General features: G+C 47.4%; 2 protein-coding genes and 1 long non-coding RNA gene across 17 annotated transcripts; 2 read left to right on the top strand and 1 right to left on the bottom strand.

The window, feature by feature from the left end:
• Positions 1 to 13,446: 13,446 nt before the first annotated feature.
• On the top strand, positions 13,447 to 22,814 carry DACT2 (dishevelled binding antagonist of beta catenin 2). Its single transcript, XM_069488346.1, has 4 exons — positions 13,447 to 13,677; positions 18,976 to 19,108; positions 19,714 to 19,992; positions 20,794 to 22,814. Exons 1-4 carry the CDS (start codon positions 13,447 to 13,449, stop codon positions 22,407 to 22,409), a joined length of 2,259 nt encoding a protein of 752 aa, XP_069344447.1. The 3' UTR covers positions 22,410 to 22,814.
• A 100,660-nt stretch (positions 22,815 to 123,474) lies between these two features.
• Positions 123,475 to 127,315, top strand: LOC138395368 (uncharacterized). 4 transcript variants are annotated; one of them, XR_011235528.1, is made up of 5 exons: positions 123,475 to 123,884; positions 124,184 to 124,248; positions 125,156 to 125,339; positions 126,140 to 126,792; positions 126,906 to 127,315. It is a non-coding gene; the product is annotated as an uncharacterized lncRNA (long non-coding RNA). The 4 variants fall into 4 exon arrangements; XR_011235527.1 differs by having other exon boundaries at positions 125,188 to 125,339; positions 126,140 to 127,315; XR_011235526.1 differs by having other exon boundaries at positions 126,576 to 127,315.
• A 2,238-nt stretch (positions 127,316 to 129,553) lies between these two features.
• On the bottom strand, positions 129,554 to 277,824 carry AFDN (afadin, adherens junction formation factor). Of its 12 annotated transcripts, XM_069487833.1 has the most exons (34): positions 277,612 to 277,824; positions 232,646 to 232,841; positions 226,760 to 226,872; positions 224,928 to 225,091; positions 221,790 to 221,950; positions 216,180 to 216,337; positions 209,879 to 209,990; positions 208,791 to 208,958; positions 206,000 to 206,044; positions 202,960 to 203,054; positions 201,276 to 201,538; positions 197,260 to 197,329; positions 192,247 to 192,365; positions 188,008 to 188,069; positions 187,682 to 187,887; positions 185,718 to 185,738; positions 184,823 to 184,968; positions 184,415 to 184,509; positions 183,718 to 183,983; positions 181,911 to 182,054; positions 180,325 to 180,523; positions 176,418 to 176,521; positions 174,298 to 174,384; positions 159,034 to 159,099; positions 158,743 to 158,816; positions 158,166 to 158,284; positions 154,965 to 155,159; positions 154,251 to 154,342; positions 153,355 to 153,540; positions 149,366 to 150,367; positions 139,313 to 139,447; positions 136,008 to 136,296; positions 132,530 to 132,614; positions 129,554 to 131,674 (listed from the first exon to the last, which is right to left on the bottom strand). In XM_069487833.1, exons 1-34 carry the CDS (start codon positions 277,714 to 277,716, stop codon positions 131,521 to 131,523), a joined length of 5,496 nt encoding a protein of 1,831 aa, XP_069343934.1. In that variant the 5' UTR covers positions 277,717 to 277,824; the 3' UTR covers positions 129,554 to 131,520. The 12 variants fall into 12 exon arrangements, with proteins under 12 accessions (XP_069343934.1, XP_069343927.1, XP_069343931.1 ...); XM_069487826.1 differs by lacking the exon at positions 206,000 to 206,044 and having other exon boundaries at positions 135,777 to 136,296; positions 226,760 to 226,875; XM_069487830.1 differs by lacking the exon at positions 206,000 to 206,044 and having other exon boundaries at positions 135,783 to 136,296; positions 226,760 to 226,875.
• Between the last annotated feature and the right edge of the window lie 10,534 nt (positions 277,825 to 288,358).

Genomic DNA, 288,358 nt, shown 5'->3' with positions numbered 1-288,358 from the left:
TGTTCACTGGAGCAGATTCACAGCAGCTGAGAGATGGAAACAGCCCAAGTGCCCATGGACGGGCAAATGGATGGAGAAACTGTGATACGTACGCAGTGGAATATTACTCAGCCCTGAACAGGAGCAAGGCCTGGTCGTTTGCCTCTGTGAGACGTTATGCTAAGCACACTAAGCCAGACACAGAAAGAAAAATAATGGATGATCCTACTTATATGTGGAATCTTTTTTTTTTTTTTTTGAGACAGAGTCTCACTCTGTTGCCCAGGCTAGAGTGAGTGCCGTGGCATCAGCCTAGCTCACAGCAACCTCAAACTCCTGGGCTCAAGCGATCCTCCTGCCTCAGCCTCCCGAGTAGCTGGGACTACAGGCACGCGCCACCATGCCCGGCTAATTTTTTCTATATATATTTTTAGCTGTCCATATAATTTCTTTCTATTTTTAGTAGAGATGGGGTCTCGCTCTTGCTCAGGCTGGTCTCGAACTCCTGAGCTCAAACGATCCGCCCACCTCGGCCTCCCAGAGTGCTAGGATTACAGGCGTGAGCCACCACGCCCGGCCTATATGTGGAATCTAAAGTTTGTTTTAATTTCAAATCTACAGACAGAGAGAATAAAACAGTGGTTACCGGTGGGGGGGGGGTGCGGGTGGGCAGGGGGGAATGGGGAGGTTACAAAGTAGCAGAAATGTAGGATGAGCAAGTCTAAAGAGCTAATTCACAGCACAAAGACTACAGTGAATACAATTGTACTGTATATGGGAGTCATGCCAAATGGGTAGATTTCAGCTGCTTTTGCAAAAAAACCTAAAAAATAGGTAACTTCGTGAAATAATGGAATGTTAATTTCCTTTTCGCTTCACTATAATAACTGTTTTACCATCTATATGTATCCTATAACACCATGTATACCCTAAATAAAATTTATTTGGAAACAAAAGACAGAAGGAAGCATTTGGGTCTAGAAGAGGCAGGTTGTCTGGAAACCCAGCACTGGTGTTTCTCTCCAGCTCTCCATGTACGTCCTCTGCCCACAGGGATGCATTCTGATGTCACGGAGTGGCAGAACCCTGCCTGAGTTCGGCCTGACTTTGCCCTGAGAAACATTCTATAAACGTGCCCACAAGAACGTGCCTGCAGACTAGCTGGGCATAACCCACGTGTCTCTCTCCCGAGACGCGCTCCCTGGTCAACTAGAGGCACCTGCTCTCCAGCCGACCCGAGCTCAGTGGGGGCCGCCACCTGGGCCCGAGACGAGCCCCCTGGGTTCTTCCTGGAGGCTCCCTCGGCCCTCTCCACCCGCCCGGGAGCAAGGGACAGCGAGGTTTAGTGCAGTGTCCACGAGCTGAGAACAGCTTTCACATCACGGGAGGGTTGGAAAAGGAATCAGGAGATTTCATGACATGAAAATTGTATGAAATTTAAACAAGTGTCCATGTCCATAAATACAGTTTTGAATTTCGTCTTTACTCTCTCTCATCATCTAAGTACCTACATAGTAGCCTCAGCTCTGTCTCTGGCCCTGCAAAGACTAAAATCTCTGCTCTCTGGCCTTCGTGCCATAAGCTGGCCACCGCCCTGTGTGGGTGCAGCTGCGGCCCCCGTGGGACGGATCCCCCAGCAAGAAAACCACCACCATCGGCGGTGCCAGCCCTGGTCTCCCAGCAGACGGGGCCGTGCCCCAGACGCTGGCCCCTTCTGTCTGGCCAGCATGGCCTCCCCTTGAGATGATGAGCTGCTCACTTGTGTGGGTTTGTCTGGACGGGCGATGAGCTGTGGGACGCAGGCGTCAGCTTGGCCGATGCATGAGCCCAGCTGGTCCCTCTCTGCTGGTGGACGTTTTTCTCCCGTCCCAGACACTGACAGAAGCTGAGGATGACCTAGTGCTGATCTCAGGCCACTTTCTCTCAAGTGGAATGAGGTATTCCTCTGACAAAACTGATAACAATGCTGTGTTTTGCCTTGTTGTTTTTTTTTTCCCCCTGTTGTCAGGAGAAAGAAATGATTTTCTCAACTTGGAATTTCTCTCCCATAACTTTTCCTTAAACCCTTCACTTACCAGCATTTAATCGTCGTGTAACAGGCGACGTCAGCTTAGCCTGAAGCCAGCGCCTCCTCCCCGTGGAGCCTGGTGTCAGAGGCGGTGCCGCCGTGGAAACAGCCGTGACGCCTGGTGATGCTCACAGACACGCCGCAGCGCACGTTTTCTGCCGATAAAGTCATCCCCGCGCGTGACGGAACTGCCGCATCGGCCTGTCACGGTGTTCTGCAGACGCCCAGGTGTTCCAGCGGCGTCAGCAGGGCGGCAGGTCCCTCGCCAGGCAGCGGCCACCGTCCACAGCTCTCTCTCTGGCAGGGAGCCAGCCCTGGTGCCCTGCGACATGGCTGCTGGGCAGCAAGGACGGCTTTGGTTCCAAGGTTTGCCTTTACCGTACGGCGGGGTCTCAGGATGCCTGCCCAGCGGGGCGGCGGGACAGACGCACTGAAGCCGGGAGAGCAGCACGAAAAGGGTGCGTCTGCACACGGCTTCCTTCCCGCAGCCCACGGAAGTCAGCGGCAAGTGCGCTCGCTGGTGGGGCCGCCCCAGGAGAGCTCTGAAGGATGGGCAGACGCACGCTGCTGACGGCGAGGGCTGCCGCCCCCCGTGCCCGCCACAGGCCGAGTGCGCAGTCTGGAAGCCCCCGCCAGCACCCCCCACCTGGGAACACTGGGCCAAAAAGGGCTGCAGGGAAACGGACACAACAACGTTGACCATTTTGACCATTTTTACGTGCCCAGCCCGGTGGCATTAAGCACATTCACATCCTTGTGTAGCCACCACCGCCCTCCCCCAAGGAACTTTCCGTCCTGTAAAACCAAAGCTCTGTCCCATCCCCCTCCCCCAGCCCCGGCACCCACACGCTCCCTTCTAACACTGTGAGTTTGACCCCTCTGGGGACCTCACACCAGTGGAATTGGATAGTTTCTGTCTGTGACTGGCTTAAAAGATTAGGGAACCTTTTGTAATGTATTTCTGAAAAGTTGGGAAACAGAAATTGCCCCAGATGACAGGGAAAAGCGCTAGTCTGGTGCCGGCCCTAACGGAAAGACGCGAATGACACTGTTGTCATCTCTCTTTCCACCTAGATTTTGAACCTCCAAGGACTAAGGACCACCCTCCACTGTTGTACCCGACCCTAATACTGCCGGTGACAACTCGTACCTGTTGAGCAAGCGGGAGGCCATTGCTCCCTCCAGCCACCTGGTGAGGTTGGCGCCCTCGGGGGGCCCAGTATACAGACGTAGAAACCGAGGCACTGAGGGCCTAAAACTCCACGACGAGGGCGGCTGGGGTTGAGGTCCAGGCCAGGGAGCGGGCTGAGCCCCGCATTAGTGCCTGTGCGTGTTCACGGCGAGCAGCGCTCACGCAGCCACTGCGCTTCCTAAAGTAATGTCTTCATGTTCTTGCAGCTGGAGGAGGAAGATTGTCATTATTCACAAAACCCTGTGAAACTGGAAGAAGGACCATCCTGGCATACAATTCTGTGTAGTTTCTCAGGAATTCCAGGTTTCCCACAACTGGCAAAGCCCAGCGCGGGGGCGGGGGGCCAGGACGGGCCGAGCGTTGGAAGCGCAGGGTCTGCGGCCTCCGTCCCCGAAGGGACTCACTCAGCAGCTCACAGGGAATTAAGCCGTACGCTGTGCTGACGGGAACACCCTCTCCAGACAGCTGCCTGGATTTTGACACTTTATTTGATTAATAAAACAGCACTCCCTCTGCTAGGACGCCTCTGGGAGCTTACACAACATTTTAAGACCAGAACTAACACAGAACATTGGCAGTTTAATTACCCACCCAGTGAGCCAGCCCGAGAGCTCGGCGGCCCCTCCCTGCGTCAAGTGCTCAGACATCTGTCTCCGACACCCCAGCTGACACGCAGTCTAAGTGCACGCACCCTGTGTTCACACCTTTCCCAGGCAAACACCCGCCCTGCCCGTGCCCGAGGTCCCAGGTGCTCACAGGCAGAGCCAACCGGAAGGCTGGAGCAGACAGGCCCTGGGGGGGATGCGGCACCTGGCCTTGGACAGTCACGTGGTCTCCAGCAGACGGACTCTGGCAGGGCGGCGGTGGGGGGTCTCCGTGGCCCCAGTGCACTCCGACACCTGGAGAGTTTCAAACAAGACCAACGCGTGGAGAGTGGGATTACATCATTTGGGGGGCGGGGGCAGGCCTTGGTGACTTCTTGGACGTCCCCAGGTACTCTCCGACTGACACGCAGCCCGGCTGGAGGAGACAGAGAGCAGCAGGGCTCTGTGGGCTGCCGCTGGAGGTGACCAGAACGTGTCCCAGTGGAGGGCACGTCACGCACGGCATTGGCACAGCAGCTCTCCGCTCTCCTCGGCGGGTGTGCTTTCCTTTCCTGGTTCTCCGTCCTGTATTCTCCGCAAGGCTGGCCCCCGAATGTCACCTCCTGCTTGCATAGAAATGCTGGAAGGCGGTTGGGATAAAGGAAGTCAGGTGCACCGTGGGATTCAGCTTGAGTTGTACTGGCCGCGGCTGTCATCTGTGTCTGTGGTGGCAAACTGGCCCTGTCCCCTGTGCTGTGGTGCGGAGAACACTTTGTGGGCTTGTGGCACTGGGGGGGGGGGGGGGGCGTGAATCCCGTCCTGAGCACACGTATGGAGAACCGAGCGGAGCTGGGGTCCCCCTGCCAGGGGGCCACGCATAGTAACGCTCCACCCGTGCCCCGAATGCCCAGGCAAGGCAGACCCGCTGCCGTCACACGCCACCCGCCCTGGACGGGCCACTCACTGGGTGGCAGGAAACATGTATTTCTCCCGGAAAGTCTGTTTGACTTCTTAGCATCCGAGATTCTAACTCAGGCCAATTCCACCTGAAAGACATATTTCTTCTGTCAGGAGAGCAAGGTTTTGTGAATCGTCAACACACAAAGCCATCAGGCCCCCCAGTGTGTTCCGGAGAAGTCCCCGGAATGTGACCTGCTCCCTGTCCCACCACCACGCGGCTGAGAGCACAGGCGCACACCCAGCCACAGACGGGAAACAGCCCAAGTGCCCATCGACTGGCGAAGAGATTTTAAAACGTTGCTCTATCACCATCAAAAGGAAGGTGAACAAATGTCAAAAATATTACACTGAGCAAAAACAAAAGGATGCACACTATATGGCTCCAGCCATAGAAAGTTCTAGAACAGGAAAAGCTAACTTAAGATGCTAGAAATCTGGACAGTGGTGGCTTGGGGACGGGCCAGGGAAAGTCGAGAGCAATCTCTCCAGGCCATTCTGCATCTTGCTAAGGGTGTGGGTTACACGATTGTGTACAGGGTGGGACTCACCAGACCACATCCTTATCATGGGTCCCTCTCACCATGCCTGGATAAGTAGGCGGATCTCCAGTGGGCACCATCCATGACTCAGCCGAGCCGCCTGCGCACATCCGTGACTCAGCAGAGCCGCCTGCAGGTACGCCCAGCAGAAAGAGGTGGACGAGCATCACAGCAGCACCACCTGCGAAAGGGAACAAGTGTGTGCCAGGAGCAGAGTGTGCCGCCCACAGCACATCCGTGCCGTAGAACACGACACAGCGACGGATGCGTGAACCATCGCCACACGGAGAGCATGGGTGCGGCGCAGACATAACCCTGGACAGAGGGGTCGGACAAACGGGAGCATGGTGCCATTTACACAAAATTCGGACAAAGGCGAACTGACCGATGGCGTCAGGTGGCAGGAATGCCCCCGGGAGTGGGGGTGGCAGGTTGGTGCCCTCTCGCTGTCAGAGGCCCCGGGTGTCGGAATCCACCTGCGGCCCCGCAGCAGCCTGCGGAAAGAGGACGATGACCTTCCCTCCCTCTCGTCGTGGGTGGAACATACGAGTGACGTAAACTGTAAACATTCCAACGTTACTTGGTTTGGAGGTAGAGAGCGTTCATGTAACTGCTTCTCTGATTATAGGATCTAAAGCATATATGAGGATAATCGACTAACAATTAAATAAGCGTGTAATCCAATACCAAATCGTTGAACAACTATGCAATTATATAAATTTGCCCAAAAGTTGCCTGTTTCTCAAAGAATAAAGTGTTTTCTAACTTTTCAGGCATAACTGAGTGTCTGGTTGTTAATGATATTGCAGTTTCTATAACATAATAATTGCAGAAACATCTGCGTTGTGCCTTACGGACTTGCTGGCCCAGACCGGGTGGCTGTGTGTTTGCGAAGGGATGTCACGTCCCTACGTACACGCGAGTCAGGAGAGAGCCCTCCCCACGCCGGAGGGTCCACTGGATCGCGATGCGCTGACCTCGTCACTCAGGCTTGCTTCTACCTTCGTGAATTTCAGTAAGCCTCTTTCTAAAATATGTAATTGCCACTTAAAGGACTTACACCTACTACAATTTAATTTCCTCTCAATCACAGGGTTCTCAGGCTCAACAACTGTTGGTGCTAATTTTCTATCGCCGGTGACTTCACACAGTACCAAATTGCTTCCCTTATATTAAGTGATCCTTGTTCTATTTTACATTATTTTTGACAACCTCTCCCCATGTCTTTAATATAGAGTTTTTACATACCAATAATAAGTATCTCAATTAAATTTTTGACAAACAATGTAAACAGAAAAGACAAAAAAAAGGTGGATAAATATGTAACATATATCAAAAAAGATGTTCAATCTCAACACTTATCTCAGAATCATATAAGATTGGAGGGGGAGTTTTCATAGTAACACCTTGTATTGACAAGACCTTTTTGTGAGGAAGGGGAGAAATTAGCACTTTTACACAGGATGATTTAGAATAGTGAGAAATAATTAATCATATAAATGTCCATCAATAGAGGATTAGTTAAATACATTATTGTATAACCACAAAATGGGGTGTTATGCAACTGTGCGTAAGCATGTACTAACACAGCAAATGCAGAAAAAACATTAAGTAAAAGGAGATTAAAGTTGCATCAAAAATTGTATGTGCACAGAAATCTCTGGAAGGATACAATATATTCAAAACTGTGCATAATGAGACAGGTTTATGGACAATTTTCTCCTGCTAGATGTTTAATCATCATCACATTTCTTTAATAATTAGCAAAAACAATAGAGATATTTGTACACGTGTAGAGATGATGTTTTTATTAGTAACTACTTGTAAGTGGGGGAATATGGTAGTTGCCTCATCCAGTCAGCCCCAGACCCCTGCGTCATGGGCACAGCACGACCTGTTCCCAGGAGCCCTGTGCTGGGCGGCCACATGTCGTAGCCTGGACACCAGCATCCCAGAAGTGGCGTAAGGTGGCAACGCCCATTTCACGGGACTCCAGCCAACTGATGACACTGTAACATTTGGACAACTGGAGAGAGCTGTGAGACACATTGACTTTGTGACAAACACACAGGCAACCGAGGTCCACCTGCACCCTACAGGCAACTGGCAGGATACAAAAGCCAACTACCAACCACGTTGTCTAAGTAACAGACGGTAACAGGGAATAATGTCATCTTTTGAATTACCATTTACATGAAGGAGCAACAAGTCAGAGCTTTCCTTACTGTGGAGTAACAAAACACAATAGGAGTGAAGTCATAATGTAGTTCCATCTTTAATTCAATCCCTTCCTTAGGAGGCTGTAGATTTACAATTTTAGTCCTGAAACATTAAAATACAAAAATGATTATGTATTACTAGTCAACTAGAGGACACCCTGCATCCTTTTGTTTTTCTGTAGGGAAATGTACATGCACACACACCACATACACACAGCACACACGTACCACATGCACACAGGCACATACCCATGTATGCACACACATTACACCCACACCCCACACACCACATGCACACACATGCACATGCCACATGCATGCACACATACCACATACATACCACATGCACATACCGCATGCATGCACACACATTACACCCACACACCACATGCACATACCACATGCACATACCGCATGCCTGCACACACATTATACCCACACCACATGCACACACATGCACATACCACATGCATGCACACATACCACATGCACATTACAACCACACACCACATGCATGCACATACACTCGTGCACATGTAAACACACAAATACATATGCATATATAATACTTTGAACGAGGTTGCCGTCCAGGGCTGCACTGCCGTGTCCCACTGCAAACACAAGCGCGCCCTGGGCCGGGGCTGCAGACTGTCCCGTCCCACAGGTCTCGGAACCAAACGACGCTGCCCTCCGGGTGGCCATTGCAGACGGAGTTAAGACTAAAATATTCCTAAAGTAATGCTAGTGAGTGCTGAATGCAGGTAAAGAAAACACTAAAATAGAAAAGGGATTAGATAAGACTTGAATTTTATAATAAATAAGGAGGCAGGACACAAGTGGCATTTATTTGGCTACTTGACATGCGGCTTTAAGATTGTGGAAATTCCTCATGACTTTGCAAATAAAGTCACGCCACATCAAGTCACAACACCTGCATCTGAAGAGTGACATCATTTTATGAGGTCTGTAGTGGCTTCAGGCAAAATACAGCCTGGAAATTTCAGTTCTGCTGTTTTTCCATTGCCTGTTCCGATGAGTCTCACCCCGTGGGGTCAACGTGGAGTTTCACCCTGCTGACCCCTTTCTCTGGGGACGTTTTTCTGAAGTTCAGGGGAACTTTATGTGCAAAAGTCCCATCTTTTTGCCATTCTCAAGAGACAGGACAATGGCAAATATTACCTCCAAATCATTACTTCAAATTTTATATTGAAAAGCCAAAATATATAAAATTCATAAGGTACCTCATGAACATTAAGAAACACTGGGAAACTCAGGCAAGAGTGATGGTTTAAATGTGACTTCAGACTTTGTAAATCACCCTTTTGGTTTTGCAAACAAAGGAAACACCGTTATACAACAAATCTCTGTTGTGTCAAACTGCGCCTCCTCACACAACTAAAACCCATCAGCCCCCGGCAGCTGGTGAGGAACAGGGACTCGTCATCCTCTCGCTCCACCTCCGAGTGGGTTTTCCTGCTTGTACCACTCATGCGTCCCCACCCTCCAGGCAGTGCTCTCAGGCCCCTTCCTCACCAGGCAGCTGGAATCCTCCGGAGCTGGGCATTACACAACGCGGTTGGCATCTTCCCCTGTCCTGTAGGCAGCCACTCCCAGGTTGTTCCCGGCAGGTCTGCACGCAATAACCCCCAGGCCCAGGAAGCAAAGGGAGACGCAGCCAGACACAAGGAAGCTCCTCAGCCCGAGTGCTCCACACACAGAAACCAAACCAAGAAGTCTGCAAGGGGAGACCTGGGCTCCCAGTGGTACTTTATGAGGTTATTTTATAGATAAAGGAAAACCTACCTGCGAATTGATGAACGTAGGCAGTACCTAATTGCATAATCCCCACTGGCCATTAGCAATAAAATAGTTTTAATTTCCTATGGTTGGTTTGGCATGCAGAGAAGCCACACATATTTGCCATAACTTTATTATGGTCATTCATTCCCTTTAATAAAAATAAATAAGCCACTACACTGTTCATCTAGAGCTAGGTGAGGAATTCCTGAAACTTCCTCCACTTTTAACATTTCTCTTGACTCCTGTGCAGATGTGCTCAGATCATAGACCAGGAGGCTTGAAGAAAAAACTAAGTTTGTGGCTTTTATTTTGCAAGTCAAGGAGAGTCACTAATTTTTTAAATGTTTCCATTTAATTACATACTTAATGCTTAGAGAAAAATAAAAATACAAGAAAAGGAAGCAATTTACCTATAACCCCTTTGCCTGGACGTTCCTATCAATATTTTCAGTGTGTAATGTTTCACACGCTTTATGCACAAATTCCCATGTACACCACGCATATACACACGTTTTTAATGGAGCCATGGTGTTTTGTAATTTGCTTTTTCATCTTAACAATATATCATGAATAACTTTCCATGTCAACAGCTATCCATGCCCTTCAGTGAATTCCAACCCTGGCATCCGCAGCGGGTGACTGGCAGGAGGACGGACAAATAGACCCGCGGAAGAGGCTGCGGGGTCAGGGGACAGCCCACAGCCCGGGCAGGGAAGCGCCACGCAGCTCTGTGGGGAAGGAGTCCATCGGATACATGGTGATGGTGCTCGAATGATTAATCTTACGGGAAAATGTTGGCCTCCCACATCCACCATGGGCAGAAATAAATTCTGAGAGAATGAAAGACATACCTGTAATATTAGAACTCAAGCGAAATCTGAATAAAATTTAACAAAATATTGACTTCATGTTGAGATGCGAGAAAATCATTAAAGTAAGATGGGAATCATAAAAAAACAAAGGGAAAAAAGGAAAAAAATTAATGCTGATATGTCAAGTTTATCACACACAAAGCTGGAGAAAAGGAGAGATTGGGGGAAATGCGTGCAGCGCGTGCGGCAGACAAGCAGCGGCAGCCCGAGTGCGGGGGAGCCGGGGCGGCGGGATGGAGACAGGAAGGAGCGAAAGGAGCAGGAGCCCTGGACCCTGGACGAGCACGCGGACAGGTGCTCAAACGCGGACAGGTGCTCAAACGCGGACAGGTGCTCAAACACACCCAGGCACAGCGCTGAGCGTGGAATGAAGACTGAGAGACTTTTTCTTTACCACTCAAATTGAGAGAGAAATCAGACTGAAGCAATGGTAAGGAAAGAATATGCACTAAGGAATTAGAAAACAAGCAAAAACAGAGGGCATCTAAGTCAATAGTTATTTCTTTGAAAAACTGATAAAATTGTGAAACCATTGCCAAGGCTGAAAAAAATGCAAAGAGAGCACAAATAATCAACAATAGGAAAAATATGAGGTGAGATCACTGCAGATTCAAAAACGTGTAGATAATATCATAGAACCCTTATATTAACACATCTGAAAATGTTGTCAAAATGAAAAAAATCTATGGAATAATAAATCTGTAATGAACTGACACAAGAAGAAATAGAAAGTATGAATAATTATACAGCTACTTAAGAATTTGGATTCATAGTTCGAAATCTTTACATAAAGAAAATACAGGTGCAAGTGGCTTCATTAATGAATTCTACCAAATACTTAAGAATAAAATGGCCTAAATATTACACAAATTCTTACACAGAATATCAAAAGATGGAATACTTTCACTCATTCTATGAGGCCAGCATACTATTGATTCTGAAAATCTGAGAAAGAATTTATAAGAAGGAGGAATGATGAACAAATCTCACTTATGAATATGGAGGCAAAACTCTAAAACCAAATATTATCAAACCAAATCTAGCAATATATAAACAGGAAAGTATGTCAAAACCAGGTTGGTTTATTCCAGAAATGCAAGGTTGGCTTTTTATTTGTAAATCAATCAACATAATTCATGAAATTAATAGAAAAAGGGAGAAAAAAATAATATAGTCACTTCAATATCTTAGAAAATACCTTTGATAAAATTCAACATCCACTCCAGAAATAAAGGACAATTTCCTTAATCTGATGAAGGGTGTCTACAGAACATACACTGCATCATTTTTGTGATGACACGTTGAAAAGCTTCTCACTGCCCTTGAAACTGACACATGGACGCTTGATATTCTCCCCTTTCAACATTCTGCCTAAGGTCCTAGCCACTGCAGTAAGGCAAGAAGAACGCATAAAAGGTTAAGGATCAGAAGGAGAGAAAGAAAACTGCCGTTAGTCACAGGTAATATGAAGGTACATGGAAAAAAATCCAAAAGAATCTATAGATAAAGTATTCAAATGAGGAAGTAAGTTTAGCAAAGCTGTTAGATGCCTTATCGGTATTTTTTAATATCATCAACAAAAACCCAATGCATTTTTAAAAGGTAACATCAACAATAGCATTAAAAAATTAAGAAAGTAGGAACAAACCTAATGAAATATGTACAAGACCTTTACACAAAAAAACTATAAAGTAGTATGTAGAGACATCAAAGAAGCCTTTATACAGGGGTATTCCACGTCCATGGATGATAACACTCAATACTGTAAAGATACATTGTCTCCCTGGTGCCACCCATAGAGTCGATGGAGTCCCACCAAAATATAAGAGGCTTTTTGTGGAGATTTACTTGTGGATTCTACAATTTACATAATATTGCAAAGTCCCAAGGACACGCAAGACACCCTTGAAGAACAAGTGGCAGAACTTGCTCTACTGAAAATCAACACTTTATATAAAGATAAAATAATTAAGACAATGGCGAGAAGAGACAGGTGCACTAATGGAACAGAAAAGGAAGTCCAGACCAGACCCAAATATACACACACCTCACTTACAACAAAGTTGGCACTGCTGGACCATTTTTCCCAATAAATACTGCACTGGAACATGTTTAAAAGCAAGTAAATTGTGACCCCCCCCCCCCCACAATACACAAAAACCTGTCCCAGGTGTGAGACAAGAAACCCACAGGTTCTGCCCCTCAGGGAGCACCAAGGCCCAGGCCTCTGAGAAGAACAGGAATCGGTGACGAGCCCAGTTAAGACCAGCTGCAACCAAGATGGTGAAAAAATAACCTCTGCTCCCGGTTTTCTGCCCATCACACCCTGTTGATAATGTATTCGCCACTAAAAGAAACTCCTACCAGCGCCGTGACAGTGACAGTTCACAGTGAATCTGACACCTGCTGCAACGCGGACTCACCTGACAACACTGAGCTCCCTGAAGGAAGCGGGTCACAAGGATCCCCCAGGGCAGGATCCCACCGGCAAGAAACGTCTGGAACAGGCAGAGATGTGTTTGCCACGTGCGAGGGGAGGCGAGGAAATGGGGGAGGGGCCGAGGAAATGGGGGAGGGGCCGAGGAAATGGGGGAGGGGCCGAGGAAATGGGGGAGGGGCCGGCCACTGATAAGCGCAGGCTTCTTCGGGGCATGGTGAGAACGCTCGCGGTGATGGCGGATATACTAATATATACACATATACTGAAATAGCATGGACTAAAAACTCTAGAATTGTACACTTCAAATACGGCAAGTTGTATGGTATGAGAATTGCATCGCAATGAAACCTAGGGTCTTTCAAATGTATACTGCGTTTACAACGCAACACGGTCCGCACGAGGTGATGTGTTCCCAGAAGTTATCTTTTAGACAATTTTAAAAACCTCTCTCGGTTTCTGTTGCACTCTCGGCTCCCTCCCTGGGCTCCTGCTGGCCCGCCGCCCCTTCCGAGTGCCCCCGAGCGCCCTCCGGAGGGGGTCCCGGTCCGGCCCGGCCCAGCCTGCACGGGGAGGGCCCCGCTGCGACCCGGGGCGGGTCCAGGTCCGTCCGGCCCAGCCTGCACCCACAGGGGCCCCGCTGCGACCCGGGCGTGCGCCGACGCCGCCCCGCGCGCCAGCGATAGGTCCGGGCCGGCGACCCGCGGCGCGGGGCGGGGAGAGGAGGCCGGGCGCGCAGCTGCGCTCGCTCGTCCGCGCTGGTCTCCGGCGCCTCTGGGACCACGGAGGCCCCGGGATGTGGGCGTCCGGCGGCCCTGCGGGGCCGGCGAGCTGGGACAGGCGCAGGGTGGGCGCACGGCTGCGTGCGGCGCTCGCGGGGCTGCACGAGCTGCAGGGGCTGCGCGCCACGCAGCAGGCGCGGGTGCGGGGCGCCCTGGCCTCGCAGCCCGGGCCCGCCGCCCCCCGCGGCCCCCGCGCCCATGAGCTGCGGCTGGAGGCGGCACTGGCGGCGCTGCAGGAGCAGCTGGTGAGGACCCAGCGGGGGCGCGGGGACGCGGGGGCGGCGGGTGTTCGTCGGAGGGAGGGTGGGCTGCCCTGCCGGGACCGAATAAGCGGGCGGTGGAGGCTGGACGCGTAGGTGGGAGTGTGGGGAAGGTGCGGCAGGTAGACCATCCCCAGAAAGTGGCGAAAGTGGCTGCGGGACTGCCTGGGACATGCCCCCACCCTGCCTGCCTCCCAACGCAGGCACACCTGGGGGGTGACAGGCACAAGGGGGGGGGGAGTGACGGTGTTGTGCTCGTGTAAATGCATTGACTTGATTTCCCCTGGAGGGATCCCCTGGGGGTCCTGCCTTGTACCCCGGGGTGCCAGGTCCTCCCCGGCTGTGCTGCTTTGGGGACACAATGTCAGTGTCTAAAGCGCACCGGACTTGTCCTCAATAATGTGCTCAGGCCGAATGGGGTCCAGTCATTGTAAAGAAACATTTGGGAAAAGCAAGTATCTGATGAACGCCCCTCCACCTTCCGGTGTAACCTGAGCTGTAAGAGGTGGGGTGTCCTCTGATGGGGGGGGAACCCTGAGACCTCTCTGGCTTCCTGGCTGCCTCAGTCCTGTAGGGGCTGCTCGGAAGCCAGTTCTTCCCCATGCAACTGACACCACTCCAGCTCTGCAATGCTGGCCGTGCTCTGCTGTGGGATTTCACTTAACACGTTGGGACCACTCAGAACGGCCTTTGCACTACCGCAGCACTGTTTTGAAAGAAAACATTAAAAGGCTGTAGAAAGATGTCTATTTGTTTGAACCACCTCTGTTACTCGAAGCGAAATTTCTTTTACGTTAGGAACTCAAATCTGTCCCGTTCAAAGCTGCTGCCTTTCCAAGGCCACCCAGGTGAAGTGACCGTGTCACTGTCAGCTTAGCTACTGCTGTTAACTCAGTGCTTCTGGATTAAGGGACCAGGAAGTCTGGTGTCTGGAGATGCCTCCGGATTCTTGTTATCTTTGCTTTTGCCAGAGACGGAGGTGGCAGACGGTGTGTCAATGACTGGCCCGGAGGCGGAGTGGAGCTGAGTGGCACCCTCAGGCTTGGCTGAGCCGCCCAGGTGACCAAAGCATAACAGCCGGCTTAGGTCTCTGTGTTTGCTCCCAGAGGACTCTCAGCTTCGCTGTGACCCCAGCTGGGCACACACTCTGGCCAGCAGATGTGTTCCAGGCGTGTGCGAGGAAGGTGCTCTCGGCATGCCGGCCGAATTGTTCTGTCAAGGGGGAAAGAGCCCAGTTGATGATTAACTTGGCTTAAGGAATATACAAATCAAACTTGTGAGCACTCAGCCTCTAATTACAAGTAGCCTTTTGGAAGAGAAGATCAAACAGGTTTTTTGTTTAATTTTTTTTTAATGTGGGGACCAGAAGGAACACGCAGACTTTGTCTTGAAACTTTGTTCTTGGAATGGAGTATGTGATCAAAAGAGAATAATTGAATGGATGTGACATCAGCCCAGGGCTTAACACTTTTACACTTTTCTTACAGGGAAAAAATTAGGAGTGATAATAGTTCTACAATGTAGGCTATAATCAAAATGCTTTACTCGCCAGTCCTTACACACTCTAGCAACGCCCAGTGAACCCAGGGCCCCTCCCCGACCCTGGCCTCACGCTGGTCCATCCAGGTGCAAGACAGGAAGAGCGTTTATCTGACCTCGGTGGCTTTACCCCCCAGGAACTCTCAAGTGACAATGAGCTTCGGCATTTCTGGGGATTAGAAACATTTCCTGTCATTAGGGAAACAACAAGTGTTCACCACATTATGCCTTATCAAATGTGCCGCATCCTTGTACAATAATCACTGTGTCAAAAGTCACAAAAGAGAGTGCAGCAGTGGGTGCTTAGTAAGATCTGGTTGCATAAATCAATGAGTGATTTTCACTGCTGGAGCAAAAGGGAAGGTGACTCCAGTATTTGGGCTCTCCCTACGCTGGATGTGTGAGCTGATGGAACCCTCCGGCCCTAGCAGGCCGCCACTGTCTGGGCAGCGTTGGCTGTGCTTACCGGCTCTGTCCTTCCCCAGGAAGGGGCTGGCATTCCCACTTTCACAAGGGTTGAGCTCGCCCACAACACTTAAGTAGAAAGACGTCACACACGCACGCGTGCTCAGGACCTGAGATTGGACTGAAAACTCCGTCCTCCGCCAGCGGGTGCCGCCGAGTTGGTGGGAGGTGCCCTCGAGTGGGGAGGAGAGGGCCCCGGGACTCCACGGTGAAATCTTGTCCTGAAGAATTTCCCGATCTTGACTCTGCTGGTCCTGACTTGTTCTGAGAGTGGCGGCTTGCAGCGCTTGCTTCTCACTGGCAGGTTCCAGCATCCAGCGCTGCGGGAGCCAGCTGTGGGTCTGATTCCGCAGCTGCACGCCGCTGCCTGGCGTTCTCCTTGCCCCCGCCGTGCTGCACTGTGGGCTCACAGGGCTGGGGAGGCAGGGCTGGAACTCGCCGAGGGCCGGGCATCGCCGGACCTGCAGGGCTTCCTGTGCCGGGAGCAGTGGCGGTTACCACGAGCAGTCTGTGAGCCTGGCCCCTGGCTGTCCACCGAGGGACTCTTCTCAGCTGAGTAACTACATTACCCCCTGCAGAACAGAGGCCACAGCGCGGGTCCTGGTGTAAAGTGTTTCCTGTGTGCGTTCTTAGCTTGCAAGGAAAGATACCATCTCTATATCCGGAACTTGAGGGCATTTTCAATTTTTGTCCTTGGAATGTGCTATAAAGGTTTCTTGGTGGCTGTAATGTCGATCGGGGAGCAGGACAGATGGGACTCAGGTTGTTCGCTGTGGTACACAGGTCAGTGTTTCGAAGAAAGGCGTCAGCCAAATAGTTGTTTATAATGAGACCCCTGGAATAGAAGTTCCCGAACTCTTTGTGGTCGTGAGAAACTTCTGTGGTTCCTGGGAAGCTTGTTCCAACGCAGGTCCCGGGCTTGCCCCGGAGAGTCTCGGCGAGTGGGTGGGCATGGAGTGGGGTCTGCAGGTGTGCCTGGGTGACCCTCCAGGAGCCTGGGAGGTGCACTGCGCTCTCCACCAGGCACTCTGACCCCTGCCCATGCTCACAGGATTTGACACAGGTGCCCCCGATCACACCCCAGGCACCACGGCCCTGAGGTGAGCCTGACGCCTGCAGGGAAGTGGGGAACTGAGGCAGCCCAGCAGCCGGCTGCTGCAGAGGCTCCTCTGGCCGTGGACATCACCAGTGGGCGCTCTGCGGCTTTGCAGTGCACTGTGCTCAGTCCTATCACATGGGGACTTGGCTGTGAGCAGGCAGGACAGGCACAGAAGACCCCAAGTTAGGGACAGTGGGAAGGGTTAACAGGGGCTGGTACACCCTGAGTGTGGAGTCTGCACCGGGTCCGAGGACGCAATAAATAACCTGTTAGCCCCTGAGAGCCCTGCGCTCCTGCAGCCCCGGACCATTAATCAGAAACCAGCCACCGAAGGCCGGGCTGGCCAAACATTAATCACAAAGCAATTAACCCCAGCACAAACACTCGGGGCACTGCTCTTTGGAAAGGGGGTTGGAGATGCAGGGAAGGAGCCCCCGGGTGCAGAGGGCCTCCTCCTTCAGGAGAAGAAGTCGTGAGCGGGAAGAGAAGAGGTCAAACGGGTGTTTTCAAACAGTGAGGCGTGGCCTAGCCAAGCAACTCAGTTTTCTGTGTTCGCTGTGGGCTTTGTCTTACGACAGGAGGATAAAAAATCACTTGCAGTGAGAACACGTGCTGGCCCCTTTGTTCGTATCTGAGCTTGTTTTGGGTGGGTGCAGTTGGGCTGGCCTGAGCCCGTCCCTGAGTGCTGCGCTGGCTTTTGTGGCAGTGCCGTCCACTTGGTGACATTCTGCCTTTGTAGCGACGTGCAGGGTAAGAGGCCAGGACGTTAGGCCAGTCTGGGTGGTGTTGGGAGCGTCACATCCTGGTCAGATCAGGACTGGGTTTTGCCATGTACATGTTACAGGTGGTATTGTGGCTTCCAACTGTGTTACTGTGCACACCTGGGAGGGCGTTGGGAGACCCCTGAGCTAGGTCCTGGGGAAAGGCGGGGTCGGACGGGCTGGTCCACACCGCACACCCAGCGCAGCCCCCGGCGCAGCCCCCGGCGCTGACGGTGGAAACTCGCGTCTGCGGAACTCGTTCTCCGGTAAGGACAGGAGACTGTCCCCACCTGCTGCTCTCTTGTGACGAGTTCTCACACTGTTGACGTTACTGGAGTAATTATGGGGCTCACGGAACTCCTAATTTTCTATGGAAAATTACAATATAATTAATCATTTTCTTAACAGGGCAAACCACAAAATTATATTCATTAATTATTTGCCTTAAACTTAATAGTAAATCAGAACAAGAAATTTATGCAGAGGACCTTGAAAACAGGTGAAATTCTATAATTGAATGAATGAAATCAGCATTTATTAAACACACGGCGCTAATTTTACAAACATTTACGTGCACATGTGGACATATGCTTATCTTAAGCGTGTGTGTGCACACACACGCACACACTCACACACACACGGATTGTGAACTTCACCTCAGAAAGGTCCTCACAGTGCATTCTCAGGCGGCATTTACTGCAGGGGAAGCTGATGTTTTCCATCTTTCCGCCAAAACCCGCAACAGCCCAAAACCTCACTTGTAACGTCGGGGAGGGAGAGGGACTTAGCATCAGGGGCGGGGGAGGGGGTCTCTGTCTTTCCCAGGGACTCTCTTCCCCTTGGAAAGTCAAAGTGTTAGCACACCCGGGCGCCGAGCACCGAGAGCCGCCTGTGAAAGCACACCGTGCCACCACGACACCGCGGCACTGCCACACCGTGGCACCGTGACACCGTGGCACCGTGACACCGCGCCACCGCAACACGGCCACACCACGACAGCACCACCATGGCACCGCGGCACAGGACGCGCTCAGCACAGCAAAGTAAACTCTGGTTTAGAACCGAGAAAGGGAACTGAGTGAAAGGTGGACATTGCCTGTCTGCCAAGAAGAGGTGCTTCTGTGCTGTATTGTCCTGCATCCTTGTAAGAAATGTCTCATTAAAATTGCCGATGAGTAAAAGAGTCTGCACTTGGTGGGAAAAACCTGTGTGGGGGCGGGGAGGGCCAGGAGGCCTTTTTTCTTTCCCTGCGCAGAGAACAAGGAGACTGCTTGGGTGTGCGTAGGAGCAGCTGTCAGAGTGAGGAGGTGAATTTCATGTGGGTTTGGGAGTTTAACTTGCGTTCGTGAGGCAAACGAGCCTTAATTTCCATTTCTGCACTTGCGTCAGTCAGTTGTGCTCCTCACTCTGCCTCCCCAGGCCCGGCTCCGGCAGCAGGACGTCGGCCTGGAGACCCACTTGGACCAGCTGGGCCAGCAGATCAGCCAGCTGCAGCTGGACGTGGGCGCGTCCCCCAGAGAGGCCCTGGACAGCGACAGCCGGCCCAGCTCAGGTACGCCGGCGGGTGTGCAAGGCCCCGCCCTGCAGGCGCCCGGCAGACACCGCCCACCACCAGCCCCTCTGGGGGGGCCTGAACGCCAAGTCCCAGCACTTCCCAGAGTCTGATGCGGGGAGGAGGGCCAGTGTCCGGCTTTGTTTCCGGGCTGATCCGAAAGTCAGGAGACAATATTTCAGCCCAAAAAACATGTCATTGAACAATACTAAAAATGAAATGCTTTGATTTAAACAGAGTGTGTGCATATATATGCACACACAGATAGAGCTCGTGCATGCACACACGTGTGGGAGAAAAGTATTCCTTTAATGGAAGAGCCCACATTAGCGGCTCCGTCCTCCTGGCAGCGGCAGGCGGTCGGCTCTGTCTACGGAACGCGGAACGCGTGGGACGGTCAGGGGATGGCCGCGCTCTGGGGCGGGTGAAGTGGGCTCTGACCGACGACGCAGACGGCTGCCCACAGCCGCCCGGAGCCCAGCTCGGGACTCCCTCAGGCCCTCCCTGCCTGTGACAGGTCCCCAGAGGAGGGGGGTCTCAGGGCTCCTCCAGAAGAGGGTCCCTACCCAGGGGTTCACTGACCTGCCCGTGTCTGCTCCATCCAGGCTTCTACGAGCTGAGTGACGGCGGCTCCTGCTCCCTGTCCACCTCCTGTGCGTCTGTCTGCAGTGACCGCGTCTCCCCCGCCCTGGGCGGTCTGCTGCCTGCGGCCCAGCCCCCCGAGGCCAGGCCCTGCATGGGGGACTGGCGGCCCCGGTCGGCGGACGAGACCTCCGTGCCGGTGTGGAGACCCCAGGCCACCGAGGATGACAGCAGGGCCCTGAGCACGGCAGGAGGCCCAGGCCAGCCATGGGGCACCTTCCGGCCCAGGCCGGTGTCCACAGGTGAGACACAGCCAGGAAGGGTGGGGTGGCCCGCCTGAGGGTGGTGGCAACGGTGCCAGCAGCACACAGCCCCACAGCCCACCAAGGACAGGCAGGGAGACCCCACACGGGGACCAGCCAGCACACACTGTGTGACATCCTCCCTGGGCCTGTCGGGTGTTGCGGGTGGAGTAGGAGTCACCCCTCATAGCCGCTGTCCTACTGAAGGGCATCTTCCTCTTATTGTTTAAAATGGACGTCAGAAAATGTTTTTAAAAACCCCTCAAAACTCCTCGACCTGCCCGTGTTTGGAGTGAGACAGTCGGAACACTCCTGGAGACGTTGTCCAGTTCACGGCGGTTCCACGCACAGCCCGGGAGGAACCTCGCTGTGCTCAGACTGTCCCTAAAGGAGACGGTGCTGTGCGGGGCCTTGTTTTATTTCTAACACAGCCATCGTCTTCCTCGGTGGGAATTCCCGCCCGACTTCCTCCGGGTGCCCGTAGGTGCCTCAGGGCCCCCCTGGACCCCTCGTGGGCTGCAGACACCCCCCCACTGGCACCGTCCGCTCCCGGGTGAAGTTGGGGGGCTGGGCGGGGGCTCTGGGCTTTCGCTGCGGGTGCCGCCGGGGACGGGGCAATGCGGTCAGAACGCAGATGGACTCGGTCTCCACGCTGCGCTGCGCTGCCGTGCCGGTGGTCTGGGGTGTCCCCGTGCACCCTGGAGGTCCTGGACGAGGAACGTGCCCGTCCCCTGCCACGAGCAAAATGAAGGTCCAGCGTGTCACATCCTCTCATTCCTGTGTATCCGATTCTCTCCCTAGGTGACCTTGACAGAGCCCTGCCGGCGGGCGCGGGCCTGCAGAAGGCCAGCGCGGACCCCCGGACGGCCCCGCTTCTCTGCCAGGGCACAGACGCCCCGCGCCACACGCCGGAACCCCAGTACCAGCGGGACCTGGTGTCGCAGGGGGGCAGGGAGGTGTACCCGTACCCCAGCCCCCTGCACGCGGTGGCCTTGCAGAGCCCGCTGTTTGCTCTGGCGCCGGACAGCAGGCGGAGCGACGGCCCCTCGGCCCCCAGGAAGCCCCTGCCGGGCCCCACGGGCACCTGCACCCCCCAGACCCGACCGGTCCCGGAGGTCGGCACAGCCAGGGCCTACATCGACCGGCTGCTGCGTCTGCGGGGCTGCAGGACCCCCACGAGGGGCCGTGTGGGTGAGCAGGGCCCCCCGCGAGGGGAGCTGTCCCCGTCCCCGCAGGAGCCAGGCGGCCAGAGCACGGACGGTGAAGGTCAGCGCCAGAAGCTGGTCTCGGGCCCAGGGAGGGTGGCCGGTGGGGACAGCCCCCCACAGCAGGGACCTGCACCCCTTGTGGGCACCCAGCACCCCAGCAGCCTCCCAGAGGAGGGGCCCAGACCCTTCGGTCGCTGTGCCCTGGGGGAGACCACCGTGGGCCCCCCACCCTGCTCCCAAGGCCCGCAGCCTCCCTCGGCCGTGTCGCCGTCCCTGCGTGTGGACAGGAGCTGCCCTCTGGTCTCAGGGCCCTTCCCTGCCAGGGGGGCTTCCCCGCCCCAGCTGAACACGGGCCCCCCCAAGACAAAGGCTGTGAAGATGAGGAGAAGGTCCAGTGACAAGGTGCTGCGGTTTGGGAACCAGGTGCCCCTGGCACCAGAGAGACATCGGGGTGCCCCCGCAACTCCCTGGCTCCCCCCAGAATGGGACCCTCCGCGCCGGGCCCAGGGGGTGAGTGGGCTCAGGAGGCCAACCGTGGCCAGGGAGGTGCCTGGGCGCTCCTGTTCTGAGTCCACCCTCTACCCGGTGCCCTTCCTCCTGCCCCTGGTGGTGGCCCCCGGGGAGAGGGGTGGGGCGGCCCATGCCCTGTTCCCCTTGGGGGCTGCACCTCTCAGCGGGGTGGCCAGGAGGAGGCAGCGCAGGTGGCAGTCCACCATGGAGATCTCAGCTGGGGCCCGCCCGGCCCGCTGTCCCGAGCCCAGCCCGGGCACACCCAGGCCCACCGCCAGGACAGCAGCTGCCCCCCGGGCCCAGGGCAGGCCCTCGCTGACCCGGCAGGACGCCCGCGCCGGGAGCGAGTCGGAGCCCTCTGAGCACAGCACGGACTGCGCCTCTCCGCTCCACTCCACCGTAGCGGAGACCAGCGGGGAGGAGGCCAGCGACCACACCGCCAACCGCTTTGGGGACCGGGAGTCCGGTGGCAGCGACTCGGAGGGTGGCGTCCAGAGTCGTCGTGGCCGCGGTCGGGCACTGGACTGGGGGGTGGCTGGGCGGGGGCAGTGGGCCTGGCTGCAGGCGGGACCCCCAGTGGGCTCGAGGCCGCCCCTGCCCCCTGTGCCCAAGCTGTGCCGCGTTAAGGCCTCCAGGGCGCTGAAGAAGAAGATCCGCAGGTTCCAGCCGGCCACGCTAAAGGTCATGACCCTGGTGTGAGGTGCCCGGGACGGCCGTCTCCTGGCGGGCTCTTGGCCTCCCCAGGCCGTCCAGCGTGCAGAGACAGGCTGCGTGTCAGACGCTGTGCCTGTGGAGGACAGCGCGAGTTCTGGGGATGACTCTCCCCACCCTGGTGAGGACATTTGCGGACAACGTTGAGGTTTCAGATTTTATGAGCCACCTGGACACCTTACTATTCTTCCAGCGCCTCCCCAGGATGGGTCAGCTTCTTGACCGGCGTCCCTGTCCTGGGCTGCCGTCCCAGAGGTGGCTGCCACCTGTCGGTCCCCTTGGCCGGGCTGTGTTCCCCAGTGTTTTCCCTTCCCTCCCCCAGAGATCCTCCGAGGCAGTGGTGGCAGGACTGCGTGCTGGACGTTGAACTTGACCCCTGTCTTAGGCTCTCAATGGGAATGAACACTCCAGTTATGCCATTATCTTCTGAAATAAAATGAACATTTTTTAAAATATTCCTTTAAACTGTTTCCTTGTGTGGCACATAGCAGGTGCTTAGTGAACCATGGTCCTTCCCGTCACGTGGCACATGCTGGCCCTGACGTGGCAGGGTGCATTTTATCTGGGGAGAGTCTAAACTCTGGTTCCAAGACAGATAAGTTGAGTATAAAAGCCTTCTGAAAAAATGACTTTTATGGGTATTTATTTTTCCAAAGAAAAATCCCCTCAACTTCTCAGGGAGAAAGACAGGGGCGTTTTCGCCTGAGCTGCCTGGTGGGTGGGCAGCATTTCAGTCCAGGAAGCAGCTGCCTCCTGGATGATCCACACGCGTGTACAAGGGCTGGGGCGGGACCCTGAAGTCCTGGGTGTGTACCTGGGGCCGGGGGAGGTCCTGGAGCGCCCCCCTGCGCTAAGGCAGCTTGGTGGGAATTTCAGGAGGAAGTTGGTTTTCTGAAAATACTAGTAGATTTTATACTAGGTATTAAATATTCCTATGCAAGTAGTTGGTTTCAGGATGCAGTTTAAAGAGATTAATGGTTCAGAGCAAAGCCGTTAGCCGCAAAGAGGTGAGCGGAGGCTGCGCCTGAGGTTCCTGGGAGAAGAGGAGGCCTCGGCGTCGCTCTCTGCCAACCTCGAGAAAACGCAACGCCAAAGGGCCCTCGGCGGACTTGGATGCTCAAACATTCCACGGGGCCCGGCTGCGTGGAATCCACCTGTGCCCCCAGAATCCACTTACGGACAATCACAGCCTCTCCCAGAGAAGAGGTGAAATGGGACCCCCCCCTCCCCGCACGGCAGAGCATGGCCTGTGACACGGGGGACGTGAGCAGGTGACGGGGCACCTTGCAGAGCATCTGGAGCGGATAAGCCATTTCCCCGTCCTCAAGGGTTCAAAACACGGGCAAGTTACAGCTGAAATCACTTGTGACTCCCAGCATGCTTGCAATGCTGGCCAGACCCAGGGGCCCAGCTGGGCCCTGCAGAGGGGGCTCGTGGCTAGCACAGGGCCGGTTGCTCACGGGAGAACCCACTCACCCTCAGGGCACTAATTTTGGCAAAACAAAAATTTAAAGAATAAACTTGCTCTAAGAATCAAAGTCAAGCTAATGTAGAAATTAAATACATTAGGATTTTTAAATTATAAGAATTAGCTAAACAATTATAATGTCAGACAAAATACGCCAACGTACTTTAACAAATTCTGTCATATCATCCGAGAAAACAGAACGTGCGATCGTCACTGATCGAGTCCAGGAGCAGGGGGCCCTCCCGGGGGCTTTCTCTGTGCAAGCCCGTGAGCCGGAGCTCCTAGCGTGGCAAGAGCCCGTCTCAGTCCGCCCGGCGTTGCCACAGCAGAACACGTGAAGCCAGGTGATTTGTGAAGGAAAGAGGTTTATTCAGCACACGGTTCTGTGGCTGGAAAGTCCAAGAGCGGCCAGCTGCGTCTGGTGGGGGCCTCAGGCTGCCTCACTCGGGGGGCAAGGAGGGGGCAAGGGAGCGTGCAGAGGTCACACAGAGAGGAGGCAGGAGGGAAGCTGAGGAAGCCAGGCTCTTCTAAACAACCCGCCATTGCCCAGAGGGACAACCCACTCACCCCAACCCCCCATGACCCAAATGCCCCCACCAGGCACCAGCTCCCCACTCCCTGCTCTGGGATCGAACGTCAGCCTGAGCTTTGGTGGGGACAAGTCCCAGCCCAACCTCGGAGGAGCCCTCTCGACACAGTCCTGGGTCACTGGCGGTGGCTGGGTCCTAAGCACTGAACACACAAAACCCGCTGAGAAACGGTGGCCACTGTAAGGTTTGAGATCGGAGTCCAGGGGAGGGGTGGCGCAGCCATAAGTCAAAGCACCCTCCCGGGATTCGGCACCAAATGTAAGGTTTTTTGGATTGGCCGGCGCCAGAGAAAGAAAGACGAGCAGAGCTGAAAGGGATAAGTAAAGAGGCTTTATTGGGGTGCTCCTGGGTGAAGGTAACGGGTCCCAAGAGAGGGGGGCCCGGGCGACATTCTCGGGTCCCAGAAGAGAGAGAGACCTGGGAAGTCGCATCGCCCAGAAGTCTGAGTGGGTTTGTATATGTTTTTAGGGCTGGGGGTGGGGGTTTCTTTGGCAGGAAGATTTATGGTGGAGAGAGCAAGGAATTGTCCCTTGCAGTTTTAGGGCGGGTATTGAGAACTAGGAGGGGCCGGTGGCACATGTGGACTCCAGGAACTGAGACCCCTATCAGGGTAACCATCCAGGCGTGGTCGTCCCCTAGCTTAGCTGGGCCCTGCTGGCATTGTCCTTGGCAGGTCAGGGGCTTCCTCTTTTTCCATAGGGAGGGGAGGGGCGCCCGCCACCAGCCTTACAGCCACCACAAGTGGGTTCTGCTTGGTCCAGCTCTACAAGTCCGGTATTTAATGTTTGCTAACGGGAAAAAGATCAGCAAAAGAAAGAAAGAAAGGAAAAATTCTTACAGAATACAGACTTTATGTGTATTCGTTAATGTGAGGGCAGCTGGTTTATAAATATTTCATAGATATAATTTTTATAGGTAAATTCTACAGGAATTTATCTTGACTTTCTTCTCTAATAATTTGCATAGATGTACCTCCTGGCTTCCAGCTGACACCGCAACACGGTGGGTCACGTACCCCAGACCCCACCGGGCCACACAGGGCTGCCTCGACCCACAGGCAGAGCCCCGTCCTGAAGGGAGCTTGGCAAGCATGGGGTGTGTTCATTCGCCCCTCTGCTCCCGCACGTGCCGAGCTGCCCTGCGGCCGCCTGCGCGATCCAGCTTTGGGGGTGCAGATGGGAGGAGGTCCCTCCCCTCCCCCGGGCACCGAGCTCCTCATGGCCAGGCCGTCCCTCACCACGCTGCAGGCTGCTCCCGTGCACACCACGGCTCTGGAAGCCGAAAAATGCAAGGCAGGTACACAATGGCTGAATGCGTGGCTGGCGCAGCTACGCCAGTTATCTTGACTTCAGCTGAGTCAGGCCTGTAGCAGGAACTGCCGTCCCGTCAGAAGGTGCCCGGGAGGGACAGAGCTATGACAGCTGCTCCGGAAGAGAGGGTCACACACAGCAGGAGCAGAGAGGTAAACAGTCCGGAGACACCCACAAGAGGAAGGGGCCACTGCTCACCGTCCCTGGCGCATTAGGGGGCTGGGCCGGGCTCCGCAGTGCCGTGAGGACCCACCCGGCAGGTGGCGGCGAAGGTGGCAGGGGAGCCGGCGGATCCGCAGCCCAGGGAGGGCCGGGCCCTTCCACCTCCCTGACGCTGGGCCTGGTCCCAGCTCCCAGAGGGGCCCGAGGGGCCATGACCAGGCGTCAGGGAAGATTCCGGGTGGAAACCGCAGTGAAGGTCAAATCAGTGGCTGGGCTGGGCCAGGGCGGAGGGAAGGGGGAGGGGAGGGGAGTGCAGGAGCAGCCAGGGAGGCCAGCGGGTCCCGGTGGGGGAGCAGGGGGTGTCCGACAGGGTCCAGGCCCCGCGCAGTACGGAGAGCAGCACTGAGGCCTAGAGTGTGGAAATGAACAGACCGACCGAGTGACCATGAGCACGGGCTGTTTATCTAGAACCTTCTGCAGGGAGAAGTCAGCTACCGTCCCCTGCCTCTGTCAGAGAGTGAGGACAGGAGAGCTTCCCGTTGCAGGGGAAGGCGTCGGTGCGCCCTGACGGTGGCTGGGGCCTGGGATGCTGCAGGCGGGAGCTGGGAGGGGCAGCTTGTGGGACTGGCTGGCAGCGTATGTCACTGTCTCTGGCTGGACCTGAGCTGGAAGCAGGGACAAGACTTAGGAGCTGTCACCTACTGACCAAGTCCTGGCTGTTTGGGGCCAACTGTCATGGAGGTCGTGGTTTACCCCCCGGAAGTCACTAGAGCGCAGTCTGGCCTCCTGGGTTGTGTGTCGCAGGTGAGCTGGACCCTGGGCAGGTGCTCCGGTGGGGTCAGAGCTCTGTCTCTATCTGCGCTCTGGCCACTGTCCCTTTGTCTATTCCATCTCTCAGGAGCAGGGGGAGTGCGATGAGGTTTGTGTTTAGAGAGACAGTGAGATTCGTGTTTAGAAGCGCCGTGTCCAGGTGGAGGCTGAGGCCCCAGACGAGGGGCCTGACCCCGTGCCGGCGGGGGCCGCGGGGGCCGCGCTGCCCTGAGAAGACTCAAAGCTCCAGGCTGCGCTGCGCGTGGGGGGCCCTCGGTCTCGGCAGTCGTCACAGCAGCTGTGTGGGGGACCCCAAGAAACCTGCAGGGTTTCCAATGTCATTTGTTCATTCCCAGCCAGAAATGAGAATCCTCACTGAATGAGAGTATCCTTATAGAGACAATTCTCTAATCAGTCTTCTTATTTCTATTTTTTAATTTTTAAATTCCGTGTTATTTCTATTTTTATTTTTCTTCTAGCCGCGGTCTCCTAACCAAGGACAGAACACGCACCAGATCATTAATTTCATGTGCTGCCACTTCGTGTTCCTCGAGAAGAATTCTCCTCCTTCTTCACGTCCTCACCCCACTGGGACACGTTTCGGAATTTCAGACGTGGGTTTCTGTGACGAGCTTTGCCTCCCGGCATCACAGGAATGCTGGACGCGATGACAGTAACCACACCAGGCCCTGCGACTGCTGTGGCCGCCCCGGACCCAGCAGAGACGCACCTGCCTCGACACAGCCGCAGTCTGAAGTCGCGGTTTAAATCATCCTGACGACATCCTCCGCCACGACGGTGACACTAACAGCGAAGATTTGCAGGAAAGAAGTAAGGAGCCTGTCGGCGCTGGGAGAGCAGAGAGGGCGGCAGTGGACGCCCACTGGGCCCCACACGCCTGCGTGGCACAGTGTCTCCCCCAGCCACTCTCGGGGAGGGTCGCTGGGCTGCCCGCAATGGCGCAGGCGTGAGCACCCACCGTGGGCCTTGGCACAGAGCAGCAAACCTGCTGGCTGCAGGCCCCGGCACCAGCCACAGCAGGCGGCGCTGACCGGGCGCGCAGGAACAGGCAGCAGGCCCCGCGCGGTTCTTGGAAGCCCCTGTGCTCCCGTGTGGTGCTACTCACGGGAGAACTTTGCAGGAAAGCAGGGACCTCTGAGGTCTGTCTGGAAGACAATCTTCCAGCCCACTGGGTGCCACAGCCACTCACGTCCACTCACATCCACTCATGTCCATTCACGTCCACTCACATCCACTCACGTCCACTCATGTCCACTCACGCCCACTCACGCCCACTCACGCCCACTGATATCCACTCACGCCCACTCACGCCCACTCACGCCCACTCACATCCACTCACGCCCACTCACGCCCACTCACGCCCACTCACATCCACTCACGCCCACTCACGCCCACTCACATCCACTCACGCCCACTCACGCCCACTCACGCCCACTCACATCCACTCACGCCCACTCACGCCCACTCACGCCCACTCACATCCACTCACGCCCACTCACGCCCACTCACGCCCACTCACATCCACTCACGCCCACTCACGCCCACTCACGTCCACTGATATCCACTCACGCCCACTCACGTCCACTCACGCCCACTCACATCCACTGATATCCACTCACGCCCACTCACGTCCACTGATATCCACTCACGCCCACTCACGCCCACTCACGCCCACTCATGTCCACTCACGCCCACTCACACCCACTCACGTCCACTGATATCCACTCACGCCCACTCACGTCCACTCACGCCCACTCACATCCACTGATATCCACTCACGCCCACTCACGTCCACTGATATCCACTCACATCCACTCACGTCCACTGATTTCTATCATGTATACTCATGTCCACTCACATCCACTCACGTCCACTCATGTCCATCCATGTCCACTTAGTTCCACACCCATGTCCACACCCACTGTCCACACCCACTGTCCACACCCGTGTCCACTCCCACTGTCCACACCTGCTGTCCATTACCACGTCTATACCCTCTGTCCACACCCAATGTCCACACTCACATGCACACCCATGTCCAAGGCATCCTCCACCAGAAACCAGGCCGGCCCGAGGACAGGGGTGAAAGGTAGGGAGTACAGCAGCTCCCCTTCCCTCTGCCCTTAAATCAAACAGCGCTGGTGAGGGAGCCGCACAACAGTGCAGGTGCGCTAGCGCCATTGAGCCGTGCTCCTAGAAAGGACCAACACTGGAAACTGTGTTATGTAGACTGCATTGGTTACAGTCCTCCGGAGAAACGGGACCCAGAGGGTTTATGTTTCTGTGTGTGTCTGTGCGTGTGTCTGTGTGTGTATGTATACATGCATGTGAGTGTGTGTGTGTCTGTGTGTGTCTGTGCGTGTGTCTGTGTGTGTATGTATACATGCATGTGAGTGTGTGTGTCTGTGTGTGTCTGTGCGTGTGTCTGTGTGTGTATGTATACATGCATGTGAGTGTGTGTGTGTCTGTGTGTGTGTCTGTGTGTATGTATACATGCATGTGAGTGTGTGTGTGTCTGTGTGTGTCTGTGCGTGTGTCTGTGTGTGTCTGTATACATGCATGTGAGTGTGTGTGTGTCTGTGTGTGTCTGTGCGTGTGTCTGTGTGTGTCTGTATACATGCATGTGAGTGTGTGTGTGTCTGTGTGTGTGTCTGTGTGCTCGTGTGTATACAGAGAGAGACAGAGACAGAGACGAGGATTGGCTTTGAGGAGCTGACTCTCATGGCCGTAGGGGCTGCAGGGCGGCAGGCTGGAGCCCGAAGGCTGTGGGAGGCAGAATCCCCCGTCCCTCGGGGGCCTCGGCGGTTTTCTGTGAAGACCTTCGCCTGACCGAATGAGGCCCACCCGCGTGCGGAGGGCAATGTGCTTACCTCAAGGTCTCCAGACGCAAGTGTTAATCTCATCTAAAATACCTTCGCGGCAACACACAGAGTGAGGCTTGACCAAACATCTAGGTACCCTGGCCTGGCCAATTTGATACATAAAATTAACCATCACATCTATTTTACCACAATTTTAAAAATCGAACATATGTTCCCTAACATGTTGAGTGATAGTCATGCTAGTAAAATTTCTAGTCTGCCCAAGACAAGAAAACTAAACCAGCTGTACAGAGATAAGCAGCTGGGACAGACTAATTCGTATAAGGTGTGACTGACTTTCTGTTCCAGTTCCAATGCTATTTCTCCGTGCCCATTGTTGCTGTCTAACTTTACTTAGCACAGTGTTTTGTACATCTGGGTCTCATTCTTACATCTTTGAACTTTCTCTTCCTAACAACATTCTCATTTTTCAAAGGGAAGCTCTTTTACTCAATAAATAATATTCTCCTAGGAAAACGTTAGCAAGAAACGTATAGAGGCTGGAAAGTTGACCCAGCACCCCCAGGGACACCTCTACTCAGTCTGCCGCGCGACGGGTGAGCCGCCCACATCATCCCTGAGCAGAGACGGGGCCGCGGTCGTACGAACTGGGGCGGGCGGCCGGCTGCTCGAGCAAGAACTGCCCTGTCCCGTCTTCGGCACGAGCACTCACGCCCGGAGGGGAGAGCTCATCTGTGACAAACTGGACACAGAAACAACGTGTCGGGGCTTCCGGGAGCCCCCACCCTCCACACGCTGGGGTGTCCTGGGCATGTTCAGCGCGTCGCGGAGCAGTCGGACGCCTTCCAGGGCTTTACCGTCGCTCATGATAAATACGTGTAGAGCAGTTGGAAGATGATTTTTAAAATAATTCAAAATGATTTAAATATTTCTCCACTGATAACAGCAACAGAAGACTAGAGATCTTACCATGACTAGTCCTTCAAACGTCAAAAACACGCTTTGTTACTTGAAGAGTTTCCCATCCTGCTCTTCAAGCTGATCCAAATATCCACATGGCAACTCCCAGGGTTTGCGGCTGTGACACGCCAGGGTCTGCCGGACACGCCAGGGTCTGCCGGACACGGCAGGGTCTGCCGGACACGCCAGGGTCTGCCGGACACGGCAGGGTCTGCCGGACACGCCAGGGTGTGCCGGACACGGCAGGGCCGGGACGACGCTGGCGCCATTTCCTTGGTCTGGACCGTGGTCCTCCCACTCCCCGCACTGCCTCCCCGCCTGTCTGCCTTCGTCTGCTCTCGTTCTCACAGGTGGGGGATCCAGGCCTGGGAGTTAGCTCACTTCCCCGGGATGCCAGGAGCGGCGGGTCTCAGGGGGCCGCACCTGCCGACCCACGTCCGGCACCTGCAGGTCCTGGGAACGCAGCCCCCGACAGCAGGCGGAGCTGGTCCACGTCCCGCCCTGGCACACCCGCCTGGAGAGGGCCTGGTGCAGGCAGCAGCTCTGCGGGGTCCCGAGGTTCAGTGCGGAGCCGCAGGCCTGGCTTGCGTGGGCGTCTCTGCAATGCAGTAATTCACGCATGACCCCAGCCAGGGCCGACTGTTTGCAGCGGGTGTTTCTGTCCACAGGGCCCGGCGCCTGGAACCGCAGGTGCTCAGGGGACACACGGATGCATTCAGGAACCCACGGTCCTGCCGCCTGCGACTCAGCGTGGATGCTGCCGAGGGAGACCCAGCGACCCCCCTCCTGCCCCATCCTGAAGGGCAGCCCCGCGGTGAGGGAAGCACTTTGCAGACACAGGGACACAGTTATGTCACAGGCTGGGAGCCCCTTTCTGCCCAGTCAGCTGTCGTGGGTCACCGTGGAGGGGCTGGGCCAGGAGGGGCTACGTTTGCTTCTCCTCCTCAGACCCCGCGGCCGACGGCAGGTTCAGAAACCTGGGACACTGAGGGGACAGTGCAGCTCTGCTCAGACTGTGACCTGCGTGCAGGGTGCAGCCTGGGGTCCGGGGCAGGGGCTGGTCCCGACGCCGACGCCCGCCCTCCCGCCTCTACCCAGGAGTGACCGGAGGGCGACGGGACCGACGTGAGCTCGGGCCTCCATGCAGACCGGGCGCCGCACACCTGCGGGGCCGCACCTGAATCCAGCCCCAACCCGCTGAGCAGTCGCCCTGCCCGGGACCAGGGAGCGGCTGGACAGCGCGGTGGATGCCAAGGCCTTGGCGCGCACAGGGGCAGGGCCACGGGGTGGGCTGGACCCGACCTGGTGACCAAAGGCCAGGGCGGCGCGCACCACGGCCACGGGGCTGGTGACGGGTGGGGCTGGCGTTCCCTCTGCCCGGGGCTTCTGCCCATGACAGGCGGCCCCTCCGTGGGCTGACCTTCGCCCAGGTTTGCATGTGGCCGCCCAGCTCAGCCTGCGTCTTCTCTCCTGGGTCCCAGGGAGCCGATGTGGTGTCTCCGCGCGGTGGCCGCTCCCTCTGTCCCACTGTTTCCCTCTGCCGCGCCCTGGCCGGTGCCTGCCTCGGGCCACACCGCGCCCCTCCCTCCCCGATGCCAACTGGGACTGGCAGCCACGCAGGACAGCCCATCGTGCCTCCGCCAGCAGCCAGCAATTCGGGAGGACGCGTTAATCCTCCCACACCTTGCTTTTGTTTAGTGAGGTGCTAAACTGCTGACACTGGGCGTGTTTCCTGCCCCCCTCCCCCGCGGTGTCCTTTGCAGCAACAGGACAGGCGGCTCAGGCAGGCGCCGAGCTTCCTCCCTGTTGGCACAAAGGGAAGCTGCTTGGCGGCTGCGAACTGAGCCGGGCCAGAAAAGGGACGCTTTAGAGACCCTGATACTTCCAGCAAGAAGGTCAAAGGTCCCCTGGAGAAGTGTCCCTGTGGAATTAGGAACACGGAGCTAAGGACCCGGCTGCTGGCTCAAGGTGGCAGGAGTCACAGCGGGTCCGCGGCTCCGGGACCATACTCCGCCTGCCCTGGCTGGCAGGGGCGGGACAGAGAGCACCTTCCCGGTCCGTCCTCGTGGCCCCGAGGCCACGCGCCCAGCACTGCCCTGCCCCAGCCCCGTCCCCTGCTGAGCCTCTGCCGGGCACAGAGCCGGGACCTGCCGCTGCCGTGTTCGGGCGTCCCGACGGCAGGCGCACACGCTGTGCACGGCACACGCGGCCATGTCGGCCCCGTGGGCTTGGGGCTTCCTCCAGCAGAGCAGACAGGGAGGCCGGGGGTGCGGGCGGCTCAGCAGGGACTCAGGGGCAGGATGCCCAGCTCGCTCGTGCTCATAGTTTTATGAGATTCCAACTATAAAATACATGCATGTAAGAAATGGTAACAGTCTTATTTTATGCTTGGTGTCCATGTTTTTGTGAAGTTTTATACTGTTTTTACAACTGAGTGGTGCGTTCAGAACACCGAGAAGACGACAGAGGGCCGCTGGGTCGGAGGGTTCCCTGGACAGCACAAGGGCGAGGGCCGCCGGGGCAGACGCGGGTGGTGACAGTGACAGGACCAGGGAGGCACAAATGCCATGAACCATTTCCTCACGTGGCTCAGGACAATGCCAACCCTGGGCCCTACTCACGGTGGTAAAAGGAAATTTAACAATTATTTTAAAAGCTTTATGGAGCACACATGAGACAAATCTCGTTCTAATGTTCAAAAGAGGGAAAAATTGGAGTGAGTAATTCAGATCCAGCAGGAACCCAGTTCTCCACCGTCATTATTTTATTTTAGTCCCTCAGATGCGGATTAATCCTGATGACGTAACCTTTCAGAAGTAGAGCTCTATCGTGATAAAAAGAGGTCCTTGAGACCACCCCGATGGCTGTCACCCGGACACAGGAGCGCGGCCTGGCTGTGGTGCGTCTGCTCCCTCCCTCGCGCCCAGCGGCTCACGCCTGCAACTGCTGTCCCCGGCTGGGGCCTCTGTGCGCTAGAGGGACATGTGCAGAGCCTCCTCCCCACGGCGTCTCTCGGGTCCAACTTGGAGAGAAGGAGCCAGAGTCAGGGGGCTATGGAGGACCCCAGAGCTCTAGGGAACTCTGGGACTACAGGGACTTTTTGAGTCCCTGGATTTTATGAGTAACCCTGGGGACAGTAGAGGACTCCAGAGAGTTTAGGGGGCCCTGGGGACTACAGAGGACCCCAGACTACAGGGACTCTGGAGCCTGCAGCAGCCGGGAGGGGCCCCTTCTCCGCAGGGCTCCCACCGTCACGGAGCCCCTGCACGCAGGCTTGTGGCATGGCAGGGTGGCCCAGCACAGGGACCCGCTCTTCCCGTCCCCCTCTGCACGGACGCACCCCCAGGGTCTGGGTGGGACGCTGGTCTCAGTCCACGTGGAGTCCCCAGAGGTCAGGAGGGGAGAGCAGAACAGGGTGTTGGGGGCCACGGTGGAAGGAGGCAGAGTCTGAGCATCTGCAAGCCTGGAACACGGAGGAGCTTTTACAGCTGACAAACAGGAACTGCACGTAGCCGGGGGCAGAGGCGCCTGCACCTTCTGTAACATCACCGGGAGACAGTCACCCACGTCCTGCACTGCAGCGCCCGCCAAGAGATGGGGCTGAGGGGAGGGTGCTGGGCCGGTGTCCGCTCGGCTGGCCAGAGGCCTGGGCTCAATCCACGCCCCCCCCCAGGTCTGCACCCATTTTCTTATCTCCACGGCAGGGTGCTGCCGTGCTGCCCTTGAGGGCTCCGCGAGGACGGTTGGCCTCGCAGGCGAGGGGGCCGGGCACCCGCTGCCCGCAGGGAGCAGGTACCACTGTCAGGACCCCAGGCCTGGCCACTCGCTGCTCCTGGCTCTGGTCCAGCCGCTCCCTGCCTTGGTGTCTGTAGGACTGTGCGGAATCATCCGGACCCACCGATCCACGAGACCCTCCCACGGGATGGGCTTAGCTCAGGCTCGGGCATGTTTGTGAAAAGAAAAAAGCAACAGAAGCAACACAGATGGAAGGAAGGAGGGAAGGAAGGAGGGAGAGAAAGAAGGAAGGAGGAGGGAGGGAGGGAAGGGAAGAGGGAGGGAGAAGGGAAGGGAGGAGGGAGGGAGGGAAGGAAGAAAGGAGGGAGGGAGGGAGGGAAGGAAGAAAGGAGGGAGGGAGGGAGGGAAGGAAGAAAGGAGGGAAGGGAAGAGGGAGGGAAAGAAGGAAGGAGGAGGGAGGGAAATAGGGAGGGAAGGGCAGAGGGAAGTCACTGAACCCGGCAATCCTGCCCGACTGCGGTGCCCCCTCTCTGTGGCATCGGCTGCCATGGGCCCTCCCTGTCCCCGTGGCACTGCTCCCTCCACCGGCAGGTGCTGGGGACAGGGACGGGGGTGAGATGCGGCTGGCCTCCCCGCCTCCCTGCTTTGTGCTGCCTCAGCCCGGGCGGCCCTGCGAGGCCGTGACCCGGGGAACACGGTCTGCGGCGACCTGTGCCGCAGCCTCACCCGAGACCTCGCTCCCCGCCCTGTTCGCAGACCTGCCCAGTTTAGACTCTGGCAGAGATTGAGCTTCTGAAGTTAAACAGTCTGTTCACCCGGTCGGCTTCAGCCAGCCGTGTACGTTAAACATTAAACCAGAGCGCGGAGGAGAAACAATCCACAATGGAGACGTTCTCCCCTGTGACACCTGCCCGGCGGGGCCGAGGCGTGTGGGAGCCGTGCACACGTTTCCCACCAGCCTCCGGGACATGGCTGGCCGCCCCTCACGGCTGGGCAGATGGGAAGGGACGGTCGTGTCCTCGCGCCAGCTCAGGGGGCGACCGGGTGCTCCGGCGAGATCCATCCTCGTGGAGACTTTGACCTTTGACGGGAGGATTTCCTGGTTCTCTTGTCCTGGTGGCACAAGCAGCAGTGCTGGGGAGGGGTCTGGGGGGGACCTGCAGGAGGGGCTCCCGGATCCCGCATGGGCGCTGTGGGTGTCGGGAGGACGAGGTGTAGGGGTGGAGAGTGTCCCCGGGGACCCACGCCAGGCTTTCAGGGCCACCAGTGGGGGTCATGCTGCGAGGGGATCCGACCAGCCGCCGTCCCCCCCGGAGGGCTGCCTGGGACCGAGGGTGCCCCGCGTGGGGCCAGACGACGGCTGGGTGACACTGTGAGCGGGGAGAGACCCTCGGTTCTGAGAACGGTTTCTACTTTCCTCAGACTGCATGGTTCCTGGGACAGTGGAATTGAAGACAAAACACAGACTTCGTCTCCCCAGGTGGCCCTGGCTCTTCGGTGACCCCCACTGAGCCTGCTAGGCACCCCCACCCCCAGCCAGCACACAGGCATGACCTGGGCGGGGCTCCCACCCGATGCATCACAAAAAAAACTCTGATTCGTACTTTCCGGCAGAAGAATCCAGAGCAGCCCCAGACGGTCCCCATACCCCAGCCCCAAACCCACAAGTGGCTCCCAGCTGGGCAGAGACCGAGGTGGGGCCCAAGTCCCAGGGGCCCAAGGCCGGGCCCCTCCTGGGGACACAGCCCTGGGGCAGCCCTGTGGGCTGCAGAGTCCCAGGCCGCCCTGTGGGCTGCAGACGTCATCACAGAGGCCACTCCAGGGTCACCTGTCCACGCACACGCAGAGGTGAGAGGACTCAGCAAACACGCTTGTCAGAGCTGCTCCCTCTGCCGTTCGTCTCGGGGACTGTCCTCACGGCTTAGCCACAGAGCCGAACCCAGAACACGAGCACGTGGGCGCGAAGCTCAGGCCGCGCGGAGCAGACGGCGTTCTGCCGTGCTTATTCCAACGCGTCTCTTTGCAGAAAATAACAGACGCGCATTTAGAAACATGGGACACGGGATTCAGGGGCACAGGATGTCAGGAAGGTTTAGAGACGAAAGATGGATTTGCCCCAGTGTGGCGACTCCAGACTCCAGACTGCGTCGGGATCAGGAAGCTGCGTTTCTGACACGGGATTCCCTCCCTGCGTGGGGCAGGCGCCCCGAGCCTTCTGCTGGGGCCCAGAGTGCAGGGGACCCAGAGTGCAGGGGGGCCCAGAGTGCGGGGGGCCCAGAGTGCGGGGACCCCAGAGTGTGGGAACCCCAGAGTGTGGGGGGCCCAGAGTGCGGGGGGCCCAGAGTGCGGGGGGCCCAGAGTGCGGGAACCCCAGAGTGTGGGGACCCCATAGTGCAGGGGACCCCAGAGTGCAGGGGACCCCAGAGTGCAGGGGACCCCAGAGTGCAGGGGACCCCAGAGTGTGGGGGGTGCAGAGTGCGGGGGGCCCAGAGTGCGGGGACCCCAGAGTGTGGGAACCCCAGAGTGTGGGGGGCCCAGAGTGTGGGGGGCCCAGAGTGCGGGAACCCCAGAGTGTGGGGACCCCAGAGTGCAGGGGACCCCAGAGTGCAGGGGACCCCAGAGTGTTGGGGGTGCAGAGTGCGGGGGGCCCAGAGTGCGGGGACCCCAGAGTGTGGGAACCCCAGAGTGTGGGGGGCCCAGAGTGCGGGGGGCCCAGAGTGCGGGAACCCCAGAGTGTGGGGACCCCAGAGTGCAGGGGACCCCAGAGTGCAGGGGACCCCAGAGTGTGGGGGGTGCAGAGTGCGGGGGGCCCAGAGTGCGGGAACCCCAGAGTGTGGGGACCCCAGAGTGCGGGGACCCCAGAGTGCAGGGGACCCCAGAGTGTGGGGGGTGCAGAGTGCGGGGGGCGCAGAGTGCGGAGGGCCCAGAGTGCGGGGGGCCCAGAGTGCGGGGACCCCAGAGTGCGGGGACCCCGGAGTGCAGGGGGGCCCAGTGGGGCACACCCGGTCTGGGTCCAGGTTAAATGCTAAAACTGCAGCGACCGGCAGAGACCCCTCAAGGGTCACAAGAGCCTCTCGGTCTTAATCATCCCCGAGGGAGAAAGCTCCGCCCTGGGAGGGGTCCCGAAAGGTCAAGAGCAGTCAGAGAAAAGGCCTTTTCACGGGCACTGCGAGTGTTTGTTTGGGACAAATATTTTAAAAGCCAAGATCCCGCAAGCAGCCTAGGCCTCCACTTGGGGGCCAATTAGTCTTTTCATCTGCAATTTATTCGGAAGGGTGTCGGCCTTTGCGGACGGCTGAGGTCAAGGGGCAGAAGCTGGCACACCCCCAAAATGTGCCGGCAGCCACAGACCCTTTGCGGCGGAACAGAAGGTGTTTTGAGAGTGAATTTCCTGGGAGAACACAGAAAAAAGAATTTTAAAAAGGAAACTCTGATTTTCTTTTAAGTTTTTGAGCCCAAGGAAAGGCGCACCACTGTAGGGTCATTATTTAAATGTAGCCTCACCGTTTTACGTCCTAACAAGCGAGCTTCCTGTTTGGACGCCCTTTGTTCTGGGTGCCAGCGGTTTCCAGGAAGGTTTGGCAGCTCGTCCTGCCCAGCCTCCCTGGTCCCCGCGGGGAAGCTGGCACCCGCAGTCCGGCCTCGAGTCCCAGACGCCTTGAGCGAGCAACAAGGACAGGACCAAGCGCAGCTCTGGGTGGGCGACCCAGCTCCACCCTCCCGGCTGTCGTTCTTGTGGGTGCACGAGAGCGATGTCACCATGGGGGCCCTTCCTGGCGCTTGCCCTCCCTGCCTGGCGGTCTTCAAAGTGCTCCGGGTCCCCAGACGAGGAGGCGAGTGCAGCCTCACGCATCGCCTGCTGCGTGGAGCGTGTCCTGTCCTGGCGGAAGGCAGGTGCTCCCGCACGAAGATCAGCTCCGGGTGATGGAAGGTGCCGGGTGCTGACCCAAAGAGCCGAAGTGGCCAGAAAAGTGTCCCGACTCGCAGCGTGCGCATCCGACCTACCCGAGCAGAGATGCTCACTCTGTTCCAGTGCTTTCCCTCCTCGGGCTCTGCTTGGAGTTCGGCCCTCGGTTAAATGGGCACCACGGGCCCTTTCTGGTGTAGATCAAAGCGTGTTTCCAGAAATGTTCCTGTGAACACGAGCAGGAAGCCACGGGAGCCACGGGAGCCACACGAGCCCCTGATCACTGTGAGAGGCGACCTAGCAACTTCAGCAAGGCCCTGCTCCCTCCAGCCTGAGCAGGAGCAACAGTTCGGAAGGTTCTAGGTCCTTCCACCACGACAAGTGCTGCGGGGTGCCCTGGCTCTGCCCTCCCAGCATGACTTCTGCACGGGGTCAGCCCAGCAGGACGCTGGCCCTGGTCCACCGATGTCCTGTCCAGGCTGAAGGGTGTGAGTTGGTGCCCAGAGTCACATGACGTCACGCGGAGGTGGACAGACTCCAGTGGGGCTGGGTGGGCTCCACGCCAGGCGTGAGGGAGGTTGAGGCAGCTTCCGTGTCGTTTTGTGTGGAGCTCTCTGGCGTGGAGCAGGGAAGGCCCGACTGGCGTTTGCCACGTGAAGGGTGGGGTGGGGCTTTGACCGCAGGTGCCGGGGTCCCACAGAGACCGAGGATTCCTGCTGGGGCCCCCCCAGGACCCCCGGCCTGCGGCTCCCCACGCCCTTGGGGGCAGAAAGTCCCGGGAAAACCTCACTGATCCCGCTGGTCCTCGGCCCCCAGACGCGTGGGCAGCCGTGGGAGGCTGTCATGGCCTGGCCTGCTCTGCTCGCAGTCGGCCAAGGCAGCCTCTGGCTGCTCAGGGCGGGAGAGACTCGGGGAAGGTGTGACTCGGAGATCAAGGTGTCGGGACAGCAGGAGTCACTGCCTTGCTTAGGGGAGGGTGCGAGTCACTCTCTGAGGGAGTCCTGGCCTGGCCATGCTGGACAGACGTCAGCATCTGAGCCAAACCCGTCTTCTGATGGAGAAGCGGAGCCCGGGGGCCGCGTCGGAGACCAGGGAACCTGCCGTGGTCAGGAGGCGTCCGGCGCCGGGGGGAGGGCTGCCCTCTGCCGCCCAGCAGGCCTGCCAGGAGACCGTCCCCAACACGCGAAGTTGACTGTACCTCAGGACTCCTGAGATGAAGATCATATTTTAGGTTTTTTAAAAAAACCACCAGGACTGAATGTTAAAAAACAAACAAAACAAAAAAACACCACTATGGAATAGAAAGAGAACTGCACGTTACCTGCAAACATTTATGAAGCACAGACACATAAATACCATGTGTTGGGACATGCAGAGCACTTTGGGGACAGAAATGTTATAATTAAGTGGTTCTGTAAAACGTTCAAAGCTGTAATTAGCTTCTATTGTTTGCTCTTGTTTTAGTCTCTGGGTCGGTAACCCAATCAGGCAGAGCCAGTTTAGAGCACAGAGTGGGGGGGGCCTGGGCCCCGCATGGAGCAACCCGCACCTTCCCGACGCCTCACCTGTGGGGGGCGGGGGGTGGGGCTCACTCCAGCGGCTTCCTCGGGATTTCCGGGTAGAGAAAAGCAGGAACACGGTGGGGACAGGTGCTCACCATACGGCAGCTGCTGTGTGTTTTAAGTACATTCTGAGGAAGATACGATTTCTCTGCTTTTTGGCATACACTTACTTCCAATTTGAAGCACTGATAATTGAACACATTCTGTAGTGTTGTGCACACACTTGCGCAAAATGACTGTAGAAGAAAGAGCACGCATGCTGGGCTAGAAATAATTTCAGTTAAGAAAAACCATTTTATGCCTTTGTGTTTGTCAGCATTATCCTTTCACCTTTATATCCGAGTAATTTTTACTTTTCCACGTTGGTTGTTTCCCACAAGTCTTGGGTGAGGTGTGTGGGGCTGTGGACTGCCTGGATGACTCTTTAATCTGACCAAATGAAAAATAAAACGTATAATGCTTTAGATTTTTTTATGGAAACCAAGAAACCAGGTCAGTTAAGGGGACCTGGATTATTGATGATCCTCCAATATCTGACTGGGTTCTGAGTGGTTCTATTTATTTAACTCGGGGTCTAAGCCAGAGACCAGGGCAGTGTGGTCACTCCTGCCTCCTGCACCGCACCGCAGACCTGCTGGGGGGGGGGGGTGTCGTCTGCCGATCCCAGTCGCTTCCCCGGGAACCCAGTCCTGCCCTGCTCCGCAGCCCTTGGCCCTGCCGGCCACGGCCACTCTGACGTCCGGGGCTCAGGCTCGCGGCCAGGGGACATCTGCACATCCCCCTGCCCCCAGCGGCAGCCATGGCGACGGGCAGGTGAGCAGACCTGGTCGAGCAGGTGCAGCCCACGGCCACACGGATGCCCCAGCAGGTGAATACGTGAGCCTCAAAGAACTACAAGTCCCCAGAACAGAGAGTTTCTAAATGAAAAAAGAGAATCTTCTTTTCCCGAGGTTATTAACCTGGAATCACGTAAATCTGGGTGGTCATCCAGTGATGTGGAAGAAAACTGCTCGAAGAACGAAGCCAGGCAGAGAAATGCCAATGTGGCGGACATACGGAGACATGGGGAGAGAGGGAAGAGAGACGGACAGAGAGACAGACAGAGACAGAAGGAGAGAAATGGGGATGCAGAGCCTGACTCAGCGCTGGCTCGAGACTGATTTCCAGACCAGTTCCTGGGTCCTGTGCCCACCGGATCCTCTTCCCTGGGGGGAGCCCGTCAGTGTCCCTGTGCCCGGCCTGCTTTGAGCTGAGCTCCTGTCACTCCCACGAGAGGTTCTGCCTGACCGCAGCCCTGGCCTGAGCTTCCGCTTGTACGTTACGTGCTGGGACTGACTGAGCTCCCGCCTGTCCCCACACCACAGTACGGGCTCATCGTGGGCAACAGGCTGCAAACTGTGTTCAGCCGCGCGAGTGAATGTCGGATTGTATCTTCCTACCTCTCACCTATACAGTCCGCTTTAAATAGAATAGTTTGTAGCAGGTTGGATTCAATCCATGGGAGGAGTGATAAAAATTCAGTTCACTCCCAATGGTGTATTTTTTTTAAACAAATCATGCTACAATTGCCACTTTGGGGGTCACTTCTGATGATTGCAAATTCCTGGAGATTGCCTTGAATACCCCGAAGAAAGCTGCCTCGAGAAGAGCTTTCTGATGCCGGCCAGTCTGACAGCCGCTGCCCACTGCTGTTAGAGTCTGTGTGAACTGGACTCACGGTTTTATTTTCCTGAGTCGTGTGCTTTTGCCCAAAGCCTGCAGCTTTGAAGGGCTCCGAGTTCATTCAGCCCTGGAGCCGGCATTGTCCGAGCTGGTGCCTACGTGTTCACAGACCTGCTTTTGTTTCAAGCTTGACTGGAGGTTCCCAGCAGAGCAAAGCCACACCAGGCATAGCTGCCACCGCGTTCCAGTGACGGCACACAGCCAGGCCTGTGCTGAATGTCCCATCTGCTCGGGCCAACCTCCTGGAGATTCATGAACGCGTTCACGGGCCAGGGCAGGGACCGGGGAGCAGCGGCCAGGGTGGGGGTGCGTGTAGAGTCCGATGGCCCCTTTGGGAGTGGCTCAAAGGGGAGGCGCACGGGTGCAGCTGGGTCACTGCGGAGCCACAGAGCCTTGGCCCTGCCCAGTTTGACATGCAGGCCACCACCATGTCCATGCCCGGTCCCTCTTCTGGGCAGGCGGGAGCCCTCACGGCCGTGAGCACGACTGGGATGCCCGCCGACATTCTCTGGGTCTCGGGGTGAGAATGGGGCTTCCTGGCGGATGGTTGAGGGCGTAAAGGGCGGGACTTGCGCTGCCATCGTGCTGTGTTCGTAGCACTTGCTGGACGTGGTTATGAAGCCACGTCATTTCCACCTCGCCAATGCCAAACCTCAGCCTATTCCTTCAAGGGTTAATGCTTTCTTCAAAATCAGAAACACAGCAGACAAATCTCTCTCAGTGCCGGAAGTTGTAGGATCTATGGAGGCCACCCTGCCCACTCCTTCTCCTGCGAATATCTCCGAACCTGGAACTAACTACGTCCTCACGATCTTACACATGTGGGCTTTGCCCAAAGTTGAGCCAGCAGAGACAGAGCGGTCACAGCTAAGGAACCGCTGCATGTGTGGCAGGGACATTCAGTGTCTGTGAGACACTGGGAAGGTGTTAGTGCTGTGCCCACGCAGGTAAGGGTGGGAAAGGGCCCCGACCGCTGGGAGCAGGACGCCCTTCCCGCGGGGCAGTGACGGGGGACCCAGCACGGCACACGCCTCACTTCCGCTGCCGAAAAGGGGACTCGCTCCCCTAAACAAAGTAGTTAAACTTTCATCTTCCCTTCCAAAGGCTGAGTGGAGGGCTCGGATTCAGAGGGTTAAATATCCATCCAAAGCGTTTCTTATTCACAGTGAAGGCAGCGTGGGGGGTGTGGGGAGGGGCAGAGTGTGGTATTTTCTGGAATCTTTAACAGTTTTTATTCTTTTCATTAGTATCATTGGTTCCTGCTGTTTTACATTTATTTTATAACCCGGTGGAGGGTCAGGTGGGCGGAGAGAGGGAGAACTGGCTGGTGTTTCCCGGTGAGGATTTGCGCACAGACCGGAAAAGGGGGATGTGCCCGTGTTGCAAATTCCCGGGGAAGCCTGGTGTTCGATCGTGAATAAGGGACTTTGTCTTGTTCTTCACTGGAGGCGAAGGATCAATGTGCATTTGCTGCGCAAAACACGGTCCAGGTTCCCGGGCCCCTGGATGCAGCCGGCAGGAAGCACAAGGCAACCCGGAAATGCACCTTCGCTCCGGGCCCAGGCACAAGGGGCTGGGGCTGGGGTTTGCCCCGTGAAGTTTAGATTTTGGAAATTAGGAAGCAGAGGTGCAAAACTTGAGAAGGCACAGCCCTGTGTGTCTGCGTTTGCCCCCTCCCCGGGTCTCACCCCTCCCCACCTGGGCTGAGGGGCCTCTGTCCCCTGCAACACGGCCCAGGTCGGTCAGGATTTCAGCGTGGGCTGAGACTCGGGAGGAAGCGGGGTCTCGGCACGTCCTGCCCGTGTCAGAGGTCGCGGGGGAGAGAAGCAGGGCGTGAGGTAGCAGGGGAGGAGGCCGCAGGGGGGCGAGAGAGGGCGTCTGCCATGGTGCTGAGTCACCACCCCAGGGAGCCTACCTGAGCCGTGTCGGTTCCAGGTAAGTCAGTGCACCAGGTAATCAGCCCACCAAGTAAGTCAGCCCAGGAGAACAGACGTGTTTTCAGAAGACCCTTCAGCATGAAATCCAATCAAAGGAATTTCCATAGAAAAGGCGTTTAAAATTTCTAATTATCTCCAAATCCCGGACTTGTCCTAGTGCCTTCTGGGCCACTGTAAATGGTGCCCGTGGGCGAGGCCTTCTCCAGACCACGAATCTGGGGTCCTGGTGAGCCGGGGGTAGTTTACGATCCCCGCGATCCCTGCTTTCCCTGAAATGCAGGTTCCATGCGGAGACTGCCGGGCAGTGGCTGACGCAGGTGGTCGGCGGGCGGCAGGGACGGGGCTGGGCACTTGGACACAGGTGAGCGGCTCCCTCCCTCCGTGCAATGTCCCTTCACTGCAGTGACGGACACAGACATTTGATTTGTCTCTGTCGATTTGAAACCTTAGGGAACTGTATCAAAATTTTAAGAATATGTTCTGGCTTTTCCCCTGTTCTCTTGTGTTTGGAGAAAATAAGAAATGGTTGATCTAACTAATCTTATACACATTGGAAGTCCAGGCTGAATTTTAAACATAAATAACTAAGATTTAAAACTCAGGTTGGGCCGGGCGCGGTGGCTCACGCCTGTAATCCTAGCACTCTGGGAGGCCGAGGTGGGCGGATCGTTTGAGCTCAGGAGTTTGAGACCAGCCTGAGCAAGAGCGAGACCCCATCTCTACTAAAAATAGAAAGAAATTATATGGACAGCTAAAAATATATATAGAAAAAATTAGCCGGGCATGGTGGTGCATGCCTGTAGTCCCAGCTACTCGGGAGGCTGAGGCAGGAGGATCCCTTGAGCTCAGGAGTTTGAGGTTGCTGTGAGCTAGGCTGACGCCACGGCACTCACTCTAGCCTGGGCAACAGAGTGAGACTCTGTCTCAAAGAAAAAAAAAAAAACTCAGGTTGCACATTTAGTGGTGTAGAAGGCTGACGGAGTGGACAGCTATGTGTAGACTGCTCTCACTTTGTCAAAAAAATAACGTTGTGGATGAGAAGGTGAGTTACCAGAACCGAAATCTATTCTTAGCTTTGAAATAAAAAGATACAATTTCCTTTAAATATCATTCACACACTGCCAGTATTTCCAATATAAGTGCATCTTATATCTTATATATTAGTCTAATGCAGCCTAAGGACTTTGTGAAAACAATTTTGTTTATATGATTCAGTCCTTCGAACATGTAAATGGTTCCACATTGGTAAGAATTCGCTACAATTCCCATAAGAAATTTCCACCCAGTGGTCTGCCATGTTATTAGACACCAATGGCGAATTCTGAATAAGTCAGCTTTGTTTATATGAACCACAAGATGCAAGGTTTTCATTTATTCTAGTAAATTCACTCAATATTTCAAAGACTCTGTTTTGCTGGATTTTAGTCAAATTAACATGCCTGTAAAATTGATTGTTTTTGCAGAGATGATTAAATAGGCCTGACCCCCAGGTCAAAGGGGAAACATAAACCAAAGAGAGAAAATGAGATTTAACCCTCTCTAAACAGCTAATCGGTTACATGACCTCACTCATTTTCTCAACTCTCCAGATACTTAAAACCAACATAGATTTGGGGGAAAAGATAACGGCAGTCTAGAAAACTTAAGTTATTCACCTGGATGCTATTTGTAAAACTTCTGATTTCCACAGTCATTCACTTCTCCTTCCTGGGTCAGTGTTTTGGAAGAAGAAGTCAGACATCCCCACTGGTGCCGGGGCGTGCGCTGGATTCTGGGTGGGGGAGGAAGGGGAGCCCCATCATTTCTCCTCCGTGTGCAGATGAGCCAGCTGGACATGTGGGCGTCTATGAGGCAAGTCCCCAGGGGACGTCCCCTGAGCCCCCAGGCCTGCCCCCTTGGAGAAAGCTCTTCCCGAGCGGCTGCCTCAGGAAGTGTCAGTGGCTTGGAAAGCCTTTAACTGGAACGGAGGACGGAACTGATTTCCCACCCGGAGCGTGTTTTCTTAGGTCTGCCTGCAATAACGCGCCTTGTTTAGTTAGGGCCCTGGAAGCTCAGTATGGGTAAAACAGCAGGGAGAAATACGTTAACCAAAACAGAGCTTTCTGCTTGAATCCAGCATCTTGAAAAGCAGATGTTTATCAGCTTACAACACCCTTCTAAAGAGCCTTTAAAAATGAGGCTTTCCACAGAGACGTAATAATAAAATTATATTTATTTCAGGAATTAAGCCCGGAGGAAATTCACAGGAGTAGCTGTGGCCACCTCTGTGCTTGGGTTGCAGTGAGGGCCTTTGAAACGTGCAGCTCGGGGCCCCCTGAAGGCACGAACGTGACCACAGCCACCACAGCCACTCAGGCACAGGTGACGGGAGAGGCAGGACCCAGGCACCCGTGGGCAGCGTCTGCCTCCTCTGCTTTCGCCAGGTGCGCCTGTCGCTGGTTTGCGGGTCTCACCAGGGCTCTGTCCCACCTTCCCTGAGAAATCTTTCAAAGCCCAACAATTAAGTGCAGGCTGGAGTGGCGTGAGGACACGTGAGCCCGCCTGTCTCTGTGCTCCGAGGTCACGTGGGACGTGTGGATTCCTGACTGCAGAGGTGGCTCTCAGGGAGCAGCAATGCGGAGCCCTGCTGTGTCCCGCAGAGCTGACCGTCCCCGGGAAGGGGACGCCACTCACCAGCAATGCACCTGCAGAGCCTCTCTCTGCTTATTTTCCCTGCAGGAATTTTTAGTTCAAGGCAAAAGCCTACTTTAAGTAGCAACACCTAATTTACCCATCTATAGGTTTATTAGAATACCAGGTAGACTAAGGTTCTCCTCTCTGAACTCAGTAAATTAATGATAAACACCTACATTTTCTGAAATCCAAGATGGCTTATGAGGAGTCCCAAGTAATTCAGTAACTGCCGTTTAAATGCAGACTCCCGATCACACCGGAAATGCCTCGCTTGGCCGCCCTAAATTCAACTGTTCTCATATCTGGGTTGCCTGGGGTGGGGGGTGCAGCGAGGGAAACAGGGCCAGGGACCCAAAGCGCCGGCGCCTCAGAAGCAGCCGCAGCCGTTGTCAGTGGCTGATCCCGGAGCCGGCCACTCCCCCACGCACACGACAGACGTCGGGGTGTGTCCTGAATCACCGCCCGTCCACCCCATCTCTCGCTCATCCACACGGTCCCAGGTGTCACATATAAACAGTAGCCATTCTGTCCTGTAGCCCCCAACAGCCACAAACCCAGAGTTGAAGAGACGTCACTAACGTTTACAGCTGCACCAGGATGCCAGGAGCAGGCTGCAACGCCTTCAGGGGTCCCCAAGGGGCCCGTCGTCATGATGCTAAGACAGACTTTTCCACTGTCTGTACCTGGCGTTGCTGGTGTAAAAGTGACCGTGGTTAAAGCCACCGGCTGCACAGCAAGGTGGGTACAGGGGCCCCGGGGGGCCACGGCGCTCCTCGCCACCGCCCGCTTGCAAGGCAAGCAAAAACCAACCCGTTCCACTTAAGAATGCCCAGAATTAGGCAGTGACATTAATTACTAATCATTCGGTCTCGCCAGTTGTGGGCACGTCTGTGCCATGGAACAGGACAGGCACAGAGCACCTCCCTGCGCCCCAGTGAGGGGACCCCGTCCCCAGAGAAGCGCCTGGGCCTGAGCCACGCGCTGCACTAGCTGTTGCAGTTTGGTGACATTTTTGTTTTGTTTTTCCATTGAATGGAACACAGCTTTTACTTGAAATATCAACTAATAGAGAAACTGTGGCATCCAAGCCCGAGTCGGCGACAGCCATCACTCCACAGGGAAGAACTGGCGATACTTGCTGCCCGTGACAGAATCTGAGCTTGCAGGGCAACATCAGATTTCGGAGACACTTCCACCCACCACGCTGAGCAGGACAGCTTTACCACAGTTAAAGGCTTTTTGTGAGACGGGCGGCAATACTAACGCATGTGACTTTTCGGTAATGTGTTTAATATTAACGCAATGGAAATGTGGAAATGAACGAAGACTACTGAAGTGAGAGGCCCCAGAGGCTGGGTGCTCCGGGCTCGCTGTGGCAGGGGCGGCCACCATGCCTGAGTCTGGCCAGAGACCCACAGGCAGGCCGAGGAGCAGGAGCCCCTCGCGGTGCAGGAGAAGGCGTCAGGAGCGCCCTGATGGCGGCCGGGCCCGGGAGGGGCGGGGACTGGGAGGGACGCCCTGTGGGACTGGCTGGTGGCCTGCGGGGCGTCTCTGGCTGGAAGCAGGACGAGAATTAGGAGCTGTTGGTTATCCATCAGGTCCCGGCCATCTTGGGTCAACTGCTGCCGTGGTTCTCGCTTGACCTCCTGGGGCAGAGCCAGAGACAGCCGTGTCTTGCACCCGACTTCCCCGATTCCGACCCCTGGGCCTCCTCGCGGGTGTCGATAACCGGCCAGTTTCCTGGGCTGGCTGGGGCGGTGTGGGCCAGAGTTCTGTTTTTATGTCATCTGGCCACTGTTCCTTCGTGTATTCAGCCTCTCAAAAGTGCCAACACCTGGGAGATCTGCGTACATCACACACCGGTATTGTCCACACGGCTAATGCGTGAGGTCTCAGACTTGGCCTCGTGCAAACCCACCCGAAGTGCAAGACCGGCGAGCGGCCGTGTGCGGGAGGACACGTGGCCCACCCAGCGGTTTCAGATCCCACCAAGCCATGAACCCGCAGGAAACTATTGCGTCAGGCGTTTGTGAGGAGTAGAAGAAGAACGTCCATAATAATCTGAAAGGGCCTTGAAACATCCTTCCCCGTCCTCGTGTGGCTGGACTGTCCTCTCACACCCCAGATGGCCGTGCACCCCGCGGGCGGGAGCGGATACGAGTCCAGCCACCTTCTCCTAAACCAGACACTAAAGACACTTGCACAATTGTAGATAAAGGCCCCTCTTCTCACCAATTTCTTTTCTCTTTTGGAAAATCTAATGAGTTTTAATAAAAATGTTATTTATGTAATCACATAATGGATATATTGTTATTTTCAAATGAATTAAAATAGTTTTAAAAAAAATTTCTCTGTTTCAGTTTCTCATATGGTAAATCCGCAGTAATTTCTAGGACAACAGTGGCTGCTGAAACCGAAGCTCAGAGCCACTGTGGATGCCACAGTCTGTGGTTCCGACCCAGCCCTTTTATTTTTCAGCCTACACCGGGGGCTCTCAGCTCTGGCTGAAAAGCTGAGTCACTCTGGTGCTTTTAAGAAAATGCAGCTGCCTAGATCCCCCTCCTGCAGTTCTTATTCAGCTGGCCTGAGTTTGCATCCAGTGAGAGCTCCCTGGGGGAGGCTTGGTGCACAGCCAGGGCTGACGCACCATCCGTCATCAGTGTCACTCAAGCAGGGGCGTGACAACCTGAGAACCAGAGCTCTGGGGGCCTCCCCACCCCACCTCAGCAACAGCCTGGGTGCCAGCCACGCCCCGGCCAGTCTCCCACGCAGGTCTTAGCTCGGTGTAAATTGCTCATCTCTGTGCCTCTTACCTGCCGAGCAGGTTCTCCCTCAGACACGCACAGGCTGAGCGTGGCACGAGCCAGATGCCTTTTCTGTCCTGGGAAGGAGCAACTGAGCCGCAGCAGCCTGCCCGAGGCCGGACCATGGCACGGGGCAGGATAAGGTGGGCTCTGAGCCTGCTGCCCGTTTTGGGTGGGCTGCCCGGCTACAGGCCACAGGACCACACCGGCAGAGTCGGTGGCTGGCGAGGCCCCCTGAGGTAGCTGCCCCTCGCTCCACTTTCCCACTGAGCGAGGATTGGACCTAAGTAGCAGGGGTGGAGCCAGGGAGACTGGCACCAGCGTCCACTGCCCTGGGTCACCATCTGCAGTCCCGACTCCCGGCATCCATGCACGGCAGCGACACAGCGCCAGGAGCGCAGCACGTGCTTCACAAACAGCAAGTGAACCTGCTCCACCCGCGGCGATTTCAAAGCGTGCACCCCGAGGCTTTAGCCACAGCTTTAGCTTCCGCATGCTTTAATTTTCCCAGTAAGTAAACTAATAAAAACGTGAATATAGAAATAAGCAGGAAAGAACTAGAAATGCAGCTATTAGTCTTCCTATCTATGTCATTACAGAGGCGCTTACAGAATAAAGGTTCAGAAAGAGTCTTTAACACAAAACATTTACGATCACGGATGTCTCTGCAGGGAGACGGTGCCTGACCCGAGACCCTGGAGAGAGCCCATGGCCTGTCGCTGGGGCTCTGGATTCTCTAAATGAAGAAGCGGGTGACGCCCCGCGAGGATGGCACTGCGGACGGAGCGCGGCTCCACCGTGCTCGCCGCTGGGCGTTTGGAGGCAGCTGTGGCCTCTTGGGCCTAAAGCGCTGATTCTAGACGGCAGGACATTGGCCAGTAATTGGTTCTTCAAACGTCATTAAACAAAAAGGCAGTTTCCCGATTAAAATACTTCACAGCGAACGTTGTGTCTTTGATGAGTGTAGCATAAAAATCATTTCCTAATCGATGTAGATGGTTACTAAGCCACCAAGATAGACTCCTACTGCAGCTGGACACGGACAGGGCGAGGTCATCGCGGAAGGTGACGAGGGCACGTCCCGCCCCGGCTCCCGTGACTGAGCCCACGTCGGAAGTCGGGTGTGGGCTTGCCCTGCTGCCACCACAACCGGGCACTGCGCTGCCTCTGTGCCGAGCTGCCGCACGGTGCCGGGGCCAGGCCGGCCTATGCCCCCACGGTGGGGCCGACACCCGCTGCTCTGGAGCCGGCACAGCCGCCTGCATCTGCATTTGTTTAAGGACGTGTGTGGAAACATCCTGTTACCAACGGTGTTGTGCAACACGGCAGCCACTAGCCACAAGTGGCTATTTTAACTTTAAATTAGTAAAATTAAGTAAAATTTAAAAGTCAGTTCTTCAGTCTCATGAGCTACATCACTAGCGCTCCCCAGTCACCTGTCCCCAATACGGGACAGTGACAGGACACTGCCTTCCCCACAGGACCCCCCGGCCATCCGCTCTGCAGTGACCCGCACAGACAGGGGTTGACGGGTGGTCCAACTGATGTGAAGTTGGGGTGAGGGCAGGACACGGCAGGAAGGCAGTGCTGGCCCAGCCGATCCTTGCAAAGTAGAAAAACATAGTAATAAAATATCATCTTTAATCCACTCCCCACCCTCCTAGAGATCACGCCTGTTAGTATGTGGGCATCTCTTTTTGATCTTTTCCTTTCTATACACTTTCTTTTTACAAAAATTAGATCTCTCCCTCTCTCTCTCACACCCACACTCACACACAATATTGTCTTTTTCAACTTCAAAATATTAAATAGTATCTTGACTTTATGTCCAGCTCCAGGAATTACAACTTCGTTTCTAAAACTCCAGCCAGGGGAGTGGGGGTGGGGCGAGGGGCCTGGGAATGAAACGTGAGACTCGGGGCAGACGGACCCGAGTTCAGATTCCTGCCCGGCAGTGGGCCCACGGCCAAGCCACTTTGTAACTCTCGTCCCAGGTGCCTCGCTTATAAAAGGCAACAGTAGAAATTTAAATGGCACAACGTAGCCAAAGCGGGAGGCATGTTGGAACTCAGCAGTTAACATTGTTGGGTGAAGCCGAGAAGGAAAATCAGTGTCTTTGGTTAAGGATACAGTTTCACACGGGCGGGTCCGCATCCCTCTTCCCAGACAACGGCGCTTTGACGGGTTTCTGGCCAGTTTCCCTGCTTTTCTTCGAGCTACGCAGGTTGAGCACTGAGTTCCCGATCGAGTCAACTGCTTACAGGATCTCATCTATCACAGTCTATTAAATTATTTGTCTGAACCAGTAAACAGGGTCGTGTGGACAACAGCAGGGCCTGGCTGGGCGGCAATAAATGTGCATAACGACAGGCAGGTGGGTTCCGTGACTAAGGAACTCACAAGTCCCTGGAACCAGGTGTCAGAGTCTGCTTCAGGGTGACTCAGGGGCTTCGGGCAGGGAAAGTGTCGGCCAAACTTTCAATAACCTTCTTTGTTCAGCTTAACTGATTGGAAAAACTCTGTTCCCGCCCTGGGGTTCTCCTCCCTCCCTCCCAGGTGCATGGGGCCATATTTTACTCTTCTCTGGACAACATCGTGCTAGGACGGAGCAAAACCCAACGGGACGCGGCACGCGGCACGGAGACGCTGCCTGCACGGCACAGGGACGGGCGTTTCCCCCCTGCCTTGTCTTCCCGCGGCTGAACCCCGCACCTGCTGCGTCTCCCTCCCCCCCACGGGACCCCAGCTTTCTTATTTCCTGCACCATAAACTGGTAGCGGGGACCAGGGGTGTGGGGGGAAGAAGAAAGAAGCCTTTGAAGTCCTTGTCCTGCAAGGTCCGTGTGGGGAAGCTCCTGCCTCACCAAAGCGGGGCCAGTGGCCTGGAGTCTCCGGACATTGTCCTGGTCCTGCTGACTTGGGTCAGAGTGGGCACAGGTGGCCTGAAGCCTCCTTGCACATCCCATGTGTGCGCACGTGAGTGTGAGCATGTGACGCCCACATGTTCAACCTGAAAATAACAGCACAGTACATTTGTGTATTTGTTTCACATGTAAGGAGGTGGACATTTCAGAATTTAGAACTCGGATATGTGCCAAAACATTCTGGAAAGAAATGCATTGCACCAGAAAGTTAAAGAGGGAAGAGGAGGAGGAAGGTTATTACTGTGCTAGAGCTACCCGGGGAGGGGGCTGGTGCGGTCAGAGGCCATGAGCAGAGTGACACCCAATGCTCGTGGCATTTACTTGTCAAGCCCGTCGTGCGGCACAGACGCTGACGGCAGGTACAGCCGTGGGCCAGAGGGACCTACAGGCAGGGGACGCTGTGGCAGGGATGGCAAGCCGTGCATCCCTTCCCCACGGGAGTCAGGTCCCAGCGCCAACAACAGAAGCATGGCCTGGGGCTGACACAGCGAAATGGTGTCACACTGGGCGGGGTTGTTTATTCCACAGTTTTAAATTGCTAGAGTAATAACAAACACTTTTCTCATTTTTCGGGGGAAGGAACACAGAAAGATTTCTTCTTTGCTCATTGCAAAAAGCAGAAACTCTCCAACTATGATCCACACCCTCTGATGGGTCCCAGGAGTCACTGTGGTGCTCTTTGCTCATGAACTGATAAGAACAGTCTGTCTCGCTTTGTTGGCAGATATTGCACAAGCACATGCACTTCACTTTTACAACCAGGGGCTACAGACAGGTAAACTTTGAGTAACTTACTAAGGATTAATAAAATTGATATAAGGAATAGTTTTATAAAATTAAATCTTGTGCATGTGTCTATGTTTTTATTTTATAAAGTACATAGGGAATAAACTTATAACTATCCTACACATTACTCTCTAATTCCTTGTTACTCCAGAGTTCAAGCACCAACAGACACACATGCGGCCTCACATGCACACACATGAACACAAACATGTACACATGCACACAAGCATGTACACAAGCATCCTCACATGCACAAACATGCACACATGCAGCCTCACATGCACACACATGAACACAAACATGTACACATGCACACAAGCATGTACACAAGTATCCTCACATGCACACAAGCATGCACACAAGCATCCTCACATGCACACACATGCACACATGCATCCTCACATGCACATACATGCATACAAGCATACACATGCACACAAGCATGCACACAAGCATCCTCACATGCACACACATGCACACAATCATGCACACATGCATCCTCACATGCACACAAGCATGCACACATGCATCCTCACATGCACACACATGCAGACAAACATGCACACATGCACACACATGCACACAAGCATGCACACATGCATCCTCACATGCACACACATGCAGACAATCATGCACACATGCATCCTCACATGCACACAAGCATGAACACATGCATCCTCACATGCACACATATGCAGACAAACATGCACACACATGCACACAAGCATGCACACATGCATCCTCACATGCACACAAGCATGCACACATGCATCCTCACATGCACACACATGCAGACAAACATGCACACATGCACACACATGCACACATGCATCCTCACATGCACACAAGCATGCACACATGCATCCTCACATGCACACACATGCATACAAGCATACACATGCACACAAGCATGCACACAAGCATCCTCACATGCACACACATGCACACAAGCATGCATACATGCATCCTCACATGCACACATGCAGCCTCACATGCACGCACATGTACAATGTATACATGCACACAAGCATCCTCACATGCACACACATGCACACAAGCATGCACACAAGCATGTACAAAAGCATGTACACATGCACACAAGCATGCACACATGCATCCTCACATGCACACACATGCATCCTCACATACAAACAAACATGCACACATGCATCCTCACATGCGCACGCACTCACGCACCCGGCCCCACCACTGGACAATTGGATGAGACCTCACAGGCATTTTGGCACCATCTTCTGTGTCAGCTCAGAAACCTAGAGGCTGCTGATACAAAATGGCCTTGTTTTTATTTAACATGAGAGCTGCTTGTCCCAAATGCAAAGGCTCCCTTTGGTTGAATCATAATGTTCATTATTTAGCTTTGGCCACAATCTCCTCATTCTCCCTAAGTTGTGTTCTTGATGGAAATATTTGAAAAGATGAAGTCTGTGAAGATATGTTTTAGTGAATCAACTGAAAGAGTCTGATATTAAATAACTATGCAATTCTGAACCTAATTTCAAAGACACCAACTGCTAAGACCCAAAGCGACGAGGTTACCGTGTCAGCTGTGAAGGTGCGGGACGGATGTTGGTGGGTTGACAAGAAGGGGCGCATTGTGGGAGCCGAGACAGGCGGAATGGTGAGAGCACAATATCTGCATTGTGCTGCGCGGCCTGGCTGTCTGCTGGGTCACCGTGCACTTTTCACTTCAAATAAGTTGAATCCAACTGTGGTGCCACTTACGGAGAGGGACCCAGTGACCCCCCCCCCAAAGCTCTGGGAATTCTTGGGCTGAGGAAGCTTGCATTTGACAAGTGCCATCTTGGTCTGGGGGGCCGCCCCACCGGTGTTTGCTCTGCCTGAGTCCTCACGTCCACAAGTGACCACACCCTCTGCCTCAAGCATACCATGCGGGCACCCGAGCTTCTGTGAACGACCCCTCTATTCCAAGTGACCCTGCCAGTCAATGTCACTGTTTGTGGGCATGTTACCAGAATGGCTATCCAGAACTCCCCGGGCCCCTGGACACAGGAATTGGTCCCAAAGTAGAGCACACCACAAGCAGACCGGCCTCCTTTTGCTGGGATTGGCAAACACCGGAGTAAACAGAATCTCTCCGCTTCTGAGACTATCAGTTGTGCACATCACATCAGCCCGGAGCAGGGGTGGGAGGCAGAAAGACCCTTCCAGAGAATGAAGCCAACGCAAAGAAGGGCAGAGCTAGGAGATGAAGACAGGAATACAGTTGGGTCGAGTGCCTGGATCCAGCCATGCCTGAAGTCAACCGTCCTCTCAGAATTCTCAGTACACAAGAAAGTAATGCATCTTTTGCTCGAGCTAGTTTGAATCGAGTTTCCGTCATGTGTGCAGGGAGAGGTCTGCCCTCTTCCTCCATGTGCTCCAGACAGCACTCGCAGGGGTATTGTTTATAGTCGAGTTTTGCTCAAGGATTAAGGGCTCATCCCATAATGTCAGAACAGAGAGCTTAAATTTTTCCATTAGAGAGATTTATTCTACCAAGCCCTTTGTCTACCTCTGCTCCTCCAACCGGCTCCTGCCCGTCACTGCCCCCATGTCCCAGCCTTTCCCAGTTTCAGTGTGGCTCTCTCTCTAGCAGGGACTGAAAGCCGGATGAGACATTTCCCACGGGACTCTGCGCTGCGGTTACATACAGGGTTCAGGCTCTTCCCGTCCGCTGCGCCTTGCAGCACTCGCAAGCCGGGAGCGGGTAGAGGACTGGGCGGGGGGTCCTGGTGCCCAGCCGCCGGCTGCACGAGGTTGCTGGGGTGAGGGGCGAGGAGCCACGTGGTCCTGGAGCCGAAAGCTGCAGCGACAGCCCCTGACCCACTGGGCTCCTGACTGGGGAAGAGACAGGAGCCGCTGGGAGACGCAGCCCTGGGTGTGGCGTTCGGAGGTTGTTCTAGAAGCTCACTGCAAACTGTCTCTTCAGCTCTGCCAGCGAGGCTGGGAGCCGCTGAGTGCCCGTCCTTCCCCTGACGTGGGAGCAGGGACTCTGGTCCTCTGCGTCCGAGCCGTCACCCCGGCCAGCGAAGCCCACGGCTCACACAGCCAGGTCCCTCCTCTGGCTTCTCCAGCGTCTGCCTCACCCCGCCCAGTCTGTGACTGGCACAGGTGACACAACAGGCCCCTCACACTCCTGGGGGCCCTGAAGGTGACCCTCCCAACTGAAACAGGCTCTGGGCAGGTTTTGCCGAAACTCCTCGAGTTCTCGTCCCCCTGAAAGCGTCACAGCCGGTTCCTTGGTTGGTCCTGTCCTGGCACCCACAGCGAGGGCACCTGGCCCTGCTGCTGAAGACCCGAGACCCAGCGTCCCCAGCACGGCCCGTCACTCCCTCCGCGGCGTCCCGAGGCCACTCACCAGCCCCTGACCCGTGGCCAACGCTGCGTGGGCGCTGTCCCCTAAACACCAGCCCCCAAGGCAAATGCTGCTGCTGCAGTTTTACAGCATCTGTTGAGACTCAGAGACCGACGGCATCTACGGCAGGGTCACCTCCGCATACCCTGCCCCTCGGTGTCCCTGGTGCAGCCCTGGAGGTCCCTGTCCTCGGGGGCTGGGGGCCTTCACCTGCGCTCAGATGGCCGCGGCTCTGGGTGGGAGCCGTGCCCGAGGGAAGAGCCACGTGCGGAGTCTGAGCCCCAGGAGACGCTGGGCCTGCAGGTCGGCAAAGACACAGCCGAGGAGGAGGGAGCAGGGGCCCGGGGGAGGGGCCACTCGCTGACGGGCAGGGCAGGCAGGCTCAGCCCCCAGGATGCGGGTGGCGGTGCTCGGTCAGAGGCTCAGTCCACATGTGAGCCTGACCAGGGCAGCCTTCCCGTCACAGACACAGGACATCACGGCTGGACGTGGCAGGAGGAAACGCCACACAGGCCTGAGCCCAGGTCGGCTCTCACGGGGCAGGCCCGGGAGGGAGGCAGCAGGCTGCCGACAGTCGGGCTCTCGGGGCCTTTGGGCGGCAGGCTGCCCCTCTCTGTCCACCCTTCCGGAAACCAGGGCCACCTCCTCCCTGTGTCACAGCTGTCTCTGCCACCCAAGGCCTGTGGCAGATGCCAACAGGAGTCCCTGCCCAGATGCAGGTGTGCACAGACACACTGCAGGGACCCCCACCTCCATGTCCAGCCCCTGCCACTGCGCCCGCGTCCCCTCGGCCTGGGGCCTCGTGTCGGCAGCACACGCCACCCACAGGAAAAGGAACCACTGCGAGGTTTAAACAGACCCTCGAGACGGGCCCAGGGCTCTGTGGGTGTGGCATTCCCGAGCGCCCCGCCAGGGTGCAGGCTCCGGGCTGCGGGCAGGTCCCCTGGGCCTCACAGCCCACACGCCGTGGGGGCCTGGCTGCAGGGAGAGTCCAGGCCAGGCCCAGAGCACCAGCCCCTGGCGGCTGGACCCGAGGGCAGCACTAAGGGGCAGCGTCGCCACAGGAGTGTTCGCGGCAGCCGGCACCACAAGGCCGTGGAGACAGGAGAGAGGTCGGGTTTGAGTACAGAGCTAGAAACTCTCCACGAAACATCCATCAGGAATGTGAGGCCGTGCACAGCGGATTCCGTCCTCGTTGCCCACAAGCAGCATTGTCCTGTCGGGAACACGCTGACCCCACAGCATGGTCACTCACGCACACGGCACGCCTTCTGTTTCCTGACGGGACTCATGCGAACAGTCTACGGTGGTGTCTGTGGTGTGTGGAGCACGGACACAGCGGGTCGCAGAGAGAGCCACCCGCGTGTGCAGGGTCAGGTCTGCGGGTCCCGTGAGCCAGTGTCTCGGGCTGCCTGCTCCACCCCAGGCAGCCTGGAGGCGCTGTGGTCTCGCACACTCAGACCGTACGCAGAGAAGAATCCATGAAAGAAAGAGAGACGTTGCCAACAGAAGGAATAAGTAGGTGTGTGGGCTACTTGATCATTCGATCATTCCACTAACGAAGAGGAGGCAACCGTAGCCTCGGGCAGTGATGGAACTTACTTGGGGTAAACGCTGACATCAGACTTAATGCACCATGGAAACAAGGCTTGAAGGACAGATCTGCTAATGACCGTGGCCGACTCAGGTGGCGTTTAGGGTTGGCCGGAGCAGAGGGAACCTGCAGTGCCTGACGTCACAGTCACACAGGAAAGCAACCGTGCTGCCCCGACGTCGGGGTCTCTCTGAAAACCGGGGCCGGAGGGAGCAGCCGTTCCCGCTGACACGGACACGGACAGGAAGGCCCAGAGCATCCGTGCCGCGAAGGCCGCGCTGGCGGGGTGGGGTGCAGGGACCGGGGAGAAGCAGAGGACTCGGCTGATCTTCGAAGGCCCCCCTGGGGCAGCTCCGGGCTCCCGTCCCCACCTCCCTGCCTGGGCGCCTCGGGCGTGCTGGGGTCAGCGCAGTCATTAAGTGCCTGCTGTATACAGGAGGCTCTCGTCTGCTCTTCACAAACGAGCAGACTGAGACAGAGGCCGGAGGACGTGGCACATGGTTCGGGAGCACAGACGGCTCTGGGGACCTCGCCAGGCTCCGGCTCTGCTGCACGGCACCAGGTTCAGTCCTCGGAGGGCGCAGGAGGTGGAGATCGCTGGCTGGGCTGGGGACGGTGGGGAGTGTGGGTCCCAGGGAAGGGTGTGGGGCGGGAGGGGACCGCGTGGAGGGCCCAGTGGCAGGGGCAGGCTGGACCCTGGAAGCCCAAGGCTGCTCCCGGTCCCTCCTCCCGCGGGCACCGCCGGGACGGAGCAGGCAGGGAGACTCCGGGTCCCCAATTCCTAAAGCCCGCAGGGAATGGTGCGGAGCAACTCTGACGTCCACTTATTCCTCAAGCATTACATCACAAGGCATTTTTGCCAGATGAATATGCTGACATTGTTTCCAGAAAAGTTTTATTTCCTTCTACGAACCACTCCTCATCCCGAGAGAAAGGGAATGTTTTCCTCAGTGTGGAGATGAGGTACGTTAATGCTGGCTTGACTAGGAACCGGTTCGGGCTGGTTTAAGCCCTCCCGGTTCTTGGCACTGAACAATTCAGTGATGGGTTAAGTCGTGCCTGGCGTTTGAGTAAACACCAGCCGACGACAGACACTCATGAACGTTGCCCTTCCCGGTCCCTTTCCCAGGGATGCGGCCAGCGGGTCTCTCCCGTGAACGACGGATTAAAAACCCTCCGGTAACAGTGTTTCATCCGCGAGCCGACACACTTTCCAAGGGGCTCGTCGAGTCCGAGGGTGCCGACCACCCTCAGGAGAGCACCGTCCTCTAACTGTCCCTCAGCTGAAACTAACAAACAAGGCAATCATGACGAAAAGCAAATATGAAGTCAAGAATACTCTGACAGTAAATTTGTGCTTTATCGATTTCTTGTGTATCTACAAATATGGGAGTAAGAGTGTTAAATCTCTAAATCGGATGTTTTTCCTCTGCAAGGTGTTCTGTGCCCTGGGGCCCCGGGACCCCGACACAGCCCACCCACCGTGTGCTGCCTGGCTGGCGAAACCACAGTTTATCTTTAAAAAGGACAAGAAAACCTCCGGAGCCATCTGGGCCCCCACGACCAGCCTTGGAGTCGCTACACTTGGGCTCCTAAGAGAGACAGAAATCACATCCACTCATTTAGGTCCTGTTGTTTTGGACATCTGTAACCACAGCTGAACCTGATTTTTAACTAATACCAACTCCATCTGATGACGATATGAATAAAAAGTCCCGGTGAAGGACTCAGGACACGGAAGCTGCACCGCCCCCCCTTCCCCGGGGTCTGCACACGCCAGCAAGACTCGGGCTCGTGGGCCAGGGACAGCAGTTAGCAAGCTTCTGTGGGGCCCAGAGCCCTTGAGGGCCTGATGGAAGCACCAGGCTCCCCTCCCAGAAAATAATAATAATACACACAGAATCCTGGGGATTTAGGCCCAGTGCCCTCACGGAAGCCCACCCACGCAGCCGCGAGGATTCCCGGGAAGGGCCCAGGCTCTCGTAGCTCCCGACTCACAGACGGGTGCAACAGGGCTGGAATTTTGCTCCAGGCTGGAGAAACATCAAAGGCAGAGTCAGGATGCGTGAAGGTTCCTGCTCTGTCACTTTGTCCCTTTGTGGGTTGCAGCAGGCAGGGAGGAAGGAGAGAAGTAGGACAACGTCACCAGAGCCACGGAAGAGCCGTCTCTGGCAGGAGCTGGGCGGGTGGGCTGCCCGGGGCCCCTCTCCCGATTGGTGGCTGCAGAGTCACCTGCTGTTACTGTGGGTCCCCTTATTTCTGCATCTGTGGGAAGCACAGGTTCCCTTGGGGCTCCCTGAGGCTGTGTCCCCAGGTCCCTCACCAGGCCTCCTCCTCCCGTCCTGCCATGCACATTTGCCGCAGCTCAGTCTGACGTGGGATTTCCTCACTCAAACACTTGCAGCCCGTGTTCCGGTGGCGACGCTGCGCTCTCTGCGGGCTCTGGGGGACGCCGCACACGGGAGCCCGTCCGCCACCTCCTCCGGCGCTCACGCCCCACAGCCCCTCCTCGCAGGTCCCCGCCAGCCACACCCCCCACGACGCTCCCCCAACGGCGCTGCACACGCCGGGCACCAGGCTCTCACGCAGCAAATGCTCCCTAAGTTTCCACTTGTTTGCATTTTCCATACTTTTTATTTAATAGCATATTTCCCCGACACTAATTTGAGATTTAAATAGGTAACGCGTGTAACACATCTAACTTTTTAAATTACTGCCAAACTCCTAAATAAATTGTAACCTAAATCAGTGGCTGCTTTGTCTGTCTGGGGTTCCCTCGTCTTTTAGAACAAGGAACAGCTCAGGGAGGCGGGATGCCAGCGTGGGACCTCTGGACAGGACGGGTCACACCCCAGCCACGGCCGTGCTGTGACAAGAGGCTCCGAGCCTCTCCCACGTGATCATCATATGTCCTGACCTGTGTGTGGCGTAGCTTGGGGAAACCGAGTTTGATCTTGTTGCGAGAATAAAACGGTGTTAGGGTGTTGGTACATTTTTCACGCTGCCTGTAATTAAAGATGTCTGAGCGTGACACTCCCAGCTGGAGGGGAAGCCGGCTTACACGCTCAGGTGCTTAAGGACAAATTTCCGGTGGGATGATCATCTGCGCGGCTCACAAAGGGCTCCTTGTTCATGCCACCGAGGGGAAGGTGCCCTGTCACCAAGGACGCCGCCGCTCCGTGGGGCTGGGCCTGGGCAGGGGTCTCCCTGCTCCAGCTGCTCAACCCAGGCAGCGCCCGGTAGGGTAACAGATGGTGAAACACTGGAAAATTAAACGCACATTTGAATGTGTTAAAGAGAATCAGAAAAATAAAATTATTTAGTTTTCAGCCTCCAAAGTCCTACAAGGACTGAGTGGATCTCTCTGGGCGCAGACGAGGTGCCAGCTCGGCGGGGTGGGTGCCGCAGCCCTGCACGCTGCGAGCTCGGCGGGGTGGGTGCCGCAGCCCTGCACGCTGCGAGCTCGGCGGGGTGGGTGCCGCAGCCCTGCACGCTGCGAGCTCGGCGGGGTGGGTGCCGCAGCCCTGCACGCTGCGAGCTCGGCGGGGTGGGTGCCGCAGCCCTGCACGCTGCGAGCTCGGCGGGGTGGGTGCCGCAGCCCTGCACGCTGCGAGCTCGGCGGGGTCGGTGCCGCAGCCCTGCACGCTGCGAGCTCGGCGGGGAAGGTGCCGCAGCCCTGCACGCTGCGAGCTCGGCAGGGTCGGTGCCGCAGCCCTGCACGCTGCGAGCTCGGCGGGGTGGGTGCCGCAGCCCTGCACGCTGCGAGCTCGGCGGGGTGGGTGCCGCAGCCCTGCACGCTGCGAGCTCGGCGGGGAGCGTGCCGCAGCCCTGCACGCTGCGAGCTCGGCGGGGTGGGTGCCGCAGCCCTGCACGCTGCGAGCTCGGCGGGGTGGGTGCCGCAGCCCTGCACGCTGCGAGCTCGGCGGGGAAGGTGCCGCAGCCCTGCACGCTGCGAGCTCGGCGGGGTGGGTGCCGCAGCCCTGCACGCTGCGAGCTCGGCGGGGTGGGTGCCGCAGCCCTGCACGCTGCGAGCTCGGCGGGGAGGGTGCCGCAGCCCTGCACGCTGCGAGCTCGGCGGGGTGGGTGCCGCAGCCCTGCACGCTGCGAGCTCGGCGGGGTGGGTGCCGCAGCCCTGCACGCTGCGAGCTCGGCGGGGTGGGTGCCGCAGCCCTGCACGCTGCGAGCTCGGCGGGGTCGGTGCCGCAGCCCTGCACGCTGCGAGCTCGGCGGGGAAGGTGCCGCAGCCCTGCATGCTGCGAGCTCGGCGGGGTGGGTGCCGCAGCCCTGCACGCTGCGAGCTCGGCGGGGTGGGTGCCGCAGCCCTGCACGCTGCGAGCTCGGCGGGGTGGGTGCCGCAGCCCTGCACGCTGCGAGCTCGGCGGGGAAGGTGCCGCAGCCCTGCACGCTGCGAGCTCGGCGGGGTGGGTGCCGCAGCCCTGCACGCTGCGAGCTCGGCGGGGTGGGTGCCGCAGCCCTGCACGCTGCGAGCTCGGCGGGGAGGGTGCCGCAGCCCTGCACGCTGCGAGCTCGGCGGGGTGGGTGCCGCAGCCCTGCACGCTGCGAGCTCGGCGGGGTGGGTGCCGCAGCCCTGCACGCTGCGAGCTCGGCGGGGTGGGTGCCGCAGCCCTGCACGCTGCGAGCTCGGCGGGGTCGGTGCCGCAGCCCTGCACGCTGCGAGCTCGGCGGGGAAGGTGCCGCAGCCCTGCATGCTGCGAGCTCGGCGGGGTGGGTGCCGCAGCCCTGCACGCTGCGAGCTCGGCGGGGTGGGTGCCGCAGCCCTGCACGCTGCGAGCTCGGCGGGGTCGGTGCCGCAGCCCTGTATGCTGCGAGCTCGGCGGGGAGGGTGCCGCAGCCCTGTATGCTGTGAGCTCGGCGGGGAGGGTGCCGCAGCCCTGCACGCTGCGAGCTCGGCGGGGTCGGTGCCGCAGCCCTGTATGCTGTGAGCTCGGCGGGGAGGGTGCCGCAGCCCTGCACGCTGCGAGCTCGGCGGGGAGGGTGCCGCAGCCCTGCACGCTGCGAGCTCGGCGGGGTGGGTGCCGCAGCCCTGCACGCTGCGAGCTCGGCGGGGAGGGTGCCGCAGCCCTGCACGCTGCGAGCTCGGCGGGGTGGGTGCCGCAGCCCTGCACGCTGCGAGCTCGGCGGGGTGGGTGCCGCAGCCCTGTCTGGGCCCGAGCCCTGCTCCGGTCTGCGTCAGGCCGCGGGAGGGCAGGACGTGGGGTTTGCTGTAGTTCCAGGTGGAAAAGGCGATGTCAGCGTGTGTTCTAGCAATGAGGGGACCACAGCCTCCCGACAGTCGGTGATGTGCCGTGCGGCAGAGCGCAGATGCGGGCACTCGGGGCCGCCTTGGACACAGCAGCACACGCGGGACACACGCACCGTGAGCCCCTCACGCTCGCAGAGCACACTGCGACAGAGACAGCCGGGACGGCCTCCTCCTTGTCTTCACGTGGCCACCCTGAGTGTGTCACGCTCGCCCCAGATGCCCCTCCTAGCACCAAGTCACTCCAATTAAAGACTGATATTCGCTAGATAAATGCATAACGCAAATGCATTGCTATGCCCTTTCTCACGCGCACTCACCATAGCTCTGGTTTCTGGAGGGACAGAGTGCCTGCACCACGCACACCCCGTAATAATCCTCCAAAATTTAAAACAGAGAACGCTAAGCCTGCCCTCCCCACCTGCTCTGCACAAGCCCGGTGGCTCCCAACTGGGACAAGTTTGGGCCCCAACGCTGGGTTGCCGCAGCCGCGGGCCCCAGGACTTTGGTGGCCAGCACTGCCAGCTCTGCCCGGGTGACCGTCGGGGCACAAAAGCCAACACAGGACACTTCCACGATTTCAAAGGGCTCGAAAACCAGTGCCATAAACAAACAATTCATAACGTGGTGACGATTTTTTGTCCTAACAGTTCTTGCCACCCCATCTAAGCCGCGGCAGGGGCCCACCGAGTGCCTTTGGAATCAGGCAGATGAGTCTCTGCTGTCACTGGGACGGCCGTGACCGTCCCCTCCAAGGCCGACATGAGAGCTCCCAGGATAACACACGTGGAATGTTTAAGGTGGTGCCGGGCAGATACCACGCACTCGGTAACTGTCGGTAGTCTTATTCTTAGTGTTTATTGAGCACCTGCTGCTGACAAAATACCAAATCTCTCAAGGACCGCCTGAAACAGCCCCTCCTCGGAGCAGCCTGGAGAGTCTGACCTGTGGGAAGCCTCCGTGTCCCACCGCCCCGCCCCCAGGCTGCGGAACCCGTGTTTAGGGCGCCTGCTGTGTGCCCCCCACCGCACGGGCTGCTCATGCACAAGCAGAATGAAGCCCATCCCCGTCCTCAAGGGTGAGGTAGGAAGAACCGGCACGTGGGCAGATCGCAGTGTCACAGGAAACACGGCCGCAGGAACGGCAGACAGGGTGGGATGTCAGCGCAAAGGTCAGAGGTGGGATGTCAGCGCAAAGGTCAGAGGTGGGATGTCAGCGCAAGGGTCAGAAGTGGGATGTCAGCGCAAGGGTCAGAGGTGAGATGTCAGAGCAAAGGTCAGAGGTGGGATGTCAGCACAAAGGTCAGAGGTGGGATGTCAGTGCAAAGGTCAGAGGTGGGCAGCGGGAGGGGCAAGGGCTGAGCAGGTGTCCCCTAACTGTCCCGTTAACCATCCCTATGGCCTGTTCAGATCAGGTGTTTACCTAACGAAGAACTTAAAGTTAAACGCATGGGTATTTTGCCAACTACTCAGAAGATATAGCTAATTTCATAGACCAACAATATTAAATTAGCTTCATTTATCAAAAAATTACACAAAGATCATTCCGTTTCTAGGCTGGGTTTACAGTTTTATAAGCTCAGTGTCAAACCTTGACGCCTTAGAACATCTAGTAGAGACAAACACAATCCTGTCTGACCATAAACCCAGGCAAAAATGTGTGCTGACAATTTTGAAGACATTGCTATCTTTATTTTACCAACGATTTTAAAATCAGTTGATTTATCAAAGGCTTATGTAAGTCACAGGATCTAACAGGCATTTGGGTTAATTACTATATGTTTTAACAATTTTCATGAGCACTCAATTATTTCAGCCAACATGAATAAAATTCCTTAAGAGATTTCTGGCTGACTATGCCAGATTTCACCGTGCAGACACAACATATAACATGGCATCTGTACATATGTGTAAATACACCTAAACACATGTATGTGCACACAAATAAAGGTCTTCTAGTTTTCACTTTAGGATTTTAGTCATGAGACAGTAAAACATAGAAACTCATCAGTATCTAAAAGACAGTCAGATCCGAATTCTCTTTCTGACGGGTTGGGACAGGTCCCCACGGCCAGAACAATCTTTCCAGACAGGCCATCTTACGAGGGCTGTGGACAAAAACTATGGGCAAAGTAGTTTCCATAGCAATTGGATTTTTAGAGAAAACATTTTTTATCCTTTTTTCAATTTCAAATGAGTTTATGGCTAAATTTCCAATGTTTACATTTTAGCTAGGACTGACTGAATTGTACGAGATAAACAAACCTCCAGGTAGCCTTGAATTAGTAACAATCTACCTCGCTTCTGCCAGTCCTGCTTGCGTGACTCGTCTATTCAAATAAGAGACAGTTTCAGCAGGTTTTTTGTTTTTAATTCTTTTTTTTTTCCTTCACTTTTTTGCCTCTGGACAATGTCGCAGAGACATTATTGGTCCGAACTCAAGATTTTTACCTGTTTGATCTCAGAGCCTAGCAATTGTAAACATGTGTCTAGTTCTTTTTCTTTTGGAATATCCGTCCTTCGATTGACTTTCCCATCATCCCAAACAACTGGTAGTCAGGCAAACCTCCCCTTTCTGTCAGGGCGCAGACTGGGTTGGGGCCGCCCCGTGACCTCACTCGCACGCCATCACCTCTGTGCGGACCTCCTCCCCGCGCGCGGCCTCGCTCGGAGACACGGGGGCCGGACTGCAGTGCGGGAGGCTGGGGGACAACGTCTGACCTCGGCAAGGTCGGCGCCACAGCGGCAAGCGAGCGCGGTGAGGGAGGCAGATCCAGCGCTCGGTCGGGGCCTGCCTCAGTCTCCCCCACGCAAAGTGGCTCCACGGTCTCCAGTCCACACGGTCACTTTGAGACGGGGACACAGACGTTGCCAAACGCTCTGCGCTGTCGTCCAAAGCTCTCTGCAGCCTTGTCAGCGACCTGTCAGCGACCTCGCGCCTGCAGCGTCCGGGGCTGGCGGGCCCAGGCCTGGCCCTGGACTAGGACCGAGCGTAGCACACGCTCAGCGCAGCGTCCGTGGGCCACACGCGCCTGCCTGGGCCACCAGCTGAGTGCGTCGTCCCAAAGCCTCCCGACACGACGCCCCAGCTCGCCCAACACCCTGCCGGCTTCTCTGCGCCCGACTCCGTAGCCAGAACCGGAGCAAAAGGAAAGGAAGTGAAGGGCCTGCTCGAGGCAACCATCCCACAGTTTTCAGTAGACTTTCGGTCGCTGATTTATTTTTAGCTAATTATTGTTATGGGGACAGATCAAAAGACATTTATCAGAAGAAACCAGCATTAAGAGCAAAACAAAACCCCGGCGAAAGGATCAGAATTTAGTGACGGAGCGTGACTCTGCGGGACACTCCACTCAGGTGCACGGTTTGTCACACTGATCTCGGTGGCACCTCCTGAGCTCAAAACCTACTATTAGTCGCAAAGAACCACGTTTCCTGCGACTCCGCCTGCATGAAATGCCAGAACAGGCAACTCCACAGAGACACGAAGTAGCTTCGTGCTGCCCAGGACTGAGCGGGGCGGGGGGCGGGGGGGGGGGGGGGGTTTCTCAGACACGTGGTGCCGGTGGCTGCACAACACTGAACACGCCAAACACGGAATTGCACACTAGGGGAGAGTTAAATGGCCGGTGAATTACAGCTCAATAAATCTGCTTCAAAGGAGCGTATAGTTCCTCCACCTGGGACCACACTCGGCGTTGATCGGGAATGTTCTGCAGCTGCTCTGCTCGGGGGCCCGGCCCACCCGGCACCGATTGCTCCTCGCAGCCGCCCTGCAGGCAGGTGCCCACCCGACGTCCAGGTGAGGCGGGGGAGGAGGCTGCCCTGAGCGCAGAACCGAGGACCCCGAGCCCCCCGTCACCCGTCGCGCTGGTCGGCTTTGCCGCTGCCCCATCTCTGCCCAGCCTCCCCTCCGGCTCCCTTTCCTCCCAGCAACAGCAGAAAATTCTGGAATGTTGGAAACCTTTTCATGTAACACTTTCCCGGGTGACATCAGCCTTCCTAGTACATAGCAACATGGAAATTTCCTTGAAGCTCTTTGGAGAGGTTTTCCAAATTTGGTCTGTTTTCCTATGTGGGCTTTATTCTTCAGAAAATGTCAGCCTAATTTAAAAGTAAAATGTAGCTGGAGAAAAATTTTCCCTTGTTGATAAAAATACCGACTGAGCATATGCTGGGGACGGGTGGACGCCGCCTGCTCTCTCAGTCACCTGCTCTGCTGGGCGGACGTGTCAACAGGCTCATTCTGCGGCCCCAGCGAGGCGGACGCTGCAGCCTCCATCTGGTGCGACGTCTGCCTGTCCCAGGCCTGGGCCTCGCCCTGGTGACTCAGACAAGCAGCAAGTGGCCTGGACGCTGCCCACTCAGCCGCGTCCTCTCCCCACACTCTCCCCCGGCGTCACAGCTCCAGCCGTGTCGCCCTCGAACTCAGACCCCTGCCTCGCTGACGGCACTCGGGGGTCTAACACTGTGGCAATGGGACAGTCCCACGCCGAACCGCGGACCTTCACCCTGGCCTGGCGGCTGCCTCCCTCAGCACTCAGGCCGCGCTCTGGCCTCAGCCCCAACAAGCTCCCAGGTGCCTCCGCCCGGCCCACCGCCATCCCTGCGGCCAAGCCCTGGTCACACCCAGGGTCTCCTCTGGACGCAGCACAAGCACACGGGTCTGCGCGGCCTGCAGTGTCCAGGAGGGACAGAGATCGGTGACCGTCAACCCCCCACAGACACCCTGTGCTCCCCGGGAGCCTGACATGCCCCTCTGGCTGGGGTGGGCACCCCGGCCTCCCCTTGCAGGGACAGAGGATGGCGGCGGCACACACTGCTAGGACAGCGCTCTTGAAGGAACCAGGCTCTCTTCATGGGGAGCGGAGGAGTGACGGGCTGAAGGTCCTGGCGTCAGTACGGATGACTTCGTTTCTATCCTGTGGTGTGTCAGCCTGGAGAGAGCTCACCCGCAGTGACTGCGGACTTTGTGCAGACAGATGTCACTTTGTCATGTGTGTTTCTATTCTATGGGCGTGTGAGCGCTGGCAAGAGCCACAAGCCAGTTCTGATCGAGAACTGGGTCAAAGTCCAACCACTGTCCCTGCAGTGAGAACGTGCACCGTGACCCCTGTTGGTCTTCTAACTATTCACAAAGGCTCCTACACACAACCGCCCCCAGAGCCTGCAGAACACCCAGCATCACTGGCCTCGTGGCCGTCACGACAGAGATATTCCCCGTGAGACCCAAATAAATACAGTCCCCCTCAGTGTCCTCAGGAGAGGGTCCCAGGACCCCCGTGGGCACCAGAGTCCATAGACGCTCAAGTCGTCGACATAAAAGGCACAGTGTTTGCATGTCACCTGCGCGCGTCCTCCTGTATACTGCAAACCATCGCGAAGTCACTCACAGTACCTCATGCACCGTAAACACGGGGCCCATAGTTGTTACACTGCATTGTCTAGAGAATAGCGACCAGAAAAAGTCTCCACACGTTCAGCGCAGACACCTTTTTCCTCCAAACATTTCCAACCGGGGTTCGGTTGAACCCAGGGACGCGGGGCCCCCAGACACGGAGGGCTGACGCCTCCACACTCCCGACACGCAGCAATGGGCACTTTGCATCGGAGCCTCACGAGAGAGACTGACGTCAGCCCGTCACTGTGAGTGACTCAGACCCTGGGTAGCCGCGCAGCTCAGGGGAGAGAAGGGAAAGGAAAAGGGGTCGCTGCACTTTCAAGCCCAGTCACCGAGGAAGCGAATTTCGCGTAGGGAATGTTGGGGCTGGGAGCGCGGCCCTGGGTCGCACCGCCCGGCGTCCGCCCCGGCTCGGCTGCGTCCCGGCTCCGAGACCACCGTGGCGAGATGCGCGGCCTCAGCTCCTCCTGGCAGGTGGGGACACGGCGGCACCTACCTGCAGGGCTGCTGTGGGCGTGAGCGAGTTGACATGTAGAGGCCTTTGGGGTGTCCCCAACGCCCAGCAAGTGCTCGGGAGTGTCACTGTGATGTCACATAGCTGTCGTCATCGTCATCGCCGCTTTTCCGACACTGTGACCCACTTCGCCGTAGCTGCCGAGTTGCGCATCTGAGATAGAAGAAAAATTGCCCTGATCTGGCTGAACAGACAACATCCAAATACTTTATTAAAGGAAAGCTAAATGCTTTTTAAAGAATCAGGTCGTCTTACTTCATCAAATGATTTGCAATTTAATTTTGATTAATCATTTTTCCCATGAATAAGATACGCTACTTCGTTTTGAAAGCAGTCTTCAAATACTTAGTTAGAAATCTAAATTTCATCAAGTAATCCAGGAAGTCACTCTCAAAGTAAATTAATCTTCCAGGATTTGCTTAACCGCCCACACGGGTCTGAAGGGAGGACTCTCGGCTGTGCGGGTTCGAGGTACGTGACGGGCACCGGGCACAGGACCACGTGGCAACCGCTGCGTTCCCTGTGTCTGCACAGAACGGGGGAACCAAGCCGCCTTCTATCCCCCCCAGGTTACCGTGACAACGGGCAGCAAGCCCCAGCATCAAGGACCTTAGAGTCACTGACCCCCACAGCCGACACAGCCCCGTGGGACGCTAGTCGCCAAAGCTGGCTGATCGCTGCCACCCAGAGGGTCCCTCGGGCCTCTCTGCGGCCGCCACGCCTCGGTCCCTGGCGGGAAGGCCCTGCCCAGTCCCAGTCCCGAAGCTTAAGCGGGTGCGTGCTGACGTTTCTAAAGCCTAGGTGGAATTAACAAAAAATTGGAAAATAACCCACACAACTTGGCCGCCGAGAAACTGTGCAGAACCTATCATATGTCCATCAGCGAATCGCTGGAGGTCGGGGCTTCACGACGTGCCTGTTACGGCGAAGATCTCGTCTCTCGAGAGCAGTTTCCCACCATCACCTCCTCTCCCGACTCTCCGAGCCCGCTGGGCTGCGGTGGCTTTGTCTGTTTTCCCCCAAACACGTGCTGGCCTCTGTGGGGCTCTTGGGCCGTCAGGGACAAGCCGAGGATGGGGCGGGTGCCCTCCAGCGGTGGCCAGGCCACCTAGACGGTTCTGAGAGCCACTTTAGGGTTCTGAGGCTTGGACAGTTAAAAAGCCCCTCTTCCCACAGCTTAGCCTCCCCCGTCTGTCCCCGCCTGCCGCTTAAATCCTCCCTCGCCCCAACACCGGCCGCGCGGGCCCTGCTCGCCCAGAGCTTGCTCTGTGCGGCGGGATCTCCGACGTTCTGCCACCGCCAGGGAGCCCCCAGCGCAGGGCCACACCCCACTCACCGTCCTGCGCGTTTCCGTGTCAAACACGGGACCGGAGTCCGCAGCGGCCGGCTGGGCTAGAGTGTGGTTACAGCGCGGTCTCTGGCCCCCCGAGACTGGCCACAGTCCCCCCGTTCCTGCCTCTTTCACGCCGGTGTTTCTTGACATTTCTGCCCCTCTCAGTCCTTCCGGAAAAGAGAGACGTGAAAAGAAACTCAGCCTCAGGAAGTTTCGTGCGTCTGAGCTCAGAGTGCTGGAAAAACAAGTCACCGCAGCGTGTGATGCAGCCGAGTAGGGAGGGCCACTCTTCTCCCTCCTCTGGGTCAGAAACACAAACGGCTAGAATTTGTCTTTCGTTAGACAACACAGAGACGGGCGCACATCCGTTTTTGCAAGCATGGCAACCTCACCAGGGCTGTGACTTGAGCCAGGACTAGCGGCACGCGGGCTGAGGACACGTGTCCTGCTCACCACAGGCCTCGAGCCACTCTGGCTGCAGCAGCTGCGCGTGAGGTGGTGTGTCGTCCTCTGGAGAACGCAGAACCGCAGCCCACTGGCCTGTCCTGGGGCAAACGCTGACCCTGCCGTGTTTGAGTGCTCGAGAGAGAGGAGAGAGGCCACGGTAGCAGCGAGGGCCGGAAGACGCCTGTGCTCAGCAGCCAGGCGCTTCTATTCTCACCTGAAGGGAGGTTTTGTGTAGAGCAATTAACACATTTCCCAGCCTTTTCAAGTTTAGGTCTTGACTGATGGGTTTAAGGTGTTAAAAAATACTCTCTGCTGGGTTAAAATGTCAGAGAGATCACAGCAGTTACCACTTCCGCTGGAAGGGTTTTTACCGCCTTCAGTCCATAACCCCCACCCCCAGTCCTCCCCGCGGGCCGGGGTCCGTCCTCAGCGGGAGCGAAGTCAGAGGCACAACTAGGGGCCACACGAGACGTGTGTGTCGGGAGGAGAATCTATTCCGGAACAGGAGACAGGGTTTCCCGTAAACAAAGAACCTCCGCACCCACGTTTTCATCCCATTAATGGAAAATCAGAAGCAGAGTCCCCAGGCTGGGAACACCTGAGGTGCAGGACTTGGAGAGAACCGTGAAAATGTCTTGAAAATAAAAATACCGCATCATCATTATTCCAATAACTGACATGCCCGTCCCTTTGTCAGGGTTCACAATGCAAGTGTGGCTGTTTCTCTCTAGAGAGAAACAACATCTAAGCCTTTCTTCCTAATATTAGGACGTGGCCACCTTGTCAGCGCAGAGCCGAGACAGGGCTGGAAACGGTCGCCCCCCCCCACTCCCCGGGGGTCCCGTCCTGCCCAGGCTCTGGACAGCAGGGACGGGGAAGAGCTCGGCCTGGGAAAGAGAAGACGTCCAGGAAGACGGTGACAGAGGCCTGGGGAGCGCCAGCCACTGTCACTAAACAGTGACTCTTGTCACGACAAGATAAAATTGCCATATTTTACTGATTATCAAACACTCTGCATCTTTAACATTTAACCTCTCTAAAGTTAGGGCGTCTTATGGCCAATGACAAGGCGCTGTGAATGGCCGTGGTGACACGCTGGTACTTCGCGGGGACATAGGCATTGGTGGACAGAAGCCCCGGCCCACGGGGGAGGGACCCGTGGGTGCAGCAGAGGCTCTCGGGCACCGTGGGGGGCGGAGGAGGCCGGTCACAGGGCCCGGGCTGGCTCTGCTGCTCTCTGAGGACGTCAGCAGTCCCGGTGCTCGAGGCTCTGCACCTTGGGTTATGAGCCGGGTGGCTCGGCCGTGACTGCCACTGTCCCTGGCCAGACAACACCGGCCCTCAGTGTCCAGCCACGAGCTGTGCAGGGTGCAGGGGAACAAGAGGCAAGTGCTGATCTTGTCTGAAAACACAGTGTTCACCTGGTGAGGCCAACGGAGCGATCGGCACCTGCGGCCTGGCGGGGGCTGCAAGGAGGCCCCGCGGCCCGGCAAGCGTCAGTACGACGTGTGCACGGCAAGGCCCTCGGGGACACGGAGGGCCGCACTGCGTACCAGCCACCCCGGCCAGCTTGCCAGACTGTCCCTGTCTTAGCGTGGAAAGTTCCTCTTCCTGGGAGCCCCTCAGGCCCAGGAAACAGGGACAGTGGTGCCCCTGGTCCCAGTGACTCTGCAGGAGGACGTTGTGGACGCCGAGGTCCAGGGAAACCTTCCGCTGATCTAATTTGCGGTTTCCTTCTGTGCATTCCCAAGAGTGACAGATGACAACGCTGGTCTAGATTAGCCCAGAACTCAGGCTGCTTCTCTGAGCATAACGAAGAAATGTCCAAGTGGCAGGAAGCGCCGACTCGGCATGAGGTGCCACTGTTTGTAACGAAACCTGAAATGACGGTGTCGGCCTCGTCCTCCACGGCTCTCAGACACAGCGGAGGTGGGGCCGTCCCATCACCAAGGGGGTTTGGGCCTGAGGAATAAAGGACCCTCCTTCCGATCTTTCCAGGCGCACGGCTTTATCTAAGCGTCCTCCCTCAGTCCGGGACGGGGCGTGAGAAAACCAGCAAGCGCAGAAGATGGAAAGAAAAGTGAAGAGATGTGAACAAGAAAGTCAAGGGTGAAATGCACATCGTCATAGCAACGACCGTGGCCGACGCTAGTATAGCCCTAGGAGGCAGGTGCTGTTAGCCTCCTCGTTTACAGGCGAGGAAACTGAGGCATGGGGAAAGGAGGGTGTCCGCGTGAAGTCCCAGGTTTGCATGTGACTGGCCTCACACGCAGGCTGTCCCGACCCCAGGACTCCCCTCCCCTACAGCCAGAAGGGAACGTTCTCCCCCAGCCGCCAGCTTCCTCCTGGGGGAGCCCCGAGCCCGTCTCCACAGCGAGCCCCCTTCCTGCTGACGGGGTTTCCAAAGCGGCACCCGGTGCGGGCAGGAAGGAGAGAAGCCCGTGGCCGTTCACCTGCTGTGACCACACGCTTCGCAGCGTCTCACACGGCCCTTGGGACCACCGGCAGCAGACGGGGGCTTCTCCCCTTTTGCACAAACGGCTTCCCCAGACGTGCAGGCTGGTCAGGGTGAGGCTGGAGCTTAAGCTGAAGTCCCCTGTCTCTGCCCCCGTCCAGTGACACTTCCCTGTGTGCTGGGACAAAGGTCTCAGGAGAGACTGGACTCACTCGCCTCTAACCCCTAGCAGATTGGCGACTTTCCCTTTTCTTTATGAGCAGGTCTGTCCGTCAGGATCCTCCCGTCCCGCTGGGTTTAACCCTCTGTGGAAAGGCGCCGTGTTACGTGCACACCGATGGTGCCGTAGAGGGAACGGAATCTCAGGATCCTCCAGCTCCTCATGCAAAGGGGAGCGCTGAGCACGGAGCCCGAGTCGTGAGACACCTGCGTCCCCACGCAGAGCGGTGACTGACCCATAGCATCAGGAAGGCAAAGCCGTCCACAGGGACCCCACACACTGTCCATAAGGGACCTCCCTGCCGGCCTCCCATGGGCGAGGACGTGAAAACGGGGACCTGGGTCTGCAGCTATGTCTGGCTCCCAGAACTGAAGTCTGTCCCTCCCACTGTGACAACGGTGACCGCAAGTCCGTCTCCCAGGTGCAGCACAGACCGGATCAGTCATTCTCCTCCCCCCAGGACGTCCGCACCACCGAGGCTCCCCCCACCCCGCCCTCCGCCGACACCCGCCTGGCCCCGTGCGCCGCAGACGTCCTGAGCTCCGTGGGAGCCGCGCAGGACACGGCCACTGGCCTCACGCCCACCCCCCCTTTCTGTGCCCTTCGCCTTCAACACGGAGTCCCCAGTCCCTCTCCAGGGAGCACAGGCCTCAGATGTGCCTGTGCTTTGTGCTTTCCCGGCCGTCGTCAAACGCAGGTTGATAAGCCACCCCGACTGGGAGCTTTGCCTGTCGTCTACCGGGGCTGTCGGCGCCTCCATGGAAACGTGATTCTTGAAGGGAAACCCCGCCTACGCGACACCCTGGGAAGTGACACGGGCTTGTCACAGGATGACAGTGGCCGCCTGGATGGAGACCTGCGCCCGCCACAGCCCAGACACGGGTGACACCCTCAGGACACCTGCCCGGGCCACACCTGCACACACAGCGCCATGTGCAGGCCGAGGCTGCCACCTGCTGGCCACGCAGGCAAACAGGTCTGCGTAGAGAACACTAGAGACCGAAATAATCACTTTTGGGGTTTTGTTTGTTTGTTTTGCTTTGTTTTAATTTTTCCTTGTGGTGAGAACACAGCGTGAGCTCAGTCTTCCTAACACAGCTTTAAGTGCACGACACAGTGTTGTTGCCGTGGGCACAGCGTCAACAGTGCATCTCCAGAACTCACCTGTGCACCCTGAACTCTGTCCCCAGCGGACAGCAGCCCCCACGCCCCACTCCGCCCCTGGCGGGCACCTTCGGCTTCCCCCTCTGTGAATTCGCCGACGCCGGGGGCCTCGTGGAAGTGGACTCACGCCGGCTTCTCGTTTCTCTTGGCGTAAAATCCACAAGGCTCGTCTATGCAATAGCACGGGTCGGGATTTTGCTCCTCTGAAGGTGGAATAATGTTCCACTCTGTGTGTACACATTTTCCTCATCACTCCTCTGTCCACACACACGGGCTGATTCCACGCAATGTACGTGGGGTGCAGTGTCCCCTAGAGAGCTCGGCTTCCGTCCCTTTGGGTAAGTGGGAGCCTGTGCACCCCCCGCCGGGAATGCCAAATGGTGCAGCCTCTGCAAAGAAACCCCGTCTCGGGGCCACCCCCACCTCCTCATGCCACAGAGCAGGCAAGGCCTCAGGCCCCCGAGGGAACCGGCCCCAGGGATCATGCACTGTGGACGTTCCTTGCTGTCCTCCCCTAGGCAAGGACAATTGTACCTGTGTCCAGCACCTAAAGCTAAAGCCAAGCCACACGAAGCCGCACTGATAATGAATTTAATGTTTATCTCCAGGTGACAGAACTGGAGACCAGAGAGAATCACACTCTGCCACCTGCCAGGGCGTCTACACAACTGATGGTTCCCTATTTTATGTAAAAAGTGGATTTCCTGGTCCCCACAAGACTGTAACCGCCAGCCCCCACCATCCGCCCCCTCCCCTGCCTTCTCCTTCTCTGCCGCCGTTACAGTGCGAGGCTCCACCCCCCCGGGAAGAGCCGCCACGGCGTGTCTGTGGCCCGTGGTTTTCCCGGGTGTGTCCTGAAACTCTGGGCTTCAGACACCCCCACGGGTTGAGATTTGCCTCGGTCATTTGTTTGGGTCAGAAACAATGTGGAGGCTCCTCAGAAAGTGAAGACTAGAACAGCCACGTGACCCAGCAACCTGGCTTTCGTCTGTGAAATGAGCCGCATGCCAGGCGCCGTGGAAACTCCCGACACCGCGGCAACTCGAGGGCTACACAGTGCCCAGGGACCTTCCGTGATGCCACCCAACCGGCACTGTGACACACAGCACCGCATCGAAGGACCCAGGGATCCCGCACCAAATGCAAATACTGAGGAGGAAGATGTTTGAGCAAACTTTGTCGCGAGGGACACACCCTCCGAGCCGGGCTGGGGGTGTCCCGCACAACCTTGGGACGCGCTCAGAGGCGCTTGTTCTCCCAACGGCTCCTCACGAGGTTCAGGCCTTGCCTAACCTATGGAAGACGGAGGTGTTTTAAGCATCCTTAGAGACAGGCTCAAAACCCCGAGATTTGCAAAATTCCCTCCTTCCACTGAGACTGAGTCCACAGTGGTGCTGACGTCGGTGGCGGTAGGTGCAGAGGGTGACGCAACCGTCCTGTGGGTGATTGAGCACGTCCTCAGCGTACGCAGACGTCCTCGTCCACCCTCGCCGGGTCGCCGTGCAGGAGGTACTGTGAGCACCTTCGTTCACAGCCGCAGAGAACGCTGGGAAGACACGGACACTGACCTCGCACCGCACACCCCCAGAGGAGGCTGAAACCGGCTGCCCATGTTTAACATTCTGCACAAAATTTAGTCCTGGGACGTCTGACGCTCTCTGCAGACGTGCGAATCAGAGAATATTGGTGCTACAAACAGTGACCCAACTAATACATTTTGGACGATATTTTTTCAAGAGGAGAAACATTACAGGATGCATCTGGAAGCCAAACACGGAGGATGTTTGCACTTCTGTCGCTTAGGATGATTTGCAGGGAAGATGCCTGGAACTCTGTCCTAGGCCTTCCCTGGTCGTCTCCCGTAGCAAAGCACAGCTCACGACTGTCCCTAGTTCCCGCAGCCCTGTCCGTGTGAGGGGCTTGGAGCATCGTGTCTGAAGACCCCCACGTCCGACCTGCTGGAGCCGCCGTGTCCGTGGTGATTTGTGGCCACAACCACAGACACCCAGTGGGCCGGGCCTGGGACCGGCAGGTCTATTAAGGTAAGTCTGTTAATCAGAGACAAGCTAGGGGACATGTATTTGCTGTGTAGACTGAGGACGGAGGTGGGGGGGTTTGTCTTGCATAGCGTGAGGCCTGCCAATGCGTTACAAAGGATGTCCCCAAGAGGGGAGGGGCATGATGTCTGACCTCCCTCTCCTGCCCAGCAACTCAGTTTTAGGGTGTCCCCTTGGCCAGGAGGGGGTCCATTCAGTCAGCCTTAAGATTTTATTTCAGTTCACCAGGTGAAAATCTGCCCCCTACTGGCTCAGCTGCACAACCTCACCAGAACGTGTTCTCTCTGACCCTCAGTGTCTTCTTCTGCAAAACGGGACTAGCAGTTCTTCCCTTGAAGAATTCGGCGTGACATCGGCTGTCCAGCTCATGGCTGGCATGATTAAAACTAGCCTGTATCCAGCTACGAGGCTCTCACAGTGGAAGGGGGGAGAAAGACACACACCTGCGTGGCAAACGGTCTGTGATATAACTGAGGCAGGACACAGTATGAGGAGAGTCCAGGACGAGACATGACTAAATGGAGTCGGAAAAGTGGTCAAAAGAAAATCAAAGCCTCAGGGCCACCCAGCATCACCCAGAGCCACTCAGGGTCACCCCATGTCATCTAGGTCATCCTGGGCCACCCAGGGCTAAGCCAGGTCACCCAAGGCCACTGAGGGTCACCCGGGGCCACCAGGGCCAGGCAGTCTCTGTCACTAACCCACCGTGTCTGACGTTCCCTTCTGAACCTGAGGTTTTGTGCACGCTCTGTGCTCGGCAGCCCGGTGGGAATTGTCACAATAAAGCCATTTTGGGCACTGAGCGCCGGCTTTGACCAGACATGGGAGGTTTCAGTCAGGCGGAGCAGTTTCCGTGGCGAACGCCAGAGGGCAGCGGAGGCCACGGCCGCAGGGCCAGTGAGCGGCTCCTGCTGCCACGTGTCAGCCGGGCCCAGGCCCCGGCCCACGGCCCCCTCCTCCTCCTGCAGCCTCTTGCCCCGCGGGCCAGGACCAGGGCCAGAGCGCTGCGGCCCCCACCCGTCCTCCCAGACCCCGCTGGGGGCCCTGCAGGGACCCTGGAGTGTGGAGGGCAAGCTAGGCGCTGGGGGCTCTCGGGAACAGTCCAGCCTCGGCCCCAGCGCCCGGGGGGCTCGGCCCTGCCGTGTCCGCCCCTTCTCCCTCCGTCCCCCACCCTCCCAGCAGGGGCCGTGGGTGCGGGGGTGTCGGGGGCGCTGTCGGTTCCCCTGGGGCCCCTGGGCCCTGGGGCTGCCCCGGAGGAGCAGGACGAGAGGGGGCAGAGGCTGGGGTGGGCTCAGCATTCCTGGCCGGCCCCGGGTTCGCAGGGGAGCCCCCGCCCCCGTCAGCCCTGTCCAGACCCCCTGGACACCGTCCCGCCGCGCCCGCGCATGGCAGAGGGACGAGGGAGCCCTCTGGGGTCTCTTTTGTAAAGTCACTGATAGGGCGAGATTTCCACGCAGGGATTGGGGGGGACATAAACCTACGGCCCATGGCCGTGGTGGGCAGACGTCAGGCACGTGTGCCAGGCGGGAGCCGGCGCAGTCACCGTGGCACCTCCGTGCCCAGGCGAGGCCGCGCAGGGCGCCCGTAAATGGCGCTGAACGAGCGAACAGAAGGCGGGTGGGGAGTGTGGGGGGGAGCCGCCCTCCGGGTCTGGGGGCCGCAGCTTCTCCCCCAGAGCCTGGGCGGCGGGCCTGGAGCTGAAGCCCTGCCGGTCTCAGCTGGCCGCCGGCCACCGCGCCCGCCCAGGCCTGGCTCCTGCCCCCTGGGTCGCACTGAGGCTCACCCCCTCCCACGCAGACCTTCCCTTGAACTTCCGGGAGACGGAAGCGAAGCGTCCACAGAGGAGGGGGCGTCGGGAGTCCTGGGGGCGTCGGGTCAGCGGGACCCACGCAGAGCGGACAGCTCCCGGCCCCCCTCTGCGACACCCCCGGGGGCCAAGATTCAGTTTCCTCTTTCTCCACAAATGAAGTGTTTCCCCACTTCTGCCAACAAAGCAAAGCCAGAGGGTGGGTGACAAGGTCTGAGAGGCCGGGCCCTCGGCCACAGCAACGTGCTGACAGAGCCCCGCCCGCCCCGCAGTCCCTTCCCCTCGGGCCCCACATCCGAGCCCGGCCCATGAACGCCCCCCCCTGCCTGGGCAGACGGCCCGGCCCCCACACCTGTGGGCACCTGTGGCGCCGGGCGCCCGTGGAGGGAGGCCTGAGCAGCCTGCCGGCCCTGCCGGCCCCGCGCTGCGCCCGGGCTCTCCCGTCCGTGTTTCCCACGGTTCCCGCGGGCAGAACCGGGTCTGCCAGGGCCTGGGAAGCCGTTTATTTCCAAGGGCACCGACGTCACAAAGCCACGGGAAGAAACACGTTTCAGGGGACGGAGGCTCATTAGCACGTTCAACCCGTCACACGGCCCCGTGCGGGAGCAGGGCCGCCGTCTGGCCTGGCCGCGCTCCACCTGCTGTGCGGGTCCCAACCCCAGGCCCTGAAGCGTCTGCGCCACGTGCTTCTGGCTGCGGGACACGCACAGGATCACCAGGAACTTTGTGTCACCTCCTGTAAAAAAAAAAAACAAAGTGACAATATGCAAGGGGACAAGAACGCCAGGTGCAGAAAGCTACAGGCAGAGCCGCCTGGGCCTGAGGGGCCGAGAGCTGCCTGGCGCCCTTGGGGGATGGGGCTGGGGCGGTGGACCCGGCACCCACCGTCCAGGGCTCTGGGGTCGCGAGGAGAGGGTGTGATTACCGATGGAGTCCTGGAGGAGGTGGGTGAGCTTGCTGTTCCAGTAGGGCACGTGGCCGCGGTGCTCCGACAAGGCGCCCAGGACGTCCTCAAGGGCGGCGAGGCTGCAGTTGATGCAGGAGGTCTCCCTCAGGGCCAGCCTGGTGGCCCCGGACACGCCTGGGAGAGGCAGACACGGTGACATGTGCGTCCAGCCGAGAGTCGGGAGAACAGCCGAGCTTCCCACGGTACAGGGAGAGCCGCCTGGTGCCCCCGGCCCCCGGCACGGGTGGGAAGCTGGTGCTGGGGGCCGAGCCCTCTCCGCAGACGGCCAGCACCGGGCATGTTCCCAGACGGCAGTGCCGAGACAGTCAATCTGTCAGGAGGTAACGGGACTTAAAACGACCACAGAAGGGAAGTGGCCTGTTCCCCGTGTGGCTCTCTCCACGTCCCCAAATCCAGGCCCTCTGCAGGCGCCCGCGTCCACCCTCCGAGCTTACAGCTCCGCTCACCTGCACACTCGCTGCCAGCCAGGTCCACCGGCTGCAGCTTGGCGCACACCTGCTCCACGCGCCCTGCGGGGTCCGGGGGCCGCGGAGGCTGGGCCACACAGGCTCCTCCTCCTTCCTGCCTGCGTTGGAGGGTCTGGCAAGGGGAGGACAAACGGGAAAAGATGGCAGGAATCTGCGCTTAGCCCCACATCAGTGCTGAGAAGCTTCTGGAACTTCACCCTGGAGGCCCACACCCCACAGGGAGGAAGGAACAGGTTTGCTTTGCGTCTCACTCTTGGCACAGACGGGAGGGGATCGGGGTGATCCTCGCGGGTTCTCCGCGGGAAACGGGGAAGAACAGGAGGAAGGAAGCGGTTTTCTCGGTGGGGGTTGAACCAACGCCTCCTTTGTCCAAAGAAAACTGAGTTTTTCTTACAAGGATCTGGTAATGACGTTAATTCAAATTCCAGTAAGAAAATCGACGAGGCCTTTTAGAAATAAATCCTATAATCTCTGCTGGATCTTCCAACAGAAGTCCTGACCGAAGCGTTCTTCACTTCGATGTATGTGTCAGTCTGGAATGCGTCAGTCCTAAACACGGTCTGGGACAGGCGCTTTTAAACCCTAACACTCGCTGTGCAAAACGTGGAAAATGCGCGTAACTTTTAAAAAGAACACGAAGGCCAATCTCATCCCCACCGCCCGCGGCAGCCGCCCTTCCCGCGTGTCCTGCTGTGGTAGAGACGGTCGCTGCTCCCCGGACGTCCTGTGCCCGGGTGAGGCCAAGGCTGCGGGTGGCAGTTGTCAGCGCGGCTCCGTGACCTCCCCTGCCTCACCTGGGCCACCGTGGAGGCCACAGGTCTCTAGTGTCATGGTGACAAGAGGGACAAGGAACGTCGAGCGCACTGTGAGTGAGCGATGACCGTCACCACCCTGTGTGCGCACCCTGACCGGTTTTCTTGTCACCACAGTCTGGCCCTGGCCCCGGGTCACCTGAGCCTGCAGAAGGGCGGGTCTCGGGCCCCTCCCAGCCCCGCTGAGCCCCAGGGCTGGGGTGTCCCAAGTGCGGCCTGTGATTCCGGTGGCTGAAGCCCGAGACGTCCCAGGCCGTTGCGACAGGCACTATTTTTCTTACCAAGCCGGATGACTACACCGGCCGCACAGTTTGTAACCCATGTCACCTGAAAGGGCACTGATGGTGCCACACGTGACGAAGCATCGTGTCCCATGGTGTGAACACGCCCTATTTTCTTTCCGTGTTGTGTTTCACTGGCCAAGCGTGTCCCTCCCTCCCGCCCTCCCTCTGGGGTCCCAGGGCCCCGTGGGTTTGGGTCCCAGGTCTCCAGAGAGTGTGGCTGCTGTCCCACTCCTGGGTCCCCTGAGATGCAGATGCTGCCGCAAGGACCCTGATCTTTGTCTTCCAAGTGGATTTTCCCGCTACTTTCCACTGAGCACAGTTGGCGACTTCCCGGAGCTGTCGGGGCCGAGGGCTGTGGTCACAGTCACCGTTACGATCAGGTGAGACCTGGACGAATCCTCGTGCACGAGGGTGGGGAGCCTCGCCCTGCACCGCGGACCCCCATGCACCAGCCACATGAGTTCCGAGGCACTGCCCACGGCCCTGGGGACGACGGCAAGCGTCAGACACAGCAGGAGGGGACGGCCACCCGAACAGTCCGGCCAGCAGAGGCCTCTACCAAAGCTGAGTGTGCTGAGTGCGAGAAGGTGCACGGCAGCCGGTCCCAGGCAAGGTGAAATGTCGTCAATCGAGCTCTCTGCTCTTTGAGGCCTCACGAGCCGCCGCGTCCCTACCTGGCCCGAAACACTTGCTGGGTCCGAGGCTGCTGACCTGCCAGCACCAACCAGCCCTGCGTTCGTTACACCCTTGTGAGCTCACAGCTTTGAAATATTTTGCCCATCAAGTCGTATTCTGCATAAAAGTTTAATCTGTTTCCCCGTTTTAGCTGACGGGACGTGACAACTGAGCACAGCCCTTGGGCGGCAGGGGACAGCGTTCTGGTCACAGTCTGCCGGTCAGGCGCTGAGAGCTTTGGTCACTTTATGCAAACATCGTGGTTAAATGCGTAGTTTCCTTCGAGCTTTTTGAAATATTAAAAACCGCCTGCAGGGCCTGGCCGGGCTGACTCGGAGACCCCAGGACTGGCCCCCACAGATGGGAGCTCCCGTCACTCTGGGTTGGCGGTCCAGGCGCATCCCGTCAGCACACGCATACGCAGACACGTGTATACACAGACACATGCGTATGCAGACAGGTGCACACGCAGACACATGTGTACACAGACAGGTGCGTATGCAGACACGTGTGTACGCAGACATGTGTATGCACAGACACATGCGTATGCAGACAGGTGCATACTCAGACACGTGTGTACACAGACACGTATGTACACAGACATGTGTATGCACAGACACGTGCGTATGCAGACAGGTACACACGCAGACACGTGTGTACACAGACACGTGCGTACGCAGACACGTGTGTACACAGACAGATGCGTATGCAGACAGGTACACATGCAGACACGTGTGTACGCAGACACGTGCGTACGCAGACACGTGTGTACACAGACAGATGCGTACGCAGACACGTGTGTACACAGACAGATGCGTATGCAGACAGGTACACATGCAGACACGTGTGTACGCAGACATGTGCGTACGCAGACATGTGTATGCACAGACACATGCGTATGCAGACACGTGTGTACACAGACCTAAAGCGTGCAGCGTGGAGGAGAACATCTAATTAGCACGAGGGCCCTGGCTGTAATGTCTACCTCACCCCTGCGTGGTCACACTAACGAAAGGCGGCTGTTCAACACATGGAAGGTCGTGCGGCACACGCTGAGTGCTAGGTTGCACGGGCACCGTTTGCCGTGGGCAGCCCTGATCCGGCCGCGTGGCTGGTCCTGTCACGGCATCCCAGCCTTGAGCCCGCGAGCTCCTCACTCGCAGTCGGGGGAGCAGCCTCCTTCCTTGCGTCCCCGGCTGCCGTCGCCTCACGCTTGGCCCCGGACGTCACTGCCGGACTGTCTTTGGCCAGAAGGTCAACAATGTCGCTGTTACAAACTTCCACTACGGAAACCTCAACCTCTGGGCTTGGCGGGCTTTCTGAAATAAGCCCGCAGGGAACACAGACGAGCACGGACGCTCAGTGAGCGCTTACAGACCGGCTGAAAGACGACGTCCACGTGAGACCGTCGCAGCCCCAGCAAACGTCCCGCAAAACCTCCGTGCTCCACCCCACCGACACGGAGACGCCGTCCTGGGAACAGTTATTTTACCCGAGTTACACTGAAATCAGCTGCCCCAGCCATCAGCGCCCTGGATTCTAAACACAGCCGGCAAAGGCACGGGAAGAACACGCGGCCCGACTCAGAAGTCGCCACGGCCACGGCCACGGCCACACGGACCGCAACGCAGGGGCAGAGACAGGAGCGCTCTCAGCACTTTTCCAGGAACGGCTTCACTTATGGAAAAGCTTTTTCTGTTTCTTTACCCCAATGCCAAACAAGCCCTTCCTGTGACCTCCTTGAAACCTACTCAGACTCTTAACAAAACAGCTGCATATCTTATTCCGTTCCATCTCTTAAAGTGCTATGTGCTGACTGCGGAAAAGTTTTAAAAATAAAGATGCTACACTTAGAGGAAAAGAAAAAACAACCACAACCCACAACAAGGCAAACGTGGCCGCTCCCCCGGCTCCCTCTCTCCTCCCTCTGACCTGCCTGCGCGGCTCCCTGCGCCTCCCTTTGGCAACCCCCTCCCGGCCTCCGCACCAAGGGACAGAGAGCAAAGGCGACCCTGGAGATTATCCCTCTGTGACACGTGCACAGCGGAATGACCTGCTCTGCCTTTTCCTCGCTGGTGAGGACGGCGGCCACGCGGGCTGGCGCCGGGGACAGGCGCTGTCTACTCAGGACAGAACCGCCTGGCTGCTCCTGTCCCAGCACTGCCCGGTGGCTTTTCATCCAGGTCTAGAACAGCTTTGTCAACAACAAAGAAAATAAAAAGACTAAAATGAAAGAGAAATTTCTCGCCTACAGAACACCTAGGAGTTGCTCTGAAAGATTTCCTGCTATTCCCGGGCTGTTGGCTGTAGTCTGGGAACGTGCTGGGAACCACAGCCCGAGAGCCGCGTGCGGAGCAGGGGAGCTGGACCTGCCGGCAGTCACCGTGCAGGGCGGTGGCCTGAGGCTCACACCCCGCAGGGCCCCTCTGGGGTCGCAGCAGGGGTAGGGGCTGGGGTCCCAAAGCAGACACTGACCCCCCCCAAGGGTGGGCAGCGGAGGCAGCAGGGGCTTCGGGCACCTTCCGCAGTGGTTCCTCCCGCGCGAGAGCTCCCCGCGCAGCCCCCACCCCGGCGCGGCCGCCTCCCCTCCTTGCGCCCAGCCGACCCCGTGGAGGTACCTGGAGAGCTCCTCCACAGCTCTGGGGACGATTCCCACGTCACTGTGGGACTCTCCGCCCTTCGAGTGTGGCCCCAACATGGTGTGGCTCTTGCCGCTGCCCGTCTGTCCGTCAGCCATGACGCAGACGTTGTACCTACAGCAAAGCACATCGGCTGGCAGGACACACGGGGCCTAGGGCCACATCAGATGCCAGGAACAATTTCTACTTGTATGCAAACTTCAGTAGGTTTCGTTTTGTACTCGCCTGTGACTCCATTCCTCACACGCTTGGCTTTCGCTTAACTACAATTACTTTTTGCATAAGCCGTCCCTGTTGCTGTTTCATTGCACAATGCTGATTAAATTATACTGTGCTCACTCACAGTGCGTCTCACCAACCCCTAACTCTTGGTGACGTGATGGCCCCGGGGGTGGGGCTGGCTCTGCTCACCCCTCTGCCAGCTCACGGCTCTCTCAGGGACGCCGACCTGACAAAGTCCCTCCTGAGTCCCCTCCACTTCACTGTAACTTTCAGGGCGGCCCTGGAGCTGCCTGGTGCCAGTTCATCTCCATAAACTGAGGCTCACTGTATATGCTGTACATTAAATGACAGAAAAGTTTGCATGTTTTCTTTCATGGTTCTAAAAGTATTTTCCCCTATTACATACACAACTGATTCCTAGTGTCGTTAACTACAGTTATACTTAAGACAGTGACACGTTTTTGTACTTTGTGATTCCAAGGGACTTTGGGGTTTCCTTGTGGGCAGTCAGCACACGGGAGCAGACGTCCTCTCGGTGACGGCAGCACCTGCTGCCTCTGCGGCCTGTGACGTGGGTTTTGTGACCGCAGCTTGTTGCAGAGAACCAGGAGCAGACCCCTAAATTTTCTCCCAGTTGTGTTACTTAGCCCAAAACATCAGTGGGAAGATCAGATCCATTTGAAAGAATATTTAAAATAAGTTTACAATATAAAATTATATTCTCAGCCATGAGATTTGAGATTTTTTGGCTGCAAAGGTGCAGGTCAACCTGGCCAAACGCCAAGTGGGCTCCTGGCTCAGAGCAGGGGTCCGAGCCCTGACCACCCCTTAGAATCTCCTGGGGAGGGTACACGAGCCCCTCGCACCCTCAGAGGTTCTGATTTAACTGATGAAGCTTGACTCAGATTCCTCTGTTTAACCTGGTGCCCCCACCCCGCAAGTCACACAGGTGATTGCTGTTGTCCTGATAAGATGATTTTGAGAAAGTGTTCAGATGGCTCGACCTGCAAATCGCACCTAGAACAGCGACACAAAAAGCGTCAGAGCCCAGGAGGCCTCGATCTCCGAGGTTAACTGTTAAGTTCCACCACAAAGATCTTGGAAGCCCCACGTCCGGGCAGCACCGGTCAGGGCCTCGGTCACCAACCCACGTGTTTTCCTTCCAGAATTAAAACATCTCAAGGCGCCTGCACCCAAACCCCCCTACATTCCAGAGCTCCCACCACTTCCCTGCACGCTACACGCGTTTCTAGGTGTCGGGATGTCTCCGACTGCAGCAGGCAGAGGGGAGAAAGGACCTTCCGAACCATTCAGGGGCGTAGCCTGGAAGACCTTCCGGAGGAAGCTCAGGACTGAAAACAAGCCCATCTGTTTCCTATTACCCTGCAAGGGCGACCCTGGCAGGGATCGTTCTAACCACAATGGCTTTTTTATTTCTGGAATCTGCTTACTTGAAAGATGCCTACTAAAAAAGAGACTCCCCTATCATTTTCAATGAATTTTTTTCAGATGGATATAAAAGTCGCAATCTTCCGGAAGAAGAGTGGAGGCAGAAACTGCACGGTAATTGGGGGAACGGGCCGGTGTCTGCCCGGCACGAGGGCTCCCCACGTGGGCCGAGCTTGCCGGATGTCACGGCTGTGGGCACATGGCCCACGTGGCCGCCATCCGCAGTGCTGTGACGACGGCCTCCACGTCCGCAGAACTGAAATTCTTCAAAATACCCTCAAGTAGGAAGTCTTGGCTTACAGTGTCTTAATTAAGTGCACAAACCTGGTTCCATTTATTGATAAAGAAATATTCGCCGTTGCTCAATCATGACCCACTGCCTGTGAAATCGTCGTTGTGTCATCCGAGAGTAGAAGCTGATTCCCAGAGAAAAAGTCCCTCAATCTGATGTAAAAATTCTTAACAGACTTTTCTAAAGTTGAGAAATGTACAAGTAACCCAGAGGAAGGAAAGGCGGCTGGCTACCCTCACAGTCGTAAGCCTGGACGCCAAGTAACTGAGTATATTTTGGAACCGAAGGTGCATGTCCTCACTGAGCAATGAATTACCTTTCAAATCGTTTGTGGTCCCTTCCTGGGGGACAGGCACTCCCCACTAGAGGAGAGCGAATGCGTCCTGGGCTCTTAGCCGATTCGCTCCACGTCACGTGAAATGCTCAGACTCTACTGCTACATTCTCACTCTGCAGCAGGAATGAAGTTCACTTGTACTTAAATACAACTATAATAATTGGCCTTAAAAATACTTTAACTCACCCGTCTTAACAGAGACGTGAGGAGAGGGCACACATCTCCAAATACCACGCTCTGAGGCTCTGCTGGACCATAAACCCTGAAAGATAAAGTGAAAATGATGCATGAACGGAAAAAGAAGAGAGCTGTCTAGCGTCCCAACGCGGAAACCTGGGGAAACAGTGTCCAGTGTGCTCCCGTGGAACCTCCCGGCTCCGTCAGGATCCGTCAGCACAAGGTTAACTTGTATCGCTTTTCAAGCTAACAAAGTTTAAGGAAGAGTGAAGATATTGCTTCCTCGGTTTAAAAAATGCAATAAGCAGAAGCAAGTTGTAAATGCTTAGAAAGAAAGAAAAGAGAGAAGGAAGGAAGGGAGGGAGGAAGGAAGGGAGGGAGGAAGGGAGGGAGGAAGGGAGGGAGGAGAAAAGATAGAATTATGCTGTAACTAAACTAGCTCCACCTAAGTGGCCCCACGACAACAATGTAAAATGCACACTCTGGGCAACATTCGATACATAACATTTGATTTCACGTTTGCGTTCTTGGAAGTCTTGCTCTCCCAGGCCCCGGTTAGTTCAGTAGGACTTTCCTGGACACCATGGGACGGGGCTGTCTGCTACACACAGGGATCCCGTGTGGGTCTGGGTCTTACATAAAGGCACAGATAAAGCTAGGCAGGAAGTGACTTCCAGGAAACGCAGTTTGCTGCCCAAGGGGAAGCCAGCTCGGGAGGCCACTGCAGGGCAGACTTCGTGGCAGACCTTGAAACAGACGCCAGTGGCCAGTCATATTTGAATCAAATGTGCTTTGGCGTTAACCTCGGTTTCCTAAAATACAGGTTTTAATTTAGCTGGACCAAGGTTTTCTCTTCTTTCATTTTCAAAACCCGGCATACTGCCCAGCTGACCCAATCATCTCCCACAGCGGGACTCGTGTTCAGCCTTGGGGGGTCTCCATACGGCGCTGCCTCGCGCGTGGCCTGGGGGCACTCTGAGCAAGTGGGAAGATGCTGGGCTCTGAGATTTTTTTTTTAACTTTTCACTAAAAACATACAGCGAAATACAAACGTAGCAAGAACAGTAAAACGAATGCAGAATGTGAGCCCCCGGCTTCTGCCCCCGGGGCTGCGGAAACACCTTGCCCCCCACACCGGGCGGCTCGGACGCTGACTCCAAAGGTTTGGGTGCGTATCTCTAAAAGACGGTGACTTTGAAAAAACATAATAACATTACCATTACCACATGTTTAAAAATTTGCAGTAATTCCTCGATATCATCAAAAAAGTCAGCGTTCATACTTCTGCAGCTAATACGATTATTTTTCTAGCTAGTGTTTTAAAAATCCTAATTGGAAGGAGGCATACACACCACAATGGGTCCAGTGCCTTCTAAGTCTCCTGGTCTACAGCACGGCTTGGCGAATGTTTTCTCTGATAGAAATAGAAAGGACCCCTGAAAAATAAATAGTGACGGGCGAGAGCTGTCTCAGACTGTAGACCACGCGGCCCTGTTCACGGCAGCTCGGTCTCAGTGTATGAGACCATAAATGGACCAAAGGAGGAGAGGGGAAAATTCTAGAAATAGACATAATTGCACGTGGCAATGGATTATATGGTGAAGGGGCATCTCAGATTAGTGGGGAAAAGATGTATTCTGGTAAGTGCTGTTGAGGTAAATGGATAGATATATAGAAAAAGATAAAACTGTACACATTCTTCATGAAATCTATGAGAGTCCATTCCAAATGGACCACGAGTTTAAAGTAAAAAATCAAACCATGCAAGTACTAGCGTAGTATGCGGGTGCATTCTTCTGTAATCTGTCAGCCTGTGTGACTGTGATTACATAAAAGAAAAAAAATGTTTGCATGGCAAGAAGGCATCAGAAGCAAATAAAAACCCCAATTGGGAAAACTAGTTGAACCTTAAATCACAAACAAAATGTTGATGTCCCTAATATATCAAATGCCTCTAAAAATAGAGATGAAAAAGGCCAACATCCCTATAGAAAAGCGGCTAGAGATGCGACAATGCACAGAAAGAAGAAAAGCAGGGACTCCCAACCCAGTGAAAAGGTGCCGGCTTCACTCGGAAGAGAAACTGCGCTGAGAAACCACGTCTCGCCGACGCCGGGCAGCAGCCCGGGTCTGACTCGCGCTCTCTGGCGAGGCCGTGGGGAGCTCGGCCAGCCGGGACCCAGGGAGGAGAGGCAGTCCCAGCAGGAGAGCAGACCCGTCCTGTCCCCTGCCTGCTGTGTCCTTCCTCCTTCTCTACCTGGTTAACTCCCGGTACACTGAGCTGTCACCACGCAGGTCAGGGCCTCAGCCAGTCCCCCCGCAGGCCGTGCTGTGCCAGGACAGCCTCCCGCCCGCGGCCCCCACTCCTGGCTCTGGGTGGGAGAAACGTCGTCTTATTCTTACCTACGTCCCTTGTACCCAACATGGCGCCTGGCACATAACAGGTGCTCAGAAAACGCTACACTTGAACTACTACACGTGGACATTCAGTACAGACGTGTCAGCAGCAATGTCAGGCTGCAAAAGAGCACGGCCTCCTCGACTCCCTGATACAGGAATTCTTCTCATAGCAACAAAAAAGTTGTTTCTTCTTTTTTCCATTGCATTTTGGATCAATGGCATTATTTTTAGTTTGTCTTTTTCTTTAATATTTTTCTTCCACTTAGGAGATATCAGCCTTCTTCTGGCTCTGGGCCCATTAAATGTTTTTCTGAATAGTAAGAATTGCACTTTTCCTCCTCATGGAAATTTATTTTTAGAAAGAGTTAACTGCTGAAAGTGTTGTCATTTTTTTCAGAACTGAAATAAAATATTTTGATGTTTATTGGTTCCATAAAAAGCTATTATGAAAACCAACACGTTCTGATTTCCTAAGAACCATACACTCTACCGTTTAGGAAAATGAGATAGACCTGCGTGCTAAAACAAGGTCGCCCTGGAATAAATTCTCGTAGAGTTTTAGATTTAAAACCTTCCTTCTTACCTGGACAAACAGCCAGTTACACACATTCCTCCGGGTTTGTTCTGGTCAAACACGGCAGCTTGGTCTTCCCTTTGGTCCCCGCAGTCCCGTGAGCGTCCCCACCGAGACGGCGCCCGGGCAAGCGCAGGGCTGAGTCGGCAGGGCGGGGCCTCCCCTCCTTCTTCCCCGAAACGGGGCCCCCCAGGCTGCTGAGGGGCGTCCCCGGGCCGGTGCCCTGGTCTGCTGCTCTCAGCTGGGCTGAGACGTGGCCTGGTGGAGGGAGGACGCCTGGACCTCATTCCAAAGTCGCCGCTTCCGAACGCAGCCATTTACCTTGGCTGAGCCACCGTCTCCACCCACGGCCCCCTCGGGTGTCTTGTGAAGACTGAGTGACATAATTTGCCTGGACGTACTTGGTAAAATCTAGCTCTGCATCAGTGGGAGTCTGCCACCAAGCCCCACCTAGCTCGCGCTCCAGAACTCCGTGCCTCTCTCGCCCACGTGATTCTGTGGCTTTCTCTCACATCACCGGTGCAGTGTCACTCGGCGCTGGGCCACACACACACCGTGGGACGTTCTCTGTTCTGCGGCTCTAACTAGGGCCACCGCTGTTCATAAGCAGTGTGGGAAAGGGACCGTATTTTAAATGTCACCCTTCCTAATCCCAGCCTTCCTCAGTCTTTTTCTGCAGCTGTGCTAAGAAAGCGCTAATCAAATCCTCGAACGCTTGAACCGAAGGGGACATTGGCTCAAGCTATTCAGCTCCTCCCTGTATCCGTGGACCACAAGCTTTCCTTAAACTGCTGTTCCTTACTTCCCACGTCACGTCCTGGCTGGGTAGCATCACAGTCCAGGTGCGAGGATCGGAGGCGGGGCAGGGAGGCAGCGGGTTTTACAACAATCCATCCGCCACCAACTGCAGCTGACGCCGGCCGGCCATCAGCCAGACACCAAGACTTAAGGAGGTGTCCTCATTTCTGGGAACTCAAGGTCAGACCTTGCCCCAGGCCCTGAGGGGTCGTGTTCTAGTTGAGGACACAGCAGTGGAAGCAGATGTCACCGTACACGGTGCCAAACGCTACTGCACTATTTCATGTTCTACTAATCAAACCCCAATGCAAAAGTTGTATTTTTAATAGGCTTTTTAAGTTTGCTTTACATGTCATCTTGGAAAGCACTTACCTGTCAAAATTATACATCTTATTAATGAAAGGGTGACCAGGACGATTACATTTCACCAGGACTGTTTCCTAATAGGAAAGAGCAAGACAACACGGTCAGACTCTGTAGGGCTACGTTCATTATCACCGAGCGGAGCTGGCACAGTGCAGCCTCTGGGCCAAGTCCAGCTGTCGCCTGGTTTTGTAAACGGTTTTATCACAGACCGCGTGTGGCTGCTTCTCCCTCACGGCGGAGCTGGGTACCTGAGACGGAGACCACACGGACTTCCAGGTCTACATTTGCTATTTGGCCCCGTAGAGAAAGAGTTTGCAGCCCCCGACACAGAGAAGAAAGTCAGATCTACTGAGAAATACGCAGCGGGGCTCCTCCGTCTGCAGCAGACCGAGGCTTCGACCGGCCGGAGCCACGGACCCTCAGAGCGCTTGGCATTTCCAGCGGGTGTGAGATTTCCAGAGGCCAAAGTAGTCACATCTCAGACATCACTATAATTCACTTATAACTGGCGGAACTGAAACATCTGATTTTAAAACACATCAGCTTTTGCTCTTGCTGCCCTCTGTTCTTCAGCTACGTCCTGTGGAGGAGAAGCAAAAGCAATTTGCAGCAAGAAACGTAGCCGCAGCTTAGTTTCACTTAAGCAAAGGACAAAATGAACCTGGATTTGTTCCAATTCTAAAACAAAATGTGTACTCATGACAAAGGGGGGTACAGGAAGAAAAAAAAAAAAAAACCTAACCAGCAATTGAAGTGGATAATCCACATAAGTAACATTTGGTTTTTCCATAACAGTATTTAGAAGATACCAGGATGATACCTCTGCATCTGTGTGTGTGTGTCTGCAATAATAAATACATGTCGAAATATCAAAGAAGTGACCTGTTTTGGGTTTAAAGACGCAAGCCGTGGGTTCAACAGCTGTTTGTTCCAGGGGTGGCGGCGCTTGTTCTTTGTTTACTGCTAGCAGCTCGCGGGCAGCTGTTGGAGGTCGGTGCTGCTGACCCAAACGCTGCAAGGTGTCCCTGATGCTCAACGCCGATGTCATCAGATAGTGAACGTCCACTGTCTCCGTGATCAAAGGTGAAATGCAGTAGAAATCGTAGGCGTGTATTTGGGTAAGGCCAGCCATGAAAAAGTTATCACATAGGAGCTGCAGCAGCACATTCAGCTGTGGACAAGCCTTGGTTCCACCTGCAGACGTACCTTCGGGCTGTCCCCCGTCTGCCCAGTCTCGTACACAGCGCCCAGCCCTCCCCCGACGGGCCTCTGCCTGCTGTCTAGCTCCCTCCAGCCTGTCCTTGCCTCGTCACCGTAGCCATCTCCCTAAAGTGCAAACTAAATACAAAGGGAGCAGATGACGTCACTGAAGCCAAAGAAAGACTGTCAAGCTGGAGCAAGTGGGGGCAGCAGTATGTCACACGCTGCCAAGAGGTCGCTTCAGTCCTTATTTCGAGTTCCCGCCGGGGTGTGCCGGGCTGGCGGGGCGTCTGCTACCCGACGAAACCTTCGAGAGCTCGGACAGGGATGCGTCTGCACCCAGGGTGACTCGGCACCGAAGGAGGAGCTGGTGGCTGTGGAATGTTCTAGCGTGTCACACGGCTGCAGTTGCCGAGATGCCGCATTTGATTAAGGTACGAAGATTTGTGAGCACCTGAACTTGGACACAGCTTTCAGGGACGAAGTTTATTTCTCTACTGGGCATTTACTGAGCACTTACTGTGTGCCAGAAACGGCTTCAGGAACTGCATATTCCGACGCAGTCATGTCGTAGCCCCTACAACACAAGAAGCTCTTAAATTCTTTTCACACCCAGAACTCAGAAATAAGATGCAGGAACAAACGCTCAGACCTAACCGGGACGGGTCCGCAGACCTGGCTGTGGGGACAGACCACCAGAGTCCTGGCTGCTGGGCATCTCCCTCGCTCCTCTCCTGGGGCGTGTTGCCACAGCTCCGTCACCTGGTTGTGTGGTGTCTCCTCGCTCTCCCGCCCCGCTGTGACCCCTGCTCCGGCAGCAACTGCACAGGACACCCCCCAGGGTCCCCCCACTGCCTTCGGGTGCCACAGTCTTAACCATGAAGAGAAACAGATGAAAAACACCGAAGTTCGCAATGTCTGACCGGCAAGCTCAGGGGAGGGGACACCATACAAGGAACACAGAACCTGTGAAAACAAGCTGAGCCCAAAGGAGCCCCAAGCCTATTCAGTTTCATTCCACGGTGTGATCGCTCCACTGCAAACATCCGCAATGTTTCCACAAGCAAAGTTTAACTTTTCCAAACACAGCTTAAATGCTCTTTCCTGCCCGTCCAAAAACCTCCTAATTCACAATGCCAAATACCCTAAATTCTCACCAAAAAAGGACTCATGTCCCCAGGCTTTTTAAACAATTCGACAGCATCATTGCTTTCAGGATGGGAACTGCCCGTCGGGGCCACTTTGCTGAAGAGGCCTCTGGGTCCAGACACGCAGGACCTACGGGCACAGCGGACCCCAGAACCCCTGCCCGCCTGCCCCCCTGCCCCCCTGCCCGCCTGCCCCCCTGCCCCCCTGCCCGCCTGCCCCCCTGCCCCCCTGCCCCCCTGCCCCGCCTGCCCCCCTGCCCCCCTGCCCCCCTGCCCCCCTGCCCCCCTGCCCCCCTGCCCCCCTGCCCCCCTGCCCCCCTGCCCCGCCTGCCCCCCTGCCCCCCTGCCCCCCTGCCCGCCTGCCCCCCTGCCCGCCTGCCCGCCTGCCCGCCTGCCCCCCCTGCCCGCCTGCCCGCCTGCCCCCCTGCCCCCCTGCCCGCCTGCCCCGCCTGCCCCCCTGCCCCCCTGCCCCCCTGCCCCCCTGCCCCCCTGCCCCCCTGCCCGCCTGCCCGCCTGCCCCCCTGCCCCCCTGCCCCCCTGCCCCCCTGCCCCCCTGCCCCCCTGCCCGCCTGCCCGCCTGCCCCCCTGCCCCCCTGCCCCCCTGCCCGCCTGCCCCCCTGCCCCCCTGCCCCCCTGCCCGCCTGCCCGCCTGCCCCCCTGCCCCCCTGCCCCCCTGCCCCCCTGCCCCCCTGCCCCCCTGCCCCCCTGCCCCCCTGCCCGCCTGCCCCCCTGCCCCCCTGCCCGCCTGCCCGCCTGCCCGCCTGCCCCCCTGCCCCCCTGCCCGCCTGCCCCCCTGCCCCCCTGCCCGCCTGCCCGCCTGCCCCCCTGCCCCCCTGCCCCCCTGCCCGCCTGCCCCCCTGCCCCCCTGCCCGCCTGCCCGCCTGCCCGCCTGCCCCCCTGCCCCCCTGCCCGCCTGCCCGCCTGCCCCCCTGCCCCCCTGCCCACCTCGTGCAACTACGAGGCTCACAGGGAGTAGCGCTGGGGAAGGGCCCAGCTCAAAGCTGAGCACCAGGAAGTCGCTTTCCGCCCATTCAGCTGCCTCATCATCTGGTTCCTTCCCTGCAGCCAGTTTCCCAGGACAGCTCGCCAAGGGTCAGACCGTAAAATCCCTCGTCATCAAATCTTAGACCTAAAAGCCAATTTTAATCCAACTGCCGCATTTCACAGAGAGAAATCTGAGACCAACGGGAGATATGAGAACCACATTCCGGGTGAAAACTTCTGATTCTGCCTTGGTTCTCCTGGCGCTGTGCTCCGCCCTCCAAAGCGGGTCTGCGAGTTCTCCAGGCCTCGAACCTCGTTCGCCAGAGCAGCGGCCGCCACGTCCTCGCAGGAAGAGGGGGCCAGGGCCGGAAGCCCATAGCGTCCCCGCAGGACGGGGTGTGCCCTCCCGAGCAGGAGGCAGCCGCTCAGCAGCGTCTTGGGGAACATCGTCCCGGTACCCCCTGGGGGGTGGGCAGCGTCTCCCTCTTCCAGAACACCCGCCGGACGGGCAGCTGTGGACGGGGGTCCCTCCTGGGAGGAGGTGTTGAAGCGCCACGGCCCACGGTGCCACCGCAGCCCCCAGGACGATGAGAAGGCTGATCTGTGACACGGTTGGTCGGTGTGTTTCACAGTCTCCTCTGGGCAGCCGCTTACATCAACATGGACAAACCTCAGCAAGATCGTGTGGAAGGTGATAACCAGGTCCCCAAGCAGTGGCTTTCTGGGAGGCCTCTAGATAGGAAAATTTATATGCAGGGGAATGTCTACAACATATAAGTATTATTGATATCTGTGTTGATCTATATTTAATACAGACACCGTCAAAACAAGAGTCAAAATAAGCTTTCCTTAGATGTGGGGGCGCGGAGGGGTGGGAGGGCTACCGAGGGGGTTGGTTATTGCCAATGTTCTCACTTCCAGCTGGTGACAGTCCTAGAAGTTTGATATAGTATCAAATAAATATGCGGGCACAGATGTGGAATCTTACTATATCTCCACATTAAAAACAAACTAGGGCAACCAGACCGGCTGTGGGAGACGCCCGCGGTCCCCAGGCCCAGCCCGCTCCACAGATAAGCTGGGAGGGAAGGACAGGACAGGAGGGGCCTAAAGATTAAAACAGACTTAAGGACACGGAATTAAAAAGTGGCAGGGCCACGATGCCGTGCTGAGGCAGGAGCACTCGGCGGGGAGACGACAGGGAGAGGGACCCAGGGGCTCCCGCGGAGTCCGGTCCCGTCACCCTGCAGGGAGCTGCGCGGGGAGCGGCGAGGAAGGGGATTCTGGCACATGGACGACCCCTCCCTCGGCCTGGCCTGCGGTCTCCAGGGTGTTTGGCTTGTGCTATTAACAACTCATCAAGTTACGCATCCGTCCTGCGTGATTGTTTTGTATTGTTTTTATTTTACAATGAAAAGTTTAAAGAGAGGAAAACTAAGGAAGGAAGGAAGGAGCAAGATCAGCCTGGCAGCTTCGCGGACCAAACAGGAAGGTGTCCTGACCGCGACCCCACGGCGGAACCTTGGGGACGTTCTGCCGACTGAATGAGCCAGTCCCAAGCGACAAAGGCCATGTGGTGCCACTCATGTGAGGTCCCCAACAGAGGCGACCTCACAGACGCAGGTGGACGGGTGGGCGCCGGGGCAGGGCGGGGCCCGCGGTTTAACGGGTGAAGTTTCTGTTCGGGACGATGAACAAGTTCGGAGACAGACGGCTGCGGACGTACTTCACGGCCCTGAACTGAGCACTTACAGGTGATCAAGATGGTGAATTGTGTGTTATGTGTATTTTACCACAGCCCAAAAAATAATAAATAAACAAAGGTGTGTCATGAACCCAGAACTGAGGCCAATCCAAGTCTGTGTATCCGAGGTCGCATGAGGCCGCGCGGCTGTCTGCCCCCACGGCTGTCTTCCCGGGGGGGACGAGGGGGGACAGGCGCCCGGGGAGGTCGGGTCTGCACCTGCTCAGCCCCCTGCCCCCGCACGAGGCCTCAGCGGCCCTGGCTGCCCACAGACCCCGTGAGAGCCGGACCGGCCAGACAGCACCTGCGGAGCCGTGAGCCCAGGGGCAGCGCAGAAAGGGTCCCTCTGTGGCTGTGACGTGAGCACAGAGGAGGTGGCAGGGCCTGTCCTGGCAGGGTGGGGAGGAGCCAAATGCCCAGGGCGCCCGCTCACCGCGGTCCTAAGAGGTCGCTCACCTCACTTTTCGGGAGTTTTGTAGGCATGTGACGGATGCTCGACCTGGGAACCGCAGATGCCGTCTGGCTTGTGCTGTCTCCCCTCAGGCCACCGACTCACTGCCCGGATTTCCACTGGGGGGTCGGCGTGGGGGGCTGTTGTTTTCATTTGTTCATTCACCCCCAAGAGGTGGGTTTCAGTCCCTGGGTCTTGGCGTTGGGAATACAGTTCTGTTCATCCCAGTTGGACACGTCTGATTTATTCAACCTCTCCTTGGCTCTTCCCGACAGCCAGGAGCTGCCGGAACATTCCCTCGCACGCCCAGGCCCGTCCTCCCCAGCGCCGGATCCAGCTTCTCTCGGTGTTGTCGGCTTAGATTATGGGACAGACACCCCTCGATGGCAGCTGACACCAAGTGCCAAGTGACACTTCATACATGTTTGATGATGATTTGGGGACAGGGTGTCTGGTGTCGCACCAGTGATGACAGGGACAGGAATTCCGGGCGGCCCACGCACACATGTGCACAACACACTGTCTTTGCGAACGCTCCGAACACGGCGGCCCTGAGTGACACCGTTTACTGCTCATGTAATGAGGACCCAAAGGACAAGTGTCCATGTCCTTGTCTTTTAACAAAGAGGCTGGAAGAATCTAATTGTTAATTTTGTGTGTGTTACTAATCAATGTTCTCTTGTGGCTCCTGGTGCCTTGAGTCTCTGGTTCTATAATTTAGATTAAATTGAATACTCATGAAACAAGGAAATATTAGGAACTTTTGCCATAAAAGCAACGTACTCCGAGAGGCACTATGCAAAAGGGACCATTTTCCAGCGGAGCTTCACACAAACGCAGGCCCACTATGTGTGCACAGTGCGTTCACGTGACGCGCGGCCGTGACGAAGTCTTTTCTGAAAGAACAGCGACGTCTCTTCCCGGAGCCAGGGGTGAGGGACAAATCCCTTCCACTGCCCAGGTTTCAAGGTGAGCAATGACTGATAGGCAGAAGAAAAAAATAAAATACAAAGAATTAGTTTGAAGTAAACGATGGGAACCCAAAGATAATTTCTTCCTTCAATCCTCATAACTCCTAAAAAAGAAAAAAATCCAAGTCTTCCTCTGATCATAAGTCTATAAAAATAAAACTTGCTATTATGACAATTTTCAATTCTTCGAAATTGGTTCCTATTTGTGAAACTAAATCTTGACCCTAGAACAGCTGGACCCCGAGTTTTCTGGCTGGAAGGAACACATTTCACCAGGCCTGGAGAGGCTGTTGTGTCACCTCCTAGCCCAGAACACAGGTCTTCAGGCTGGCACGCCCTCTGCCACCGCAGGGACAGGACCGCTGGAGCAGCCAGCTGGGAGCCTGTGATTCCCTGCTGTGTCCACTCAGGTGACGGCCCCACCAGACCTGCCCTGAGTCCACAGGAGGAACAAGACCAAGCAGCCCGGGCCCAAGCGGGGAGGGAGACGGAGCAGCCGGCTGGGCCCGGAAGGGTCCTCACCGCAGGATCCAGCAGCGCGGGGAAGGATCCCGCGAAGGATCCTGGAGAGCGATCACTGAGGGGTCAGAGACCAGGCAGGTGCTGTTGCCACTCGCTGAGCTGGGGACACGAGAAGAGCCGTCTAAAGAGAAAATCGAGAATTCCGATTTGGACGTCTCACGTTTGAGAAACACAAGAGCCGCGCCCAGATGTCCAGCAGGGAGCAGGGCGTGGGGCGTGACGCGGAGAACACCTGGAGGGGCCGTCCGCCCTCAGTCCACACGACAGAGCGCCCTGCGCCAGCAGAGCTGAGGGCTCTCGGAGAGGCAGACGCAGGACGCGGGGGTGGGACCGACCGCACGCTGGGCGCTCCGTGTAAGCCACGCTGGTGGCAGTGATGTCGCGGATGCCCGGGCTTCTGGCTGTGGCTGCCCGAGGCCAGGTGAGCCTGAGTTAATGGGAACAAGCAGCTTGTCAAGGGCCACACAGACGCTGAGCAAAGATCTTTGCCTCAGGTGTGCAAAATCCATCGCTCCTCTTGAGCACTCCAGAAAAATGTTTTTCAGGTCAACTGCAGACATTAAATAAGTGTCATTCGACCATTAGGCTCTGCTGGCTACACTCGGAAACTCAGGCCGGTAACCGTCAAACTCAGCACCGAGGGAGAAGCCTGGGCCAGGGCAGGCAGACCAGCGGGAACTCGACGCAAAGCCAGGGTCCTGCTCTCCCGTATCTGATCGGCACACAGGTCGGTGTGAACTAAATGAAAAATGCAAATAAACACGCTTAAAACAGTCACCAAGAACGGGGGCAGTAGCCAGCTCCTCCATCTGAGGCTGATTTTACTTACAGGCTGAACCCAAGACTCCTAAACATTGAATTAGATTGCAAATGGAAATGAAATGCCGTTGTTTCCCGTCCAATTCAAACTCAAACTCTCTTTAGGCTTTTGGAAATAAAAACATCGCGTGGCAGCCAAGAGTGACAAGGTCACAGAACGGATCCTTGCTTTTTCAGCAGATTCAGTGGTATGAAGCCCTTTCACAAGCAGGTCTGTTAAATGAAAACAGAACTTGGATTCTACTGATTAAAAAAAAAAAAACATGATTTGAAACGCCCCAGTCAAAAGAAATCTTACTGTATTTCGATGGGTAAGATACGAAAACCCCAAACCTTTGAATGTGAAGATTCAGTGGAATTCTGTAGGAACCAGTGAGGACTGCCAGCCACGCAGACACATAAAGTGACAGAGATCACGATGATGAAGAACAATGACGATAATAAAATGAGTCCCCACCAGGCCGGGGCCGGGACGCACAGACACACAGGCTGGGAAGGCCCGCCCGGCGCTCAGCTCCCCGCCGAGGGAGGGTCCCGGGCCCTCTGCACCCCGGTTCTCACAGCGGGACTTCATCCGCCTCCTGTGCCTGACGCAGTGATACTGGTTGTCGAGGCAACGCACAATGCATCAAGTTACATAAGAAAAAATACTTAAAAACAAGGAATTTTAAAAGTGTTTATTTCCTGAAACTCTGTCACAGGAATTTTTTAATACAGCTGTAACAGTTTCCTTGGTCTCTTTGTAAAAATGTAACGCCACCAATCTGTTAACTAAAACTACTCTACAAGGAGCTGCTGAAGCTACCACTGTGACCAAAGAGGACTGATTCAGAGGACAGGCCCGTGACACAGCGAGTGACGTGGACAGTGACCAGCACCACACGGCGACGTTCAAAATGCTGAAAACCCTGGAATCTGCATGACCTGAGAGTTCCACGTGACATTGAAAATCATGAACATTAGTTAAGTGTTTAGCATTTCCTATGTTTTTTAACTTTGTTTTGTGGTTGTCATAGTAACCTAGAGTGAAGCACAAGCCCAACGTATTTCTCAGCTGCTGTTCGTGGCGACTTCCTGACACGCAGGGACAGAGCAGGGACGGCCGTGCGTCCTTGGGCGTCACCACCTGCACCGAACGTTTCCGCCAATCTTGACTCGCAGGTTTTCTTGCCCAACCCGCCCCCTTCCCTCGTCACAGCTGAGAGTCAAAAACTAGAGCACAAATACCCCAGTCACGTCTTCAACTGAGGAGGGTTTGTAAACACATAATCACCGTGACCTTAATCCTCTTCCAGTCTAGAATTGCAAAGCTCACACTTACCATCACTGATTTTACATCTGTACCTCTTCTCTGCATGCCCTAAATTTTAGAACTTACTCATCTGTGCACTCATGGATCTTTGGGGCTAGAAAATTAATGAAAGTGAAGGCACCTCCTCACACAGACCTACCAACCAGGAGTGGTTTCACATGAGAAAAGCGCATCAAAGGCTTAATTAATGTCAGCTTCCGATAGAACTCGAGAAACAAAAACGATCCTTGTTCATTAAGTCTAAAATAGAGAAGGACGTTATTTCATATTCTCTCCATCTCGGAATCACTCTCTGTGGTGGGGAGTCTGGGGGACGCGGGACCGCCCGGCAGAAAGCTTCCCTTTAGAGGAGAATTCAGATAGGTTTGTTAGGAAACTGTATCATCAACTGCACGAACCACTTCTGCAGAGACGGCATGGAGGGAATAAAACAACATTTAAAATATGCATCACGATGACATTGCTGCTGGAATTCCCAGCACCCCAACTCTGAAACGCGCCGGGCTTCCTCTGCTGTCCTGCCTGTTTCCGCCCCTCCTGCCAGTTCCGGCCCCGACCGGGGGGTTGTCCTGGCTCCCCTCGCTGTCCCCACCCCCACAGGTGCGTCTCTCCTTCCATCCTGTAAACGTCCAGCCGCTGCCCTTCCGCCCTTATCCTTCTTATTGTTCTTACTCTTTATTTCTCATTTTCGTCTCTCCCCGCCTCTTGTATTTTCTCCTGAAACTTTTCTCTAAGGGTCTCTGCTCTTCAGCTCCCATTCCATGCTGCCCGTCACAGGCTCACTGGGGCCACCGGTGTCCCCAGCGTCCATGCTCCAGTGTCTCCTGCACCCACAGCCTCGGCTGAGCTCGGGGCTGACACGGAAGACGGGTAGCAACAAGGTCTGCACCTCGGGGACTTAGGCACCTGGGAGCAACCACAGAGTCAAAAAATGCAACGTTTACGAATAAAAAGTGAATGGGTGTGAACAGCGTAAGGGGAAAACCGAAGTGCATGAGCCTCCTGCGCAGCCCTGGGGACCTGCACAGCTGGGGCGGCACCGTCCCCGGCCCTGCCAGGGCGGAACATTCTGTCCTCAGCTGCCCACCGGCACCGAAGTGAGGCCAGTGCCACGGAGGGACTGAATTCCTGATTTTATTTAATCTGCGTTCATTTAAATGCATTCGCCTCTTATGGCAGTTGGCTACCTCATGGGGAGGCTCAGAAGTAGATTGATAATGAGACAAAAGCTGTATGTAAAGCCATTTAAAAAGCAATTTTGGAAAGTTCATCACATTTTAGGACTTTGGACTACAGGCTGAGTGTCCCCAGTCCAGAAAGCCAGACTCCGAAACTTCCCGAGCGCCCATGTGACACTCACAGGACATGCTCATTGGAGCATCTCGAAGTTCAGATTTTCGGGCTGGGGATGCTGAACCAGCGCGTATATAATCTGAAACCTGAGGCCCTTCTCCGTCCTCTGACAAATGACAACTGGTGCCAGCCAAGGACGCACACTGGGTGCTGCCCCCAGCAGAATCAGTCTTAAACTTTGAAAAGAAAACATTTCGATTACTGTAAAAAAAATACAAATTGTTTCACACCATAGGACTGACCAAGGGCCCTTAAAGCAGAGCTGAGCGGGGACAGGTCGCGGGGAGGGCACACGGCGGGAGGGCCCTGCGCGGGCCGGGAGGCAGGGGCGGTGCCCGGTGCCCAGCGCGGGGATTGTTTCCCGGGAGAGGAGTCAGAGTCATCCTGAGCACGGTCTCCAAGGAAACGCCAGGGTAAAGGAACTACAGACGGCTTCGCGGGGCCTCTGGGGACAATAACGACGGTGCCCCTCTGACGCAGGGACACAAGGGAAGGGCCATGAGCACGTGGCCTGTGGGATGGACGCCCCAGAGGCCAAGCGCTGAGAGGCCGACCCCAGGTGGCAGCGACACTGCCATGTGTGTCTTTAACATACGCGCACACACGCATGCACACACACGCACACACACGCACACACACACACACACACGGATGCACACGCGCGCGCGCACACACACACAACAAAAGCAACTACCTACTCTGTGAAACCGCGTCACCAGATTCGTTAGCCAGAGGCAAAAAGGGCGAATCCGACAGTGCACCCGGAGGTTTCCTCGCAGTGCCTGCGGCAAAGAGGGTTTGACGTCAGCACGGAGCAAGGCGGGCGGCTGAGCCACACGGACGGCTGAGCCACCCCAAAGAGCACGTCCTGAGTGCCCTGCCCAGGCCGTGGCGGGAGATCGCAACACACACCTGGCCCTCGGGAAAGCCCCACGGGGTACTGAGAGTCCCACTTTGGGCTTTGGACTCCGACTCATTTGACTCATACTCAACAAATACGTTTTCTCGGCGAGTGGCTGTCACTGGGCAGTGAGCATCAGGGAAGATGCCTCCCAGGGCTGCCCCGGGCTAATCTTTCAGGCAGTGTGGAGGATTCTGGAAACTCAGTACTTTCGCCTGTTAGCCGTTACCCTTGCACACGTGTGAGGTGTCACCGTCCGTCGTACAAACCCACTCTGCCCTCGTGGAGGGAGGAGCCAACACGTCCACATTTAGGCTGTTTTACGAATACACGTAGCCACGCAGCCACGCAGCCGACGGTTGTTTCCTCCAGGCTGTGCTCAGATGTCGTAACCTCTAACAAGGAGGATTTGCTAGTTCTGGGTGAGCTTTGACGCAATACTGCGAAACTCTCTCTGCTACTGTGCTGAGGAATTTCACTCATCGGTCCTTTGATGACTCCGGGCCACGCCGAGGACGGCTGCTCCGCTTCCCCGTGACACTCAGAACCGCAGACGCGGATGCCACCTCCTCCGGCCCCGCCTCCGGCGCTCGCTGCCCACGGGGCTCAGCACTGCCCTGACCAGCCACGATCCATCACGCCTGTCTGCATCCCTCTTGGGTGCTGTGTCCAGAAGGAGCAGCAGGTCTCCGAGTGTGGTGACAGCACAGAGCAGGGTGACATGTGCTGCTTCCTGTTCTCGTGTCAGCGCGGCCCTGAAAACTGCTCACGTGCCTGGCTGCGCTGCCTCAGTGGCCCACACCCAGCATGGACTAGCAACTAAAGCCACAGGTTGTCGGTGACCAGGTGTCTTGTACCCAAGGAGTTCTGGCCCCGGCCCTAAGGGAGCCACATTCCTCCCAGGCCCTCAGACTACGGACACACACTTGGGAAAGCGAGAGAGACGTCGGTGTAGACACAGTCTGCCCAACGCCTACAACACACCGAGCCAGACCCAGAGCCCCGTGGGGACAGGCTTGGCCGGGAGGGAAGCCGGCGCTGGGCCCTACAGAAGAAAGGCCCGGGTAGGGGAGGGTGGGGCTGGCAAGGCAGAGCGGGAGAGAGGAGGGGAGAGGGTGACGTCAGGACACCAGCGGGTTATTGCACCTGCAGAAAGGGTGGCCGTCACTCCCTCCGCACCTGGCATCAACCAGGGGGCAGAGAAGCCTGGGGGCCAGGGCACGGGACCCGAGACCGGGCCTGTCCTTCAGGTGACCGTGGCAGGTTGGCAAGAGGGAAACTGCAACTGACACCACGAGTGCCCAGTGACTGGCCTTTCACCTGGTGCCGTCCTCGCACGGCAGCCTGCCCCTCGCCTCGCCAGCCAGGCACTCAGGAGAGGTGGGGTCTGAGGGGGTCCAGGCAGGGTCCCCACTGGAGTCCATGCCTGGAGCACTGACCTGCTGGCCGCGCCCCTCCTCCCGCTCCACCCAGTGGACCGCAGGCGGCTCCCGAGGACGGCCGGCCGCCAGCTCTCGTTTTGACGTTTTGCCCATAAACATTCCACATGCCTGGCTGGGGCCCAGTTGCTGAGCCTACCACATTTCCTTGACTTGACACCTGAAAGGACGTGAGAACAATGTGATTCTTACAGACTCCAGCTGGTTTCCTTTAAGTGCTCGGAAACGTCTACCATCCAGCCTAAAACCTGGTCTTCGACTACGGCAAGTGGGGTGTATTTGCCTGGTGCCCCCAGCTCCTCCCGCCCTTGGAAACCGGGCGACTGGGCCTAGCGGGTCACACCTCGCAGGGTCCTGGTCCGTTGTTTGCACAGACTCGGAGACAGCAACACCGTTCACATGTTCTCCACAGGCCGCGCAACGAGACCAGCTGCTGGTCAGGAGACCGACGTCACCAGAGCTCTCGTCTCCCACCACCCAGGGTCCCTGCGGGGTTTGCTTCTGTCCAGCGAGGTTCATTTTGCCCTTTCAGACGCGAGATGAACAGGCTGCAGCTGCCGTGAACTTCACTGCACAAACAGCTCGCCTGGTCCTCACAGCAGCCCGCGGAGGCCGCGCCATCGTGAGGATCACTCGGTGACACGTCCCGAAATGCTTTAAAAGTGCCTGGTACACAGCGAGCACTCAGTCAACGTTCTCTTCAGCAGTGTGTGCGCTGAACCACACGGGTAGACGTGCTGGAACTCAGTTATTCTCAGCCGTGTCCGACACTGAGGAGCGACTCCCGCCGCGGAGGGACACGGGCCTCTCGGCACAGCATGGTCACCGACACCAAACCTCACAGAGGCAAGTTTCCTCCAATAAATCGTCACCTTTGGCAGCCTCGTGTTGGTGAATGGAAACATGAGTCTTAACTTTATTTTCTAAATTTTCAATTTAAAACTCTACATGTCACGGGCTCTTCCTTCTCGTACCTCCTGGGAAAGGAGGTGAGAGACCCTCGGCAAGTGGGTGACGGGCAGGGGGACACGAAGGCGGGAGGGGCCGGCCCGGCTCGCCCCGACCTCGGCACCTCCGTCCTCCCCCTCGGCACCACCTGCCCCTGGTCTGAGCCCGTCCCGCCCCTGCCACGGCCACCGGCACCTGGCGACACTGCAGCAATTCCCTGCTCCCCTCGTGCCTCCCACAGAGCAGCCAGCGACCTCGCCAGGCAGGAACAGGCTGCGCCGCTGCCCTCGCACCGAGGCCTGCCAGTAGTGCTGGGCGCAGGGACGCCCCATCCCGCTCCTCCCTGGGCACTGCCACCCTCCACCCGGTGTCCCTCCAGCCCCAGTGCGTCCCCGGGCTTGCTGTCCGATTTCACGTAGGTGTCCCTCAATGTCCCTGCTTAGGTCTTTCCGGAACCGCCTTTTCCTGACCCACTGCGTGGGCACCCCAGGAGGCTGACGCCCACGGCGCTCTCCACCAGCCTGTTGCGGAGGAGCCGCCTTCTCTGCCTTTCCGCTTGGCAGCGCACTCTGCTCTCCTGCAGGGACTGCTCCAGACGGGCTGCCGTGGCCTGACAGGCGGAAGGACAGTTTTACCCCCGGTTACGGGGAGACTCACAGGAGCAGACCCATTCTTTTCTCTGAGCACAGAAGATACTAAAGCCACAGCGAAGCAGCGAGGGCTGGCTGTGGGGTGCGGCCTGTGCGCTTTGCCGCTGCCGGTGCTGGGTGCCCTGCTCCACGCGGCTAACGATCCCTGCAGCCCTGCAGGAGGCCTGGCTGGACAGGCTGTGGGTGAAAGGTCACCCAGGCAGCGGACACGGTCCAGCCACCTGCGCGGCAGCTCAGGGGGCTGCTCCCCAAAGTACCGGAGGTTTCTGCAGAGCTCCCTGGGTGTGGGGAGAGCTGGGTGTGGGAGACACCAGGTCTGGCCTCCGGTTCTGCCCATCGTCGGGGCCACCCTGGGCTTCCACCTCTGCGCCTGTCAGCCAAGAAGGCGGCATCTGTGGGGTGAGTGGAGCACAAGGGCCCGCGTGTGGGTCCAGCCAAGCCTGGACACCTGGGTGCCCAGATCTGCCCTCGCCGTGGAGGCTGCGTGGCCACAGGACTGAGGGCCAGGGCAGTGTGGGGGACACGTCCTGGCTGTAGGATTCCTGGCAGACCCACTCCAGCGTCTCGCAGGGCCGACACCACGTGTCACTCAGCAGGACGGGGCAAGCCGCCCAGGGATGTCTACCCCGGCCCAGGGATTCCCAGGAGACAAGGCCACCTCAGCACAGACGCAACTTTCAGGAAGCTTAAAACAAAGCTCACACTTACAAGAATAACTAAACTCCCTTTATGAAAAAAACACCTGGTAACACCCAGACTGAGGCAGCTGTAAGGGAGTGGAAGGACCCCCAGGCTCTGAGAATGGTCTCTGCACAGAGACCCTCCCGGTCCCTTGGTCTCTGACTCTGCCCGTGCCTGGCCCCCGCAACCGGCCTGCGCCGGCTCCCCCCTTGTCAGAGCTGCGGAATGAGCTGCCTGCCTGTCACACGGAGTCTGAGACTCATCGTGACGAGAGTCGGACCCCAGGGGAGGGGCTGGTTGACCAGGGCCACCGGAGCCCCCGGACACGCCCTCTAGCCACAAACGGTGCGTGGACACCGCTTCCCGGTGGAACCCCCGGAGGAGTGTGCGCAGCCGCTCCTGCACGCGGGCTCGGCCGACTGCGCCGTCCACGCCAACGTGTCCACAGGGAAAGAAGCCGCCGCTGCTCCCACCTTCTCCCTCGAGTTCTCTCCAACACACCTCGCCTCGCACAGCCCAGCTTCACTGTTTTCCACTGAGTCACGCTGTTGCCCCCGTCCTGGGGCAGGTGACCAGCAAGACCCTACACGCACCCACACGCCACACCTGCGAACGGCCGACACGTCCCCTGGGGTCGACTGCGCTGAAGAGACCAAACTGAGATCCTAGGAGCTCAAGTTATTTAAAATACTTTAAAGTTCTATCAGTTGCCTGACAGAAAACAGCATAGATTAAACGTTTTCAAACCCCCACTTTGGAATAACAACACACGACCAATTTGCCACACTGCTGTCTTCAGAAGTGGCCTGTGGTGGGGACACGAGGCAGTGGATGAAGCAGCTGGAATGAGGTGACGTGTGTGTACAGTGCTACGTGGGTGGCGGGTTTAAAACTACAGAACTGCCCACTTTGGTCCGAAGCCGCCTCCTCACATATCTCAAGTTGGCCTCAACTGCCACCCGACAGGACGTGGACAGACGTACAACCCTCGCACAGCCCCGTCCGGCCACTCGCGCTGCGACTGTGCAGTGTGTCCAAACAGGGCGGGCGCCGGGCTGTGCCCACCGGCTGTCTCCGCGCCTCACCTCTGTTTTCCCGTCTCTTTCCTTTCTCAGCCCATAACCCCCTTGCCACGCCTCGGGGTCACCGACCCTGCTCTGCTGGGGGCCCTGCCCAATTCGCAGACCGGCCCTTGCTAATTAAACTCTGTTAACCTTGTCTCGAGTGTTTCTTTGAACAGAATGAAGCAACCTCTTCCACGAGTTTCAGGCACGCGGTTGAAGATAACAAACCCATTACAACCAGAGAGGGGTCAACTGCCGGCATTCTCAGAACTAAAGAAAGCGCCGAATCCCTAAGGCACCTCGGCCCGTGTTTCAGGAAAACCTTCCACGGAAGCTCAACAGGGACCAGCACCGGCCGGCGGTGACCGCTGGGGTCAGGAATGCGCGCGCTCCTTGGTAACCAAGAAAACCAAAGCTTCCTGGCGGGGCGGCAGCCGCTGGGAGACAGCGGGCGCCTAATAAACGTTCCTGGGTTCCACGGCACATACTCTTGCCCCTTGAACTAGGCGTCAGCTCAGTAAAAAGAAATGGAAACTTAGATTCTAGGCAGTCTTTTGCCTTAAAACTGCAGATGTTTTCCGTGAACGAGGCCTGGCTGGTGGTCGGCCAAGTGCCCCCTACCCTGCAGAGCCTCCGCGTCGAGCCGCGTTCTCCCAACCGCGGTCGCCACCGCAGAAACACAGGCCTCGTACTCAGCCTGGTAACTCCTCAAAAGCACCAGAGAAGAAGAATGAAACTCCTTTAGGTCCTCTTTAAGTTTCTATAAAATAAGAAAATGCACAATTAATACAATTAATCATATTGTTAATTATTACAGTATCATTACATAATTATTCATTATGAGTTCCTATAAAGCAGTAACATAGCCACACGATTACTGTAACTGTGCATTCACGTACTAGTAACTGAATCTACTTAAAGCAGACACCACAGTGTCACCTGTGGAATGTGTGTGACAACACACACCCAGGCTCACTCCCAGGAATTTTGACTCCACAGATCTGGGGTTTGTACTTTAAAAAGCAGCAAATGTGATTTTATATACTTTATATCTATGCAGTATTTAAGAAATAGAAAATCTGGCCGGGCTCAGTGGCTCATGCCGTAATCCTAGCCCTCTGGGAGGCTGAGGCAGGAGGATCGCTGCAGCCCAGGAGTTTGAGGCTGCAGTGAGCTATGATCACACCACTGTACTCTAGCCCGGCTGGGCGACAGAGCAAGACCTTGTCTAAAAAAAAAGAAACAGAAAACAAGTATTTCACCAATTTCCGTAGGAAGTACAGCTCGTTGCACGACAGGAGAATGTCAGACACAGGACATTTTTCTGTCTCAGTTGTTTACTTCCTGGCAATGTTGGCACAGCTCCTGGGTGTCCATGTCACCCCTCACTAAACAGGGAGCAACGCCCTGATCTGTTGTCCAGACCCACCGTCTGGAGGGTCAGTTATGACGAGCACACGCAGGCCGGTGAGAGCCACTTACCACGTAAATGCACATAGTAAAAGCCTGGGTCCCGGTAAACGGGAGCGTTTTTAGAGCTTTGGGAACAAGGCAGCTGATATCCCAGGCTGTGGTCTTGTTCCTTCTTGAAACTACTGCGAGGATTTTCGGGATGAGGAGATGACAGGTCCACAGAATGAGAGAGCTGATGCTCTACTATCTAATACTTAATATCAAAGCTCCAAGATCATAAAGTGTAACTGAACTTAAATAGATGGTATTTCTTTCTTTAGTTAAGTCTTTTTTTTATCTATAAAATGGAGATTACTTCCATATGTTTGGGAAATATTTTAATAAAATATCAAAACTAAATTGAATTAAAGCCTTTATTATGTGGAATACAGATAAAATGATATAGCTTATTGAAAGATGGATTAATTTTACTCAGTTGAAAGAGAACAGAAAAACTAATTCTACATAAATGCATTCCAAATGCCCAAAAGCAGTTTATGGGGGAAAAAATCTCTAAATCTCAATGAGAGCAGATTAATCCTGTTTACAGATGGTGTTTTTATTGTACTGTTGTAATAATGGTGTTTTCTTCCTATTTTTGACCCTGGTCACATTGTTTATAACAAAAGGTAAAGCAATGTTCTTAATCAAAGTTATAAAAATATCCCACCACCACTTCACCTTGGAGGATTGCCAAATATGCTTCATGGAATAACAATTTTTCTAAACTGTAAACTACTAATACTAGTTTAAAGGGAGCTGTTCACATTTGACACCATGGTGCGCTAGATCTATTCAATCTGACACGTATAAACCAGTTTTCTACCATTTAACATTAAAATAAAAATGAGAACTTTGAATTATAAAATTAAACTACTACTATAGCTCATATTTGAAACAGCTCATCTTACAGTCATATGTACTTTTCCTTCTGATTTTTGCTTAGGGTCCCAATCGTACCAACTGTTTTGAGGGTTAGTCTTCTGTGTAATAAGTCTTAGAACACAGAGCTCCTGAGTGAATACTATCTGCAAGTGACTATGAGAATAGTCATGATTTCATAATCTGTTTAAAAGACTAGATCAATCAACTGTGATGGAAAACCTAACATGTAGCATTGCTTCTTTTGATTCCAGAAATTGGATCTCTTTTGACACAATTTACAGTTTCACCAGAAAATGGTCACTGTAAGTTCTTGAGCATAAACATCGTCGTTACATAAATGGAGGCTCTGGCTTCTGACGAGGCCCGTCACCCGGACTCCCCGACAGAGCTGGTTCAGGGCCGAACACCAACTTCTCCGCAGCGGCTGCTGCCGGCCGTCACCGGCGAGAGCGCGCGAGGCCTCGCTGCGATTCTCTCCGATCCTCTCTTGATACTGTTGTACGGAAAAGAATAAAATGACATATAAAGTCTTAAAACTCTGAAACGAAGCCATGCATGGCTGGGGACAGCATTACTGACCGCCACGGCGCTCCAACGGGCTCAAGAGAAGACACTGCCCGGCGGGAGGGACCTGAACTACCGCAGGGACAGTCTCGCAAGTGACTCCAGGTGTGGGGGCAGCTGCTGGAGGTGGGGGTGAGGGGACACGGGGCACAGCAGGAACCGCCAGGGTGGCCCCCCAGGGCCCAGCTGCAGGGCACCGCCAGGTGGAGAGGAGGGAGAAGGACGTCCAGAAGAGGGGCTGCCTGGGCCTGGGGGCCGTCAGGGGCTGCCTGGGCTTGGGGGCCGTCGGGGACCATCTGGGGCTGCCTGGGCCTGAGGGCCATCGGGGGTTGCCTGGGCCTGGGGGCCATTGGGGACCGTCTGGGGCTGCCTGGGCCTGGGGGCCGTCGGGGACCATCCGGGGCTGTCGGGGACCGTCTGGGGCTACCTGGGCCTGGGGGCCGTCGGGGGCTGCCTGGGCCTGAGGGCCATCGGGGGCCATCCGGGGCTGTCACGGGCCGTCTGGGGCTGCCTGGGGCCATCTGCACAGACAGCCAAGGCCAAGGCTGTGAGTGACCGGTCCCAGAATGGAAGGGACAGAGGAACAGCGAGTGTAAAGAGGAAAGGTGCAGAGGCTCCGGGGCCTGTCAGCGGGGTGACTGCCTGGACGTTTTCTTAAGGATGGTGCCCGGCTAGGGAGGGATTTTTAGCAGCAGGATTTGTTAAACAGTCCTGTGTTTTTGAAAGATCCTCTGAGTGTTTTGCAGCGAGTGGGTGGGTTGAAGGGAAAGAACGTATTGAGAGCCAGGGCGACAGTGTGGACAGAGGAGGTGACAGGCAGGGAAGGCGCAGGACTTGCCCAGTGGTGCAGGCTGGCGGCCCGGTGGGGGCGGGGCTGCTCCTGAACAGGAGCTTCTGGAGCATCTGGCGCTGGGAGCAGCTGGATGTCTGCTCTGCTGTGTCCCCGGGCGCTGGCTGGGTGTTCCTGCTGTCACACTGCACGGTCACAAGCCGTGAATGCTGGCAAATCGTTCCTCTTCAGAACAGCAACAGTGAAACCACACAGTTAAACTCACAATAACATATACCATAATGTATCACTTCCATAATAAACTGAAGGTATCATGTATCCAAATATTAAGAGCCACACACAGCTCAGAAGCCATACGAAATAGGACATTTATGCTCCATTCAAGAGCAGAAACTCCTTATTTTTCAGGAAGGGCAGAAGAGAGAAGGAAACGGCCGGTTGAGACTCGGTAACAGCCGGGGTGTGAGCTGGGGTCCCACAGGGGCAGCAGCCGGGCCCGGCCAGGGGCGTTGGGGGCACCAAGGCAGGACTGGCCCGGTGAGGGCAGAAGGTACAAGACACGAAGTGAATATGCAGCTGGGCGGGGCCGCGAGCGAGGCTGGAAAATGTTTCCATTCCTGATGGGACTTTTAGAAGTGCAAGGAAGTTAAATAGGAAAACACAGAAAAGCTCCACGCAGGGCGGGATCACAGAGCGCATACTGCGCCCAGCGCTGCGAGACGCGGCCGGGCCGAGGGGCGTGTGATCGCGGATTGCGGACAAACCAGGGGTTAGGGAGCACGGAGAGATTCCTCTACTTCTTGTTTGACTAAAGAAGAATCTGGAGCAAAATTAATCCTGAAACTCGTAAAGCTCAGATTCCCTGTGGGGAGAAAGGAGTAACATTCATGTAGTTTTAACAACTGTGTTCTACAGCTCGGGTGCTGACTGCAAGTGGAACAGCGGCTTCGCCGCGTGGCACAAGCCGGCGCGGTCGCAGGGCCAGGCTGTCCGGCCGCGGGAGGGGCCGGGGATGGCGTCTGCTTTGTAAGCACCGAAAGACACTGTCGGGACTTACTGTGCAAATGTAGAAATTCCACAGGTTTTTTATTTAAAAAAAAAAAAAAAAAAAAAAACTTTCTAAAATCTCAGTTAAATGACACTTGGAAAAATCACTGGTACTTGGGCAGCTGCTCCCAGCTGCTCCCAGCAACTGCGTAAGCGTCGCCCGTCTCCTGTCTCCGCTCTGGCCCTGCAGCATGGCCACCAAGCCCCACACGGGCTGGAGATGGAAGGTTTCCGCAGCCACGTCTACGCCCGACTCCGCAGCCACGTCTACGCCCGACTCCTCGGCCGCGTCTACGCCCGACTCCGCAGCCGCGTCTACGCCCGACTCCTCGGCCGCGGTGCCGGGCAGAAAGGAGGCCGGCGCCCAGCGCAGCCGAGCACCCGGCCGCGGCTCATCCCTCGAGGCCAGCTCGTCCGCCCCTGTGTGTTCCGCTGAAGCTCTGCATGGAAAGTTCTGGAGGGGAGGGCCTGGGTGAGCTGTTGCGCACACGCGGCGTCACGCTGAGAGCTCAGTGACGCTCGAGCTGCACGGGCAGCTGTGGGAGGTCCCCCCTCCACGTCAGGGCCAACTTGCAGGGCACAGGCGGGGCTTGAGTGTGGCTGTGCAGTGACAACGCCTCCGTTTCCTGGGACCTTGCTAACCTCAGGGTCCGACCCTCCCACTGGTGCCACGAGGTGCCGCCAGGCTGTTAGGCCGGACGCGGATCATTCTGATAAATCCGCCCAGCGCACTCCCAGAGCACAGTCCGCGCCGGAACCAGGCGACTCGCTTTGACCCTCAGTCCCACAACTCCTCGTCCTTGCGACTTTGGAAAGGTTTGTAACCGCTCTGGGCTCGGCTTTGCCACGTGTGGACCTTTATCTTGAGTACCGAGGAAGGGCGCAGTAATTGCTATGCACACAGGTGCCTAGAAACTCCAGAAAATAAGCTCAAAAGTGGACGCATAATAGATTCCTAGTCACTTCATTTAAGAAGCGGTACAAATATTCTTTAATTTGCAAATTTAGTGCCATGAAACCTGGCAGTCAAGAAGAACTGGGAGCCCACCAGGACCTGAGTCTGCTCTGATGCTCCAGGAGAATCTAAACGGGTAACCACTTAAGGACGAGGAACTCCAGGGAGTCACCTGATGGTCATGCAGGAGTCACCTGGAGGATGTCTCGCAGTTCTGGAGGCAGGTGTCGCAGGGCCCGCTCCCTCCGCGGCTCCGGGAGGTTCCCGCCGGCCCCTTCCCGCCCGCGGCTGCTGGCGCTGCTTGGCTGGCGGTTGTGGTGCCTGGTCCTCGAGCCCCGCGTCCGCCTCTCCGTCCCCCTCCATCCCCGCATGGCTGTCTCCTCACTCGGGTCAAATCTCCCTCGCCGCCCTCGCCTGCGGGCCCTCGTGCAGCGTCTAGGGCAAAACCACCAGACAGCCCGGGGCTTCCCATCAGTCACATCCGCAAAGGGCCGCCGTCCACACCGGGGCACGGCGGACCGCGGTCAGGACCTGTGTCTGTGCCGGGCCCCTTCCCAGCGGACCACAGGGGAAACCGCAAATTCCGTGGGAGCAAAATGAATCAGCATCCGCCCAGGGAAGCGCGGGGTGTCCCCGTCCTCTGAAATGTTAAGAACAAACCTGCCAGAAAGGACGGCAGAGCTGCTCTGGGGACTCGGGTTTGGTGCAGTGAAGGGACGACACGCGCAGAATCACTGAAGCGCCCGAGGGTTCCTCTCCGACGGCCACATCCGACCTCCCAGAAGCCGGGTCTCCCGGCGCCGCGGCGGGAAAGGGGGTGAACACAAACCGGCAGGCGATCTCTGGGGTGACGGGGACGCCAACCACCGCACTGCGGCAGTGGTGGCTGCTCTGGTTTGAGTGTGGTCCCTCCAGCTCAGCCCACCGTGGTGGCGGGGCCCTTGGGGAACCGGTTAGCGCCTCAGGCAAGGGCTGCAGGGAGCCCCCCAGGCCCTTTGGGGTCCCCGGCTGTTCCGCCAGCCGAGGGAGCCTGGCTGGGGCGACCGGCGGGGCGGAGGGGCCTCGCCAGACACCGACCCGGCCGGCACCTCGGTCTTGGGCTTCCAGCCTCCAGAACTGGGAGCAAGAAGTCTCTGTTCTTTATCAATCACTCAGTCTGGGCCATTTTGTTCTAACAGCACCAGTGGACCAAGGCAGCTGCACAACTATAAATTCACTAAACATTGAATTGTACACTTAAAATGGGCGAATTTATGGCACATAAACTATACCTCAATAAAGCTGTTATTTTTTTTAAAGCACATGTAATTTATTCATTACTCATTAATTTATCTCCCATTAATGTTAAACACTGTGAGCACAAGAGAGAGACAGGACTCTAGAACGCGGCCTGTTCCAGCGCAAGGAGACAGCGCACGCCGACTGCGGGCTCCCAGCGCCTCCGCAGGCCGAAACAGGAGAAGGCGGAAGAGTCACCTCAACTCACTTCTTCAGGAGCTCAAAACCGACTCCACACAATCCCTACGCGGGTATGATTGAACTAAATCTGCGAGACGGTTACAAAGTCCTACCTCTGCCAGCTTCAGATGCAGAACAGCATTCTCCGTCTCCAGGTCCACTGTCCTTTCTTCTCTGGCCTACAGCCAAGCATCCAAAAGGGAAATTATCGGCAGAGCACGTCCTGGGTGTCCTGAAGCCACGGGAATTACACTGAGCCGTCACGTCCCCCTCCGGACAGAGCACACGGAAGGCAAAGCGCAGCCCCTCCGGACAGAGCTACGGCCACGTCCAGCCAAGGCTGGGCACGCACACGCAGTGGTGCCCTGGGATCACACCACCACATTGCGCTTTTCTATGTGACGACACAGGAGGCGATGACTGTACCACACAGTAGGACAGGGAGACAGGCCACCTGTGACCCTGACAGCCTTGCTCCCTCCCACCACCCGCGCTCGAGCGAGGACCCCTCCCTCTTCCACGTGCAGCCCCAAGCCCAGCAGCAGCGGCCCCTGGGACTCAGGAGCAACGCTGGACCTTGGGCCCTCCCGCCCTCCTGCCCAAAAGACAGGCTTGTGGGGAGCGACGGGGGCAGCCAGGACACCAGGCAGAGAAAGAGCCCGGGCAGAGCCCTGGGGTGGGGCTGAGCCTGGCAAGGCCAGGGACAGAGAGGACGTCGACAGGCCGGCCCAAGTGGGTGAGGAGGCTGAGGTCCAGGAGGCCAGAGCACGGCCTGGGCTGTTCGTAAGCCAGGAAAGAGCATCCGTTTGACCCATGTCTACGGGAGGGCATTGGAAGGGTCTAGCAGAGGAGTTAAATATTAGCTATTTACGGTAAATGCTGAGCGAGCCAGCAACTGGAGAGCTTAGGGACGGGAACCACCAGATTTTAGGAAGGTGGGTTGAAGTGTAGTCCCTCCTGCCTGGGGGTACGGTCCCTCCTGCGGGGGTGCGGTCCCTCCTGCTGGGGGTACGGTCCCTCCCGCTGAGGGTACGGTCCCTCCTGCCGGGGTACGGTCCCTCCTGCCGGGGTACGGTCCCTCCCGCCGGGGATTCCTCCTCTCCCGAGCCTGCTGACAGCTCACAAAGAAGCTGTGATCACGTTAGGACGATCTTGCCTGTATTTCCAAACTCTCTGGGATTGGTTATACTAACCTGAAGCCTGAGAGTCGTTGGACTGTCCGTGGCTCTGTGCTGTGACTTTTCCCTCCTGGAGAGAAATCTCTGCCGTGTAGCCACTCTAGCCTGCTCAACCCCAGACCCGCCTTCTCTTACATGGGCCACCGCGGCGGTGACGCCTCCCTCCAACCACTCTTCTTTTTTCTTGAACTAATTGAAAATATTTTCCGTGGCGTCACTGAGAAGCAGTTCACATACCCGACAAGTCATTCATTTAAAGTGCCCAATTCAGTGACTTTTAGTATATTCAAAGTTTAACATATTCAAACCATCACCCAAATTAATCTGAGAATATTTTCATCTCCCCCAAAAGAAACTCCTAGATACCACCTCCAAGTCCTTCCTGCCCGCAGCCCGAGGACACTGGTCATCTGCTCCACTGTGTCCACCGTCGCCAGCTCTGGGCATTTACAGAAACGGAGTCACAGTCAGTGCGTGACCCTTCGGGTCCTGCTTCTTTCACTCTCCAGAACGTTTTCGGGGCTCAACCATGTGTAGCAATATCAGAATTTCATTCCTTTTTATTGCCAGGTAATATTCCACTGCACGGACGTACAAACTCTTGTCTATCCAGTCAGCAACCGAAGGGGACGTGGGCTGTTTCTTCTTTTTGGCTGTTATGAATGGTGCCTCTGTGACTTCCCTTTAAAGTGTTTGTGGGCAATGTTTTCTTTCTCTTGGGTCTATACGGAGCCTTTGGAGAACCGGTCACACTGGTTTCCAAACCATCTGCATTATTTGCATTCCCGTGTGAGGATTCTGGTTTCCCCCACCCTCCCCAACGACACGCGTTCCCTCTGTCTTTTTGATGACAGTCATCTTCCTGGCCTGACGTGGCCTTCACTGCAGTTTTCTTACCTTTCCGGCTAGTAAGTCGTGTACTTCTCTGGGTAAATGTATTCCAAAGTATTTTGATATTTTTGATGCTATCGTAAATGGAATAGTTTTCTTAATTTCATTTTCTGTTGTTTACTGCTACAGAATAGAAATACAATTGATTTTTTGTATATTGATCTTGTATCCTTCAACCTTGCTGAACTTGTTTATTAGTGGTAATAGTTTTTTTTTTTTTTAAGTGAATTCCTTGGGATTTTTTAACTATCAGATCATGATGCCTTTTCCTTTAATTTTTTTTCTCTCTGATATAGATGCCTTTTCCATTTATTTATTTATGTAGCCTAATTGCCCTGACTAGCACCTCCAGGACAATGCTGAGTAGGACACACAGAGACAGACAGGTCATCTTTTTCCTGACTTGGGGGAAAGGCAGGTGGTCTTTCACCACTAAGTGTGATGTTAGCTGTGGGTTTTTCACAGATGCCTTTTATCAGGATGAAGAATTTCCCTTCTATTCTTATGTAGTTGAGTGTTTTTATTGTGGGGGGGTTAAATTTTGTCAAATGCCCTTTCTGGGTCTATTAAAATAATCCTGGAGGTTCTGCCCTTTATCCTGTTGGTGTGGTCTGTTATACTCACTGATTTTTGAGGGCTAAGCCTACTTGGCATTCCCAGGATAAACCCCACTTGGCCGTGGTGTACAATCCTTTTTATATATCGCTGCATTTGGTTTATTAGCATTTTGTTGAAGATCTTTGCATTTATATTCACAAGAGATTGCGCTATAGTTTTCTTTTCTTGTGACATCTTTCTGTGGTTTTGGTATCAGCATAACACTGGCCTCATGGAATGGAAGTGTTCTCTCCTATCTTTTGGAAGAGTTTGTGAAAGACTGCTGCTAATTCTTTAAATGTTCGGTAGAATTCGGCGAAGCCGTCTGACCCGGGGTTTTGCTTTGTGAGAGGTTTTTGATTACTTAGTTAATCTCTTTACCCATTACAGTTCTGTTCAGATTTTCAATTTCTTCTCAAGCCAGTTTTGGTAGTTTGTGTCTTTATAGGAATTTGATCATTTCATCTAGAATATCTAATTTGTTGGCAATGTTCATAGATTTTCTCACAGATCTTTTTATTTCTGTAAGGTAATGTTTCCTTTTATATTCTTGATTTTAGTGAATTGAATCTTCTGTCTTTTTAGTTAGTAAAGCTAAAGTTCATCAATTTTGTTGGTATTTCCAAAGAGCCAATTTTGGGGTTTTTAATTTTCTCTATAGTTTTTCTATTCTCTAGAGCAGCGGTCCCCAGCCTTTTTGGCACCAGGGACCAGTTTCACGGAAGGCAAGTTTTCCACGGATGGGGCAGGGGCCGGGTGGGGGGTGTAGGTAGGTGGAGCCCCGGCGGTGACGTGAGCGGTGATGGGGAGTGGCTGTAAAGACAGATGAAGCTTGGCTGGCACCTCCTGCTATGCACCCCGGCCCCTGCCCCGCTCCCAAGTTTCATGGAGGACAAGTTTTCCAAGGACCTGGGGGTGCAGCAGAGCTCTGCTGCCTGGTCCCTAGCAGGCTGCGGACTGACACTGGTCCTCGGCCCTGGGGTTGGGGACTGCGGCTCTAGTTCATTTATTTCTGCTGTAATCTTTTTTCTTTGCTCCTGTCTACTTGCTTGGGGTCTAGTTTGCTCTGATTTACCCAGCGCCTTCAGGGTGTTGATGTGAGATCCATCTTCTTTTCTAATACAGGTTTCACAGCTGCAAATTTCCCTCTAAGCACGGCTTTAGCTGCATCCCACAGGATTTTGTATTGCGATATCTTCATTTTCATTCATCTCAAAGTATTTCCTAATTTCCTTGAGATTTCCTCTTTGACACAATAGTTATTTAGGAGTGTCTTGTTTAATTTCCACATTTTTGTGAGTTTCCCAAATTTCTTTTTGTTATTAATTTCTAATTTTACTGTATGGCGTTCAGTGAACATACTTTATATGATTTCTATGTCCTCAGGCTTGTTTAATGGCCTAGCGTGTTGTCCGTCCTGGAGAGCGTTCAGTGTGCTCTTGAGAAGTATGGATTCTGTTGGTAGGTAGAGCGTTCCATAGATCTGTTAGGTACAGTTGGATTAAAGTGTTATCCAGTTCTTCTGTTCACTTGCTGATCTTCTGTCTAGTTGATCTATCCACTACTGAAAGTAAAGTATTGAAGTCTGCAACTGTCATTTTTGAATTGCCTTTTTCTCCCCTTGTATTCTGTCAGTTTTTGCCTCACTAATTTTAGAACCTTGCTGTTGGTACATGCATATATATGATTTTTATATCTTCCTGATGGACTGACTCTTTTATCATTAGAAAATGTCATTCTTTTTCTCTAGTAACATTTTTTGTCTTAAAGTCTTCTAGGTTTGATATTAATATGAGCATAGCCACTCAGTTTTCTCATGGTCGACAGTGAAATGACATATCTTTTGCCATCTTTTTACCTTCGACATATCTGTACCTTTTAATCCAAGGTGTGTCCCCTGCAGAGAGCATACAGTTGGATATTGTTTGTCATTCAACCCGACAGTCTCTGCCTTTTGATTGGATTGGTTAATCCATTCACATTTAATATTACTGATTTAGTTGGATTTATGCCTGCCATTTTACTTTTTGTTTTCTATATAGTTTGTGTCTTTTTTGTTCCTGTATTTTTCCTTTATTGCTTTATCTTCCATTAAATAGATATTTTCTAGTCTAACATTTTAAGTGCTTTGATAATTTTTTTCACTAATTTTTGAGTTATTTTCTTAGTGGTTGCTCTAGGGCCTGCCATATACACCTGAACCTGGCAGAATCTACTGCATATTTATAACAATTCCAGTGAGGTGTGCAAACATTATTCCTATATGCTGCATTCTGTCTCTCTGTTATATTACCACTGTAATACAACTTACATCTGTGTATGTTACAAACACATTGTTATAATCATTACTTTACACAATTTCACGTTCATGAAAACAGGTGAGAAAAGAAAGGAGAGAAGCACATATGGACGTGTAAGTTTTCCTTTCTTTCTCAGTGCCCATTTTTGTTGCTCTTCATCTGGTCCCATGAATTCAAGTTACTGTTCGGTGTCATTTTCTTACTCCAATAAAACTTTGCTCTCATCACCTCCTTTGTACTATTTTTTTCAAATATATTACATTTCTATATGTTATAGGGCCAACAATATAATTATACACATTTTTAGATATTTGCTTTTTAAATCGGTTAAGAAAAGGCAAATGAAGACATATACATGTGTACTGTCTTTGACAATTACACAATTACCTTTACTGATGTTCTTTGTGGATTTGCGTTTCCATGTGGGACCACCTGCTTTCAGCCTGAGGAATTTCCTTTACTATTTCTTGTAAGGTGCATCTGCTAGCAACAAATGTTCTCAGATTTTGTTTTTCTGAGAATGCTTTTATTTTGCCTTCTTTTTTTTTTTTTTTTTTTAAGGGGTGCGGTCTTGCTCTGTTGCCCAGGCTGGAGTGCAGTGGTGCTATCCTCAAACTCCTGGGCTCAAGCGATCCTCCTGCCTCAGTCTCCCAAAGTGCTGGGATTACAGGCATGAGCCGCTGCACCTGGCCCTTGCTTTCATTTTTGAAAGATAATTTTGCTGGCTATGAGATTCTTGGTTGACAGGTTTTGTTTTCTTTCTTTCTGCCACTTCACTGCCCTCTGACACCCCTGGTTGCTGGTGAGCAGACAATCGTGCCATTCTGGGCTTCTCCTGTATGTGACAAGTCACGTTTCTCCTCTTGAGTTCAAGGTTTTCACTTTGCCTTTCACTTCAAACATTTTTACTACGACATGTGTGAGTGCTGATCTGTTTGTATTTATCCTACTTTTGGAATTCATTGAGCTTCTTTGATGTGTAGAGTCACATTTTTCTGCAAATTTGGGAAGTTTTCAGTAATTCCTTCTTTGGATTTTTGTTTGCTCCTTCATTTCTCTTCTCTCCCTCTTTCACTTCCATCATGCACATGATGGTGCTAAACGTTTCACAACTTTCTCTGAGGTTCAGTTCACTTTTTAATCTATTTCTAGCTCTGTCCTTAAAACTAAATACTTTCTACCAATCTGTCGTAAAGTTTTCCTGACTCTTCTGTCAGTTCAGATCTATTTTTGAGCGCTCTTGAAATTTCTTTTTTTTTTTTTACAGATGGGGTCTTGCTATGTTGCCCAGGCTGGTCTCAAAAACCTGGCATCAAACAAACCTCCCACCTCAGCCTCCCAAAATGCTGGGATTACAGGTGTGAGCCACTGCTCCCAGCCTGAGAATTTTTTCATTTCAGCTATTTTCACCTCCAGGATTACCATTAAAAAAATAACACTTGCTATCTCTTCACCGGTATTTTCTGTTTGATGAGACATCGTCAGAGTCTCCTTTACTTCTCTAAGTCCAGCTTCCTTTGGTTCTCTGAACACGTTTCTAATGGCTGCTTCAAAGTCTGCCTGTTATGTCCAACACCTGGGCCCTTTCACAGGCAGTTTCTGTTTCGTGTTTTTTCCCTGTGTCTCCTTTTTCTGTTTCTTTGCATGCCTTGTAAATTTTTACCAAAGCTGGATGTTTTAGGTAATATATTGTAAAAATTCCAGAACTGATTCCCCTTCTCCCTCTCCTTGGCTGGACTCCTCCAGCGAGGCGGTTCCCCCTGCGGCGGGAGGCCTTCAGGGTGGGCCGTGGAGGACGCAGCCCTGGCGGCACACAGCCACCCTGGTCGTGGTGGTTGGGGCAGGGCTGTCGACTGTCTTCCCCTGAGTCCTCTTTCGAGCTGTCTACCTTATGTGGCGTCAAATCCACCCGTTAAGCTCGGATGATTACACGACGATTGCTCTGTTAACAGTGAACTGGGGCATAAATTTTTTCAGTGTCTGGTCCAGTTAAACTGGGACAGGAACAGTTTTTAAGGCTGCCAAGTCTTTGAGGTTTGTTCTAAACCCAGGAGGGCTCTTCTTAGCTGTCTCCCTGGGCCTCTCCAGGGACCTAGCTGGCCTGTGGAGTAGCTTGTTGCACGTCACGGGCTGGGTTTGGTAACCCACCCACCCCCTGTCATTCATATGTTGTAGTCCTGGGCCGGGTCTGGGGGGATGAGGGGGAAGGACAGAGGGGAGGATGAGGCAGGCCAGACAGGCCTGTAGGGCAGAGGGCACCTCGGTGGGAGGCGGGGAAGGAGGACAGAGGGGAAGACTGAGCAGGCCCCTAGAGGGGTGCGGAGGAGGCCCCTGGTGGGTGGGAGGTCGGATGGGGGAGGACAGAAGGGAGGACAAGGCAGGCTCTTGTCCAGGATGTCGCTGGAGGGAGGACAGGCTAGGCCCACCACCCATGGGTCCCCGAAGCCTAGATGGGTGGATCGGTTTGGGCCTCTGCCCTAAAGGGGATCACGGCTCGGTGGGTGCTGTTTACAACTCAGTGACCCTAACACCCACCCAAATTCTCCCATGGCCCCCAAGGCTCTGCGGTGGAGACCCCTCCTCCCTCCCCTCTCCCCAGACTCACCTGCACTTGTCTCTGCAGCTGCCTGGCCCTCTGCTCCCAGAAGCCCCCCCCACCTACTGCCCCCGGCTGGCATCGCCCCAGACACCCCGCTTTAGGGTCCTCAGCTCACCGCCCCTCCCCCAGCACCAGCGGTCTTGCGTGGGGAGGAGGCGCGGGAAGAGGGGGCTAGAGCATGTACATGGTGGGGGGGAGCGGGGAGGGGATTGGGGGGAGCAGTGCGAGGAGGGAGGGGGGGTGAGGCGTGGTGGGCTCCGGAGCTCTACCAGGAGCTCCACGGAAGACTTATGAACGCATTGTGGGGGTGGGGGTCGGCCCTGGCTACTCTGCCCGCTTGGGGCACTGAGCGGGGCTCCGCACGGGGGGAGGGGACGACAGGGCGGGGAAGCCAGACGGGGAGGGCAGCGGCAGGTCTGGGGGAGCCGGGAGCAGGCCCTGCCCACAGGGAACCGTGTGGGGTACTCACGCTCCCCTCCATCCAGCTTGCTGGTCCAAGCATCCCGCGGAGCACCTGTCCTGCCCGCCGAGCAACCCCGCCCTCGGACTGAGGCCGCAGCTCCATGGCAGCCCCTGCCCGGTGCAGGGAAGGCCCCCGGCGCGGGAGGGTGTCTGGCGCGGGAAGGGGCGTCCAGTGCCTGCGGAGTAGGAGGAATGGAAACTACAAGGGGGGGGGACAAAGGAATCCAGGGAGTCCTCCCCTTCCCGGGGAGGCCGCCCTACGTGGCTGCTGGCGGTACAGAAGGGGGTGGTTGGGTTGCAGAGGCTCACCATGGGCCGGCATGTTTGAGGGGAGGCAAGGGCATCCCTTCCACCCTCTGGGGTTGGTAAGGCCCCTCTGGACCAGGGTGGGGCCTGCCCAGTGAGAAGGGGCCAGGCACATCCCCGATGTGCACACACGTGACAGGCACACTCGTGGTGGCACCTGCGTGTGTGACAGGCACACTCGTGGTGGCACCTGCAAGACAGGCACCGTGGCCTACCCCTGGCAGCCTCCCCAGGCGTCTGGGGTGGGTTTCAGTGGCAGGGTGGTGCCCGCAAGCTGGAGCCCAGTGCTCGTGGGAGCGACAACAGATGAACAGACGGAAGTTCATACACAGGGAGAGAACAGGGAACCCACAAGGCCTGCAGCCCAGGCCGCCCACGGCATGGGAGGAACTGTCCACTCAGGAGCCCAGAGCAGACACAGCAGCCTGGCCCTGTCCCCTGTGGGGATTGTGCAAGAGCTGGAGACGGGGGAGGGAAAAGTAAATAGAGCAGAGGCCCGGCTGGAGACGCGGCATCAACCGATGAGAATTATAAGCTATGACGTGCGGAACAGCTTGTGCATTCAAGGTCCAAAACCAAAAAGAAAAAAACCTGCTTTTTCCTTTGGCTGGAAGGACCAGGGGGTGGGGAGGACGGCAGGAGACTGACCTTGTTTATAAGCCTTCTGCACTGCTGATGTTTTAAAACTACATGCATCTATTTCTTAGATGAAACAACATAAGACAAAAAAGCACAAATTTGCCATTTAGAACATGGTAAACATTTTTGCAAAATGTAAAAGCAAACCGTATTTTTCTAGTGAAAAAAAAACTGATGGCCAGTATGGTAAGAAATAAAATTTGACCTATTAAGAGTGTGTTTGGGTATCTCTACAAGTTTACAATGGACTTGAACTGGGTTTTCAAACTGGGGTCTCAGTACCCCTGAGGACCGGCATGCTATCTACTAAGATTCTGAAAGATCTGGAAAATGAACTGGGCATCCAGTCAACTCACGGTGCTCAAATACCAGCCCGCTGACACAAAGGGCTCTGGAGATCCACGGAGTTCACAGAGCACACTGACCAGGACGGCCGGCGGTCTGTGCAGACGACCCACCCGGGGGTCCCGCAGGCCGTGCCCTGGCCAGGGCGGCCCGGGTGGCACTTGCACGCTCCGTCACCGAGACCATTCTGCAGTCACCGCCGCCTCTGGCTTTCCTCCTCTTCACACACCGTCCTGCCAGACGGGGCCACTTGGCTGCTCCTCCAGTGTCCACCCGAGTGACACCTGCAGACATGTCACAGGCTTCCTGGACAGCAGGTGTCACACCACCGAATGGCCGGCGGACAGTTCAGCCATTGCAGTCGCCCCCTGTGGCCTGCTTCCTCGTCCCCCACACAGGGCCCGCCCCCCACACGCCCTCTCACTCTCGTCCGCGGCTTCCCGTCAGAGGCTGCAACAGGTTCCTCTGTCCCACGCAGGGCAGTTTCTCGCTTGCCTAAAGCCTTGAAAGGCAGTTTTCTCCTTAAGACAGGTTCCCCCATCCAAGTACTACCGTTTGGGGAGTGGTAACACTTGAAGGTGCTGACTCGGGAAAGGGGGGGTGGGGAAAAAAATATGAAACTATTGTTTTTAACTTGCACTGTTCACTTAATAATTTATCATGAATATTTCCCATATTATTTCATATTATTGTACAAGAAATAATGTATACATTATGAGGACATATTGTATCTAACAAGATATACTGTTAGACTCTTTGATTCTGTAAAATTAAATTGAAAAAAATAAATAAATAAATAAATAAAAAAAAAAAAAAAAAAAAAAAGACAGGTTCCCACGCCAGCAGCGACATGCTTCTCCCTTGTTACGGGTCCCGAGTATCATGAGAATGTCAGGTAGGAGGGATCGCTTCCAGGTGCAGGGTAGAGGGATGGTTCTGGACGATGGGTGGACTTTGACAGAGCAATGTGCCCAGAATAATTTTATTCCTCCTTAGAAAAAAATCATACAATTCTATCATCTTCTAAAGTATGGTAATAATTTTAAGCTACCATCTTCAAAGGCAGTAACTATGCCCTAAGTCTGTATTAATTTCTCGTAGGTAAATTGCAATTGTTTTTCGTATGTAAGAACCACAAACAGCTATGCCAGAAGTTGCATAACTTCTCATTACACACTCACTACTCTACAGCTGTTTGCAAATGTGCCTTCTGCAACTAAGGAGAGCTCAGTGACAGAGGGGACGTTAGGCAGCGAGGACAGAAGCCCAGGACTGGGAGACCAGGCCTGGGACTGTGGCCCACCTTCTCTTCACTTGGGTTGTGGTCCCAAAGTATGTGTTACAGACTAGCCAACAATAAATCAATGAGAATAACTGGAACCTCTTGGCCTCAATTTCCCCATTTGTGCAAAAGGGAACACTGCTTGCCTTACGCAATGCCCAGGCTGGCTTAAGATACAGGAACGATAATGTAAAAAGCCCTTGGACGTTAAGTTACTAGTAATTAACACCGGTGGTTGGCACTGTCAAAAGTGACCTCCCATAGTTTAGTGCTCGTAGCTCCCGCTGGTCACGAACGGTCCCACGCTCGCGCTCGGTGCTGGAGGGGCCTCACCTGAACCCGAGCTGCCCAGCAGTCGAGAGGGAAGCCAGTGTGAGAGCAGCACTGGATTTTAAAGGCTTCCTATGAAAAAGAACGTCGACTATCTCATGAACACATTTTTATATTGATTGCATGTTGAAATGATACTGTTTGGGATATATTAGGCAAAATAAATGCATTAAAATTTATTTCACCCGAGCTTCCTCTTACCCTGTTAATGTGGCTAACTAGAAGACGAAGCGTCTGGAAAGTGGCTGGCATTGTATTTCCATGGACAGAGCTGCCCGAGACCACCGCCTTTGTCGTAAGGATGTGGAAACAAGCTGGAGGAGACGCAGTGCCAGCTGGTCGGGGGGGACAGAGGTCTTCTGGCCCCCATTCCGGTATGTTTCCAGTACGCCACGTCCTTATCACTTATGTATGCAGCAGCTGTTGACTAAGCATGTGGCGCATGCCAGGAAAACAGTGAGGAGGAAAAGTGCCAGCTGCCTCGGAGCTCACAGTTCAGCAGTGGTGACAAGCAGTGACATTTGATGTGATCGCTGTTGGTTGGCAATGCGGACGCCCGTTTCTCCTGGCACCAGTGACAAGGACTCCTTCCTCAACCAGGTCTTCAGCCTCCGTGCCTTTCTTGACCAGGCCTCACGTCCACACTGGCCAGTTGCAGCAAGACCCTGCCTGCCGGGTCAGTTTAGCGAGAATCCCCCATGCCCACGCTGGACATCTGATCAGGCTCCTCATCCTCCATGGGGTCACCGTGGAGGACTTCTGGTCACCTTTAGCCAGAATCCCCTCCAGCCCGCAAGTGTCCTCATCATCCCTGTCTGTTCACCAACTCTACCTTGTTCCTTGGCTACAAATTCCCATTTGTCAGCCGGGCACGGTGGTCACGCCTGTAATCCTAGCACTCTGGGAGGCCCAGGCGGCAGGATCTCTTGAGCCTGAGCAAGAGCGAGACCCTGTCTCTACTAAAAATAGAAAAATTAGCCAGGTGTGGTGGTGGCACTTGTAGTCCCAGCTACCCGGGAGGCTGAGGCGGGAGGATCCCTTGAGCCCAGCAGTTTGGGGTTGCAGTGAGCCACGATGACACCACTGCACTCTAACCTGGGCGACAGAGTGAGACTCTGTCTCAAAAAAAAAAAAAAAAAAAAATTAAATTCCCCTTTGTCCTTGCTGTGTGCAGAGTCGAGCCCAGCTCCATACTGAAGCTCCTGAATAAAATGTTTACAATAGAATGTTTATGCTGCTTCCACGGCCGCCTGGCTCTCGACATTCCCATCGGAGGCCCCGCTGAGTTACGCGTGTGCTTCTGCCCGGAGCAGCCAGAGCCCCCGCGTATGTGCGTGAGTCAGCCCCACAAGGTCACCGAGAGAGGACTGTCCAGTGCCACCCACGTCCCGTGCCACAGAACTCCTCCCAGAGCCCAGCGCTGAGCACACGTCCCCCTGAAGGCACTCCATGTCGCTCCTGTTCCATGACACGGAGCTGGTCACGGGCGCCCACGCAGTTTCCTCCCACTTGAATCTGCCGAGTCGTCTCCCATTTGCACTCCTCCGCCTTCATCGTGAGTTCCTGTGCTCACTCGTATTTCACTAATTCCTTTTCTTTTTCTGTCATAGGAGGTAAGAATTCTGAGCGTGGTCTGATCAAACCATTTATGCCAGGCAGCACCAGTCTTCTCTGAGCTATCACTTCATTAAACCGAAGACCGGTTAAACGGCCTGAAACGATCAGCAACAAACATCACACGTTACAGGAAGGGAAAGCGCCTGAGTGAAGCAGTCGCACTCCCGGTCCACAGAGACGTGGAGGACTCTGGACAGCGTCCGGAGCTACGTCAGTAATTGTCAATTATCTAGGTGATGACGGTGATAGAAATCAGGACAAATCAAAGGCCCAGCACTCCCTAGCTAAGCTCCCCTCCCCACCTTTTTATTTTTTTGATACAGGGTCTCACTCTGTGGCCCAGGCTGGAGTACAGTGTTGCAATCACAGCTCACTGCATCCGTCAACTGCTGAGCTCAAGTGATCCTCCTGCCTCAGCCTCCCGACAGGTGCGCACCACCATGCCTCGCTGATTTTAATTTTTTGTAGAGATGGAGTCTTGCTATGTTGCTCAGGTTGGTCTCGAACTCCTGGCCTCAAGTGATCCTCCTGCCTGGGCCTCCCACAGTGCTGGGATCACAGGTGTGAGCCACCACGCCTGGCCCACCTCCCTTTTTTGGATATGCTGTTTAGAGCATGTTACATATTTTGCTCAATTCAGGCTGTTTTTATATTCCTGGGGCTATTCTCATGGAAAAAAAAATTGGGGGTTGGCAGGAGGGACATTTTTTAATACTGACTGCCACATTAGGAAAAAAAAATGTTTGCCCTGGGGCCATGGTGTTTTATTACGAAAATAGAGTAAAAACTTTGAAAACAAAACAATCCTAATGAAAAATCTGTTATTTTCTATTGTTTTCTGTGAGTTATATGCAACTTGAAAAACAGTTCTCACGTCTCCCAAGATGAAGAGATTGAGTTACATACGCTTCATGAGGCCTTAGGCTCAAAACTAGCGTGAGTTAAATACAACTCACATGGCTGTTAATGTGTTAAACTGTGCAGTTAACCTGGTGTTTCCCAGGTCTCTTTATTTTGGGGAGAAGGGTTAGATTATGTAATGTTTTGTATTTTTAAAAATTCCAAGTTGAAGCTGGAATCACTGTCTCTGATTTAGCATCATTCATTCAGGCCTACGATCTCCATAAAAGAATGAAACACAAGCTTTAGAAGAGCAGGAAAAAATAAGACCTAACCCGCTGAGGTGACATGGGAGTGTTCTGTTCTCAACCGAAAGCCGCGGTTACTGGTTCCTGTTGGAAGGGAAGGCCGAGTCTCCACTGATGTCTTTCCTAATCTGCTCCTGGGCACCTCTGTAACAAACTGCGCCAGTAACTCTAGACCCCACTGTGCCCTCCCATCTGGGTGACACCCCCTCTGGTCACTCAACACCAGGCCTGCCCACCCCGACTCCTGCGCAAGCCTCCTCGTGGCTCCCCCACTTCCAGCAACCAGAGGCACCCTCCTAAGCAAGCTGGGGAGCCCCACACGCTTTTTCAAAACCAGACACGGGCCTCCCACGGCATGAAGAATATAAACCAAACTTCTCCCCGTCGTCTCAGAAAACCCCACTGCTTTGCCACCGGGTAGGTCCAGCCCCACTGCCAGCACCTCGCCTGCCTGGGCTGACTCCAGCCTGTCTTCTTGCTCAAAAGAGAGAATCATTTTCTCAAAAAAGTCTACCATCCCCACAGTAATTTTACATGGGTCTGTCCACCCTCAAAGTGCCCCGTACACCTCCTTTACACAATTAAGTTACTATTTATTTATATAAAGTATGTATTTGTCTTCCGAGAACTATAGTTGTGAGGACAGAGACAACTGCGTGGGATACTGGGTAACCACTGTGAGATTAGTCACCTGATGATGCAGAGTGGGCACCCATAAATATTTACTGGATAAATTACGCAAGAAACTGGCTTCTACATCCCAGTCTGACATCTAATATAGTTACTATGTCTTTTGGGGTTACGTGATTTCTTTGAATAAACTGGATGAAATACTAGAATAAAAAAACCTGTCACTTTTTGCATCTATTTTCCTTTCTGCAAGTCATTGCTCTTCAATCTTGTTTAATGTTACTAAATCTAACTGAATCTTTGAAATAAGTTTCCCATTCCAGGAAACATAAAGGGAATTTTGTCCAATGGTACGGACCAGAAATTTATCAAGAACTTCGCTGGTCCATATGGCAGAAGACCACTGAAGTCACTGCAGATCAGAATCATTATTTTCATTAATAGCAACAGAAACACGGGCCTTGAGATGAAACTGAGCCTACAAATTTTTGTCTTCCCGAACTTTAACTTTTTAGGCATCAAAATATAGTAAAAGTGAATACTATAGTTCCAATATGTAAACATGCAGTCCTACCAATGTCTACACAAGTTTCTACAATCCTAAAACACCCCTTCCTCTGTGAAAGTCCTTTTTAACTGATTTTTACAACACAGTTAATTACAGTCACTCCGCTACGCAAGAGATCTCAAACCTCACTCCCCCCGTCTGTCTGCACTGTGCATCCTCCGGCCTGCCCGCGCTGCCCTCCTGCTCCCAGGCTGCAGAAGGTGGACTGGAACAGGCCAGGGCAGAGGAAGCACGACGCAGAGGCACCGCGGGAGGCCGCAGATCCCACCTGCACAGGCCGGGCACGGCAGCTCCTGCGTCCTGGTCACTCTCCGTGTCCCTGTATGATAAACGAGCCACTCTGACTGGGTTCTTGCACTCACACACATTTCGCCAGGACATCGTGTTTACACAATTTGCTTACTGCTGGATACACTTAGGAATTTCGAAGAGGCCATGAAGGGGCAGTATAACTGAGACACGGTCCACGTGACCACCTGGGATTGCTGCACGCAACGCTGAGGTCACGAAGGCCCGGGCGGAACCCACAGATGAGACCACTGTGAGAGCTACCAGCCAGCTACCCAGACACGGCCCCGTGAAAAACCACCGTCCAACACAGAAATGATACTCAGGAAATGTTTAATGAATGCATGAACAGATGAAAAAAGACAGGGGAGAGGAAGGCTGATGTTACAAATATAAACTTTGTCAGCACTTTCAAAATAATAGCAAATACACTTAAATACATACAAAGTTTATTAAAAATAGGTTGCAACTCAAATACAGTAGAAATGGAAAACTACAGCAGTTTTGATGTTTTTCCCATAGTAATGCGGAGTTATGAAAAGCACTTTTACACATATTCACATTTGACCTAATTGTCCAAAGACGGCCAAATCCACTTGTTCAGGGGCTTTACAACCACACATACAAATATCCCTGTATGTAGATATTTACACGTATTTGTATGTACTTATGTGTATTTGTTTTTCTATATATTAACAGAGAAGTAATTCATTTGCATCTCTTTTCTTTAGGGAAAGCGTGGATTTTGTCACCGTAAGGCTGCCAGTGCTCTCAAAATACCTGGGAGGAGCCTGCTTTGCCTAGAGCTTCTGGAGCAAACACGCAAATCCTTCATACACACGCGGGGCCGCTTCACTCTCTTGCTGCAACAAGGGTAGTGGTAAAAGCCCACTTTCAAATAAGAACCCTGATAGACATAAAAAAATATTTACACTCGCATTTTTAATGATTAATCATACAACTCTTATTAAAAGTGATTTCTAAGGCAGCAAAAGCCTCTATTCTTCTCTTTGAAAGTGTGCATATTTTCCTAACATACATATTCGTAAGAGAACAAAAACATCCTGGACCCCACCTTAGGGCTGTGTCAAATAGAAAATCTCCTTATAATCACAAGGTGATTTATCATCTTCACATCACACAGTATACGACAGAGGCCCATGTCCCCAACACCAATCATAGGTCCACAGCTGAAGAAATGACAGTGGTAACTAAAAATTAGGCAAATCAAAATTAAATAACTCTATTATACTATAAAAAATAGCCCGAACTGCCATATGAGTTATTCTTACAATATTTAAATGACAGATGCCACATGTAATTGAACCTCTCCCTTTCCCTGTGTGTGCTGGCACATCAGTGCAAATTTCCTTCAAATTTGGAATCTGAGTGATAGCTGTGCTTGAGTGTCTCCTACCAGTCTCCTGTCCTCAGATACTTTTGTTCCTAGTCACATGAACACTGTTTAGCCAGAGACATCCTCTTTGAGAGAGCCCTTAGAATATCTAAACTATTAGTTAACTTTCTAACATAGCTGTCATCTTTAAATTCACCAATGATTTATTTAAGTATAACAATAATCTGGTATTTATACAAATAAAATCACCTAAGCTTAAGTCCTTAAAATTTTCTTTCAGAATTTTTTTTAAATCAGATATTTAGAATTGATCAGGAGGGCTTAGACGTGTATGGAATGAGCCAGCACAGTCTCAGTGTGCATCCCTTACTCACAGGAAGCTGCAGTGAGGACGCTGCACAGGCGGACTAACGGGGTATCTGTGAGCAGACAGGACTAGGCGACATGGGGACCATGCCTTCAAGTGTTCTCTCTCCCGTACAACAGTGTGTGGCTGCTGCTAAATAGTGCAAACAACAGTCAGAGTAGTTCGAGCTATTGTGTTTGATAACTAAATTAGTTTTTGAAAAAGAGAGAAATAGAACTTCTTTGTGCTCCTTGGTCAACTGGGGGGGAAGACGAGAGAGAAGACATGTCCCATCATCTCCTCCTGCCGCACATTCTGTCCCCTTTGAACTCAAGACTCCAAAAATGAAACTAACAAAAAAGTTATCTTCATGTGAGTCAGATAATAAGAAATTAAACAGTGTTTAAATTATGTAAATGACAATCTCTTGGTAAAGTAAAATAAAATTTCTTGGAATTGAAACATCTCTAAATCCCAACCATTTTAAAAACAGAAATTATTAATCACTCAGAAATATAACCTCCCTTTCTCTTCAAACTCACACCTAAAACCCACAACTGAGAGAATCTGGGGGTAAGTACAAGGTGCCTTCTCCTGTTTTTCATTTTGTGTTCAGTTCGTTTTCCAGTTCTGTTAATTTACGAGAAGCTTTCACTTTATTGGACACATCTTGACCTTGTGAAAAAAGACGCTGGCGCTCTTTGAATGTCAAGTTTTCAGGGGCTCCAGAACTTCCAGGTAAATCTGCCTCGTGGCTGAATAAGAGAGAAACACAAAAGATTACTGGTTAAAGTAGAAATAACTTATTAACAATTAGATAAGTTTGCATAATGGGCAATTAATTAAAATTTTCAGAGACCCATTCTTTGTTAAATTTTGGTATTACTTTTCCTTTAATTAAAATTATAGGGGCTATATCTAAACCCACATAGGAAAAAAAGGGCAAAATGTTCTGCTTATTAAAACATTATCCCCAGTCATATTCAATTCTCAAAAAACAAGTTAAATTTTAGCAAGCAGGTAGTTCTTAACAGTTAAACAAGTTTAACTGAGGGGTATAGTTTTAAATACAACATTTTAATGAATCTTACATATACCTGAGGCATGTATGAATATACCTACTTTAATAGTAAGTTATAGAATGGTACTGAAGATTTTTCTGATTAGTTCAACTTCAATATTTTAATTCTGGTTGGAGCAATAGCATTTCTAACTATGATCTAGGTGAGGACATTCAGTGAAGACATGAAGTCGATTTATTTTTGGTTCACCATCAGAGTTGGCCTTACGTAGTCTAATAAGACCTTTGGACACTGTCCTTGACTTTTCAACCTTCTCTGGTGGCAGCAGGCAGCAGCATGTCCTGCTGCTTCTAATTTTCTGACAAGCAAGCCCAGTACCCATTTCACTGTCTGAATCAGAATTGTACTAGCAACACAAAATTTAAAAAAACTTGCATGCTCACAGGATTTTGCACAATGGAAAACATGTGAGCTGATAATGAAGTCTCTGAAATTTCAACCCAGCTTTACACAGTTTAAAAACCTTGAGAGGAATGAAAGACGTCATCGCTGACGGGTGAAGCCGCACACCCAGCACGACGTGGGTACCTTTTCGAGCGTCTCTCTCTCGGGTCCCAGTGAGCATCGTGGGCTCCGATAACTGCTCCGGTAGATCCCATGTAAGAGTTGGGTCCTTGTCCATAAAAGAAAAAGTATAAGTTAAAGTAATTGAATTATTTCCAAAACTTAACTTGTGACAAAGATGCAGTGCTCATAGAAAAGTAAGATATCTTTACTGAATAAATAAGGCAAAAGGCTCTTCATGTTATATCAGATTCATCCATTTGAAATTTACAACTGTGAGTGGCCCGAGTAATCCAATCACTACCCTCAAAAGGTGCTAATGTTAACAACTGACCTCATGCCCTTTAATATCAGAGAGGAGAACTGCAATGGATATCTATCCAAAAAGTTCCAATCATATAAAATACATTATTATCATATATTGAAAAGGCAAGTCCACAACAGATTTACTTAATGGGGACATGAGGCACAACTTTTCAGGCACACTCCTGTTTTTCTTACAAAATCACTGGAGCAAATAAAACCCAAAGATTTAGAAGCAATCACACAATTGAAGTTCCCCTTTTCAGGATAGCTATTGAATTTCTCTTTCAAGATAAATGGCTATAATTATTAAAAACAAAATAAAGCAAAACTTTTTAAACACACGAGCTACCAAAAAAAATCCTAGTGTCTGATACCAGTGGTGCAGATACAAAATCACTAACAAAACAAAAACAAGACTCAAGGCAGCACGGTGAGAGGGAAGCCCGGGCAGCCCCTGCCCATGGCCCCAGCTCTGCCTCCGACCGGCCCGACTGGGGGTGTCACCACCCGGCAACAGCGCCTGCCCAGTCAGCTTCCACGGGCTGCTGAAGACCAAAAGAGATGGTGCAAACAGTTTTAAATTTATCCAAGTATTAGCTAATACAGTCACTAATACGATGTTATTAAAATGATGATTAATGTCTTTCTATTAATTGTAAAGTTAGCAAGAAAAATAAATTCACACTCGAAAAATCTGCTTCTAGTAATACAGGCAGGAGTAATAAACGCCCAAAATGTTCAGCAAACACTGACAGCACTGAATATTGGATTAAGTAGCCCACAAAATTATTACAGTATTTTCATATTAAAATTCTTTTGTAGTCAAGTCACACAAAAATGAATTTTTGTTTCTCTTCTTATAGAAGGACCTGCCGTGCAAACACCCGACCCGTGCCGGATGAGCGCAGCACCGTGCCGCACTGCGGTCACTGTGGAGGATGTCACCCTCAGCAAAGACTCAAGACTGAACAAGACCACACTTCCACCTTAAGGCAAACTAAAGTGGGCCTTAAGATAAATTATTTGCATGGCGAGATTTTTTTTTTTCAGTTTTAATTCCAAATTTTTTCTTTATTTTGTTTTTAAAAACATTGTGCTGTATCTTTTGAATTTTGTTTTAAGAATGATACTGGCTTTTTCCACTGGTAAAAAAATCAATTCTTCAAATTTTCAGAACTTTTAGAGTTAACTGGAATACCAAATACTCTCAGCTGACTATGTGTGAATAATACAAATTACAAATAATTTTCAAAGAGCTTTAGTAACAAATATTTAACATGCTGCTATGCTGAAATCTGGTACTATTCATTCCAGTTCACACCCTAATTCTGTTCCTCACACCATCCAGTGGAAGAAACCATGTCCGGTCTGCAGAAGCATGCTTTACCGGGCGCTCGCAACAGAAACAGAGCCGGACACAGGAGTAAGACAGAGTGGGCGAGATGAGAGGTGGCAAGGTCAGAATGCCCTCTGCGGTGGTGCAGACGGCGCTGGGCTTTATGAAGGAGTCTTCGAAGAGGTCGAGCAATCAGACGCAGGGCATAACCTGCTCCTACGTGGTACTTTCAGTGTGAAACAGAGTAAGGATTAGTGGTGTGAGTGTGAGCCAAGGTGGTTAGAAACGATGCTACAACATTCTGCTACCAAACCTCCCATTTGTGTCATGCCTCTTATAAAATATTTATAGCTCAGCCTATAAAATCTGATATACAAGGAGACTGATGCCATTTTGCTTCAAAATTTACTATTATGCCCTAAATGTCTTTAAAAGGTACCAAATTCTAGACATTCACGATAGGTATTTTACAAAAACATTTAAGTTTGGCTTCCAAAGTGACTCAGTCTAAATATTAATACACTAAACCTTCAAAGTGGATCAAAGCTCTGATCCAGGTGAGAAAAAAACCAGAATTCTGCCAAAACTTATTTGTTATGTAAGAGTCACGATTACACCAAATCTTGTAAGATTCAACTTCTTTCAGAATTGAGTCCTACATATTGTTTATACAAAATTACACAGAATCTAGATCATTACATACTCGTTAAAAGTAACATCACTGTATTTGAGGATGTTTAGTGCCAGAATTCCAATTTCATTTACGGTAAGACTAGTGTTAAATCCGAATCCTCATAATTTAGTTGTATGTTAAACACAACATTCAGTGCTCTCTCAAAACCAGACTACGGAATCTAGGCCTGCAGGAGCCTCTAGGTCCTGTCCCAGGCAGGAGGACCGTCACTGCTGTCTATGTAGAGGGGGTGACTAATGGCAACGGCATGCTCACTAGGGTCCGGCTGCTAGTGCCGCGAGGTGCTGGGGTGCGAGGTGGCAGGAAGGAATGAGAACGGTTAAAGGGGAAAAAGGAAAGAGGAATTTCACACTGACTAGGATCTCTGGCCCTTGGCAGAGGCAGCCTGCATTGAGGTCATAAAGCCAGACAGGTAACTAGCTTAGCAAATGCTTAGCAGATGCTCCAAGTACAAAAACCAATCACCACGAAAAGCCACTTAATCCAGAACAAAAAGTTCTGCTCATGTTAAATAATGGAAACTTAAAATGTAACTCTAACACTTTATCTTTAAAGACACTAAAATGTGTGAAAAGGCACTTGTTCAACCAAAAATAAAAATTATTTGAAGAGGCAGAGAATGAAAGCCAAGACCAACAGTACTTCCAGTGATTCAGGGAGGAACGGGGCACTGACTGCTGTCAGCTGATCAGAGAAATGGAACTTTTTAAAGCATAAAAGAAATCGGACTACTGAGACATCTATCAGAGTTCCCAGCATAGACATCACAGCTGGAGGTAGAGGAGATCACCATGCAGAGACACGTGATCAAGTGAAATCCAAATTCCAAAGCAAGGATGATCGCGATGGACCACACCAGTGGCAAGTGTGCAGGGAGATTACAAGGTTGCAATCATGGAGACACAGAAAGCTTGATTTGTCACTCTATCTTTTACCTCTACCCGTGCGGTGGCTGGGATGGAAGGAGCTTGGTTTGTTTGGAGGGGGCGGGGGCTGGCCTTTTTTGTGAGCAGTACTGTTGGCTTTGGCCGAGGGTGGCTGGAATGAGTTGGAGAGAGAGATGCCATCGGAGGCCGGGCGCGGCAGGCAGGGGGGCGGCTGTGGCTTAAGGGGGGCAGGAAGAAGGTCTCCATGAGACTTCCTGGTGCTGGAGTACTTATCCTGACCTGCTAGGCTGCAGTCCTCCTCCTCCTCCTCCTCATTGTACGCAACAAACTTGGCAGTGAACAGCGAGTCGGGGGAGAGGACCTGGGTTTTGAGGTAGGAGGCGTTTCGCTGAGGCGGGGGAGGAGGGGCGCTGGGCACGGGGGACGGGGACGGGGGCTCGTAGTCCCGAGGAAGTGGAGGGCGGCACAGAGCAGGCTCCTCGGGCTCCAGCAACCTGCGTGCAGCTTCGTCGTGCTGTCTGCGCCTCTCGGCCTCCAGGCGGCTGTAATACCCTTCTTCCTGTCGCCTCTGCAGGCGGGAATAGACAAGAGTGCAAAGGTCAGAGGTCAGGAGGGGACGGCCCACCCACTAGGCCATCACAGGGAGCAGTCCCCGTCACCACATGGAAGAGTCCACGGGACGTCAAAGCTTAACTGTCATAATTACTGTGACAGAAGCTGCAGGTCAACTGGAAAATCTTCTCTTTGAGACTTAGAGAGACACACGCTACTCTGGGGTGTCAGACGGAAAACTGCTCAAAAGCACACACTGAATTCCCACTTAGGCTCTGACTCCCGGTCACTGCCCCCTCTCGGCCTTCAGCTGCACTTGGCGCTCCTCTGCCTGCTTCCTGCCTGCTTCCTCTTTCCTTCACGCTCCTTTCGTTCCTGGCAGGACGTTAACTTACCTGTTTCGCTGTCTTTAAGGACAACACGAGACTAAACATGGGCTCCACCTGGCTGTGTACGGCCGGCACGCCCAGGGCAGGCCTGCCTGCTCCCCCCGAGCCGGGACAGCTCAGACCAGCCTCCTGGACAGGGCGGCCGGACAACCCCAGCTCACCTCCCGGGGTGAGGAGGGACGTTCACAGGGAACCACAAACTGTAAAGCATCACTCATTTTCCCAAATCAGTCATCTAACAAATATGCTTTCCACAATTCTTCACTTATATTTCGAATTTTAGTAAACTCCTTACAGAGAAGTAGAGAGCCAGGCGTTAATCGTAACAGCAACAAGATATTCAAATATATTTTGACACATACTGTACATTTTTTCTAACATACATCTGCACAAACTACAGTTGACAGTGTTAAAATTCTTTTAACATTAAAAAAAAAGTAACAGCACAGTTTTTTAAGATTGACAAAAGTTTCAGAGCATAAGGAAAAAGTAAATAGGAAGGGAAGAAAGATCCGACAGCAGACTCTGCCTCGAGCGGTGTTTGGCGCCAGGCCACGGGGCACAGCGCGCCTCAGATTCACTCCACCCAGGGGACTGGTTTTGGGCCTTGCTGGCACCAGGTCTGCTTCAGTCCCTGCTGTAACCTTTACGCTGTCCCCCACTCCCTCAGCCACACGCACGCAGTGGACACACAGTGGTCACTGCCTCACCTTCCGAGGGAGGAAAATCTAAGAACAAGCGCAGCCCCATCATTGCCCTGAGCCCAACTTCTTGCTGTATCTTCTTGCTCTATGTTCACAGATCCTGAAGGAAAGACATTTTTATCTTCTTGTCTACACAAAGTGTTCCCCTGGGGTCAGGAATCAAACCAGAATGACTTCTGTGGCTTTTAAATGAACCTATCAAGAATCTTAGTATTAACATGAAGAACAGTTGCTTGATAACATTTTAGGGAGAAACCAAAACATCCTCTTTTAGTTATACCAAGAGCAGATACAATTACAAGATGATTTTATTCTACTCAACAAATGAATGGCACATTTTCTGTAATAAAGCAAACCCAGCAATTCTGGACATTCTGTATAAAAAATAGGTTATTCAGCTTCTTTTTACAGTGACCACTCAATTATAGAAGCAGTTACTAAAACATAAGTGTATTTGACATAATCATGAGTTGTGAGAATACATTTGGAAAGATTAAATAACCCAAGAGTTTCTCAACACAGAAAGCACAGCCTGGGCCTTCTCTCCACGGGCACCAGACGCGGTGGCCAGGCTGCCGCGCCACAGCTCCGCCGGGCCAGACCTGACCTAACTGCGGCGTGAGCACAGCGCGGGGCGGGAAGCCCCCGCTGGCACAGAACTGGAAGAGCACCTGCTTCCACACAGCAAGAGAAGAGCAGAACAACAGCAAACACCAAGTGGCTCAAAATTTTGGGAATCTGATTTCCTTAGAAGGATCATCAGTTTTGACTTAACATTACACAAGTGCAAGACTCATAAGGGAACCTACTCCTGAAAGCCCAGACTCTTTGAGAATACTTCAGAAGCTGTTCAGGTACAACAGATAGCATGATAAGAAACTTTAAAGAGGGTGAGGGTCTATAAAATGCACAAATCACTAATTTCTAAGTTTCAGTGTATTGAAACTTTCATTGAAATGAGTCACATCATGTCTATCAATCTTACTCTTGGCTTGTTCTGTACCCTAATACATCATATCACTACAAAAAGCTTCCTGAAAGTTCTTTCTTTGGGGGGAGGCAGGGATGTTCTATTAATATAGTTCACTGGACTATCAGGGAAGGAATTATTAGTAAAAACTTTTTCCCCATTAGAAGTTGTAACACTCAAAGCTTCTACCTTCACAGAAGGGAAGTAACAGAGAAGAACAGCTTCTCTCATACCACAGACAGCAACATGCAATCCCCTTGGGACGAGACAGACTCCCCCCCACCCCCCCACCCAGTGAACTCAATGACTAGAGTCACCTCCTCCCGGAGGGCCTCAGCTATGAACACACAAGACAAAGGGCGATCCGGAGAATGACATCTCAAGTTCCCATTTCTCAGGATGTCAAAATTAGTTGCCATTTTAAAATTAAATTATAAAAGGATTACTTGAATTAAAACAAAAGCACAGATGGAAATAAACCAGATTACATACTAAATTTTCCTTGTATAAGCCATCTACTCTCTTTACCACCAACCAGAGTTGAGTAATTTCAGTCAATGGTCTATTTGAAATGCCTAACGTTAACAGACTGTCTTACTATGTTCCTATTGCCTCCCACGGTTTAAACAATAACTGAGCCAATACCACCTTCACAGTAACAAGCTGGACCACGTCCAGTGAAGATGAGAGCCCCCACTAGCAGACCCTTGGCAAGGAGGCTCACTGCTACATAGACCTACGAGTCAGGAGCTTGAGGGAGACATCACAGGAAGGTAAGGGAACCTGGAGACAGTCCAGAGGAGAGGTAGGTGGGCCAGACGGGGCTAAGTTTTTGGTCCAAAACAAAAGCTGGGGGGTCCAGGCCCTGCTCTGTCTGGTGCACCTTGAGACACCTACGCCCCTCTGCCCCAGCCAATCGCTCCTGTGCAGGCTAATTTAAGACTCTAGCTGCCCTCAGAGGACCATGACCTTTTCTTCAGCATCTCGCTTTATTCGCTCCTCCTCCTGACGCCGCCGCTCCTCCTCCTGCCTGGCGCGGTCCTCGGCTTCCCGTTTGCGCATTTCTTCCAGCTGCTGCTGGCGCCTCCGCTCCTCATCCTGCAACTGACAACACACTGACTTTAGCTTCCACCCGGTGAACTCCACAAGCACAGACATGAAACGCACACATGAAGACAAGCAGACACACAGATACACACACAGAGTTACGGACAGAAAACCGGGTTAAAATCACTGTTGGAAGATGATAAAACTTGCACACTTTTAGCTCTATTATTTCAAAATAAGTTACCCAAAACCTTTGTAAGTTATTCTTCCATTAATCATAGCTCCAAGATGAAATTCACCTCATACATTCACACATTAAACAAACACGATTCTTTCATTAGAATAAATTTAACTCACTCATGTAAATTAACAGACTCAAACAATAGATATACTCCACTTTATGGAATTATTGAACACACTTAACCTCCTTCTCCCTTTGCCTCTTTTTCTTTTTAATTTCCACTTTGAATGTCAAGAAAAACTTCTCTGCTCTCTTGGGCTATGGGAGGTTGGCACTTGGGTCTCAGGAGGTGGGTCCACCAGGCAGCACCAGACCGTGGTGGGCCGCGGCACCCGCTGAGAGCTACGCTGGTGGCAGCTGCCCTTTCCTGGGGACCAAGGGTCTACCACTCCTCCTCCCTGGCCCTCTGCCATCATCTCTCTCCAGATCCCATTCCAGACTCCACAAATCCCGTCCCAGCTCAGGAGAAACCCCCAACTCTGCACCGCAGAACCGGAACCTGAGACCAGCAGGAGCCGTGTCCGGGCTCTGGTCTGTCTGGGAGCCCCCTGCCGACCTCTCAGTGCAGTCCACTCTGTGTTCAGGTAACAACTGGGCAAGAAGTTCTCACATTGGTCTAAAAGTCATTACCTGGTTGTTTTTCTGTATTTGGTCATTCAAGTTCTGCCTTTTTGAAACAACATAAAATTTAATACCTTTCCTTCACATCACTCAAACAGTTAAGGATGTCTTCAAAACCCTAAGTCTCTTCTTTTCAGTTTTTAGCTCCTTTATCCTCCTGGTCACATCTCTATGCACCATACGTTGGAAATACCTTTGCTAAAAAGGGACCCTGGATTAACCACCAGTGCAGAACAGATTAAGACTCTTCCTTTTTGCCATCTCGACACACAGCTACTTCCGCCGCCCCAGCACTGGGCAACGGTGACTCTGAACACCACACTTCCCACTCTCTCGTGGGCACAGGCCTGCCACAGCCGCAGCTGCGCTGCCACACGGCCTAAGGAGCCGACTCAGCATTTCTAAAATTAAAATGGAACTCAAAGCCTTCCAGCGCAATCTCTAGCCACTGCAGGAATCCCTTACATATCCCAAACACAAATTCCTGTGTTTCAGTTTCGTCAGAATTACCAGTTTGTGCATAAATGGTTTAAAGCAAAAATATAAAATGTTAACTTCTGGATTTGGATTGTGCTTGTATGCATTTTTTTTAAAAACAGAAATCTAACAACTTGACTCGTCCTTGATTTCTGTGGAAAAAATACTCTATCTAGTGGGAAAGATACTAACCTGTGTCATTAGGCTTTCGTGTCAGTAAATAATAATATAACATCTCAGAAAACAAAACTGTCTTCTCAAAAAGGCAATTTAACTTTCTCTTTAGTGTAATCTATGTTTAAGCCCAAGAGAGATGTTAAGAACATTGTGTTCGTGGGGTTCTGTGGCAGAAGCAGATGCTCTGAGCAAGGCCCAGGAGGCAGGGGAAGGAGTCAGCAGCGCCTGGCTTCGCGGAACAGAGAGAGCCAGCCCCGGCTCCTGTGTGCCCCCGGCACACGGGATCACAGCCAAGCAGGGGAGTGTCTAGCAAGAATTTCAGCCATCAGTATAAATGATGAAAAACAGCATCCAAATAAAAATAGCAAAATAAAACAGCAATTGAGAACATTAAATATTCTACAGAGAAGTAATTTAAGGTAGAATGTAAAATTGCATTGATGAAACAGGGGCTTTTCCCTTATCCTACAAAGTACAAACTAGTGTTTGTTATACTTTCTAGTTCTAATTAAAAATAAGTCCTCTGAGATATCTCCAAATTACTTTCCATAGGGGCTGTATTAATTCGCAGTGGGGCGGGGAGCGCACCGTACGGGGGAAGGGCACGCTTGTAGCCCTGGCTTGGGCAAGGCAAAGGCATTACATGTAACCAAAATGTTTGTACCCCCATAATATTGACATAAAAAAAATAAAAAATAGAATACAAAAATAAGTTCTCTACAAGAAAATATTACACATTGCCATAGCCAATTAGTATTTTAAAATTAAACAGAAGTATAATTTTAAGCAATCAGAGCAATTCTCATAATTAGAAGTATAAATGCTGTCTTATAAATCTATAAACAGGTATGTTCTCTTAAAACCTTTATTCTTCTAAATCTGGATAGCTGGAAGCAAGGAGCCTTCTTCCTTGTGTTGAGTGCATTACTTACTATTCTTAAAAGAAGGCAAATTAACCAGTGCTATTATAATTAAGGCAGTTTCTTTCCAATCTTTGGCTAAATCACATATTTCCATTTCTAAATCATAAATTGTTTTTTTCTTCAAAGATATGTTGCTTTACTCCCCCTCACAAAGCACTAATGAGCAAAATGAGAATCTCTTAATTAACTCAAAATAACAGCTCAAAACAGTAGTTTGAGCTGTATGGCTTATTTACAGTCAGTAACAGTTAAAGGGAATTTTAACTTAACAAATTTAACCACTCTTCAGTCCAGTGACAAACTGCCTGTTACATTAACACTTTGATTTTGGATGAAAAGTTACATGCTACCAAAGCACCCTTGCAGGAAGTAATATTTGGGGGGAGATCAGAATAGATAACACAAAACCCAAATGAACTATTACCTGAAGAATCAAGATGGTCCAGAATAAAAGTTATTCTAAATCAAGAACTATTCGTGGATTTCAAAGCCACCATGGAAGCTTGAACCAAGGTCTGCTATACTGGCAGTCCACATTTCCCAAAACAGGTATTTTCAGGTTAAAAAACATACATGTTGAGATCTGTGTGTTTGTAATTTTGTACCACAGAAATACATTAACTTATATATGAACATAAAACAGGGACAAGCGATAGCCCTTACTTTTTGACTTTTTCACTGCAAGCAGTCTGTTACAGTTCTTAAAACCCTTTTTCGCTATAGACGTTTTTTGCTTCTGTTCCCTCCCATTAAAAGTGTCCACCTTACAAAAATTTTTAAAGCCAAAAAAAGAAAGCAAACTCCTGAATAGATCATTTATTACTACAGGGCTTTGGTGCCATGAGACCTGGTTTCAGAAGCCAGCTCTGCAACTTATCCGCCGTTTATCCAAGCCAAGGTCCACTCCATGTCGTGGGGGTCAATTTCCTCGTTAGGAAAACAAAGTCCCCTCTCTGAACAGCAGTTTGTATTAACTGACAGAGAGGAGACCACCACAAAAGCACCTGGCACTCAGTTAAATGACAGCTTCCTTCTCTCAGCACAGTACATACACTCTTTTTTTTTTTTAATTTAAAGAAAATGACAGTTTTATCAGAAGGTATAAGATCTAAAGCTTAGCCACTGAAATAGCCTAGTGGCAGACACTAAACAGAATAATCCTCAAGAAACAGTGTGGCTCAAAGAAGCCCACAACACACACTTTAGTGACCATTTTATCTTACACAATCATACAAATTTTGTTTTCTACTCCACAACACGTACATATCGGTTTTAGTATGAACATATCTCTCCTCCTAATTCCCTGAGCAAACCTGGCCCTTCTAGAAGATGCACTGTGACTGTCCAATGGCTTTTACATTCTGGCACAGCCAATTTCATTCCAGAGTGGTTCAATTTGAATAAGCAAAATATAGTCCAACTTTCTACACGTAGGTCTCTCTGAAGGTGTAATTCTCAAGTTAGGCTTCCCGCTAATTCTTGCTTGAAATTTGTACAAGGCTTCTACTTTCATGGGGCTTCTATACCTGGGATGCTGAAAGAAGTGTGTGCTCATGGTCTACCTCCCATGTGCAGACCAGGCAGGAAGGAGGCCTGTGTGGGAAGACCTAGCTTGCGTCTCACAGAAGGAAAACAGAGCACTGAAATCTCTGAAAACACTTCTTCCCCGGTATTACCCCGAGGGGGGAGTTTTCCCTGTGAGCTCTGATGGTATCTGAGTCAGCAGACAACCCATCAAAATGTGGCAACAAGACAAAGCTGAGGCTAGTCACTGGGAGACTGCCAGGCCAAAGACATTTCCAAGAAAGATGGCTCCTAACACAGTTTTACGAAAACAGATACTTTCATGTTGTAGAAAGAGCACTTAATATGAACTCAGAAAATTCTGGTTAGAACCTTGACTCTCACTTGATCTATGTGGAACAAGTTGAGTATCCCTAATCCAAAATGCTGGGACCAGAAGTGTTTCCATTTTGGAATTTTTGTGGATTTTGGGATATTTGCACATACATAATGAGATATCTTGGGGATGGGACCCAAGTCTAAATACAAAGTTCATTTATGTTTCATATATACCTTATACATAAAGCCTAAAGGTAATTTTATATAATATTTTAAATAACTTGTGCATAAAGCAAAGTTTTGACTACCATCCATCACATGAGGCCAGGTGTGCAAAGTTTCACTTACAGCGTCATGTCAGCACTCAGAAAGCTTTGGATATGCAGGATTTCGGATTCCAGATTTTCAGATTAGGGGGTGTGCCTGTCCTGGTTGAGTCTTGTACATGCTGGGTTTGAAGAACCCTGACTCTCACAAGATCTTCATGATCCTGGGCAAATCTCTCACACGCTGGGTTTGTTATGAGGAAATGAGAGTAATACATGCAACTATTTGTCAACCTGGAGGTACAAGTCCCACATCCCACTGGGAGGGGGAAGGGCTGACTACTGCCCTTGGGACCCAGCCAGGCAAAAGCCACAGCTGCAGTTAAGCCCCCAAAGTCCTAACTGAACAGACCAGACAAGTTAGAGACAGGTGCCACAGACAGGGCCGAGCACTGTGCCGGGAGGAAACAGACGGATGTGCCCAGGGATCTAAGGGAAAGGCCTAAGGACACAAGGCGCTCCGTGGTAACGTGGCGCTGAGGGCCCTGTCCAGCAGGCACGCTGATGTGAACAGGAATACACACCATCTTGGGAACTAAAATGGGGACCACCTCGTAACACTTTCACTCCTGGGCTGCTGACAGCAGGGAACGACCCACACCTTTGGGAGCCTGAGTACTGGCTCCAGGATCCTGTTCCACTCACTCAACATCTCTGACTGCCGACAACTCTTCTAGAAACCTAGACAGAAAAAGGCCTCTAATCCCACCGAGGGACAAGCTACCCAGAAGAGACACACACACAAGGACGAGTGACGTGTCCAGCACACCCAAGGACAGTACAGAGACACACGCAGCTCAGCCAAGGGCAGCGCCCTAGGGAGCAGAGCAGCCGGGCAGGCGGCCTCCCTGACAGGTGCATCTGAGCGTGACGGGCACGGGGTGAGGCAGCAGCCACAGGTACCCGGGCAAGGACTTGGCCCAGCACATGGAGGGACACCAAGGGTGACAGGCAGGCTAGAGGGGAGGGGGTGAGGGTGAGGGGAGGAGACGGGCCCCGGGGAGGCTCGGAAAGGCTAAGTGAAGGGAGCCTCACTTCTGAGGGCTGAGAGAGGACATTCTCCCGGGGTGGATGTGAGTATGCTGACGACGCCCTATGAAGGGACCAGGACGGAACTGAGGGGCCCAGCCAGTCTCCTGCAGTGACCCAGGCAGGAAAGGGTGGCAGCTCTCAGGGGTGCTTAGAAGTGTCAGGTCCTGGGGAAGTAAAGCCAGTGGACTTCCTGAACAGAGAGAAAAAAGGAATCGTGGATGAGCCAAGCGACACGAAACATCAGTGGGTACTGATACAGGGAAGCGGATGGCCAAGTGACAAGCAGTGCAAGGTGCACAGGGGACAGAAGGAATTTCGTTTTGAACATGCTGCATTTGAAAAGTCTTATTTGACTGCATGTGGAGATGTCACGCGGACAGGTGGGTACGAGTCTTGAGTGTGTGAGTGGTTTGGACTAGAAAACGGGAGTGTCGCTGGCATCAGTATGGCACTACTGCCACAGACCTGGAGTGAGCACAGGTGGAGGAAGAAGGCAGACCCTGGGCCACCCGTGACGACAGGATGTAGAGAAACCAGAGACAGAAACCAGCCTAGGCAGCCCTCCAACCCTAGGAAACCCAGCTGCTCCCGAACAGGGAGAGACCCCCGCCTCACTCACCGCTTCAGGCACCTGCAAGTCCTGCGACGTGCCTAAGAAAAGGGCCCAAGAACCACACACCGTACTGTCACTCCCTGTACGTCACGGATCTGCCCTCATCAGTACTATTGCAGGAGAGGACTGATAACACAAGGGGTTCTCCCAGGGCAACCTGCCCATTCTGACATAAGAATTGTACAAATAATGATGATGTTAACAATATTAACATTTACTGGGAAATTAGGCTAAGAAATGCTCAGAAACGTGGTTAAGATCAATATTAAGACTCAAAGAAATTATCTCTTAAAGAAAGAAAAGCTTGAGATTATTTCTGTGGAATAAAAATCTTGGTGCAACCATTATTCTTAAGATTATCGTTCATCTGTTATAGAATTCTCCATGGCATAGAAAATTCTCTTTGGGCCTCAGAGGTGGCTGGTAAATTAAAGACAACACCTCGGCTCAGCGCCTTCCATGTGAAGGATGCTAAGCAAATATTTGTTAAATATCTCACACAAAGACATGACTCTAGCTGATAAATATTTTCCAACTACACCTACATACACCTTAATACACAAAAAAGTAGGGAGAAAAAATGTATATTTTTAAATCTTTGTTTCATGTAAAAAAAAAAAAAAAAAGTACAGAGCTCAGAAAATATGTCTTCTAATCACCAAGCAGAGGAGATGTCCACAAGAAAGGCTTTCCTATAGGGTGACACTGTCACTGTGATATTTAAATGGCGGGGGGGGGGGGTGCAGTGCGCAGGGGGGACTATTATTTGGTGAAAAGGCTATTAAAGTCAAACCTTAATTCAGGGATTTTTAAAGTATTGTCTCATATTGGCTTTATATCACTTAGAATTTGACCAAGAATAAATACTTCCTTACAGTTAATATAAATGCATCAGTCAGAACATAATTGTCTAGCAGGTGACACAGATATAGCACACAAGTTATGGGCACTAAATGACCAACCAGATTTCCCCAATACTGACGATGAACACATGGAATTTACAACAGACTGTGACCTTAAGTATTTTTCCGCAGACTATAAACTGGCATGGCTGATAAACTAAACTAAAATCCAGGTGGTATTATTAAAGAAAACACAGCATACATATACAATGGAAACCTCTCTTACTCTACCAACAGTGACATCTTAGACAGTTTTGAGTTCATTAACAACTGGATATTTAAAATGTATTTCTAATGTAACAAGAATAAAATAGATTACTCTTGGCAAAATTTATGTCTTTTGCTCATTTATTTAGGACTACATAAGAAAACACAGACTCAATTTATGACTAAAACTGAGAAAAGGTCAAAACCATAAACAAACAGTAACACTTAAAATTAACGGAGAAAAGCAAAGAGTAACTAAATCTAGTAACATTCAAGGCATGCTTCTAGAGAGTCACATGACTACATCTCCTGATCTAGCACACCCCTAAGGAGAACTGAATCTACTGAAAACATAAAATAATCACCACTAAAAGAAAAAAGAAAATCAAGACAGGAAAAAATACTGAAGGGAAAGAAACAAGAACATACCAAATCTAGAACAGAGATTGCTGGCATAGCAGTCTGCTGCAGGTAATAGAGAAGGAAAAAAACAAAGAAAGATGAAGCGTGAAAAAAAAAGTTAGGTTTAGACCTGTATTCTGCCATTGGCATACTTTGTTGCTATCATGCGTCATCTGTTTTTAGATAACCTGACGAGAAAAGAACTACAGACTAATTTCTAGTATTCAGAAATAAAAAAATGTCCACATGGTATTAAATACTTGAGTTTCATCATTAAGATACACAAAAACTAAAAAAAAGCAAAATTTCTCTCAGCTTTCTTATTTGGAGACTAATACAACTAATGTCCAAAAACCAAATACTTTTTACTAAATTATTATAAGAAACTTTCCAAAAATCATCATTTGTACTAAAAGGGTTTAAAATATTCAGCGTTTTAACCATTTGGAAAAACTCTGACAGACCTTCAAATAAAATTTAGTCCTCACAGAAAGGAATTAATTACAGAAATATACCACACAGCTGCTAATTTTTCTCTCTTGCCAGGACACAGGCATGACGGTGGGAACCGCTGACAGCGGCTGTGGCGGAGGCAGAGCATCCCTGCCTCGTCTCCCAGGGTGGGCGACACAAGGCCGTGAATGTGCTCAGGTTTCTGACACATCCATTTTAACGTGCCCAGGACAGACACGCTGGAGCAGAGGGACGTACCTGCCATGGCAAGCAGGACAGCAGCTGGCACAACGGAGTGCCAGAGAGTTCCAACAGTAGGTGAAAGTTATTCAAAGCACCCTTATGGTAAAAGTGCAGTACTTAGTTATTAATCAAATAGTTCTCTTTCAAATAAAATAGTTCTTACAGTGAATACAGTTATTCTTAAGGAAGCTCACTACTGATGTCTTGAAAAACATACTAATAAAACAATGTAGTAGTTAACATTTTGGCCTCATTTAAAAAACTTAAGTCTTGGGATTTGAGCTAAATTCTGGGCAAAGATATATGTAAATTTGGCTGAGATATTATATATGTTAAGACATGTATGTGTCAGAGAGACTTTTCAAGAAAAATTCACAGAGCAAAATGAAAAGGGACTGCACTGCTGAGCTGTGTGCACAGCAATAATCACCAAGATTAAAGTTCGTCAGGAGGTGAAGAGAGTGAAGTGTCTGACCTAACAGCTATTGGTTTAGAACTTTAGTACAGACAGCATCCAAAAAGAGCTGAAATTAGAAACAAAATCCAAAAGACAAAAAGGACATGGCTTTTGGCCGTCTCTCCTGAGATTTAGTGCACTGTGTTTGAAACAAACAAAAAAATCACTGAAACTCATTAACACATCATGGTCAGTAGCACTCTCCACGAATTATTACCGATAAATGCTTCTGTTGATATTTCTCTTTATAGGGTAACATCTTGCATCATCTAAAATTTTGAATTTTAACAATTTGTTACATTAAACTAATTTAAATTTTACTTTTGTTCTTTTACGTGAAAAAAGAACAAATCATTTTAATAATACAGAGAAATATGGATAAAATCAAAAGTTACCAATATCTCTGCACTGCAATCCAAATATAGTTGTTTACTAATTTAATAAATACTTGCTTCATCAACAGTATAACTACTGTGGATTTCTCACTTCCAGTAATGACCTTAAATTTGGCCATCTGAACAGTTTATTTTGTTAACCACCACCAGGTGCTGCTAATCAAGACCAGAAGCCAGCAAATTACCTGCTGCGTGTTTTTGTAAATAAAGTTTTATCGGCACACAGCCAGCTCTGCGTTTACACATGCTGGTGGCTGCTTTTGTGCTCCAGCGGCAGAACTGAGTGGTTGCCAGAGTCCACGCGCCTGCAAAGCCGGATGTATGTACTATCTGGCCCTTGAAGAAAAATATGCTAACCCCTGATCAAGCTTATTAGTGGTTATTGACAAATACTTGCTTTCTCAGCTGAAGTGTTAATGAGAAGAATAGCTATGAGTTTGCTAATTGAAACAATACAGTTCCATTGGAATTGTACTAAAATTGTCAAAGCGGCCTTCTAGCCTGGCTCATGTCTGCGGGCCATCGGCCCACAGTGGCACAAACACTGAGCGCATCCGCCTGGGGGCCTTCCGAACCCTTACGGGGACCAGGGCGCGGCTCCCTCCGACAGACACACAGGTTGAACCGGGGATCACATCGCACAACCGAGGCATCTCCCCTTTACCCTGGCTCTTCGCTCAGCCTCCAGGCGCTGCATGATCAGCATGGTGTCCACGTCGTCGTCCTCCTCTTCCTCGTCATCCTCGTCCTTCTGCTTCGACTCCTGGAGCCTCTTCTGGAACTGCCACTCCAGCATAAGCTTCCGCAGGCGGTCGCTTTCCTCGGCGCTGCGGTCCGGCTTGCTCTGCAGCTCCTGGATCTCCTTGCTCAGCATGTCCACGATGTGCATCTGCTGCTGCTTCTCCAGCTTCTCCCTGGCGTCGCGCTTCCAGGGGTCAGGAGACAGGCTGTCCCCCGAAGACAGCTCTTCCCTGCTGACCGTGATGTACTGCAAGTCCCTGCGCTCGATGGTGCGGGGCTGCTGCTGGGGCTGCAGCTCGCGGATGACCGTGTCCTGCGGCCTCGGGAGCGCGGCGGGCTTCTCCGGCCTCGAGGGCGGCGCGGCCAGGGCAGGCGGCGCGGCCAGGGCGGGCAGGGTGGGCAGCGCCTGCGAGCGCATCTGGCCCAGCTTGCGCTCCTGCTCCCGCCGCTTCCTCTCGCGCTCCTCCTCCAGGCGGGCCTTCTCCTTCTCGTACCAGCGCTGGTGCTCCTCCCGCCTCCTGCGCTCCGCTGGAGCGCACTGCGGCCCCAGCTGGCTGGCAGGTGGGGGCGGCAGCGGCAAATCCAGGGGGGCTCCGTCCAGGTCACCCGCATAGTGCGCGGGGGGCGGCGGGGGCGGCGGCGGCAGGTCTGTCCGCGCCGGCTGGGCGGCGGCCACCGCAGTGGGCGGAACAGCGGCGGGGGTTTTCCACCTGCCAGGGCCGCTTTTGGTCAGCGTGGACGCAGGCGTGACCGACTTGGACGAGTGGTTCAGATGCTCCTGGCTGGATGTGCTGGAGTCCAGCGAGGAGCTCTGGTTTATCCACATGTCGCTGTCGGACTTGCGGTCCATCGCGGCCTCTACCCGATGCCGCTCGAGTTGGTAAGCTGTGTCTTCTCGAAGTTCTTCCTGGGAACGGGTAACACGCTGGAAAAAGAGAAAAACTATTGTATTTCTGCCATTTATCAGAAGAAATTACTGAATATTCACAAGCATTTTATCTTCAGGGAGGAAAAAACTGGGAAAATTGTTACATGAGTATACAGAGGAGAGGCTGAGACTGTCCTATAGCTCATTGGTAATATGGAGTAACAGTAAATTTATCTGTAAAAGAAGGGAAAACTGTACTTTCTCTCTGCATCACTGGCAAAAAACAAACAAGCAAATGAAAACTCAGGCCCTTCATAGCTTGTGCCCTTTCTCACTCCCACAGCCCCCTGCCCTGTCTGCACGTCTCCGGCACAGGGCAGCCACGTGACTCGGACTCCAAGAGATTGCTCTTCTAATCATCGTTAGAGTAATTATTAAACCTTAACCATTTTATCCGTGCATGACGTTCAACTTCACAAGCTGAGTACTGGCTTTGTGAGCTCTGACAGCTGTGCATGGCAATGCACCAGCAGGTCCTACACATCTGTGGTGCCTCCAGCCCTAAAAGGTGTAAAACAGTGTATAATCTACACATCTGTGGTATCTCCACTCCAATCCTAAAAGGTGTAAAACAGTGTATAAGCTACACATCTATGGTATCTCCACTTCAATCCTAAAAGGTGTAGAACAGTGTATAATCTACACATCTATGGTATCTCCACTCCAATCCTAAAAGGTGTAGAACAGTGTATAATCTACACATCTATGGTATCTCCACCCCAATCCTAAAAGGTGTAAAACAGTGTATAATCTACACATCTATGGTATCTCCACTGTAATCCTAAAAGGTGTAAAACCAGTGTATAATCTACATATCTGCGGTACCTCTCCTCCAGCCAGAAAAGGTGTTAAGATGCAGTGTATAATCTGTGGGACACAGAGTTGTGTGTGTCAGAGACAGATCAGAATGAACACGCTTTCTCAAAGGGCTGTCCTAGAGTCTGAAAGATGGCAGGACTGAGAACAGTCCATCCTGATAAAAAACAATCACTGTGATGTCTGATTCAAACATCTTTTTCCTGCCACATTAATGAGTAGAAATTAAAAATGTAAATCTGGAAAACAAACTGTTTCCCCCTTCCTTAAAAATCAAACAAACAAACAAAAGCTGAATTATCACTCTCAAGATTTTGCTATAGCTTTACTTTGTACCGAGACAGTTCTGTACCTTCTCCCAGGGTACAAAATCTAGGGACCACATAAAAATATCATTAAATTTCTCGATGTACCCCTGCTGCGGGACAGGGACCATGCCACACTGCTGCTCTCTGCCAAGACTTCACTGCACCCCTCCCCTCCCCCTCTGAGCCCTATCATAATTCTTAGTCATTTCAACACCCCAGCCTCTCAATTTCCCAACTTCCTCCTCCAGGTATTGTTCATCCGTCTTGTGAGGTGGAAGCAAATGGCAGCTACATACTATAAATGTGAAGACTTAATAATGCTACTCCCATAAAACAGGAGAGAATGTGCATGAAAGTGGGATTCAATACATGTTTTATAAATTGGGTTGCCCTGACATACGGGAAGCAGATTTTCCTAAGGTCTAACAAAATATGCTAGAAGAACTAGGGCATGAAATTACTTTAAAAGTGAAATGTGGAGAAAGGTATCTCCTCTCAGCCAACTCCGGCTTGCTCCCAGAACACGCCTGGCACCCTCAGCAGGGCGATGGTGAAGGAGGGTACCCACCACTCACAGGCCTGGACGGCTGCAGGTAATGGGGCCCGCCTGTGCCCTAGGCGGACCAGACAACAGGACAAGATGAAATCTCGTGGTGGCCGGGACCTGTGGCCTGAGACCCACTTTCTGCCCTCAGCACCCAGGCTCCTTCTCATCTGTATGCATCCTGTCTCCTGGGAGTGCAATCCTCTCCCTCCTCTGCCTATTTTTCTCGTCCTTCGAGGCTCAGCTCACATCCCCTCTCAACTCTAAATTTAGTCTTTTCTGACCACTCTAATCTAAGAATCATTATCTTCAGGATTCCTTTATCTGTTTACTATCCGGGGCACATTACATATCCTAGACTGTACCTATTTTTAAGCATACCTTTAATTGCATCTCCCAATCATTCACAGTGCAAACAGTTATCTTTCTAAAGAGAAAAACACATTTGATAACGTTCCCCAGCTTCACTGCTCAGACTAGCATCTCCTCTCTACTGCTGTGGTCAAAAGTCCACCTTCCTCAGCAGTCATGTCGCCCTTCCGTCTGACTCCACTTGTCGGCTCTCTTCACGCTGATCCGGGGCTTCTGTTCAGTTGCTCAGCTCTGTGCCTCCTCCCTCCTCCCGCACGGCTCTTCCATGCAGACAGCTGTGATGTCACCCAGGGCTTGAGACAGCTTGTCACCTAGCTGGAGGCACCTCCCCAGCAGCACTGACCATACTGTGTTGAATGTATCTGTCTCATTTCCCAACCACACCATAAGCTCCACAGGGAGGGACAGCTTGACAGAAACAGTGTGTAGAACATTTGGGTTCTCATTTCTCACTCCTAGAATCAGCAAACCCTGCCTTAAAACCTGTGAGGTCTAATAGTACTAACATTCATTAATCAAACATCAAAAGAACAAAGAATCCTTTTTCTTTTTGTTGCTGCTGTGATTGCTTTGGGGGTCTTCTTCATAAATTCTTTGCCTAGGTAGATGTCTGAAAGAGTCTTCCCTACATTTTCTTCTAGGATTCTTAAGGTTTCATGCCTTAGGTTTAAGTCTGTTATCCATTGTGAATTGATTTTTGTACCCCATAATATCCTGAAATAAAAAAAAAAAAGAAGAATCCTTTTTCTTAAGTATTCTATCCTATTCCCTTTATTCCTCAGACTTAACCATAAAATGATGAAAGGAAAGAATAAGAGGACAAGAATCCTGCTCTACAGAAAATATCAATTGTGTCTCAAAAGTCGCTCAGTTTTTACTGTCACCCTGGTCTATCTTACTCCTTTGAGAACTGAGAAGAGCTTGTGGAGTCCCTTCTTTCTAACCTGAATGGCAATGCTGGAATGATTGCTGTCTGTGTGCATGTGCGGCTTTTCCTCATAATTTGGCCACTGGTTCTGAGGAGGAGCCATCCGGTCCTGGGACTTGGAAGCTGGGAAGGTAAAATACTCTCTGGTGTATGTCTGAGTGGGGATGGGGTAGGCTTCAGGTCTAGGTGGCGGAGTCTGCTCCTGTAAAATGTGAAGAACAAAGGAAAGTGAGCTTTTTACAAGTGAGCTGTTTACAAACAGAATTTCCAATGATATGTTTTAAAATACAAACAATAGTATATACATTAAACACTATGTTAAAAATTAAGTGTTTGATCCTATACTGAGAATGAAAAATACTTTATTTTGCCCAGCCTTATTAATTTAAAACTAATTTACCAGATTAATATATTAAAAATCAAAAGATTAAATGCTGCAAATTTAGGAATTATACTCAATGATAATTTGTACAGTAGTAATAATCTTGTTTGATAACTTAAGCCAGGCACGATGGCTCATGCCTATAATCTCAGCTACTTGGGAGGCTGAGGCGAGAGGATCACCTGAGATCAGGAGTTTGCGACCAGTTTGGGCAACATAGAAAGACCTGGTCTCTCAAAATTTTTTAAAAAAATTAGCTGAGTATAGTGGCTTATGCCTGCAGTCTTAGCTACTCAGGAGGCTGAGGCAGGAGGATCGCTTGAGCCCAGGAGTTTGAGACCAGCCTGGGCAATATAGTGAGACTTTGTCTCAAAAAAACCCATCTTACTAGATAACCTAGATATTTCAAGGGAAACCCAAGTAGTGAGACTTTGTCTAAAAAAAAAAAACATCTTATTAGATAACCTAGATATTTCAAGGGAAACCCAAGTATTAAAGTATAACGAAAGTCTTTTGCTTATTTCTCAGACCTCAGTGCAGAGGTTTCCAGTGGAGACAGATGTTATCTTTGCTGTTGTTCCTGAAGCATATGAACTTTTTCCTCCAGGACTGGGAGGCTGATCTGGTAAAAAGTCAGTGGGAAAAAGGTTAATATTAAATAAACGAACTACATGTAGGACAAAATTTAAGGGTCTCATTCATCTTCACACTGTTAGTGAGATGTCTAGCACAGAGACATAAAAAAGAAGGCACGTGAGAAATCAGGTCTCATATCCATACCCATTACTTACATCATCAGAGCCTAGAGCTACAGTTTTATCTACAGACCTAGTTTTATCCAAGACTGGTAAACATTTTTGGTAAAGGGCAAGATGGTAAATACTTTATGCTTTGCAAGCCTTGTGTCTCCTGTTGCATATCTGTCTATTATTCTTCTTTTTGTTAACTCTTTAAAAGGGTAAAAAACATTTTAGTTCCGTTGGTAATTTGCCAACCCCTGCTAGAGACAATATCGACGTATTTGCTCCGAGAATCAACTGATCCAAAGGTTTTCCCTCTTAGTTTTTAATTCTGTTAGAGAAATGTTAATTATGATGTCCCTTTCAGAAACCATATCCTAGTTGGCCAGTATATTCAGGTAATAATTTAAGTTTCATAATAACCAAACCACCAACTGCCCATCCTCCACTTCTGACCGTCAATCCATCAATGTTCTTGGGGAGTGAGAAAGGGTTTCCTCTTACTTGCCACGTTGGGGCTGGAGCGGTGATCAGCTCTGTTCTTCATCAGTCTGTCATCCCCAGGCAGCTTCTTTGGTTCACTGTACTCTGCCCAGGGCAGCTGAGGACTCTCAGGAGAACCATTTTGAGCTGAATTATTATAGAGCTCAAAGCCTTCACTCTTTGGTCGGGGTTTACCTGAGCCACGACGATCTGAAACTGAAATCAAAGTATATTCAGTATCTCTTCATTTGTTCAAGCTTTTATTCTATTTTCAACACCTAGAATAGCTTTAAAAGAAAGATGATATTTAAAATTCTGTAAGAACTGTCCTCAGCAAAAAAAAAAATAAAGTGATTTTCATATAAGGGTAAATTCTTTCTATAGAATCTTAAAACAACTTTCAAATAAATATACCAAAAATAAAGAAAACATTTTACTTAACTGGTATTCATGGGAAAACGTACACTTTCAAAGCTTATTTTCTCATTAACTGAAACTTAACCATTTTAAGTAACAAGTCTAACCATTTTAAAGTAACTTTTTTTAAAACTTAAATACACTTTCCTCACTTGTTGAAAAAATTACAAATGTTTTTAGTCACCGAGGGTTACTGGGGTTATTGTCACTGTGGAGAGCCATCAAACATGATCATTCAGTTCTTTTGTTACTTTTCAGTTTTCCAATCTTCTTGCTAACCCTGGTTTATTATCTACATTTAATAGCTTTCCTCTTTGATTTCTAATTCACATTCTAGTTTGCTTCTCTTCAATGACTCTAAACCAAGAAGTCAGACAACCGAGATACTAAGTTCTATGTTATGCAAAAAGTAAAAAAACGTGCTGAGTCAAGGCCAACAATATGACACATGGTTTTGCTGGGATACCCTTTTTGTTTGTTTTAAGAAACAGTAGGTCCAGGTTGTCTGGTACCTTTGTTGTTGCTATTGTTTGTAGAATTCTGACTTTTGGAGAAAGGCCTATATTTAGAAGGCTATGCACACATTTAGCAAAGCGTATTAAGAATGACCTGGAAGGTAAATAAAGATTTAAGAGAGAATATGAATCACAATGGTTTTCTCCTGTGGTGTCTGAACTTCTATTAAAAGTCCTATACTGGCCAAGTGAGGCAGCTCATGCCTGCAATACTAGCACTTCGGGAGGCTGAGGCAGGAATATGGCTTGAGGCCAAGAATTTGTGACCAGCCTGGGCCACAGGGAGACCCCCATCTCTACAAGTGCACACCTGCAATCCCACCTACTTGTGAGGCTGAGGCAGGAGGAACTCTTGAGCCCAGGAGTTTGAGGCTGCAGTGAACTATGATGAGGCCACTGCACTCTCGCTCTGGGCAACAGAGCAAGTGCCATATCTCAAAAAAAAAAAAAAAAAAAAGGGGGGGGGGGTACTAAATTTATGTTGATTTTATCCTGAGATTTTTATGTAGTTACAAAATCAGTTCCCACAAATAAATTACTTTTATTTAAATAATTGAGTTTTATATAAAGTGAATTACAGTCAAGTGCTGAATAACAGTGTTTCAGTCAACTATGAACCACATACACGACAGTGATATCGTAAGATTTTAATGGAACTGAAAACTTCCCGTTGCCTAATGATGTTGCAGCTGCTGTAAAGTTGCAGCCTAACGTATTACTCACATGGTTCTGGTGATGCTGATGTAAGCTACTATACCTTGATGCCACTGGTATAAAAATACAGCATATCCAATAGTGTGCAGTACACAATACTTGATAATGATAATAAATGACTGTGTTACTGGGTCATGCTTTTACTACAATATACTTTTTATCATTATTTTAAAGTATACTCCTTCTACTTATAAAAAAAGTGAACAGTAAAGCAGCCTCAGACACATCCTCTAGGAAGTATCCAGAAAAAGGTACTGTTACCACAGGAGACGACAGCTCCAAGCATGTCACTGCCCCTGAAGACCTCCTAGTGGGACCATATGTGCAGGTGGAAGACAGTGATATTGATGATCCTGACCCTGTGCAGGCCTAGGCCAATGTGTGTTTATGTTTGAGTTTTTAACAAAAATGTCTAAAAAGTAAAAAAATATGTAAAAAATAAAAATTTTAAAAATAGAAAATGCTTACAGAGTAAGAATATAAAGAAAGAAAATATTTTTTTACAGCTGAACAATGTATTTGTGTTTTAAGCTAAGTGTTATAAAACAGCCAAAAAAGTTAAAAAAATTAAAAAGTTACAAAGTAAATTACAGCAAGCTAAGGTTAATTTATTACTGAAGAACAGCTGTTTTATAAATTTACTATAGTCTAAGTGTATAGTGTTTATAAAGTCTTCCGGAGTGCACAGTAACGTCCTAAGCCTTTATGGTCACTCACCACTCACTCACTCCCCCACAGCAACTTCCAGTCCTGCAAGTTCTGTTCATGGTAAATGTACCTGTACAGATGTACCGTTCTTTATCTCTTATATGGTTATTTTTTTATCTTTTATGCTTTTATTTTTGCTGTACCTTTTCTGTGGTGAGATTATGTTTACACACACAGATCCTTACCATTGTGTCACAGCTGCCTACAGAGCACTCAGCACAGTCACATGACGTGCAGGTGTGCGGCCCGGCAGCAACAGGCTGCACCGCGCAGCCTACACGTTCCGTGAGCTGCACCATCTAGGGGGTGCGATGATGTCCGCATGGGACGAAATCGCCAAGGGATGCATTTCTCAGAAACTATCCCCATCAAGTGAAGCAAGACCACATATACAACAACATCATCATGCTTCATCTCAGCACATACAGGACTAAAATAACTACTCATATACAAATGAATATATATACGCACACACACACAGACATATATTCCTTCAGTAGAGAACTGAACTTATTCCTGAAAGACTTTGTATTATGAATTTGTCTATAAAAACTGAAAATCCATCCATTTGCTGTCTTATTGGCTGAGCGCCTACGGAAGCTCGCCAGCAGACAGCCGGCTCCGTGGGGGGAAGTTAAATGGCTGCTGTGGACAGGGAGGGGAACCTGGCCGACATCTGAATCCTCGTTCCAGCAGTGACCTGGGAATCAAGCTCAAGTGCTCTCCCCTCAGTTCCTGTGTCGTTAGTGCCTATTCCACAGTTTGTGATTATGAAGAGAGGTCATGACGATAAACTGCACAGCACCCGGCTACCTGGCTACGGAATGTGCTACCCCTGGTGTGGTCACTGACCCACCACTGTCCTTACTTCTCTGCATCATGGGGGATGGCTGGTTGAGGAGGGTGGCCAGGCCGTGGTAGATGGCACCTTGCTTTGCAACTTCGAGTGTCACCACAGAGCTGGTTCTTGTCATGAGTTCTGCTGCCCTAGGAAGAGAGTGTCACACGTGTGAGGAAAATGAAAGCCCAGTGCCTGCTCTGTCACTGCAACTGCAATGACAGTCACGGTCCACACAGCCTCATCTGCTGTCTCGAAGACAGTTACCCACTGCCCATGTCCTTCCCACGACAACAGACTGTGAAAACATGCAATCAACACATCGCAGGTTATCATATTAAGAATTGTAAGATAACACTCAGTAATTTAAAGAAGTGCTAAGCACTCGTCTCTTTTCAGTTTCAAAGAAATTATTCTAGACTAAAACACATGTTTATAATTTGGTGACAAATGAAATGTCATGTACACTAAGAGTTTTACACTTAAAAAGGTAAAGAGTAGAAAGAGCACAACTTTTTAGCATTATGTTTTGCCTTCTAATTTCAAAAGTTACTGTGAAATATGACCTCCAAATGCTAATACTAAACCTCAAACAAATCAATCATACCTTTCCTGAGAGAGTCCAACCAGACTTCGTCCATCCACACTGAGGAGCTGATCACCTGCGGCTAGTCGTCCGTCCTGGCCCACCCACAAGGTGTGGACAGGCGTTAGTGGTGGGGACAGCGAAGGAAGCGGGAGGGAAAAAGACAGGCAATGGTGAGCACACAGCATGCTGGTTCTTCCCGCAAACACTGCATGTGGTTACACACAACTGAACAGTATCAGTGGGATATCTCACATCGTTTGTTAAACACACCACACACTGAACACTCGCTTCTTTAAAACTGATACTGACCACATCTGCAGCACCTCCTTTCACAACAGATTTGACGTAGATGCCCAGTTTATCCTGACCAGCACCCTATGAGAAACAAGGTAAAAACACCACGTTGAAAATACACAGTAAGAAAGGCACCACAAAGTAAAACAAAAATAAAACCACCCCATGCGTACACACATAACTCTAGCAGAGTCCAGGTTCTCATTTTTTATATGAAAATTAGAAATATAAAACCTGTACTAATAGAATTAGCATTCAATTTGGTAAAACTAAAGGAACTAACAGAAAATCCTTCTATTTTATGTTTCCAAATTTAGAAGGAAAAAATATGCCCCCAAAATCAGTCAGTTATTCATTAATCAGCTGATGAGAAAACTAAATAAAATAGATCTTGCAATCTTGAAGTTAACTAAGAATAGTTCTGAACAGCCCATAAGAGTGAGTTAAAATCTACTCACATAAAATACTATTAACCATTTTAACACAAAAAGCAATTTACTACAGTATTAATATTTTTACATTCCATTATTTAACTACACCCCCCAACATCCTTGTTCTTTTCATACAGATGTTTTAAAATTTAAAACAAGAAAAAACTTTCTGTCCAAACAAAAAGAGGGACGTGGGTAATAACAGAAAATTATGTAGAAAATACTATATATTATAACTCATATACAGTAACTCTAAATAAATATTAAAGCAAGAAGACCCATTTCACATAGAATTAATATATTATGAAAGAATAATAAAATCCTATGGGACAGATGTAAGTACCATCTATAATTACTTTTAGAATCATCAATATTCTACTTGGACACCACAACTATAATATAAAAATCAAAGTTTTATATAATTTATTGGAACTATCAAAGGCAACAATCATGCATGGAATCTTACTTAGGTGTTATTGACAATATTCTACAACTCAGCATAATTTCTTAAGTCATAACTAAAGGTAAATCCAAATTCATTTCAATAGTTATGAAGTATTATGTCATAAAAATAAAAATATATCACAGAAAGGTATAAAGACAGTGATTTCAATAAATAACTTAATTAAAATACATTTTCTACGACATGCTGGAACTGTGTGATTGTCACTTGGAACCACTCCCAATCCCCTTCAGTTAAGAAGTTGAGTTTGCAGGACAGTCCGACTGGCCACATCCTCGATGCCTGACTCCCTTTCTCCCGTCAAGGGGAAAGAAAAAAATCAAGCATGTAGCATGTCATGTTTTGTAAGCATAAAACCACCTATTACATACCTCGTTTTGAAAAGAGTATAAAATTTCTTAATTTAGCAAAACAACTCAAGTTTGGAAAGCAGTATGCTTTAGATTTCATGTGTTTACATTACCTGGGAACAAAATTCATAAAAGTTCTACACAAGGCAAAATCAAGTATTCTCTCTAGCAGCTCCTGGTCCTCTGAGCATCCCAGCCTGCCCACCTCGATATCCCTCCTGTGTCCATCCGCACGCCCCTCCTGTGGAGGGCTACACTGTCACCTTACTGCTTGTCTCCACCCCAGGCCTGGAGATGTCCCCTTGGGAGCTCATGCAGCATTGCCACCACACTACAGCCAAGCACGACCTGTCAGCCTTTTGTCACAGAAAGCATTATTGGGATAGTTGGCACAGCCTGAGCTTTTTGGTAAAATTTCAAAATGATATATACAGTAAGCACTCAATAGATGGCAACTTACTGAATTTTGGCATGTCACTTAGCACAAGAGTAATAAATATGCTTTCTACCTGACTTCACTTATGCCAATACTGAGTTTCCTTGAATCCAGGGACCTAAGACATGCTGAGGAAAATTACTGCTAAGACACAGCCCCACTGCCCCTTCTCTGTTAAACTGGGCATTCCCTCATACACAACCTAATTAACTGAATTTTTACACATTCCATAATTTCAGATACTGTTTGAATAACTATTTAATTCCACAACTCAGCTGTTTAAGTGATAATTTCCCTCATTCATCAAATATCCACTGGGTGCTGAAACTGCCCTAAGCTCTGAGTATACATCAATGAACAAAACAGACAAAACTCCTGTTCTCGTGGTAGTTTTTTTAAGTCGTCCAATAATAACTCTGGTTGAAGCTGAAAATCCCAGATTACTCCCTTTTAGCTGGTACCCTAGGTCAGACTTCTTTTTTAAAGTTCTAAAAGCACTAGTTATTTTTTCCTCTGCTTTGTACTTGCCTGATAGAAAAGCAATGCTTACTGAATGTCAGAATGCTGACTGTCCCTGTCACCTACATTTTCACGTGGCATTATCTTTTGGTTAATGTAACGCTGACTAGTAATGTAAATAAGAACCATCCTTTTAGGAAGATAACCAATTATCATCTCTGACAATGAAAATGTTTAGCAATAATACTTAGTCATACAATATTTTTAATAACACTACTATAAATAAGAAAACACCAAATATATATTTTTAAAATAATAAATCAAGGCTCCCTCTCCATTTCTGGTATACTTCATAAGATTACTATTAATAAAGACCAAAAAAGTCCCAAATACGTATTTAGGAAAACTGTAATAAAACAAACTCTTTCTTTTTAAAATCAAAACATCAAAATTGAATTCCTCAAGACAATGAGACAGGACTATTTTACTTCTCTCTAAACCGAAACGTTGCACACACAGTTGGTGCTGCCCCCCAGCTCGCTCTTCTGCTACTCACGGCGCTCGCCCCGGGAAGACGTCGGCGTTCCATGCTCACAAGGAAACGCAGCCTCCCAGCACCGTCTCTTCACGTCTCAACTTCTTCACTCGTGTGACCAGTCACCACATACCTGAGGGCAGCTATAGGCTCTTTCTCTTCATAACTACTTTACATAAGTAGGAAACTAAATCATGAGCTTAAGTTGTAGACTCCATCTGAACTGCAAATAATATTTAGGTAACCTGAAATCCTACATCATTATAAGGTAGGTAATTTATGACACTACACGCACTGTGAAATTTAATGAGTCTAAATTTAAATACTCAAGTAGAACTGATCATGTATACAGATATTTGACAGCACTACTACCTATCTTTAAATAGGCTGACGTTTACATTATAAATTTCAGAAAAATTCTGGCAAAACAAGGATCTCTCCTCACGACTGATCTGTTGGGAGCACAGCTGGGATGACGCTCCCCTGACCAGACCTCGCCAGCTGCCAGCGGCTGTCGGACACACAGCAGCCTCCGGCACAAGGCAGCGAGCTGCAGGCTGCGCCCTCTCCCAGCACGGTGCTAGACCAAGCGCCAGGCACACCCTCCCACTCTACTCTGACTCAGGTGGCTCTGACGCAACACGTCTGCCCGGATTCTCTGCACCTTTTGTCTCTGGGGCTCACTGCCACCACCCGCCAGCCCACTCACCTTCCCAGGGCTGGGGGAGATAACAATCTCTCCTCAGTTACGTTCCCACAGGACTGCCCCTGTTGCCTCTGAGCAGTGAGTTTCTCGTCCTGTATCACAGCCACCTGTACAGATGGTCCCTTCCTCCGATTCCATTGTAAGACTGAGTACAAGGACCTCTGTCCCTTCCAGAGCAGCTTCCCAATTAAGTGGCCTTTACTGCAATTTGGTCAATTCCTTATTTTAAAAACCCAACATGAGATAGTCCATGCGTTTACTGCATGAATACTTTTGTAAGTTAAGAAGTAACTGATATGTCCATTACATGTGAGTTAGCAATATACCTTCGTCAAATTACTAACTTAGAAAGTGAGAGAGTGAAGCATTGCAGACTGTGGCACCAAATGTGCTACTTTAGGACACACTCAAATCCATGACTATCAGGTAATGGACAATGAAAAAGACACAGTATTTAGTATATAACAGATAACATTTTCTTACATATTGGGAATTTATCTGAATTCTAAGTTATAATCGCTTCTTTAAATTCCAAGTAAACTGATTTTATATCTGCTTGCCACAAAAGAGGTTTTCATCTGAGGAAAATAAGCATTCATGATTATGAGAGACCCATTAAAATCTAAAAGGTCTATTTAAGGTTGGTTATAAAAATCAGATTTGATTAAAAGTCAGACAATGTATTATGAAATATGCTATTAAGAAAAATACTCTTAGAGGAAGAGTACCATGCTGTGCAAGTAAAGAATCTGGATCTAGACTATTTTAAGTAGTATCCAAGTTTTAGTTGGCATCTGGATCTTCCAAACACGGTCCCAACTTGGCGTTATTTCTCCAGTAAACATTGTCCACTTAACAGACTCCTCTGCAACGTTTCTGCCAACTTGTCACCTTTCCACTGACATCGTACCTTCCTGCAAACACAGACTCACTGGCTCTACTGAAATGCCCTTGTCTCCTTCCACCTCTGCTGATGTGACTCCTACCTATACTCCACGTCCAGCTCAGTCATAAAGTGGTCATAAGAAATAAATACAGCTGCTGTATAGAGAAAATATAGATCTACTGGTAATTATTTTAGAAAAACAAAAAAATCATAGATGAATATCCAGAGACGAAAGCACTGTAAGGAATCTCTAATGTGCTTATCAAGTCGATCTGGGTAGTTACTTCCAGCTCGGAACACCACAATCTCTGCCCAGTGATAAAATGTCTACTCTCCCAGTTGAGCCACGACCGTGCGGGCCCGGAATATCTGCCCCTCACCGAGTGGACGGCAGAGTAATGAGCTCTGCTTCCTCTCGGCCAGCTGTGACTGGAACAGGCCTGCTGCTGGTCAGGTGCCTGGGCACACTGTCACCTGTCAGGCCATAACAATTCTGTAACATCATGGAGCTCGCACTACCTGACTTACCTCATCTGAATAAAAATGAGAATGTTACTGCCTATGATAAAAACCTGTATAAAACAGAATTTAATTACTTCAGAAATATTAAACCACTTAATTTATGACTTATTTCTAAACAATAATGCATAATCAAATCTAGCCTAGTAAGACTAAACTCAAAATTAAAATAACCTATTAGTTCCTACTTTATATATATACATATATATACACACACACATACACACAACACACACACATACACACATATGTAAAATTAAAGTTCATGCTATGGTAATTGCATTTCTTTTCAATTAAAAAAGGAAAACGAGGTTCAGAAGTTCTATGTTCTTTGCTGCTGCGTGTCAGTGCACTGCACATTAATCCCTAATCCCACACGCGGCTACAGAGCACTTGAAATGTGGCCAGTCCGAACTGAAACGTGTAACTGTAAAATACAGTCAGATTTCAAAGATTTAGTATGGAAAAAAGAATGTCAAATATCTTATTAATGACTTTACATTGACCTCATGTTGAAATAACATTTTGATGTATTAGGTAAAATAAAATATATTATTAATTTTACTTGTTTCTTTTTTTCAAAATGTAGCTAGTAAAAAATTTAAAATTCCCTAGGTGGCTCACATTATATTTCTGTTGGACAGCATTGCTCTAACACTGTAAGTTTTTCATAGTATGCATGTTATCAGTAACTGTAAGTACTAACAATAAATTTATAATCATGCAAATAACTGGGAAAAAACCAAGATTTTACTAACTTTACACATCCTGATATCCAACAACAATAAAAGCAACAAGAGCCATTAAAATTGAGAATACAGTATCACAAATATATAAAGCTAAATAATTTTAAGAATTACTTGCCTAAAGGAACCTAAAATGGTCTTTGAGAAGATATTATTGCATCTTAGTCCATTTATTTGCAAAACTGAAAGAATAATCATAACCATTTAGGATTACTTGTTCATTTAACAAATCCATTCTTTTTTTTAAAAAAAAGTATGGGATGAAGAGTCTTTTGGAAAGCAGTCAGATTTCAAAGGCATGAGGAATTACCAATTTCACTAAATATAACTTTGAAATTTAATTAAACAAACTTAAATACTGGAAGTAAAATTTTAAATTCACTTTTCCCTTCCAGAACCCTGAGAACATCAGCAGCACAGCACCCAAACTGCGCCCAGCAGCTGAGCCCTCCGCACACTTCCAGAACACCAGAGAATGACAACTACACACGGCTTAGCAGGCAGCACAGAGGAAAGAGAGCCAGATCCTAAGTCCCTTAAAAAAAGTGATTAAAATGAAACACAATGATCACTGCCTGTGGAAAAAGTGACAAGAGAGAATGGCAACATGGGAGCAAAAAAGTTACCAAAAAGAATGACAAAGAAAAGAAATAACCCAGCTGCTGCCCGTTACGCTTTCTCTAGCACTGAGACAGAAACACACACCTGTTAGCGGCTTTACATGCCAGATGAGAAATGGCCACAGGGAAAAAGACGCTCCCCAAAAGTCTTGTTTTCACTAATTCTGCCAATGTGCCTTTTCGGAAGACGTTTTCTAGAAGTCTAGGCAGTCTTCCCACACGCACAGGGAGGCTCAGTCAGAAGGAACCTATGCTTCCAACATCCCAGCAGCAGCCCTGCACGCGTGTGGGAGCATGATCAACATACCATAAAGACATCATTAAAACACAGTCCAAAAAAAAAAAAAAAAAAAGGAAAAAGAAAAAGCAGGAGGAAGAAAGATATGTTGGCCAAAATAGCATGACTCCAACCCTATTGTTCTCAGTATGAAAACCTAGTCTGGATTCTCCAGCTAGAGGTTTTGAAACAATAAGTGGCAGGAATGACCTCAGAGACCAGGAATATGTGAAACTCATCAGGCATATTCCACACGGTGCTCTACCCACTTACTACTTTCCCCAAGGTTTTAAATTGCTTTATTTCTAGCCAGACAAGTAAATCCAAATTAAGGTTTTAAAAATATTCTAAAGATGTCTCTTTTTTGTATGAATTATCTTAATTTTAAAATAATCAGTTCTAAAATTTACTTTTTATGTAAATTCTACCCTCAGCAACCATGAAAATCAGTGGTAAGAACAAAGTAACTAAGCCTGATTTCTACGAGTGAGGCTGTAGTTCCAGCTCTGTTGTTTATGCTTTGTACAAAATACAAAACAAGAAACACCACATCTCTCTTTCCCTTCTCCATAAAGAGAAGGAAATGAACTAGACAGGAGACCCTGGAAATGCTCCCACAGACGGGGGCGGGAGGCCTGTGACCCCTGAAGATGGGATCCCCGTCTCTGTGTGAATTCCACCAGGCAAGGAGTGCAGCTCTCGGACTCTCGCGGTGGTCTGCGGATCAGCACATTTTCAGTCATCAGAGACACAGGGAGGTGACCCCGAGATTCCTCACTAAGCTCACCAAGGTCCCGACTGTGCAGGGGTGCAGACCTATCCCCTAAGCCTGGACTGAGGGAGACGGGGTGGGGCCAGGGCAGCCCCGCCAGCACCACCGGTTTCCGTGTGTGCCTCACACTGTGGGGAGATGGCTCACGAGGACTGACAGTTCAGGTTCCTGTTGTATTAATACCACAATTGAATTCAGTAGTCAGTCAATCCAAGCAACCAGCACTTAGGCCATAATTATAAACTAGGTTAAAAAATTATTCTTTTATATAATTTGCTATTTTCCTTTTGACACAAAAACAGAAAATACTGTGCCCAATTTCATAAGCAAAAGCCATGAAGGGCACTCCATCATTTCATACACTTAATGGGAAGATATTTCTGGCATTTCCAAGGAAGACACTCTGTAGACACACAGGGGACTTTGAAATTGACTTTAAAAAGGAACCCAGAATTTCCCGACTTCATATCTTTGACTAGGTTTTTCCCACATGGTCATAGTAAGACTATGAAGAACTTAAGAAAGAAGGTCTCAAATTCTTCAAAAGACTAAATTATAGTTTATGTAAAGAAACTTACTCTTCCAACAGTGAGAAGAAGGTACATTAACAAACACTGTCTTTACTCTCTCATTTTTAGGGCACAGGAATCTTGTGTTTTAAGCTAAGATTTAGACACTTAGAATCAGTATATAGTCTAAAAGCACAAACCAGAACATATTTAAAGCACCAATTAACAATCCATTTTTAAATAAAATAGTAAAATATCGTAAGTACTTTTAAAATTGTCATTTTTATGTTCACTTTTAGGAAAAAACAAGCTAAAGTAAAACTACCTAATGTGGCCAAAAGTTAAGTTACATCATGGATGTTCTTGTAGACATCCTCGGCAGTTACAAAGCAGCAGCAATTATCACTATTTACAGCAATTTTCACCATGTCATAACCAGCAGGATTAAATATTATGGCTTTTTTTTTAAGTTTAAGAAGCACATAGGAGCCTTACATTTTTATGAACCTTAAGAATTTGCAGCATAAAATAAAAAGCAACAAACATCTCGGTATGTAATTACAAGCTACATTAAATGGTTGCTTCGTGAACAAGTTAATTATTGACAGGTTTAAACAAGTTATGTAGGACGAAAGAGCATTCTTTAAAGATTACAGAGATTGCACAAGAACATCAACAATAGCACCCTGAAGAAACTCACCACTGACTGCGTTCTTCCAACAACAGAGAACCACATGTTCATCTCTTGGACTACAGTGACTTCTTGAACTGAAAAAACAATCACCTACTTCTCTCAGCTTTCAAGAGCGACCGAGCCAGCCGGTTGTTCAAGACCACATCGCCACATTCCGAGCTGGGTGCTGTGACACTGTAGGCATTTATCAACACGAGCTAGAACCAACGCAACACGCAGACTCTTACGTAACCAGTCCGCTCTGATTTTCACTCACTTTGTACTTTATTAAACTTTAAAAAAGAGCTAGAAAAATAAAAAGGAGGGAATTGTTTGCATTTTTTAAATCCAAATTAAACAGGAAGTGTCGTGTTGTCCCACAGATGAGCAAGAAGTAGCATACTAAACTTCCCGACCAAAAGCAATGTTTTAAAAAGTAAACTGCATACCCACACTGCTTCCAAATCATCTGGATTTCATAAAACTTAACCACCATGTGGAAGGCGAGTCAGGGAACTTAACATCAAAACATGGTTCAGGGGTTGCAGCAGCTAAGCCATATACCAATTAAAAAAGGGAAAAAGACCGGGCCAAACATAAAACCACAGTTTACAGAAAACAAGAAAAACGCACAGATTACTGGGGATAAAACTTAACTACAGGTCTTCAGGCTCTTCTGCAGGAAAAAACTGTGCCATGCAGCCATGGATCACGTAAACAGAAGTGGCGGCTCCAAGGGCATCACCCGGCTTCTCTCACCGGCTACCGAGGTAACCGTCCCCACTGTGTTAAAGGCAAGGAGGCTGAGGCTGTGAGGGGCGATCTGCTCAGTGTCCACGGCCGCTGGTGGCCGAGGCAGGGTCGGGCTGCGGAGCCCGGGCGGCAGTGGAATCCCACATGACGCCAGCCACACCACAGGCTCTGTAAGAGGCAGGGCTGAAGGTAAAACCTGCTGTAGACTGACCTACCCTGTGCTTAAAACACACCACTGAAATCTCAGAAGTCAGTCAGCTCTATCATGACAAGTAGTGCAGACCCATGCATCTATCAACTCCGCAGTGCCTGACTTCTGTCTTCTGGTGCTGAGCCTTCCTTTCCAAGTACCACGGATAATACAAACAAGCTGGAGAAAAATGGGTTGTATAAGTCTTCAGGTATGCAAGTAAACCGCCATCATTTGTCTCATTTCAAGATCAGACATTAATATACTATTTTTCATTTCTGAAATTGGCACACTGTCCAGTTAATAGGCCATTTTCTTCACGTTATTTCCTTCAGAGCATCAGTATGCTGACACCCAAATTTAATCTGTGGCTCCAACCTTCTGAGCTCCGCCACCCCACTATCTACTAGATAACAGACTCGCTCACCTTAACAGGCAGCCCCTCTCTCCAACAGCCCCCAAGGCTGGCCCCTCTCCAGCCTCCCTGTCTTAGCAGCCCCGTCTCCAGCAAATCACACCTCCAGACACCCAGCTGCTCAAGACAGAACCAGGATTTACTTCAATATTTCCCTCTTCCATCTACAAGATCCAATTCATTAACTAATCCAAAAACTGTCATTCAACAAATACCATCAGCACCTACGATGAAACTGTCAGCCCTTCAAACGTGAACAAGGAGGAATGCCTGCCCTCACGGGGCATCTGTCCTAGAAATCTTGGTCCTCTGCACACAGCACAGCTTCTGCTGGCTGACGTTCTGTCATCTCCACTGCCATGTCCCTATGCTGGCCTCAGGAACCCTTCATTTGGAAAATCAGTACAACTTATTAGTCTCTGACTTATTAGTCACTTCTAATTCATGCTCCGCAGAGTAGTAAAAATAAACTTTTGAAACTGCACTCTGATCATATTATGCTTTATTACTTAAACCTCTTTAAAGGCTCCTTATTCACCTATAATAAAATCCACAGCTCTGTCCAGACCCACCATCACAAGGCCTGTTCTTGTAAATAAAGTTTTATTAGGACACAGCCGTGCTCAGCCACCAACTACCCTGTGGTTGCCCTGAGAGTACAATTACTTAGGGCAGCAGAGCCCCCGAGGCCCACAAAGCAGACAGCATCCGGTCCGGCTCTTGCACAAAGGCCTGTCGACACCGCTCCATGACCTGGTCGCACCTGCTTCTCCACATACCTCGCGTGGCTCCCCCATGCCGGGCTCAGAGCCTGCGCACCAGCTCCACCTCCACCTTCTAGGTGGCCAACGCTTACTCTCCCTCCGAGCAGCTCCCCGGACCCCCACGCTACACCAGAGCCTAGACCCTCCGCAGACACCCTTGAATAGACAACGATCTGCGGTGTCACACCTCGTCCATATCTTCTGGTCTCATCTCTCAAGGGATCGTGAGTACGGACTGATAAAGTGCTGCCTCGGATTACGTATTTTTGGAGGGAGAAGAAAACTTTTACTAGGTAAAAGATAACTTTTGTGAGTGTCAAATCCATACTTAGTCTCGTTATTTCTCTTTTATTAGCTGATGAATTAACCATTTCAGGACTAAATCTTAACTCCCTTTTCTTTCTTCCAGTTTTAAATTTATACACACTATTTTTATACATGATTATTTATACACACACTATTATTTGTTGATTTTATACACACACTATTCACTGTGGAAAATATCTGAAAAGACCAAAAACACGAACAAAGTAAAAATCATCTACATGCTAGGGATGACCCCTCCCCTTTAGAAAAGGGACGCACGGGTCTGTGTCCCCAGGAAAGAGGGGAGCAGGTCCTCTCCAGCGCCCCCTCCGCTCACCTGGCTCCTCAAGGAAGCGTGAGCTGGGGATGCCCAGCAGGGCGGGTGCTCAACCTCTGCAGGGCTCTCTGCCTTTTGGAGAGCCCTGCTTTGAAGGGACAGCCACCCCAGCCCTCCTCTTCCCAGGGAAGAACTGCTGTAGAGCGATTTGGGGAAGGGGAGGGAAGGAGCGTGTTTCACTCAGGAGTCACGGGTTTGCAGGCGCAGTGCAGACGTGCACATGGGCCACACTTCCAGCCCGGCTTCGGCCGTATGAAGTCCGTCCTTCCATTTGTATCCCTCTAACCCTGTGTTACTACGCCCCATTAAGACCCAATTCTATAATACTGTAACCCACATAGAAATACTAATCATTATTTCCCAGTCTTTTCCACAAATCTTTTTAAATGTCTTTCTTATAAGAAATAAGAAAAAAGCCCTAGAGATTTAAAGATTAAAAGTGAAAAATTATACCCTTACTTTTCACACAATTGCTCTAAATGTTCTCTTCTAAAATATTATTTTAACAACTAGCCACTCCTTTCATATTTAGTTTATTCTAATTCTAATAAAAGTACAAAGGACCCAGTCTTAAAACTACTATATTTATACCCTGAAGCTAACTTCTACAGACTCCTAAATCTTGTCAGTCCATTAGGAAATCAGTAATTGTGCTACACCAATGTCTACTGTATCTTCTTATCACAAATAAATGCTTTTGTAATAACAAGAATTCCAGAGTAATTTTATTTTTATGACAAAGCTTCTTTCTACTGAAGATGCCAAGCAAAGACCGCATTTTCTTCTGATGTCTCCTTGTATTTCAGCACATGCAAAAAGCACAAGCAGCTCACAGAGGAGAAGGGGTCAGCAGAGGCTGGGCATGAGAGAGGTATCCACATGCAAGGAGCTGAAAGCAAGAAACAAGGACATGTGTGGGCAGCAGCACGGACGCGCGGGCAGGCAGAGGCCAGGTGGAACCAGCGCAGGCGGCATGGGTCCAGCGGGCTGGGCAGACTCGGGCACAGGCGCTGGGCCCCCTGGAGAAAGCAGCACGACAGCTCAGCCAGCCCAGCATCCCTGGCCTGGCGTCTGGACAGAGGTACGTCCCCCCACCCCGACTGCCTCTCACCCCTTCCCCTCTGCCTCCCTGTCCATAAACAGGCAGAGAGCCTTGGGGGGTCGGGGGGAGTGCTGGAACTGAGAGGATTCTACGCATCTACTCATGCCTGCTCCGCTGCAGTAAATGAATAAAGGCTCCACTGTGACTTCCAGTTTGGCCCGTCACCCGAATGGTCCACCTGACAGCCAGCAAGGACAGAGGTCAGCAGAGACAAACCGCCAGAGGCCAGAGGCCAGCTGTGAGGGGAGGGAGTGCCCTGCTGAACCCCGAGCTCCACTCCTCCCTCCCCACCAGTTCCTTTATGTGTCAGGATATCACACCACAGAGAAGAGCAAAACTCTGAAAGACTATTAACTAAATCAGACTTTAATCTATAGAAAAACAAGCAGTTTTGTACAGAAAGAGTTTTTTTTAACTGGAAAAGATGGGAACGCTGATAATAGAAGCCCCCACCCCACACTCCTCAAATCTCAAGCAAGACAAGCATCTGAAATAAGATTACAGCACAACATAACAGAAAATACGGAGGTCAAATTTTCCCTGTCTGAATACCATGGAGTAATTTTTGCTCCTAATATTTTCTCACTGAAAATAGGCGCTGACTCAGCGATGAGCAAAGAAAATTAATTCCATGGCTGACACTTCCCCTTCCACATTTCCAAATGCCCTGAGCTGTGGATTCATCCAGTTACGCAGCTTGGAAACGAGGCCCATGCATACGACCTTGATCAGGAGCATGCAGGAATCCTGGACCGAGGTGAGCAGAGGGGCTCTGGCCACCCTCTGCCTGTGGCAGGTGACACCCATGTGAGCTGCTCCTACTGTTCCCTACACAGCACGTTCCACCCACCTTCTAAAAGGACTAAGGACCCTCCACCTGACTCCTACACCGACACTCATCTTTAGCCCTTGGGTTCTTCTAACTAATCCTACACGCCATACCCAGATAAAGCCTCCTAAAATGTCAGTGTCTCATGTTTCTCTTTCGTCCCAAACACTTGTTTCTTTGCGGTGCTATGAGATAAAGTACAGACTCCCAACTTGCCAATCAGGAGTTTTAAGCTAATGAGCACCGCCCTCCTTACGCAGCTCTCCCCCGCTGCGAAGGTCTCACCCAGCCATGGCAGGCACGGGATTCGTCCGTCCTTGCGTGTGTTGTCACCCCACCCACAGCAGACCTCCCTTGTTCCTTTTCTCCAGTGACTTTGGTTCCAAGGACTAGCTGAAATTCCACTTCTTCCATAATGCCCTCCACAGCCCACTTCTTTGAAATACTCAAAGTAAAGTTTTATGGTACTCAAAGTTTTATGGATCATAACCACGTATTGTCTCATAGGCGTTTGTCTTATTTTTCTTTCATAGTCACTTTCATGGCTAAGATTATGGACATTTTCCTCATAGCTAACTCAGTGAGTGTTTTTCTAATATAGTTGGTAATTTAGTTAATAAATTAACTGACATGTATGACAGCAAATCAAATACCCACTCTTTAAAAAAATTGCTCTTATTTATCCCTTTATTCATTTTTTTCAACAAATATTTTTTGCCTACCGCATGCCAGTGACTGTGAGGGAGCGGGGACCCTAAAGTGAAGATGCCACAGAGTCGGGCTAACAGGGAAAAAGGTCGAACCCCCAGTGACCTCATCCAGCTGTGGAAGTGCCCCGATTTGGAGGACGGTGGTGAGCAGGGTGTGCTGCCAGGGAAGTCACTGGAAAGCAGCCGCGTTTTGAGAAGCAGCGAGAGGGAGCAGGAGACACAAAACTCCCAGGTCAGGGAGAGCCTGTTTACCCGTCAGACACTGGTGAGCTCACTCCTCGCTTTCACGTAAGAGCCCAGCCCACACACCTTTCTCCCCCTCCACATTTGTTTGTCCTCCCTGCATGCCCTCCTTCCAAAGGGCCCTACCAATCAGAGGGTTGAGGGGAAAGCCCAGTGCAACCTTTCAAGGCTCTCAGGTCCCTGGGCGATGGGGATGGCAGGGTTTTAATGACTAGTCCATTTATTTCTAATTAATACTCAGGGTAATATAATTCTGGTATAGAGGAAATACAAACCAAAATTTTTGACTATTATCAATTTAAAAATATTTCTCAAAGCACATTATCAGTGTGAAATTCAGAAAGCACTTCTACCATATTGCTATGTAATACATGCTAGCTTTTCATATATTCCCTAAAGATATGAACACAGATAAAAATTATAGTTGTTAAAGTGTTAAATTTTAAACAAAATATTAGCAAAGCTAAGGGAAATATTAGTTGCTGAATATTAGCTAAAAAAAGTTCATTCCATTGAAAATATCTAAATTTGATGCGAAGCTAAAATTCATGATGAGTAAACAACCAAGTATCCACACAGTAGAAGAGGCTGATGAATAAGTGACTCAGAGCCACAATGTTCATTTCTTTTAACTGAAAGAAAAGATCACAGCCTGCCACACACCAGTGGGCAGAGGGAGCCAAATGCTGAGTTCCGGGAGGGTGGTCTGGCAGGCAATCCCCACCGGGGCCACAGACAGCCCAGGTGAAGAGCGCTCCTAAGCTAAGGAGCTCCAAGCTCCGCTCCACGCCTGCTGGAAGGGAACACCTGGAGACGGGAAGCAGAAACCTTGCGTAACGAGGGCCCCACCAACTCTTACTCGCACTGCGGCCTGCCCAGCGTGTCCAGTGCCCGCCATGATGACGGGCAGACCCGAGCCCGTCCTCACTGCACACTTGTCTTCCGCGCCGATGCTCTCTTTCCCCACTGCACTAATCAAGTTATGACGATGCCTTCAAGTTGTTTCCTCTGGAACACCGTCACTCACTCCAGCTGCATTTTCAGAGTAGGAGATCCTTCCTCAACTAATTGGGCCCGGTGAGCACACTAGCTTCATTCATCAGCACCGTTCCTCCCCCACAGAAACAGACCTGAACACGCACTGCACAGGCAGGCGGAGAGGCACTCCCACGCCACCAGCCCCGGCCAGCTCCTGACTCATGCCTAAGGAACCAGCCAACGGCTCTCTCGTGACCGACGCTGCCCTACCTTGGCTGCAACAATGCTGAGGCCCATTCCATTCTGTTTTTTCAGGGTCACCGTGATAATCTCAGGTTCTTTCCTCAGAGGTTGAGCCTAAAGGATAAAAAGGAAAGGTTTATCTTATGACTAAAATGGAAGTGCTTTCATATGGTTAGACAACTCACGATCTAGTCAATCGTATTCACTATAGTAAATGGGAAAGAAAACAAGAGGGGGAAAGGAAAGATAAAAAAACACAAGCCATTAACATAGATACTCTCACACACACCCGTAATCCTACCACTCTGGGAGGCTGGGGTGGGGGGACTGCTTGAGCTCAGGCGTTCAAGACCAGCCTGAGTAAGAGTAGGATCCTATCTCTACCAAAAGGAAAGTAAAATAAAATAAAATAAAACCCAGCCAGGCATTGCGGTGCACACCTGTAGTCCCAGCTACCTGGGAGGCTGAGAAAGAAGGATGGCTTAGTGCCCAGGACTTGGAGACTGCAGTGAGCTGCAATGACACCGCTGCACTCTACCCAGGGCGGCAGAGTGAGACTCTGTCTCAACCAAAATAAACAAGGCAACTGAGCACCCCTCCTCACAACCCCCCACCCCTTCAACAAACAACAACAAAAAAATAGAGACTCTTCCTGCATTAATCTGGTTAAACACTGATGTTCTTGACTCAAGTCTTGAAGATGAATCTAGTCAGAAATGCTATTTAAATGCTATTTGAAGAACTTAGCTTATAAAACAAAATTAAATGTCTGTTACTATCAGGTTAGAAAACATAATCATAAAGACAAAATTTAATTTTTACTTTATTACCTTTCAAAATAGAGTGCCCCACTTTTTCTTTTCAAAGAAGGAATTTAAACTTATTTTACACTGTCTATGGGGAATACAACAAAAAAAAGTCATCCCAAAGGTGACCCAACACCAACACGCGTGTGTCTTGGGAAAACGCGGTCGTGTCACTCTAAACAGCAACAACGAGGCTGCTGTGCGGTGCAGGCGGCAGCAGCAGAGCACTCTGCCACGCAGGGGAGCCTGAGTGGCCAAGGCACAGCCCAGCAAGGCAGGCCAGTTCTTGAACAGACGCACAAAATAATGAGAAAGTTAAATTATTCACTGAAGTTACATGTTATCTACATGTCATTCCTCATATCACAGAGTAAACAAAATTAAAGAAGAAAATGAACAGTGCATACACACTAAAGGAGAACTTAACTAATTAAATACATACGTAAGCATGAAGGCACACTATGAAGAAGTGGCAATTATACACATGGCTTTTTAATTTAGAAGGAAAACAACTGAAGCCTGGGAGAAACTACTTTAAACAAAATAAATTAGGTAACATCAGAATTTCTCAAAAACTCAAGATCTGGAATCTCAGAATAAACTAGGAAGATGAAATAGCGATTCTGTCTAAGAAGGTACTTGTTTTTCCATAAAATCTGGTCATCAGGAGTTGCTGCTGTTATTTGGGATTTGACAAACAGCAGTTAGTAAAGTCAATAAAAAAGTATTAAGGGTGTATTTGCTTTATCAGTAGTTAAATGTGATCACATATTTGTTATAACAGAGCAATCATCAATTAATTCAATTTTTAGAGATGGCCATCACAAATCTAAAGTATGCCTGGAAGGCAAAATAAATTACTTCGAATTTAATGTTACAAAAAATTTTCTTTAAAATGAATGAAGCTACGAAATACTGGGATTTACCACTCCTTCAAAAAGACACAAAATATTAGTAAATGATTTGATATATATGCAAAATAAGGCAGAACTGACTATAAAATAAAATATTTTTGTCAAAGAAAAATGTTTTCCTAATAAAATCTGTTAAAGCTATCATATTAATATGTTTTTAAGACATTCATCAAAGTTAAGAGTGGCACTACTGTGTGCATAAGTATTCTTTACTTTGAAAAGTCCCTTTGTTTATAGAGGAAACTGTATAGACATGGCTCGGGAAAAAAACAAATAAATCCTGGTTTTAAGATTTTTGAATAAAATCAGAATTTAAACGTGATTTTAAAATTTTCCTATCACAATACTCAGTGTAAGCAAGGAAGGAATTTTCACCAAATCTTCAAGTCCTACGGAACAGCCCATCCAGCATTCTCAAAATACTTGCCAGTTCTGTGTTCTCACGCAGAAAGTGACTTTCATAATCTGCACCTTCAAAATATATCGTCCAAGTACCTGGTGAACGTGTGTGAGGAATTAACCTGCAAAATCCTAAAGAGAAAACAAGCAAAATATAAAACTAAAAAAGCCACCATGTCGAGACACAACTGTTAGCAAGAGAAGATGAATTATCAATTGCTTAATATCTAAGGACATTGTTTATTTTTCTTATTTTGTACCTTTATTCCCTCCGAAACTGAATGATCAGACATTTAAAATTTCCTATTTGTTTTGGTCCAAGAGAATTTCAACACCAAGGTGAAAAGTGAAATTGGTCTCCCCATCCTGTGTTCCGAAAGAACTTTTTTTTTGCTACTGTAAGAATTATTGAACTGCCTTGCCATTACCTCCTTGTAAACTGTTTACTCCGCTAGACTAAGAGATCCTCTGTATCACTCAGAATCTCTATTTGGCAAAGGGAGAGAAAAGAGTGAGGGCGCCAGAAAACAGATGGCGCCTGCCTACCACAGCAGGCTCCGGTTCAGCGACTCACACCCGAGAAAGAGATGAGGTGACTTGTACAATTCTGGAAGCCTCCCCATGACTCTTTGTAGAAATGTCCTTACAAGTTCATACTCATTACACTTCTTACAAATAAATTTTAGAATCATTTTATACAATGTTTTCAAGAATATCTCTGATGTTTTCATCAAGGACGAATGACATCTTTGTAAAACTAAGCCTTTCAATTCAAAACATATTATTCTTCATTTAGTCAAATCTTATTTTGTGTTTCAGTAATTTTTTGACAAAGCCCTATCACGTAGGCCTCGCACAACTCTTGTTTTCTCCAAAGCTGTCACCTTCCTCCCACTGTCAGCAGCTCACACTTGCCGAGCACCCTGTGGGCCAGGCCCGGCTTTTCTCCAGCACAGCCTCACCTAGTCCCAGTGACCTGGGGACTGGCTTCAGCTGATAGTTTCATCCACTGCAGTGTCCTATCAGTGAGGATAATTGTGACTGTGATTTCTGGACAATTATGAGGTTGTTTGTGATAGAGGGAAAAGGAGACGTCAAAAATGTATTTGGTTAAAATAAGAATATAAAGTAATCTTACTTAGTTTTACTATTTTTTTTTTTTAAATTGCTGTTTTAATCTAGTTTCATTAAACTATAACCTACTTCTTGTTTCTCTTTCCCAGGTTTTAGGGAATCACAAATTTATCATGATTTTGAAACTTTAGCAATTGTAAATCATTTTCTTATGTTTTCAAATGTCAGCTTTCCAAAACAAGTTCTAGACCTTACAGCAAACAGAAATTTTTCTTTATTAGCCTAAGGCATGCACCTCAGACCAGATATGAGTCCAGGCTGGTTATATAGTCTTCCCTCACAGAACTGTATTGTATGGAAAAAACAAAAGAATATACATTGCGAGAACAAAGTAGTTCTTTAATCACCCTGCAAAGAATTGAGTGTGAAGAATTAAAAACAATGATGTCATAAAAGAAAACACTCACTTCTCTGTAAGTCTTTCAAAGGCATGTGTGTACTAGGCCACATGCACTATTATCATCTAACACGTATGAAATGATGTGGCGATGCCAAGACCATGATGAAATATTACATGTGTCCTAAGATCAATCATTTAAAAGAGCCCATAGGGAAGTCACAAAGAAAACTTCATCAAGTCAAGAGGCTATCTCGAACCTAACGCATACTGTATGGCACATGTTACAAAACTCGCAGTTGCTTGCATACTATAAATTATAGACATTTGCAAAATGCTAATAAATTAGTCTCCCTGCATGCTTATTTGCAAGATATTAATTAAAAAAACACTGAGCACGCAGCAGGCCCATGTGAGGTGCTGAACACGAGAGGAAGTGCAGCCCGGCCGGCCAAGGCTCGAGGAGCCACCCTCAATGTGGAAGTCAGGCAGCTGCACACAGTTCAAATGCACATGACAGGCGCAACAGCAGGAGCCAGCCACACAAGCATCACTCCTGGGCAAGGCATGTTAGTATGTAGGAAAGATACTTGTTTTCCTGATAAATGGATGTCTGATTGGAATTTAAGAAACAAAAGTATGCAAGTTCAACAGCAGGAGTAGAGTCCTGACAAAGGTGTGTTGCATGGAGGTACAACACACAGCTCAATAATAGTAATAATAATACTATACATACTGTGTGTATTTCAAAGCAGGGAAAGAAGACTGTCAGGAGATGATGTCATGCTCAACAGTTTACACGCATCCTACAGGTGATGGAGAAAGAGTGCCTAGCAGGAGAGAGCCCCAACAAGCCCTGGTGTTAAGACCCCATGGCACTATGAAGGACTGAGCAGAAGAATGGAGAACTGGGCTGGAAGACTGCCAGAGGACGAGTTCTGTAATCAACACGTGGCGGGAGGCAGAGCTGGCTGTAGTCTCTGATGTGCTGAGGTGTGGCCCGCCTGGAGGACACCTCTGTGCGGCCCTGTGGCCAAGGGCTCACTGCCGGGCAGCTCTGCTGCTGCTCGGGGGTCCACCACCACCTGGTATGAGGCCTGCAGGTGCTTTCCTCAGGCAACACCTGAGCACAGAACCAGTGCTCTGTAGACTAGCTCAGGTCCACTACAGAGGAACAGTGGCTGAAACATCCTCAGAAGAGCCCTGCAGCCTGGCCCTCCTCCCTTCCCCGCCCGGTCACAGGCACCACCTATACCAGGACTGAAGGCTCTCCCCGCCCATCCCTGCTCCCACCCCTCATCCTTCACACACGGTTCCCCTTCCCGCAAGACCTCACCCTTGGCTCTGCTTCCCTGAGGGCGGAACTGAGCACAGAAGGCGCTTCTGCGAAAGCTCCAGTGCTAGTTGTTTTGCAAATACATTTCATTAAAAGAAGCAGCCTTTATCAAACGACTTTTTGTAAACTGTCAAAAACTCTGAAGCTACTTTGGAAGAGATAAAAATGTATTTATTGTGGTGAGTGGCATATTCATTAAAGTTAATCACACTGACAAAATGTATAGACCTATGAGCATAAAACCTTAACCTCTATTATTATTAGTTTTATTTGTTTAACCCCTACATTTTAGGTCTATTCTTCTACTCATCAGAGCTGTTCTCCCCATTACAAAAAAGTAGCAGAATGGGATTAAAATTTGGTCTAATTCAAAACCTTATATGTCAAGAATAATCATGGTATTTTTAATCAATATACATCAACAAGAAAATGTAGCAAAGGTTATATAATAAAATCGGGGAAATCAGCTGCACTCAAACTCTGCAGTGCTATAAAACCTGTCACATGAAAGGACTGTATGTGACGCACACGACACGCTGGAGTTTGGCACAGAGACTACAGCAGCGGCCATGCAGCAGCCCCCACACACGCGCACACACACACACACACTTGCTGGGTACTATCAACATGCCCATTTCGCAGATGAGAAATCAAGGCACAGAGGTAACCTGCCCACGGCAGCACAGTCTGTGGGTGACAGAGCTGGGTTTAGAACCCAGGCAGTCTGGTTCCAAAGCTTGTGCTGCTCTTAACTACTCTGCTGTGCCGGCACCAACTCAAAGTTTACAATTTAGTTCCAGGAGAATGAATCGACCCCCTAGGCTCACACATTACCAAGAAGGGAAGGGCAAGAAAAGGTCCCCTGCTATCAGTCCAGGCAGGAAATGAAATTGGGACACCAGTGGGCAGAGCAGATGCTCACTGCAGGGTCACAACCCATTCACGAGGGCCCTGAGCCTAGACACGTCTGACCCCTGTCACCACGGAAGTTTCCCCCAGTCAGTGGCACACGGGCTTCCCAGACGGCCGGGGTGCACTCCCGTGTGAGTGGGCTGCCCGTGGAGGACAGTGAGTGAAATGCTCAAACTGGGTCACAGCTCAGACTCCGGCATGATAAACAGCATTTACCTCTCTGGCACAGGGGGTCTAAAAATTCTTGTAAACCATTTGGAATGTTTCTGACAACATCACAAGAATAGCCATCTTCTGGCAAAAGAAAAGGCAGCTGCAGGTCAGGGTCCTCCTCCAGCTGCACTTCCCTGCCGTCGCTGCGGGCCAGCTCGTCGGCAGTGTTCTCGGCCACAGCCACTGCGTTCTCGATCAGATCCTGCTCAGAGACAGACGGACAATTAACAAGAGATGCTCCACCCGGTGCGTGGGACCAGCCGCTACCCGAAACCTGCTCGGGCGTCGCGGCCTGGCCCCTCCCACAGACACACTCACAGATGCGCCAACACATCCAAATCGGTTTTCCAGAGCAACAACCCACACGCAAGTTGTACACGTTCTATATAGGAGCCAAGACTTTAATTATTAATTCTAAATAACCTGTAGCTTTAAATAAGAAACTGCTCAATCACAAGTTTTTTTCTCTTTTCCAAAGTAAGCCCAAACAGTGTTAAATATAAAAAAACAGTATAAAATATCCATGTATTTTTTCAAGTTTGGAAATATATCAATATATAGAGGTTATTTCTGAATTTTGGGTTTATGGGTGATTTTGTTTAAAAGCCTTTTATTGACACGTCCTCTACACACAGGAAAGTTCACAAACCTGAAGTGTGTAGCTCAATAAAGTGAGCACTCCAGCTCACCTGCCACTTGCACCTGCATGGCTGTCCCTGTCCCCACCACACTCTCTTCCTCTCCGAAGGGAGCACCTATGCAGGCGCCTAACACCATGGATCAGTGTCGTCTGTTCTTAATGTCACACAGACGGAAGCATACTGCACATGCTTAGCATACAGCTTCTTCTGTGCAAACTATGTCATGATATTCATCCGAGTTGCGGTTAACTGTCACGCATTCTTTCTCACTGCAGTGCAATATTCTTTATGTGACTACGGCATCATTTATTTACACGTCGTATTATGGACTTCGTGGTTTCCAGTTTCTGGTTACTTTGTGCATGTCTTTTGTTGGCCTAAACTCAACACTGGAGGTCGAGCTACCTACCCACTTCGCTTACACACGAAGTCCCCAGGACGCGCTGCACTGCGATGGTGGCCATCTGCAGCACCCGCCCCTCTTCTTCAACAGCCAACAGCGGTGGATGCGGCAGACCAGGTTTCTCACCCTCCCAGTACTCCAGCTCCATTCTGGACCAGACTAGGGGTTTTGCCAGTCGGACGCCTCTTACCTTGGCCAGGCTGTGGGACACCTGTGGCTCTGGTGGCGCCCGCGCCCGCTGGCACTCATTTATGGCGATGCCTGCGGGAACACCCTAAAGTGCTGACTTCCTCTCCCCCAGTCCTTCCAGCGATTTCCCAAGAACCCAATTCCCTGAATAAAACCCCTTTCTACTTAAAATGCTTGTGCAGTTTCTCCTTCTTGCACAAAACTCTAACTCAGACATCAACAGCAAAATGATCTCACAAGATGACATTAAACAAGCCAACTTATTAAATAAGTTTTCCTTTTGATTTTTCTCATCCAAACTTCCCTGTGCGAACACGTCCTACATTGCGTGGCAAAATCTGGTAACATGCACCTACCGTCGGGATAAAAGGCTCATCGGGTGCACAGTGATAATTTTGTAATAAGGCTTGAAGCTGTAGTGAATTTAACTTAAAGCAGGTGCTGTTTATATTTGGAATGTCATCGGGCGCATACTTATCCATGGTAAGCAAAGTGGTTGCCTGTTTAAAAGAATAAATAACATGAAATATTATGACTAAAAAGTATTTCATAAATATTATCCCTTACACAGTATTCGTAAAAGTGTAGTAATTTGCTAATTTAATTTTGAAATGTAGGATGTTTTTAACAGACTTCCATTAACATTAACTATAAAACTGAATTAAAAGCATTGTCTAGTAAAGGTTTTTCGATGCCATCTTAAGTTTACTAAAACATATGCATAACTAAATGCAATTATTTATGTTCATAAAGCATTAAAAAAATTCTCTTTGGAAGTGTAAGCATCTACAAGACCATTCAGGTTAGCAAATACTGTTGTCTGAACAGTTTCACCCAATCGACTTTCTATAACTAGCTGACTAGCCTCTTGCTATACTAAATCTCTTTAAAAGAGATTAAGAAATCAAGAAAAAAATTATACATTATAATAATAAAAAAATATTGTCCTAGGTTTTGAGGCTGTAGATGACTCACTTCCTTAACTGCAATATGCTAGTTCCTCGTCTTTGATATCTAAAAAATTCTCTCAGAGCTGGTTAAGCCATTAGGATGATTTGACTTTGTATTATTAAGAGTTAATTGTTATCTGTTTTTAAATTTGTATTTATCGTTTAGTATGAAGCATTCTGAAATATGCCTTACTGATCTCAACATAAAGGATCCTTCAAAGATGTCCCTATTCTACTGGTTACCACCTGTCATGAGTTGAACTGTGTCCCCCCCAAATTCTTATATTGGAGGCCTAAGCCCCCAGCACCTCGGAATGTAGTCTTTTTTGGAGACAGGGTCTTTAAAGGGTAAGCAAGTTAAAATGAGGTCAGTAGGTCCAATATGACCGCTGTCCTTATAAAAACAGGACATCTGGACACAGACACGCATACAAAGAACACACCAGGTGAAGACAAAGGCCAAGACTGGGACGCTGCACCTACAGGCCAACGAATGCACACGAATCACCCAAAGCAGGGAAAGGCCTGGAACAGATCCTCCCCTCAGAGCCCCCAGAAGGAACCAGCCCTGCCAACACCCCGATTTCAACTTCTGTCCACCGGAACTGAGAGACAATAAATTTCTGTTACGCTGCTCAGTCTGAGGTACATATCCCTTACCTGAAACGCTTGGGGCCAGAAGTGCTTCAAATTTTCAATTTTTTCAAATCTTGGAATATTTGCATACACATAATGAGTTATCTTGGGGTTGGGACCCCAGTCTAAATATAAAATTCATTTATGTTTCACACATATCTTATACACAGTCTGAAGGTAATTTTATATAGTATTTTTAACAATTTTGTGCATGAAACACAAGTTAGTGTACATTAAACCATCAAAAAGCAAATCATATGGACACTCTGTGGTTGTGTGGCATCACCATCCTTCCTCACTCTGCAGTCACACGCTGCGCACAGGCATGTGTCCAGGGTAACCTGGCGCAGCACACTTGGAGCCTCTGCATTTCGGACTTTCAGATGAGTGATGCTCACTGTGCACTCTGCTACAGCAGCCCGGGCACTAATACATGACCACTGCAGTATCTGCACACGTGAAGGCCCCGAAAGGAGGAGACTGAGGTTTTGCTGCATCCAGGCTCGTGCCCATCGTAAAATCAGACCCGTTCACCATGAAGCACAGCGGCTGTGGGAGTGCAGCCGGCAGCACGCACCTGCACGATCCTGCTCAGGTGGCAGTCGGCGGCCAGCTCCAGGCCCTGCTTCTCTGCCCACGCTTCAATGTGTCCCAACTGCTGGCGGATAATTGCTCCCCAGTAATGGGAACACAGCCCCGAATCTGGGTCAGTCACCAGTCTGTTGAACAGCCACATATTGATGAAGTGGAACAACTGCGAGAAGAGCTGGATGGTCAGGGCAGCGTTGACTCTGCAGCGTCGCAGCAAGGACATGGCTCCCGTGAGTGTGTGCAGCACGTCATCTGCCCGAGACACAGGACGGGAAGGCAAGGGACCAACATGTCACCCAAGGAGAACTCCTGGGATTCACTATAAACTTAGGTAATAGTAGTTAGGTAGTAATTGCTATTTCATCACTTTAAAAACACCAAACTTACTCAAATAGGAATCAGTGACATGGTCTGAAACTCAGTAGTTATTAACTAACTACACATAACACTGTAAGTTCATCCTAACAGACTTTTGAAAAAAGCATGACCACCATGACACACCAAACAACTATTTATAAATAAAACAGATGATAGTTAAAATTTATTATTCTAAAGACTGACAAACAAAATAGATCATCTCATTTATTTTAAAATTACCTCCCCTTACATGTACTAAACATTAAAATGAAATTAAATGTGAAGGCAGAGCAGGAGAGAGGGAGGGAATCAAAGGGTATCCTAACCTATTTTTGGTCTTTGCAGACTGTTCTCTTCGGGGTCATCCAGAAAGGCTGGCATGTAATTATTAAGTTCTGATTGAAGACAGTGAACCAAGTACCTGAAAATACATAAGCAATTTTAATAATCTCAGCATGACACACTGCCACTGTAAGACTTGTTATCAAAATCTGGACTCTTCAGAAATATTTTCTATCAAAAAAATTGAGTTTTACTCTTAGAATTTTGAAACACAGCTCACTGAATTCAGTATTAAGTCAACACATTTTACATATACTTATTTATGCTTCTGGATACATATCTTCAATTAAGGTAAATAAAAATCCTTTAAAATTACTTTTGAAAATTGAACAAGAAAACATATGACTTAATTCTTTAAACAATAGCATCATCTTCAAAAATGCATTCCTTACTTAAATGCCATTTGGACCAAGTGTGCTAAAACGTCCTGGGCATCCAGTGTGAGTCGACTGAGGTCTCTGTCCTGCTTAATGAAGTTGAGCAGCTCAGACGCGTTTGCCATCCAGAAGGCAAGTGCCCCCGCAATGTTCTTCTGCTTCTGTGGACAGAACACACTTCCGTGAGCAACACAGGAGAAACAGCAATAACAGAAATGAAAGGAATGCTCTTGAAAAGCTGCTGAAGATAGACCAGTACCTTCCCATTTTCACCAAGGTATTTACCACAGATACCAGATACTTGCAAAGGAATTTAGGTACATACAAAGCAGTGGAAAGTAAATACTATAAAAACCACTGCAACTACTTATTAGAATTCATGTTCACAGACATATATATTTAATTAAGTACAATTCATGGAATCATGGAGAAATGGAGATGTCGAACAACATAATACCAAATTGTGGATTATGCATTATCTGGTAATCTGTGCAGTATACACACATGTATCCATGGTTACCCACAGCCACCCTGATACTTGTAGTCACCGGCTTGGACACCATGCAACTCAGTATCAAGTACTGATCTATCGCATCCTCTCCCGACCACATGTGCAGGCCAGGCAACCTCAGATGAGATCCAAAGAATAGGAACCAAGGATAAATAATAAAGAGGAGAAACAGAACTCTTGTCATTTCATATCCACACTGAAGTGCAGTAAGCAGAAATTATGAAATGCTGATAAAGGCTGCGCAGTCAAAGGGGTTTTAGTACTGCATGTCTCGGGCGCTGAATGAGTGTTACGAGCTGTTCAGTCCAGCTGCTGTAGTGCTGTGTCTGACATGGGAGCAGCATGAGAGAACTCGGCTAAGCAACACAGCTAGGATCAGCTCCCAGCAGAATGTCCTACCTGGTCACCCTGGTCTACTTCCTGGAGAAAAACAGACGAGGGAAATCAAGCAGAACGAGAGAAAGAAACTGTGAACAATCATGATAGCTTAAAAAAATCAAAACACTAACATGAAGGTACGACATGAAGGTACGACATTTAGCTATGTTATCCCCAAATTACATTTTCAATCATGGTTCTGGAGCAGTTTTGGAAGTATATGATTTAAAGGATTAGTTCTATGATCTTAAACACTGACACAATAACTAACTTTTCATAGAATTTATCTACAAAGATGATGTTTCAATAAACACATGAGAACATACTGATCTCTTTAAAAGATTTACAAAGGAAGGACTTCTAAACATCTTTTAATGAAATTGTGTGCTTACTAGTTATAGGTCCATAAATGAGAGTCCATTCCCCCGGTTTAATTACAAGAATGAGAGAACAGGACAAACCAATGGCAACAATCAAAATAAAAGCTGAGAAAGTTGAGAATTTAAAAATATATAAAGAACTTACACCTATACTAAAAGGAACAGATTCTTTGTTTTTGAAAGTAGAATTTAAATTATTCATTAGTATTATAGTTCTTTTCCACTACATTAAGATTCCTCCAATTGGTTACTAAAACTAAAGTTTAAAAGACTTGTTTTGGTAACAGTGATTTCATTGACTAGTTCACATCAGAAAGGAAAAGTCTACCAAAGGTAGTTTGATAACTGATGTTTCACAGTTTGAACCAGGCTTTGTAAGTCCAGACACAATGGAAGACAGACAATGGCTCTGAATGACAACTGAACAGGAAATCCACGTTTGTTTGTAAAATAATGACGTGAGAGTAACACAATGGTATCCAAATAAAATGACTTCCCTTTTTGTCTATTTCCTACCTTGGGTAAAAGAATCATAACCCCAGAAAACTTGTGTTGTGCTAATGACTCAAACATGAAAGAAATATTTCTTGAAAAATTTTGGCCTTTTAAAACAATTCTGAGGGAAGAAATAAAAGATTATCTTAGCTTCCCTCAAATGATCCTGTCAGGAAAAATCAACCAAACCATCTAACTAGAGTTGTATTAAGGTGAGCAACAGCACTGATAAGTGATTTACGAAAACTTTTTAAGAATCTATAAATTTACTTTTAAGGATTTTAAATATTAAATCTTCAAATTATCTGTGACCATGAAAAACTGCTGTGTCAATTTTATCAATTGCAGACTGAGAATATATAGAGGAACCAAACCATTCTACCAACAGAATACCCTCATTTCCTGAAATTTTTAAAATAGGTTTATGAAAGAATTTCATCTTAAGTGAAAAATATGTCATGATGTCCACCATACCTACATATGTGCTCTCAAAAAAGCCCAGACAAGTACTACTAACATCATAGTAGGCTCATTACAAAGGAGCAAGTGCCTTTTTATAACCATAAAAAAATTCTAAGAAGGTGGTTGCCAGGGCCTGGGGGCAGGAGGCCTGGGAGAAGCTGCTTACTGGTCAAGGTCAGGGTTTTACTCTGGGGTGATGGAAATGTTTGGAACCAGATAGAGGTGGTGGTTGCACGACACTGAGAATGCGCTAATGTCACTGAACTGTTCACTCCAACATAGTCAACCTTATGCCACATAAATTTCATCTCAATCAATTATTTTAAAATACATTCTAAGAAAGCTCTGACAGTCTCAACACTTTCTTACAACTACTATTACAAATTTAAGGATCTTTCTCATGATCATTATGTTACCACATGCACAGTTTATTTATTTTAAAGCTTATTTAAAAAAAGGTTTACATTTCCTTTCAACTTTTTAAAGCTATACATTTTTCTATATTATTTATGTAACTTTTATTTTAGGAAAAAAAAACTCTAAAGATAGAGTCAAACATGTAACCAAATTGGAAGCATTAAAGAATTCACTGACTTGAAAGTTATAACCGTGACTGTTGGGTCGGCACGGCTTTTCAGCAGGACTTACCTGGATGACTCCTTCCATCATGCTCACCATCTTGTTGACCACGGCAATGACCTTGTGAGTGCGTTCTGTAGGACTGATATCAGGTCTGTACTGGCTGGACAATACATACCGGCATGCCATATATAATACATATGTAGGGGACAACTTAAAATGGACTGTAGAGCTATTAGTATAATTTATAATGGCAGATAAAAATGAATCTTCAGCTGTGAAAAGATTTCAAAAAAGAAAAAAGAAAAAACAAACAAAAAAAAACCATGAAAAATCAAATGGAGTAAAATGGATCAAGAAATAATTCACTAACAATGGAATCTGAAATTACTCACAACTTTCCCTGAATTCAATGCTTGCAGGCAGTATCAGTTCAGGCCCAGAAGCATCCTGTGTTCTAAAGGAAAAAAGTTGACATCACTTAAAATAAGGTCATGAGGCTAAGTATCACAGACAACCTGTGTAGATTTCTGCAACTATTTTTTAAATCTCTATACAGATTTTTCAAATGTAAAATAAATAATACTATCCCTTGTTTTCACATGTAACCTATTCAAATCCTGAGATGAATGCATTGGGAGTGATCTTATCACGACTCTTGACAGAAGGTCGTTAGCTCCTTCAAGTATATACCTCCACCATGAGAACAGATCTGACTCGACTCTGGATTATTAATGAACACTTCATGTCTAGTACAGAGATCAAGCTGTCTTGCACCTGCTATACCTATGTCTCAGGTGACAGTGAAAAGATACTACTAAGAGACACACAGAAAACTGAACCATGTTGAGCTTGAAAATGAGTTTTAGTATAACTGAAACAGAAAAGTCTCCTAGGACTGAGTCATTATTTATTTGTCTTTCTCTGCTGATACAGAGTTAGACAGATGACTGATGAAAGTTTCCTTCAGCCATTCGGTATTACCGTTTTTCAACCCCCACAATAATGCATGCCTTAAGAAAAGGCATTCTACTCACTCACATTGTTTTCTTAAGGTCGCATAAATGCCAGGTACTTTCTGCAATTTAGCCTTACACTATACAGAAAAGGAACTGGCAAAAATTATAAGTAAGGAGGAACTATAATTTGGAACATTTCTAAGAACTAGCATTGTGCTAATGTTGATGTATTTCCAGGTATTCAGCGTCAAATTAACTCAAAGGTTGGGTACATTTCTATTTCTACAAAAGAATTCTTCAAAGATCAGGTCACCACCCATTGGTAGGACATAAGGGTGGGCACTGTTTTGTGAAACTTCTCTTCCAATTATGAATATATGAATTTGTATGTGTGTGCCCACCAAGGCGAGATATAAAATCTTATCTTGTGTTGTGCCCAAGGTTCAAAACATTTTGAAAGCCATTACTAGGCACAGACATTCTGAACTATGTAAGATAAATAATTACAAATCCAGTTTAGATCTGCTTATGTTAACAGATTTATGTTTTCTCAATGGATAATGCTCAGTTCACTTAGACATATGATTAGAACTTCAAGCCACCTAATTGTTATGCTCTAAGTTTGCTACTAGCTATGTTTTATGAATAATATTATACTAATCAAAACAAACACATGGGCAAGTTATTAGCTTCCTAAACATTTCAATATCTTTATCATTTTAGAGATAATCAGGAAGAATTCCCAAAAACTCTGTGTTTGAAAAAATGAGAAAATTAAAATTGACAGCAAAAGCCAAAGAATGTGTTTTGCCCTTCTGTAAAATTAACTGAAAATTAAATAACAGGGATTATAAAGGCATACACAAGGATGAAAATATCTATTGATTTAAACTGAGATCAATCTTCATTCAAATAAATATTCATATTTGGTGAAATGGAAAGTCACCAGTTCCCAGCATAGCTGAATCAGAAATACTCATTAGTGACTTAGAATGACGGCCATTTTTACTGGCAGCATTTCAGTCTTGGATGACTGGCAACGAACTGCCAGCATCACGTACTTGCAAGCGATGGTTCACTCACTGAACTCGTTAATACAAACAATAAAAGACTTTTCTTCAAAAATGAAAAAGAACAACTTGGGATGACTACAGATTTATAAGTTATGTAAACTGGCTAACTAAAATAATTCTTTTGCTACAGCAAATAGTTGAGGATCCATTCTCATCTTCTCCATGCACCAAAAGATGAATAAAGAGAAAAGAATATAATGTGAGTTAACACAAACTTATAATAATAAGGCAAAACCAAAAATCTTCTCATCAAAGTATATGCTTCAAAGTCTGTTATCCAGTCTACGATTTAATAATTTAACTCAACAACTTAGGAGAACAAAGATGCTTTTATAAACAATATAATTTAAACGCTCAATTATTTAACGTGTCTCTCTTATACTTCCATATTTATAGACATCTAAAATTGCAGATAGGAAGTTATTTTAATTTAATATCCCATAAAAGGAACCTGGATAAAATTTACCAATTATTTATTTTAACAAATCTGGTAAACACAAGGTGTTTAAATTGTCATTGGAAAAAGAAAAAAAAATTGATCAGTGACAATTAAAAGTCCTTCCCATCATTTAATAGGATTTTTTCCTTGAATAAAATTAGTATTTAAAAAAAAAAAAATTTTTTTTGAGACAGAGTTTTGCTCTGTCGCCCCAGGTAGAGTGCAGTGGCATCACTGCAGCTCACAGCAACCTCAAACTCCTGAACCCAAGTGATCCTCCTACCTCAGCCTCCTGAGTAGCTGGGACTACAGGTGCATACCATGACGCCTGGCTAATTTTTCTATTTCTATAGAGATGGGGTCTCACTCTTGCTCAAGCTGGTATCAAACTCCTGAGCTCAAGCAATCCTCCCACCTTGACCTCCCAGAGTGCTGGAAGTACAGGCGTGAGCCACTGAGCCCGGCCAAAAATTAGTATTTTAAAATACAATAATTATTTAATTTAATGCTTATTCCAATATTGTATATGTGAAAAGAGTGACAATGAGGTAAGAATGAGAAGAAAGGTTCAACTTTTTTCATCATTCTCTTAATATCAACAAAGCAGCATATTTATAATTCAAATAAAACCTTTAATAAGTCTTTGCAAAGCAAACTATGTTGCAAAATTTTTAATTTAAAATATGTGCTTAGGGTAAAAATTAATTTCAGACATGCAATTATCATATGGCTATTTTTACACTGTGTTAGCACACTATCAACTATATATATATTTATTAATCACTGATTTTGCATATCCTAAAAGCATTACCCTAATTGATCTTTTCCTTTCCCCATGTGGATTTATTCAATCACTCAAATATTTCTGAACTAAGAACTACAATATATGCTTCTCAATCACCTTATAAATACAAGGTTACTCCTTACGATACCAATTTACCATCCTGGACATCTTATTCTACAACATACTATCAAAAACAAGTACAAGCACAGAAAGTAAACTATTTATTATTACATGTAATAAAATTCACAGGGCCAACACAAATCTTACAAGAACCAAAAGTCCAAAATGAAAATAAAGTAAAAACCTGAGACTCCCTTATGAATCTACATATTTAATTACTGTGACGAATGATGTTAAAATATCGCAATGTACAGTGCCCTCTGCTGGAAGTTGGGAAACTGAAGAAGCAGTACCTATCACTGTGACTGAAGTGACAGGTGACCCTAGGCAAGTCACCTGCTTCAGCTGTCTGTCTCAGTTACTGGGTCTTTGACAGGAAACAGCATGGCCTCTACAAAAATCTGAAGAGCACGAACAGGGCCATGCTCCCATTTCCCTGCTGACAATGAGAACGTCACACAAGTCACACAGTATTTCCCTACTTCTGTCTGAGTCCATTTAGAGCTACAGAGTAGAAGTGTTCAGCACCAAATAACGATGCAGTTTAAACTAGTTAGCATGTGGCACCCATCATCTGTTAGTTAACAACAATACTGAAGGTGTTGACATTACTTTTCAACATTTAAAAAATTTTAGAGGTCATAAGAAATAGAATTCTAATTTATTAAGGTGACACATATTAAAAATTACAAGAAAGGGAAATAAGAAAAGGCTGAAGTTCTCTACCCAAAAAAACTAGGTAAGAACAATGACAGAAGAAAAAATAATTCATCCTCCATCTATCCCAACAGCAAGACATATCACATCAGAGCATAAGACATGATAACATGGCACTCTCAAATTCTTAAAATACCTATTTCAAAATCATTTTTAGCTTCATGTATTTTTAAACAGATGAAGATTTCTGCTAGAAATGGGTAAAATGACCAGCTTTCTCTAAAAATAAAAATTATCAAATATTAAAATCCTTTAAAAACTCCCTTTCTCTTTATGTTTTCACAAAGCAGCAAATTTGAAACAGCAACATTTTAATTCGATGTGCCTACTTCCACTTGATAACATTATGGCATGTAAGTGAGGGATATGATTATTAATAGAGCGTTGCTTTTCGCTTCAATAACAGGGAAAGGAAACACTCTTAAAATAGTATTGCTAACATTCTTAAAATGTCAGCAGAACCTTTATAAATTGAATAATCTTTATCCCAAACCCTGAACTAAAAATACTTTTACTTCCTTCACAGTAAAAAATGAAATTACCTGCTTTCTTGCCTGCGATAGTCTGGCTGCTGCTCTACTCTGATCATTGGCTTCACCATCCCGCGCTCGGCTGTGCCGGAGGCAGACGACACTCTGTCGCTGTCCAGTCTGGTGGTGCTCTGCGCCAAAGGAGAAGCACAGTGTGTTTAGAGCACGTGCAGACCAACCAAGCTTGACACTCGGTGCTGCAGGCAGAGATCTGGTGCGGGGCTTACAAGCAGAGAGGGCGAAAGCACAGGCCAGAAAACAACAGAGCAAGGCTGAGGACACCATGTCCACGAGGGTGTGCCCAAAGCACACTGGCATTAAAAGAATAATAAAAACACACAGCCACTTCCATTTTCAAAGAGATAGGGGCTGGCTTTAAAACCCAGGTATGCAAAAGTGGCACATATACACAATGATTTTTCAAAAAGGACAACAAAAACAGTAATTTATTCCAAAAAGTTCTTTGAAAACCAGGATAAAAGATGAGAAAATATGTACAGCATGATGAGGTAGGGTCTACTGTTTATTACGTTTAAGAACATATTTAGAAATCCTACTCATTATAGCTAACACCTAATAAATTAATTCTGTACAGAAACTGGTTTATTTCTTGCCCTAAATCAACACAGGGGAAAAACACATATTATATGGTAAGCCAGCACAGTATATTCAAGTACTTCTAAACAGTACACCTTTCTAAACACTTGTATGGCATTTGTGGGTAAACAAAGAGTATAAGTTATATTAAAAAAATCAGAACAGAATACAAGTTTTATATGTAATGAAATTCACTGTAACAAAAATTTCATGTAAAATTTCTTATTACATCACACCTGTTTGCTGAAGAAATTGAGCATGAATAAGAATCAAATAAAAACCATCCTTACCTTATCACCTAGAGATTATCATAGTGCTGTATATATCTTTAGTTTTTCTTGTTTTCCATAAATGGAATTATACAACCTACTTTGTACAAATATTTTTTCATATGCTGTAAACATCTCACACTATCACTTATTTCATATTACAGACTTGGAATGGCTATATAATACTTTGTTGTCTATTCATCATACTTCATTAAACCAATGCCACACAGCGTTGTTTAAAATGCTTATCAGTACAAAGTGCCATGACAGCTGTGCTTACAAACACACACACTCAAGTACAATGATTATTTACATACGATACAGCTACAGACACAGAGCTGCTGGTCAGTGGACGGCGGCACTATCTAAACTGCAATAGGTCAGTGGGTCAGTAATGGATAACAAGATGTTATTACCAAGGGTCAAGCATAAATTGTGGATGAATAATTTTCATTTTTTAACCTTTTTTTCCTCTATTTACCAAGTCTTCTATACACACATTTTTATAAGAAACTAAATTTTTTTTTTATAAAGACAGTTCTGGCCGGGCGCGGTGGCTCACGCCTGTAATCCTAGCACTCTGGGAGGCCGAGGCGGGTGGATCGCTCGAGGTCAGGAGTTCGAGACCAGCCTGAGCAAGAGTGAGATCCCCGTCTCTACTAAAAATAGAAAGAAATTATATGGACAACTAGAATATATATATATACAAAAAATTAGCCGGGCATGGTGGCACATGCCTGTAGTCCCAGGTACTCGGGAGGCTGAGGCAGGAGGATCGCTTAAGCCCAGGAGTTTGAGGTTGCTGTGAGCTAGGCTGACGCCACGGCACTCACTCTAGCCCGGGCAACAGAGTGAGACTCTGTCTCAAAAAAAAAAAAAAAAAAAAAAGACAGTTCTATTTGGCTCCAGGAGTACTCACTCACTCACTTATTGACAAGGCAATTCCCAAGACTCTTTCACGCGTGGGCACTTTTCTAAGCACTACAAATACGGTAGTGACACATGAAGTAAGATCTCTGCTGTCAGAGCTCACGTTCTACAGTCAGTCGACAAAAGGACAAGTACCAAATGGTAATACAGGCTGCACAAAGAGTTTGCATAAGGTGGTGTGACAGTGACGGGATGCTCAGGGACAACCTGGTCAAAATGGGGGCTTTAAACTGGGGTCTGAGACAAGAAGGGGCCACTCGTGTGAAAACCAAGGGCAAGAGCGAGAAAGGCCTTCAAGCACAGAACGGAAGCCCCAGGGGGCCGGACCTGAGTCAGCAACAAGCAGTGGCCAGATGAGATACGCTGGCAGGGAGGCAGGCTCTGGTGGGAGGGGCTGGGCAGGCCAGAGTGAAGGATGATATTTGGGGTCAGATGCCACCAGGGCTTTGAATGCAGGACAGTGACAGAACCTAGTTTACATTTTTAAAATGTGAGGAGAGTGACAGGCCAGGCAGAACAGAAGCAGGCCACTGTTGGAAAAGCTACACGGCCCTTCCTGCTCCACGATGGCCACAGCCTGTGCCAGATGGGCAGAGCAATCCCTGTAGGCAGAGGCTGAGGGACAGAGAGGGACCAACTGGGACCCGGGAACAGGTTTCCAACAGAGCAATGCTATGAATGGTACTGTCACTTACTAAAATGGAGAAAGGTCAGAAAAAGAAGCCTGTTTGAAAAAGAAAATCTAATCTCGTTTTAGCTGTGTTCAATTTAAAATAAATACATGCAAGTGAATATGACATGTCAAGCAAGCCTCTGGAGAAAAGAGTCTAGAGAGGTCGGGGCCAAAGGCACACATTAAGTACAATTAACATTAGATGGGGCCAGGCACTGTGGCTCATGCCTGCAACCCCAGCACTTTGGGAGGCCCAGGTGGGAGGATCACTTGAGGTCGAGTTTGAGAACAGCCTGGATAACGTAGTGAGACTCTGTCTCTACAAAAATTAAAAAAAAAAAAAAATTAGCCGGGCGTAGTGACATGCCTGTAGTCCCAGCTACTCAGGAGGCTGAGCCAGGAGTATTGCTTGAGCCCAGTAGTTCAAGGATACAATGAGCTATGATTATGCCACTGCACTCCAGCCCAGGCTACAAATGAGATATTGTCTCCTAAAAAAAAAAAAAAATAAATAAATAAATAAATAAATTAGGCCAGGAACAGTGGCTCACGCCTGTAATCCTAGCACTCTGGGAGGCCGAGGCGGGAGGATCGCTCGAGGTCAGGAGTTCGAGACCAGCCTGAGCAAGAGCGAGACCCCCGTCTCTACTAAAAATACAAATAAATTAGCTGGACAACTAAAAATATATAGAAAATATTAGCCGGGCATGGTGGCGCATGCCAGTAGTCCCAGCTACCCAGGAGGCTGAGGCAGGAGGATCGCTTGAGCCCAGGAGTTTGAGGTTACTGTGAGCTAGGCTGACACAACGGCACTCTAGCCCAGGCAAGAGATGAGACTCTGTCTCAAAAAAAAAAAAAAAAAAAAAAAAAAAATAGACAATATTTAAACTTAGGAAGGATGCATAAACACAAGGGCCCTAGGTCTGAAATCTTAGCCCTTCAAACTTTTGAAGTCAAGCTTAAGAGGAAGAGGTACCGACAAATCAGACTGAGGAGGAACAAACATTAGGTGGGGGAAGAATCGGGAAAGTGATACCCTAGAAGCCAAAAGAAGGATGTGCATCAAGGAAGAGGAGGTGGCCTAGTTAGAAACTGCTATGACAAGTGGACAGGACAAAACGAGCCCGGGTCTGGGAAGTTGGAGGCCATCAGTGCCCTGACAGCCACGGCTATGGAAAGAAAGGCAGGAGTCAACAGGAGCAGAGGAAGTAACGGGGAGTTGGGCAGTAGAGACAGCAAGCACAGGTGACACCGGAGATGCTCAACATGCTCTGAGGCTGATGACAACACCCCAGGACCGCGGAAGGCTGCTGTGTCATGGCCTCCAGTGAACCACACCTTGAGTGGCCCCTCCCCCTGGAATCTAGGCTGAGCCTGTCATGTGCTCCAGCCCATGGAAGGCAGAGGAGCTGACACCGTGTTGGTCCTGGGCCTAACCCTTAAAAAGCCCTGGAAGCTCCCTGGTGCCTGTGCAGCACCACAAGACTAAGACTTCTGCCTGCCCCCATGGGGGAAAGGTCCCATGGACAGACCTCAGATGACACATAGAGACGGGGATCAGCTGTCCCTGCATTCCAGCTGTCCCTGCATTCCAGCTGTCCCTGCATTCCAGCAACTGGCTACCAACTGACTTGCTACCTGAATGCAGCCACGCAAGTGACCATCAGCAGGAGCAGCAAACAACTGCCCAGGTAAGCTCAAACCAGATCGCACAATGCTAAACAAATAAAATGGCTGTTGTTTTAGCCCACTAAGTTTTGTAGTGGTTTGTATTCCAGCAAGAGATAACCAAAATGTGGACAAAAACAAACTGATCATGCAAGAGATAAGGGATGCTGTGGAAGTGAGGTGCCCAGAGGGTTAACTGACCTCAAGGATCCGGGATCTAAAGTGAGGGGTTAACAAGAGCAGTATATTATCTGCAGGGTAATCTGACCAAGAAGGGCCAGTTCCATGCAGGAGAAGCAAGTATGCTCCACCTGGAAGACAAAGCACAGCATCCTGGCCTCAGGAAAAAGGAATGGTCTGCTGACTTGCTTGTATGCATCACTATGTTTTACAGTAACACAGCAGACTAGGACAACCCACACTTAGGGGCTTCTGTGAAGTCTGTTTTCATAAAGAAGTCTTACATGTATATTGTCATCATACAGTACTCCCCCCACTTTCTGTGGTTTCCATTTCCACAGCTGCAGTTACCTGAGGTCAGCTGCCGTTCAAAAATAGGGGAGTACAACACATAAAGATATTTTGAGAGTTGAGTGACTGAGAGAGAAAGAGACCACAATGACGTACCTCTTATTACACTATATGGTTATAATTGCTCCATTTTTATTAACTGTTATTAATCTCTTACTGTGCTTAATTTATAAGTTAAACTTTATTATACGTATGTATATATAGGAAAAAACATAGTGTACATGTAGGATTCCATACTATCTGTGGATTCAAGCATCTACTGGGGGTCTTTGAACATATCCCCTGTGGATAATGGAAACACCCATGGTGTCCTATAAAGTTAAACACGGTCCTATCAGGTAATATATAATTGGCTACCTTGCTTGTTGGCAATGCCGTCCCACTATGAATATCTCCTCCTAAATCAAAAGTTGTCTCCTGAACAATTCTGTCGGGATAAAAAGAAGAAACACAGAATTAATAACTTTCAAATGATAAGGCATAGTCTCTTCTTAATAATACAGAAGGAACAGTTTAGCTAACTATCCCAATGTTCAGGGTCTTTAAGAAATTGCTTTATTTTCAGCACATGAACTTATAGAACAAAAAAACCCCATTAATTTTACAAACTTTTCTTACTGGTATATACTGAATACGCTCAGGATGTTTTTTAAACTATAAATAAAAAGGAATTGAATGTAAAGAAAAGAGGTTATTTCACTACGTCAATCTATCCAGGCAGCAGATGGCACATAAATGAAGTGATGTGTAGAAGACTGAGGAGCCCATGACACTATTCATGGACACAGGGAAGGTGACAGTGCCCACATAGGAAGCAAGGCACAGGGCTGAGCTTCCCTCCTGTTTGAAAGCCAATCTGATGATTTTTTTCCTAGATCACATGGATATCACTACTTAGGCTACAAATTAAAAATGGCAAATTGTTGATAATATTAGTAAATCAAATGAAGGGTTATCCTAGTTTAAACAGATTCTTCAAATAGTTCTACATATTAAATACCAAAATTTCTAAACACATCATTATGAAAAACTAACTCAGAATATAAACAAAACTTCATCTTAAAGAGTCTAATAAGCTGGAGCGGCTACATTCTCGGCACAAATGAAAGAAAGATGTGTGCACCCCACTGGCCCCAGCTCATCAGAGACCCAACCCAGTAAGACAAGAGGCTAAACACCAATGGAGATGGATCAGTAGTTACATTTCCTGGATTTCTGCACAAGGTGATCAAAAAGAATGAAATCTCTTTTGTTACAATATTTGAAAAATATATGGTCTAATTTCAAAGCACCATGGAAACTTGAAACTTTCATTTAAGTTCAATCTATAGAATGAAACAAGGAAGTAATATAGAAGTTCAAAACAATTTTTCAAATTATAAAAGCAAGTACAAATGCCTCCTCTACCTCATGACTAAGAAAATAAAAACACCATAAAATACAAAATAATACCATGCTTTTACTAAGGCTAAATAATCGTCACCTTTCTGTACACAACTTTATGCAATACATCACCACGTTTTGTGAAATTAAACAGTCATCACCTATCAGCCAGATATTCATAGAAACAGAAATGCTCCGTGGGTTCCCATCAGTCTGAACGAGAGGTTCAGCTCAGCTCTCTGACAACAGGAGCAAGAACAATGACAGTCCACCTCCTCTGCCACCTGCTAAAGCTACAGGTGTGCACTACTCACTCTCCACTTCCTCTTATGGGTAGTACCTGAGTATAATCAAAGCCTTCTTGATTCCATGTACAATTATCACCCTAGAATAACAAATTTATAGTAACATGCATAACACTTTAATTTTCCCCCCAAAGCTACCTGTCTCAAGCTTTAACGTGGCCCATTCATACTGTATGTATCTGGGTATGCTGACAAGTCCAAAGTGACTTTATACACGACTTCAATATTTTTGAATTATGATCTTTGTAATAATTATTTCTCACTCATCTTGGCACTCAGCACAGTAACAGCATATGACATAGTGCCCAATGAGTAAATTAATGAGTCTGTGTATCATCAGAAGACCCTAGAATTCCCAACTGATTATCAATACCAAACTTTGCTGCTTGCTTGTTCAGTAAGGATTTAAAGACAAACTCTGAAATCTGCACTTGAGAGTCCATGGGTTATGACAAGTTACCCACAAAGTTTTATAATAGTTTGATATTAAAGCAAAATTAATGTTCATAAAAAAAAAAGAGTCCTTTCTAATTTATGGATGGTATATTTAACCACTAAACAGTTTTCATCATTTTTACCAGAAAAATTCATAATAAAAAAATTTCAGAGCACATTTTCCTCATTGAAACCTAAGCCATATTCTTAAAGGATCTCTGCTTCTGCCCAGAGATATGGTACGAAGAGGTAATTGCAGGCCTTAGAAGCAGGAACCATATGGCAAAAATATAGGAGCTTGTCTGACATAGAAAAAAGACATTACCAAGTGAAACTGAAAAGCCAACTAGGCGTGAGACAGAGGCTGCTCCCAGAACTGTGTGTATACACAGCAGCAAACACAGACAGTAACACTACTACCAGGCCAGGCATGGCGGCTCATGCCTGTAATCCTAGTACTCCAGGAGGCTCAGGTGGGAGGATCACCTGAGCTCAGGAGCTCGGGACCAGCCTCAGCAAGAGTGAGACTCCATCTCTACTAAAAAAAAAAAAAAAAAAAAAAAAAGAAAGAAAGAAAGAAAACAGAAAAAACTAGCTGGGCAACTAAAAATAGAAACAAAAAAAAATTAGCCAGGCATGGTGGTGTGTGCCTGTGGTCCCAGCTACTGAGGAGGCTGAGGCAGGAGGATCATTTGAGCCCAGGAGTTTGAGGTTGCTGTGAGCTAGGCTGATACCACGGCATTCTAGCCCAGGCAATAAAGTAAGACTCTGTCTCAAAAAAAAAGAAAAAAAAAAAAAAAACCCTACTACTAAGTAATAAACATCACAATAAATATACTAAAACTCAAAAATCAAGCGCACTTATGGACAAGAGGCAATACTATAGGTACTGTTGAAAGACAATACGCAACACAACAGAAGAAAACTTTCCTACAACAATCTCTTTGGCCAAACTTCAGTGAGCCTTAAAATAAATGGGAAGTAGAGGTACACCCTCTCAAGATGTCTGATGCTGAAGGGAAGGAAGAGTTAAAGAAAATATGGTGACTGAAATGGAAAACACCTGAGCATGAGAATGTGACTCTCTGAAGAAAAGAGTCTGTGTAAAGCTAATGACAAGAGACAGGAATGGGGGACAGGGCTGATAAATGAAAAATATCACCTTAAGAACAGAATATTTAAAAAGCTAGAAGGGTGAATTTAGATACATATTCAATTTAAAGACAAAAGAGTTAGAAAGAAACGGATTTTCTTGGGAAACAGAAAAGGCACTTGCAGGTTTTCTTTGGGAAGTAAGAAGTACGATCATTTGCTGAGACTTGGAGCTCAAGGTGAGCTGAGAGGCTGGGAACAGTTCTTAAATAGCCCATGAACTTTACAAATATCCCATTCGTCTGAAGGAATATATGTGATAATCTACAAAGTGATTATCTTGGAGAAAAACGTTAGTCCTAAGCAGTCACACCTGGCCCAAAGCATGAACTCCGGGCGGCTAGCCAAAGCCATGCCATGAAACAAAGCAATGAGATCGGCAGCACGCTGAAGACCACCAGCATGCTGGCCGGCGTGCGTGCTCTTACGCTGCAGGGGACTTTTTGGTTGCTTTAAACAGCATGAAGGAAGAGCTACTGCAGCTGTTTTCCCAAGATCAATACCCTGTCAACTGCAAAAGAAATAATAAAGTAGCAAAACAGTGTATGATGTCTTTAAAACTATTATGACCAAAGAGAAGTCACACTCCCTCCCCACAAAGCTTTACTAGAGGGCCATTAAGAAAGGACTTTTTCCCCTGTAATAGGCCTGCGATGCAAGTCCTCAGAAAACCACTGGGTGGCGCTAAGACATTCCGAATTCCTTTAGGGATCTTAACGTGTTTCTGTTATCAGCCATAGGAAAAAAACCTCAATACAAAATTTAAAAATCTTAGCTACATAAGATAATTACATAGAACACTATAATGTTTCACAGAGGAACAGGTATTGTTTTATAATGTTGGCTAAAAAAAACAAAGTTTAAATATAAATAATTTAAAACCAATCAGAACTTCCAATTTTAAGGTGAAATTAAGACCTCCCTGTCTTCTTTCCTTTAACACCAACCAAAATTAACAAGAACCAGAATCACAAACCCCACTATGATTTTTTAAATGAAAGAAAATAAAAAATAAAAAGCCAAGTCATCCATGTGCAATTCAAATTACCTTAAGTATAATCAAAACACTTCGTCCTAAGGCTGATCTCTAATATTTACCCAGGTTTATGTCTTGGGCCCTTGACCATCAGGCCTCCATCCACAGATCTTTTTGCAAGAGCATGATCCTGGCTGGGGTCCACGAACTTAAACACATGTGACGCCCCAAACTGCACTTTCATGCCACTCTGCAGCATGGTGGTCTCCGAGATGCGCTGGCCCTCCACGTAGGTCTCTGCGTCCACACTTCTAGGAGTCACAGTGACCACGCCATCCATGTTGGTGAGGTCACAGTGATGGGGCTGAATTCCTGGGCCAAACAACTGAGAACAGAAGGACACCCAAGAGACTCATCATGAAGTACACAGTAGTTAAGAACAGAATTTCAAAACTGAATAGCCCTTTTATGATAAATGTAATTAATAAGCTCTGGATTTTCAGTGCTTTTTAAAGTGGATTTTCCCCAGTAGTATAAGAATAATTAAACACTGTCAAAATAGTGTCAAAACAGCCCTTTCATTTTTAGCATCCAGTAACTTGATTTAAGGCATATTGTAACTTTGGATTAAAAAGCATATAGTCATCATAACAAACATTCATTCAATAATTAATGGACAAATCTATATAGATCATTATGATTAAAAATTCCTATCTGGCCAGGCTCATGTTTGCAATCCCAGCACTTTGGGAGGTAAAAGCAGGGGGATCACTTGAGGCCAGGAATTCGAGACCAGCCTGGGCAACATAGTGAGACCTCATCTATACAAAATATTTTTTAAAAAAGATTAGCCAGGTGTGGTGGCACATGCCTGTAGCCCCAGCTACTCGGGTGGCTGAGGCAGGAGGATCGCTTGAGCCCAGGAGTTGGAGGTTACAATGAGCTATGATTGCACCACTGCACCCCAGCCTGGGCTATCGAGCAAGATCCTGTCTCAGAAAACAAACAAAAAATTCCCATTTTCTTTTTTTTTACTGCTGTGTTAAGAAGGAAGGAATGGTAGAACTGAAAATGACACTAACAATCTGAAGCCATCATTTTACAACTGAGAAACAAGAAGTACAAGCAGGATTTGTCCGAGTTCAACTTCAAAGAGGTGACAAATCCTGACCTCACTTATTCAAAGAATGTGTTAAAACTCTGTTTTAAGCAGTGGAAAACTGTGTTCAGCTAATATTTTAACTAGAATTTATTGAATGCCTATTGCTAGGTGTGTCAGACCCAGTGACGGGCACTTTTGCATAGGTTACCTCCTTTAATCATGACACAGACCTCTAAAATCATCACCACCATTTTTTAGAGCAGGGGTCCCCAACCTATGCTGAGTTGGAGAATTATTTCATTATATATTACAATGTAATCATAATAAAGTGCACAATTAATGTAATGCGCTTGAATCATCCTGAAACCATCCCCCTGCTCCTCGTCGGTGGAAAAATGGTCCCCCATGAAAATGGTCCCTGGTGCCAAAAAGGTTGGAGATGGCTGGCAGAGAAAAGCAAGCAGTCTCAGAGGAATGCCAGCCCAAGTTTTTGGAGGTGTCACTTAACATAAACTCATACCCTGCCCTTTTCACACTAAAGCAGAGAAAAGTGACCCAGAGTCGACAAATGATGTATCTTTAAATGCAAAATCTGTCATTTTCATTCCTTCACGGGTCGCCGTGGCGGCTCTGTACCACGTGCAGCGCCTCCTGAGAGGCAGGCGCGACAGCAGGAAGCTCAGCCCTGCGCTGCCACTGCCCACCTGGATAGAGGTGTCATCCAACTTTTCTGTCCCAACTTCAGTCACACTTAACTGAAGGCGGTAAAGCTTTGGCTTATCTCTGGAGTCGGAACCATCTGTGAGAAGAGAAGGAAGACAGTTCCATTTGCAAAGTCTAATGTTCTTGTCAGATTATTTGAAACAAAAAAACAAAAAGTTATGTCTTAGAAATTACTGTTCTCACTTCTCAGGATTTCTTTTCAAAGAATTCTCCAAACATACAGCACAATTTAACAAACTGGATACAGCAAATTCAGATGAAGAAATACATCAACTTCTGTTTACTATAAAGTATTAACACTATCATTAATTTCAATGTTCTTATTACATAAAAAGAAATTTTCTCTAACACACTGCCCTGGACTTTTGCTAATGATTCTGCGGAGCAATTGTATGATTAGCAAAATGAAGATCCAAAGACACCCAGGCCTTCACTTGAGACCAGCTCTTTCCAGAGGTTAGCTTCCGCCCTCCCAGTACGCAGCACGGCTGATGAGGCACAGCTGAACTGCAGACAGAGGTTTTAAACATAAAATTTTTGCAGACCTCTGGGATCAAAATCCTTGAGGATGAAGCCTAAGAATGTGTCTTCTGAATAAGCTCCCCAAGTAATTCCAATGCCCACTGCTGATTCAGAATTACTGTCACACAGCTTGGCTCCCTGGAGTGGAGCTAAAGTGACGGGTGGAAAAGAAGACTGGGTTTCTGGTCATTTTTTACCTTTATGAACTGCTGGGATTTTTAATTTCCATGAGCATGAGTTTCTATGAGGGGGAGGGGGAGGGGGAGGAGGGGGAGGAGGAGGAGGAGGAGGAGGAAGAGGAGGGGGAGGAGGAAGCAGTCCTGCCAAGACCTCTAGTCCCATTTACAACCAGACATGCGTACTCATTTTCCTACCTACCATATCCCAGCTAATCAAGATGTCAACTGAAGGCTTATTCTGATTTCAGAGTTGTTAACATATAAGAAAATGTGCCTCAAAGAATTCATGAATTATGATCCAATTTCAAAGTTCAACATTTGTACCACAGCCACGACAGTCAGTCTAGCGCTGCAAATACACCAAGTGAGGCTTCCTTCAAAGGCCGCATGAAGTCTCCCTGACCTGCTTCAGAACTGCCTTGTAACACTCAGAATCACTGAGTCAGGGGCCAGATAAAATCTCTAGTCACTGAGATTAGGAATGTAAGGTTTGAGAGCTTCAGAAGTTAAACAGTTTAGAGGCCATGAGCGTGCATGCAGAGTTTTAGACTGCTACAATCTCTTAGCGGTGGTGTGATCTGAACTCTCAGACACCCTGAATGCGTAACTTCTGTAAGAAGTGATGTTAATTTTAGGGTACGCAAAATCACATCCTAATGACAAAATTTTCTATTTATGAAATATTTCAGAACTCTGTGACATCTGGGTATGAGACTGAAGTATGTGAGAGACACCAATACCAAATACACATTTAAAAACTGATGCATCATTTGTGTTGCTTCACATCATGCTGGAATATTTAATTTTCAACTCCAACTATTCTAATAAAGTCCTGATCAGAACAAACCCCAAAATCATCCATTCTCCTGGACATAGGTAGTTTCCTTCCAGACCTGCTGAGTCCAAATCCCCCAGGAACATTTACTGTTTTGTTTTAAACGCCATCGGCAGTTCCAATGGACACCCCTGGTGAGGAGACATGTCCCTCTTCTGTCCTGCCCCATCTACTTTTTCATAGCGATGCCACGAACCGCCTCTGAAGGTGACTTCCATTCCTCGTCTCCCTCATCTCCAAGCTCTGTGGTGGCTAGCTTTAGAACAATCTCTTTACCCCAGCACTGAACACTCAGCATATGGTCCACAGTATGTGATCAGTAAAGACTTAGTGTGTTAATAGTAAATAATTATACCAAAAATGAAGAAAACAGAGTAATACAATATAGTCACACACAGAAATTATACAAATTATAAAGAAGCAAAAGGAACAAGTAATCGTGTATGAAACAAGAACAATCATTTCAATGCAAAGTTAAAAATATAAGAACATGAAAAACACGTCTGTTCCCGGATGAAAGAAAAATTCATTCATATTCTTTTCAATTGTGATTGCTGCTGAAGGTGTCTTGTGAGGTAACAAAGAGAAGTCACACACCGTTCCACATGGACAGATGCAGAGACACACAGAGAAAGGAAGCGATGCAAGCTGCTCCCCCGGCCTCGCCTCCTCCCCACCTCTGTGGCGGCAGGAACCCACCAGCAGAGAGGTCAGGAGTAACGCCCTTCCCAGTCTCGTTTCTTACCACTTCCCAGCAGTAAGAGAAAACCATAGTTAGCCTTTATAGATTCTGAGAACCTACGTGGTGACCGCAGGAATTAGCAGGTAGAATGGTGTTTGGTATGCGCTGGGGGGAAGGGGGACTGTAGCAGTCCACTTCCTTCTCCTCCTCGAAAGTAGGATCATCAACTCACAGGCAGCAGCAAACACACGAAACCGTCGGCTTACCAAAAATTCCATATTCTCTCCCCTTCCTCAAAAAGTATTCTACAAAGTTAATTTCTTCCCAAAGTGCCCAAGTATCTTTCCGCATAGTCGATAACTACAATAAATCTGGAGCATGTTTAAAGGTAGAGCCAAATCTAAGCAACCCCAGCATATACAATCGTGCTCCTACCAGAACATTTTCTTTAATATTCTAATACGAAGGGAAATAGCTCAGTTGACCAGAGCCCAAGGAGAACTTTAAACAGCACTTTGTCTTTACCCCACAGTTCTACACAGCCAACGCTGCGTTTGCCTTCAGTTGCTGCCCAGGCTGAACCTGGGGAAACAAAGAAGCACGATAAGCTTTGGGTAAATGAAATGAATGCTGGATATGGAACACTTACTAGGTACAAATAAAATAACAGGACATTACATTTCTTAAAATAGGTTATTTATACCAACTAAAAAACTGATACATAACATAGGAGTGAACATTATTTTGCCCACGAGGTTCTATTAGTGCTCTAGTTACAAAAGTAGTATTAAGCATAGCATTACCTTCGTAAGTGTGATAGTTGTAGTAGGCAAAGTGATTCCCTCTCCCTGGGGTTAAGACACATGCCAGGACCCAGGTGAAGGCAGCATCAGCAGGACAGAGACCATGCAGAACACGCGGAAGAGGGAAGGAGGAGAAGAGACGCATAGGGTGAACTTCAGTGAGACACGTTTCAAAGGAAGAAAAGGTACATTTTACCCACCAGCCTTCAAAGCTGTGAGGACAAGACTATGCTAGTGCTCCAGTCAGTGTTTTAGAAACCAGTACAGACTGTTAGGGGAAACAGCAGGACAACAGGTGAGTCGCCGAGCAGCAGGACAGCAATGGTGAGTTAATCATATAAAGCGCCACCACCGCACTTGGCTGATTTCTTCTGCTTACGGAACATTCAAATCCAAAGCAAAGAACAAAGTTACACACTTATTCCCCATGCTTCCAGAAGACAGTGTGTGCACACATGCACATCTCAAAGCCTCCTGCCCACATGTAGCAGACAGACCTCAACACGGAGGACAGACACTTGGCCAACACCATGCCCGGTGGAAACATGGTACTTATCCATTCACAACAAATCATTATGTCTGAACATTATTTTCTCATCAATGGAAAATACATCAATTTCATTCAGCATGCTGTGAGCAACTGATAATACTGAAAACCGAAGAAGACATCGTGACCTAGTCAAAGAACATGGCTTTGGTGCAAGAAAGACTCTGGCCTTGCAGTCAGGCCTGCCACCAACCTCTAGCTCGCCCTTAAGATGGCAGTAACACACCTGAACGTCAGGCACCTGTGGACCAGTAAGCACAGCTATCCCACAGGCAGCCCGCAGTACTCAGGAGGGAAGTCACTCCACACATGGTACTGCGATTACCTCCTGGTGGGTGAGTTACCTAAAGGCAGGAACAATCTTATCACCTTTGTATCCCCTGCTTTGCCTAAAGTAGAAGGTAATGAATGTTGACTAAAGGTAGCACAGTACCTTGAGGAAAGCAATGTATTCATAAGCATGTAATATACGTTGCTGCCAGTATTTGGCAGAAAGTAGTACAGAATATCTACGATCTATTATCCTCTCACACCTACAAAAAACTTCCATGTATTTCTGCAAGTATGAAATAAGCAGTCAAAATAACAATTCTCACTAGAACATAAATTCCCAAGGTTTTGTCGGTGCTCTACCCCCGAGGCAACGAACGGTGTCTTACAAACAATAAGTATTCAATAAATATTTGTCAAATGAATGAATGAATGGTCATCCTGTCTCTGCTCTCCACCAAAATAAACTTCCTATTACTCATTTGAAAATTATTCTGTTGGCTGCTATTTATCAATTTCTCTGAGAGTTAACACCCTTCAATTCTCAAAAATATGGATTTGGAGTAAATAATCGTTAGTTTCCAGCATTTAATGTAAAGTTTTAAAGGGCAGACTCAATGGCCAAAAAAAGATGCTAAAAAATTTTAAGTTCAAAAACGAACAGCTGCCTCACTGTTGCCATCCATCACCTCAGATGCCCAAACACCAGTGATCTCTCAGACACTAGACACACAGCAACAACACTAGGGCATGTTCCCAAACTTCCAGTGAACTTTCCAGCCGGAGAGCTGATGGACAAAGCAATACTAATATATTCCTCGCAAATAGCTAATCAATTAAAAAAAAATCCTCAAAAATAATTCACTATAAAAACCACCGTCTAAAGCCACACTGCCACCAACTGTGAATCAGAGAACTTTCAAAACAACATCGTCACTTCCTGTATCAAGATACCCTAGCTGCACCGTGAGACTGCTAGACAACAAATACCGTATCTAATCATTACTTAAGTATAACTTAGTTGTAAGAAACTAAACGAATCTTGTAAATAAAAATAAATGCTCAAAAAAACAAGAAAAAACATAATTCATGCCTATGGAACCATATTTTACCTACATAACCGGTTCATTTTTCTGCTAATTTTTTCTATGATTACTAATTGAGCTTTATGCAAATGCACTTTGGAAAGGGGCATAATACTCTGATCTTCAGAGTATTTTATAATGCAGGTCATGTAGCACTATTTTAAGAAATGACGTAATTTTAGCTGAATAAGTATGTCATATATAGCACACATATACACAAATACATACACTACATAGGGATGTATATGTATATAAAACATTTCTTTAAGAATATCAATGGATTTCTCTACCTGATGGCTAACATGAGACAACAGCTTTTGCTTTTGAGAGTTCTAAAAACAAAATATTTAGAGGACTAATATAAACAGTCTGTTATTTTAAAATCAAATAGCCTTCCTCTCATTAAGATGAATTTCTTTATTCTTTTTAGACATCATTCATACATTATAAACAACAGAATGATTTTACACACATACACATTCACACACACATGCGCCTCTACTAAATCTGCCCTAGGAGGGGGTAAACTTCAGTTTGTCATTTTTAGTAGATTATTTTACTAAAGTCACCTTGGGAAAATTTTTTTTTAAGTGAAAGGGTCATTTTAAACTCTCCTAAAACTCTCGATACAGTATTTTAATTTTGTTTCTTATTGCTCATTTTTGTCCATGTGAACTTTATTTTTGTGCATAAATGTACATATTCTATAACCTCTAGTTTTTCTTTAAATGTCATCTTATGAGGGTTATCTTTTATTTTAAATAATGGTCTAAAAACATTAAGTCAGACAATAGAAAGGCCACTTAAACAAGATGCATTAAAAAGTACAAGCATTTAAAGCTAAAAAAATGCATATTATCATATTTCCCAGTATGACCAGCTTTCTCACCTGGGCTTAACTCCACTAAATATGGCAGTTTTTCGGGGGGAAGGGCAGAACCATATCCAGCAGCATCAGCTCTCTCCTTCCCCTTCAACGGCTTCCCTTCCAGATGTTTCTTTGTTTTCTTTGGGATGTAGTCTGGTGGCCGCCTCTTCAACTGAAAGACTAAAATCCCTAGAACAGTAATGTTGGAGACCATCAGCCAGACTCAGGCTGGCCTGGATGGCCAGGTGCTGGCAGTCTACCACTCAAAGATTCACCACCAAGACCCATCTGCCAGGGAATCACTGAGCCAGAGCTTACCCAATTTATACTTTTACTCAATAGAGGAAATATTAGTCTCTTGGTGTGTTCTGAAAAACTCTAGCAAGCAATTTTCAGAGATTATTTTAAATTACCCAAGGACATCATATGCTTGAAAAACAACAAAATACCAGTCTAAGAATAAATGAATGCTTATATTGGTAAACAACCTTAAGATCAATAAATATATTCATACACACATTTATTTGCACATTAACGCAAACACTATATATATAATACATTTTAGTTGATCTGATTTTCATTTAATTCCACAAAATTAACCTAGAATTCTGAGATAATGTGACTTTAATTTTAATAAAGTTTAACTTTATACTATTTAGAAAAAGTACTAAATAAGTGTTTTAAAGAGGCTAGAAATTTGCTTGCCTGATAAAATTGGGGGGGGGGCGGGTATTTTAAGACTATCAACCTATATTCAACATTGACATGATTAATCGGCAATAAACGTTCATGTCTTTATTAATGCAAAGGTTCTCTACTGAGCAACAGTTAACTTGTAACAATGATCTTTCACTTCTTGATGTAATGCTAATATTCCAGCTTTTTCATGAGATGTGCTATTCATCTGCAGTATTATCATTTGTTTAAGGTGTAGTATGAGACTCAGACAAGCTGAGTTTTGCCTCCAGGAAGGAAGCAAAAAGCTGTACAGCAAACAGCCATCAAAAAATATTTGTGTACACATGTCCTAAATCATCTGATAAGTTGAACAATTGGTATATCTCGTAGAAATCTGATGTAAGTAATCCTTTAACAAGATTACTTTTTACCTTTGTCACTGGGCCATTCCCTGAAGATTTGTAAAGGACACTCATCATCATCAAGAATAATTTCTTTAGCACCTTTCTCATCAGAATGCTGGGCTCCAGGAGGAAGCATCACCTAAAAGAGAAAATAATTAACTGTAAATATACCTAAAAAGTAAATTAGCAAGTATTTGAATTAAAAGTCACTGCAGAATTAAATTGTTCAAGCACTATAAATTCTCACACATCAGAATAATCATCAATAAAAGTGAAGGAAAATAATTTATAATAAAAAGCTAAGCCAGTTGATTTTGTAGTTTTTATTAATATTTACCAGGCCCCTAACAAACAACTAGTGTGTGTTGTTTTTTTTAAATAACTTTTTATATGGAAAGACTGTATGTAAAGGTTAACTTCTAAGTAATCTCTTGAGGAAAGACAACTTCATTACTGCAAATTTCAATCTCTCCCTAATCCACCTTTTCACATTCAAACAATGGTTTTTATAGAGTAGGTTCATACAAAATGAGATCTTCTAGGATAACCACCACACAACAAACCAGAACAGTTTTTATAAAGTAGGTCCACACAACATGAGATCTAGGGGAACTACCACACAATAAACCAGAACAGTTCTCTTTTTCTTCTAAATAACCTGTCTTTATATGTAAATTTTAAATAGGCCATTTAGGTATATTACAGGACTAATCCATCATTCAACAAATTTTTTAAAGCAACTATTTTAAGAAACTATGTTCGCTGTACTCTGAAAAATTCATAATGCTATATTACATTTTATTCAATGTTTTTACTGTGGCCAATCAATTTTGTTAAACATCTAAGAAAGCTCCAAAAATATGTATTGGAGAAGAGCAGTAGATGACAGTTGTCCAACAGTCTTCTATATTCTGTGGGCTTGTGTTCCATCTTCATTTTAATGTAGTACTAACACTAACCAAAATATAATTACAGAGAATATGAAATGAAAACCCAGTCATCTGAACATTATTTTCAACCTGTAGTTAATGTAATGATGTTATCATACTAAACCTTACCACTCCAATGACCACCATGCTCACACATACCAAATGGATTAGACTCTTCCATAGAATCCTATAATTTCTCTCTATGCTGCTTCAAGTACCTTAAAAAGACAAATTTACCATAACACAGCCTTATGACAAAATTAATCAGTCTTTCTTCATAGCATTTTGTATTAAATTCAGTATGTTGGCTTAGAACACATACTACTTCAGGATCTGACCTTCACTCATCTTTTTAGTCTCAATCGTTGTCTAACCTTTAGGAGCCAAACTGAAAAAGATACCTCCAAGACGGGAGGGGGCATGATGAGGCCATGTCTGACCTTATTGAGGTTATTAGAGGCTTTTGGTTTTTGCTTCTGGTTAATCTAGCAAGAGGCCTGTCAATTTTATTTGTCTTTTCAAACTTTTTGTTTCATTAATCTTCTGTATAATTCTTTTATTACTGATTTCATTTAGCTCTGCTCCAATCTTGGTTATTTCTTTTCTTCTGCTGGGTTTGGGATTGGCTTGCTCTTCCTTCTCCAGTTCTTTGGGAGGTTCAATAGATTGTTGATTTGTGATCTTTCTGTCTTTTGGATGCAGGCACTTATGGCTATGAATTTTCCTCTCAGAACAGCTTTGGCTATATCCCACAGATTTTTAATAACTTGTGTCACCTCTTTATCATTTAGTTCAAAGAATCTTTTGATTTCCATCTTAATTTCCTCCTTGACCCAACTACCATTCAGCAGTGTGGATTGTTTAGTTTCCTTGACTTTGTGTAGAGATAAGTGTTTCTGCTGGAGATTTCTAATTTTATTGCACTCTGGTCTGAGAAGATGTATGGTATAATTTCTATTTTTTAAAATTTTTTGAGACATGTTTTGTGGCTTAGCATGTGATCAATCCGAAAATGTTTCATAAGCTGATAAGAAGAACATACGTATATTCAGTGGTTTGGGGGTAGCATGTTCTGTAAGTGTCTGTTAGGCCCATTTGTTCTAGAGATCTGTTTAAGTCCATTGTTTATTTTCTGTTTGGAGGTTCTGTCAGAGGGGTGTCGAAGTATCTAGCTATTATGGTGCTGCTGTTTATCATTTTGCTTAGAGCAAGATTTGCTTTAAGAATCTGGGCACACCTCTATTAGATGTGTAAAGATTTAGAATTGTTATGCCTTCTTGTTGAATTGTTTCTTTTACCATTATATAATGACCATCTTTGTCTTTCTTCACTTTTGTTGATTTGAAGTGTATGTTATCTGATATGAGAACTGCTACACCAGCTTTCTTTTGGCTTCCATTTGCATGGAATATTGTTTTCCATCCCTTCACCTTGTGTCTGAATGAGTACTTGTGGGTAGGATACGTTTCCTGAAGACAGCAGATACTTGGCTTGTGTTTTTTTTAACCATCCAGCAGCCTATGTCTTCTGAGTGGGGAGTTGAAGCCATTTTCATATTTATTTAAAGAATTGATAAGTGGGTAGATTTCTGTTCTTCCCATTGAGTATAACTTTCTTGCTCTGTTCTACCTCTTTGAATCACTGTGGTGACTGAGCTATGACCATTAGTTTTGGGGGGTTTTTACACTGGCAGGCGCTTACTGTACTGATCCATGTACAGTGCATGTGTGAGTACTTCCTGCAAGGCAGGTCTGGACTTGGTAAATTCCCTCAGCATTTGCTTGTCTGGAAAAGACTTAATTTCTTCATCATATGTGAAACTTAGTTTTGCAGGATACAAAATTCTAGGCTGGCAGTTGTTTTGTTTAAGAAGATTGAAGATGGGGCCCACTCCCGCTGGCTTATAAGGTTTCCGCTGAAAAGTCTGCTGTTATCCTGATGGGTTTTCCCTCGTGGGTCAGTTGTTACTTACATCTAGCTGCTTGCAGAATTTTCTCTTTCACTTTCACTCTGGCCAGGTCGAACACTAAGTGTCTTGGAGACGTCCTATTTGCTATGAACCTTCCTGGAGTTTGATGACCATCTTGTGTCTGGATGTACGTATCTCTAGTGATACTGGGCAAGTTTTCCATAATAATTTCCTCAAGTAGATTTTCCATACTTTTTGCACTTTCTTCTTCTCCCTCAGGGATACCTGTAATTCATATATTTGTTCACTTCACGTAGTCCCATATCTCTCTAAGTGACTGTTCTGCCCTTCTTCTCTTCTCTGCCACTTTAAATGACTGGGTTCGCTCCAGAGCCTTGTCTTCAAGCTCTGAGATTCTTTCTTCTCCTTGGCTTAATCTGTTGCTGAAACTTTCTGCTGTATTTTGAAAATACTTGAATGACTCTTTCATTTCTTTAAGTTCATTATGTCCTTCCTAATTTTGTCAAGATCTTGAGTGATTTTTTCATTAATTTCCTGAAATATTTTTTGGGCTTCTTTTTGTTGGCTTTCAACTTTCTCTTCAAATCCATTCATCTTATTTGCCACCCATATTCTGAGTTCCCTTTCTGTCATTTCAACAATTTCCTTGAAGGTGGAGTTCACTGCTGAAGCTCTGTTGCGGTCCCTTGGGGATATTGATCTGTTGATTTTTCATGTTGCCAGGGTTCTTTTGCTGGTTTCTTCTTATGTGAAACTACTTCTCTCAGTTCTGGGTTAATAGGTTTGCAGGGCTCCTGTTCCTTGCTGGGAACTCTCCAGATAGTTGTAGGATGTTCATGTTGGGAGCTGGATGAGACTCTCTTCACTGAGGCTGGTGTTGTAAGGACTGCTCTGCCAAGGGTCTCCCCACAGAGGAAACTGCAGGAGCTGGATAAGGTTGTCATGGCTTCTCAGGTTGTGGGCGTTGCTCATTGCAGGTCAGAGTATGCTGGCGGCTTGAGGCTCGGGGGTCCCTGGCGAGGCATTGTACTTTGGAGCAGCTCTTCCAGCCCTGCTCTGGTGGTGGAGGCTCTAGGGTGGGGTCTTGTGGTCCAGGTGCAGCACTGGAGTCCTGGGGATGGTGTTTTGGGCCTGCTAGGAGTTATGGAGGGACAGGGGCAGAGCCTCAGGCTCTGGGCTGAGAGCCTCAGAGGTGGGACTGGGGAGGAATCACAAGCAAAACCTCTGAGCAGGGCCTCTGAGCCAAAAGCAGGGCTGTGCAAATGGCAGGCCATCCGACCTGGAGGGTGGGGTCAGGGCCAAGCAGGCAGGGGCAATCGGGGCTGGAGGGTAGAGATGGGGCAAGCAAGCAGCAGGCTGCTCTGCTGGCACTGGGGTCACACGAATGCCAAGTTAGGTGGGTTCAGGTTGGCTCCAATAGCCCAGGGACCACGCAGCTCTCCATGCTCCTCTCGGGGCCTGCCTAAGTGGCCTCCCGAAGCCTCTCAGTTCAGAGCCCAATGCACCCCAGTGTGAGGGCCTCAGAGCAAGGACTGGGGTGGAGCTGGAAGCAATGCCTCTGAGCAAGGCCTCTGAGCCCAAGGCAGGGCCATACAGATGGCAGGTGGATCCAACCTGGAGGACAGGGTCAGGGCCAAGCAGGCAGGAGGCAGCTGTGGCCTAGAGGGCAGATTTGAGGCCAAACAAGCAGCAGGCTTCAATTTCTAAGAGTTCTTTCTCTGCCTGTTCTTCCTTATAGCATTCTAATGTCATAGATGCACTATCTTCCTTATTTCTCTGTGTTTCTTAATTTATGGAACACTCCCATCTGCTCTCTCTAGTTTCTCCTTTTTATCTCCAGGTTTTTTTTAAATCATTTGTGTTGATCTGTCTCCATTGTAATGGTGTTTTTCAAATGTCTGTTGAACCTTGGCTGTCCATTCATATTTGACAGCAAGTCCCAAGAAAGCAGAATGTAAAATCTATATATACAGGCAGGGATTACTGTTGATAGTTCTCAGAATGAGGTTACTAGACCAGAACTTCCAAAGGTCTGTTCACATATAGATCTTTCTTCTTTTGAAAGCAAGTGCCTCCTGGGAGGAATCTATACATTTTCTGGCCACCAGTATTCTAGGTACAGCGCTTCTCTTCATCCTCCTGTTTTCAATAAAGACCGCTGTTACCCTCTGCTATGCCTACTACCTCCAAATCCAACGCCTCCTGGTTCAATACGCACCCAGCCCCATCAGTTTTACTCTAGATGGGCAGAAGACGCAGCAGCTAGGATGGAAAGGGGACATGGTGGAGTCTAGTACTTCTTGCAAACTCTTTTGATCCACCGGCCTGCTTGTCTTGATGTTCTCCTGCAGGCTTTCTCTGGTCCAGTAAGAGACCATTCATTTACATATGCAAAAGTTCACTGACAACTCTGATCTGTTGTCATCTCATCCCATTCTCTTTGTTCTTGTGCATGTAAATAATTTTTTATTCTTTTATTGTCATTTTAATGTAAGAAAAACATCTGTTTTTCCATCTATTTTCGGCTAAAATTTCGACTATATTCCAGATCTGTTTGTGTTTCCAACTCAATCTAACTTCCTAGGTTTCTCAGCAAAACCATAAAATCATAAAACTCAAGCAAGCTCTTTTATTTAATTCCATCTGCAGCTAACAAAAGACCTCTACACTGAACACTATAAAACACCGCTGAGAAAACTTAAAGAACTCAATGAGTGAGGAGCTACACTCTGCTCACAAATTGGAAGACTGTTAGGATGAGTAGTCTGTAAGTTCATTTACAGATGCAAGGCAAAGGAAATCACAATCCCAAAATTTTGTGTGAAAAAGATAATCTGATCCTAAAATGTATACAAAAATTCAAATAACCTAGAATAAACAAAGCAATTTTTAAAAACAAGAACAAAATTGACATATACTTTACATGATTTTAAAGTAAATCTACAGTATAAATCTAATTATAAATAAGATTTATAATATTATCAATGTTATGAATTTATTATAAATCTACAGTAATTAGCACACCTTGGTATTTGGCAAAAAGGCACACACAGACCAATGGAACAGAACAGAGTCCAGAAATGGAACCACACATATGTAGACAATTGATTTTGGGGTGATTTTCATTTTCTTCAAACTGCCTTTTAATATAAATTTATATTTAATATAAATACATTTCTTATTTTATAATAGAAACAAATATTACTTTTGTAATGGAAGGGAGACTTTTTTTTTTTTGCTTTTTGTTTTAAACATGTATTTAACACATGGTTTTAATTTATCAGATTATAAACCATACAATGGGGAGAAAATCAGTCTGTGTTTAATTTGATTTAAAGAATATTTTCCATTTAAATGTAAGGTCCTAAAGACTATACTTTCAGGGATCACTCCTATAGTGTGTTACTAAATGTAAGGTCCTAGCATGTGTAATACTGGTAAGAAATAATGATTTGATCAAGTTACTTACCCGAGCAATGCAGTAATCCTTAGGATTTTCTTTTTCCAGACCATATTTCTCTAAAGCCTCAGCCACAGCAAAGTCTGCAGGATCTGTAGTAGACAGCAGGATTGTCTTGTAGGGAATATTTGGTTTTAAACTATCTGCATAAATTCTCAGTGTTCCACCTGAAAAAACATGTTGACATCTTTGAGCACAACTTTACTGTATGCCAATAACAGAGATAACTAACATCTACAATCATTTAAGAAAAGAGTTCCTCAGGTCTAGTTGGAATGAGTGCAAAGACAAAATGTGCATTTTTTGGAAATGAAAAAACAGAGATTCTCTTCATTTCCTGTTAGGTGACATACATTAGCAATAACTGGTTGACCTAGTGACATTCTGAACTCCTGAACAATCCAGTGTGACAAAGACTGTTTCTGTCCTCTCGTTAAGCCAGGCGTTCACTGCAGTGACGCAAAGATTCCCGCTGCGGTGGGATGGAGGAGGGCGGCACTCCAGTTCTTTTACGGCGCTGCTTTTGCCGCCTGCTTTCCCACTCTCTTACCTACACAGCCTCATAGACCTATTTCCCTTGTTTTTCCTACATCCTGATCATCAATCTGAAACTTAAAAACCCAGATAAAGTTAAATATTAACCTCACTAAATAAATCCATTTTTAAAAAGTGAACTAGGAATCAGGAAATCTCAGGTGCTTGAGGCCAAAGATTGTTCCTGGATTTGCCATCACAGCACGGCTCTACTTTCGCTTCCAGGCACTACAAACTGCAGTGTCATTTATAGCTGTGAATTCAATTGGAAAGAAAATTCAACTAGAGCAGAGCAACTTTGATATTTTCCTTTTTTGCTTGTTTCTTGTTAATGGAAATCTACATATGTTATATTATTGTCACTAGGGGTGTCATATTGGGAGTCATAATCTTCCTTCTACTTATGGTCTAGTATTATTAAGCCCTGAAATCTTAAATCTAGATGGAAGGATACTGAGGGAAGAAATTAAGATTAGCTCCATGCCCCTACTACTACAGTGGGGGAAGGATTCTAACTTCTTTAACCCTCAATTTTCTCACCTGTAACTTAAAAGAGCTAGATTAGATCTCTATGGATTTCTTGAAGCAAGTTCTAAATTTCCATGACTCCTTCACTCTTTTTAGTTCTAATGCAGTTATTCTGGATATTGAAAATTTGTCATATTCTCTCTCATCAAATCTGGCACAAATTGCATTTTGATAACTTGGCTAATGGTAAAATAATGTCGGTTTTTAAAAAAAATCAACTAGTCCACATCACTATTAGAATGTGGACCTGCCGAGCCAGCTCTCAGGACATCCTGACCATGTGCAAACTCACACTGTTCTGATGCTGAGGACACAGCAATAAACAGCTCAGTGTTCTTACCTTCATGTGACTTACATTCCTTAATTGGGAGGTGGAACGCAGGGGGAGAAGACTAACAAGAAAACAAATAATTTTAAAATAGTGAGACATACTGTGAAAAATATGGGTATGGTTTTAAGAAAGAAAGTGGCCGAGAGCTTCCTAAGCTTGGTGACTGGCCCAGACCTCTCTGAGAAATCAACCTCTGAACTGAGACCTGAGGGACGAGAAAGCAGCAGCTGTGTGACAATCCGAAGGAAGGGCTTTCTCAGAAGGGGACCAGCAAGTGCTTAAGGCCCAGAGCCAGAATAAGGCTGGCTTGGTCCATAGGACAGCGTAGACAGAGTGAGGGGAAAAGAGGGAGATGAAGCCAGGGACTGGCTGGGACCAGATCACTCAGGACTTCCCCAGCAATGATCGAGAGTTTGGATTTGATTCTAGTTGAAGTGCGGGAGCCATGGAAGGTCGTAAGTTCTGTGTGTATTGAGTGTGTGAGAGAGAGTGTGTGTGTGAATGTGTACGCATGTGTGAGGGTGGGTGGGGGGAGAGGTGGGCAAAATGCCACTCATGCTCTACAGAGAGGACCTAGGTGAAGCTGGGGACAGTAGCAACAGAAGAGAGGCCAGTCTGAAGCACGTGTTCCACTGTGACAAGATGCATCCCCTCCGTATGTCATCATACTCTACTTCCAAACAGATTTGGAGTAATTTACAAGAAAAACATGTGCAAAAGGATGAGTAAACAACTTTGTAAACCGAGGTAACACACAGTAGACAACCAAGGAGCAAAACAGAGCTTCTATTTTGAAAGCTGAAGAGATGAACTTGTATCCTCACCTGGATCTCCACCAAAAAAAGTGCAAATGGTCAGACACCTAATTTTTCTAAAACACAATTTACATCTGCTAAATGCCTAGACAAGTACTGTGTGATCCCAAAGTTACAGACCACAGAGCACAAAAGATTATTTGGTTGGTCTGAAAAAACGCAAAGACAGTGTTTAACAGAAAATCACTTTAAAAGGAACTAATCTACTTTTGCGTGGCACTTCCCTTCAAGAGCGCGTCAACATGACATAGCTACAAAATTCGTATGTATGTGGTCAAATGAATTTAGCTATTGGATGGAATTACTTTTATTATCCATTTGAATGTTTTAGAACATCTGTCTGAAACTATGATTTGGTTTCAGTATAGCTGAGTGTTAAGGCATTCTGACACATGAAACAAGCAATGAATGGATATACTCTAATTTTAAAGGTTTTTAGTTCATAAGCATAAAACCATGGTACTATCATGGGAGAGACACACACATGTCAACTGACTAAGGAAGGAGAGAGAGAAGAGAAGCTAACATTTTTAAGTCCCTATCATGGACTAAAATCTATCTGAATAAATTAATGTCTCAGTTCCAAGATTAAGGTATGGCTTATTGTCCCCGCCTCATAGATGAAGAAACTGAGGCCCACAGTTTGCACCCGAGTTGTAGGTTCCAACTGAATGCTAAGCCCAGGTCCACATTCTTCCAAACTTCACGTGTCCTGTTGCCCCCAAGAGTGTGCACTAAGAAACCGAGGTAGAAGAAGGATCAACTCCCTAAAAATTCTCTCACCATTTTGTTAATGCATAATATTACTCAGTGAGAAATAAACATATAACCATTGGTAGTAGAATATTTGTGCCACAAATCAATTAACTGAGTCACACAAGACATTTTAGGGTCAACTATATTTTGAAGACATCACAAAGTGAATATACCTGAGTGTCAAAGATACTTTACAATGTCCAGGGACAAAAGCTGTTGTGAGTTATGACACCTGAACAGCTGTGAAGTGAGATTAGCAGCGCAAGTCAAGGAGAACACGTAAGCTATGTCCTCAGAGCTTGGGGAACGAGACAGAAGAACAATAGCCTCAGCTGCCACTCTCAGTAAAGTGGTACCCACACGCGCCCATGTGCACCCAGCCCACATTAAAGAATCAACCTAATAGCTAATAGCTACGGTAGGCTGTAAGGATATATTTTTCTGAGCATTTTATTTATTAAAACAAAAACCTTGAGGGAACTCAATATTTTGAGCTTCCTTAGTATTAACCATAAATAGCTATTTTGCTAATGATATTTAGTTTTTACAGTTTCCTGAGGTTCCACGTACAGAAAAATATTCCTTCTGCCCCTAACCACCCCTTCAACAGACAAACTCTACTCAAAGTTCTGCTGTTTCTCCTCCTAATTCTTTTGGGTTTTTTCCTGTTTTCTTTGCTGAGTCCTTTCAACAACAGCCTTGCCCCAACTTTTTATACGACTGCACACTTTCTATCCAACAAACTCACCCACGCCTCTGACTCCGCCTCCCCACCACACACGTACTCCAACCCTCACCTCCCTCACCACTCACCACCAGAGCAGCGCTCCAGTCACCGGACCCCCAGCTGGGAAGAGCCCACGTCCCGCCAGCACCTCATATGGCACACATAAACAACACTACCTTCCACCCCAAATGCTCTTTCATTCCACAGTCCATCAACATCGGTTTACTAATTAAAGACAGGGGTGTCGTCCTGAATGCCTCCGTCCTCAGTGAAATCCAGTCTGTGACCGGTTCCTGACGATTCCACCCCTTCAACGTTTCAGTCCTTCCTTCTCTACAGCCCCGCTGTCACTGACAGACTCACAGGCCCCTCACCCCTCCCATGGGCAATGCAGTACTTTCAGTGGGCATGCATGCTTCGAATTCCCTCAAATCGACCTTCCACTTTGCTTCCATAGTAATCTCTCCAGATAGGAAGCTTAGGCTAAATTGAAAGCTTTCTAAATCCCCAGCTTAAAACTCTTCAGCAGCTTATTAACAAAGCACATCAAATTCTTCCACCAAAGTACCCCCAGTGGCAATGAAAAATAAATATGAGTATCTGGGGGCACAGGCTAAGTGACCTGCAAAAAACCTCCTATTTCAACCTAAAAATACATATAAATGTTGCATTCTAATCCACATTAAAACATTTCTCATCATAAAAATTTTTTTAATTTACTGATATAAACTGATACTCTAAGCTAGCTATCTTCATCGTGACTCACATATCTCTAGCCCATACTTGAATATTCCTTGAGGGAGCCATGGATTCATCCTCAGAAATTCATTTCAGTAGGAATGTCAAACTCCCTCCCATGGCACATAAAGTGCCTTTAGATCTGGTGTGTGGTTAGCACATGTTGGTATTTCTGAGTGTTCCTTTTGTCCTTTTTTTAAGACTTTTACGACTTTTCTTTTTCCTCTTTATATTTTCTCTCCTTCTCCTTATTTTCTTCTTCCTCTTTTTATTTTTGGGGCATGTATTTATAAATCACTTCAAATCCTTGACAGAACAAGACAGACTATATATAAACAAATAATCATTTGGGTCTCAAAAATAACATTAGAATATTTATGGAACCAAGAAGTCCCTCGCCTAGTTATTTTATATCACCAACACTCAAGTCTTGTGAAGTACATAATTAAGATTCGGTGATCAGTGCTGAATGTGCACACAATGTTTAGGTGGCCGACTTGCATCACAGCCACAGGCACAGAAGCACGTTCAGAAGAAATGGAATTCTCAGCAGGTTCTGTAATGGGGCAGAATGCAGTGACCGTGCACTGTGATGTGTAAGTCTGATTTGGATCCCATCCCAAATAAAAGATTTATCTGAGGCAATCAGGAACATTTAAACAATAACCAGGTATTTAATAATATTAAGAAAGTATTGTCAATTATTTTATATGTGATAACAGCATTGTGGCTATGTTTTGCTTTGGGTTTTTTTTTTTTTTTAAGAATCCTTAACCTTTAGGAAATATACCAAATTATTTATAGTTGAAATAATGAGAAGTTTGGGATTTGCTTCACAATAATAGTTTGGGAACGGGGCAATGCATGTTGGAGCATAGAAGAAACACAAATTGTTAATTACCAAAATTCAGTGATAGGTACATGGGGTTCATTACATGTTTTTCACCTGTGTATATTTGAAGTTCTATAGAACTTTTTTTAAAAGGCTACACTGAGGAAAAATACGTACATTAAACATATCTCTATAGGATCAGAGCTCTTCTGCATAAGGCAAAACTGATGGTACATGTTTGTTATGAAGGTTACATCCCCCCATTGCTTTAGTTAAGGAAACCTTAAGCAGAGATAAAAAGTGTTAAATAACATTGTTACAACAGATATAGCAGAGAAAACTAATTTAAAGTTTGTACCTGAATCAGGCCGCCCATCTGAGCTCCGAAATTCCTGCATTCTCTTTTCCAATTTCTGTTGCCTCCGTCGTTTCATAACCACTTCAGGATTAGAAATTGTTCGAGTAAAGCTGGTTTCAGGCATGTCTTTGTAGACCTCAGCAGCCAGTCGGGAATTCTCACTGTAATAAAAAAGAAAAAACATCAACATTTTAAATTTTTTCTTATTAGAAACAGATATATTATAATCATACAAAAGTCAAAATGACAGATACTGTTTGGGTACATCTGTCCCCTAACAGGTCTGTTACATCCTATTTGCCATGTGCTAATTATTAATACCATGTGATAAAGAACATACTTTCTCTCAGTACAAACTAATACACTGAACTAAGCAGAAATCTATAATTAAAACTTTATGGTGAGTTTATTAATAGAGCTAAAAATGTATGGATTATACATTTCAGTAATTTTTGCCAGTGTTATTCTGCAACAGACCAAATGAGTGATATTACACTATAACATTCCAATCATAAGAAAGGAGGATTAATTATACTTTAATAAAAACCTGTCTTAAAATTACAGCAAATTGGCCGGGCGTGGTGGCTCACGCCTGTAATCCTAGCACTCTGGGAGGCCGAGGCGGGTGGATCGCTCGAGGTCAGGAGTTCGAGACCAGCCTGAGCAAGAGCGAGACCCCGTCTCTACTAAAAATAGAAAGAAATTATATGGACAACTAAAATATATATATACAAAAAATTAGCCGGGCATGGTGGCGCATGCCTGTAGTCCCAGCTACTCGGGAGGCTGAGGCAGTAGGATCGCTTAAGCCCAGGAGTTTGAGGTTGCTGTGAGCTAGACTGACGCCACGGCACTCACTCTAGCCCGGGCAACAAAGTGAGACTCTGTCTCAAAAAAAAAAAAAAAAAAAAAAATTACAGCAAATCTTGAAGAACCAAAATTAATTAAATAGGATGATTTTTTAACACTTAATGATTTACCAACATTCACTTTCTTGAACTTAAACTTTCAAAAGGAAATCGCTCCAACAGTTTCTGTGAAGGAATCAAATGTATAGAATGATGAAAGGAAAATAATTTTAGGTAAGATGGAAAAATTGATTTACTTGATTAAATTTTGATAAGTATACTTTAAAGATATAATTTTTAATTATAAAATAGTTTAATTAAAAATCATACAAGCTTATAATCAATCAAGCTAGCAACATAACTAATTTTAAGTAGTTCATTTTCTAAACCAAATAATATATCACCCCATAAACTAGGATGATGAAAAGAACAAGCCATAAAGCATATTTTAAACCGTCCTTTGATTATTTTTCATTTATGAGCAATCTATCTATGCAAGTTGCATAACTGCATGAGAACCTTATTATGTAATACTAGACTGAAGTGACTGCATGGGCATCACTGCCCAGTAGACTATCTAAACTCACTTTGATGCAACCCAAAATGGGCTCAAATTCTACTCTAAAGTATAAAGGTCTGTCCGGAAAGTATCTAGCAATGTGATATGAAAAATGGAGACATTTAATGAAGAAATACAAGAAACACTATACAGGACAATGATGCCTTAGTCCCCTTCAAAGTAGGCACCTTGGGACCTCATACAATTCTCCCAGCATCTCTTAACCTGACCCACACATGTTCAACATTCTCAGATGTTCTGCTTGTTGCAGGCCTTCCAGGATGTGGGTCACTTTAAACAGATTCTCGACCATCTCTGTGGTGTCTGTGCAACACTTTTGTTTGTGTTACATTTATTCCATGGCCCTGAAAGCCTTCTGAATCATCTGAATAGTTCCCAAAAAATGTTCAAGCTTAATGCAAAATTTTGTGCAGCTGCGTTGCTCTAGCTGCTCAGTCATTTAGAATGCGATGGCGACACAGTGCACACGCTCACTCAGTGGCGTCTAGTGTCCCACTGACTGGTACAGTGATGTCATCATTGTTCACACACGTGCATTACAGTCCACTCTCCTTGGCTGCCAGGTTACACTGATGCTATGCAAAACATTATCGTCACATTAACAATGGCTGGATACTTTCTGGACAGCCCTCATACATTTACTCACTGACAAATGGTTAATGTCCTCACAATACATACAGAACACTTAGTATCAATTAAAAAATGGGAAAAAGCCACGGAGAGGTCACTGCAACAGAAGAATATATATAGTTAATGAGCATATGGCAAGATGCTGCCTTATTAATGATAAAAACTAATTCCATTTATGGAAGACATCGTATACTGTGGAGACATGCTGATCTGTGACACCCGGAGTTGCAGGGTATAAGGAGAGGAGAGGTCTCGTGGGCTGCACAAGAGCAAAGGCCAGTGTGCCAATGGGTTCAGAACACGGGAAAGCACCCAAACCTGTCATCTAGCCATTCTTCTAGAACGCACCCTGAGAAAATAATCAGATGAGTTTCCAGAGTCAGAGAACAAGGACATTCACTGGTGTATTTACAATACCAAAAAACCTAGAAACAAACTACAAGTTCACCACAAAAAGACGAGTTACATAAATTATGGATGAACTGCATGACAGAATACTGCACAATCACCTAAAATGTTTTTGTGAAACATACATATCTTTGTGGAAAAATATCAAGTGAAAAGCTCTAGTTTAAAAGACTGTGATTATACTTCTGTTTAAAATCTCTCTACATAAGCATATGAAGTGCATACATTTGTACAGAAAAAACAAACTAGATTACAGTTCTCTTTGGCCCCATGTGACAATACATGAGTACCCTTTTTGGGAAATCTATACATTATTCTTTCTTTCTTTCTTTCTTTTTTAAAAAGACAGGGTCTCGCTCTGTTGCCCAGTGCAGTGGACCGCAGTAGCACGCTTGCAGCTCACAGCTCACTCCGACCTCCAACTCCCGGGCTCGAGCCCAGGAGTAGAGATTCTTCCCGAGCACAGCAAGACAGGCTTTGTCAGCAACGAACCTTGCTTAAGTGAGATCCTCTATTCTCCCTCAACACAAAAGAACCAGAAGCATACCACGTAAGTTTCTTGACTGATGTTCACCTTTTTCATAATTTATCTGGTAATTTAACAAGTTTGCTGCAGTAAAAACATCTGGTTTAGAGTACAAAGAAATAGGAATAATTCCAGAATTAACTTACATGTCATCTCCTTGGAAAGGTCTATCATCTTTATCAGATGCCTGCCGTAATGCCTCTTTTTCTCTCTTCTTTTTTTCCTTCTTTTCTTTCTTTGAAAGTGTTCTCTTGAAATTCTGGATAACACCTTCTTTTTCTTGTTTTTCGGGTCCGTTACTTTGAGCCTTCTGATAAAAGTAATATTATCACCATGTGACTACTAACACAGAATCGCTCACAGCTACCCATGGCTTAGCTAAGTTCACCACACACAGCCACAAACAAAACAAAGCTACTGGAACAGGAAAACCTCTGGAGTGATGGAAATGTTGTTTATCTTGATTGGACTGACAGTTACATGGGTGTATTTACCAAAACTAACTGAATTCTATACTCAAGATCTGTGCATTTCAGCATAAATTTTATCTCAATTAAAACAAGAAGCAAACAAAAAACCAAAGCCAGTAAGGAAACTCCAAATAATTTACATAAAGTAACTTTAGTAACAGGAACCTAATGAAATTATGGAACTAAAGAGTTTAAATCATTATCTACTTTATAGAAGTTTTTCTTTAACTTCAAAGAAAATGTTAAGAATAGCCATAAATTGGCTTTTATGAAGCAGTATTGTGTTTGTGTAAAAATTTCTAACTTCTTTTCCAGATCTTGGTTATTTGCTTATTAATTTATATTTTAATCCACAATCATGGCCTGCTCACAATGACAGAGATACATTGTTTTTTATGTATAACTTAAGAAAAAATAAAGAACAAGAGTAACTATTGTAGTGGGAAAGAAAACTGCTTCTGAGCTGCAAGTTAAGGGAGCAAAGAGCATTAACATCCCAGTTCCACACGTAGTTCACAGCACGGCACGGGCCCTAAGAAGAGCTCCAGTCTGTGCCAATGAGGCTCTGTGTTCCACAGCAAGGCGCACAGAACAAAATAACATTAGCTGAAATTGTGGTGCAGAAATGAAATACAACATGGATAGCAAAACAGTGGATAGTCATTCTCACTTTGTCGAATTTGCTGCAAATGCAGCAAGTCACTAGAGCACAGCAACGAGCAAGGTCAAGGATACATTTTGTGTACATATCCAGGACTCTTTAACATGGAACACGGACATCACACAAAATGAAAATTTCCTCCTGCTAAAAATGAATAATGGTAGTCTTTTCCCCATCTTTTGGGGAAAGAAAATTAAATAGAAGATTTTTTCTCAAAATATCCTTAACCTTTGCACATTGGCTGTCACTTGTCAATACTGAATTCTTGTGTAAGATGCTACTTGATTTAGCACAGAACTATATAGGTATTTTGAAATTATATTAATATTTCATAGTATTTCACAAAATAAGAAGAGCAGCACAGGAACTCCTGATATCCTACACTTGAGAAGTTTTAGAACCATTTTATTACCTCATCCAAAGAAACCCAAGAAAGTTTACTGATTCCTAACCTTGTATATGTAACATGAATAGGCTTTAAATGTACCTTATTAAGCACCTAAAAGTTTACACAAAAATAGATTATCACAGTTTTATTTTCCCTTATGATTATTAATAGAACAATTTTCATTATAAAATTTGGGGGGAAAATCAGAGCTGATTAATCATTAAAACTCTCATTACAAAAGCATACCTAACTCTTCTTTGAAAAGTGAGAAGCAATATCTGGAATTATTGGGTGAAATAAAGGACAAAGCAGGGAGAAAAGGGGTACTTTTGAATTACTTTCTGGGAGAAGGATAAAAGAGTTTAGAAACAGAAGCAAAAAGGAGAAAGAGCTCCGGTAACAAGACATCAATCTCCTGTCTCCAGTCAGATCTGACCCAGGACCACGGTCGGCTCCTACCTTAGGAGGAAGGGCATCGTTCTCATTCTTAAGAACAAACCTGCCCTCCCGATCATCTTTGTTCCAATTCAATTGCACAACTAGAGGTTTCTCATCTATATCCAATCTTCTTTCTTCTTCAAAACATGAAATGAGAAAAAGAATAAGCCATGGTTATTTAATGGCACTAGCTAATTAGCACTTTGATATACATTTAATTTTATAGACATAAAGTACTTTATTACCTCAAGTACCGACTTACAGATTGAAATGTATTGTTTAAAATGTTAAGTCAAAGTATAAATTAATAATATTTTGTTGCTACTGTATATCCATTACCATGTATCCAGTGACAGACACTGACTGGGGCAATTCCCTCATTTAGTTCTAACTGGGAAAATAAGAGAAATATACATGAACTGGTTAAAAAAAAAAAAAGTATACATGGTTTTGCTAAAGTCTATTTCTGTAAATCATTATCTCATATATAACTGGAAAATAAGGGAAAATGTTAATGTAACACTGATTCATATGAGATTTTTCTCATCACGATAATGTCATAAGCTACAAAGCAATGGCACCAGCCCACCATCAGCCTTAGAAGTGATCACTGCACTATTCTTCCTGTCTCTGCGCACCTGCTCCTTGTCTCCAGACTTGCCAACTTCAACCTACACGTCTCTTTCCAACATAAAGCTGCCACCACTTTTCTTATGCAAAGTACTATATTTGGTGTACCATCAGGTTAGTAAGTATGAAATGTCCGATTTCCTTAACTACTAAGTTCGACAGTTGGTATCTCTGACATTTCACTTTGACAGGGCTAATGGTTTGAGAAGTTCCATTCTGGTGATTTTAATCTTGAAAATGAGCCACGTGGGTAACCTGAGACTAAAGTGGATAATGATGAGCAGAAAGCTGTAGTGGAAGCGAATCCATCTCAACCTATGCATGAATTAGCAGCAAGGTTTGACGTTACCATCCCAACAATATGGGACCATTTGAAACACACTGGCAAGGTAAAGAAGCTGGGTAGATGGTTCCACATGAATTAAATGAGCATCAGAAGAAAAATTGTCTTGAAGCTTGCTTTTCCTTGTTGTCACGACATAAAGGTGAACCATTTCTACACCGTATTGTTACGTGTGATGAAAATGGATTCTTTTTAACAACTGCAAGCATTCTTGGATAAAGATGAAGTGCTGAAACACAGTCCAAAACCAAATACTCATCACAAAAAGCTAATGTTGTCTGTTTGGTGGTCCAGCACAGGTAATATCCACTACAGCTTCATGAAACCTGGTCAGTCGATTATAGTGGATGTCTATTGCAACCAATTGGATGACGTGATGAGGATGCTTGTGATTAATCAGCCAAGATTGGTCAATAGAGACAGGCCAATCCTCTTGCAAGACAATGCTGCTCAACCATATGTTGCACAAACAACGCTGCTCAAACTACAGAGGCTGGACTTGGAAACTTTCTGTCATCCACCATATTCACCAGACCTTGGACCAGCTGACTACTGCATCTTCCAGGCTTTGGACCACGTCTTGTAAGGAAAATTCAATTCTCAACAAGCTGTGAAAAACATCTTTTGGGATTTCATTGTCACTTGCTCTCCAGGCTTCTCTGCTGCTGGCATAAACAAGCTACCATCAGGATGGCTAAACTGGGTCGACAGTTTAGGTACACACTGTGATTAACTGTACTGTTTCTTGTTTGTCATATATATAATAAACCAAACTTTTCATTCTAAATCAGACATTTCATATCTAATGACCTAATACTTCTTTCATTATTAGAAACATAACAAATCTCCCGAGCACAACGATCAGGAACATGGCACCCCACTGAGGGTATCCCTGAGAGCCTGACCACCTACTGGAGGCCTACAGCTGGCTGGAGGCCGGGGGGAGAAGTCACTGAAGAATGCACCTGCTCCTTCCGGCTGAGACACTCGCTCCCAGGTGGAGATGGCCAAAGGGGCAGGAGCTGGCTACGGCTGAGGCTGCAAGCCCCACACCCAAGTCAGGCAATATCCCCAGGTACCGTCCTCATCCTGCAAAGAAACCCGTTCCCTATGCTAGCACTTGTAACTCGTGTTTGAGTCATTATCACAAATTTGAACAGGTTTTGCATGACCTACCCAAATCTTTTTCTTAAAGTCTCTAACTTTTAGTATAAAATCTGGCAGAATGTAAGATTTTTCAGGAATGCCTATTTCAGAAACATCTGTTCAGAGAGGGGTACCTCACAACTGGAACAGTAGTAACACAAGACCCGTAACTTTCAGGGTTGAGTAAACAAGTAAAAGTCATCATAAAATGAAAATATTCAGCAATGAACTGACCACTTATAAAGTCCATTCCCTGTGCAAACACCACTGGCCACGACCCAGCCTTGCCCACTGCCCAGCACCCCAGTCAGCCAGTCCCCACCAAAACGCACCTGACGGTGCACTGTCATGCAAGCTAACTGCAAAGTGAAATTTCACACCTTGCAGAAAGGGTCAAGAATGCACCGTGCTGATGTGAGTGATATTAAAAACTGCACCAAGCACAAACTCAGCCCGTGATGATGAGGAGCAGGCAGTTAGAGCAATGAATAACCAGAGAGACAGCTGACAAGGATGATGATAACACAGGCTCCTTGTGGGAGAAAGTTCTGATTTTCCAAGGAGTGGGAAGAGTTCTGAGGAACGTTCAGTTCGAGTCCTGAACCCATGCCACTCTTCACAATCATGCCCAACACTCACACAGAAAGTCAAGAAAGCTCAGCAGTAAGTCTGTGTTTGGTCAATTAGTCCATACCTGAAACTATCACTGTAAAATATGACACAGACTTCACTTTTCAAACAAAGGTCTCTATCAAACATTTTTGGTCACTATTTACTATGAAATTGGATCCCAGTTTTAAGTGTGTTTACTTTACGGGGCCTTTTACAGGTACTAAGTAGCTTTGGATAACAGGACTCTGCAGTATTAGTAGTAACATACTACAGCAAACACCATGTGAGGCAGTACAAATAAAGGAGCACTCTGGAGTTAGGTTATTCGATGAAAAGATGGCCAAAGAATTTATGACCAGGCTGGACTTGAAGGAAAGGATATAGGTTGTTGCAGAAAACTGTCAGAAAGGCAGAAGGAAAAGCATCATCAGGGCACGAGGTATCTTAGTATAGCCTCACGCAGAGGAAGACAACTGTCTACTTTGATAAAGCATTTTGAGTGCTATGCCAAAAATTTAAATTTTAAGTGAGTAATAGTTTTACCCCCAAACAAAAAATGACAGCACAATGATGATGATGAGGATGAGACTGATATTACCGCTGCTAACAATGTTGACAAAGACTGTTCAGGTAATTGTATGCAGGATATGCTACAATGAGGCTGGTGAAAAGAATTATTGTTTAAGAGTCAGCAGGAAGAACTTAAAAGATAAATAGACATAAAAAGGCTTTTAGTAAACATTATATATAAACTAATGCTAACTATCAGAATATAGGAACAACAAATCTTAAATAATTATTTTATCAGCTGAAAATGAGAAATGAAAATCAAGAGTAACAAATTAGAGCTAGAACAGTAAGTGTGAACTCGCCACAAACTAAAATTACCAACCTGTTTTTGTTGCAAATTTTACACTGGATCTAAATATTTCATAGAGTAACTTTTAGAGAACTAACATTATGTCTAAATTATAAAAGTAAAACAAGAAGGGTGACATATTCTAAAAGCATGTGACTAACCACTGAATGTAAACAGTCGGTGTACTCTGGGTCCTGCTGTACCTTTATACATTTAAGATACCTTCTGCCTTAGGTGGTTTCACACATTTTTTTAAAGTAGCATAATCTTTTTTGTGTATTTCCAACTGAATATAAGGAATCCAATTCATATAAAGAATCCCACTATATAAAAATCATAAAAGCAGAGTTTCCCCGGCGGCTGAAGCAGGGCGGGGGCCCAGGCTATAGCCCACCAGGGCTGCAGTGTGCAAACACGCTGAGGAGATCGCGGGCGCTGAGATGTGCTTAAATTTTCAAGGGAAACAAGGTGCATCTGCCAGACCCCGAGAGAACTCCTGGTCCAGGAGGCTCCTAGTCCACAGTAGACTGTGCAGCACTCCTCTGTGTCACATCCGCACAAAGCAGGGCTTTCCACAGTGCTGTCATCAACAGCGAGCACTGTCCGAAAGTCAGTATGGAGGAGAAAATGAGGGCTCCCTGGGTCTGAGGAGCCCGGCAAGGCCCAAGAGGCACACCTGTCCCATGAGGAAGTAGTTGTGATTAGGAATAAAATGAAAATTTTAGTTTTCCTTTCATTTTATGTGTACTATTTTCTCAAGTATCTACCAGATTATTAGTTGTTAAATACTTACTAACCTGTCTAACTACTTAACAAAAAACTGGTATATATTTCCTTTGGCCTAGTGGTCCCATTAAAAAATTACCAAGACACTAAGCGTTCCGTGACCCAAAAAAGATGGAGAACTGCTAGGGTTTTCCTCATACGCAAGGCACAGGTGAAACAAAACGCAGCTCTAAGAAAAACAGTGTGGAAGAGCATGTGAATGGGTGGAGAAGATACCATTTCCTTTTTCTTTAAACATGTTTGTTTTGTTTTCACCCCTTACAAATAATATATTTTTCCTTTTAATTAAAAACAAATTCAATAAGGAAAACTTAAAGGGAAAAAAGTTCTTTAAAAAAAATAAAACTCATCTGATTTTTGGCTCACAAATTACAATCTTACATCACATCCCAAAGACTTCCCTTGATAGCATTTAACCAGCCAAACAGCACCGACAAAAAAGGGGCGGACGTGGCAGTGATTTCTTCTTTATAATCTACTGACAAAGACTCTACAGCAAAGGAAATACTCAGTCTCAGAAAAATCATCCAAAATGGAGAACACCCTCGACTGTCTAATTTAGTCTTGGTATTATTTATGAAGGTGATACCCTTATAACCTTAAAAAAGTAGGGGAAAAAAACTGGCATGCCTTACATACTACCCAAGGGAAAAAATGTTTAGTCACACCTGAAAATCCCACACATAACAAACATTTTAGTCAAATTTCAAATATACAAAGAAATCTGTACTTCTGAAATAAATAAAAATAATGTTCAAAAAGGTTTGTGGACAGAACTTAAGGGGCATTCAGATTGGATTTCTGTTTTATGTAATCCTTTATTTGCTGCACTAATTGGAATTTGCATTTTTTTACAGGTTATTAAACATTTCCAAAGCACCCATAAAAAAATTTTATAAATTTCTACATTTCTAATGAGTCCAACTTAAGCTGCCATTTGATAAAGCTACATAAGATATCTTCTGAAATTTCTAATGTTAATACAAGGAAAAATTATTCAATACATAAGGTTTCCTCAAGATGCCCTAATTATTCCCAAAGAATAATGACAGTGTACTGTTTCAGAATGCAAAAATATATTAAGTACCAAGATTGATGATTCATACCTGCATAATATGAAACTGGGTTACAATTAATTATATTATAATCGTAACAGTAAAACTTATACACAAGAGTTACATAAAAACATTCTCAAAAAGTAGGGAACATACTACACCATCCATGTATATGACACCCCAATGTTAGATACTTTTAATTATGAAATGTCATGCTACTTATCTTTGGAGAAATAAGCATACGTAAAATTAATATATTCATTCTAACTTCTAGCAAATGTATGTGTCAGTGACTTATAAGAACACTTCCTAGACATAAAAGTTTTACCAGCCTGCTGACTATTCCCCCAGCCCCTCCAAACCTAGAAAGAGGGAGATGAGACGCAAAGCAGTGAGGACATGATGAACATGCCTGAGCAGGCTGGCTAGCCACACAGCAGTCACACCTCCACCGGACCCTGCCCGTATACACTGACCTCCGCTGACGTGCACTTCGTAGAGGGAATACTTGGGGGAGGACAGCATTCGCATGTCAGGCCGGAATTTCTCTGCCAGAGTTTCAATTACATCCTGGGTAGTGGCAGTACTAGAGACTCGAATACATTTTGTTGCAAAGTTTCCAGCAGCTTTATCTTGAAAATAAAATCTCATCACTCCATGGAATTCCAAATCCTGAAAGAAAACAAAATGATACATTTTTGGAAAAAACATTCTGAAGAGATTTACTTTTTCTAACAATAGTAAATGGAAAAGGCTATTCATCACTTTTTAAAAAATGTTTCTTTATCACAAACATCTGAGGCACAAACTAAGATACAGGTTTTTAGTCGTCAAGTTTCGTCTGTGACACTAGACAAGTTACTTACAATTTCTCTTTACCTTACTTGTCTCACATATGAAAGAAATAATGGTTGTAAAGTAGCTCAAGTTACCAACAGCTGACATCTACCGAGTCCTCAGCAAACACTAGGCAGGCATACCATGACGTGCATTATCTGATTATGTCTTTACAACAGTGCAGTTAAACAGATACTATTATTAAACCCTATTTCAAGATCTGGCCATCCAAACTGAGTTTGAGTACCTTACTCAAGGTGGTATGCAGCAGATCCAGAATGAAAACCCAGATGCACTGGACTCCACAGTCCATGCCTATACTGCCCTGAGATCCCATCCAGCTCTGAGATTCTAAAGCCTAAAAGAACAGAGTCTGTTAAAAGTGAGGACGAAATGTTAGCCCTCAGTCCTACCACAAATATGAATAAATGAAAACACTTAATTTTTGCAGAATATAATTGTAATTAATTTTCAATATGAACTACTCACCCCAAATCAATGAATGAAATTTTGATTTGCCTCAAAACCTTACTTGTAGAGAGAAGCACACTTGAATTCCAACCACAGGTAACCCCTCCACACACAGTCCCTGCCGTAAGGTAGGCCAAAGCCTACAGCTGTGGATGCCCTTTCCCATTATTCCCTCCGAAACAGAAAAAGCACAATTCCCAACAAAATTCCAAAGAATATTTTAACTCCTAGGTCACTTTCACTGCCTCAAGCAGGATTTAAGATTTGGTTGTTCAAGTGGTACCATCCTCGATTCTTCTTTCTCTCACCCTGCGCCGCTAACTCATCAAAATACATCCAGAATCCAGCAAAATCCTGTTAAAACCCAACGAGAACAGACCAGTCCTTGGCCTCACACTTTGCAATGGCTTTCATCTCTCAGAAGTGCAATCATGACTGTGGTGCTCAAAGTCACTCACATGTGAGCCTCTCTTTACTTTTCCCCAACCACCAGCCTTTTCTTTTCGAATAATCACGAACTAATAAGTATTTACTTGAGGAAAAATAGGGGAAATGGGATACAGGTTGAGTATCCCTTATCCAAAATGCTTAGGACCAGAAGTGTTTCAGATTTCAAATATTTTCGGATATTGGAATATGTGCATTACATACTTCAGCATACCCAACCTGAAAATCTGAAATCCAAAAAGTTTCCATGAACATTTCTTTTGGGCATCATATCAGCACTCAAGAAGGTTTAGATGTTGAAGCATTTCATATTTCAGATTTTCAGGTTAGGATATTCAACATGTATTAGAATGCGGTTAACAACTGTATGAATTAAAACAGAAAATGAGACAATCAGGCACAGTTCTAGCCCTGAAGCTTTACTGTGCTTGCCCATATCGCCCTACAAGGCAGTAAGCCCTTCCCACTCCCTGCTGTGGCAGGGAAACACACAAAATAAAGGAGTAAGCATGTTTGAAAACAACACTGAACCATAGATTCTGGAGTAAAGGAGGGCCATGGCTACGGGTGAGACCTGAGAGAGCTTTAGGAGTCAGCAACATGGGAGCTGTCTTAGAAGAAGTCCTGCTTGGGTCTCTCAGAAATTATATCAAAGGCCTCTTAATCTGCTCTGGGTCAAGTGGCAAACAAATTCAGGCAATCCTTTTTAAATGTTGGGCTAACGACTCTAAAACCTTTAGAACTAAAAATGCAAGTGAAAGATGCTCATAAACTCTTGTCTGTAAATGAGAATTCGCGGCTATCGGTAACAGCCAGTGCTCACGCACTCCATGCCAAGCGCTGTGCTCAACACCTTCGTCGCACTGTTTCCCAGTTCTCCTTCACCCCCTTCTCCCTGCGACCGTGAGATGCGCCCCTCTGGAATCATTCGCCAATCCTCCACTTCAGGCTCCGCTCTTCCCTGTCCGCTACCTCTTCCAAGGGTTCATAAAACAACCTCAGAAAACAAAAATTACTACGTAAATTTAGTTGTATTAATTTACATTTTTATCATGGGAGCCATATTTTTATCCCAAGATTCTGATACTTTCACCACTACCACCTTGGAACCATCTTTATAACTAAAAGTCTCAAATATTAATATGTAAAACCACCCCTGGCTCCTCCAAAAACTCACCTTTACAGAAGTTAAAACAAAAAAGCAAATTAATCTCCATGGTACTCATTTTGCTAACAAAGTAGATTTATATTATTTGTGACAACAATAAAAAAGGCTAGGTGTATCGAAGGATCCCAAGAAACATGAAAGCACCAGTTTCCCTGATAATTGTCAACAAACAATTTCAAACTACCAGATGTTAAAGAACTAAAGACAAACAGAAGCGACATCTGTGGCTGGCAAACGTGGGAGGGAATGCCCAGTAACATCAGCAAAAACACAAAGGAAAGAATCCAGAATGAATTGATAAAGAAAGTCTACTTAATCATCTTCATGAAAATTCCTTACATATAAATTACTACCTTTTATAGTGAAAAAATGAAATTGCAAACACAAAATCTCCATTACTAAAGTGGCCCAGCTATTTACATTACAGAAAAGGGAAAGGGAAAAGGAAGACAAGAAACCCAAAGGAGTAAGGAGGTACAGGTGTCTTCACCAAGCAGTAGCATTCCTGTCTACAGGAAAACAACAGTATTCCTGTTGATGTTTTTAAAGATACAATTCTACAGGTTCTACCAAGCCTAAATAAAGTAGCCTATTAAAAAGTACCTTTGATTCAATGTCACTTGCATTACAAAGGTGTTAATAAGTAATTTGGTTTGACACACAGAAATACTTGAGTGTACCTGTTACCAGAATATCTCCTTAATAAATTAATAGATCAACATTCTGCTCAATTATTTAGCCAATGATAAGTTTGGCTGGTGTGAGTAAGTACACAGAATCTTATCAAGCCTAAGAAAGACTGATAAAACCAAGTTTCTGAACCTGAAAATCGGGTGTGCAGTGACCAAACTAACGAGCAATAACAATTATTATAATTAACATATATGATGGACCAGGCACTAAGAGTTACACACTTAACTCTGCAAACTAAGAGTTAGGTACTATTATCATCACCAGTAAACAAAAAAGAAAAAGGGGGTCGGGGGAGGAAAGGGAAACGGACAGGCACAGGAGGTCCAAAAAGGTGCAGTCCATGGCCACAACCGGGCCCACATCACTGTGCTCTCTCCCGCAACAGGCACTTTGTCAGCTAAAGTGAGTTTGATACTAATTATTTTTCTCTGACCTTACAACAGGTCCTAGAGGAGAAACTGAATGAATGAATGAATGAATGAGAGAAAGAAGTCTTAAGCTCACAGGTTAGTGACTTGCCTAGACAGACTATTCGAATGCAGGTATCCTTCCTGCTCACACTGGGCTCCAAGGCAACTCACGCCCCATAACGCTGCATGATCAAGGTCCCCGACCATATCTACACGCATGTGCACCACGTATGTGCACCACACAGTGCCGTGGAAAACCTGGGGGGCTGCAGCAGGACATAAACAGAGTCACATTTAACGTGACAGGTGTATCCTTAAGTGAGTTATGTAGGGTCTATGTGAACTTGAACTTCTTCACTTCTAACAAAATAAGCTTGTTCTAAGCATTAGGCAAAATATAGAAAGCAACTAGCATGCTACCTGGCACACAAGTAAGTGCTCAAGCATTAGAAGTTTTCTTCCTTTACAATCTCTCCCACTAGAATAGCTTTTCTGAGACAAGGAAACCTCTTTTATTCATTATTCTAGGTCCTCCCTCTCGATCCAATGCAATGCTTTGCACATAACAATAAAAACAAATTTGAATCCTAATGTCCAATGACAAGATCCAATTCTTCCAGCTGTGGTTGGTTGTTCTCAATTGATAAGAACCCTGAAAAACAAAACTTTAAATTCGTAATAGGCCAGGCGTGGTGGCTCACGCCTGTAATCCTAGCGCTCTGGGAGGCCAAGGCAGGAAGATTGCCTCACCCCAGGAGTTTGAGGTTGCTGTGAGCTAGGCTGACGCCAGGGCACTCTAGCCTGGGCGACAGAGTGAGACTCTGTCTCAAAATAAATAAATCAATCAATTCATGATAAACAGCCATAAAATCTCAAGGGCAGAGTTAGTATTCTAATAATGTTGCAGCAGTCAACCCAGTTAAAATTTTACAAAGACAAAGTTTTCTCTAAAACATAAAGCACCCCTCCCTCCCACCTTAGTGCTAATTATACAAATTGCCCAAGAGCAAAGACTACTAAAATAAAAAGCACTGTTGTAGGTTCTCCAATACCCAAATCAAGTGCCTATTTGTTAGCAGCATATTTTCAGAAAAAAGTTTGTTTGGAAGAGGTAAGACAATAACTGCCTATAACCACTTTATCAGTACAGTCAGCCTACAATGCTCATCACAGTAACTTAACTCAAAGGGAAGGAACAGACAATATAACAATAACTTGTCTCCTTTCTTTATTGGTTATTTCTCCCGACAGGAAAACAAGTTACTCTGATATATATTTACTTTGATATAAACTTTTCCCTGAAAAATATTATCACCAATGGTTATTGCAACAGAAAAGAAAAGCCTGGTTAGACTCAGTTTAATGACAACTCCAAAGCAAAATTCTTTTAATACATATCAGAAAGAATACAATGGGCCAAAAAATAAAAAAGAAGGCTATGTTGTAAAATTACTAAAGAGCCAATGCAAGAAACAAAGAATTAAAGATGCAGATTTTCTTTTAATATCTTATCAATATCTCATTAAATAATTGACAATTGGCCTTCTTTCCCAGCCAGTAGAAATTCAGCAGGGCAACCCCACACCTCCTTTTGATAAAGCTAATCAGAACCATTCATTCTAACACTTAAAGAGGTCAGCCATGCACAACTGACTTTTCTTCTATGGTCAGCACTTATCTGAAACCCATGTCTTACCCTGCAGCAAAACAATGCTAACTTCAAGCAGATCATCACCACTCCAATTCCCCGTGTCAAAAAAGCAGATGACAGACTGACCATTTTATTACACACACCACAAACTTATTTCTAATGCTGGTGCCTCGGAAATATGTGCAAAAGTTAGGCCAGGCGCAGTGGCTCATACCTGTAATCCTAGCACTTTGGGAGGCCGAGGCGGGCGGATTGTTTGAGCTCAGGAGTTCGAGACCAGCCTCTGCAAGAGCGAGACCTCGTCTCTACTAAAAATAGAAAGAAATTATATGGACAGCTAAAATATATATAGAAAAATTAGCCGGACGTGGTGGCACATGCCTGTAGTCCCAGCTACTTGGGAGGCTGAGGCAGACGGATTGCTTGAGCCCATGAGTTTGAGGTTGCTGTGAGCTAGGCTGACGCCATGGCACTCTAGCCCGGGCACCAGAGTGAGACTCTGTTTCAAAAAAAAAAAAAAAAAGTGCAAAAGTTAAAAAAAAAAAAAAAAAATACAGCCATGCCTTCAACATGCACTTTTACACACAAGTTGCTAATACACAAAACTATCAATCATTTGATCCGCTTCTCTTAAATCCGCTTCTGTTAAAAACAGTAATAAAGAACTATCATAGCCCAGGACATGGAAAAAAAAAAAACAAAAACAGTATAACATTAAATGTTAACAGTTTTAGGTAGAGGATGGAAGAAATACTTGAATATGGGTTTTTGAAATCTTAAAACTTTCACAAGACAGATAAAACACCCAAAAGACCTGAAACGTTTTAAAAGAAAAAAAAGGAATGCCCTAAGCTTTCATCACCAGGCTATCACCAGGCTAACGAGTACTTGGCCCACTGTACTCATTCCCAAGGGATGTTTTTCCTAGCCCTACCCTCACACTCCCCACTCCTGTGGGTCGGGACACAAACCCTATGTTTTCTATGAGCACTAATTACATTACCTTATAATTTCCTGACCTCCTCAACTTTACAAGAGTTTTCTGTAAGAATTCAACTTATAGAAATTGCTTTATCTTTACTCTCCATTTCCTCATCTGTAAAATGGGATTACCTCCACAGGGCACCAACACTGTAGATATGCAAATCCTGTGGAATGTAAACTGATCCGTGACCAACTGAGAGCAACTTAGCAAATGCAACCCACACCCAGGAAAAGAATTTGCTCTATACCTGCACATATGTATTTGGTCTTTATAATAAAATGACTCCATTAAATCTTTTTTTGTCTGAAAATAAAGGCATACGCTCTAACACAAAGCAATGAATACATGTGCAATGAGAACCAACCACTGTACTTCTAACACCTTGATGTTCGATCACCAAATCTGAGAAAGACCAAGTTCACTGAAAGTGGGAAAAGGTCATCTTTCAAGTGAAAAACAAAAATTTTCTGGATTAAAATACTTATGAAACAGAGAGAAAGCACGCATGTTTGTGCAGATCTCCCTTTTTATGAAAACTAAGAATCCATCCAGTACCCAAATACCTAAACATTATAAATAAAATAGAACTCTCTTCCAGGAAACACAGCCTGCTGTGAAAACCAACAAACCAACGCATTTTTAAAACTGCCTTGGTTATAACTGCCAACATTATCTACTTAACAATTGTCTGCTCACAGCAGCTAAACATTTGTGAGCCATAACCCCGTCAACTTTCAAAGCAAGTTAAATCAGTGCTTTGCTGCTAGACTTCACTGGAGAGGAATCCACCCACCTCCTTAGTCAGCATTCTGAGGGAAAGGGGTCAAAAGTGAAGGTTTTCCCCACACAGTACTCTTAACAAATTTTCACTATTTTTTAATACCTATCCACACATACATATACTGGGGATTTGAAGGATGATCAATTAACATATTAAACCCACAAGACAAAAGGGCAATTATCATATTTGTGATTAAAGATTATGTTTATACCTCAATTGTAATCTTTAAATACTACATTTGCACACAGGTACAGATATACAGAGGCAACCCTAAAGCCACCCATCTAGTCCAGAGTTATAACTAATTTTACCATGCATCCTTTGGAAGTTTGGTGAAGCCTGTGAATCTGTGCTCAAAATAAAAAATTTTCAGTGCATAAAATAAAATACAAAGGACTACATTAAAACACAGTTATTAAAATATTTTTAACCTGTGATAAATAAATGCCTCTTTATTAACATATTAAAGAAGATCTAGAGTAGGTTCATACAACTCTAATTTTGAAGTAGACATTAGTATAAACTCTTAAGAAAATGCTACATTTTAGTTAGATGTTAATAAAAATTTATTTATTGAAAATAAAGATGTAATTCTTTTCTCATCCAAGTTCAAAGGCCCCATGAATTCTATTCATACACCTCAAGTTAAAAATGCCCTGAAACAACTCCAGTGATGGTGAACTCACTATCTAGCCAAGCAATGTATTCTTTCTTCACACAGCTCATTACCTATTATAGAAAGTCTGCCTTTAAATAAAAGTAAAATCCACCTCATGGCTTTACCAATTGGCCTTAATTTTATCCACTATTATCATTTATACCTACATTCAAACCATGGCTTACCAATGACCATGTTTTCCATTTATTAATGAAATGTAATAGGGCAAAAAACAGAAGACTTCTACTCGGTACAATGCACTCTGTGGTAAGGAAACGGGGCAAGTACTGTCCCGGGAAATTTCAATTTCAGTTATTCCTGTGTGTGCCCTGGGCTGCAAGGTAAAACGAGATTTTTTTCTTACTATGGGTCACAGTTAAACTGGTTTAGATTGAGAAAGGGGTTTCTCAACCTCATCGTGACTGACATTTTGGGTTGGAATTCTTTGTTGTGGGGACAGTCCTCTGTGTTACGGGATACTTAGAGCTTCCCTGGCTCTAAACAGCATCCAGACAGTGGCATATAGCCCCTGGGGGGTAAAACTGTCCCAGTTGAGAACCATGGATTCAGAACAAGTCTAGTACTTCTTCAGAATAACATTCCAATTCTGTTTCCTACAACTGTTCTTCCTCTGAAATAACTTCAAATCTACTATTTTATTCACTTCTCTTCTGAACACACTCATATTCTAACCTCTTACCCTAAAACAATTCTCAGAATTGATCACAGAACTCCAGGTATGGTCTAATCAGAAGTAAGTACTCTAACTCTACATACTATACCTATAATTAATACAATTTAAGATTACACTAGCTTTTTGGTGACCACCTAATATTGTTAATTCACAAGAGGTTCCAATAAAATTAAAAGTCTTGAGCCATTTTCATATTAATTTAACAAATAACATTGCTTTAGCTTGGTGCTAATCTGGTTTGTTAAAAAACCCGCCTTTGACTACGACCAATCAACTGGTTTCTATTCATCTAATTGTTTTAGATCCAGTCCTTAAACACAAGAATATGAGGAAAGACACTGTTGAATTCCTTGATAAAGTCCAGATACATTATGACTAATGCACTTCCTTTATCCACAAAACTGGTAACCTCCTCTTCGTTCAATATCCCCTGACCCCCATCCTATCTATCTCTCAATTAATCAATATCTCTCTCATACACACAGGAAATGATATCACTGTATTTAGTAAGCCATGCTGGTTCCAATTCAGAGTTTCCTCTTTGGTCTTACCATAATCATAGCAAACATTTCTATGAATAGTCTTAAGTCCAGCTTTTTACAAAGTGTAAATAACCAGGTTATACTCTGCTTTTAAAACTTTTACTATGTAATAAACATCTTCCTACAAAGTCACACTCTAAAAAACAGACATTAGGACATCTAAGTATAAATATATGCCATCATATATGAAACAAAAATATACATAACTTTATAAAATATATATTAATACAAAAGCTTACATATAACTCTATGTATACACTCAGTTTCCCTCAAACATAAAATAGGACTAATAAATATATGACTGGTTAAACTAGTACTTGATTACGTGATATATAAGATATTAAAACGACTCCTTTTTGGCAAATAAGCTAAATGTTTTTCTATTTTAGCCTTGTTTGGTATTCAGCCTCAGTTATCTCTTCTGCAAAAATGGAGATAATACCAACTTCTCCACGTCACAGTGAGAATTAAATAAGACAGTATGCACAAAAGGATCTAGCACAGCACAGCAAAGAGTACATACTTAATCAGTGTTTGTTACTTTGTTCAAATATATGACCATCTAGTGACCTGTAGTCCTTTCTACAAAAGAAACAGTGAATTATCCCATTTCTAGCCGAAAACTGTACTAAATTAGAGGGAGGTCAAGACTTGGATAATTACTAATTTAAGAGTACCTAAGAGTATATGCACATGAATAAGGAAAGAACTACACCTAACTGTTCTAGTTCCAAAGCCTTCCAACCACAGTGTGTATAGCAGTCCTCCTTTATCTGCAGAGCATATGTTCCAAGACCCCGGTGGATGCCTGAAACCACAGATAGTACCAAACCCTATAAACATACACCATGTTTTTTCCTGTATACATATTCCTATAATAAAGTTTAATTCATAAATTAGGCACAGTAAGAGATTAACAACAATAACCAATAATATTATAAAATAGAATAATTATAACAATATGTCAGTATCACTACTCTTGCATTTTGGGGCCATTAAGTAAAACAAGGATGACCTGAACACAAGCACTGTGATACCACAGTAGTTGATCTGATAATTGAGCTGGCTACTAAGTGATTAATGAGCAGGGACTGGGGACAAAGGGATGATTCATGCCCCAGGTGGGACATAGCGGGGCAGCCTAAGATTTCATCATGCTACTCAGAACGTCACACAATTTAAAAACTTATAAATTATTTATTTCTGGGATATTCCATTTAATATTTTCAGACTGCGGTTGACCATGGGTAACTGTAATGGCGGAAAGTGAAACCACAGACAAGGGGGGAACAATGTACTATGATTTATTGTTTCTAAGAAAAGTAAGGAAACATCACATGTGAGTACAATGGAATGGGCTTGTAAAAGCTCACAAAATGCTTAAAGCCAAAATTGACCCTAAAAGTTTTGTACTATCCACTGCAATCTTGAGAAATTCTCAGATGAGTATTTAAATAAAATGGTACTAGCCTTTGTCTAAATATTAAGGTCACTATTTGGTGTAGCTAAGTGATGGAATGAGTCTGAAATTCCTGACACTATTCCAGCTCTGAGAAAAATCAACTATAGTTGTAAAACTACACTCTATCTTCTTACTGTCTAGAAGAAAATATGAACAGGTTGTTCTGGTGCTCCAAAGTCAATGAATGCTATCTAAGGTGGAAACCCACATTTTAAATAAGAAAGATGGAACTCAATTAAACTGCAAGAATAAGTTCAATTCACAGAGATTTAACTTTTGGTCACCAGTGCAGAGTGGATCCTAGGAATTCACATTGCTTTCACTAAGTAATGCTGGCCAGACTTATTACCTAGCTCTGTAAGATCAAATTCTTCTTTTCATTTGTTATTTTGAGAAATATTTTAAGAAAGAAAACATTTCCCAACATTGAGAAGATAACAAGACCCATTCCCAACAAGTAGTTCATTTGTCCAATTAACTAGATCACTGAAGTTCTATAGATTAAGGACATGAGAAACAATGTATCACAACTATATTCATTTTCATGACAGTACAAAAAATTTCCTATGGGGAAAATAAACCAGCAAAAACTCCAGAGTAATCCAAGAAAAAAATTATAAACATGGAAGGCTTCTAAAAATTATAAAATCTCTACTTAAAAAAGTCACCTGTTCTGCTGGGTGCAGTGGCTCACACCTGTAATCCTGAGTGATGTTGGGACAACCAGATAGACAGCAAAGATGAAAGTGGATCCATACATCATACTGTACACCGATATAAATTCCAAATGGTTAAAAGATGCAAAAAAGGAACCACACAAGCACAAGAATAAATGAATAAATCCCGTTATAACTTAGAAATAGGAAAAAGTTCCTAACCATGACTCAAAATCCAAAAGCAATTAAAGAAATATTAATAAATTTGACTACATACAGCTTTTATGTCATACCAAAAAAGCACACAACATATAAAATACTAATACAGGTAACATACCGGGAAAAAATATCTCCAACTTGTATCACAGAAAGAAATATAATCTCTCTAATAAAGAGTTCCTAAATTTGTGAAGAAAAAGCCCCAAAACTCAATAGAATAATAGGCAAAAACAAACGAACAAAACCTCAGGCAGGCCGGGCGTGATGGCTCACGCCTGTAATCCTAGCACTCTGGGAGGCCGAGGCGAGTGGATTGCTCGAGGTCGGGAGTTCGAGACCAGCCTGAGCAAGAGCGAGACCCCGTCTCTACTAAAAAAATAGAAAGAAATTATCTGGCCAACTAAAATATATATAGAAAAAATTAGCCGGGCATGGTGGCGCATGCCTGTAGTCCCAGCTACTCGGGAGGCTGAGGCAGTAGGATCACTTAAGCCCAGGAGTTTGAGGTTGCTGTGAGCTAGGCTGACGCCACGGCACTCACTCTAGCCAGGGCGACAAAGCGACACTCTGTCTCAAAAATAAATAAATAAATAAATAAATAAAACCTCAGGCAGTTTACAAAGCAGTAAATATGTCCTTAAATATACAAAAGGATGAACACCTTCACTCATGATAAAAAACTTCAAAATAAGATAATAGTAAGATGCTATTTTCCAACAACTAAATTGGCAAAGATCCAGGTTTGACAACATACTTTTTTGGAGGGGAGGTGGAGAGTATACACACAAAGAGCAGAATTTGGCAATATTTGGCAACACTATACATGCACACATATTTTGACACAGGAATCCTACCTTTGTGGATCTGTCCCAAAAATACACTAGCAAAAATGTGAAATGTCTAATGCAAAAGGCTGTTCCCTGTGGCATTGTTTATAAAAGCAAAAGTTTGGAAATGATCCAGCAGTGGGGGACTAGTTAAACAAATTCTGGTGCATTCACATAATGGAATAAAATGATGCCATTAAAAGGAATGAGGAAGCTCTTTATACTGTGTGATATGGTACAGTGCACAAGATATAGTTAGGTGAAAAAAGCAAGTACAACAGTATATGTCGTAGCATCTTTTATATGATAGGGCAGAAACACAAACACAGAACATGTACTTGATTATATCTTCAAAAAGAAACTTTCCTTGAGTGGATAAACCAAAACGTAATCACAATGGAAGCAAAGGTGGGGGGGGGAGAGGAGGAATGGGTGAAATCACACCTAACGGGTACAATGCACACTATCTGAGTGATGAGCACACTTATAACTTTGACTCAAGCAGTACAAAAGCAATCCATGTAACCAAAACATTTGTACCCCCGTGATATTCTGAAATATATATATATATATATATATATATACATATATATATATATATATATATATACACATACACAAAAAGAAATTGAAGCAAAGCTTTTCAAATGCATTTTAGTATGTAGTTTCAGCTTTGGAACCATATAAATTATTTTAAATAAAAATTAAATTTTAACAAAATGCAATTGCAGAAAATATAAAACAAACTGAGATGAATGAGCCTAACAATGTATCAAGTTGGTCACATTACAGCACAGAAAAAGATTTTTTTCCAAGTGATTTTAAAAACTAATTTTTGACTTCACATTCCCAGTAGACTATTCCAAGGACAAATATCTGCAAAAAAACATTAATCCTCATCCAGAAGTCCTATTATTAATAATATTGATATTATTTTGTATAACTACATGATAGAATAAAGCCAACAAGTAATTGGGTTAATGTAGTGACAAGATTTTCAATGTAAGAGAAAAGAGATACAAAATCAAAAAATTAAGTGAAAACCCTTAAAAAGCCAATCTGAATTGGACACACCAGTAAAAACATGGATATTTTCCCCCACAAAAAAATAAATATTTCCTAGTTCTTTCTACTGAAAAGGCCTTGAAGCAAAAGGCAACCTGTAAAAATAAGCATTTCTAGCACCTAGACTGTGGTCACTTAAATACCATTCTCCACTAAAAGAAATCAGAGCTACTTGGAGAAATAGCTTAATTCAAGTCTAGGTTAGAAAACGTACAAGATGAGTTTGGGACATCTTGTTATACCAGAAAACAAGAAAAGTTCTCAAAGACTAACTGGCTCATGTCAAAAGAATTCTCCAGCCAACTGAAAGATACAGCTGGCCAAACGTGGGAGGACCTGAACCCCAGCAAGAATAATGAATGACTGAAACCGACTGAAACACAGAACACGTGAAAATCTGCAAGTTTGTAACGATACCAAAGAAAACTGAGAAAGCCAAAAATCAAAATCAAAGTCACTGTCAGCACTGGAGGTAACTAGAGCACCAACTCTTTACTCTAAAAATAAACAATTAAAGTAAAAGAATTCAGAATTTATTCTGCTTTTCTATAGTTTGGATGGTGAAGAAAATTTATTTCTACATGAAGAATTCCAGGCAATAAATGTAAAAGAAATGATAGAATTAGAAAAATCTCCATTTTGTAGCCCCTAAATGATTTAGGCAAAGATCCTTACTGATAACCCCATGAGATAAAAAGTTGATAAGGAACTTGACAGTAGAGGGAACTTCAGTTTGTCCTCCTCATAGGAGTCAACATAAAATACACGGCACTATTTATAAAGCTTTGTCAAATAGCTGGACCTGAATCCATTCAAGCCTTTAAATCTAGAGAAACAAGTCAAACCACCACCACCCTGGAAAAGACAAAGGTAAGTCCAGAACGGAGATGTTCTACAGGGAAATTACCCCAGTGCTCTCAAAGTCCATGGCATGAAATGAATGCTGTAGATTAAAAGAGACATAGAGGACTAAATACAATGTGTGGACCTTGTTTGGATCCTGATTCAAATAAATTAACTGCAAGAGCATATTCTTGAGAGACACAGGGAAATCTGATATAGACCAGATAATAGATAATAACGAGGAATTACGGTTAATTTTTTGACGGGATTATTGTATTGTGATTAATTTTTTTGAGATACACATTGAAGTAGAGAATTGATATGCTGGTTTTGAGGGTTTGCTTTAAAATTGTTCAGCTAAAAACAACCACAAAATAATGAAGGAGAAAATTTTGAAAATTCTGAAGTCTGAGGGATGAGTTTCATCTGTTTGAAAATTTTCATATTAAAAATGTTTAATATAAAAATAATTTAATTATAATTACAAACTAAATACTGTTGAATACAAAATAAATAAATCTATCTTCACAAAGTGATGTTCTATAAAATCTCAAGAATTTTGATTCCACAGATGAATAATGAATTATTCATTTAATATTAGCAGCCAAACATTTTTTGCTTATACTGAGCAAGCAGCAGGTATGTGATGGAAAAAGTAAAAAAGCAAAGCAGAGCCTTGGAAATGGCCAGACATTAGTTACAATCTCAGTTAATTTCATTTTCACTTAATACCCATGAGGCTCCGGGCAAGACACTTGAGTTGTCTCAAGTCTCCTGTCTATAAAGTGTGGGGGCTACTATTTTACAAGGTTTTGTGGTTACTAAGTGATTTACAGTACATAAAGGCACCTGCCACAAATAAGGTACTCAATAAATGTCACTTCCTGTCGGCAAATTCTCAAGTGCTTATTACACTTACATGAGAACTAGTCTGAATAGTATATATATAAATACCCATACATAAGTTTTATATTTATTTATACACACACACACACACACACACACACAACCTAGCAAAACTAAATTCAATCTAGCAAAACTAAATTCAAAAGCAGAAAATAATGGAATATATATTAAAGGTCTGTCTGTGAAAAATGAAAAACATTAAGCTTAGTAGGAAAAAATGACACTATATATGTTTATAATTCTATTATTAAAATACAATTTTCTAAGAGTTCAAATCTTTTCCAATGATTTAGCTGACTCTACATAAATCAACATATATAAAACTATGAACTGTCTTCTTGTTCAAAGAAAACCAGCGCATTCCTAAACTCAGCCTCAATATTATAATATCCAAAAGAAAACCCAAGAAGAGAAAATCAGAAAACTTGTTTTTATAACCTGCATCTTGAATCTGCACTACGATTCTTCTTTAAGTTTGTGAAATAATAAGAAGTTTCTAAATTTGAATGACAAGGATAATGTACTATACAAATTATATACACAAACACTGGTAGACTATCATTTACCTGCATTTAGAGTAACTTTCACATCCAAGTAAAATAAACAGTCAAACTATGGCAACTGATTCAAAGAAGCTTCCTACAAAGTGCTTCTTCCATCCGTATCTTTCTAGTATACCAAAAATTGAATTCACAGCACTCAACCTATTTCAACTGAGAAAAAAATCTTCAAGCAACTTACCTAAATTAAAAATATCTGTAAAGTACTGCGTTAGCAAACACACAAAAGCACATTTTACAACGCAGGCAGTTTCCTCCGTCCTCCCTATCTAAGGCCTTTGATATCTCACATGAGACAGATAAATGAAAGGGGATCATAACAGAGCTGAAAAGAACAAATGAGAAATAAAATAATTTGAGGGTAGAGCGTGAAACTTGAATATTACTGCCCTGCAGTTGCAATTTTACAAACAAAATTGTTTTGGTTAAAGTATTTGGCATTCTTTCTCTGAGTAGCATAAGCAATCCTGAACCGCATACTTTGTGCCAAGCAGTACCTGCTGCCGACCCTTCCGGTTTCACTCTCTGCATCACCAAATGACTACAGAAGACTGGAATGTCACTCAGTACCAGGCATGAGAAAAACAAAAAGGCAAGCTGTGTAAATCAGCACAGGGACTTCTGAAAGGAGGTCAAGTTGTGTAGGAGGATTTTTAACAGTAGTAATTTACAAAGGGAACAGAGCCTCTGTGGAGGGGCAAAGCCAGACTGATGAAAACAGCTCACTACTCAACTGAGTTTTCTTAACATAACTTGCAAAAGAGAATTACTGTGAAAAGAACCAGTCAATGAAGGAGACTCTCATTTAATGTTACGGAAACACTCTGTTCACTAGAATAATATTCTCAACCCCCCCATTCTTGACACTCTTCCATATGGTTAAATTAATATTCCAGACTAACACGTGTACACACAAATTTTTTAAAATTACATTCTTAAATAAATTCTTTAGATAATTAATGGAATACACAATGACAGAGAGACAGAATATGCTAAGAGCAGGTGAAGTGATTCACGCCTGTAGGCGGGAGGATCACCTGAGCTCTGAAGTTCGAGACTAGCCTGACCAGCCTGAGCAAGAGTGAGACCTCGTCTCTACCAAAAATAGAAAAATTAGCCAGGCGTGGTGTGGCACACGCCTGTAGTCCCAGCTACTCTACTCGGGAGACTAAGGCAGGAGGATGACTTGAGCCCAGGAGTTTGAGGCTGCAGTGACCCGTAATGACACCACTTCACTCTAGCTGGGGTGACAGAGCAAAACTCTGTCTCAACAACAACAACAAAAACAAGAATATGATAAGGGTTACGTTCCACGAAACAAAAACCTCAAAATCACTGATTCTATTTTTATACATAAAGCTATATTATTCATGAAACCTCATTTAAGGATGCTTTTGAAGAAGATATTGCCATTCATAGATATAATTGCACACAAAATAAGAAACAGCAACAAATTAGAATGCAGAGTCAACCTAAAACACACACAATTCTAAACCTAAACATGGTGCTGGAAATCTTCCCTCCCTGACAAATAACATCAAATGATTTAAGGATAAGTATTAAATCTGAATTTCCATCCTGAAATGAACAAGAAACATGTTCTGCTAGAACAAACAAAACAAAGAAAAAACAAATAATGACAATAACAAAATACAAACCACAAGAGGACATCTGTGAAATGCCTACCTTGTGCCAAATACTGTGTTAAGTACTTTTTTCTTCTTTAAGAAGCTGAGCATGGCAGCCACCAGCCAACTCACCTCACTTGGCACCAGGCCAGCTCCAACTTGGCTCCTGTGTTAAGCACTTTTTATGCATTATCTACTCCAGTTTTCACAACAACACTTTAAGGTAGGTACTGTTACTGTTCCTGTCTTACAGATGAAGGCACTAGGCCTAAGAAAGATCAAGTAATTTGACCATGATCATACAGCTCATACCAGTGGCCAGAATTCATACTCAGGCAATTTTGAGACAAGCAGCAACACTTCCAACCACTGCCCTACGCTGCCTCTTACCCTGCCGTGTAAACATAAGGATGCAGCACCCCCAGGTCCGCACAGCAATACGGCAGACTAGACAGTCAGTAACTGTTCTACTATATGATGGATAATACAAAATAAACATTCTGTTCGAAACATAGCTGAGTTTGTAAAAAAGAGAAATCCAAGTAAAGAGAAGTAAAGGCTAAGCATAAGCAAACATGCTCGCTCACTGAAATCAGGGTAACATAAATTGAAGTAAGTATTATTTTAAATACTTCAGCTTATTCAAAAATCTGAAAATACTGAGGACACTAGAAACTGAAGTTTGGAATATAAATTGTCATAACCATTTCAAAAATAAGTTTGGTAGTACCCAGTAAATTAGAATCTAGAAATTCCACTTCTAGGTATGTATCCATCCTAAAAAATTTTCATTACTACAGAAGGAAAACATGAACAAGGGTGTTCAATAAACCCACATCTGAAACAGTGGAAAAGTATAAACAACCTAATCATCTCTGGATAGGAGGAAAGACAGACCATAATTTATTTGGACAATAGAATACTATAACGCAGCTAAAATAAATGAACTATACCTGCTAACATGAACTTTCAGGTTAGTTTTCTTGGGGGAGGCAGAAAGGGAGAAGGAAAACCCTTTGGCTATGCCTGTACTATTAATTCCTTAAACTTTCTGGGCCTTATTCAACCAAAGAAAGCATAGATAATAGTAATACATCTTTTGTTGAATTTGGAATCAAATGAAATAACAGACTGGTTGTAATGCCTGAATCAGTGCTAGGCATGCAATATGTTGTCAAAGAAACGTGACCATGACAATTAGGAATAAACTCAAAGTAAGAAGGCATTCAGAAAACTTGCCACCCAGGGAGGCTCTCTTGCTTCCCCAATGTGATACTCCCACAATAAAAGTACTCCCCAAGGATTTAGATTGTAACAGAACCATTCGTCTACTGGGAACTAATCAGTTATTTAGGACAAAGTTTCTCCATATTTTTCCAGTAATAATTCTCAAGGAATGGAAAGAAATGAGAGGGAGAATTGCCTGTAAGGGAGGAAAAAAACAAAAACCAACGTAAAGTCAGAACTCCGAAGCTGGGGCACAAATGAGTTCAAAGACAAAGTTCATTTCACAGTAATGCCCTGGAATCACATTAAAAAACTTAAACATCAGCTTATATGGTAATAATAATCTATAATAAATGTTTAGGAAGAAATGAAAACTGTAATTTAGTAGCCAAAGAATACTAAGAATAGACAGTAAACCTAGGGCACAGAACACTTTTATTTCCAGTTAAATCATCTTTATCATCATCACACTCCCTATCTCTAGTCAGTGGGAAAAGAATAATGAACAAAATAATCTCTGCTCTCACAGAACTTACAGTCTAGCAGGAGGAGACACGCAGCAATGACAGAAGGTGATACACAACTAGGGATGGAAGTGGGAGGGAAGGTACAATTTCACCAAAGGTAGTCAAGAAAGACTTCTGGGATACCTGAACAAAGCCTAATTGTAGGGAAAGAGCATTCTAAGCCCAGGAACGCGTGCAAAGACACCAAGCAGAAGCCTAGTGGGCATGTCTGAGAGATAGGAAGAAAACAACCGTGGCTGTAGCAGAATGAGAAAGGGGGAAAAGCATTAGACTTACTGGGGGAAGGTCTTCATATTGGGCCAAGGGAGGCCCAAGGTACACTTTGAGTGATATAAAAACCACTTGACAGTTTGAGCAGAAAAATTACATTATTTACCTTAAAGTTCAGAAGTGTATCTCTCTGTGGGAAACAGACTGTAAAGGGGCAAAGGTAGGCAATAGAAATAAATAAAATTTTTAAAAATTAAAATAAATTAAATAAAGACTAAGTAAGAGGTTGCTGGAATAGTCCAGGTGAGAGATGAGGATAGCTCAGACAAGGTCAGTAGCAAGAAGTGAAGATGTTTAGAAGTAGTTTAAATTATAAAAACATTTTGAAGGTAGAACTGACAGAATTTGCTAACAGATCAGACATGAGGTCTGAGAGAAAGAAGGAATCAAGAATGGGGTGCCAGGTTGTGGGCGTGAGCAACTGGCAAACCCAACAGTTGTTGACTAGGATGAAGAGGACTGACTGAGAGCAGATGAGACTGGGCTGGGGGAGAATCAGAGTTTGGTTTTAGACAGGTTAACTCTGAGATGCCCACAGAGATGTTCAGGGAGCGACTGGCTCCGTGGGGCTGAAGTTCTGGACGAAGAGGGTGCTTAAAGATACAAACCTGGGATGCGTCGGCACTTAGCACCAGGAGAAGGAAAGATTCCACTGTCAGGGCAAGGGAAGAAGAGAGAGGGTACAGGGTACAGGGATGAAGCCTGAGGTCAGGGCAAAGGCCAGCCCTGGAGACCGAGTGGAGAGAGAATTTCACAGGACCTGACCAACTGCAGCTGTATCAAAGATCAGAGGATTAGGAAATGCTGACGAGAGCAGTTTTGGTGAAGTCAAGGGTTGGCCCCCTTAGGGTAAAAAACCAAATGAAAAAAGTTCTAAAGTTTAACTTCCATCTTTAAAATGAAGCAATTTAAACTAATAGCAGAATACAGACATACTTCACTATTTTCTTCTTGTGTAGGTGACAGGTCCACATCAATAAAATAACCAAACTGACAAAACAATAACATAATTACTGATTGTCTTAACAATACAAAATCAGTTGGTGGAGTATGTTAAACAATATTTGATTTGTACTCAGAATTTTAAGTATGACTTTTGTAATAAGTAACTCCCCTGAAAATGCTATTTACTAGATATCCTATACTCTACTCCTCCCCTAAATCACACTGAAGATTCTGTAAGAAACACCAGAAAGCAAAACACTTTTTATTAAATGCTAAACATTTTTTTCAACCTATTATTTTCTTTGCTGTCATGTGTGTGGAAATAAACTGGAAAAAAAAAAGCTTACCTATGTATGTAGTGAGATTATTATTAATAAATATATATAATCTCACACCAACACATAAAAAGTGAATCTGAAGTAAGTTTTAAGGAATCAGATAACCTTAACCAGTCACAATTATCAATAAGGCTAATTTCTATAAAGCTCACAGGTTATTTGCGAGCTTTTAAAAGTTCATGCTCTGGTTTTGGGGGAGGGTTTTGTTTGCCTAAGTCCACTTATTGCAAAATAAGAAAAATATGCCCCTATCGTTCATTTTGAGAATCTTCTCAATGCAGAAATAAACATAATCATTGAAGTAAAGTTAATATTTTCATAGTCATATTAAAAATTAGGAACTTAAAACATCCAAACTAGTCACCATTTAAAGATCTCAGAAACGAACCTATATCCAATGCTGCATCTAATTCCATACAGTCCAGTGGTAGAGAGTTTAATAGATTTGAGCCTGATTTAAGAAAAAAAGACTGCCCAAGCTCTGATAAATATGGTACTAAGCGCAAAAGGAAGTAAAAGGAATGAGGTACAAGCTCTCGGTCGTAACTCAAGCTAAGATATTTAGGATTTTAAAAAATAACTGCTCCCTCAGTCTTTTTAGTTATATTACAAGTACCTTAAAAAAAAAAAATGAAGCAATAAAAAATATTCACTAATGGCAAAGATACCACAAAATTAGAAGACCAAAATGACTGACTACAAAAAATTATTTGTAAACAGAGTAAAACATGTTTTATAAAAGCATTTTCATAAATTTATAAGAATAAACCAAATATCTTGACAGAAAAACAGGCACTTCACATAGAAAGGAAATACAGATGGCAAGAAACATTTATGAAAATATACTCGATCTCAACAATGAACAAGAAACTGTAAATTTTGAAACGATACCTTACTTTTTACCTGTCAGACTGAAAAGTTTAAGTCAGAATATCCAGTGTTAAGTAAAGGGTCATAGCCACAACTAGAACAGCCTTTTTAAATAACAACTTGGTAGTCTATCAAAATCTTTAATAAGTATAGCCTTTTGACTCAGATTCCACTTCTAACAATCTATTTTATAGAAATATACAAGTACAGAAAGGTATATGTGAAAAAACGGTCACAGCAACATCACTGAACCAGTATATTCTGGAAATAAAGTGTTCACTAACATTTAAGAAAATGACTAGTATATGGAATATGTTGCAGCTATTAAAAAGATAGAATTATATTTGTACATACCTACTTTTTTGTTTATACATGGAAGAATGTCTTACGCATGTTGCAGAAAAGTATATACCCTATGATCCCATTTTTGTAAAATAAAATTCAAATGCACACCACAGACATTCATTTATGAGTATACAGAATAAAACTGGGAAAGAGAAATGCTAAAAATTCTTAACAGTGGTTACATCTGGATAGCTAGAATAGGCAGGCAAAAAGGACATCTTCAAATTTATTCTATAGACTCCATTCAAAAAACATGAACTAATTTTAATCCACATAAATATTAGTAAATACAGATTCTCTGTATCATCTGGTATAAAACTTATCTTTAGCTTCCCTGTGAATAAAACAGGTCAGTTACTGCCCACCTGAAAAAGTTCACCTTATTCTCCCATAGCCACTATCCCAAGGTTTTTCTCCTTTAGTCAGGTACTGAAATGTGACTATGAAAGGCTCTAACTACGTGACATTACTGTACCAGGTGAAAAGCAGCAGCATGTTTCCAGAACAAATCTGCATTTCTTGCTGTGCACTACCAAGTCATTAATTTCTGTAATGGGTTATATGCATTTAATAAATTTTTGCTGTAAGTTACCCCAATTTCTAAAGAAATTTACACAAGCCCATCAAACTATGACCAGTTTTGAAGCTTTAAATAAAATAATTCAAATTTACTGTGCTGAATCTGTGTATCACAGGTATGTCCTTACTGATCAACATTCATTAACTTCTGGCCGGGCGCGGTGGCTCACGCCTGTAATCCTAGCACTCTGGGAGGCCGAGGTGGGCGGATCGTTTGAGCTCAGGAGTTCGAGACCAGCCTGAGCAAGAGCGAGACCCCATCTCTACTAAAAATAGAAAGAAATTATATGGACAGCTAAAAAATATATATAGAAAAAATTAGCCGGGCATGGTGGTGCATGCCTGTAGTCCCAGCTACTCGGGAGGCTGAGACAGGAGGATCGCTTGAGCTCAGGAGTTTGAGGTTGCTGTGAGCTAGGCTGACGCCACGGCACTCACTCTAGCCTGGGCAACAGAGTGAGACTCTGTCTCAAAAAAAAAAAAAACATTCATTAACTTCTTAATGTATGCATTCTTCAATTATCTACTGTGTGTATAGCTCATCCTCCTCTGGAAGACTCAGAATCGTAAAAATGAGTAATACACAGCCTGGTTCCTGCCCTCAAAGAGTTAAAGTTTAGTGCAATACTCCCTAAGTGCATGACAATGTATCTGGGTACTGATGCCCCATTCTTCAATCTTGAAAATGAAATGGCTCTCTTATACTTAGGATCTAATTCAGTGAATAAAATCATCATACCCTTGGCTTTATGTAGCTTTCCCCATAGAAACTCTGTCTTCCCAAATTGTAGGGAGAAGAAGTCACAAATTGCTAAAAGGACACTTTAGCAGTCTGGAGTCCTGCGGGCGAGTCTTGGGAAAATCAATGTGACTTTTGAGTACAGAATGGACTGGAAGCAAAGGGACCAGCCGGGTTCGTGAGGAGGCCTCGGATCTTCACACAGGCTCACCTGATAGACAACGCTGCAGTTCTAAAACAAATCTCAACTCTAAGTAGGCTCCGACTGCGTCCCCAGGACTCAGCTTACCTTCCTTTCCTCTCCTATGCTACTACTCATTATCTACTGTACTGTCTAAATTCCTCTCCTCCGACACTGGCCACGAAAATCAAACACAGTTTTAGTTTAGTTCAGTTTTTTAGGCCTTTATTTATAGGTAGTGGCAGGTGACTACAAGTTCACATGTGAAACTTTACTGGAGCTAAAGAAGAAAACCACCAAAGTTGAAGACTTAAGACCAGCAAAAGCCAGCATCTCCTGAAGAAAAGCCTCAGTTGACTGCCAGCCTGAAACTGCAAATCAATATTGGATTTTGGTGTAGGCAAACCATCACCTAGATTACTTGGTCTAGAAAATATGTAGTCCAGATTCCGGATGGCAGCAATAAAGCATCACCAAGCACGTAAACTCCAGGGAAGAGGTCCTGGTCAAGGGAGAGAGGAAAGGTACCAGGGATCAAGCCCTCTAAACAACTCCCTCTTGCAGATATCCTATGACCCAAGAACAAAATTTTACAATATCTAAGTAAACATGCACAGTCTGAAGTCAGTAAGTACAGCTATAGTCAGGATCAATTTGCCTCTCTGAGCTCAGGATGGTGGCCCCATGATTGATTACAGGCCTTCTTTATCAAAAGAGTGAGGAGGACCAAGAGTCCAGCATTACAACACAAATAGCAAACAGAGCAGCAAAATGGAGCCACTGAGGGAGAGAAGGGAAAAACAGCACTTTGGAAAAGACTAGTACCATAACAAACACAAAGAAGGGGTAAAGAAAACTTTTTGTGGTCCTAAAATGGGCAATTGGTTTTAGCAATTAGGAAATCAAGGCCATCAAGAAACATTGTTTTAGTCGTGCTGTCTGGCCAGAAGCAAGAAAGGCAAGGGTTAAATGAGTCAGCAGCCCAAGGAAAAAGGGATAATTCGTTCAGGAGGTTGGAGTAGAAATGTTTGTTAAAGACATGATGAAAAAAAAAAAATATTGCAATTATAAAATTTTATCAAAGATACTTTTTAAAATTAAAAAACAAAACAAAACCTGAGTGCTTCTTAACAAAAAAGTCCAAAGATGGAAGGTAGGAAGGAAAGAGAGAAGGGAAGGGAAAGAGAGAGAGGATGCTGAAGGATGGCCCAAAGTCCCAGAGATCTTGAAGTAATCAAACAGATGTTTCCAGTAGTAGAAAAAAGAAAACTGTCAACTTAGAGTGAAACACCGTAACTGATGTATTACAGACATCACAGATGATCAAGGAGTGGCTCCAGGGTGCCAGGAAGGGGGGCGTTGAAGAAGATAGTGAAGAAGCTTAGAGAATTGAAATTAAAATTAAATTAAAGCAATTTAACAAACTTTAAAGCAAGGTCATGGAGCAGAAAGTTCAGTAGGTGACATTTTCTCTCCAAACCTTCCTCTTACTCTGACGTCATCATTCACTACTTATTTTCTGTACTGACCTTCTGTGGCCGTTCCCTTTCAGTAGGCTTGGCCGGTTCCTCTTCTCAGCCCACCAGCTGTTTTGGAGTTCTCAGACTCTACGGCCTCTCTTCAAACTCTTTCCCTGTAGTCTCACCCATGCCTTGGCTACAGGCTGCCTACCACAATCCCCCTGCCCCCGCTGCCGCCACTCCTCTTAACTGCCTGTGGAGGTACCTCTGGGAAATCCACAGCACCTCAAATTTGGTATATCTCACAGACAATTTTTTTTATTTCCTCACCCAAATACAATCTACACTTGTATATTTTATTCTGGTTAATGATACAACCACCTACCTAGGTAGCCAAGTAAAAAACTAGAATTTCCTTGGACTACTTTCCTTTCTCTCAAAGAATCTCCTCATCATTCTCCAAGTCCCAATTTACTTTCTTAACTTTCATTTTCTCCTTCTATGTGAATTTTGTTACCTTAGTTTAGGTCTTTACCTCCTAGAGCCAACTGCAGTATAGACAAAGTCTTTGGGAGGTCTTGCTGAAGTGCACACCTCTTCATGTTCTTTCATCTGGAATGTTCTTAACCTCACTTACAGGGCCTATGAGAAGTGGCCCTGGTTTACACCTCTGGTTTCACAGCCGGCAGTGGGTTCCTCAGCCCCTCACAGCCTAGTATGCACATGCCTGCTTGGACACACAGACACATACGCAGTACTCTCTTTCAGTCACTACATGATGCTGTAAAAATAAATGACCCCAGATCTTGGCAACTGATGACCACGAAGTTGTATTTCTTTCTCACGATAACTAACATCTGTGCACATCTGTGCGTAGCTGGAACTCTGCTCCAGTCTTCATTCTGGGGCTATGGTAGAAGAATGAGCCCCAGCCTAGGACACGCTAATTCACAGAAGCAGGAAAAGGGCAATGACAAAACCATGAAATGGGACGTCAAGTGCCTGCTCAGACACAGGAGCTGTCACTGGCCAGAGAAAGTCATGTGGTCAAGCCTGATGTCAAAAGGGCAAGGCTGTGTAATCCTCTTTTTTTTTTTTTTTGTTGAGACAGAGTCTCACTTTGTTGCCCAGGCTAGAGTGAGTGCCGTGGCGTCAGCTTAGCTCACAGCAACCTCAGACTCCTCGGCTTAAGCGATCCTACTGCCTCAGCCTCCCGAGTAGCTGGGACTACAGGCATGCGCCACTATGCCCGGCTAATTTTTTTTTTTCTATATAGATTTTTTTTAGTTGTCCATATAATGTCTTTCCATTTTTAGTAGAGACGGGGTCTCGCTCAGGCTGGTCTCGAACTCCTGACCTTGAGCAATCCACCCGCCTCGGCCTCCCAGAGTGCTAGGATTACAGGCGTGAGCCACCGCGCCCGGCCTGTAATCCTCTTAAAGGAAGGAGCGTGAATAACTGGGAACAATACAATCTGTGGGTCACAAAATGTGCCTGCATATTTGCACATGTGCACACACAAATTCAACCAATTTGACTATTTTAAAGAAGTTCTCAAGCCTTACCACTTTGCTCAGCTATTTCCTACAAAATCTTTGGGATTCAGAATAAACACCATTCCCTAAAACGTACTTAGTCAAATTTCACCAACTTGCCAAGTAAAGGTATGCTGCCCACCCATCACCTATCAGGCCTCCCTTCCTCCCAGCATTTAGCAGCCTATCTGTTACATGTGCAGTATCCTCTGCCAGCTGCAATTCTGCTCCAGTGCTTCTCTTGCACACAGTGCCAGCACAGTGAGTACACAACATAGGTACCAAATGAATACATACTTGCTGCAGGAATGCCCTCCCTCTTTATCCTCATAGACTATTCCTTCTCATCTAAAGACTCCAGTCTGTAAACATGTCCCTGATACCTACTGTCTAAACAGAACACTTACCATAGTATTGCCTTCTTTTTCTCAATTTATCTTCCATACTGAAAAGGAAGCTATTTGAGAAAAGGACCATGTGTCAATTAAGTGTCACATGCTCTCTTAGTACAGAGATCCACACATACAGGTGACCACTCAATGAGTGAACGTGGAAATGGAGACAGAGAGGGACATGTCCTGAGTGGGAGGGCCAGGAGTCAACCCCAAGCCCCTGAATGCACTCAGTGCCAGTGAGCACTCCTCTTCTTAAGGTGCAGAAGGTCCTTTACGGTAGGTCTGTTTCACTTCCTTCCTTGAGATCACAGACTATTCCATTCCTTCACCTCTGCAAGCCCAGTCCCTGACAAAGCCTGACACGTAACTGGCTCTCGATACTGTAGTAGCCTAAGATAACTCCCCACAATCCAAAAAAAAAAAAAAAATGTTTAAATCTCCATAGTTATAACAGGGCTAAGCCATTATAAAAACAAATAAATAAACAACAGGACAATTCCTCATACTACTCAGCCCACGATACAGGCTATGACTATCTCCAAAATGTTTGCTGCTCATGGGCATCTGTTCACAAATGCAAACAACAGTTACAATGACACTTAATGTAAAATCTGCAGTGATTCTCAAAAATCAAGCTGGTGATGCCAATCACATTCATTTGTAATTGCATACTAAAGACGAAATGTCTAAAATGTCATTACATAAACAAAATGTTAACATTCCTGAAGCACTAGAACCTATTGTTCAGAACCTGCGCAAATTACAAGTAGCACCTGGTTGTTTAGTTGCCACTTGGTTTAAAAAAAAAAAAAAACCGCTTTGAAATTAAATTATATTTTGTGCAAGGATATGGGCCACAAGAATCTAGAGGCAAATGCTATATTAAACTTACACAAATAAGGAAAATACAATGGATGAAACTTACATACATCTAAGCATCCTGTAACACTAGTAGAGTGAGTACATTTAGTGTGTCCTCATCATAAAACTAGGTACGCTAACATGTGAGGTTCTTAAAAATCAAAGTCATTGAGAGTTCCTGATTCATAAGAGTATACCTAACTTTCTACCTAGAGGCTTCCTCCAGGACTAATCACCAAACTTTACTGTTTCTTACAAGAAACAACAAACGCTCATCATCAGGAAAGTGAGTCTGTAGATTTAAGAAGGTCCCTCAGGCTGACCCTAAAACCTGCCACTATGTCTGAAATTCCCCCTTCTCATTTGGGAATGGTGAATATTTGGTCAATAAATGTTAAGGAACTATTGATAAGTAATAATCAAGGAATTATCTTGAGAAGATTCTGTTAAAATGCAAATGTTACCTGGGGAAAAACTATTAGTTAGTATGTAAATAAAACCTTATGAAATTAAGTGAGGCCTAGCATTAAGGAGAATCAGCTCTCCAAAAGGCATAAAATGAATAAGTCTGTTTGTTGTTTAACTTTATGCACAGTCCAGGGAAGGGCCGGGGCAACATCCAGAGCAAAGCCAAGAGGGACAGCACTGACAGGATGCACAGTGAAGGGGAAGGGACTGAAGGACACGGTACAGGCAGACTGCAAAACTAGGGTCTGAATCTTGGGGAGGTCTTGCCTTTCTTTGTTTCCTAAAGTCATACTAAAGCCATCAGAAATCTATCAAGCTTTCCTCATACTCTTCACTCATACTCAAATTTCTGGTTGCTACCACAGCCTGTATTTAGTTAGAAAATAAAATATGGCATATACCACACTGGCTACAAAACACAGAATCTACTAGCTCAAAGATAAAATTATAAAAGGGCTTTAAGAAGTCAAGATAAAAATTAGTACAGGCCAGGAGCAAAGGCTCACACCTGTAATTCTAGCACTTTGGGAGGCTGAGGCAGGAGGATCACTTGAGGCCAGGAGTTTGGGACTAGCCTGGGCAACAGCAAGACCCAGTCTCTACAAAAAAATTTAAAAATTAGCTGGGCATGGTGGCAGACACCTGTAGTCCCAGCTACTCAGGAGAATGAGGCAGAAGGATCTCCTGAGCCCAGGAGTTTGAGGTTGCAGTGACCTATGATCATGCCATTGTACTCTATCCTGGGGGACAGAGAAAGATCCTGTATCAAAAAATAAATAAATAAATAAAATAAAATCAATACACTCATGTACATATGTATGAAATATACATGTATGTGCACATAAGTACGTGATATAAATAAAACAGAAGAGATGTTTTATTACAGCATGCCTGTGGTTCTTCCTGAAAAGTATGTTGTAAATTTTCTACTTATGAATTATTTTCCTACAAAACTTCCAAATACTGTTTTCATGGCAATAATCTTAGATTTTTGGATTTTATAAACATAGTGGTTAAGGAAAGGTTCTAGAGTCTGACTATATGGGTTCAAAACCCTTACAACAGGGCTTACTAGCTGCACACACTTGAACAATTTATTTAATCTCCCTGTGCCTTGGATTCTTCACCCAAAAATGGGAAAAGCAAAAGTACCCACCTCAAAGGATTGCTATGAGAACTGAAAATATATGCCAGGCATTTACCCTAATGTAAGGTGTACCGTATGCATTCACTAAACGTGAAGTATTATATTTACTATCAGAATAACCTAGCTAGCTTTTAAAAACTGATTCCTAAAAAAAGCAACTTCTGAACTCCACCAAGGCTTTGCAAAACCTTTCAGGCTCCCACAACCTAGCCACAAACTGCCTTGCTCCTCCCCCCACCTCAGTGGTGGTAGAGATCAAGATATCCCCTGGGAGCTAATGGTCCCTCCTAAAGCTTGGGGCACTCAAGTACTCCCCCTGGGGGACCACAGTCTACCATGGACACAAAAGAACATCTCAGCACCTGGCTCTGTTACACAAACATCAACCAATGACAGGGAGAACAACAATATAGCTCATCATAGCGTTTTCCAACTCAAGCAAACAGGGTGTGGCTGATTCATACTCACAAGTACCACCCACCATCACCGAGAGTAAACTGGGGGACCTAACTTACTATACACTGTTAGGAAGAGGTGAAGACAGCAGGTCAGAAGTAACCCAAGAGGTAAACCAAAACTGCTAAAACACCCCATAGGCAACTCAGGACCAGCACTCCTCCCCCAGCATGCTCAGGGATCAAAATTCAGGGACCCGGCAACAGGCCCGTAAGCCACGCCTAGCACCCCTAGGTCTCGATCAAGAGGCCAGATGAGAAGGAATCAGCAAAAGAACTCTGGAAACACGAAAACTCAGAGCAAAAGGACACCTCCCCTCCCCCAAAACATTAATTCCTTACCAATGGATACCAACAAAAATGAAGAGACTGAAATGACAGATGAAAAATTTGAATATTTATTGTAAGGAAGCACAATGAAATACAAGACAAAATAGAAACCCAACAGAGACACGCGCGCGCGCGCGCGCACACACACACACACACACACACACAATGAAGGAAATGAATGAAAAATTTACTAAGCAAATCAAATTATTAAAAAAAAAAAAACAACTTATGGAAATGAAAAATCCATTCAAGGAAATATAAAACACAATGGAAACCCTTCACAGGCTACGTCAGGCAAAAGAAAGAATCCCAGAGCTTGAAGATAACACCTTTGAGTTAAACAAGTCAATCAAAGAGAAAGATCTGAGAAACAAGAGGAATGAACAAAACCTACAAGAAATATGGGATTACATAAGAATCATAGGCATCCCCAAGGGCAAATAAGAAAACAAGGGTTGGAAAACCTATTTGAGGGAATAATTGAGGAAAATTTATCTACCCTTGCTAGAAATCTAGATATCCATATACAAGAAGCTCAGAGACCCCTGGGAGATTTATCACAAAGAGGCAATCACCATAATACATACTCATCAGACTGGCCAAAGTAGACATGAAAGAGGCACTCCTAAGAGCCACAAGGCAAAAGCAGCAGGTAACTTACAAAGGAAAATCCATCAGACTGACTACAGACTTCTCAACTGACAGCTTACAAGCCAGAAGGAATTAGGGCCCCATTCTCAGGTATCTCAAACAGAATAATGGCCAGCCTAGAATTTTGTATCCTACAACACTAAGGTTCTTAAGTGAGGGAAAAATATAGACCTTCTCAGACAAGCAAACACTACGGGAATTTGTAAATACTAGACCTGCCCTGCAGGAAGTACTAAGAACTGCATTATACATGGACCAGTACAATAGACACCCACTAATGTAAAATCACCCAAAAGCTAAAGGTCAGAGCCTGGATACCACAATGGCTCAAGAGATAAAACAAACCAATAAAGTTCTATTCAACATGATGAATGGAAATCCACTGCACTTATCAATTATTTCAATAAATGTGAATGGCTTGAACTCCCCACTCAAGAGACACAGGCTGGCCAAATGGATAAAAAAAATACAAGCCAAGTATCTGCTGTCCTCAGGAAACACATCTAACCCACAAGGACTCACTCAGACTCAAGGTGAAGGGATGGAAAACAATATTCCGTGCAAATGGAAACCAAAAGAAAGCTGGTGTAGCCATTCTCATATCAAATATAAACTTCAAATCAGCAAAAGTAAAGAAAGACAAAGATGGTCATTATATGATGGTGAAGGAAGCAATTCAATAAGACATAACAATACTGAATATTTATGCACCTTACACAGGTGTGTTCAAATTGACAAAGCAAAACCTGCTTGATCTAAACAAAATGATAAACAGCAAACAATACTGAATATTTATGCACCTTACAAAGGTGTGTCCAAATTCACAAAGCAAAACCTGCTTGATCTAAACAAGATGATAAACAGCAGCATCATATAGCTGGGGACTTCAACACCCCACTGACAGACCTGACAGACCCTCCAAGCAGAAAATAAGCAAAGAACCGATGGACCTAAACAGAACTCTAGAACAAATGGGCCTAGGAAACATTTACAGAACATTCTACCCAAAACCACTGAATATACGGTCTTCTCAACAGCTCATGGAACATTCTCTAAAACTGATCATATCCTAGGCCACAAAAACATATCTCAACAAACTTAAAAAACAAAGTGTACCATGTATCTTCTCAGACCACAGTGGAATAAAATTAGAAATCAATTCCAACAGAAACACTCAACTTTACACAAAGTCATGGAAATTAAACAATCTACTGCTGAATGGTTATTGAGTAAAGGAGGAAATTAAGATGGAAATCAAAAGATTCTTCAAACTAAATGACAAAGGGAACACAAGTTATGAAAATCTGTGGGATTCAGGAAAGCAGTCATAAGAGGAAAATTCATAGCCATAAATGCCTACATCCAAAAGACAGAAAGATCACAAGTCAACAACCTAATGAATCATTTCAAGGAACTGGAAACCCAGCAGAAGAAAATAAATCACTAAGGTCAGAGCAGAACTCAATGAAATCGATAACAAAAGAATTATGCAGAAAATTAATGAAACAAAAAGTTGGTTCTCTGAAAAGGTGAACAAAATTGATAGGCCTCTCACTAGATTAACCAAAAACAGAAAAAAAAGGACCCCCAATCAGAAATGAAAAAGAGATATTATAATTGATAACATGGAAATACAAAAAACATCTCTGAATACCATAAAAATCTCTATGCACATAAACTTGAAAATGTTTCATAAATGAATGAATTCTTGGAAACATAAAAACTCCCTAGGCTCGATCAGGAAGAAACAGAATTCCTGAACAGACCATCATAAAGTAACAAAATTGAAGCAGCAATAAAAAATCTCCCAACAAAAAAAAAAAAGTCCTGGACAACATGGTTTCACACCCGAATTTTACCAGACCCACAAAGAACTGACACATATACTGCAGAAATCATGTCATAACATAGAGAAGGAAGGAATCTTCCCCAACTCATTTTACAAAGCCAAATATCACCTTCATACCAAAGCCAGCAAAGGACACAACAAAAAAAACTATAGACCAATATCCCTTATGAATACAGATGCAGAAATTCTCAATAAAATCCTAGCAAAGCGAATTCAGCAGCATATGGAAAAAAATAATCTACCACGATCTAGGATGGTTCAACATAAGCAAATCTATAAACGTGATTTACCAACAGAAATAGAAGTAAAAACAAAGACCATATGATCCCCTAGATAGATGCAGAAAAAACTTTTGACAAAATTCAGCACCCTTTTATGATAAGAACTCTTAACAAAATAGGTATAGATGGAACATACCTCAATATTATAAAAGCCATATATGACAAACCCACAGCTAACATCATACTGAACTGGGAAAAACTGGAAAGCATTCCTGCTTAGAACTCGAACCAGACAAGTTTGCTCACTGTCACCACTTCTGTTCAACACAGTGCTAGAAGTCCTAGCCAGAGCTATGAGGCAAGAAAAGGAAATGAAGGGTACCCAAATGAAGAAAGAAGAAGTCAAGCTATCACTCTTTGCTGACAATATGATCTTATATCTAGAAAACCCCAAAGAGTCTGGCAAGAGACTCCTGAAACTTATAAATAAATTCAGCAAAGTCTCAGGTTACAAGATCAATGCACACAAATCAGTAGCATTCCTATACATCAACGATAGTCAAGCTGAGAATCCAATCAAAGACTCAATACCTTCCACGATAGCAAGAAAGAAAATAAGAATATATTTAACCAAGAAAGGGAAATACCTCTACAGGGAGAACTATGAAATGCTGAGGAAGGAAATCGCAGAGGATGTAAACAAATGGAAAAACATATCATGCTCATGGAATGGCAGAATCAACATTGTTAAAATGTCTATACTGCCCAAAGTGATTTACACATTCAGTGCAATCCCCATTAAAATACCAACGTCATTTTTTGCAGATCTAGGAAAAGTAATTCTATGCTTCTTATAGAATCAGAAAAGACCTCAAATAGTCCAAGCAACATTATGCAAAAAGAACAAACTGGAGGCATCACTTTACCAGATCAAGCTATATACAAGCCTATAGTAGCCAAAACAGCACGGTACTGGCACAAGAATAGAGACCTAGACCAATGCAACAGAACTGAGAACCCAGATATAAAACCATCCTCATATGGCCATCTGATTTTTGACAAAGCAGACAAAAACAAACACTGGGGAAAAGAATCTCTATTCAATAAATGGTGCTGGAAAAATTGGATAGCCACATGTAGAAGACTGCAACAGGATCCACACTTCTCACCACTCACAAAAATTAATTCACGATGAATAACAGACTTAAATCCAAGGCATGAAATGCTAAGAATTCTAGAAGAAGAGGTAGGAAAAACTCTCATATATACTGACCTAGGCAAAGAATTTATGAAGACTCCAAAGGCAATCACAGCAACAAAAAATAAATAAATAAATGGGACCTGATTAAATTAAAAGGCTTCTGCACAGCCAAGGAAACAATCATAAGAACAAATATACAACCTACAGAATGGGAGAAATTATTTGCATGCTATACATCCGATAAAGGGGTAATAACCACAATCTACAAAGAACTCAAACAAATCAGTATGATAAAATCAAACAATGCCATTAAAAAGTGGGCAAAAGACATAAACAGAAATTTTTCAAAAGAAGATAGACTAATGGCCAATAAACATACAATAAAATGTGCAACATCTCCAATCATCAGGGAAATCAAGTAAAAACCATGATGAGATACCACCTAACTCCAGTGAGAATGGCTTTTACTCAAATAGTCCAAAAACAGCAGATGGTGGCATGGATGCAGAGAGAAACACTTATACACTGTCGGTGAGACTGCAAACTAGTTCCACCTCTGTGGAAAGTAGTATGGAGACAGCTCAAAGAATTACAAGTAGACCTGCCGTTTGATCCAGCCAATCCCACTACTGGGTATTTACGCAAAGGAAAAAAAGACTTTTTATAAAAAAGACACTTGCACTCGAATGTTTATAACAGAACAATTCACAATTGCAAAGATGTGGAAACAACCCAAGTGTCTATCAACACACAAATGGATTAATAAAATGTGGTACATGTACACCATGGAATATTAGCCATAAAAAAAAAAAAATGGTGAATACCTTTTGTAACAACCTGGATAGAAGTGGATACCATCCTCCTAAGTGAAATATGACAAGAATGGGCAAAGACCACATGTACTCACTATTAAATTGGAACTAAATGATCAAGACTCACGTATACATATGGTAGTACAATTCAACGGAAATCAAGCAGGTGGGAATGGGGACGAGGGGATAGGTAAATTCACACCTAGCAGGTACAACGCATGCTGTCTGGGTAACAGACACACTTATGATTTTGACTCAAACTGTACAAAAGTAATTCATGTAACCAAAATGCTTGTACCCCCGGATAATTCTGAAATTAAAAAATTCTGAATTTAAAAAAAAACAACAAAAAAAACCTATGGCCCAAACTAAGTTGAGAAATTAAACATGATTGGCTAATTCCAAAAATAAAAATTAAAAAAAAACCTAGATTCCTGACAGACACATAACTGGTTAAGAAACATGATTCAATACTAAAAATGTGAACAATTAATATCCAGATACAATTAAACATACACACAAACTTTTTTCCCCCCAAAATAAGATCGAATTTAAAGGAAAAAAAAAAGCCTGGAAGGCAATGAAGAATTTCTTCAGTTGGCAGAACACGGGGTAATTTTTTACCTTTATTTCTGCTCATCAATATTTTTCAATTGTTCTAAAATAAGCACATAACTTTTATAATAGAAAAAACAAATGTTTTTAAATGAATAATCTTACTACAGTGAAGGCAATATACTCCCCTTCATGTCTAGCCACATCTTCAAGAATATACTTTAAAAATTAGCCATAAAATAACATCATAGTTTTTAATGCTTTTCTTAATTTACTAGTTTTAGTTTCACTGTCTTTGATATTCCCAAAAATAACAATTTCATGAATGTAATAATAAAATAATTTTTTAAAAACTGAAATCAGCAAGTTTGGCATAAAAACCACATTAACTCTACCATGAACTCAATGAGGCCACCATCGCCAAACTTTAATTAAAAACACATTTTTAAATATTCAAGGTCCTAAACATTAAATTCAGTAAAAACACTGTCCATGGTACTCCTGGCAGACTCCTCCTCTTGAATAAGCAGAAGCTTAACTGATCTCTAAGGAATCATTACAGATTTACATATTCAGCAATTAAAATTTTTTATCTGTATTATATTATCCCAATAAAACAATGTTTACTGATAAGCATGTTTCACCAAATGGTTAAAAGTAGTGTTCCATCAAAATAGCATAGTAATGCTATCTATAGTAATAAATAAATTGATCACCCAAAAATTCAAAATGAATTTACAGCCACCCATTATAACAATATAATATATTTGGCTCAAAACAAGGTGCCACTGAATAGAAATAAATTAATCTTAAGTGCTGCTAATCTTAAATATAAATTCAGTACTCTAACATTTTGTTTTTACCACACATTTTTTTTAAATATATTCACTTATTAAGTATTAAAATTCCATAAGTGCATGATGGGTTTTAGAATATAAACACTATCTGTCTGTGCTTGTATGTCTATCTGTCTCTCAGGAAAAAAGCTAAGGGAAAATACAACTAAACACATTGGGAAGAAAAGAAATTCTTACACAGCCAATGGTTGGCATAACTCAGAGTTTATACTTGGGACTGAAAGGCAGACAAGTGCCAGGAGACCTAAGACATTAAACAAGAGAATAACTCCACGTTATGTGGAAAACATCACACACTGTCGTTCTCTGAACTGGAAGAAGACCCATGGATAGAACTAGAAAAAGACCAGTGAGCAGGAAGAGTGGCTTAGGTCACATCCTGAGTGAACTGGAGCAATAAAACTTGATGGTCATCATTTTAGCTATGCTGTGGCCAGTATTCTTTTGAATAACAAAAATGTAAATGCTTGCATCTTATCAATGATAACCAAAAATTAAAATGAGGCATTTAAAAATATAGAAAAATACATAATGCATAAAAATATAATAAATATATGTTGAAATGTACCCTTCCATAATAATGAGCCCTATGTCCACATTTTAAATATTACATCTGTTTATGTGATGGGCTTTAATATCTACCTTAGAATATATATTTTTCAATAAAAAATCAGCCAAAACCAAAATTTTTAAAACCCACCACTAAATATTCTAGGGCAGCAGCTCATACACTGTAGTGTACAAATCCCCGTGGTTCCCCAAGACCCTTTTAGGTCATTCATAAGGTCGAAACCATTTTCATAACACCTGGACTGTATTAGCCTTTCTCATTTGTCACCATTGTTATGAGTGGTCAAAAGTAACGATGAGTAAAGCTTATGGCATATTAGCAGCACAAACCAAGCCAGTAGTGTCAAAATGCACTGTGTACAAGATGTATTCTTCACTGCTATGCACTCAATTTTTCTTCCAAAAAGCTAGTTTCACTTAAGAATGTCTTTAATGAAACAAAAAATAATAGATTGATTTTCTTGAACCTTGACTCCTGAGCACATTTGTTCAATTATGTACCCAAACAGGAAGTATAAAGCCTTTCTACTTCTGCTGCACATCCAAGTTTGACTGATGTCTCAAGAAAAGGTATTTGTGCAATTGTTTAATTGAATTAGTCACTTTTTTCATAGGATACCATTTTTACTTGAAAGAATGACTAACAAACTATGGTTTTTCAGGCTTGGATAGTTGGTAGACATTTTCTCAAGAAATGAATAAAACAGGCTTGTCCTTTCAAGTCCTGCCATGACAGTGTCACCAATAATAAAATTTGAGCTTTAAAATGAAAATTAAATTCTCTGAAAACTTGCATCCACCACTGTGAGCTTGAGAGTACTTAAGATTTTGATGACATCAGTGGCAATATTAACAAATGTTAACATCTTAGTAATTGTGTAAGGAAATTTGTCAACATTTGGTAGATCTGCATACCTCAGCGAAACAATATTCTCCAAATAATCAATGCCTGATAGAACAAAATGATGCATGGGTAAAAGACCCATTCAAAGTGCAAGACAGACAAATGAATTTAATGTAACTGAATATGAAAAGTATTGAAAAGAATTTCCCAAAGATGAATTAGTAGCAGAAATAAAAAAGTATTTAAGCTCAAACTAGAATGTTGGTAAAACTGATTATTTTCATTACCAATGTGTCTTAAAAATAATCACTCCAAGTTTTTGCCAAAAAGAAACCCAATTATGTAGAAAGTTTTATGCAATGTAACCTAAGAACTCATTTAAAACCGCTTGTAAAATCATAGTATATTATAAAGAAGAAATGTTCTTTATAACCTATGTAAAATCATGGTATATTGTCCAAACATCTAGGAGTCTGGAGCACTCAGAAATTTATTCAGATAATAATATCAATATCCATCTAAAAACAACCTATTTGAAAGATGTTTCCCCAATATATGAATTTTATACTAAGCATGTTTATAAAAGCTTATAAAATTTAAAAATACAATGGTTTTTAAATATGGGATGGTGTCCCAACAGTGGTCATATTGGTATTCCCAGTTTGTTTTCTCTGCTAAACACATGGAAGCAAAGTTAAAGCAAGAGGGGTAAAAACTGGCAATCTCAGGTCTCTGTACCAAAAGCTGATAACAGTGGCACAAAATGATAAGATAGATTTTTTTATTGGTTCTCCTATAAAAATCAGGAAATAGAAATAACAATAAATAGGTTACCATGGAAAGTACCACTGTGAGCAAATAAGGGTAAAAGGAAAGTATATACTTGGAAGGCACAAAAGGTTTAAGTTTGCAAAGAACAGAATTTACTTGATTTTCCTTAAAGAACATACAGGCAATCAAGCAACAGAGAACTATGAGCTAGAATTCTAAATACAACAGCCAACTGGACCACACTTAACCAATAAAACACCTCCAAACAACGGCAACAAATAAGCATTTTTTTCCATGGATCATAATTTTGGGGGTCAACCTCTGTTCTATTTTGAAAATAAAAGAAACTTTCAGGTGGAGTTTTAGGAGGGGAGGCATGACTTCCTAATCTGGAAACACCCATCACACTGCAGATAGGCTCAACAGTGACAGGTCTTCTTTCAGTTGCTTCTACTCTACCAAAAAGGAAGACAGCTTTAAAAACACAAACAAAATGTCTGAATATTCCGTGAAAATGGTCTCGTCCTGTCTGCCTAAGTCAATTGGGCCCTAACTAGTAAACTTCAGAAGTTTGAAACTGCAGAAACTGAAAACAGTGTAAGCAGCCCCGCTCCTGTTGTACCAAGAATTAATGGAGACAGTCCCAGTTCATGTTCATTGTCCTCGTATAATTACTAATAGTGCCACTTTCACTCACAAAGTGTTCCATATGGTCACCCTAACTATAATGTTGTGATAGTATTTCCAAGGTAAAGCATGTTGTATATATTTGGCCTAAAAACAACAATGTAGACAAGTGCAACAAAAATTCACATTTCTTTTCTGTAAGCCACACAATTTTCTTTAACATTAAATTTCTTGTAAGTAAAAGTAAAGAAATTTTGGCTATTTTCCAGCCACAGTAAACTATTCCATTTCAGTTCCTCTAAATAATTTCATTCATGACACATTTGTAAACTTGCAAGTATGAAACTTCAAATTATCCTTAATGTGTAGAAATAACTTATATTGGGAAAGTACTCTCCCGCTTTATATATGAACCACCTCTCCATGTGCTTATTTTCACTTTATTAAGTCCATTCACTTTCTAAATTAAATTATAATATTGTTTCGGTGAATCACAGATGTCAAAATGACTAGTGAATTTTATGTTTTTATTACTGCTAGAATAAAACTGCAATCAGGCAACTTGAGACAGGCAAACAAACATCTCCCCGACCACCTCTCAGATTGCTTTAGCCCAGGTATGTGTGACCAGAAATGTAAGAAAAATCTGTGGAGCATGAATAAAGATGGTCCAACTTTGACAACACGTACACACCTGCTGTCTACTCATACATGTGGAGACACTAACTGGAAGCCCACCAGTGGACTTTCAGGCTCTGTCAGCACATCAGTGTTAGCCAACCCTGCCAGAAGTGGTTAAAAGGTCTGTGGGATTTGGCATACTGCTTAGTATCTAACTTACAAGTGTAAATGTAGGTCAAACAAATACATTTCATCTCTATCCTAAGCAACTTCAAGGTGAATGAGTATATTCTACATAGAATCAGCCAAGGAATTAATAGAAATAGCAAACTTTCAAAGAAAAATCAAGACACTACCTAACCTGAAAATAATTTTCAGTTGGTGAGTCAGTTTAGCTCTATGTGCAGTGTGTGCTACTGGTATCTCTACTTTATTTATAATAAAGAAAAACAAGTTTATATCAAAATAATTGCTATACTATTCATTAGCATTTTCTGACATTACACCAAAATTCAAGTCTGGTAAAATTGTTTATAAACAAATTAACCTATACTACCAGAATAACCAACACCTGATAATAATGCTTCATACACTATAATTGCTCAATTAAATCCTTAATGACATAACCATAAACTTTTCTAAGACTTCCCACCAATTTGGTACTGTATCCTGATATTCTGTGACCCCTATTTTTTCAAAAATATGAAAGACCACTTCTGCTATTCTACTACTACTATTATAATTTAACCACAATCAAAATTTGATAGTTCTATAAAAGTCTATAGTTAAAACATTCACATTACATTAGGTCTACAAATTGCATAAAATAAAATTATCTTTCATTGGCAGACGGATACCAAATTGAAACTAGTCAAAATGCAGTTTCAACTTAAGATAACTAAACAATGTTCGACAAGAGCTATACCTCAGACTCACAAGAACACACCCACACAAACATAAAACTTAGCCAATTATTACAGGAAATCAGCTGGGCGTGGTGGCTCATGCCTGTAATCCTAGCACTCTGGGAGGCCGAGGCAGGAGGATCACTTAAGCCCAGGAGTTTCAGGTTGCTGTGAGCTAGCCTGACACCAGGGGCACTCTACTCAGGGCAACAGAATGAGACTCTGTCTCAAAAAAAAAAAAAAAAATTATTACAGGAAATAAAATAAGCATTTAAAAATGGTTATAACCACCACTGAGGATCAACTTATGAGAAAAAAAAGGAAAAGAAATGCATATAAATACTAAAAACACATCATTGGCAATCGCCTATCTCATTACACATTAATCAAGAGAAAGAGATCTTTAGCACCAATGTTTAAAATACAACTTGTTTTCAATACAATTTCGAATACAGTATGATAAAGCATAGTTACAAACTAAATATCAGTCTGAAATATACATTTAGCTATAAGTTATGCAACTATCATTACTTCACCTGAAGACTTCCTACTCCACTTCTGCTGACAAACTAGAAGTTATTTTTCACACACATCTCTGCGTAACATGAATCACCGCATTACTTCTCAAGATTAATCAGAGTATTCAGATATAACACATTCACCAATAATAAAGCATGTGTAGATGTCCACACAAATTCTAAGTTACTTTTTCCATCAGGGCAAAAGAAGGCAATGAACTCAATAAATAATAAACAAATGACTTTAAGAAATATCTTGTAAAGCTAAATGGTCCATTACCTAGCATAGTTTCTGCATTTAAGTGTAACCTTCATGCAAAACTAAGATATAAAAACAAATCTTCATTAGCCTACCAGATAATTTTCACTAAATTTTTTAAAAGCATATATCCCGTGTTTTGTCAGGAATAAAGACACACACAAAGAAGGTCATACATTCAATATTCTTTTCACAAAATATTTATTGAACACCTACCACGCAGCAGACAGAATAATTCTTCACAAACTCTAAATCCTTGCTTTTGTGTAATGAAGGAGGGAAAGAGACAAACCAATGGCTATAAAGACAGGTCAGGGGAAGTTAAAACCAACAGGGATTCCCTTGGATAACCAGAGAAGCCCTCTTCTCAGTAGGAGAAGGAAAGATTAGGAAGGAAAGATTAGCAGCAAGCACTCTGCCATCATAAATAATTACAAATCCCTAAAAGAAATCAAGCCTTAACATTAAAAATAAGGAAAGGACTAAAATGCTTTGAGGTGCTTTTATGAGCTATAGCTTTCCATACTAATCAAGATTATTAATTCAGCTTAACAGCAATTTCCAGATGATAAAATATCAACATTAGGTTTAGATCCTCAACTCTCATTTTACAAATTCCAAAAGATTCTATGATCTAAGTGAGGAAGAAGTTGAAACATATTCAATGATAACTTATTTTTTGAAAGCCCTCTTCTCACAAACAAATCTTAGCATGAAGGAAAATGCAAATTTAACCAGGTTGATTTCAAAACATATTCCAATTTTCTTAAAAAATGAATGCGATTCAAAGAGCTAAGTTTATCATCTTCCTAAACATAGAAACCACAGAATTATCAGTGGTTATCAAAGCAGCCTGAAACCACCAATCACAGATGATTAATGGAGTTGTAAAATTTGATAATAGATACTGATCACCACACCAAAAAAAAAAAAGCAAACAAAAGGGAAAACAAAACCACAACTAAACTCTCATACACATACTAAAAAGATCACCCAAATAAATAAATAGAAGGCTTAAATATTATTTTTACAAATCAACTTCTGTAGTAAATTTGTTCAACATTTATTGAAGATCTAATCAGGGCCAATATAACGTTATATTCTTGCAGAAAACTAAGAAACCTGATTTGTGATGGCCAAATAGAGTAAAAATAATCATCTGATGGTAAAAAATTTTCAGACATAAGCTTAAAGCAAATTGAAACTGTTGGCCTTGAAATATTGGTTTACAGAATTATTAACATAAGTAAGTTTACCTACATCATAATGAAAGATATAGTATGTTAAACGTAAAGCTTAATTTCTAAGACCAAGATAAATTTCGTAGCATACAAAGGTTCTCCAGAAAACAAAATGGAAAGTATGAGGTAGCCACTAGATGACAAAAAAGCTAAGGAAAATAACATATAAACATTTTATATAGAAAACCAACTCATTTCATTACGAAAGACTTTCTAATACAATTCTGACGAATCATTTTTAAAACAGAAATGTTCAGACACAAGTGAGAGTAAAAACTAGTAAATGACATACATAATCATTTTTTTAAGTTCTTCAATTCTTGCTTTGATTCAATACTTGTACACAACAAATTTTCACCTGCAGAATAACTGAAAAAAATAGCTTTCCAAATGATGGGCCAAATTTTACTTTGATAATAACTATTTATATATCTAAGAAAATAGAGAAAAAGTTTCAATTGAGTGCTTAAAATACAACTAAATGGACTAACTATAATCTGCACCTAATTTGGGACTTTTAAAAAATGACAAGTCAATTTAAAAACACAAAACGTAAACTGAATTCTCTATTACTAAAATCAAAAGATTCCTTTTCTCAACCAAACTTGAGAAATCTCTCAAAAAACAATTAAAAATAGATCCATTCAAACAAAACAACTGTGTGCCAAGATAATACTTTACATCCAGATTTTATCTTGTGATGAAAAGAAAAATGAGTTCATTCTGAAAGACAATATAATCCTAAAACTAAATTATTGCATGTCATCTTTCTAAACATGTACTAAAAATCTATGAATGAACACTTAATCATATTGCATTAATTTGCTTACGAGAACCCAACTCTTAAAATCATTACAGAAGATGAACTGTGAATCAGGAGTAACTTAACATAGTATCAGTGTTGACACTGGCAACCTGGACCCAATGATTTACATGGCGTAAGACAAATGGCTCTACCCACGTAAAGTGTGGTCAGGGTCCAGATGAAGACAGAAGAAACAGAACCTTCCCACCACAGGCAAAATCATGAAGTCCAAGTAAAAGTCAAATTTACTCAAAAATATAAACTGGGATTGAATGCTAAGAAAAGGGAGTAAATTGTCATAAGAAATGTTCAAATTTGCCAAACATGTTTTGGCGCCTAAGAGCGCATATTTTAGCAAGTATCATTAAATTCGAATCACCTATTACAACCAACCAGGATGCTATAAGATGATTTCCTGAACAGGCACGAAGTCAGCAACCGAGCCTTGTGAAATTGAGCATGGCTCTAGAACACAGGGTCACAAAGCGACGCGCAGGGTCCTCCCTGACTTCTCACCCCTGCTCGGTCCTCCCACGTGATGTCTCCCGGGCTGCGGCTAGTAAAGCCGTGAGGACGCGGGCAGCTTTGTCACCAACAGCTACCATTGTCCTAGGCCGGAGCAGGGAGCAGGCGCGACTTCCTCCCTCCCTCGCGGCGGGCACAGAACCGCGCCCGCGACCTGCTCGCCGGCCCGGTGGGGGCGGGGCGGGCGTCTCCGAGCTCCCGGGCGGTCGTGGAGAGGGGGGGACACGGGGACACGTCCCCTCGAGCTGAGTCCTGGCCTGTGGCGTCAGCAACCCGCACGACCCTAACTACTTCGCCGACACTGCCTTCACCCTCGCAGTCGGCGACCTCCAACTTTCAGACCTGCTGGGGCAAACACCAGTGGTCACATGCTCCCAGGGAGTGACAAAGATCTATCTGACCAACAGTTAGGAGACACCATTAGAAAAGCAAACAGGCTGCAGCTAGAACAGAAATTAACAATCGCGCCTCCCCAGCCCGGGACATGGGCGGGAGCGGCCCGGCCCGACCTCGCAGACCCGATCCCGGCTCGGCTGCCCCGAGCTCCTCGCCCAGGGCTGGCGCCCGCGCCGCAGGAAGGAACTGGGGGGACCAGGTGGGGCGGCCAACTGGGGGGGACCGGGGAAGGGCGGCCAGATGAGGGGGGTCGGGGGTGCGGGGCGGCCAAGTGGGGAGACAGGGGGTGGCGGGCGGACAGGTGGGGGGACCAGGGAAGGACAGACATGTGGGGGGGGGCCCAGGGGGCGGCCAGGTGGGGGGATCAGGGAAGGAAGGACAGGTGGGGGGATCGGGGGTGGGGGACCGAGAGGAGCGGCCAAGTGGGGAGACAGGGGGTAGAGGGCGGCCAGGTGGCGGGCCCAGGGAAGGACGGACGGACAGGTGGGGAGACCCGAGGCTGGGGGGCGGACAGGTGGGAGGACCCAGGGCTGGGGGACGGACAAGTGGGGACACCAGGGAAAAACGGACAGGTGGAGAGACCCGGGGCTGGGGGACGGACAGGTGGGAGGACCCAGGGCTGGGGGACGGACAAGTGAGGACACCAGGGAAGAACAGACAGATGGAGAGACCCGGGGCTGGGGGACGGACAGGATGGGGGACCCGGCGGAGGGCGGCCCTGGGCCGAGAACAGGTGACGACCACGCTCGCACCGCTCTGGCCGCGACGCAGGCCCTCGCTCGGCCGCCGCGACCCCCGGACCCAGCCCTGTCGGAGGGGTGCGGGCGGCGAGTGGGCGCGGGCGCGGAGGGCTGGGGAGGGAGGGTTCGGGGCGCCGGGGGTGGGTGCGGGGCGGGGGGCGCGGGGAGGGGCGGGGGAGGGGAGGGCGGGTCCCGGCCGGGTCCGAGGCTCCGGGCAGAGTCGAGCGGCGGGGGAGGGGCGGCCTAAGGAGGTCCCGGGGCCCCCCGCCCGCGCCCCCCGCCCGCCGCGCGGCGCCCACCTCGGTCGGCTGGCTGATCTCGAACAGGTCCAGCCGGTTGGCGTTCCAGTGGTGGATGATGTCGGCCAGCTTCCGCCGCTCCTCGTCGCGGCCGCCCGCCGACATGGTCCCGGCCGCGCCTCCTCAGCCGCCGCGCCGCGCGGGGCCGGGCGAGGAGACAGGTCCGCGGGGCCCGCGTCCCCTGCCGCCGCTCCGGCCGCTCCGCCGCCCCCTGCGCCGCCGCCTCGGCCCCGCCGGGCTCCGCCGCCACCCGCGCCTCCGCGCCGCCGCCTCAGCCGCGCCGGTGTGCGCCGCGCCCGCGCCGCCCCGCCCGCCGCCGTGCGCGCCCGCCGTGCGCGCCGCCGCCTCCCGCGCACGCGCGCCGCTGCCGCACCTCCACGCCGCTCCGCTAGGTGCTGCAGCCCGCGCCGCCGGAGGCGGGGCCGCGGCTTGGGGTCCGGACGGGCGACGCTGGGTCGGGTCCCGACGGGCAGTGGTGGGTTCGGACGGGGCGGTGCTGAGGTCGGAGGGGCAGTGCAGGGTCAGGTCCCGACGGGCCGTAGTGGGTTCGGACGGACGGAGCTGGGTTCGGACAGGCGGGCGCGGGCGCGAGTCCACCCCTGCGCGGGTCCCGCCGCCTCCGCGCTGTCGTTCGGTTCTGTGCGCGCCGGTTCCGAGAGTCGCTTTCTCTTGGGTCGCACCTGCTCCTTCAGAGGACAGATCACGACGCTGTGCGCGTCTCGGAACCGCGGCTCTGAAGCCGGTGCCGGGCGGCCCGGCCCCGCGCTCTGCCTGGGCGCGTGTCCCAGAGCGCGTCCGCGAACGCCCCGGACCAGACGGGCCGCAGGTGCGAGTAGGGGGACGGGGAGGGGCTGGGCCTCCCGCGCGCTCGGACGCCGCGTGGGCGCGACTCTGAGCCCGGCGTCCCGGCGCACGCGGAGCCTGACGCTAATGTCAGCGGCAAGGTGTGTGAATTTTAGGGACGTTTGCTTCATGAGGGGTCTTCTCTTTAACTGCCCTTCCCCCCAGAAATGCCTTTTGTCTGCAGAACACAGCCCAGCGCACTCCGTGGTGCAGCGCCCGTGGGGGAGGCCGGCTCGTGGCTGACCTGGGACGCGGTGCGACGGGGCGTCCGCGTCGACGTGCCGGAGCCCGTCCAGAGCGCGGTGAACCTCGTTTGACGACGCTTCTTCGGCGTCATCGTCACTTTCTCCCCGGCGCGGAGGTGACTCTCTCGGCCACTGGATCTCCTCCTTTGCAGGAGAGAAGAGGGTCCTGTCGTCCCCGCCTTGCTGCCGCCCTGGCCGGCGCCGCCACACAAGGACGCGTCTCACACGGGCCTGCGGGCTGGGCCAGCACCACGCGGAGTGAATCCTGCGTGGACCCCGGGTCTGCGTTCGCAAAATCAAAGCGTGGTGACTTGCAGAAAAGCGTCTGTGCATCAGGGCACCTCCACGCGGGAGCAGCCTGTCCTTTTGCGCCGCAAACCCCTGCCTGGCACGCTCGGGTCTGGGTGGCCGCGTCCCAGGGCCAGGCCGCGGGCTCCTACCCGGCTCCACGCGTGCCACGCGGGTCGTGGCCCTCGCATTAACCGAACCTTCACCATGAAGCTGTATTCCCGGTGATGCTGCTCCCGAGAGTGACTTGGGTCTTAAGGAACTCGTGTGCAAAGCTGGCCGTGAGATTGCTGATGTCCAAAGTAAGCCTGTGACCAGGCTCTGCTCTGAGAGCTGGGTCAGGACGTGCCTCTTTGCTCGGTGCTTTTCCTACCTCACCCTTCTTCTTCTTCTTCCATCTACTGGTCCCCCCATCCTGGCAACTTTTTCTAATACAATTTCCTCTTCTTAGTGTCACTGCATTCTGTCCCCAGCACAAACCATTCCTGGCTTCCCAAACACTACCCCGATTATTCCTCTCTGTGCTCGCCCTGAAAGAACCCCGCATTCAAAACCAGCTCAGCCCAGTTAACTTTTTAGCCCACTTTCCTGTTGTTCCATATGTGAATCCCAAACTGCAGATTTGCTCATCCCACTGTCTTGCAAGCGCGGCCTCTTCTCGTCTACCTCCGCCGTGTGGCTCAGTCGCTGCCCCCCACCTGGAATACCCCCCTAGTGCCCACCTGCTGAAATCCCAGCCACCGCTGCTACTCTGCCTGTTGTCTGCTGGCTTCATTTCCCTCCAGTAAGCACACAGAATGTCACCTTCCACCCTGTGGAGATAAGCATGGCCGCGTGACTCGTTTTGGTCCAAGTGTGTCACTTCTGGGTGGAAGTGTTTGTCAGCCAGGAAGTGACTGTGCATCCCTGGCTTCCTTTGCCCCAGCGGCAACTACGGAAAAGCAAGCTCAGGGGTGGAAGTGCTGGAAGGGCCAGCACCCACAGGAGAGCCACCCTGGAGGGTCGCTGTCCTGCAGGGGGATTTGCATTTTGCAATTTGTAGGGTATAACTTTTATTGTGTTAAGCCACTGAAATTTGGAGGCTGCTTATTACCAAAAAATTGCTTGGCTGATCTGGACTCAAATACCACGGGCTTAAGGCCCAGCTGAAGTATCTCTGCCACTGCAGAGCTTCCCAGCCCCCACAGCTGGGGGCCCCTCCTTCCACCCCCTGGGCATTCTGTCCTTCCTGCTTGGCAGCCACACCCCAGCAAGATGGGACCACCAGGGGGTTGGAGTGGCCCTGACTAGAGCTTGAAAGTGGAACCGCCACAGGCCATTTAACCACCAAGTGTCTTTCTGAAATCAAAGGTGTTTAAAGACTAGTCAAGGGCAGTATGGAGAAGGGGAAAGAGTGGGACCAGGAGTCCCTCTGTAACTGAGGCTGAGCACTCAGCGGAGAGAACTCGCTCCCTTCGGGCCAGCCCAAAACTCAGGTTTTTTACTTAAATAATTGGCAGGATGTTTCAGAATTGTGAAAGAAAAATGAACCACAATACTGCAGTAACATACACACAGTGCTCACTAAATATCAAAACCTGCAGTATCGATACCTTTTTCTCTTCTTGGCATAAAAAACTCATGAAACTTAAAGTAACTTCAGAGAATAAGATTTTATTTTTATTTTTCTGTGATTACAAGACTGCACAGACAAATTTCTCTGCCAAGTTTTTCACCAAAGTATAATCTCTTAAAGTTTAACAGGTACATATTTATTTTTAAGATAATCAGTAAGGAAAAAGCAATGTAAATAGTTTGGTTAAATGATCACTTAGTGATGCTCTTGTCTTTTTAAAAATAAATTTTTAAATTGAGTGTTCACAAGAAAAAATCAACTTTAAAACAACCAATTACAAGAAAAGTTGGCAATCATAGAATGAAAAATTTAAGTTATTCAAATATGTCTCCAATTATCTTTGACCTGAATATCTATTTTGAAATGTATAACAATTTTGGGATTCAAGGCTTTTGTTTTTATGTTTAACAGAGATTTACTTACGTATCAAGGGCAAAATGGATAAATACACATTCATTATAGATTAACTGACATTTTAGACGAGAAGAAACAAATTTATTGTTTAGATGCTAAATTCTTCAAAGCTGCAGTGTGGTCAGAAATACATTATTAACAACAGCATTAGGTACCTAGGGAGTTTCAATAATCTGTGGTTGTAATTCCCATGAGAAATTGAAGATATCATTGGCATCTTTTAAAATGTTAATCCGAGCAGCTAGTTGTGCAAGAATTTTATATGATTCTAGACTAGCATTTGGATTGGGACCCTAGAAATTAACCCTTTTCGCTCAGTAATAAGTTTTATCTCAGAGAGTCATTTTTAATTTCCCATGCAGTTATTAAATAAAGAACACAAGGCCACTCTCGGTGGCTCATGCCTGTAACCCTGGCCTTCTGGGAGGCAGAGGTGGGAGGATCACTTGAGCTCTGGAGTTTGAGACCAGCCTGAGCAAGAGCAAGACCCAGTCTCTACTAAAAATAGAAAGAAATTAGCTAGGTGTGGTGGTGGCACTTGCCTGTAGTCCCAGCTACTTGGGAGGCTGAGGTAGGAGGATCCCTTGAGATCAGGAGTTTGAGGCTGCAGTGAGCTATGACGACACCACGGCACTCTACCCAGGGTGACAGAGCAAGACTCTGTCTCAATAAATAAATAAGACAAGATTACAGTTTGAATTTCAATGTCTAAATATAGTTAACTGGCAATAGAGTAAAAAATAAAAGTTTAGAAGGGGTTGTAGCCAACAGTATGTGTTACAAAATATTCAAAATTGCATATGCCCAATTATGAGTAAGAGAATTGTTTTATCTAAAAACTATTTGTTCAAATATAGTAAATTCAGGACGAGATGCTTGTTACAAGACTGATGCAAAAATATTAGTTTCTTAGTTTAATAATTTGGTTTCTCTGTTGTAAGACAATTCAAGGTTGAGTAACCCTTATCCAAAATGCTTGGGACAAGAAGTGTTTCAAATTTCGGACTTTAGAACATTCGCATCATGTACTTACCAGCTCAGCATCCCTAATCCAAAATCCAAGACCCAAAATGATCTTTTGCTCACTGTGTCGGCCCTCAAAAGTTTCAGATTCTGGAGCATTTTGGACTTTTAGGTTAGGGGTCCTCAACCTGAATAAGGAATAACAAATGAGGGTGAATTCCATCTTTTAAGAGAATTTTAAATACATTCAGTTTTGTACAATTTACTACACACAAATCTACATTCTCATAAGCAGCCCCTATTTCTGAGGTCACTTTATGGATTAATATGTGAAAAAAAGTTAATATTCTAACCTAGGGGTTGACAAACTACAACCTGTGAGCCAAATCCAGCCTGCCTCTTGTTTTTCTCTGGCCTATGAACTAATGATGCTTTTTATATTTTTAAATTGTTGGAGCAAAAGCAAAATGAGAGATGACACACGAAAAAGTATTACTTTTGAAGCCTAGGTATATCACTTAATAAACAGATATTAAGTTACAGAAGTAAAAGAAAAGTGTCCATTTCTTATCAGTTAAGACTTGATTTAACTATACTTGCTCTGTTGAAACCAAAAAGGACATCAGATTTCACAGCTTTTCTTGGAGGGCAATGATAACCATCCCAGAAGAAAGTGTTTCAGTCCAAGATGATAGTCTCAAGGTTTTCTACTGGCAAGACAGATATTGATATTTGCCAATATGTATTTATATAGTTACTCCTACTCATGCCAAATAAGGTGCTAATATTTGTAATAAATGTTGTAGATGTAAATATTCCCATCTTCGTTCTGCTGAAAGGAAAAAAAAATCAAGTTGCAGGAAAATGTTAGTTGTACAATTAATATTTCTAAAATGCATTCTTAGTCAATGGAAAATTGTTCTTAAAGTATTAAATGTAATTTCAAAAATAATAGTATGTTTGTAGGATACAATTATTAGATCGGAAGCTTTAGTTAAAAATGAAGTATAATATATTTTCCTTTTGCATGCACATTAATCATGTAAAACTTCCCAGCCAATCTAAGAAGTTTTAATTTGGAAATATTTATGTCTGAATTTTTATGAGCTATCGAGATTCTACTTCAGCCTTGAAGAAAATATTTGTAGAATTTATATCCAAGGCGGGGGGCAAAGTCGGGATTACAATGGATCATGAGGCATCATTTTGCTTATCCTGATGTTTTGATTATCCTGGGGGCTCTATGTTAACCCTCCACAAATCGTACCCTGTGAACATGTGCGGTTTATTACGTGTTAACTCCACCTCAGCAAAGCTGGAGCAAAGATTCCGCCCTCGGTGTACATGGCACTGTGTCATGCAGACCGTAAGTGTCATCTGCTCGGGCCGAGCGGTTTCCTGTTGTGGTTTTCACTTCTCAAAGTGGTCAGATTCAGGAAAGACAAGGCTGCTTATTTCTTTCCGATCCTTTTGGATATTTAGATTTGGCAATTTGCTCTCTCCTTTCTTGTTAAGCAGGCACATATGGTGTAAATGTGTTAGAAGTAAATAGGTAATGAACGCTGGGAATAAAATCATAAATTTTCGTAGTGTAAAATCTTTTTCCAAGTATAGAAATAAACTACAATCTTTAAGTTTAAATACAATTTTTTTAAAAATGTTTTCTAGTAAGAAATCCCTGCAGAAATGCATATGTAACAAGGACTCTGAAAATTTATTCAGAATCCCAATTTATTTTTAATTGGATTACCAAATTATAAAATTTATGAATATAATATTATTGGATTTACAAGAAAAAAAATCTCACCGTGTTCCCAAATTCAAGTGCCACACACTATCGAATTCAACGTGGCCTGGTCTGAACAGGTGATGAATGGCGCCCACAGACACGGTCCCCGCTGTGCTTTGCATTCAAAGACAGGACAAAGCACACTGCTGCGTACCTCCAGTGCTATGATTCCGATTTTCCTGTGGATTTGCTTTCTGTATCTTAAGTTCTACATATGAAAAATGCGGAATCATAACGCTAAGCTGTGGGACGGATTTAAAGGATTGATGATCATAGGTTTGTCATTGAAAATTTCTAAATATTCAAGGTGCTAGTGTGGTAAATTCAGGCGTTTGGGGTAATAATGCCTTTTACATGTTGATTAAAATGCTCAAATGTGGAAGAATGCTGTTTGGCTGTCTGAGACAGATGGATACATGCATATTTACCTATGTACACGTATATATGCTGAGTGTAGAATTGTCTTTTTCTGAATTCGAAGCCTCAGGACAGCCCCTCCTAAATGTTTGCCCACGTTTGCTGACCTGTGCCACGGCTTGTCTAGATTCTGAGGACCTTTGCTGCCCGAAGCCTGAAAACCCCACACCATGCTGGTAACAGCTCCTTAGCTCGCAGCGTCTATGGTGCGTTGGCTTCCTTCATAGCAGCATCCGAACCCTAGCGGGCAGCGGGAAAGGTATTTGAGGAATCACCAGTCAGAAGTGTTGCCCCATTTGGGGGACTGTCACCGGGAAGTGCACCTCCAAGGAGCCAGCCATGAATGACGCCCACACGTGCGCAGGGTGGCCAGAGCAGGGGCACCACGCAGGCTGAGGCCTGGACCCAGAGCCGGGACCTGGAACCGCCTGGCCCATGGAGCTTCTCACCTTGGGGCAACCTCCATGGCCGCTATGTACGGAGGAACCAGGCCTGGTGTCGTGGAGGGTTGGGAGGAACAACACGTGACGGAGGTAAGTAGTAGGTGCTCAGTAGGTATCTGTCCTCCTCCTGCCCTTCCTGCCCTCCTACCTGGGTGGCGACAACTACTGTGACACTTGGTTTTCCTAACTAAAGCAGCACATGATTTAGTTTTAAAAATCCCCCAAAAGAGCAATTTCCTGAATTGCAGCTAATGATAAAGTAGCAGCCGGAGCAGAGGTGAGACGGAGCTACGCTTCCTGCTTCGGTGGCCGGCCAGCGTCCTCTCCACCCAGCCTGCTGCCTGCCCTCCCCGCTCAGAGCTGGGGGGCCCGCAAGCAGGTCGGCCTTCTCCATCCTTTCTGTGGCGACCTCCCACCTCACTTACAGCCATCATCACTGACGTTTGAGAACCATGCATGCCGATTAAAAAGATCCTCAGGGACCTAGGAAGGGTCTTCTGGGAGCCGTTGCCGGTCATCGCCTTGTGGCCCACCTGTAAGCCGGAGCTCGGCAGCCTGACTTCGGCAGATGCAGGCACGACGTGGTCAGACGTGGTCCTGGGTGGCGGTGGAGCGGCCCTGCACCTCCCGCTGCTGTCTGGTGTTCCTGCCCAGTGACTGCACGAAGGAATGGCCTGGACTCCCCACGACGGCCGCCAATGCCTGGAAATGACCACATCCTCCCATTGTGCCGCCAAAGGCCAGGGCTGGCAAGGGGCGCCGGGCGACCGCTCTGCCTGCCGGCGTCCAGATGGGGGCTGGGCTCTGAGCAGAGGCAGGCACCAGCTCGGACCCAAACGGATCAGTCCTGCCTGGCAGCGGCACATCCACAGACCTGCTGGTCAGGAGTGCCGGGCGGTTCTGTGCGTCCCTGCCGGCGAGTCAGCTCGTGTGGCCACATTGTGCAGCTGTCAGTGACTGCTGGCTCCCTTGGCTGCCGCCCTGGCCGGGGAGACCACAGACACGCCCCCGTTCCTCCGTGGCCGGCCGGCTGAGGGAGTGACAGCACCTGCCTGGGGGCTCAGCTGCTGCAGGACGCACCTCGGACCTCCCCGTGCACCTGTGAGGTTCCTGAGCGCCTGCCCCAAAGCCTTAGCCCATCTCAGTTCTGATTTCTGTTTTTGATCTCAAACAGACCACAGCTGGTGACACTCTTGGGAAAGGATTTACCATCAGTCATTCTCAACTCACTGGAGCTGAAGCGTGTGCAGCACTGTTGAGACTGCCCCCCTCCCCCACCGGTGGACAAGGAGGTGTGGCCTGGTGGCTCCAAGGACCCGGGCTAAGCAGGAGTGAGACAGCGCAGGGTGCAGGTGGCGTATTTGAGAGGTGACCCTGGGAAGCACGAACAGGAAAAGCCAACCGAGCTGTAACTGAGGCCCCCAAAGCGCCTCCGCAATCCACTGTCGGTGCAAAGGATGGGGATGGAGATGGTGGGACCCGGGAACCGCGGGGCACCAGCTCCCTCGTTCTGACCTCGTCCTGCCTGTGTTCTTGGCCTGTGAGAAGCCCACACAGGAACACCAGAGGAGGGCATTTAGTTTGCGCCAGCTGTTTGTTTCATTAACTGTCTACTCACAGAGAGCAGACTCTGAGGTTGCAGCTCCAGTAGAAACCCGCTGCCTGGGCCTGAGGGTTCGTTCTCGCCGGGGAAAGTGGCAGAAGTTCCAGCTGAAGCTGCCCGGATAACTGCCTGAGAAACGGACGCATGGACATCCAGCCTGGGCTTTGTGTCCCCTCGTTTCTCCTCTCTCCTCCCTCCTGTTTCCTCCTCTCTTTTCTCCTCAAACACACCTGTGTATGTAAACATTCGTACACCCCACCCCCACCACCAAAGCTTCTCCACGGGCTGGGCTCTCTGCCTTGACTGAATGATAACGAATGTGTTTTAAAGCCACAGTCATCCATCCCTCCCTCTCTCCATCCCTCCATCCATTCCTCCATCCGTCTGTCTGTCTGTCTACCTACCTATCTACCTACGTCTGCCATCTACCTGCAGCAACCTCACCGTGGTCATTACCTGCCACCTATCCGGCTCTGTTAGTCTGTCTATCCTGTCTGTCATCCACCCATCATGTCCCTGACATTAGCTCTGGGAATCCTTAAACCTGTGTCTGATCATGAGCAGATGTCTAGATGTTTGGCTCCACGGTTCAAGTGAATCTGTGTGACAATAAATGTTTGGATAAGCACACGGACAAACACTATTTGCTAAGCGCTGCAGAAAATATGATAGATGAGGGGGGCCCGCCCTGAGGGACCTTGTCCATGTGACACTGGGATGTTCCCACCCTCCCTGGGAAGGGCTGCTACCTGACAACTCTCCCCAGAGGCCACCTCCCAGGGAGGCAGGAGCAAGGGCCGGTCCCACGCGCACGTGCATGCTCCAGGTTACAGCGTGGGGCTGCTGCACCTGCAGGACAGGTTTCTTAGGAAGCTTAGGATGCTTGGACACCTGCAGAGGCTGCGGTGACACAGGGCTCAGTAGCATCATCTCCACTGTGCACGGAGAGAAACGTGCTCCACGTGTTGCGCTAAAGAAGAATGTGGAGGGTTTCACCTCCTCAGGCTCCTGCGTCACTGTCACCTGTTCACTGGCAGATGTTCTCCGAGCAGCGACCATAAGTCAGACGTGCGCACAGGATGGCAGCAAAACAGGGGAAGAAACTCTATAATTCCCGCCATCTGGAACTTCCATGTTGGTAAAGAAGATGGAGATTGGAATAAAAATAAATATAAAATTACCTATGGAGAAAAGAAAAAGAATGAGGTGACAGATAGTGGCAGGCAGAGTCTGCTGAACAGAGTGCAGCCAAGGTTGCAGAAGAAAGCATATGCACCTGGGCGTCATCAGGCCGTACGCGGTGTTCAAAGCACTGAAGTGAGAGCGTCAGTTCGTGTGTGGGGCCTGCCCCTCCAGCCCACCGGGATCACGGTAAGGATGCCCGGCATCTGGTCGGATCTTCTGGAATTTGAATGGAAACATTAGCAACACGGCTCTTTTGCAATTCTAAGGCGTTGACTGTAAGGAGGACTTTGGATATGCTCTTATCAAAAGTCACTTCAGGTGCTATCATGAAAGAAGGAAGTTGAGGCAATAAAGCATAAACATCGCAGCAGTTGTTTGCGCTGGGACCTGCGTTGGCATGTGGTGGGAACTTTGTCCGGCTGGGCCTCGTAGGCGTGGGTGTGCTTGTGTTGCTAGGTGAAGACCATGAACAACCATGCCCGAGGCCCCCGAAAACCTCAACCGAGGATGAATTAAAGGAAATCACACAAACAGGGCAACATGCCTGACATATTTCCAGAAGGAGAACCAAAAGGTAATGCGTAGCCAGGCTAGACAGACCACGGGACCATCTCTTAGGAGTAGATCAGCCCACACCACGGCAGAAAGACAATTTGTGCATCACACCTAAAAGAAGGTATTCTTAAACACTGCATTTAATTTTTAAAGTTTATAAACCACAGAGATTTAGAAAAAATAATTCACTGATTGTCTTTGTTTCAGCACTATGCTTGAAAATATTTCGGCTGGTCAGAAAATGCCGACGTTATCCCCCCATGAAACACTATCCACACGGGGCCGACAAGTTTCCAGCCCAGCTGCAGTGTTTGCCATCGATCAACACCGCGTCTTCCTGCCTTGGCAGCCCAGTGTTGCGGGGGCCCGCTGATTGACAGGTGCCAT

The sequence above is a fragment of the Eulemur rufifrons genome, chromosome 15 (genome assembly GCF_041146395.1).
Source record: "Eulemur rufifrons isolate Redbay chromosome 15, OSU_ERuf_1, whole genome shotgun sequence".
NCBI classification, from domain to species: Eukaryota; Metazoa; Chordata; class Mammalia; order Primates; family Lemuridae; genus Eulemur; species Eulemur rufifrons.
The sequence above is the reverse complement of the archived record's forward strand: the minus strand, read 5'-3'. Positions and strand labels throughout refer to the sequence as shown.

Bases quoted from the DNA above. Each gene is read 5' to 3' on its own strand.
- DACT2 (XM_069488346.1), top strand. From the start codon at position 13,447: ATGTGGGCGTCCGGCGGCCCTGCGGGGCCGGCGAGCTGGGACAGGCGC. The intron at 13,678-18,975 runs GTGAGGACCCAG...CTGCCTCCCCAG, and splicing joins CGGCGCTGCAGGAGCAGCTG to GCCCGGCTCCGGCAGCAGGA. The intron at 19,993-20,793 runs GTGAGACACAGC...TTCTCTCCCTAG, and splicing joins GCCCAGGCCGGTGTCCACAG to GTGACCTTGACAGAGCCCTG.
- AFDN (XM_069487826.1), bottom strand. From the start codon at position 277,716: ATGTCGGCGGGCGGCCGCGACGAGGAGCGGCGGAAGCTGGCCGACATC. The intron at 209,991-216,179 runs GTAAGTAACTTG...TTTCTCTTTTAG, and splicing joins AGGATTACTGCATTGCTCGG to GTGATGCTTCCTCCTGGAGC. The intron at 180,524-181,910 runs GTAGGTGCATGT...GTCTCTGAGCAG, and splicing joins ATGAGCCTTTTATCCCGACG to GATCTGATCGAGAACGCAGT.